Here is a 288,358-nt window from a genome sequence, read left to right on the forward strand (position 1 = left end):
CCGAGGCCTGTACTCTGGAGCAGGATCGATTTGGAGGTGGAGGGTCCGTCATGGTCTGGGGCGGTGTGTCACAACATCAGCGGACTGAGCTTGTTGTCATTGCAGGCAATCTCAACGCTGTGCGTTACAAGGAAGACATCCCCCTCCCTCATGTGGTACCCTTCCTGCAGGCTCATCCTGACATGACCCTCCAGCATGACAATGCCACCAGCCATACTACTTGTTCTGTGTGTGATTTCCTGCAAGACAGGAATGTCAGTGTTCTGCCATGGCCAGGGAAGAGCCCGGATCTCAATCCCATTGAGCACGTCTGGGACCTGTTGGATCGGAAGGTGAGGGCTTGGGTCATTCCCCCCAGAAATGTTCGGGAACTTGCAGGTGCCTTGGTGGAAGAGTGGGGTAACATCTCACAGCAAGAACTGACAAATTTGGTGCAGTCCATGAGGAGGAGATGCACTGCAGTACTTAATGCAGCTGATGGCCACACCAAATACTGACTGTTACTTTTGATTTTGACCTCCCCTTTGTTCAGGGACACATTATTCCATTTCTGTTAGTCACATGTCTGTGGAACTTGTTCATTTTATGTTTCAGTTGTTGTGTCTTATGTTCATACAAATATTTACACATGTTAAGTTTGCTGAAAATAAAAGCAGTTGACAGTGAGAGGACGTTTCATTTTTTGCTGAGTTTAGTAGAGGTAGTGCATTTAATCAAATAGCCTAGCTATGGGAGATTAATAACCTTATGACTCTTCAGAAATTCCCTTTCAGATGTATCACTTATACCTGCAATATCCAAATAATCAGACAATTCGACTGTTTATGATTTTGAACATATGCTTTAAATGCTCCACAACAAGTTAGCTTTAAGGAAGCATGCAAAAATAAAAGAATTGACAAGTTCAGTTGCATGATGTGTTTTCCCCCCCTCTGTGAAGAATTCTGTATTTATAGCGTCATTTTGTCACGCGTTCTTTGAAGGCGGCAGCGAGTGCACTTATGCCTTCCTTTGTTAGGGTGAGTTGGCAATTTCCTCAGAGATGGAGCAACTGCAGGCAGCCTTTTTTCTTGGATAATGTCCCTGACACCTGGACCAAACTGCTGTTTCCATTTGCTCACAGTCTGGAGTCAGTGGTAAGATACATGTCATAAATCTCCTGCCACCCAGAGTCACTCAAGGCTGTTCCTCAACAGCAGCACACTCTCTCGCCAGTCTACAGGACACAGAGGTCTGGGGGAAAGGAATATTATTATCTAGAAACTTCTGTCCAACCTGCACAAGAAATCACAGAAAAGAGAGTACTGAAGACGTCTTCGTCCCCCTGAATGGGCTCTCCTGGCGTTCTTTTTGTGCTTGTGTGATCCGGGCCTTACAGTAGCTCCTAACATGGAACGACATGACAATCCAGTTATGTCGTTCCATGGCAGTGAGCTGAAAAGGGTGTTTATTGCGGAGATCTGACAGGTGTATTCTACATTGTAATTCATCTGTTGATTTTGAACTACAGATCCCATTGTGATCATGAATTGTGTGTTCCATTTATTCAGCTGTTATTCCTCTGGCTTCACAACAATCACTAGACACCTGCAGGACACTCTAGGAAAGTAAAAGCAATTTTGCAACCCTGCAGCCATAATGAAAATATCAATCAATTAAACTGGAGAATAAAAAAACCTGCATGAAAAATGCTTCTATGTAATCTGAAAACCTGCATGATAATAGCTATGCAGTTCAACCAGCACAATATCACTATCATTATTCATGTAACATGATTGTCATCATTACTACTCTAATTCCTCCAGCCCTGGCAGAAGAGGGCATTGTGGGGGCTGAGGGCCCATCTGTGTGCGGTCTTCAGATAAAGTGATGTAGTGCTGGTGGCTGGACAGACAGGATCAAGGAAGGGCTGTGGCTCTGTGTTGCTCAATGTGGCATGGCACTCAGGGCACTTCAACCCCCATTCCCTCCTTACAGGTACCCGACAGCCCACCACCGTGCGCTACTCATTTACTGCTACACTGGTTTTCATAATTAGCGCCGCAAGGCCTCATTAAATCCGCTCTAATGAATAAATATTGTATTTCATAGCCTGATTACCAGATCAGCTCAATGCTTGCACGTCGTAAACAATTATTTCCCTAAATATTCATCACCTCAAAGTGGATGATCATTGGTATTTAATACCAGTATTTTCAAGTGCATGTTTATTATGCTAATAATAGATTTTTAAAGATTTGTTTCTGGGGGAGAAAAAGATGATCCAAAAAATATTGAAGTGTGATATAAATGATGTAGGGAACAGAGATGACAAACTCAACACAGCATCACTGTATGGATTTGTAGAGAACAGCTTTTTAAAGCAGTAGAACTTGCTTCTTTCTTTGCACATCTCCAGATGTCTACTTTTATAAACCGAGAATGCATTTCAGACCAAATCTGTGGCATGCCTTGATCAGCTTACTGGAAAAGGTCTCCAAGATTTTCCCCAATGTCAATGCAAGCCAGAGCCATTTTCTACTGCATATGACTAGTAATACGACAGAAGGCAATGGACTACTACAAACGTGTGACCAAATATGTATCCTTTTGTAAACCCAGCAGGACGAGCTCCCAACTGTTTTCCAAAAAGAGAACAAAGCAGCGCACTCTGAATTAGAGTAGCTACTCCTGTAATAAGAGAAAGTCTTCTGCCAAACACACTCAAGTGTTGACAAATTTAAAAGGTAAGTAAGTGTCAATGAGAGCATGCTCACTGGAAACAGTGCAGGTTAAATGTAGTACATTTTCAAAGGCTTAATAGCAATGAACCACCAAAGATTCCCTCACATTTCCTGTGTGGTACCACACTACTGAACAGAAAATAGAGGCAATAACTTCATTGCTACTTGAGTGACACCTGAGAACATTACTATTTGCACTGTAAAACATAGCTGGAAAATGAAAGGAGAGAAAGAGCAGAGCGAGAAAGTGCTTTAATAGAATTGATTTACAGGTATGAGATTCCCATTAGACACTGCTAATTGTTTCCACACCATTAGTGACAGTTATCTAATGAAGGATATAACCAGGCACTGTAGGATATCACACAGTCCCTCAGCCCGGGGGGGGGGGGGGTCAATGGCTCACTGTGCCCTCCACCTCAGGGGCATGGTGGGACAATGACGAACTACTAAATAGTCAAGAGTAACCGTGACAACATTTTTTACTTTCCAACAGCTGAGACTAAAACAGCAGATAAGCCTTATTGAAGTTAAAAGCAAATTTTCTTACAGAAAAATTTATGAATCTTGAGTACAATTACCGTAGAGACCAACTAACCTTTACACATTTAATATTTTTGGTTTTATCAGAACTTGCAGCTTAAAAGTGAGATCACAAGCAAACATAACTATAAACATTGAAGATATTCATCATAACAGTATAAACAGTGAGGAAGACTCATCAAATTATGTCACGTAATTGGATGTCATAAGGTGAATGCACCAATTTGTAAGTCGCTCTGGATAAGAGTGTCTGCTAAATGACTTAAATGTAAATGTAAATGTGATGGTAAAACTTTATACATTTAAAACAATGTAAGAAAAAAAAACAGAATCAGGAGCAATAGAATAATTAACTGTTTTGCATTTTGGAATAGAGATATTTAACATAACGCTGTCAATCAGGTCCAGAATCAGGTGACACCCTCCGTGGTTTACTGGCTCTCGTCCATTTCCTTTTTAAGGCTGCAGAGAGAGAAAGAGCCATGTTTGACTTCCCAACACTGTACCAATCACAGTACTTATACGATTGAAATGCTTCAGCGTAAAGAGCATTTACCCTTTTAAGTAGGCATGGGCGTTGTCATAGCCGTGGTATTTAGCCAGGTAGACCAGGACTCCAGTGGCACAGCGACCCTCTCTGGCTCTACAGAAACTACAGTTGCAGATCCCTCTGCACGTCGGACACTCCCACTCCTGCAACATACCAAGGCGAGTTCAACCAAGGCTGCAGTCTCTTAACACAACAGTCAAAGAATGAGTCAGCGTTTCTTGTTGGCTCGGGAGTAGAACAGTGCAGTACTTACAGGATCCAGCAGGGCATCTCGGACCTCCTCTCCGTAGCGGTTACGGAGACATGGGCCACAGAACTGACCCCTCACCCCCACACACTCTGGGTTACGGCAGTTGGTCTTGGTGTCGATCGTCTTCTGGCGGCACTGGTGGCAAGTGGATCCCTAGGTCAAGCAAAGCAGAGGGGTGAATTTGCTGAACATGGCAGTACGAATGTGAAACCTTGCGTTTGAGAACCACTGTAGGAGAATGGGAACTTACAGTGGCGCTGTTGTACACCTTCTCCCGCACGTTGTTGGCGATCAGATCCAGCTCCATCTGGGAGATGTCCTCCACAGGCCGCACCACATGAGGAATAGCTATCACCCTGTTGTAGTTGCGCTGATGGGGCGCCTTCTATAAACACATTCACAAATATATCAACCAAACTGACAACTCCTGGAGTTCAGATTCTCCTGGAGTTCAGATTCACTATTGTTGAACGGACAGATCAGGAGACATCAAAATATTTAACTTTACTTGACACTCATCGTCACCAACCAAACAGGTGACGATGAGTGTCAACAAGGGTATGGGTGTGCCACTCACCGCCTCATCCACCTCCTCATAGTAGCGACTCCTGCGCACCAGGTTGAACTTGTCCTCCTCTTCCTCTGGAGCAGGGCTGGGGGGGCCGTCCACCAGGGTGCGGGAGCGAGTGTGGGGCCGAGAGGTGCGTTCAGGGTTCCTCCTATGGGGTCCTGAGGCTCCCAGAGACTGGCGGGGGGCACGGCGAGGCTAGAGAGGAAATTAAAACATACCCAATCAAATACAGTCCAAAAAACACGGTAGCTAGACATCACATCAATAGTCAAATCTTCGGTTTCCTGATATGCGTTTTATAGTACAGCCTCATCCTCCATCTTGTCCCACTTACCGTATTCATCATAGGCAGGGATGTTCTTCTGGGGAAGCCAGGTATTTTGTTGAGTTCTGCCATCAGCTTTGCAAGCTAAACAAAATAATTGAAAAAGAAAAATGAGCACTCAGATGTCACTCAGCAGGCGACTGCCAGAATGACTCCTGTGAATGAGCCCGTCCTACCATTGCTTTGTTCTCCTTAATGTTAAGCGCTCTCTTGTCCATGAAGTTGCCTCCCTCCTTGGAGTCAGACTCTTTTATGGGCTGTTTAGATGGCTCTGCTGCAGTAGTCTTCTGGATGGCCCTCCTGGTGGGGAACTTCATGGCCACCTTCAGGGTCTGGGACCGACGGCCCTTCCTCCGAGGCCCCAATGACTCCTCCGAGTCCACTCTCTGAAATGCATATGAGCAACATTCTGAGAGGTTTTTGTTTATAGTAGCCACCATTGTGTAATAAAATTAAGCTGGTAATATCAAGACCAAAAAAATAAAAAATAATCACCATGGCACTCATTTCACTGCTGAAAGCATTCTCGAACCCAGTGAGAGACTCTTCCTCCGAGCTAGCCTCAAATACCTTGGCTCTCTCCGCCACCTTCTTAGCTCCTCTGAAGCTACTTTTCTGCACAAAGTGAAACCACAACATTCCGTTTCATTAATTAACAACGAACTCATTCAATGAGTGAATATGGTAAAACATGAATTGTAACTGGATGGTAATGTAACAATTTGGCTTACCGTGTTGGCAAAGCCACCGTCAGAGCCAAAACTATCACAGCTGTCATCTGAGGAGGAAGAGGATGTCTCCATGGGCACGTTACGGAAGCTCCGCAAACTCATCCTGATGGAAGGAGGCTGGGGGGCCTGCTGGAGCTGGAGAGACAGGCGGAAAAAGTTAGGAAAAATAGACAAACACAGTGAGTACTAGACAAACACAGTGAGTACTAGACAAACACAGTGAGTACTAGACAAACACAGTGAGTACTAGACAAACACAGTGAGTACTAGACAAACACAGTGAGTACTAGACAAACACAGTGAGTACTATTGGTTTTAGAAACTGTCTGCACACTGCTGCCCTCCTTGACAGGGAGAAGCAGCAATACCTATGGTGGTACGGGTGTGACTGCAAGATTAATTCCCGGACACCACAAGGTAAGTTAGCTAATGTAAAGCTATATCACGGCTAACACAAATGTATCTTACAAGGTCATTGAAGCTAGCTATAGAAAAAGGAGTAACGTTAGTTAGCTAGCTACAGTAGCCAAGTAAGATTCACTAACTTTGATTTAGGATACAACCAACATTTGAAATGACAAAACTTGTCAGGGTAAAATATGAATCTGAGTAGCCAAAACTGTGGTGTAACTAGTTAGTAGCCACGGAAATGGTTGATTAAAAACATAACTAGTTAACATTACTTAATTAAAAAAAAAAATTGTCTAGATGCACACATGGTAGCTAGTTAGCGAAGCAGGATACTTGATTTGAAGCAAAGGCAAAGTAACGGTTGCATTGCAACTCCAATGAGACTGCAGGCAGTCTGCAGTAGCTTTTACGGGAAGTATGCAACAGCTTGACTAAAATGTGAGCAAGAAACTAGAAGAGTTAACGTTAGCTAGCTACAAGTTTACCACAGCAGAATTGTAGGTAGCTATCATTCTCTGCAGGTATCTAGAAGTACCCTGTAACTTTTTGATATAGCTATTCAAATAAATATGTAATTATACATTCCTTACCTTAGAGCGAGATGGACGCATTTTGGTTTCTTGAAAGTTTTCTGCAAAGAAAGTCAATCAAAACTCGTGTAGACGTTTCTGCAGTCCTTTAATGAATGCAGAGAAACACCTCCAGACTTGCAGATGGAACCGAGAAATTTCCCGCGCCGGGAAAGTGTCCTAAAAGGTATATAAACTATTTTTTAAATACGAGCTAAAAGGAAAATAAAACACACAAATCTGCGACCCAACAAATTATAAAACATATATTTCTTAAATACTGCGGTGAAATACATTTTTAGTTTTACACATATTTGAAAATATTATGCATTATACAGATCCACCAACGTGTAACCTTTCAAGTACTACGCCCTGGCGCGAAATCATAGCGGAGAACTGTGCATAAAGGGGCGGGTTTATTGAAAAACTCCCGCGTCCTTGCCACCAGGTGTGGTGGTCGTGTTCTTGGATAATGAGAGAATCATATGAACTTCATGTATGTTTATCTTTTTTTTTTACTCTACATATAGTTAGAACCTATATAAAACATCTATTTTTAAGCATCAATACGTACATTAACTTTTCTATATTGTAATAAAAGGCACAATTATCTCTCATAAATAGAAATATTACAACAATGTAGTCAATACAATTTACAAGAGCCTTATATAAAACAGTTCACATATACAACTACAAATTATATGTAGGCTTACATGTTAAATATTAAAGATATTTGAGTGCATACAGTGCAATTCAGAATTCAGCCTAAAAGACTGAATTGTGTGCATTCCCTAAATCACAATTCTCACAAGCTCAAATGACTCCTAAAAAGATTCCTCAAGAGAGAACGTTTTAAAATGTATATTTATGAAGTAGTGTGAAGGATAATGTTCAAAGTAAACCTGCTGTCCAGTCTGTTCAGACATGTAAACAGTTTCAAACAGCAAATTATCCTCAGCTTCGACCACTACAGCCACCTCTACCCCCTCTCTTCGGTCTTCCTCTGACCTGTTTATTGTCCTGTCGCGGTAACCTTTTCTGGCGCTCCACTTTGATCCATCCCCCCTCACTGACTTTAGCCCCCTCTTGCTCTGTACTGGGGTTTTCCACCGCTGGTGATATGCCCGGTATCACCCTGGGCCGGTTCTGAGCTACTACACTGTAACTATGGGACCGAGGCCTCCCTGTTTGCTGTGAGGTTCTGCTAGACTTATTCTGTGTGTAGTTGCCCCTTGTATTGGACCATGCACCTCTGTTGTGGCCCCCTGTCACAGTCAATGAGTTTTTAAAGTAGCTGCTGTGCCTGCGGTAACCTTGCACTGCCCCAGCACTGAGCGGTCGTTCACGCTCCAATGCGCTCTCTGAGGTGGTGCTGGAGGGGCTGCTGCCCTTTGACCCCAGGTAGAGAGGGGAGAGCATGGCGGACAGGCCGGTGGTGGGGGATGAGCTGCGGGAGCACCAGGGAGAGAGCGAGCTGCGGTTGGGAGACCTCCGCACTGCTGCAGCGTAGGAAGAGGCCTGGTCTCCATACACAGACAGGAACTGAGACAGGGTGCAGGTCTCTGAGCCACCGGTGGGGGTCCGGGCACCATGCTGCTCTGCTGCTGACTGGTTCTTCAGCTGCCTCTGTCTCAGGTTGTACATCCATCTGGGATCCACATCTGGAACAAGAAAGAACATCCACTGTTAGGATTGGTTAAATAGAAGTGCTCATACATTTGTTCATTCTGTATTTAAGACAGCTTTAAATGCACCACGTGTCAATGAAATCTGTATCCAAAGCACAATAGAAAAGAAAGTTGACCTTTTGAATCTGATCTGCTTCTGGGGTTCCCTTCTATGTTCAACTGGGTTGTTTCTATCAGCAGCTCCACAGTCTTGATCTCATCTCGTCCACCGGTGGGGTTCCACATCACTGCATGGCTATATCTCGTAGACCTTGGTGATCTCACATCATTCTAGTGGCAAGTGTAGAGACACAACAATCACTGTAGGCGATTTTAAACATCAGATCCCATTTACACGTCAAATTAAATTCACAATGTATTTCATTTTTTTAAGACGTACCATACAGTACACTGTGAACCTACATTTTACTGTATAATTCTTATTATTGGTAATGACTAGCCTAAAGGTGGTGTAGTGTAGGCCTATGTAGTGCAATGGTTAGGTCATTGTAGGACTGTCTCCCTATAGGATATGTTTTGAATGACTCACCTCATAATTAACAATGCAGTCAACAACCTGATTGTCCCGTAGTCCAACTACCCATTTGTCCATCACAAATGGGGGCTGCAAGGAAATTGTTTGATAAATGGTAATTAATCATCATGCATAAGCTAGCTAGCACTGTGTATCTTCAACACTGCAATGACATCAATTCAAGGAATAATTACATTTATCTGGAGATACAAAGAGGGACTTTAAATGTCATAACATTTAGCAAAAGGGTACGCTCCTTCAATGGTCATAAAAACCGTCAACAAAGAAATGTAAAGGACAAGTGACTGTTGATTTTAAGTCCGGATGCCCTTTCAGCACATGGCATGGCGTAATGCTTATGATCACACCTTGGTCATCTTCAGGACATCCACATCCTGTCTGTTGGCATCAAAGGTTACATCCTTGATGTACGTTATTGCAACTTCATCTCCATCAAGTTCCATGTACATTTTCCATTTGCAGTCCTAAAAAAGAGAGATTGTAGGTCTTACAGTATATTTATTTATCCCTGGCTGGTTCCAAACTATGTTGCTTTCTGCAAAAAAATATAAAATAGGTTCTCAAATGACAGCAGTTCTAACTTCATTTTTTCCTAAACCAACAGCACAGCCTAGAGGTAATTCCTTAGAACTGAACATTTCTGTAATGTGAATGTATATGAAATTCTGATCAAATTTGACAGAAGCACAAGTTATGTTGTACTTTTAGATTTGAATTCTGCTTTCACCTAGTATCCAGTGTGAGTTGCGTTCACTTAAGACAAAATGTTTGAAGATTGAGTGCTTTCCCCACACTGATGTGCTCTCAGAATCAGAGGATAGCATGTCTATTGAATTATCATAGCATGAAGGATGACATAACAAGTGGTCAAACATTAATAATAATAATGAGAATATTAACAACCTATGCTTGCAAAGACATTTATTTTACTTCAGGGGTAAACATAAGTTGCTATGGTGGATATCTAGTATTATTTCCTGTAGTGGATATGGTTTGCAGAATCTTGACACATGGTGCTATTTTTTGTGAAAAAATACAGTGTAATGCTAATGTTATTCCAGTTAGCTGAAAATCAACTCAGTATTTCAATATTTTCTGCTCAATGGACACATGGATCAAATCCTCACTAGGAAATACAAATCTGAGCAAACCCCAACGCCATACTCCTTCTGAATATTGCATGCTGACAAAGCAGTAATGATTTTGCCATCCCCAAAAGCCAGCCATGAAGCCACAGGTCACTGCTTAACCACACAGGGTTCACGGTGTGGACCAATCTATTGTGTGGAGGATCACAGAAGAAGACATCAAAGAAGTGCCACTAACACACTCGTCTGAGGAGCCTCAGCCCACTCCTGCACCGTCCCCAGGGACTGGCCGGGGCTCAAAGGGGGAGCAAGTGTGAGGAAGGCTCTGGCTCCGAGACACACCAGGCAGTGGCCCTGTGTCGGCCCTGGCCAGTCGCACCAGGGCCCCCAGGTCCACGCTGGTCTAATCACTCCAGCAGAAACAATGTCTGATAATGATGCCCAAGACCGGAGTGCGTCTGCTCTAATGACAACTCATACATAATTCAGCACCTTTCTCTTGGCTGCACGGTGATATCCTCATTAGTAGGGGACCCTCAGTGGTTGTCAGATGGTGGCCGCACAATCGCAGGCCCTCATTTTGTCTTTGAGAAGTGCAGCTGCTACTATGACACCGCCAGCAAAGAGAGGCGGGAAAAAAACGCAGTGCGGGTTTGTTTTATTTAGTGCAAAAAAACCTTCCAGTTTGTAAAAACAAGGCTGACACAGAACCTGACACTAGGCAGGGGGAAAATAATTAGCTCTCATTTTCTCAGCCTCCTGTTTCCTTCTCCCTGCTGTGTTTTCTACCCACTAAAGCACCACATGTCAGAAGAAATGGGAGGCAATTAGCAGGCTCGTTTCAGCCCCGCCGAACTCACTGAAAGGGGACTATTTATGATGGGACAATGAACAGCTGAAAGATTAAATAACATTTGCCTTTTAAAAAGAAAATGACTTCTGGCTAAATGGGCTATTTTTTATGGAATTCAAAAAGCAAGTGGAGAAGCAGCCTCTCTCCAGCGTTTGAGACCCTAACAAAGGACGATGAGCAAGTGGGGGTGGATGGGATGCATGGCTTTATATGAAATATTTATTAATCTGTTTCTCTTGTAAGGATATGTCTTGAAGGCAAAGCAAGCTCAGTGAAACAGTGGTCAGTGTTTGCTTGAGTTTGATGGGGAACATATGGGCATCTTTACCTCGAGAAACAGCATCTCGAAGATGACCATTTCCATCTTGACATACCAGTTTCAATCTTATCTGACAACAAGTTTGCTTTGATTATATGCATTTGAACCAAACCAGAACTGAGACTAAATTATTTTACAGATACATTTGAAAATGCAGGGACAAAATATCTAAAAAAAGTACCAAGACATCTTGGTTATTTGTCATTGAATATGTCAGTGTCCATTGAAAACCTACTGAGTGACCTGTTCCTGCTTTCCAGTGGTACCCAAACACTAGCTCCAGATTAACGATCTTCCTCGTCTCCTCCTCCTCCTCCTCTGCCCACTCATCCTGTAGAACAGAGATTTCCAGACTGAACATATTGTAACAGTAAACAATGCCAACCATTTCTTAACATTAAAGAGAAAGGACATACAGTACCTTCATTAGTGGAGGGAAGTGGAAGAGCCCAATGTAGTCATTGGTCAGCTTCTCAATTTCACTCTGTTGGAGAAAGCATGTTATACATAGACTTCAAACGTCAAAATAATTTGTATGAGCATATTGCTCAATTTCAATAATTATACCATATGGACACATTGTGAAATGGCTGGCTAGTTCATGCTAGTTTGAAAGGTAATATGGTACCTTGAGGTGCATGATGTGACCTTTGGACCTGACCCCCAGGTCTCGCATGTCTGTTTCCGTGAGCAGCAGCAGCCTCTTGCCAGTGATGTGGTTTTCCTTAAACAGGTCACCATACAGCTGCATGTCATATGCCCCCTCTTCTGAGAACACGGAAAACAAATGCAAATTAAAACACATACACGCCAAAATGATGGGTTTATTCATATGGTGACTTTGAACATACCCGCCCCAAATATCTGCTCCATCCAAAAGTACTGTGGGGATGGAATTGGAAAAGCATTACTATTCATAATCAATGGAGGCAGAATGGTTATTAATGGTTAATTAAACAAAATAAGTAATCGATTGATATGTGTTGATACTGACCACATGTTCCTCTGTCCAGGAATGAATATGAAGGTTGGGAAGGAGCTGCGTGAAAAAAATACAAAACTGAATTAGTACTAGGGAATACTGCTCTAATGGTCACGTAACACAAATGTGTACAGCTCAAAGAAAGAAATGCTGCCTATTCTTTATGTTTGGACTCCAACACAGATCTTGCATTTAGCATTCATGTGTACAAGTAAATAATTCTGAACATCGGTGCATTACATACAGTATACATTATATATAGGCTTACTTCATTCCAAGACATGTTTATCATGTCTTATAGCAATGGTTTTTGCAGCTATTGTTCTGCAATCAAGATTACTGGGTCCTAAATGTCTAAATCAAACTAAAATATGTCCAATGCCCATCTGACTGGTCTTTCATGATGCATTTTAATGATAAATCATTTACTGTTCATTAAGTGTAAACAGGCAGAAAGTAGCCAGACAAAATACAAATTTCATCATTATGATCACGAGGCTGCTATGCACCGGGAGAATTGAGGGGAAGATGACTAAATTAATTACTAATCGGAGCATTCTCTATTTGCTTCCCACGGAATCGTATAACAGCCCAGAGCCTGAGATGAATGGCAATCTCAACAAATCGCATTCAAAGAGGGCCGTTTTAGAATTAGCGCGATACACTTCTTTGCAGCCTCCTTCTAAAGTCCCTCACCCCCAGCTGCATTTTGCGTCTACTCCAGTGGTATGGTTCGGAAGTAATCACATAAAAAAACACCACCCCTACCCTACTGCCACAGTTCCATTACAGATTTTGCCTAATTAAAGTGACATAATATCAAGATTACAGGAGCCATATTGTATTTCACAAATTACTTCAAATCGTTTAATAAAATCCTAAGCATGCTGTTGACAAACGGAAACAGATCTTAATTGATGACAGGAGGGGAAGGATGGGGGGGGGGGGCATCAGTAGAAATTGCTCAGCCTTTGGGATTCCTTTGGCAGGGAAGAGGAGTTCAGTAGTTCACACAACTCTGCCCCCATGTGGAATGGGAGTATACTGTAGCAAGTTGATTACACTATAGAGGCGGATAAGCATTGGAAACCTGTTGGCTAGTGGTTACACCACAAATTCAACACGACTTTGTCAATCCCCGCAGGTGCAATTAAGCAGGCGTTGTCAGTAAGTGTAACATATACAATACAAATTGATGTTCTGCGCCAAGTATGAGTGGTGCCCAGTTAGCTAATGATAGAAATCCCACCATTGACTATATCTTTTTTTGAAGCCTTGAGGACTAGTGTGAACATGGGTCTAATGCAAATCAATTAATGTAATATGACTGATTTCAGGTCTTACATGTTAAAACATAGTTATTCCAGAACTCATCTGAAGTTATATTTCTAACACCAGTCACATTTTGTTCATTTTCTCCCAGCACAAAATGTTTATCTTATTTTCTTGGCCACATTTGGAATTTTGTGGCTAACAAACCTTTGTTGTGACGTTATTGTAACGTTATTGAATTAGTTGTTAGATTCAAGGTAAAAAAAAATGGGAAAACCAAGAGGAAATGTGAGAAGACAAAGGTTGAGAATGATAGTGGGAAAATGGCGTCCCTTAAGAGGGCAAGAATGAGATGAATGTTAGAAGTACAATATTACCATAACGATACATATACGGAGGAGGAATGGAGGGAAAAAGAGAGGCAGAGGAGGTCGAAGAGAGCGACAGAGGAAGATGGTGAGCTTGAGTCAGGTAAACACTTTGGAAAAAAGGGAGATGGTTTGTCAAAGAATGGCAGAAAGTGTAAGCAGTGTGAGACCTATGCCAGATTGAAGACAGGAGGAGAAATGGAAGTGAGTGAGTGCGAATTATCGGAGGTGGCAGGTGTGGTGAAGTCCTCGGAGCCTGAGGCTTGCACTGATGGTCAGGATAAAGACAAGTCTGTGACTGTAGGAGTGACATTCTTGGAGGAAGGGGACCCCTGCCTTTTGGCTGATCCATTTGTGGTTTCAGTGTGTGAAAAAGGTGTTGGGTACTGTGGAATCGGTGAAGGTAACCCGAAGTGGTCTTGTGATAATTGTTTGTGTTTCTGCTGGTCAGAGGGAGCAGAGGCTTCGCGCCAAACTAATTGTGACAATAGATGTGACTTGAATTGCTCCCAAGAAAAGGGCCCCGTTGAAAGGAGCGATTACTGGGGTAGCAGTAAATGTGAAGGTTGACCAACTGAAGGGTAAGATCCCCGGTGTTTGTGATGCTCGTCGTTTGGTGCAATGCAGACAGGGTGGCGTGGGTGGTGAAACAGAAGAGTCATTGGCTGTTCTTTAGAGTTTTGATGTTGAGTCTCTGCCCAACAAAGTGATGTTAGGATATTTCAGTTCTCGTAAAAGCTTGTTACAGGTTGTTACGTTGTTACAGGTGTCAAGCTTATGGGCATGTGGCATCAGTGTGTAGGAGGGTCCTTGGTGTGAGAAGTGTGCAGAAGGGCATGAGACAAAGGAATGTGTAGCATTGGGGAAAGAAGCTGTATGTGTTGATTGTAGGGGTGCCCATGGGGCTAGGGATCAGAAATGTCCGGTGCAAGAGAGGCAGGTTGAGGTTACCAGGGTTAGAGTAGAGCAGAGGGTGTCGTATGCTGAGGCAGTGAAGAAAGTTGAGGAAGATGGGTCAAGGGGGAGGGATCCTGAGAGGATTTGTGTGAGTAGTAGATCTGTATCAGTACAGAGGGATAGGCCAAAATATGATATATGCTTCAGTAAGAGTAAGAGTTACAGGGTTAAAGGGTTTGTCGAGTTGTAGTGTACCGTCCTTTCAGGCTGTTGGCCTGAGGTAGGACTAGAAAAGTTTAAATAGTGGAGTAGGGAGGTTGGTTTTTAATGAGTGTAGGGTTAGATGGTAGGGTATTTTAAATATATTTTACTTTTTCAAGCAAAGTATAAAGGGAGTTATACTACAGTCTAGTTGGTGGCAGTAATGTAACATTGGATGCCAACCGGCGTTAAACCTCATCGAAGAAGAGGGAAATGCAAGAAAACAGGGAGAGTAAAGAACCAAAGCAGGAAGTTTAATGAGAAAATGTTTATTGAAAAACAAGGAACAGTAGAGGTTGCAGCAAAATATGTTCATATCAAAAAGCTAAAAACGGTCTTTTAGAGTTATGGTACACCATTAAAGAGACACTATCGGAATAATCCAAGGAATTGGACTAATCCAAGGTGCTGAAGTTTGCATAGATCATATTGCAACTCTGGGTATTCGATGTCCTGGTTGGTTATTGTCTATGTCAATGGATGTGTTTCGGAGTGACTAGGTTTAATAACTACACAACAGAATACAAAAACATACATCAACTAAGTAGAAATAGGTGAAACCTGCAGGGCCAGAGTCAGACAGAAATATCCTCCATATTGGATATGTTTAGAAGAGATGAGGTCCCATATGACCATAAATAGCAGACTTTACAGGGCATTTGGGGATGGCACTTGTTAGGTGAGCTTCAACAGGCTCACTTTGGGGGTTGTTAAAAGGTTGTTAAACACACTTTGGTCTGTGGTCAAAACTGTTGGTGCAGATGCAAACATGTTTAGCTGATAGATAATCATTAGCTTAGAGAAGCCATCTAAAGAGTATTTCATATCATCTCTCCAAAGAAATACTGTTATTACTTCCTAAATAATTGAATGAAAGGCCAACCTACCACTGAATAACAGAGTTAGTGGAATAAAGGTCCTTAATAGTTGCCTTTTGTCTAGGAGAACTTACCCCTGTCAAGGTGTTGTAGTCTAAGGTCTATGGTACTCCTCACAAACATCCTGATTATATGCATCTATAACATGCAGCTGTCAACCAGCACACAAAGCGAGACTACACAAACCCCTGTAGTGCACTTTACACCAATAAGCCATGGTATGCGGGCCTGAAATCCAAATATTCCAAACACTGTGTATATACAGAAAAAGGGCACAGGAAGTCTGTAGTTTAACATGGCTATCAGGAAACTTTTTCTCTCTCTCCTGCCTGACATGAGTCAGGGTCAGCTGAGGGACACAACATGTACTTTCTCGTCCTGGTGAGAGACTCAATCAGAGCAACTGCACTCCACCACATTCAGAACAAATTGGCCAATCTTAATGTCGGCAAAATGTCATAAAAGCTTTGCCTCCTCAATGCAAGTTGCTCACATGACTCTTTACAGCATGGCACTATACATCCAGTACATTAGGCATTAATGACATCCATGTGAGCCATGTAGGAGGAAGGTTTCTAATACATTGTGTTCATACGGCGAGAAGAACATCTCTGTGCTGCAACAAGTATTGTATCTTTGGATATGCTTTATTGTTTTTCAAAAAAACGTGTGCAAAAGAAAATGGATTGTTCTAACAACAAAAAAACAGTCAAGGAATAAAAAGCTATTAGTAATGAATGATCTAATGTACGAAGATGGCGTCCATAACACCAGTAATGTGAAAAGGAATATGCATGGGAGCTTGCTGCAAGACCACAGTTTAGACACAGGCCAAAGTGATTGATTGACAGATTTTACGGATGCTACCAATCAGGTTGCTCTAATCACTGTCGTCTGACATCCCCAAGGCCATGTTGATTTTGCGGCCCTCTCTGACACTGCGGGACTTGGAAGAGTTCTGCTTGGCCAGCATGTTGCCCTGCATGCCAGAGTGCAGGACGGGGCCCCCCATGTCCAAGGCAAACATGTCCCCAAAGCCCTTCATCATGGCCTGCAGACTCATCCCCTCCACCTCCCCGTTACTGGAGGATGTGATCTGACACGTCATCTCCGAACTGTTCGACTCCTCCGTCTTAGACTCATAGAACGACTCAGTGCTAATCTGAGCCTCCACGGGTAGGAACAGCAGAGAGGGAAAGATGGGGGAGAAAGGATAGGAAGGGAAGAAGAGGGAGGAAAAGAGGACGGGAAGGAAATCAGTCTTAGACCACACACTGTACACCAAGACAAATGATTAACTGATTTTTTTAATACCCATTATAAAAAGGTGACTGTCAAACACTAGAAGAGTAGAGTTGAGAGATATAGTAAATTGGATTATCAGAGAAGGCTGGACTGAAACGATTGGAGTCTACAGGACAGATTAAGGTAGGAGAAAGGGAGAAAACAAAGAATAAAGAGATAGCTAACATGGTAACATCTCTCAGGATGACGGTACTGATTCTTACCCAATACATCAGTGCATGTATCAATTTAAACTAAATGTCAAATTGATACCAAGGCAAAGCACTGTAAGACATTCCCAATGCATGGCTGTATAACGCAATCATACAATGGACAAAACAAAGTATTAGTGCTACAATGTGGAAGTGCGGAAAACAAATCCAACCAACTAGAAAGGTAATATTTAGGTTAAATGTGTTGCATGCCAAAGCAACAACAGAAACAGGAGGCCAAGGCCGAGTGGGGTGTCCCTTTGAAAGCTTCACATAGAAAAGGTAGTATAGGCAAATACACACAAGCAGCGAAGACTCCTATATCAGCGTGACAACATTGGCATTACCAACGTTACAATCACACTGATCTATAATTATCACTGATGGCCAATGGGAGCTCAGTGACATAGTCCCACACAGAGTAGCATGATGAGCTAATACCTCTACTCAACACAACAGCCCATCGGTGAGACTCATTGAGCCTAGCAAGAGCCTTATTTATATATTTTCCCTCCATTCCAGACAGACATCGGTCTGAAGTAAACTGAATTTTTTGCTTCCCCTTTGACAATGTGGCCAAGAACATAGGCCGTGACACATGGACCAACACAGTGAAGGTGGTGCTAAACTGGGGTGCTGTTCATGTTCAGGGACTAGACAGTGTGTGGGGGTTGTGCTGAGGGTGTGGGGTGCAGTGGGTATTGGCTCCTGAGGAACTTACCGGGGTGTTGGACTGCTCGATGAGCTTGCGCTCCCACATCTTCAGGCGACGTTCTCTCTCCTTCAGTTCCTGCTCTTTGCTGCTCAGATCCCTCTCCAACTTCTTCAGTCTCTCGAGTGTGGCCTCGATCTCACAGCTACAGCACAGACAACATAGGGATGCGTTTCAGTGGCGTCAGTTTAGTTAAACATAGGGTATGGCAAAGTGAGGTGGGGTGTACGAAGTTGAAGCTCATTTGCTGCATTTCTACAGAATTTAAAAACTCTCAAATGCTATTTGGAGAACAGCAAAAACAAAATGACCCCAGCAATGAATTATTATCCGCAATATTAGTTTTAAAGGTCTGTGGAACGGCGTGTACAATGTCAACCACTACTCAAGTCCAACTCATCATTAATTGACTAATTTATTTGTGGAACGGCGCATACAGTACAACATGAAATAGATGCATAATACACGCTATGAAGTCACAACCAGGCCGACTTCAAATGCAGACGTCAATGTGAAAGTAACTAGTGCATAAAACAGCTGACCGCGGATGCAAACTATGCCAGATAAATCATACACACGCATTGAAATGAAAGGCATAGGTCTACATCAAATTACTTACTTACAATCGACAAGGACGCATGAAGACAAACAAACTCGTTCAAAGAATTACAAAATGAAAATCTACAGCTAAGGCCCCTTTAACTGTCACTTTGGCAAACCTATGCGTTTCGTGTAGTCAAATTTCCTTATGATTGCCTAAGCTAGTTTTTGCATTTGCTTGTCTGCATTATTCACCAGGGAAGGGAAATATTATGTGACTATTGAAACGTTTTGTGTCAACAAGGCTGTTCAGAGAATATTGAAACGTTTTGTGTCAACAAGGCGGCTCCGAAATATTAATACAGCCAACGAGGGGGCGGCCCGCAAAAAAGTTTCCCCGGGCCATTTTTGTCTCCTTCTGATATTATTGTGTTGCCTACAAAACAGTTGCGATATCTGACTGCTCATTCTGTCAACAACAAAAAACAGCCCTACAGCTACACTATAGCCAGTACTTGACGTGGAATGAAATATGTGCCGGTACTGTTTAGGAGCTCCACAGTATTTTTTAGCTAATATTCTATAAGATGTGCAAGACCTCTAGCAGTAGAAACATAGACGTTGGTACTCAGCTCCAGTGAGCTCCTGCCCAAGTCAAGCACGGACTATGGCTAAATAACTTAGCAATACTTAATGACGTTTTGCAAGCAAGATTGATCTGTTAGAATATCCCATTTTAATTCAGGAAGATGGACAAACTAGACTGAGAGGTGGAAATGCATTATATCAGAGACAGGTAGGGATTATGGATGAAGGCTGAAGATGATGATGTAGGCCTAAGTAATCATTCATGATTTGCATTATCTGAATATTAGCATTCTGTCACTTCATGAAAATGCACATTTGTTGTTGCCTACAATTGTTATTGTTTTCGAAGGCAAAAACAGGACATGTATTTTGGGCAAATGCTCTAAATAGCAAGTTGTTCAATTGTGTCTATTTTCATACATGAAACCAAAATTGCACTAGCCTACTGGGCAAATGAATGAAAATATCAATTAGGCCTAGAGCTATCACAACCTATATTTTAATATCAATAATATACACTGAACAAAAATATAAAACGCAACATGTAAAGTGTTGGTCCCATGTTTCATGAGCTGACATCCTTTATTTCAGCTCATGAAACATGGGACCAACACTTTACATGTTGCCAGAAATGATCCCAGAAATGTTGCATACGCACAAAAAGCTTATTTCTATAGAATTTTATGCAGAAATTTGTTTACATCCATGTTAGTGAGCATTTCTCCTTTGCCAAGACAATCCATCCACCTGACAGGTGTGGCATTTCAAGAAGCTTATTAAACAGCATGATCATTACAGGTGCATCTTGTGCTGGGGACAATAAATGGCCACTCTAAAATGTGCAGTTTTGTCACACAACACAATGCCACAGATGTCTCCCCTACTTTTCTTTTTTAAGGTATCTGTGACCAACAGATGCACATCTGTATTTCCAGTTATGTGAAATCCATAGATTAGGGCCTAATGAATTTATTTACATTGACTGATTTCCTTACATGAACTGTAACTCAGTAAAATCTTTGAAATTGTTGCATGTTGCATTTATATTTTTGTTCAGTATAGGTTTTGGTTGCCGATGATCACCAAAAAGGAGGGCTCCCACAACTCCCAATTCAAATAATCCCTGGTTATCAGATTACAGCAAGGTTTAAATGCACGAGTTCAAATGCCGACATTAAATTCAAAACAATCAGCGTACTGCCTAAAACGGCTGACAGGCAAAGCAAACTCACACTCTCTGCTTTCTAAAAGTGAGAGAAAAGCCTGCAGGCTGGCAGCTGCTCTCCGAGTGATGTTCTGCATGGTTCTAAAGCCCTCCAGCCACCCAATACGCTGAACAGCCGTTGCGTTTTAAATCGGGATTTTAGTCAACTTTGTTGTTGTTGTTGCCTACTTTATATTTTTGGTCTTGAGCTAAGGTATGACACCCCTGATGTGTTTAGTAACCAACATCATCCACCTCATCACATACAACAATGGTGTTAAACTGTTGATTTGAGGTACTTGTGCTTAACTCAGAATCCAACTCATATCTCTCCCTGACATCCATGCAATATACACAAAAGTTCAAAGTTCTGCATGTTTCTCAAGTTTGGATTCTGCTCTTTTAGTGACAGCTCTAAGCCCACAGACAGTAAAGGAACACTTACCTTCCAGTGTGTTTGCTAATGCGGTTCACCCACTGAGTGGACGGTTCTGCTTTGCCCAGCAGGTGGGGCTGTGTGGTGCACCATGGGTAGCCATGCTGAGTCAGAGGCCAAGACAATCAGCTCCCAAAGTAACTATTTATAAACAGGCATGTGACACAGACAGGAACTCCTGCCCTGTTCCTGCATCCTCCCACTCCCCCTCCCATCCCCTTAAAGACTTTCCACTAATACTTGAAACTTCCCTCATAATTGATTCTCTTGCTTGTCGCTTTCCTGACAAACACTCTCGGTATTTCTAGTCCTACCCTGCTCATATACAGTTTTTCTAATACGTCTCACATTATCTCCCCCTTTCTTTCCCTCCCCAACTAACTCCCCCTCTCTGCTCCTCCTCCCGGATCTAGACAGGTGCCAGAGAAACAGCGAAAAGAGGAGTCCCTTCATGCTCTACTGGACCATGTGCAAACTGCCTTAATATAGACTGCAACAAGAGCCCTCTGAGCCATCATTACAGAGCAGTGAGCAGCTTCTAACTGACACTATTACACAAATGAGTGCATTGATAGCTAATGAGACAGAGAGCCACTGTTCACTGGACTAACAGTCTGATAAGAGAGAAGAAACATAGCATGAGGCCAGATTTAATATAGCTAACACCAGGAGCCATTTGTCAGTGGAGGCTACCAAGGGAAGAATGGCTCATAATAATGGCCAGAACAGAGCAAATGGAATGGCATCAAACACATGGAAACTATGTGTTTGATGTATTTGATACCATTCCACTGATTCCGCTCCAGTCATTACCACGAGCCCGTTCTCCACAATTAAGGTGCCACCAACCTCCTGTGATGCAAATACAGGAGACCTACTCCTAGTTGGACTTTTTTTCAAGCGCCAGAATTGACAATACCATTGAGCCTTCATCAGTGGGACACTTACTTATTATAATAATCATTTGTTGGGTGCTTATATATGTACAAGTTTGTATTGTACACATGTGTGAATTGGAAGAGTGGGGTCACGGCCAGGGTCAGCCAATACCAATGGCGACACTGGATCAATTAGGGTTAAGTGCCTTGCTCAAGGGCACGTCGACAGATTTTTTTATCTTCTCGGCTCTTTGATTCGAACAAGTGACCTTTCGGTTCTGGCCCAACGCTCTAACTGCTAGGCTACCTGCCACCCTGAGAAACTTTAACACACCACTCCTGCAACCTGTTTGCCTCTGATGCAAGAGGAGCTCAGGCAGCACCACTCCACTCTTCTCCCGCTTCTTACTAGCGAGATACTACGACTGTACTTGGTGTGCAACGTTTCCCTCACTCTAACGCACATGTTCTTGATCGACTCTCACTACTGAGCTGCTCACTTGCAGATGCCTGCTTGGACACGTCTCTATGAAGAGTTGTGAGCATAGAAAAGCCCAAAGAGAGAGAAATCAGTAGCAGCTGACACCAAGGCTGTGCTGAACATCACTAATCCTCCAGCTGCTCATACAGGCCAATTAAACACTTGGACTTGAAAAAGATGTTGATTATTTTTTAGACCTTATGGGTATAGAGAGGAAGGAGATCCAGATGGGGGATTCTTTAGATATTTGATGCCTTTATGTTATCAGTGCAATTATAAAAGATCTGTATGCACACTCCCAAAAATCCCTTCAGACATTTAGTGGCCCACAAAAGCAGCACTTCTGCATAGATGGGCCTATTGATTTGAAACAGTTCTGGCATATCCTTAGAATATAGCGGTGTTGGTCTAGAAGAGATGGAGAGGATTGCAGTCGTACAGTATGATCTCAGTACCTCCATTCTGCCTTGTTGTGTAGAAAGGAGTTGCACTGCTCGGGAAGCTTGCTGTCATTGGACATGGACTCCAAGGTTGTAAGGATAAGTTTGAACATTGGTCTTTCCTAGGTGGAAACGAAACAAAACAGTGTGATATTCATAAGCAGACATGTCGTATTTCTATCTACTCAAGACTATTGGACTGGCCTCGTAACTGTATGTAACATAACATTACTGTTTAGTATTATCCATTGTAGTACTGACTTGGGTGCTGAGTCTACTGTGCACAGTGGCTATGTTTGAGTATGCACAGTTGAAGTCGGAAGTTTACATACACTTAGGTTAGTCATTAAAACTCGTTTTTCAACCACTCCACAGATTACTTGTTAACAAACTATAGTTTTGGCAAGTCGGTTAGGACATCTACTTTGTGCATGACACAAGTAATTTTTCCAACAATTGTTTACAGACAGATTAATTCACTGTATCACAATTCCAGTGGGTCAGAAGTTTACATACACAGAAAATTATGTCATGGCTTTAGCAGCTTCTGATAGGCTAATTGACCTAATTTGAGTCAATTGGAGGTGTACCTGTGGATGTATTTCAAGGCCTACCTTCAAACTCAGTGCCTCTTTGCTTGACACCATGGGAAAATCAAAAGAAATCAGCCAAGACCTCAGAAAAAAATTGTAGACCCCCGCAAGTCTCATTCATCCTTGGGAGCAATTTCCAAACGCCTGAAGGTACGACATTCATCTGTACAAACAATAGCACTCAAGTATAAACACCATGAGACCACGCAGTTGTCATACCGCCCAGGAAGGAGACGTGTTCTGTCTCCTAGAGATGAACGTACTTTGTTGCGAAAAGTGCAAATCAATCCCAGAACAACATCAAAGGACCTTGTGAAGACGCTGGAGGAAACGGGTACAAAAGTATCTATATCCACAGTAAAACGAGTCCTATATCGACATAACCTGAAAGGCCGCTCAGCAAGGAAAAAGCCACTGCTCCAAAACCCCCATAAAAAAGCCAGACTAAGGTTTGCAACTGCACATGGGGACAAAGATTGTACTTTTTGAAGGAATGTCCTTGTGTCTGATGAAACAAAAATATTACTTTTTGGCCATAACGACCATCGTTATGTTTGAAGGAAAAAGGGGGATGCTTGCAAGCCGAAGAACACCATCCCAACCGTGTAGCACGGGGGTGGCAGCATCATGTTGTGGGGGTGCTTTGCTGCAGGAGGGACTGGTGAACTTCACAAAATAGATGGCATAAGGAGAAAGGAAAATTATGTGGATATATTGAAGCAACATCTCAAGACATCAGTCAGGAAGTTGAAGCTTGGTCGCAAATGGGTCTTCCAAATGGACAATGACCCCAAGCATACTTCCAAAGTTGTAGCAAAACGGCTTAAGGACAACAAAGTCAAGGTATTGGAGTGGCCTTCACAAAGACCGGACTGCAATCCTATAGAAAAGTTGTGGCCAGAACTGAAAAAGCGTGTGCGATCAAGGAGGTCTACAAACCTGACCTAGTATCACAAGCTCTGTCAGGAGGAATGAGACAAAATTCACCCAACTTATTGTGGGAAGCTTGGGGAAGGCTTCCTGAAACATTTGACCCAAGTTAAACAGTTTAAAGGCAATGCTACCAAATACTAATTGAGTGTATGTAAACTTCTGACCCACTGGGAATGTGATGAAAGAAATAAAAGCTGAAATAAATTATTATCTCTACTATTATTCTAACATTTCACATTCTTAAAATAAAGTGGTGATCCTAACTGACTTAAGACAGGACATTTTTACTAGGATTCAATGTCAGGAATTGTGAAAACTGAGTTTAAATGTATTTGGCTAAGGTATATGTAAACTTCCGACTTCAACTGTATGTGTGCGTTAGCATAGAATTACATATCATTTAATAGGATCTCTGTGTGCGTGACGATGCGCGTATGTTTGAGGACGTCGTACCTTGGGATCAGTGACCCAGCACTTCCTCATCAGCTCAGCGAAACTGTCTGGGCAGCGACTGGGAATGGTTAACCTCTGGAACAGACAGTCACACGCACAATCACTAAAATGATTGCAGTAGTCTCAGCTTTCAGTTCTGAGGTAAGAATATGAATTTAGAGCATGTCAGGAGGCAGGTTAAATATACGGATGACTTATGTGTCTGAAGACCTGGTGAGTGAGACATGCAAGAGATGTCCATATGTTTTATTTTATTTCACCTTCATTTAACCAGGTAAGCTAGTTGAGAACAAGTTCTCATTTGCAACTGCGACCTGGCCAAGATAAAGCATAGCAATTCGACACATACAACAACACAGAGTTACACATGGAATAAACAAAACATACAGTCAATAATACAGTAGAAAAATGAGTCTATATAAAATGTGAGCAAATGAGGTGAGATAAGGGAGGTAAAGGCAAAAAAAGTAAAGTATAACACTGGAAAGGTTGATTTGCAGTGGAAGAATGTGCAAAGTAGAAATAGAAATAATGGGGTGCAAAGGAGCAACAATAAATAAATAAATACAGTAGGGGAAGAGGTAGTTGTTTGGGCTAAATTATAGATGGGCTATGTACAGGTGCAGTAATCTGTGAGCTGCTCTGACAGCTGGTGCTCAAAGCTAGTGAGGGAGATGAGTGTTTCCAGCTTCAGAGATTCTTGCAGTTCGTTCCAGTCATTGGCAGCAGAGAACTGGAAGGAAAGACGACCGTGTCCAAAGAGGGGCCAGAAGTATACAGAATGGTGTCGTCTGCATAGAGGTGTATCAGAGAATCACCAGCAGCAAGAGCAACATCATTGATGTGTACAAAGAAGAGTCGACCCGATGATTGAACCTTGAGGCACCCCCATAGAGACTGCCAGAGGTCCGGACAACAGGCCCTCCGATTTGACACACTGAACTCTATCAGAGAAGTAGTTGGTAAACCAGGCGAGGCAATCATTTGAGAAACCAAGGCTGTCGAGTCTGCCAATAAGAATGTGGTGATTGACAGAGTCGAAAGCCTTGGCCAGGTCGATGAATACGGCTGCACAGTAATGTCTCTTATCGATGGCGGTTATGATGTCGTTTAGGACCTTGAGCGTGGCTGAGGTGCACCCATGAACAGCTCTGAAACCAGATTGCATAGCGGAGAACGTACGGTGGGATTCGAAATGGTCGGTAATCTGTTTGTTAACTTGGATTCTGAAGACCTTAGACAGGGTAGGATAGGTCTGTAGCAGTTTGGGTCTAGAGTGTCACCCCCTTTGAAGAGGGGGATGACCGCGGCAGCTTTCCAATCTTTGGGAATCTCAGACGATACGAAAGAGAGGTTGAACAGGCTAGTAATAGGGGTTGTGTCACGCCCTGGCCATAGAGGCTTTTGTTCTCTATTTTGGTTAGACCAGGGTGTGACTAGGGTGGGCATTCTACTTTATAATCAAAGGCAGCTGTCTATCATTGTCTCTGATTGGGAATCATACTTAGGCAGCCTTTTCCCACCTGTGTTTTGTGGGTAGTTGTTTTCTGTATAGTTTAGTTACCTTACAGAACTGTTTGTTTTTCTCTGTTATTTGTTTTGATTAAATAAAACATCATGAACACGTACCACGCTGCGCTTTGGTCCAGTCATTTCCAGGAAGAGGAAAGTGACAGGTTGCAACAATTTCGGCAGATAATTTTAGAAAGAGAGGGTCCAGATTGTCTAGCCCAGCTGATTTGTAGGGGTCCAGATTTTGCAGCTCTTTTAGAACATCAGCTATCTGGATTTGGGTGAAGGCGAAATGGTGGGGGCTTTGGCGGGTTGCTGTGGAGGGTGCCGGGCAGTTGACCGGGGTAGGCGTAGCCAGATGAAAAGCATGGCCAGCCTTAGAGAAATGCTTATTGAAATTCTCAATTATAGTGGATTTATCGGTGGTGACAGTGTTTCCTAGCCTCAGTGCAGTGGGCAGCTGGGAGGAGGTGCTCTTATTCTCTGTGGACTTTACAGTGTCCTAGAACTTTTTTGAGTTAGTACTACAGGATGCAAATTTCTGTTTGAAAAAGCTAGCCTTAGCTTTCCTAACTGCCTGTGTATATTTGTTCCTAACTTCCCTGAAAAGTTGCATATCACGGGGGCTATTCGATGCTAATGCAGAACGCCACAGGATGTTTTTGTGCTGGTCAATGGCAGACAGGTCTGGAGTGAACCAAGGACTATATCTATTCCTAGTTCTACATTTTTTGAACGGGGCATGCTTATTTAAGATGGTGAGGAATGCACTTTTAAAGAATAGCCAGGCATCATCTACTGACGGGATGAGGTCAATGTCATTCCAGGATACCCCGGCCAGGTCGATTAGAAAGGCCTGCTCGCAGAAGTGTTTTAGGGAGCGTTTGACAGTGATGATCGGTGGTCGTTTGGTCGCAGACCCATTACGAATGCAGGCAATGAGGCAGTGATCGCTGAGATCTTGATTGAAAACAGCAAAGGTGTATTTGGAGGGCGAGTTAGTTAGGATGACATCTATGAGGGTGCCCGTGTTTACGGATTTTGAGTTGTACCTGGTAGGTTCGTTGATCATTTTGGCTCACACCATACATGATACATTCATTATCATGCCCTCTCTGTGATCAGAGTCAGGACTTTTGCAGTACGTTTCATCTTGTGCACAGATGTAGTCAACAAGAAGTAGTCAACAAGATATAGTCAACAAGAAGTAGTCAACAAGATATAGTCAACAAGAAGTAGTCAACAAGATATAGTCAACAAGCGTATCACCTCCGCTCTGAGAATGCGGATATTGCATAAGCGGGATCAATTGGCTTTGGCCCATATGATGATCCCCCAACTAGCTATACTGGTGTGTGATGACTGAAATGATTCCTGTAAAGATACACTGGCTCATTAAGAAAAACTGTCAGGAATCTGTCTCTTCACAAAATCTATTAGCATAGATAGAGGAAGCTACAGTACATCTACAGTCAATCTGTTCCTAGAAGACTGCATAATGAGGAAAAAGGAAGTGCAGCTGTACCTCACTCTTCTCCACCACCAGCCAGGCGACTTGTAAACCCTCCAAGCCTTTAAAGGGAATCTCCCGGGTGAGCATCTCCCACAGAACCTGACACAGGGAAACGAGAGGGGTCATGGTCAGTCAACGAGCAAATGCATCTAGGTCTTTCTATAAACTAGGGTACCAGTGAGGATTTCCTAAACTGGATAACTTATTACAGCTGATGATAAGTCATTGATAATAATCTGCCAATTTTCTTCATGTCATTACATTAAGATCAGTGGCGGTCGGTGCCGTTTAAGATGAGGGAGGACGATTCTTTTTTTTATGAGCATGGCCTTATTTCTATTACAGCATATTGGATGACAGTCATTCATATTCCATTCACCCAGCTCAATGTAGCATCGATAGGTATAGGCTACTTCATGATACTCAAATGTCCCTATACCCATCATGAGGTTGCTACAACCTAGCTTATGAATTACATTTTTGTAGGTGCACAGTTCGAGATAAATTTGAGTAATCAAGGTCACAGACAGTAACACATTCAATACCACCTTGCACACTCTTGCCTGCATGTAGCTGATCTATAATTGCTTCTCGTATATACAGTATGCGCTCTCCTCTCAACCTTTACCTTCACTTGTGAACTTCAGTGCACAACACATCAGATGTCTGTGACCAGGCGAAAAAACTTTCCAAGCCAAACCTTCATATAATAACCGCTAACCTCTACACACAGCCTACACCATTGTCACCATGTTAGCTAACGTTATAGTCACTTATCATCCCCAGCTTACAATTGGCTCATTCATCCCCCTCCTCTCCCCTGTAACTATTCCCCAGGTCGTTGCTGCAAATGAGAACGTGTTCTCAGTCAACTTACCTGGTAAAATAACGGTAAAATAAATAAATAAATAAATAGTCAAAATAGCTAATAGAACTAACGCATTAGTAAACTTTCTATAATCATGCAGTACAGTGTACAGTCAGCAAGCAGTTTAGCTTACCTTGACTTGGAAGAATTCCAGTGTTGGATAGCCAAAGCCAGCTAGCTAACATAATGTAGCATCCCTCTCCGAGTGTTTCAGTAGGCTAAACTAGCTAGCTGCATTCACTAAGGGAAAGTGAAAAAAATACAAGGAAATCTCTCTCTTACTTCTCCATAATTTTTGAATAAATTAATTAGTTCAACATTTTTTAACTATTCTCTTTCTCTCTCTGAGTAAACTACTCACCACATTTTATGCACTGAAGTGCTAGCTAGCTGTAGCTTATGATTTCAGTACTATATTAATTCTCTGATCATTTGATTGGGTGGACAACATCTCAGTTCATGCTGCAAGAATTCTGATAGGTTGAAGACCGTCCTCTGGAATTTGACATAATGCTGTGTAAGTCTATGAAAGGGGGTGAGAACCATGAACCTCCTAGGTTTTTGTATTGAAGTCAATATACCCAGAGGAGGACGGAAACTATCTGTCCGAGGACGGAAACTATCTGTCCTCCGACTACACCATGGTGCTACCCTACAGAGTGCTGTTAAGGCTATTGTAGATCTTCATTGCAAAACAGTGAGTTTTAAATAATTATTTGGTGACATGTAAACATATTTTGTATTGTTCTATCTAAAAAGGATAACTTTATTAATGTTTCACTATTTTTATTTGTATGAAATGTACTGAGGAGGATGGTCCTCCTCTGAGGGATAATAGCTATTTTCAATAAAATTCAAGAATTCATTGAAATGTGTTATGCTTTATTATGGTTGGTGTCTTGACAAATGTGTTCATAATCCTGCGACATAAAACATTACTTTTCTGTCCTTGCATTTATGCCCGTGTAAATTGTCGTTATATCATATATTAATCAGTTAAAATAGACATTGAACTTGAACTCTGTAAGAATCCTGAACTCTGACAGTTTTTTTTATATAGAGATCTCAGAAATGCAGTGTAACTACATAACATTTCCTGTCTCCTTATGTTATGGGGTGAAAACAGATGTCATCGGCACACATATCCAAATGCATTGGAAAATCGAATGCTTCTAACCAAAAGAGTCACCTCACCTTAATACTTAAAACCTAAAATCGGTACTGTCATTAACGTGGTTCTTCAATAATTATGCATAATACTTGTTGGATGTCCAGCTGATTAGTTGTGCTTTAATATTTTCACATATCATCATCTGACCCAGAAAGGAATTTTCTGAATGACAGTCAAGTGGTGAACAGCTGTTGTGATAGAGCATGTGATGCGACAACAGTCCAAGTGCTGGGAAAAAAATGTGTTTGCACGGAATGTCCAGAATATTTTGGTGTCTCACTCCTTACGCCGGTGAAGACAGTTGTGCCGGGATCCATGTTGGATCTAAGATCCCTAGCGAATTGATGTTGAATCATCTATTGTTGTCTGGTTGATTTATAGCAGGATCTCATTAAATTTTTTAGCAGAGAAAAAAAAGGCATCAAGGTAACGAGTTCATGTTTTCCTATGTTTTTGTGCCTCGGATTGGACACAGAGTCTACTGTATGCAGTTGTGTAGTATTGACTATTGCGCAACACCCAGAGCTATTTTTATTCATTTTTCTGGATATAATGACAAATTACTGTACACAGCCTGTACAATATCATCTGGTAATGAAATAACATGACAAATACATTTTGTTTTCCATGTTAGACCTGCATTTTTAAACAATACAAGGGGCTTGAAGGAGCCTACTTGAATTTGGAGCTCAGAAATTCAAGTAGACTCCTGGAATAGGCCTACCTTGAAAATCAGACATTTTCTCAATTTGATGCTTGAAAAGTTATTCTAATTATTGTAGGCAATTTATATATTCTCCTGGTCCCTTATAATTATCTGTGATTAAAAAAAAAATCTGTTTTTGTGAGAGATGTTGCCACATTCTTTTTCCGCAGCTTCAAATGAAGGGTGTTGCGCCACGCTGTTGCGGTAAAACCACGTGTGGTTATTATGAGGACAACATCTAATGTTGGCTTCAACTTCGCTTTCCATACAAATCCTTCCATTAAAAAAGGAACCTGGTTTTTGGTCACTTTCTCATTATAAAAAGAGCGACGGTGAGATTCAAATGGTGAGATTAATGCTATCGCTACTCATGTGTGCCTGCGTCGACCACATAGGATACATCACCATGCATCCAATCGATTTAGTCAGGCAATGTCCACATTATTCTCGCATACTGTATTTTAGAATGTAGTAATAATTGAAATACCAATGTATTGGCAAGGCTTAAAAAAGCATTATTCTTAAAGTGGTAATTGCCTACTTTTTTTACACTTTTTGGGGGAGGCGGGGTCCTATATCAGGCCCTAAATGTACAATTATTAAAATTTTACAATTGTATAACATTGCGGTCATTGAAAATTACAATTAAGTGCTTGAAAAAGTCCCTAAAAGTCTTTGAATTTGACTTGCCAATGTCTGTATGAACCCTGGTTAAAGGATGTATAGTCCTAGGCCTATTTTGTTGAATACTATAGGTGGAGATATGGGCCAATTTGCATATATTCACTTGTATTCCTCTAAGTGCACACGTGGAATGCATGAAAGTACTTTTTATTTTAATCTTGAAGCTGGGGGCAGAATTTTTATGTTTGGAAAAATAACGTTCCCAGTGTAAGCTGCCTATTTCTCAGGTCCAGATACTAGAATATGCATATAATTGATAGAGTAGGATAGAAAACACTCTAAAGTTTCCAAAACGGTCAAAATATTGTCTGTGAGTATAATAAGTGACTCTTATTTTGAAAAATCACTGTTCCATTGCCTGCCTTTCGTCCACTTAAAGGGAAATCAACCAGATTCCTTTTCCAATGGCCTCCTCAGGGTGTGAACAGTCTTTAGACATAGTTTCAAGCTTTTATTCTGAAAAATTAGCGAGATTTATCAAAACGCGTCAGTGGATAGGCGGAGGTCCTTACATTAGTTCATGCGCTCGACACTGGTTGCTCGACATTTTCTTTCTCTCCAGTATTGAATAGTTTACAGTCCGGTTGAAATATTATCGATTATTGATGTTAAAAACAACCTGAGGACTAATTATTAAAAACGTTTTACATGTTTCTACGAACTTTACGGATACTTTTTGGAATTTTCGTCAAGCCTGGATGACATGCCTAAGGCTGTGGAATACTGAACATAACGCGCCAAACAAATGGAGTTTTTTTAATCTAAAAATAATCTTTATCAAACTAAAGGAACATTTATTGTGTAACTGGGAGTCTCGTGAGTGCAAACATCCTTAGATCAAAGGTAAGCGATTCATTTTATTGCTTTTCTGGCTTTCGTGAACAATATACATTGCTGCTAGGTGTTCTTAATGTTTTGTTTAGTGATCGATAAACTCACACAAAAACGCTTGGATTGCTTTCACTGTAAAGCATATTATCAAAATCTGACATGACAGGTGGATTAACAACAAGCTAAGCTGTGTTTTGCTATATTGCACTTGTGATTTCATGAATATAAATATTTGTAGCATTTCTTTTTGAATTTGGCGCTCTGCAATTCAGCGGCTGTTTACGAAAATGATCCCGCTAAAGGGATCCGTGCGTCAAGAAGTTAAAACCATTCTGAAATGTTTATCCAATGTCACACATCGGACCCATTATTTATAGAAAGACCAATCTACACCACAGAATGCATGGTCTGGTCAGACATTGTGGTCTGGTCATGACATTGTGTGTGGTAAATACACCCCAGTTTAAGTGAAAGCCAGGTGGATTGCAATAGAGAACAGTGTGCCGACCCAGACGCTGGCTGACCTGACCTCAGGCCCTATTCTTTGTTCACTGACTGTTTATGTCACTCCGGAGTCAGGCCCTTGACTGGCTGGGTGACTCAGAGCGTCCCCTATATACACTTCACACCTTCTCCATCGCCATGCAGGAATGTAGCGAGCAGTCACACACGCAGACAGCCACACACGCACACAGCCACACACAGCCACACACAGAAATATGCCCAGGCATCAAACTCTCTACTCAGGGATGAAAGATGATAGAAATGAGGCAGAAAACGTATGGAACTGCTGCTAGCACTTCTACAAAAGGTCAATAATGCCGCTCACGACTACTTTTCCAGTGGCAGTAATGAAGGCATGAAAATGTCATCTCTGAAAAGTCTGTTATTTCAAGTGCTAGGTACTTGTTGATTGACAGTCTATTCTCTCAGCCATGCAGTTGCAACAGTGACATTAGAGCTTTTTCTTAACCATACTTGTTATTTGGCTTCCTCTACAAACTAAGCAACTTCCTTACCAAGCTAAGTCAAACAAGTCTCTCTCTGATGGTTTCTGTACTTAGTAAATAAAAGTCTATGTATGAGCCGATACATATGAACATCACAAGCAGATTGTCTCGCAGAATCAGCTGGAGAAAAATAGCCCAGTCTCAGTAACTATTGGATTGAGTATCAACAGCTGATCTGTGGTCAGTGTGTGTCCTATGTGTTGGTCACTCACCACGCCGTAGGAATAGGTGTCACAGGTCTCAGACACGGGCAGGCTCTGGATGACCTCCGGGGCCATCCAGGGGAACGTGCCTACCAGGGACATGTGTGTGGTGTGGGAGTGGAACCGGGACGCCCCAAAATCACAGATCTACACAGGGAAACAGGTACTGGTGAAGGCCCGGGTTTTAGCAAGGGTTGGGAGAAAAAGGTTTTGTGTAAAACCAGTATGCAAACGTAAGATCCCATGTATTCAGGAATGTGCAAACAAATGTACCTTAAGAACTTTGTCTGCCGTCACAACCACTGCAATAGAAAACATGTCTTTCAAGTCAGGAAAAATATGTATATTCAGGTTTCTTCTAATTCAGCTTATGTAATATTTGCCTCTGGCTATATCCGTTAGACCAGAGGTGTCTTTTGTATAGACTCAGACACATAACAGAAGGCTAGATGATGAATCTGAAATCTTACCATTCCTGGACTTCAGGTCTCTGTGGATAACCTTGACCGGGGCCTCTGAGTGTAAATAGTGCATGCCTGATGGGGAAATAAAGCACATTTCCTTTGACCAATCAACGGGCAACCAGGCTGATATAAACAAGTCTGTGTTCATCTGTGCTCTCCTAAATGCCTCATCCATGCCTTCCTCACAATGCCCATTACTTATGTAAACTAAGGACACAGATTAATCACATGTAGGCCTTCATGTTTTGACTTCACTTGTTCTCAATGAGACCGTATTGTTCTCAATGAGTTGGAATAGACTCTGAGCAGACATATCTGAAATATATTCTACTGCTGAGTTGCTAATGAGCTAAAACAAATGTGGAATCTCAGTCAGTGTTTTAGTTTAGTCAAATGGCTTTGCAAAAATTCGACAAGAACATGTATCCTTGCATGTTTTAAAGGAGCTAAGACAATGAATCATGACTGTACCTTTGGCAATCTCCATGGCCCAAGTCATGACCTGTTCCTGGTCCATCTCCTCACTCTCTGCACTGGACAGGTAGTCATACAGGGACCCTCCACTGGCATAATCTGTGGTGAAAACACATTACAAGACTCCCAAAATAGCATTTACATTGCTCTGCACTATCAAATATGTCTTTATACTATAGTTAAAGGTCCAATGCAGCCATTTTTATCTCAATATCAAATCATTTCTGGGTAACAATTAAGTACCTTACTGTGATTGTTTTCAATTAAAATGGTCAAAATGACACAAAAATAGCTTCTCAGCAAAGAGCAATTACTCAAGCAAGAATTCTGCCAGAACTGTCAAGGAGTGATCTGAGTGGGGAGGGGAAAACTGAAAACTAGCCGAAATTTCAGGCGCTCTTTTAGAACAGCTCTTAAATGCTGACCAAACCGGCTGCATTGCGTCTGCGTAACCAGGCGCTAAAATATAACTTGGTTCTAGTTTAGATGCTTGACGTGCTGCAAGTCCCGCCCCTCCCATCTACTCATTGGGTGATTGAAAGATGAACAAGGTCCACGCTTCAGCCCAGTTTGTGGCGGTAATTCCCCTTAAAGTTGGTTGCCAACCACCATATAAACAGATATGCATCTGTTGGTCACAGATACCTTAAAAATAAGGTAGGGGTGTGGATCAGAAAACCAGTCAGTATCTGGTGTGACCTGATTTGCCTCATGCAGCGTGACACATTTTCTATGCATAGAGTTGATCAGGCTGTTGATTGTGACCTGTAGAATGTTATCCCACTCCTCTTCAAAGGCTATGCGAAGTTGCTGGATATTGGCAGGAACTGGAATACGCTGCCGTACAGGTCAATCTAGAGCATCCCAAACATGCACAATGGGTGACATGTCTGGGAGCATGCAGGCCATGGAAGAACTGGGACATTTTCAGCATCCAGGAATTGTGTACAGATCTTTGCGACATGGGGCCGTGCATTATCATGCTGAAACATGAGGTGATGGCGGTGGATGAATGGCACGACAATGGGCCTCAGGATTTTGTCACGGTATCTCTGTGCATTCAAATTGCCATCAATAAAATGCAATTGTGTTCGTTGTGTGTATCTTATGCCTGCCCATAACATAACCCCACTGCCACCATGGGGCACGCTGTTCACAATGTTGACATCAGCAAACCGCTCGCCCATACGACACCATACACGCTGTCTGCCACCTGCCAGTACAGTTGAAACCGCAATTCATCTGTGAATAGCACACTTCTCCAGTGTACCAGTGGCCATCGAAGGTGAGCATTTGCCTTCTGAAATCTGTTACGACGCCAAACTGCAGTCAGGTCAAGACCCTGGTGAGGATGACGAGCATGAAGATGAGCTTCCCTGAAACGGTTTCTGACAGTTTGTGCAGAAATCCTTTAGTTGTTCTATCCCACAGTTTCATCAGCTGTCCGGGTGGCTCATCTCAGATCATCGCGCAGGTGAAGAAACCGGATGTGGAGGTCCTGGGCTGGAGTGGTTACACGTGGTCTGCGGTTGTGAGGCCGGTTGGAAGTACTGCAAAATTCTCTAAAACAACGTTGGAGGCAGTTTATGGTAGAGAAATAAACATAAAATTATCTGGCAACAGCTCTGGTGGATATTCCTGCAGTCAGCATGCCAATTGCACGCTCCCTCAAAACTTGAGGCATCTGTGGCATTGTGTTGTGTTACAAAACTGCACATTTTAGAGTGTCGTTTTATTTTCCCCGGCACAAGGTGCACCTGTGTAATGATCATGCTGTTAAATCAGCTTCTTCATATGCCACACCTGCCAGGTGGATGGATTGTCTTGGCAAAGGAGAAATGCTTACTAACAGGGATGTAAACAAATTTGTGTACAGAATTTGAGCAAAATAAGCTTTTTGTGCATATGGAACATTTCTGGGATCTTTTATTTCAGCTCATGAAACATGGTACCAACACTTTACATGTTGCATTTAAAAAACTTGTTATGGGGTATTGTGTAAAAATCACAACAGAATGTGGAATAAGTCAAGTGGTAGGAATACTTTCTGAAGGCACTGTACATAGTCTTAGCAAGATTTTTGGCAGCAAGTTAAACCTATTATAATATTTAGCTACCTACGTTAGTTTAGCTAGCTAGCTACCGGTCTCAGCCTCCTAGTTTCCTAAGTGACAGTGGCCGAAGAATCTAGTGTAGGCAATAAAAAAAAGGTCCGTAAAACCAGCTCTAGCTTAGTTTACAAGAAAGACTGATGTTTATTTTCTACAGGAAAATGTATTTTTATGCACATGTAGTGTACAGCAGCAGCGAAAAAACGGAAACAGTAATTTCCAGAAAGTCCCCTGCAATTTGACCCCCCTTGTGCGAGAGAAATGCCTATACAGGGCAGGCACTTGCTAGCTAGCTAATCATAGGATGTAGCCAGCTTGCTTTCAATAATGTTCAACTTGAACTGGCTAGGTAACGTTAGCTAGCTAGCCAACTAATTTCAACTCAGACAAAAATATAATAACTAACTGGGATTTGCAAGTTAGGTAGCTAGCTAGCATTCGGGGGCTTCGTTTGCTAACCCAAAACAACATGCCTGTTCTTATAAAAGTTTGTGTATTTTCTAGGGCAAAAATAAATTAAGGATGGTACTTATCTACTAAATATATAGCTATGGCTCTGGCAGCATGGCAAAACGTATCAGCAAGCATTCAGGAACGTACACAGCTGGTTGCATAGTAACAGCATCAGCGTCACTGAATCTATTCTGTAGTTGTAGTGCCTGTTTTAGCATAAAAAGTACTTTTTAAAATTCATTTTTCTCGCTATATGTTTATTGCGTGATTATATTTGATTTCCTTCTATGTACAAAACCTGATGGAATTGCTGTTCAGCAGCATCATGGGAGCCTCCCTACCATATCAGGAATTGTTACAGAAGGCTGAGGCAGTGGCTAGATACCAGTCCCGCTTCAGAGTAATGGAGGACACTTGAATCAGGTTGGTCACATTTGATCTGGTCAATTGTCAAATTACTATGTCCTGGAATTCACTTAACCAACTGTGTCTTGTATGCTGTAAGGAGGTGCCCCCTTCCACTGTGCCAATGGACTACTCCTGAGCCAGAGTGAGTAATGCCAACCAGTCAGTGCCATGCTGGCATGTGTCCCTTGTGAATTAGCAGAGAATCAGGAACTCTGACTGGCTATGTTCAACCGTACAGTTACTGTTGGCTTCCATGACTGTGCGCGACAGTCTCTCTCTCTCTCCCCCTCCCTCCCTCCCTCCCTCTGTGAAACAGTAGCTGTGTTGGATATAGGAGCCGAAGCCAGGCTCCTTCATGACTAGTATCTGTGATGAGTGGTCTGGAGCAAACAGGTCAGGGAACACCATACACCCTACAGGAAGGTATAATATTTGCACATTGTTATATTAGCAGAACACTCCTAATATACTTAAGGAACAATGGTTTCTTAAGTATTATGTGAAGTATGCTTTTTTTCTACATGGAACTGTTACACTTGAAAGTTATCAAAACACTTTTTTCAAAATAGGGCTACTTCATGTTAGATTCCTCACTTCGAAGGCAGTTAGTCAATTAACTAATCACTGATTATAATCTTGATGTGATTGGCCTGACTGAAACATGGCTTAAGCCTGATGAATTTACTGTGTTAAATGAGACCTCTCCTCCTGCTTACACTAGTGACCATATCCGCGCATCCTGCAAAGCCGGAGGTATTGCTAACATTTACGATAGCAAATGTCAATTTACCACAACAAAAATGACTGTGTTTTTTTAGATATCACAATCTCTTTCAATAATGACAGGAATGGAGGTCTTTATTTCAGTGAGATTGCTAAGGCGAACACAGCCATGTTTAGTTTTGCCCAACCTAGATTGAGGCACAGACATGGTCTCAATGGGGATAGCTGAGCTGACTACATTGACTATGCTAGTGAAGAAAGTCCACTAAGCTGGCTGAAAGCCGTTTGCAACCAGCGATTGAATTGTGAGTGATGTAGAGCGGAGCTTCTAGTCAGGAAATCTATGCAGCGTACTCAATCACTTTTTATAGCTACTGTTTACAGGCCTCCTGGGCCGTATACAGAGTTCCTATCGGACTTGTAGTCATGGCAGATAACATTCACATTGTGGGGTACTTTAATATTTCATATGGAAAAGTCCACAGACCCTCTCCAAAAGGCTTTTGGAGCCATCAATGACTCAGTGGGTTTAGTCCAACATGTCTCTGGACCTACTCATTGCCACAATCATCCCCTGGATCTATTTTTTCCCCGTGGAATAAATATTTTGGATCTAAAAGGTTTTTCCTCATAATCCTGGACTCTCAGACCACCATCTTATTACGTTTGCAATAGCAACAAATAATCTGCTCAGATCCCAACAACCCAAAGATTCCTAGATGCTCTTCCAGACTCCCTCCACCTACCCAAGGACGTCGGAGTACAAAAATCAGTTAACCACCTAACTGAGGATCTAAATTTAACATTGTGTAATACCTTAGATGCAGTCGCACCCTTAAAAACAAAACAAAAATTGTCACAAGAAACTAGCTCCCACCCTGGTATACAGAAAATACTCGAGCCCTGAAGTAAGCTTCCAGAAAATTGGAATGGAAATTGCTCTCTACCAAACTGGAAGTATTCATACTAGCTTGGAAAGACAGTACCGTGCAATATCGAAGAGCCCTCACTGCTGCTTGATCATCCTATTTTTCCAACCCAATTGAGGAGAATAAGAACAATCCAAAATGTATTTTTGATACTGTCGCAAAGCTAACTAAAAAGCAGAAACATTCAATGTTGTCTTGGTAAGCAACTAACGTGTATATTTGGCCTTCTGTTTTAGGTTATTGTCCTGCTCAAAGGTGAATTTTGCCTGTGCTTAGCTCTAATCCGTTTCTTTTTATCCCCAAAACTCCCTAGTCCTTGCTAAAGACAAGCATACCCATAACATGATGCAGCCACCACCATGCTTGAAAATATGAAGAGTGGTGTGTTGTTGGATTTTCCCCAAACATAACACTTTGTCTTCAGGACATAAAGTTAATTTCTTTGCCAAATCTGTTTTCAGTTTTACTTCAGGGCTTTATTGCAAACAGGATGCATGTTTTGGAAAAGTTTTATTCTGTACAGGCTTCCTTCTTTTCACTTTGTCATTTAGGTTAGTATTGTGGAGTAACTACAATGTTGTTGATCCAGCCTCAGTTTTCTTCTATCACAGCCATTAAACTCTAACTATTTTAAAGTCACCATTGGCCTCATTGTGAAATCCCTGAGTGGTTTCTTTCCTCTCTGGCAACTGAGTTAGGAAGGACAGCTGTATCTTTGTAGTGATTAGGTGTATTGATATACTATCCAAAGTGTAATTAATAACTTAACCACCATTTGGGGCATAAAATAATCGAAGCTCTGCAGATTTAGTTGTGAGGATACAATCTCTGCAGATTTTGTTGTGAGGATACAGAATCAATAGACCATTTATTTTGGTATTGCCCTTAGGTAGCCTGTTTCTGGTCTCAGAAATGGCTGAAAATGCATAGCATTGATCAAAAATCTACCCTAGAAATAGTACTGTTAGGCGATCTGGAGAGACCGGGTCAGTCAATTACTAATACTCTTAGTAAAAGTATTTATCTTCAACACGCAATCTGTAGATTATATTCGATTAGATAGAAATTGTACGTTGAACATTATAGCATAGTTGAAAGATACAGTGGGGAGAACAAGTATTTGATACACTGCCGATTTTGCAGGTTTTCCTACTTACAAAGCATGTAGAGGTCTGTAATTTTTATCATAGGTACACTTCAACTGTGAGAGACGGAATCTAAAACAAAAATCCAGAAAATCACATTGTATGATTTTTAAGTAATTCATTTGCATTTTATTGCATGACATAAGTATTTGATCACCTACCAACCAGTAAGAATTCCAGCTCTCACAGACCTGTTAGTTTTTCTTTAAGAAGCCCTCCTGTTCTCTACTCATTACCTGTATTAACTGCACCTGTTTGAACTCATTACCTGTATAATAGACACCTGTCCACACACTCAATCAAACAGACTCCAACCTCTCCACAATGGCCAAGACCAGAGAGCTGTGTAAGGACATCAGGGATAAAATTATAGACCTGCACAAGGCTGGGATGGGCTACAGGACAATAGGCAAGCAGCTTGGTGAGAAGGCAACAACTGTTGGCGCAATTAATAGAAAATGGAAGAAGTTCAAGATGACGGTCAGTCACCCTCGGTCTGGGGATCCATGCAAGATCTCACCTCGTGGGGCATCAATGATCATGAGGAAGGTGAGGGATCAGCCCAGAACTACACGGCAGGACCTGGTCAATGACCTGAAGAGAGCTGGGACCACAGTCTCAAAGAAAACCATTAGTAACACACTACGCCGTCATGGATTAAAATCCTGCAGCGCATGCAAGGTCCCCCTGCTCAAGCCAGCGCATGTCCAGGCCCGTCTGAAGTTTGCCAATGACCATCTGGATGATCCAGAGGAGGAATGGGAGAAGGTCATGTGGTCTGAGACAAAAATAGAGCTTTTTGGTCTAAACTCCACTCGCCATGTTTGGAGGAAGAAGAATGAGTACAACCAAGAACACCATCCCAACCGTGAAGCATGGAGGTGGAAACATCATTCTTTGGGGATGCTTTTCTGCAAAGGGGACAGGACGACTGCACCGTATTGAGGGGAGGATGGATGGGGCCATGTATCGCAAGATCTTAGCCAACAACCTCCTTCCCTCAGTAAGAGCATTGAAGATGGGTCGTGGCTGGGTCTTCCAGCATGACAACGACCCAAAACACACAGCCAGGGCAACTAAGGAGTGGCTCCGTAAGAAGCATGTCAAGGTCCTGGAGTGGCCTAGCCAGTCTCCAGACCTGAACCCAATAGAAAATCTTTGGAGGGAGCTGAAAGTCCGTATTGCCCAGCGACAGCCCCGAAACCTGAAGGATCTGGAGAAGGTCTGTATGGAGGAGTGGGCCAAAATCCCTGCTGCAGTGTGTGCAAACCTGGTCAAGAACTACAGGAAACGTATGATCTCTGTAATTGCAAACAAAGGTTTCTGTACCAAATATTAAGTTCTGCTTTTCTGATGTATCAAATACTTATGTCATGCAATAAAATGCAAATGAATTACTTAAAAATCATACAATGTGATTTTCTGGATTTTTGTTTTAGATTCCGTCTCACAGTTGAAGTGTACCTATGATAAAAATGACAGACCTCTACATGCTTTGTAAGTAGGAAAACCTGCAAAATCGGCAGTGTATCAAATACTTGCTCTCCCCACTGTATATAAATAAAACAACCCATTACTGGGAGTTTGTGTATATATACATATATACAGTTGAAGTCGGAAGTTTACATACACCTTAGCCAAATACATTTAAACTCCATTTTCCACAATTCCTGACATTTAATCCCCGTAAAAATTCCCTGTTTTAGGTCAGTTCGGATCACCACTTTATTTTAAGAATGTGAAATGTCAGAATAATAGTAGAGCTATGCTAGCTAGCTGCTGTCAGCTTGGTTAAACATAACAGACAAGACTGCTTCGATCACGCGGATTGGAATATGTTCCGCATTGCGTCCAACAACAACATTGAAGAATATGCTGATTCGGTGAGCGAGTTCATTAGGAAGTGCATTGACGATGTCGTACCCACAGCAACGATTAAAACATTCCCAAACCAGAAACCGTGGATTGACGGCAGCATTCGCGTGAAACTGAAAGCGCGAACCACTGCTTTTAACCAGGGCAAGGTGACCGGAAACATGACCGAATACACACAGTGTAGCTATTCTCTCTGCAAGGCTATCAAACAGGCAAAGTCCCAGTACAGAGACAAAATAGAATCGCAATTCAACAGCTCAGACTGTAGACCCTGCCACATACCTCTTGTGTCTATCACGGATTACAAAAAGAAAACCAGCCCCGTCGCGGACCAGGATGTCTTGCTCCCAGACAGGCTAAATATCTTTTTTGCCCGCTTTGAGGACAATACAGTGCCACTGACACGGCCCGCTACCAAAACCTGCGGGCTCTCCTTCACTGCAGCCGAGGTGAGTAAAACATTTAAACGTGTTAACCCTCGCAAGGCTGCAGGCCCAGACGGCATTCCCAGCCGCGTCCTCAGAGCATGCGCAGACCAGCTGGCTGGTGTGTTTACGGACATATTCAATCAATCCTTATCCCAGTCTGCTGTTCCCACATGCTTCAAGAGGGCCACAATTGTTCCTGTTCCAAAGAAAGCTAAGGTAACTGAGCTAAACGACTACCGCCCCGTAGCACTCACTTCCGTCATCATGAAGTGCTTTGAGAGACTAGTCAAGGACCATATCACCTCCACCCTACCGGACACCCTAGACCCACTCCAATTTGCTTACCGACCCAATAGGTCCACAGACGACGCAATCGCAACCACACTGCACACTGCCCTAACCCATCTGGACAAGAGGAATACCTATGTGAGAATGCTGTTCATCGACTACAGCTCAGCATTTAACACCATAGTACCCTCCAAACTCGTCATCAAGCTCGAGACCCTGGGTCTCGACCCCGCCCTGTGCAACTGGGTCCTGGACTTCCTGACGGGCCGCCCCCCAGGTGGTGAGGGTAGGTAACAACATCTCCACCCCGCTGATCCTCAACACTGGGGCCCCACAAGGGTGCGTTCTGAGCCCTCTCCTGTACTCCCTGTTCACCCACGACTGCGTGGCCATGCACGCCTCCAACTCAATCATCAAGTTTGCAGACGACACTACAGTGGTAGGCTTGATTACCAACAACGACGAGACGGCCTACAGGGAGGAGGTGAGGGCCCTCGGAGTGTGGTGTCAGGAAAATAACCTCACACTCAACGTCAACAAAACAAAGGAGATGATTGTGGACTTCAGGAAACAGCAGAGGGAGCACCCCCCTATCCACATCGACGGGTCAATAGTGGAGAAGGTGGAAAGTTTTAAGTTCCTCGGTGTACACATCACGGACAAACTGAATTGGTCCACCCACACAGACAGCGTTGTGAAGAAGGCGCAGCAGCGCCTCTTCAACCTCAGGAGGCTGAAGAAATTCGGCTTGTCACCAAAAGCACTCACAAACTTCTACAGATGCACAATCGAGAGCATCCTGTCGGGCTGTATCACCGCCTGGTACGGCAACTGCTTCGCCCACAACCGCAAGGCTCTCCAGAGGGTAGTGAGGTCTGCAGAACGCATCACCCGGGGCAAACTACCTGCCCTCCAGGACACCTACACCACCCGATGTCACAGGAAGGCCATAAAGATCATCAAGGACAACAACCACCCAAGCCACTGCCTGTTCACCCCGCTATCATCCAGAAGGCGAGGTCAGTACAGGTGCATCAATGCAGGGACCGAGAGACTGTTAAACAGCCACCACTAACATTTAGCGGCCGCTGCCAACATACTGACTCAACTCCAGCCACTTTAAAAATGGGAATTGATGGAAATTATGTAAAAACGTACCACCAGCCACTTTAAACAATGCCACCTAATATAATGTTTACATACCCTACATTACACATCTCTTATGTATATACTGTACTCTATATCATCTACTGCATCTTGCCATCTTATGTAATACATGGACCACTAGCCACTTTATACTATGCCACTTTATGTTTACATACCCTACAGTACTCATCTCATAGGTATATACCGTACTCTATACCATGTACTGCATCTTGCCTATGCCGTTCTGTACCATCACTCATTCATATATCTTTATGTACATATTCTTTATCCCTTTACACTTGCGTGTATAAGGTAGTAGTTGTGGAATTGTTAGGTTAGATTACTTGTTGTTATTACTGCATTGTCGGAACTAGAAGCACAAGCATTTCGCTACACTCGCATTAACATCTGCTAACCATGTGTATGTGACTAATAAAATTTGATTTGATTTGAATGATTTGATTTTAGCCTACACATAGAACTGAATTAGCTGACCATCTTAAGATGGTCAGTCAGGAGAGGAGAAGTCCTGAACGTCGATCTCTTTGCCAAGCTAGCTTAGCTTATCTCACTGTACTCACTACTGGCCTTGTGATTGAATGGCAAAGACACACCCAAGAAACACCCACATCAGACCCACACACACTCATGACCGCTAGCATTTCTTAATGAACAATGATGGAAAACAAGGCCAAATCAGGAAGTGCAGTCACCCTTTAAACTATCAATGTCAAAACTATATCCCTGTAAAATTATTTTTCTATAATGTTCAAGAAGGATCAGACCCATCATATTACTCTAATGCATACTTTCCCCAGACCAGTAGTGAAGGGAAACACACTAACATAGCAATAACAGAAGCATCATGTGGAAGTAGGATGCTTTGATAGTCCATGCAACACCTCCTTATAAAAAGGCCACAAGCACTGCCAATAATCATTGTTAAATCACTGAGACACTTCAGTACCGGGGAGACACAGAGACAGACAGACACACAGCTCTCCTGTCGCGCCATGAACTATAGAGTGGCCTCACCTGACAAAGACAGATGGCTAAAATTGACATTATCTGATATCAACTAGACTAGTGGGAGTCTGATGTTTGCACAACATACATTCCTATCTCACCACAGATAATAGTGCAAACAAGAATCACGGTTGAGGGAAGGAACCAGGCCTGTACTTGTAATTAATAAAATGAATTGACCTGACCATATTATGCCCTAATATAAATCCAGGAAGGATGTAGGTTATAGATCTAATCTTTTACATTATGTGGTTTAGATACGAACACCAAGACCTACAGATTTCATTGTGGTCTTAAGGGTTACTCTCAACCCCAATTTCAGCCTTTGCCTAACCCCTTCAAATATTTTTTATACAGGTGTGAATTGCTCATAAATATTAATTTTGGGGGTGGGTTAACATAGTTGTACCTGATCCCAACACTTCCTCACTAAAGCATCCTTACCAGAAGTCCACTGGCACTCTGATAATAAAACTACAGTATGTGCATCGTTAGCAAATGTGGCTCTGGACAGTTAGCTCAGAGTGGTAATGTCACGTCGGTATGAAGAGATCGGGAGACAGGTGCAGGGATGTGTAATAGGGTTTTTAATTTCCCAAATTACAGCGTGCCGTGAAAAGGCCCCGGGATCGAAGACCAAACAAACACGTATATAAAACACAAGTGTGAGGAGTACCTCGAATAAATACACAATCGCACAATGATTATCACACGGGACGAGATCTGTAATCATCTGCACAATATACGTGGCACGAAAGCCAAAACAACATAGCACAGGTACTCACACGAACCAACGGACATTGGAACAATAATCGACAGGACAATGGTGAACAAAGGGCACACTTATACAATTACTAATCAAAGGGAATAGGGACCAGGTGTGCATAATGACAGTTCCGCAGGGATCCGTGACAGGTAAGGCACTAAGTTCCTAACATCTATTGCAACAGGTCTTCTGTTTGCCCACATTTATTGATTCATTCATTTCCCATCATGAAACTGTATCCCCATTCCCAAATCAAATACCTCCATCGATACCACAAAAAAAAAGACAAACACAGCTTTTTACTCCAATCTAGCAACCCTCATAAAATCCGACATACCACCAGTATCCCAAACTATTAAGCGAAAACAAGCATAGAAAACAGAATTGGCATTAATAGAAATTCAAAATGAAGGCTTATTATAAGTATTTCGGTGACAACCTGGCTTATTAACAATATTGGGTTGTTAAAATAGTTTTTTTTATATAAATACATTTAGGATACAAAAAAAGACAGCTCCAATAACTTTCAAAATATTGTTCCCGAAGTTTGCCCGCCAAAAATGTATTTTCCTATGAATGTAGTCGCACAAAGAGTTGTGTATTTTCCTATGATTTAAGTCACACAAAAATGTGTGTATTTTCAAAGGAATTAAAAACGCACAAAATCTGCTGAAATACTTTTGTATATATTTGCACGAATTGAGTGTGAGATTGTGTTGCACTTGCAGAGTAAGTTCGAATCCCCCATGGAGCACAAAATACATCTTTGAAATGTGGACTCACATTTAATAAGCTATTCACATTTATTGCGGTATTGTGTTGGGAAGAAAAGTGCAATCATCACCTTGAAAATGAAGATCAGGGGCTCAATTCAATCCAACCCACATTGCAGCATATAAGCAGTATCTTTTTATCCAATGGTCAAATTAACTCACAGATTTGTCTTGGGTACTGTATAAAAACTATACTACACTCTTAAAAAATGGCCTATCTAGAACCTAAAAGGGTTCTTCAGCTGTCTCCATAGGAGAATCCTTTGAAGAACCCTTTTTGGTTCCAGGCAGAACGCTTTTGGGTTCCATGTACAACCCTTTCCAAAGAGGGAAACCTCAAACCAACAACCTTTCCAGGTATAACCTCAAAAGGGTTCTAACTGGAACCAAAAAGAGTGATCTTATACGAACAGCCGAAGAACCATTTTGGAACCCTTTTTTCTAAGAGTGGCAAATTTAATAGATAATACAACTTCCTGAACTGCTTTTATCATACAAAGTTTTGCTGTCCACCACAGTATAGCCCCCTCAACGTGAGTATGAATCATAAACTCAAAGGAATAACGATATAAGGTGTTATGACATAAAAAAGTTTGCTTTCCTCCAGTAAATGTAGGTAGTTATTGACAAACACGATGTCACGTGGGTCAGCCGAGACAAATGTCATCTCCTGATAGACATTGTTTGTTAGATAGCGGAGACACCAGCCCCTGATATATGAGCAGACAGGAGAAATGTATAACTGAGCTGATGAATGTGGAAATGGCATGATCAGAATTGTCATAAAACACTTTCCTTTATCTGGTGCTAATTAGATTCTGCTTTGATAAATAGAGACAGCAGCTCCTTGACAACCAGCCGACCCAGTGTTTCCTTTGGATATTGCGGGGGGGTGGTTGTGTATAAGAACTGAAAAGTTCTGGTGACCTTTTAAAATAACATTCTAATCCAAAACTGACACCATGTAAAATGTAATTTCCACGTCTAGAAATGAGCCCAATAGCATATTGGTAAAATGATTTGTTAAAATAATTGTAACATATTGGACCATGCATATTATCAGGTATGCTATTTGCAATAAGCATTATCATCAGTAGCCCAACTGATGCAGCATAGTGGCTATAGATAAAAAGGCTGAAGCATGGGGTTGCCTATCTACATTTAGCCCATCAGGCTAATCATTAGCCAGATCTCAAATGTGATCTTTTAAATAGTTAGCATCCTATTGATTGATTTTATGTCCCAAAAAACTTGCATAAACAGTGAATATAATATAATGGGGTAATCCGCCACCTGGTATAAGGCTGTACTTTTTACAAAAACCACATCATGTCACCCTGGTTGCCACTACTCTTGCTCAACAAAAAATGTAATCTGTCTCATCACAATGTTTTAAGTCACTCCAATTGACCATTGTTACATATAGCCCCACTCTCCCCTGTGCACTCACAGTGAATTGCAGAGAAGTAACCTTAACAGTGCAGCTGCTAAAGTCTCTGGGTTTAAAATGGTGCAGTTGGCACATATTTAGGTTGAGAAATAAATAAATCAAGAATGGAAAGCTGGGAGCCCCCTCTTTTTGATAAAGGCCATTAAAACTGCTGTTTTCGCAAATTGCAAGAATTGTTGTGCATTGACTGCTTGTCAGAATGCATGTTTCCATCCCTATGGCACTCGTAATTTGAATGCACCTCGAGATGAATATTTATCTAGCATAGAACACACAACAAGGTAAATAGATAAACTATTCTACTACGGGGTTGTCAGATTTTTCTATTCATTACTCCTTTTGTTTACAGAGGAAAAGTAAATGCGGACTGTTCTATTATCTTCAAAGTGCGCCTCGGCAGAAATATTTGTTCATGTTGCTTATTTTTTGGGCGAGGCGGCAATGACTTTGCCATGGAGCAGAGCCACAGCAAAACGACTGCAACAGAAACACTGAGCCAACCCCATCTCTCGCACTCATGTAACACTGGCTGGAGGAGTGAAATGCAAAGTCGGAGAACACTGTGAAAGATTTGAACATTACTGCCTCGTAGCGACTAAAGGGCAAATGTGGCTGTATTATAAGACATAAACAGACAGAGGAAACATCAAAGGGGCATCTGTTTTCCTGTCTGAGCAATACCTGATTTTAACAAAGATATTTTCCAATTCATCAATCCATGAAGTCGCACAATGCTTATACAATGTGATTTCTTTTCTTTTTTTCAACTAGGGCTGCATGTTTCCACACAACAACGTTTCACGATCTATGGGAGAAGAGCAAGAGCAGGTGGAGTAAGCATGGGAGTGGTTGGCCTGACATTGAATGGGAAAGAGTACATGTAGTTAAATGTCATTTGTGGAAATCATCCTAAAAGTATTGGTTGGACACTTCCAAAATAACCTGATTGCTTACGTCACTTTAAGGCCAAACTGCAAAAACTTAAAGGAAAATACCACTTTTGTTTGTTTCATTAGTCCACTGTTGATACAGTCCCAACATGTTTTTCATGTCAGCAATCAAGTTTTCAAGATATATAGCTCTCAAAACACAGAGTGTGTTTGGACACATCATCACTTTCTGTATTTTGAAAGTTCTATATCTTGAAAAATGTGTTAATGAAACAAATACCAAAATATTGTTTTTGAGTGTTATTGTCCTTCAAGCTTGCCCCCAAAAATTATCTATAGAGAACAAAGATAGAATCATGTCTGAGGCAAGGCTGCAGACAAGAGTTCACCATAAGTGCAGTTGCATGCTTAAAAACCCCTAAGGAAGAGATAAGGGAAGAAATGGAGGCGTACACTAAGTAGTAAAACTCCTATTAGTAAATGAAAGGTGAAAATCCACAAAGTATAAATCAATACAGTAAATAGATATCTAGTGAGCACTATTTCTATCAACGGCAGTGTCATTCACCACTCAATGGCTGAACAGTTAATAGCTAACATCCTAACCATGGGAGTATTGAGTCTGCCAATGACTGCCATGTGATGGGATACTCAGAATATGCACAGGGAGGGGTTTCCCATACCACACGGTGAGGACTGTCACATGGTATGAACTCTAAAAACATCAGTCGCTAACATGAACAAAAAGCCAGCAACATGTAATCTTACTGAACCATAAAGCCATCTACTAACTAATGTGTTAATATAGACCACAGCACCATTCAGTTCTAAGCAAACAAAATAGCTGTGAAACAAGTATGAACAGATGGTGTTTGTTGGTTTTCCATTAACACGATAGATATAAACGTGGTCTGAATTTGCTGAGAAGATAATAGCTGTGGTTACTATTGCATGACAAACTAGCAAGATTAGGGTTGTAGAGACTTACCAGTGACAATTCCATAGTTGGGTGCTTCAAGGATCGCCCCATAGAACTGAATGATGTTCCGATGGCTCAGTACACTGAGGATTTCAGCCTGAACAGGGGACACACAGGCAAACATAGAATTCACAAACAAAATATACTGAAGATTTACAATGACTTCAGAAATTATTCACACCCCTTGACTTTTTCCAAATGTTGTTGTGTTACAGCCTGAATTTAAAATGTATTAAATTGAGCAGGGATGTTTTCCAATGCCTCAAAAAGAAGGGCATCTATTGGTAGATGGGTAAAAAAATAAAAAAGCAGACATTGAATATCCATTTGAGCACGGTGAAGTTATTAATTTCACTTTGATTGGTGTATCAATCCACCCAGTAACTACAAAGATACAGGTGTCCTTCCTAACTCAGTTGCCGGAGAGGAAGGAAACCGCTCAGAGATTTCACCATGAGGCCAATGATGACTTTAAAACAGTTACAGAGTTTAATGGCTGTGAGGCTGGATCAACAACATTGAAGTTACTCCACAATACTAACCTAATTGACAGAGTGATAAGGAAGCCTGTACAGAATTTAAAAAATCCAAAATATGTATCCTGTTTGCAACAAGGCATTAAAGTAATTCTGAAAAAAATGTAGCAAAGAAAATTAAGCAATTCACTTTTTGTCCTGAATACAAAGTGTTATGTTTGGGGCAAATCCAATACAACACATTACCGAGTACCAATCTCCATATTTAAGCATTGTGGTGGCTGCATCATGTTATGGGTATGCTTGTCATCGTAAAGGACTGGGGAGTCTTTCAGGATAAAAAAAGACACGGAATGGAGCTAAGCACAGGCAAAATCCGACAGGAAAACCTGCTTCAGTCTGCTTTCCACCAGACACTGGGAGAGGAATTCACCTTTTAGCAGGACAATAACCTAAAACACAAAGCCAAATCTACACTGAAGACAGTGAATGTTGCTGACTGGCCGAGTTACAGTTTTAACTCAAATCTGTTTGAAAATCTATGGCGACTTGAAAATAGTTGTCTAGCAATAATCTCCATTCAATTTGACAGAGCTTGAAGAATTTTGAAAAGAATAATGGGCAAATATAGGACAATCCACATGTGAAAAACTCTTAGAGACTTACCCAGAAAGACTGACAGCTGTAATCACTGCAAAAGGTTATTCTAACATGTATTGACTAAGGTGTGTGAATACTTATGTACATTTATTTGTATTTAATTTTCAATTTATTTGCAAACATTTCTGAAAACATGTATTCACTTTGTCATTATGGGGTAATGTGTGTAGATGGGTGAATTCTTAAAATATTTAATCCATTTTGAATTCAGGTTGTAATATTACAATATGTGGAATAAATCACTTGGGTATGAATACTTTCTGAAGGCACTGTAGCTGTCATCTAAATTGTGTAGAATTGTGTACGATATCAGTGAAAATATTTCTGCAGGCCCCAAAATAGACATATTAAATAGAATACGTATGAAAAGGTACACCATATATACAAAAGTATGTGGACACCCCTTCAAATTAGTGGATTTGGCTATTTCAGCCACACCCGTTGCTGACAGCTGTATAAAATCGAGCACAGAGCCATGCAATCTCCATAGACAAACATTGGCAGTAGAATGGCCTTACTGAAGAGCTCAGTGACTTTCAACGTGGCACAGTCATAGGATGCCACCTTACCAACAAGTCAGTTTGACAAATTTCTGCCCCGCTAGAGCTGCCCCGGTCAACTGTAAGTGCTGTTATTGTGAAGAGGAAATGTCTAGGAGCAACAACAGCTCAGCTGAAAAGTGGCAGGCCACACAAGCTCACAGAACGAGACCGATGAGGGCTGAAGCGCGTAGTGCGTAAAAATCATCTGTCCTCAGTTGCAACACTTACTACAGAATTCCAAACTGCTTCTGGAAGCAATGTCAGCACAGGAACTGTTCGTCGGAAGCTTCATGAAATGGGTTTCCATGGCCGAGCAGCACCACACAAGCCTAAGATCACCATGCGCAATGCCAAGCGTCGGCTGGAGTGGCGTGAAGCTCGCCGCCATGGACTCTGGAAAGCCTTTTCTGTAGTGATGATTCACACTTCACCATCTGGGTTTGGCGGATGCCAGGACAACACTATCTGGCCCAATACATAGTGAAACTGTAAAGTTTGGTGGAGGAGGAATAATGGTCTGGGGCTGTCTTTCGTGGTTCAGTCTAGGCCCCTTAATCTTAACGCTACAGCTTACAATGACATTCTAGACGATTCTGTGCTTTCAACTTTGTGGCAACAGTTTGAGGAAGGCCCTTTCCTGTTTCAGCATGACAATGCTCCCACGCACAAAGCAAGGTCCATACAGAAATGATTTGTCGAGATCGGTGTGGAAGAACTTAAGTGGCCTGCACAGAGCCCTGACTTCAACCCCATCGAACACCTTTGGGATGAATTGGAACGCCGACTGTGAGCCAGGCCTAATCGCCCAACATCAGTGCCCAACCTCACTAATGCTCTTGTGGCTGAATGGAAGCAAGTCCCCACAGCAATGTTCCAACATCTAGTGGAAAGCCTTCCCAGAAGAGTGGAGGATGTTATTGCAGCAAAGGGGGGACCAACTCCCTATTAATGCCCATGATTTGGAATGAGATGTTTGACGAGCAGGTGTCCACATACTTTTGGTCATGTAGTGTATATCAGATGTATTTTTGTCACTTACAAGACATCTCCAGAATCAGAATAACCCATGCTTTAATTGGGCCTAATATGATCCCTCATTTGGCAATAGTCGTTCTTTAAAGCATACAGCATGTGAAAGTCTGTGCACAAAACGAGGGGGAGTATAACGACTATGACTGATGGGTACCAAAAGTCACCACAACCCACTAAATGGGGTAGCAATTAAAATGATTACTATACCGACAATTAAAAAGTATATGAAAAGCCTCAGCAATTAGGACTCCTACCTCATTTTCGATCTTGAGCAGCTTTTTCACCGCCACCTCTTTGTCCTGAGGGATCCACCTGGCTCGGTACACACTCCCGAAGCTGCCGCCGCCGCAGTTCTCGTAGAAGTGGATGTCATCAAACTTGATTTGCACGAAGGAGGCACTAAGAGGCAACATCTCATAATAACACTCAGCCCCAACTCAACGTCTGTCTGGAGGACCACAGAGAAGGAGATAGCGGGGGAGGTAAAATAAGCAGAGTTCACTAAAAAGCATGCTCAAATCTGTCATAGGCTTGTCCCCCCCCCCCCCCCCAAACTCTGATTCCTCAAAGTAAAAGTCCTGCACCAGTGACACAACTGAGAGCAGCTGTACACTTGAGGACACCATTAGAGTGTGTGACTGGGAAGCTGGATGTGCTGCGAACAGTACCCCAGGGAGGCCTCTGTGTCATTGGCTATGTCTGCCCGGAGTGGCACCGTGATATCCCTGATCTCAGCCAGTGATTTACGGGACATTCAACGAGCCCGCCTGTCCCAGACCTACGCCACACAGTCACCAGTACGCACTAAGTGAGTGTCCCAGGATCCTCTGCTTGTATAAGGACTATGGATGGCATCCCTGGCATGCATTCTCCCTCTACTGTGATCACTTTGCACAAAATACACACGGCCAAAGTCACCGACTGTTCCAGCAGAGTCTAGAGTGGTCTGTACAGTACATGTAAGGCTACAAAGCTAGACACAGCAGAGGTCTTAAAGGGATTGCATCCTGTAGTCTCCCATGAATCACTGCAAACTTTTCATGACACACTATCACCACACACCTGTTTAAAAAAAAAAAAAAGGTGCTACACACCTCTAATTCTATATTCAAATAACAGGGACTATGTCTTCCTAATGTATATAAATTAAAGTGCAATAATAGGTAGATGGAACACCAAACCAACTTCTTGCCCACAGACAACAATTAACACACACTTCCCTTTGTTTTTAAATATCAACCTAAATGCATCTTGTAAAGAAAGAATCCCTTCATTACAGGAAATTGTAGCTCGGTTATTGTTCAGAAGTTTCCCATTTACTGCTCAGCAATTATGGCTTTTAAGAGGCTGTTACCTGGACCTAAATCAGGATTGCTATCTAGCCCAGCAGGAAATGCCTCCATTGTCACAGAGGGGAGCCAATTCTCTCTACTGATTTACGGCTATTGATGCTATACTTAGCTTCACACCAATCTTTTCAGTACATGAGCAGCTCCGACATTTTCTGTAGACACTTAAGAATGAAGGGTTACAGGGATATTGGAGCTCGTTTTTGCCTGTCCTCACTGGAAAGTAAACACTCTGCCCCAGACACTGAAATAATGGACCAATACCCATGTGAACACATGCAGGCAAGTGGATACCTGCCAGAGCTCTACAGATGAAAATGTACAAATGTAGCAGAAATAATCAAATGTATTGAGTTAAACCTCGTCTGCTTTACCCATTCATATCATCCCGGTGGCGGATATGATTACATACTGTGTCCCATCAGGAAGTACAAACTTCAGCTCCAGAGAAGCTGCAGTGTTTAAACTACCACCCGAAGCAAAACTAAATAGAAGTCTCACTGCGGTTACTTACATAATCAAAATGCCTCCAGGCATTTACAGTAAATAATTCAACAAGGGAATGGTCTATTGTTTATGCTGCATACATACACCACACACAAAATATGTATAGGCTAGTGTAAATTGTGTTAAATATAATTTAGCCAGATTAAGACACTTCAGCAGCTCAGGATCAACAGGAGTTTAAAGCAAGAATACCTATTTCCTCGATGACACGCATGAGACCAAAGCTTTTGCCAAACAGACAACTAAAACAATGGAATTTGTTATTCACAACTTTCAAAAAAGTATGTAATTTAAAACATGTAATGGCGCGTAGGCCTACTCACTGAAACATAATGCGATATTAGTACATAGCCTACCTTTGAATTGTGCAACAAATAATAGAAACGTTCAGTTTGACAGATCCAATGGGTAGCTTAACTTCTGCAGATAAACATAGAACTACTGTAAAGAACCCACTTTCCTGGAAACCGGGCGTGACGTGTATGATTTCCCCACACTGGGATTTCTAGTTACACAACTTCTTCCTTGACTCGGGCTGAGTGGTGAACGCTATAGAGAAATAGCCATAGACATTAACCAGGGAAGTATCCCAACATCTTTCAAAGAGCTTCACAAATTCTGATGACAACAGCGCCACTCAATGGGCAAAAACGGTACACCTCCAACGACACCATTAAATTGAAGTAGCAGTCTATGTTACAACAACCAACACCTGCAATAATAGGGAATTGAATTCGTTTTCCTATTATCAAAAGACATACTATGACAGCATAAGTGTATTTGAAATATTATTTCAGGCTACTGTAAATATTTTTTCAGCTCATAATTATTTATACTAACTAATTATTAAATGAATCAATGGACAGCATCATCAGCAGATACAAATTCATTTTTAATATTTACAGAATACACATGGCTAAAATGTTTGCAGAAAACCATAACCTTAGAGACTTTCAAAGAGGAATGTTCTCACATACTGTATATCCCAGCCCAACATCTCAAATCATTGCATGCTGAGGTCATAATACATATATGAACACATTGTACAACATGTGTAATAAAAAGCATCAAATCTGATTTAGAAAAAAGATTGGAAACCACATCTGAATATCAGGATTTGAAATTTAGGAGGTTAGAGAGTGAAGTAAGAGCCAATGTTTCCATCTGGAAAAGTGATCTGTTTAACAAACCTCACAGATTATTATACAATAATCAAATGAATGTTTATTTCCAAACAACAATTTGCTTTATAGATTGTGTCCTTTTCATGGGGCTGGTGACTTCAAAGAATCAAATAGAGCTTCAGGGACATGAGAATGAGATGAATTTGAAAGTGACTTGGTGAAATTTAAAGCAGAGTGACTGCTGCCCATTGATAACAAAAATGAAAACAATACACAAAAGAAAACAAGAAGCAGAAATGATACTGACATTTGAAATACAGTTAAAGGTGGAGCTGATGAACTCTGCAGCTTACATGACTATACTGTATAATAATGTAAAGTTCCATGTAGCAGAGTGGATATGTGTGTGTACTGGTACAGCATATAAAGCAAGCTTATTGTTGGCAGTGGAGCAACAGCATGTGACATGTCCAGTGTCCGTCCAAGCTTCAGGTCCTGCGTGGTTCCAGTCTGTGGGAGAACTGAGATAGTGTTCTCTGGTTGTCAATCACAGTCAGCTGGCGCACATAGCTCCTCACGTCCGGGTGGTTCTTACTGGTCTGAGATGGTTCTGCACCTGAGAGACGATGGGAAAGAGAAATACCATCTTTATTATAAACAGTGTCCTGTACGCCCAAGCACTTAGTATTCAATTGACTGGGAACGTTTCTTTTAAAAGACAGTTATGTTTACTTACTGAATGGCAGACTTCTGCAGTATCTCACTATTCTCACTGTATTAGCGATCATTCGCTGAAAAACAAAAAAACACAAATAGATGTTACCATTATGATTTTAGACTTCCAATATAATATCATGTCAAAATCAATATCCTCAGGGAGGGCCTTACCATTTTCTCAAAATTGACCAAACTGTCAATGAACGTCTTGTTTCCATCATGAGTGAAAGTCATGTCTGGAAAGATAATAGCAATATGATTGCACACATAGAACACAGACAAAAGAATATGGATTGGAATTGACAAGAGCAAACAATATAGAAGCTAGTCACACTGTCGCAGGCTGACACTCCAAAAAGAGATCAAAACTTGCTGATAATAACTTCTTCACACAAGAGGCAGTGAGGATAAACCGCTCAATAGTCAATCAATAGGTAAGATAATGGGTAAAACAACATGGAGGCTCATGTAGACGGTGGGAGAGAGCTGTGTTGGGTAAAACATGGAGTGTCATACAGGCGGTGGGAGAGAGCTGTGTTGGGCTGCACTGACCTTTGATCAGCAGCGGCATGAAGGGAATGATGGGCGGGTCCAGCTTGGCCACAGTGAGTCGGTACGCCCGGTGGTTCCTGGACGGGTCCTGTGGAAATACTCACACTGTTCTGAGATCTGCCACAACCACGTTACGTGGGCACATCACAGTCACAGCCTAGGGTGGTGCAGCTCCATACATACATTGTTAGATGACAAATGACCATGCAAGAATGGGACGTTTCAATTCAATATCTGAATAAATTAAGGCTTTAGAAAGCAAGGCTAGAGACTATGTGAGTGGATGAATGGTTGATGTGGGACTAAAAATTGTTTAGAGTACTCACCATTAAGCTTTCAAATTCGCTGTAAAACTTCTTAAATTTGCTGGGTAGTTTCTGTCAACACAAGTAACAGGGAAAGTTAACAGATAGTTGAAATCATTATATTCTTGGGCAGGTGCTAAACACATGTGAGTGTTGTTGGACAGACAGATGCACAATGTCAGACAGACATACCAGTGACAGACAGAAAGACAGTGTGACAGCCAGACAGACACCCACCTCCCAGGTCTGACTCAGTCTGCTCACGGCTGGGTTGCTCATGCCCATGATAATAGCAAAGAAGGAGTTGAGGTTCTTATACTCCTTACAGCTGTTAGAGAGAAAGTAGTTCAAAGATTTATCCGTATTAGGTAACATGTTACGTGTGACTAATTTAAGTCATCACAGGGGGTCATGAAGGAAACACTTGTCATTACCAAAATGATACATGTACAGGTCATTCGGAAAGTACTCAGACCCCTTCCCTTTTTCCACATTTTGTTACGTTACAAATTGATCAAAGAAAAAAATCTCAATCTACATACAATACCCCATAATTAGAAAGTGAAAACTTGTTTAGACGTTTTTGCAAATGTATAAAATAAAAGAAATACCTTACATAATATTCATACTGTCACGATCGTGTGGCGGATTGACGGACCAAAATGCAGCAGTTGGAAAATAAGCCATCTTTTTTTATTTAACAAACTCCGGGCGCACCATACACAGTCTAGGGGAGGGTCTGGGTGGGCTTCCATCCACGGTGGCGGCTCCGGCTCTGGTCGCGGTCCCCACGTCACCACAGTACCTAAACACCTCCTAGGCTTCCTCCAAACGACCCCCCTCCACCTTAACCCCATTGCATTCAGGGGCAGTTCCGGACTAAGGGGCAGTACCAGGGTAAGAGGCAGTACCAGGGTCAGGGGCAGTACTAGGGTCAGGGACAGTACCAGGGTCAGGGGCAGTACCAGGGTAAGGGGCAGCACCAGGGTAAGGGGCAGCACCAGGGTAAGGGGCAGTACCAGGATAAGGGGCAGCTCCGGACTGAAGAATGGCAGCTCCGGACTGAGGGACTGCAGCTCCGGACTGAGGGACTGCAGCTCCGGACTGAGGGATGGCCCATGGCTGGCTGACGGATCTGGCTGCTCATGGCTAGCTGACGGATCTGGCTGCTCATGGCTAGCTGACGGATCTGGCTGCTCATGGCTAGCTGACGGATCTGGCTGCTCATGGCTAGCTGACGGATCTGCCTGCTCATGGCTAGCTGACGGATCTGGCTGCTCATGGCTGGCTGACGGATCTGGCTGCTCATGGCTGGCTGACGGATCTGGCTGCTCATGGCTAGCTGACGGATCTGGCTGCTCATGGCTAGCTGACGGATCTGGCTGCTCATGGCTGGCTGACTGATCTGGCTGCTCCTGTCTGGTTGGCGGCTCTGGCAGATCCTGTCTGGTTGGCGGCTCTGGCAGATCCTGTCTGGTTGGCGGCTCTGGCAGATCCTGTCTGACGGACGGCTCTAGCGGCTCCTGTCTGGCTGGCGGCTCTAGCGGCTCCTGTCTGGCGGACGGCTCAGTGGGCTCATGGCAGACGGGCGGCTTTGCAGGCTCATTGCAGACGGATGGCTCAGATGGCGCTGGGGAGACGGATGGCTCAGATGGCGCTGGGGAGACGGATGGCTCAGATGGCGCTGGGGAGACGAGCAGTTCAGTCATCGCTGTGCAGACGGCAGACTCCTGCCGGCTGAGGCGCACTGTAGGCCTGGTGCGTGGTGCCGGGACTGGTGGCACCGGGCTGGGGACACGCATCTCAGGGCTAGTGCGGGGAGCAGGAACAGGGCATACTGGACCCTGGGGACGCACATTAGGCCTAGTGCGTGGGGCCGGAACTGGTGGTACCGGACTGGGGACACGCATCTCAGGGCTAATGCGGGGAGCAGCAACAGGATGCACAGGACTCTGGAGACGCACAAAAGGCTTAGTGCGTGGTGCCGGAATTGGTGATACCGGGCTGGAGACACGCACCATAGGACGAGTGCGTGGAGGAGGAACAGGGCTCTGGAGACACACTGGAAGCCTGTTACGTGGTGTAGGCACTGGTGGCACTGAACTGGGGCGGGGAGGTGGCGCCGGAAATACCGGACCGTGCAGGCGTATTGGCTCCCTTGAGCATTGAGCCTGACCAACCTTACCTGGTTGAATGCTCCCCGTTGCCCGACCAGTGCGGGGAGGTGGAATAACCCGCACCGGGCTATGTAGGCGAACCGGGGACACCATGCGTAAGGCTGGTGCCATGTAAACCGGCCCGAGGAGACGCACTGGTGGCCAGATATGTAGGGCCGGCTTCATGACATCCGGCTCAATACTCAATCTAGCCCTGCCAGTGCGGGGAGGTGGAATAACCCGCACCGGGCTATGCACACGTACAGGAGACACCGTGCGCTCTACTGCGTAACACGGTGTCTGCCCGTACTCTCGCTCTCCACGGTAATTACAGGGAGTAGGCGCAGGTTTCCTACCTGACTTCGCCACTCTCCCTTTAAGCCCCCCCCAAAGACATTTTTTGGGTTTTCCCACAGGCTTCCTACCGCTTCGTCGTGCTGCCTCCATTCGCCGGTATCCCTCCTCGCACTGCGCCAGAGAATCCCAGGCGGGCTCCGGCACTCTCCCTGGGTTGATCGCCCACCTGTCGATCTCCTCCCACGTAGTGTAACCCAGATCCTTTGTAGGTTCCTTTTCCTGCCTCCGAGCTAGCTCCTCATATCGCCGCCTCTCTGCTTTCGCTGCCTCCAGCTCAGCTTTGGGGCGGTTATATTCTCCTGGTACCTCCCGGTCTAAAATTTCCTCCCATGTCCATAAATCCTTGTATTGCTCCTGTTGCCGCTGGTCATGCCGCTTGGTCCTATGGTGGGTAATTCTGTCACGATCGTGTGGCGGATTGACGGACCAAAATGCAGCAGTTGGAAAATAAGCCATCTTTTTTTATTTAACAACACGAAGATGAACACGACACAAAACTCTATACAAACTAACAAAACAACAAAACGACGTGAAGCTACAAACGTTGTGCACATACATACAGGCTACAAACGTTCTACATAGACAATACTAGAAACCTGTACTCCACACAAACCCATATACTATACACAACCCCTTTACCATAAACAACACCCAAAACCAACAAAACAAAAACATTCCCCATGTCACACCCTGACCTAACTAAAATAATAAAGAAAACCAATAATACTAAGGCCAGGGCGTGACACATACCCTTTGCTATGATACTCTAAAATGAGCTCAGGTGCATCCTGTTTCCATTGATCATCCTTGAGATGTTTCTACAACTTGATTGGAGTCCACCTGTGGTAAATTCAATTGATTGGACATGATTTGGAAAGGCACACACCTGTCTATATAAGGTCCCGCAGTTCACAGTGCATGTCAGCGCAAACACCAAGCAATGAGGTTGACAGAATTGTCCGTAGAGTTCTGAGACAGGATTATGTCGAGGCACAGATCTGGGGAAAGGTTCTAAAACATTTCTGCAGCATTGAAGGTCCAAAAGAACACAGTGGCCTCCATCATTCTTAAATGGAAGAAGTTTGGAACCACCAAGACTCTTCCTAAAGCTTGCCACCTGGCCAAACTGAGCGATTGGGGGAGAAGGGCCTTGGTCAGGGAGGTGACCAAGAACCCGATGGTCACTGACAGAGCTCCAGAGTTCCTCTGTGGAGATGGGAGAACCTTCCATAAGGACAACCATCTCCGCAGCACTCCACCAATCAGGCCTTTATGGTGGAGTACCCAGACGGAAGACACTCCTCTGCACATGACAGCCCGCTTGGAATTTGCCAAAAGGTACGTAAAGCGCACTCCGACCATGAAACAAGTTTCTCTGGTCAGATGAAACCAAGATTTAACTCTTTGACCTGAATGCCAAGTGTCACATCTGGAGGAAACCTGATACCATCCCTATGGTGATGCATGGTTGTAGCAGCATCATGCTGTACAGATGTTTTTCAGCGGCAGGGACTGGGAAACTAGTCAGGATCGAGGGAAAGATGAACAGAGCAAAGCACAGAGATCCTTGATGAAAACCGTCTCGAGAGCACACAGGACCTCAGACTGGGGGGGGCGAAGACTCACAGGACAACGACCCTAAGCACACCGTCAAGACATTGCAAGAGTGGCTTCGGGACAAGTCTCTGAATGTCCTTGAGCATCCAGTCAGAGCCCGGACTTGAACCCAAAGCCACTCCTGCATTGAACCATCTCTGGAGAAACCTGAAAATAGCTGAGCAGCAACGCTCCCCATCCAACCTGACAGAGTTTGAGAGGTTCTGCAAAGAAGAAATGGGAGAAACTGCCCAAATACAGGTATGCCAAGGTTGTAGCGTCATAACCAAGAAGACTCGAGGCTGTAATCACTGCCAAAGGCACTTCAATAAAGTACTGAGTAAAGGGTCTTAATACTTATGAAAATGTGATATTTCAGTTTAAAATGTTTAATACATTTGCAAACATTTCTAAAAAACAATTTTTGCTTTGTCATTATGTGGTATTGTGTGTAGAATGATAAGGGAAAACAAAACTATTTAAATCAACTTTAGAATAAGGCTGTAACGTAACAAAATGTGGAAAAATTCAAGGGGTCTGAATACTTGACGAATGCACTGTACATTCAGCCATTCACACATTTGTTAATCTTGACATTTAAACCTTTCCTTTAGGGATTGATTGGGAGGGTGACAGTGACACAGGTATGCAATTCTACTACTACAGCTCTGCAGTCAGCGGAGACAGTGTGTGCGCAAACGTGCGTGCATGAGAGAAAGGGCGACAAGGCAAGGGCCACTCACTGGGCAGCGATCTTGATGAACTTCTTGAGCAGCTGAACACGCTTGCTGAGCTGAGCACACAGACAGATCTCTGTGATCACCCACAGCTGAATCTCATTGAACCTCCTGAGGAACAGGTCCATGTTGGCCGTGGTCTTCTTGAAGTTCTTCCTCCCAAATGTATAGTAGATCAGCTCATGCTGTAGAACAGGGCAAGAGAGAAAGTCAATGACCGTGTCCCTGATAGTTTCCATTATAATGTATCAATATATTGGTTTAATAGTTGATTGATACACTCTTAGAAAAAAAGGTGCCATCTAGAACCTTCTGAAGAAACCTTTTTGGTTCCAGGTAGATAGTTTTGGATTCCATGTAAAACCCTTTCTACAGAGTGTTCTACATGGAACCCAAAAGGGTTCTACCTGGAACCAAAAACAGTTCTACATCCTATGGGGACAGCCGAATAGTGTAGGAAGACATAGCCTGCACCCAGAATGGTACACTATTCCCCATTAGGCAGGGGTCGAAAGTAGTGCACGAAACATGTATAGGAAATAGGGTGCAATTTAGGACGCAGCCATAGAATCAAGTAATTCCTCATTGGTCTGAGGCACCTCATGTACACAGTGGAAGAGTTCCCAGTCGTAGAGAGTCATCTGGTAGGCCAGGTCTTTAGAGCTCATCAACTCAAAGCTGCCCATGGAGCCTGTGGAGGGTCCTTCCTGCTCTGGTAAGGGCATCTGAAATATTGCGCAAACGTAATATACTGTATAAGTTACAATTGTCTGTATATCCTTCTTCATCATACAACTAACACTGATATGAAATACAGGACTGTTCTGATAGCTACAATGACAGTTATACAACTATAACAAGTCGAATTGCAACAGTAGCCTCAGGCCAGTGAACATATGTCAGTCGATTAAAACAAATATATTCCATTAGAGAAACACAACATGAGATGCAACATGCTTCATAGTAACAGCTGCATGAGATGTAGCTTGTAGGAAAACCTCTGGGAATTAGTTGCATGGGTCTGAATGCTTGTTTTCCTGCATTGGTCATTTGTTGGGCAATATGTTTGAGGGGTATTTACGCACCAATGAATCCAGTTGATCCCTGGGACAGACAAATAGACGGCCGTTGATGCTGAGTGTGGAGAAGACGGAAATATCGTTGGGTTTTAGCACCACTTTATCTGAAGGAAAACAACAAACGAGCGATAATTAAAACATGATCATGTTAAATACAGTACATTAGCATGTTATTATGGTCTGTTCTGAAGTCGCATAACAAGGGTATTGACGCTGCAGTGGATATCAGCCGTTTTACGGGCTCCCGACCAATTTAAATCAAATCTTGTTAGCCACATGCGCCGAATACAACAGTGAAATGCTTACTTATGAGCCCCTAACCAACAATGCAGTTTCAAAAAACTACGGATAAGAAGAAGAGATAAAAGTTACAAGTAATTAAAGAGCAGCAGTAAAATAACAATAGCGAGACTACAAAGTCAATGGGCGGGGGCACCGGTTAGTCAAAAAGTTTTACAGCTGCACCACTGAGAGCATCTTGACTGGCTGCATCACCGCTTGGTATGGAAACTGCTTGGCAGCCGACTGCAAGGCGCTACAGAGGGTGGTGCGGATGGCCTAGTACATCACTGGGGCTGAGCTCCCTGCCATCCAGGAACTCTATACCAGGCGGTGTCAGAAGAAGACCCGGGAAATTGTCAAAGACCCCTACCCATAAACTGTTCACTCTCCTACCTCATGGCAAGCAATACAAGAGCGCCAAGTCAGACCAAAAGGCTCCCGAACAGCTTCTACCCCCAAGCCATAATACTGCTGAATAGTTAATCAAATGGCTACCCGGACTATTTGCATTGAACCTTTTTTGCACCGACTCTACGCACGCTCACAGGACTCTACCCACAAAACACACACATATGCATATTGATGCCACACACACAACCACACACTGCTGCAACTATGTTAATTTTCAACCCTGATTGCCTAGTCACTTTTACCCAGAGTCGTCCTCTAACTTTATTATCAAAGAAAAATGGTCAAAAACACTAGGAAGAGGATGAATTTATGATAGCATTAGAACTGTCAATATTGCATTGATCATGACAGACGGGGACATCCATCTTCCTCTGAGTCCTCAGCAGAGAATTGGGCCCAGATTCTTAGCAGCAAAACAAATGCTAGTAAATAACAGATGTATGGGCAATATGATTAGGATCTCAGAGACAAAGGAGCAGCGATTATGGCTTTATTTACTACTTGGTACGGGTGAAGCGCAGTTTAAACATAGGCCAGAGAAAGAGGTGGATTAGTACACCCTGGCGAGTCGCAAGTCCCAGGCGATGGCGGCAACATGCAGGTGTAGAATCTTATGAGTTGAAGCAAGCTTGCAGCAATATTGCCCCGACCTTTTCTCTATGCTGCTCTACTGCAGGCCATGGCCCTCCTGTCCCTATATTGAGCATATACCGGGTAACTGAAACAGACCAATCCAGCACCAACACCCAATCATTTCTAGTAAATCAGGCCTGATTAATGAGCTTCATAGCATCTGTAAATAGCAGGCCATGTGTGGAAAGACTGTGTCAACCACCATCGTTTGATTAGCGTATAGCTGTGGCCCTTTTCACCTCCGGCCGAACTGAGGTTGACCAGGAGAAGGTCCTCCGCTGACCCCAGCTTGTCGGCCACTGCACTGATGACCTCTCTGACCGAGGCGGCCATGGGGACCCGGATGGTGGTGTAGGTGTGGTCGCTGCAGTACACTTTGAACAGGACTGCATGGGGAAAGAGCACAGAGCACAATGCAGGTCCCTTAACATTTAGGATTGAGGGGTGGGTACTGGGAAGACAGATCAGAGGCCAAGTGCATCAGCCTTGTCATGGTAGAGGTTCAAAACAGATTAGAAAACACTGTCTGTCACTCCTGGCTGCAAGGCCAAAAGGCTCATGACTGCTAAACTGTGCTTTTCTATAACTTATAGCTAGCTCTTTTCTAACGCTTATCCTGCATGCTTTCACACACACACATATACACACTGTATATATATAAATATTTTGAATTTTCATTGTTGGACATAAGACTGTAAAAACACCAGGAAATCAGCTCCAAGTGATATTCATTTTGGAAATCTGTTCCCAAGTATTCCCACGCATAATAGAGAGACGTGATCATCTAAAAATATAAACAAAGGTTTGAAATGATTGTTTTAGTCAAATATTATATACCTTTGCCAAGTTGGAAAACCCTGCACTATGCCATACTTACTCTCATCATTACTCTTGATGGCCTGTCGTTTCTGCAGCTTCTCATCCCCCATGCTGAACTGCCTCAACAGGACTTTGTGCTAGAACAGAACAGGACAGTTGGTTCAACAACATGACAACAAAACCATGGCTGGTAGTAGGATGTAGCTTGGGGAAATGTAGCTCGGGCTGACAATGAAAACAAAAGCACAGAATATGACTGCAGTGCTTGTGTCATAGTTGGGTGACATACCTTTTGTTGAGAGGATCTGGCGTCATCAGAGCTGAGAAGACAAACAAAGTGAGATTACATCATGCTGAAGCCAGGGACACTAAAGATAAGTACAACGCAGTAACAATATATTCACACACTTACTTGTTTTTAACTATCTTCTCTAACTCTGGGAGTTGTTCTTTCAGAGCAGGAATCAGCCTGGCATCATCAGATACAGACACAAACAACTCCTGCAGCACACAACACACTCTCAATGAGGAGAGATTAATGAGCCCAAACTAATTTGGATTATCAAATGACAAATCACTAATACTATTACAGCAAACGGTATATTTTTAAGCAACAAGCTGAATAAGAGCGCCTATTAATTAAGGTTTGTGAGGATGACACTGGTTACATCTGCAATGGCAACCTATTCTCTTCATAGGGCACTCATTTTGACCAGGGCTCTGTGCCCTATATAGGGAATAGGGTGGTACTTGGTATGCATCCACTGACCTCTAGGAAGGTGAGGGAGGCATCCTCCTCCTGCAGGTGGTCTCCATGTACTGAGGCCCACTGCAGCACCAGCCTGATCACCCTCCTCTTGTTGTTCAGGGTATAGTCAAGACGCTCCTGTTCTGAGCCCTGGGACGCCTCAGCATGGTAGGTGCAGGGCAGTTAAGGACAGAAATACATCTTCACTGACTCACATCTAGTCCAGGGGCCTAGCAAGCGTCTCAGAGTAGAAGTTCTGATTCAGGATCCATTTTGCAATTTAAGTCACAATGAATATGATTATTTGGCAAGGCAGACCGGATCCTAGATCCTACTCTGCAATTTTAAATACATGGAAGGGATACTGATACTCACCAGTAGAAATACACACAAAAACAAACAGTAATTATTTGCTATTTTCAGTGACTGAAAGGATATTGGGCCATGAGCACCGGACACAGCTGACTGTTAGGGATGAAGACGCAGTGCATGAGCACAAAGTCGTCCAGAGCTGGATCTGGGCAGACAGAGAGAGAGCGACAGAGAAAAAGAGATAGAGAAAGCATGAGAGAGAAAGGGGGGCACCTGTGATGTCAGATGAAAGGATGCCAGACCAGGCCAGCAGGCTGACAGTACTACAGGCCTGATCACACATGGCTGCTGGCTCTGTCACCGCAGACGGCTGGGACATGAAAGCAGCCAGGAGTCCAAGCGTAATTAGATCAGCCCTGTGATGCGCTGCTAATTATAAACATGAACAAACAGGTCAGCAGCAGCATGGAGGCCGGATGCTCGCTCTCTCTCTGATGATACAGAGACAATCTAAACACGACAGCCATGACGAACACAACACATTCATCTACATTACAGTCAAATAAAATCTTATGTTACATGGGCCGAATACAACAGATGTAGACCTTACAGTGAAGTGCTTACTTACAAGCCCTTAACCAACAACAAACCGGTTAGTTAAGGTAGTATGTACATGTAGGTAGAGTTAAAGTGACTATGCATAGATGACAGAGAGTAGCAGTGGTGTAAAGAGGGGGGAGGGGGCAATGCAAATAGTCTGGGTAGCCATTTAATTAGCTGTTCAGGAGTCTTATGGCTTGGGGGTAGAAGATGTTTAGAAGCCTCTTGGACCTAGACTTGGCGCTCCGGTACCGCTTACTGTAGCACTTACGGTAGCAGAGAGAATAGTCTATGATTAGGGTGGCTGGAGTCTGACCATTTTTAGGGCCCTCTGACACCGCCTGGTATAGAGGTCCTGGATGGCAGGAAGCTTGGCACTGGTGATGTACTGGGCCATACACACTACCCTCTGTAGTGCCTTGCGGTCGGAGGCTGAGCAGTTGCCATACCAGGCAGTGATGCAACCAGTCAGGATGTTCTCGATGGTGCAGCTGTAGAAACTTTTGAGGGTCTGAGGACCCACGCCAAATCTTTTCAGTCTCCTGAGGGGGAATAGGTTTTGTCGTGCCCTCTTCCCGACTGTCTTGGTGTGCTTGGACCATGTTAAGTTGTTGGTGATGATGTGGAGGCCAAGCTCTCAACCTGCTCCACTGCAGTCACGTTGATGAGAATGTGGGTGCGCTCGGACCTCCTTTTCCTGTAGACCACAATCATCTCCTTTGTCTTCGTTACGTCGAGGGAGAAGTTGCTGTCCTTGCACCACACGGCCAGGTCTCTGACCTCCTCCCTATAGGCGGTCTCATCGTTGTCAGTGATTAGGCCGACCACAGTTGTGTCATCGGCAAACTTAATGATGGCGTTGGAGTCGTGCCTGGCTGTGCAGTCATGAGTGAACAGGGAGTACAGGAGGGACTGAGCACACACCCCAGAGGGGGCCCCCCGTGTTGAGGATCAGCGTGGCAGATGTGTTGTTACCTACCCTCACCACCTGGGGGCGGCCCGTCAGGAAGTCCAGGATTCAGTTGCAGAGGGAGGTGTTTAGTCCCAGGGTCCTTAGCTTATTGATGAGCTTTGAGGGCACTATTGTGTTGAACTCTGAGCTGTAGTCAATGAATAACATTCTCAGGTGTTCCTTTTGTCCAGGTAGGAAAGGGCAGTGTGGAGTGCGATACTGATTGCATCATCTGTGGATCTGTTGGGGCGGTATGCAAATTGGAGGGGTCTAGGGTTTCTGGGATGATGGTGTTGATGTGAGCCATGACCAACCTTTCAAAGCATTTCATGGCTACAGACATGAGTCTTACTCACATCGGCTGCGGAGAGCGTTATCAGTCATCCGGAACAGCTGATGCTCTCATGCATGTTTCAGTGTTGCTAGCCTCAAAGCGAGCATAAACGTTATTTAGTTCATCTGGTAGGCTCGTGTCACTGGCCAGCTCTCGGCTGTGCTTCTCTTTGTAGTCTGTAATAGTTTGCAAACCCTGCCACAGCGTCGGAGCCGGTGTAGTACGATTCAATCTTAGTCCTGTACTGACGCTTTGCCCATTTGATGGTTCATCAGAGGGCATAGCGGGATTTCTTGAAAGCGGCAGCTCTACCCTTTAGCTCAGTGCAAATGTTGCCTGTAATCCATGGCTTCTGGTTGAGGTATGTACGTACAGTCACTGTTGGGGCGACGTCCTCGATGCATTTATTGATAAAGCCAGTGACTGATGTGGTGTACTCCTCAATGCCATTGGAACCGGAACATATTCCAGTCTGTGCTAGCAAAACAGTCCTATAGTTTAACATCTGCTTCATCTGACCACTTTTTTTATAGACCGAATCCCTGGTGCTTCCTGCTTTAATCTTTGATTGTAAGCAGGAATCAGGAGGATAGAGTTATGGTCAGATTTGCCAAATGGAGGGCGAGGGAGAGCTTGGTACGTCTCTGTGTGTGGAGTGGTCTAGAATGTTTTCCCCCTCTTTTTGCACATTTAACATGCTGACAGAAATGAGGTAAAACTGATTTAAGTTTCCCTGCATTAAAGTCCCCGGCCACTAGGAACGCCGCCTCTGGATGAGCGATTTCCTGTTCGCTTATGGCGGAATACAGCTCATTGAGTGCGGTTTTAGTGCCGGCCTCGGTCTGTGGTGGTATGTAAGACAGCTACGAAAAATACAGATAAACTCTAGGTAGATGGTGTGGTCTACAGCTTATCATGAGATACTCTACCTCAGGTTAGCAAAACCCTGAGACTTCCTTAGATATTGTGCACCAGCTGTTGTATACAAATATGCATAGGCCCCCGCCCCGTGTCTTATCAGAGGCAGCTGTTCTGTTCTGTCCTGTTAATGTCCCGTTGTTAAGATCTACGTGCTTTCAGTTCGTCCCATTTTTCCCCCAGTGATTGAATGTTAGCTAGCAGAACGGAATGCAAGGGCAGATTAGCCACTCGTCACTTGATCCTCACAAGGCATCCTGATCTCTTTCCGCAAAACCTACGTTTTTTTCCAACGAATCACGGTGATCTGGGCCTGGTCGAGTGTCCGTAGTATATCCCTCTCGTCCGACTCATTGAAGAAGAACTCCGTCCAATTCGAGGTGAGTAATCTCTGTTTTGATTTCCAGAATCTCTTTTTGGTCATAAGAGACAGTAGCAGCAACATTATGTACAAAACAAGTTACGAACAACGCAAAAAAACAAACAAAATAGCATGGTTGGTTAAGAGCCAATAAGACGGCAGCTCTAAAAAAATATATATATAGATATTTTTTTATTAGTATCACATAAGGTTGAAATATTTGTCATTGAAAATAAGAATTTGTTCTTAACTGACTTGCCTAGTTAAATAAAAGGTACAACATTTTTTTGAAAGGCTCCTTACACAGAAATACAATGGTCCACAGTGGCGAGAGATGTTATGAGTGACAGAGTGCACTACTCTACCTGATTCGTTAAGGTGAGAGTCCAGTCGCATCATTTCCAGAAAGTGCTCCAGAATCTTCTCCGGTGTCCCGTACATCACAGTGTATCTGGAATGGCAGTGTCAATCAATCACCTACTTCATTAATCAAGTTTACTGCTAGTGCTCACTACTGTTCCTATGCCACACTTCAATGACCTGTGTCCTCTGAATACCTGGCTGTGATTACTACATTAGATAACAATCCACAAACAGTCAGAGGTCCTGACCACTGATGGAGGTTTTAGGGGGATGGCTGGGTGAGAAAGGGTGTGGAAGGCTCTCCATAGGTAAAAACAGAGGAAGAGACCACAACTCGACCATAAGAATCAACACGCTACAGCCAGGCTTGTTGTGATTGGCTAGTTAATGGGAGAGAGGACGAGCCGTGTCTGTCCCAAATGGGACCCTATTCCCTATAGGACCCTGGTAAAAAGAAAGTAGGGAAAAGGATGCCGTTTGGGACGCAGACGGTGTGTGCCAGGCACTCCACGGGGGAAGGAGAGGAGCTTGACACCCTCTTCATATGTGACTGGCGCTGTAGTTGATTAGAGGCCTACCCTGGCGGAGTGATTGTGACCCTCGGGGCCTGCCTTCTCCCCGGGAGCCCATCTCTCAGTCATTACCATTAATGTGTCTCTCTCCATTACTGCAGCCGCGGTCACTGACAGCAGCTGCCATTAAGACTAGCTAGTAGCTAACAGACGTCTGCAGCCTTGTAGCCTCAGTCTTGGCTTCACACTAGAACTTCTACCCCCGTCAACCAGATCTACACTACTATACACTCTTTAGCCGAGGGTAGCTCACAAACTCACCCACTTTTTACACTCACTCTGTGCAAATTTCAAGAGCCTCTCACACTAACCTCACTCCATGTTATGAATCTAAGGTCAAGAGACATTATCACACACACATGACCCTCCCAACAGGAGAGAGTATCTCACACACCCACAGTCCCCTTTAACTTCCTATAGAACTCTACCTCTATTGAACAGTGCTGCTACAGAAAGTAGTTCAATCATATTGTGAGGGGATGACTGGGCGAGACAGATAGAGAGTTAGCTCAGTACTTGTAGTGTGAGGAGGAGATGGTGGTGGTGGAGCCATGGGTGGCCTGACTGTTGCTGCTGGGGCTCTTCTCCAGGACCAGAACATCCTGATAATGCTCTTTCAAACGCACCGTGTTGGCCTCCACATCCTAGACACATACAATTGATCATTATGTCATCATAAATCATTGTACTGTAGTTATGTTTTATTATGAAATGACATGCCATTCCTAATGACTACAAGTGGTTGTTATCTGGATTACAAGATTTTGAAAATGAATAAATACATTTCCGACTGAATAGTACTGTAGCAAATCCTGCAGAGTAGTCCATCCCCCAAAATGTCTGGGATGACTTCTCTCTCCGACTCTAGTGGCATCTGGTAGTTAACATGGAGGCTGCACTACATTACATCGTCCCATCAGAACTATGGTACTGTAAGCATGGTGGATTAGTCTGCTAGTACAACTGACGGGGAGACTGGGCGGTCAGCATTTTGACTGAGGTGGCGTCACAAATGGCACTCCATTGTCTATGTAGTGCACTACTTTGACCAGGATGTGCACTTTATAGGGAATAGGGTGCCGTTTGGGAAGCTCATCAGTCCAAAGCCAACAGGAGATTTACAGGAGGAGGAAGACTCAATGAGCCGCATACAAAGGGTCTGCCTCTGTGGATCACACAGATGTTCATCATCCATCCGCTTTTCAGTAGACACAATCAAGACCATGATGTCCTATCAAAGTCCAATGCAAGCTGCATGTGGGAGGAGCTAAACAATAGGCTGTGGAGGGAGAATGTAGAGAGACCGATAGCCCAAACGCAGGCAGATGTCGATATTGATCTAGTATTGATGGTTCGTACCTAAAACATTCTCCACTCAGGCTGCAAAGGCGTCGATTTCCTCCTGAACTAAACTCAGCAAAAAAAGAAACGTCCCTTTTTTATTACCCTGTCTTTCAAAGATAATTCGTAAAAATCCAAATAACTTCACAGATCTTCATTGTAAAGGGTTTAAACACTGTCTCCCATGCTTGTTCAATGAACCATTAACAATTAATGAACATGCACCTGTGGAACGGTCGTTAAGACACTAACAGCTTACAGACGGTAGGCAATTAAGGTCAGTTATGAAAACTTAGGACACTAAAGAGGCCTTTCTACGGACTCTGAAAAAAAAAAAAGATGCCCAGGGTCCCTGCTCATCTGCGTGAATGTGCTTTAGGCATGCTGCAAAGAGGCATGAGGACTGCAGATGTGGCCAGGGCAATAAATGTCCGTTCTGTGAAATGCCTAAGATAGCGCTACAGGGAGACAGGACGGACAGCTGATCGTCCTCGCAGTTGCAGACCACGTGTAACACCTGCACAAGATCGGTACATCACACAGGTACAAGATGGCAACAACAACTGCCCGAGTTACACCAGGAACGCACAATCCCTCCATCAGTGCTCAGACTGTCCGCAATAGGCTGAGAGAGGCTGGCCTCAGGGATTGTAGGCCTGTTGTCTGGTGAAGACCTGCCTTACATCGCCGGCAACAACGTCGCCTATGGGCACAAAACCACCGTTGCTGGACTGGAAAAAGTGCTCTTCACTGACGAGTCGCGGTTTTGTCTCACCAGGGGTGATGGTCGGATTCGCATTTATCGTTATAGACTCGGCCAGGGCACATCTTTTAATACATTTATTTTTTCGCGTTACACCGAGGCCTGTACTCTGGAGCGGGATCGATTTGGAGGTGGAGGGTCCGTCATGGTCTGGAGAGGTGTGTCACAGCATCATCGGAATGAGCTTGTTGTCTTACCTGTAACGCACAGCGTTGAGATTGCCTGCAATGACATCCTCCCTCATGTGGTACCCTTCCTGCAGGCTCATCCTGACATGACCCTATATCATGACAATGCCACCAGCCATACTGCTCGTTCTGTGTGTGATTTCCTGCAAGACAGGAATGTCAATGTTCTGCCATGGCCAGCGAAGAGCCCGGATCTCAATCCCATTGAGCACGTCTGGGACCTGTTGGATCGGAGGGTGAGGGCTAGGGCCATTCCCCCCAGAAATGTCCGGGAACTAGCAGGTGCCTTGGTGGAAGGGTGGGGTAACATCTCACAGCAAGAACTGGCAAATCTAGTTTAGTCCATGAGGAGGAGATGCACTGCAGTACTTAATACAGCTGGTGGCCACACCAGATACTGACTTACTTTTGACCCCCCCCTTTTGTTCAGGGACACATTATATAATTTCTGTTAGTCACATGTCTGTGGAACTTGTTCAGTTTATGTCTGTTGTTGAATCTTGTTATGTTCATACAAATATTTACACGTTAAATTTGCTAAAAATAAACGCAGTTGCCAGCGAGAGAATGTTTCTTTTTTTGATGAGTTTAGATTTATTGACACGGAGGAAAAAAACAGGGGAAAATATGCGTGCTTTCTTTATGGCTAATGCTACTTCCTGATGTTGCGCCCTGCATGCAGAATGTTGCAGCCTGATTGGCTGAACGTGATACGCAACATCCAGAACTAGCGTTCCTTCCTAGGTATTAACCACTTTAGCATGGTGGTGGAAAATGGTGTTTCATAAAGTATGCATATTTTCCCAGTTTTTTCCCACCTTCTCACCATCAAATCTAGTTCAGGAGCAAATTGATGCATTTGCAGCCTGAATGGAGAATGTTTTAGGTACGAACCGGTCCACGGGGATATGAGTGTATTGCCAGCTGCATACAAGCATTTGAACGGTAAGATGGCAACGACTCAATATCGCCATCTGCCGGCCATTGGGCTAAGAGAATGACAGCTGACAGTTTGGCTTTAGTGTTTATACCGTACCTCGCCTACAGACAACTGTCTCCATTGAACCACAAAGTTGATAGTAGTCTATCATTAAAACAATTATATATGAAAACAGGGACTTGACTCTTAACTGGTACAACTGGTTAATGTATGCATCATTCTGTTGAACGTTTACACCTCTCTTTTTAGAAGCTGCAATGTTGAATCCGAATCTCAAACAATAGAGGCGACTATACCATTGAATACAGATAAAGTGGAATTTCACTTAGTGGACAGAGAGGTGGAGGGGGCCATGCCATCTCCTGTGAGGACAAACAGGACTTCCCCAGATAACTCACTTTGAGGATCCGATTGAAGTCCTCCTTGTCCACACGTAGGAAGTGGCAGTTATCCTCTCGTAGGACAATGGAGGCGGCGCGGGGTGCATCGTTGACCAGGGCAAGCTTCCCAAAGTCATCTCCCTCATGCAGCGTGCAAACCACCCCCTATGTGAAACAGGACAAGAATAAGCAAACAAAGAATGGCTGTGCCTTAAAGGGCATAAGATGACCATTTGATCATTTCAAAAGTTCCAAACAGTCAACACACCAAATCAGAAATAAAAGTGCTTCTAAAAAGAAATAGATGTCTTTTATCACATAAAAAAAAACAAGTTCAGCAGACAATACTTTTACATCTGCTACGTAATTTATCCACTCTCATATTTTCTATAATTGGCTATAGTGATTAGCTGAATACTGATCAAATGGGGATGAGTCATATGAGATGCCAGATTCAAATAACATTTGAACAATCTTTTTTTTTACCTTTCCATAAATGACAACGTTTACGGAGCCCTTTAGAATGATGTACCACGATGTGCCTTCCTCCCCTTGATTGAACACTATGTGAAAATGATAACAAAACTGATATTTTCCAACAAAACATTTCCAAGAATGCATCTCAATGCATTCATTTACAGAAACAACTACGAAGGATTTACTATTTAATCCGGGATTTTCTTTCTGCCTCCATATAGATGATGCATTTATAAATCAATGAATAGCGTGCAAAGTTGATCAAGAGGGGTTGAACTCTGGTCATGGAGGCAGTGTTAAACTACTTACACACGGTTCCTGCTTTGGCATGGGACTCAAAGATCAGGACTCCAGCTAACTCCTTCTTTACCTGTGGAAGCAGGGGGGGGACACACAGCTAGGTTAGAGGGTTGACATCACACATTGCCTTGCGAAAGTATTCACCCCCCTTGGCCTTTTTCCTATTTTGTGTCATTACAACCTGTAATTTAAAATGGATTTTCATTTGGATTTTATTTCATGGACATACACAAAATCGTCCAAATTGGTGAAGTGAAAAAAAAAAAGCAAACTGAAAAGTGGGCTATGATGCCCCTAAATAAGATCTGGTGCAACCAATTACCTTCAGAAGTCACATAATTAGTTAAATAAAGTCCACTTGTGTGCAATCTAAGTGTCACATGATCTGTCACATGATATATACACCTGTTCTGAAAGGCCCCAGTGTCTGCCACACCACTAAGCAAGCGGCACTATGAAGACCAAGGAGCTTTCCAAACAGGCCAGGGACAAAGTTGTGGAGAAGTACAGATCAAGGTTGGGTTATAAAAAAAATCTGAAACTTTGAACATCCCACAGAGCACCATTAAATCCATTATTAATAAATGGAAAGAATATGGCACCACAACAAACCTGCCAAAAGAGGGCTACACACCAAAACTCACAGACCAAGCAAGGAGGGCATTAATCAGAGAGGCACCAAGGAGACCAAAGATAACCCTGAAGCTCCACAGCAGAGATTGGAGTACCTGTCCATAGGACCACTTTAAGCCGTACACTCCACAGAGCTGGGCTTATGGAAGAGTGGCCAGAAAAAAAGCCATTGCTTAAAGAAAAAAATAAGCTAATACGTTTGTTGTTCGCCAAAATCAAATCAAATGTATTTATATAGCCCTTCGTACATCAGCTGATATCTCAAAGTGCTGTACAAAAGGCATATGGAAGAAGGTACTCTGGTCAGATGAGACTAAAATTGAGCTGTTTGGCCATAAAGGAAACCGCTATGTCTGGCGCAAACCCAACACCTCTCATCACCCTGAGAACACCATCCCCACAGTGAAGCATGGTGGTGGAAGCATCATGCTGTGGTGATGTTTTTCATCCGCAGGGACTGGGAAACTGGTCAGAATTGAAGGATGGCGCTAAATACAGGGAAATTCTTGAGGGAAACCTGTTTCAGTCTTCCAGAAATTTGAGACTGGGACAGAGGTTCACCTTCCAGCAGGACAATGACCCTAAGCATACTGCTAAAGCAACACTCGAGTGGTTTAAAGGGAAACATTTAAACGTCTTGGAATGGCCTAGACCCCAATCTAAACCCAGACCCCAATCTAATTGAGAATCTGTGGTATGACTTAAAGATTGCTGTACACCAGCAGAACCCATCCAACTTGAAGGAGCTGGAGCAGTTTGGCTTGAAGAATGGGCAAAAATCCCAGTGGCTAGGTGTGCCAAGCTTAGAGACATACCCCAAGAGACATGCAGCTGTAATAGCTGCAAAAGGTGGCTCTACAAAGTATTGACTTTGGGCAGGTGAATAGTTATGCATGCTCAAGTTCTGTTTTTTTGTCTTGTTTGTTTCACAATAAAAAATATTTTGCATCTTCAAAGTGATAGTCAGGCTGTGTAAATCAAAAGATACAAACCCCACAAAAATTCGTTTTAATTCCAGGTTGTAAGGCAACAAAATAGGAAAAATGACAGGGGGATGAATACTTTCGCAGGCCACTGTATACAGGCCGACAATGAATTATGAATGTAACCGAATCTGTACTCACAGTGGTGGATAGGTGCGATAAGGCTTTTATATGGAGCAGCTCCTCATAAATTATCTCCAAATCATCCGTTGTCCTCTGTCCTGGCCTGGGTAAGGGGAGACATGCACCAATAAAACAAATCATTTTAAAACGTATTAACTTTAAACAGGACCTTCGCATCAGCTTTGCACTTTGCTTACATATCTTATTTATCTTGCCTAACCCAAACTTTCCAGACCTGCATACATCATACCCGCAGGTGGTGATCTCTGATCTTACTGTTTCCTCAGGATCATGCGCATGTGTGCGTCAGGGCCTATTTGGGAGAGGAGGAGGAGGGTATCCTGCAGCTCCTCATCGCTCTCCCTGGCCTCCTTCTCAGTAGGCAGGGGAGTGTCCTCCTGCTCATCATCCAAGAAACGGTAGAACAGATACTTGTCCTGGAAGGTCAGCTCCTGGTCCACTGCAACCCCAACAAACAGAGAACACAGACGGGTTGAGAAATGGACCGGCTTTCACATGCACACAGACAGACAGCGAGGTTACTCTTAGTACGGTCTACTGGACTGTTCTGGCTCACCGTGGTTGAGAACTCCTTCCTCCAGCAGCACCTGCCACATGCCCACTGCTTGAATGCGAGAGTGAACACAGGAGCTCTGCTGCATCTGCCAGTCAACCAGCTCTGTTCCCACACAGCATTGCCTGCAGGAGATACACACATCACATCAGGAAATACATACAGCAAAAAACAAACATTACCAACACACAAACAGACAGACGTACACGTACTGTGATATGAGTGTGCCAGGTGTACATGGTACAGGGGATATTCCAACCCACCTGTATGTCTTCAGGTGGTACTTCCTGTCTCGGATGATGTGGGGAGCTCTGGAGAGGATGGCATCACGTAGAACCTTCCCTGCTCGCATGATCTTCTCAGATGGGACCTGTGGGGAGAAAATGGGCCTTATACTAGAGAGGCCATGCCTTATAATAGAGGAGAGAAAAGGAGATCAATGGACAGATACAGATGAGATGGCCTCTATTGGTGTGATGGCCTTTACTACCTGAGAAATGGATTTAGGATGAAGTTTGGCTGGGCTTTCTGTGAAGGATTTCTGAAAAGTAAAATGACATTGACTGGAAAACGCACACACACGTACACACGGAAACATAATGGATTTCAAAAACTCCCTAAAACACTTCTGCGAGCAGGCCTTTCTAATCAACCTGGCACGGGTATCCTGGAAGGATATTGACCTCATCCCGTAGGTAGAGGATGCCTGGTTGTTCTTTAAAAAGTGCTTTCCTCACCATCTTAAATAAGCATGCCCATTTCAAAAAAATGTAGAACTAAGAACAGATATACTCTTTGGTTCACCCCAGACTTGACTGCCCTTGACCAGCACAAAAACATCCTGTGGCATACTGCACTAGCGTCGAATACTCCCCGCGATATGCAACTTTTCAGGGAAGTCAGGAACCAATATACACAGTCAGTTAGGAAAGCAAAGGCTAGCTTTTTGAAATAGAAATTTGCATCCTGCAGCACTAATTACAAAAGGTTTTGGGACACTAAAGTCCATGGAGAATAAGAGCACCTCCTCACAGCTTCCCACTACACTGAGGCTAGGAAACACTGTCATCACCGATAAATCCACAATACTCGAGAATTTCAATAAGCATTTCTCTACGGCTGGCCATGCTTTCCATCTGGCTACCCATACCCCGGCCAACAGCTCTGCACCCCCCGCAACAACTGGCCCAAGCCTCCCGCACTTCTCCCAAATCCAGATAGCTGATGTTCTGAAAGAGCTGCAAAATCTGGATCCCTACAAATCAGCTGGGCTAGACAATCTGGACCCTCTCTTTCTAAAATTATCTGCTGCCATAGTTGCAACCCCTATTACTAGTCTGTTCAACCGCTCTTTCGTATCGTCAGATTCCTAAAGATTGGAAAGCGGCCGTGGTCTTCCCCCTCTTCAAAGGGGGAGAAACTCTAGACGCAAACTGTTACAGACCTATATCCATCCTGCCCTGCCTTTCTAAAGTCTTCGAAAGCCAAGTTAACAAACATTTCACCAACCATTTCGAATCCCACCACACCTTCTTCGCTATGCAATCCGGTTTCCGAGCTGGTCACGGGTGCATCTCAGCCACACTCAAGGTCCTAAACGATATCATAAACGCCATCAATAAAAGACAGTACTGTGTAGCAGTCGTCATCGACCTGGCCAAGGCTTTCGACTCTGTCAATCACCGTATTCTTATCGGCAGACTCAACAGCCTTGGTTTCGCTAATGACTGCCTTGCCTGGTTCACTCATGCTGCCAAACATACCCTCGTAAAACTGACTATCCTACCGATCCTTCGGCGATGTCATTTACAAAATAGCCTCCAACACTCGACTCAGCAAATTGGATGCAGTCTATCACAATGCCATCCATTTTGTCACTAAAGCCCCATATACTACCCACCACTTCGACCTGTATGCTCTCGTTGGCTGGTCCTCGCTACATATTCGTCGCCAAACCCACTGGCTCCAGGTCATCCATAAGTCTTTGCTAGGTAAAGCTCAGCTTCATCTCAGCTCACTGGTCATCATAGCAACACCCACCCGTAGCACGCGCTCCAGCAGGTATATTTCACTGATCATCCCCAAAGCCAACACCCCCTTTGGCCGCCTTTCCTTCCAGTTCTCTGCTGCCAATGATTGGAGCGAATTGCAAAAATCACTGAAGTTGGAGACTTGTATCTCCCTCACTAACTCCAGTGTTAATTGCTAAATTGTAATTACCTTCCCACTATGGCCTATTTATTGCCTTCCCTCCTTACTTAATTTGAACACACTGTACACAGATTTTTCTACTGTGTTATTGAGTTTGTTTATCCCATGTGTAACTCTGTGTTGATGCTTTTGTCACACTGATTTGCTTTATCTTGGCCAGATCGCACTTGTAAATGAGAACTTGTTCTCAACTGGCCTACCTGGTTAAATAACATTTTTTTTTATGGATTTTAAAATTAAAGCACAAAATGAAGGACAGGGATGATAAGAACATTTGAGATTGTATGACACACGATACAGACTTTAGTGAATGGTCACAGTCCCCTCCCTATCAATGATGACAGAGATTAGGCCCTTGTGAAGATGTAGCCTTTACCACTATCAACCAAGGGCGTACTTTCAGATAAACCTAGGATATGGCAAAATGACAACTGTATAGATGCAGTCTCCAAAAAGCCAGCCAGCCATACCAACAGCCTTCCTTCCCGCTCCCAGGCATTCCCATGGTCCTAAAGTCAGCCTGCTAATACTGCTAAACTGCATCTGCCTTTAAAAATCAGGATTGGAATGATTTCAGTAGCCCATTATCAATTGTTAGTGTTCGGCCATACCCAATTGACAACCATGCTAACAACCTCCACTGCCAACAAGGCCCTGTTAAATCGGAAGTTAAATCAACAGCTGGTGTCTGCTGTCTGTGCTTACATCCCAACCCTTGGACCCACAGCACAGAAACCACCTTGAACAAGTCATGTATGGATGTGGTATTCATGAGTTCTACAGCAGAGAAGAATCAAACTGAACTATACATACAGCAGCACTCTATACTATAAAGTGGACATAACGACTGTTCAAACTCTATAACACCTCCTTTCTAACTTAATTTCTCTCACAGCCAAGAACAATACTTACATAGATGCTTAAAGGGATACTGTACTTCAGAATTTTGGAAATGAGGTCTAGTATGAAGGAAGTTAAGAGATAGTGTCAAGCCAATCCTAACTGGCTTTAGCACAGTGACTGGAAGTCTATTTGTATCTGGGTATAACTGAGCTCAGGTGCATCCTGTTTCCATTGATCATCCTTGAGATGTTTCTACAACTTGATTGGAGTCCACCTGTGATAAATTACATTGATTGGACATGATTTGGAAAGGCACACACCTGTCTATATAAGGTCCTACAGTTCATGTCAGAGCCAAACCAAGCTGTGAGGTCGAAGGTATTGTCCGTAGAGCCCCGAGACAGGATTGTGTTGAGACACAGATCTGGGGAAGGGTAAAAAAAAAAGTGTCTGCAGCATTGAAGGTCCCCAAAAACACGGTGGCCTCCATCATTCTTAAATGGAACAGGTTTAGAACCAACAAGACTCTTCCTAGAGCTGGCCGCCCGGCCAAACTGAGCAGTCGGGGGTGAAGGGCCTTGTCGGGGAGGTGACCAAGAACCCGATGGTCACGCTGACAGACCTCTAGAGTTGCTTTGTGGAGATGGGAGAACCTTCCAGAAAGACAACCATCTCTGTAGCACTCCACCAATCAGGCCTTTATGGTAGAGTGGCCAGACGGATGCCACTCCTCAGTAAAAGGCAAATGACAGCCCGCTTGGAATTTGCCAAAAGGCACCTAAAGGACTCTCAGACCATGAGAAATAAGATTCTCTGGTCTGATGAAACCAAGATTGAACTCTTTGGCCTGAATGCCAAGCGTCACATCTGTTGGCAACCTGGCACCATCCCAATGGTGAAGCATGGTGGTGGCAGCATCATGCTGTGGGGATGTTTTTCAGCAGCAGGGACCGGGAGACTAGTCAGGATTGAGGCAAATATGAATGGAGCAAAGTACAGAGAGATCCTTGATGAAAAGGCGAAAGTTCACCTTCCAACAGGACAACTACCCTATGCACACAGCCCAGACAACGCAGAAGTGGCTTCGGGACAAGTCTCTGAATGTCCTTGAGTCTTGAGTGGCCCAGCCAGAGCCCAGACTTGAACCCGATCGAACATCTCTGGAGAGACCTGAAAATAGCTGTGCAGCGATGCTCCCCATCCAACCTGACAGAGCTTGAGAGGATCTGCAGAGAAGAATGGGAGAAACTCCCCAAATACAGGTGTGACAAGCTTGTGGTATCATACCCAAGAAGACTCGAGGCTGTAATCACTGCCAAAGGGGCTTCAACAAAGTACTGAGTAAAGGGTCTGAATACTTATGTAAATGTGAATTAGCAAACATTTAGCAAAAATTAGCAAACATTTCTAAAAAACTGTTTTTGCTTTGTCATTATGGGGTATTGTGTGTAGATTTATTTAAAAAAAAAAAAAAGTTTTCCCTTAATCAATTTTAGAATAAGGCTGTAACCTAACAAAATGTGGGAAAAGTCAAGCGGTCTGAATACTTTCCGAAGGCACTGCACATGAATTACATAAGTCACTGCATTTTTGTTGTTGTTGTTATGACTACAATATGTAGAGCCTTCGAGTTAGGCAAATATTTACCAACAATTCAACTGCAGGGGGGATTTGCTAAAAAACAACAACAAAATTACAATTATCATTGTAGTTATTTCTAGTGCACATGTTTTGGCTGGTCTGGAGAGAAAAAAAAAGGAACAAAGACCAAGCCGTAATAAATCAGGAAACCCCAGAGTAGCACCATGTTATCTGTATGGATGTAAGGAAGTCACAACCAGGTTAAAGGTGGAACGGGAACTATTAAGGACATGCTGCACACTAACGGAAGCTTGGTCTCAGCTGCCACCTTGTTTATATTTAGTCAAACTTTAAACAAGCTTGACATTCCAGACTTATTTTGAGCTTCTGGTAACTAAAGAGGATGTTGTTAGATCAGGGCCCACGCAAGCAGCATGTAAATAGGAGTAAATGACCGTCCCTTTACCACCCGCTGTCACTCTTCCATTCACAACAGTGTTCAATCTGGATGATATTCACTTCACATAAAGTGGTTACTGATCTCTTGTACACAGACGAGTAGCTGGTCATTTACGTTAGATTTTGTCTCTGGGTTGCCAAGATCACATGGTTACCGCCATAGTCACACAGTGCTTTTTGAATGTCCACTATCATCATCCAAAAAATCAATGTTTGATGGTGAAACTAAGTCATTCTGATATGTAATGATGAAGTCTCAGTTTTGCGTTCAGGACGTTCTACTGTACCTTACTCAGATGTTTAGAGATGGATCCAAAAGCGTTGTTGCTTATGTTCTCTTTGTCCGGCATTCCTGAATGAAAATGTTTAATGTGTAGTCAATCATCGGTAAAAAGTTGAAAGCCAATACGTCACTACTTATTTCTCTGCAACAATTGGTGCATTTTCACAAATATACTTTGATGTTAATACATCATCTCAATGCTATGTTGAATGTAGATATGTGTCAACTAAAATCTCCTTGAGGAGTGAGTTACATAACGTCATCAGTCGCCGAGGGAGATTTCTACAGTAAGAAGAGGGTGATGTTTTTCCCCCCTCAGGAAAAACACAATTAGTTATTACACTTCAAAACCTTTTCTGGAGGGGAAATTACCCCAATTCTTAGACATGACTTTCAGACTGCTGATATCACTTTTTCCATAGTAAAGGTGAGAGGTAGGCCAGCAAGGAGCATCGTAGATGGACATTGCTGACGGCGCTGTAGTCTTGTACTCACTGTCAGGGCTGGGTCCACCACTTTCCATAACTCCATAAGATGGGGCTAGCAGTCCAGCTATGCACTGACGATATTTCTACAGAGAGACAGAAGAGCAGTCTTATTATTAGACATGGTAGAACAAGCCACAAGCCAAATCCTCAACACTACAAGGTTTATTATACAGTGTGTCGATGCAATTCAATTCAAGATAACGATGTAATTCATTGTGAACTACGGTCACCTGTTTATGTCAGGTGATAACCCATGGAATCATTTGGATTGTAGTATTATGCGTCTCTCCCCTATACTCGCTTCTCTTAATCAACGTGTCTATTGAGGACTATGTAAATACACAGCTGAGACTCACAGCTGGCAGTTATGAGTATTCAGAAGCGTCACAACTGCTGCAGTCTCATTTAAATGATCCTTCATCTCACAAACCAATGCATTTCAAAGGGCAGGAACAAAATACACGTTTCATGTAGCTTCATTTGAAGTAAAAGCCTATTGCTGTAGGCCACAGTAGCTGACGTGTATACAGGACAACATGCTTCCGAAACTATAGTAAGGAATTGATGTGGGAAATGGGCAAATGTTCAACTACTGTATCTATGCTTTTCATGCCATATTTTACGAATGATGGCATCATCGGAGATGAGTAGATTCAGTCAGTGTGGCAAGAGTTGATCAAATTCCCTTAATATGTAGTCTATACAGATTAAAAAGATTTACAACAGATTATACCAAGAATCAACAAAGACACACCCTTACAAATATATATATATAAATCTGTCACGATCGTCGTCAGGGTGGAAATGACCGGACCAAGGTGCAGCGTGGTAAGCGTACATTTCTTTTTATTATGAATGTCACCAACAAAAAAAAGAAACAACCCAAAAAAACGCACGTGAAGCTGACTAGGGCTATACAGGCCACTAACACAGACAACTACCCACAACTAAGGTGGAAAAACAGGCTGCCTAAGTATGATTCCCAATCAGACAACTCAATCAGCTGTCCCTGATTGAGAACCATATCCGGCCGAAACAGAAAAAATAGAAATAAAGAAACTAGAATGCCCACCCTAGTCACACCCTGGCCTAACCAAAATAGAGAATAAAAGCCTCTCTATGGCCAGGGCGTGACAAAATCACAGGTGAAAAGAACACGGTTTTCTGACACTTGTGATATTTCACATACATTTTTCACGTGAACAAATATATGTGGAAAAATGTCACGTGGGAAAAACTGACATGTGGTTTTTAGACATGTGTGAAGATTCACATTTTCACATGACTCAGACACATGTGGTTTCCCAACATCGCACATGTGATATTATACGTTTTACATGTATGCTTTTGTAACTGGCGGGATTAGAACCCAGGACTCCTATGAGAGAAGCCAACGTCTTGATCATTCGACCAAGAGGGCAAACACAAATTTTGAAGTCGCAAGCAGGACTACCTCATCACGTGACCATGAGCAACCATGACCGATTCATGTCTGCTTCACTTTCACATGTGCATTTTCACATTTTAATGGGAAAAATGAAACATAAAAACTCATATATTGCAGGATTTGTTGTGATTAATCACAAATTCATAATTTGCTGTTTTGATTTTGTCCAAAGGGTAGCAAAATCAGGTAAATTGTTAAACATACTTTATTTAACCTCAAAGTCAACTTGTTTTGACATCACATTGTTATTTTTACCTGGATAGATTATGTATGTGAATGTTTTCAGTGCATTTTCAACGCTTTCAGACAATATGATTTTTTTTAAAGTCAGTGCTTTGAATGATGATAGTGGACAATGTTTGATGGTGAAACTAAGTCGTTATGATATGTACCATATTTTCACATGTATTCAATTTAGAGTTCACATGTTAACACCAGCAGTAACACTCTGAATGGATAGCTCAGAAATAATACATCTTTTAATATATCTTTGTTTTTAAGACACTTGAATCATTATACTCAGGTAGGCTAAGTTACCTTTTACAGAATGGCATTACAGAATTTATAATTCCATATGTGGAAACATTGCTACTGCAACATGTTAACACCACCTTCACACATGTGAGGAGAATAACACTATTTCACCACCACATGTGAACTTGCAATTCCATCTGTGAAAGTTCGATTTTCACATGTGAATGTTTTTAACATGTGAAACTGCAATTCAGATTGTCACATGTTTGATTTTTACATGTGAACGTGCATATCCAATTTTAACATGTGAATCCGCAAATTTCACGTGCAACCGCAAGTGAGGTGAGAAAAGTTTTTTTTCCCTCACATGTGAAAAGGTGGTGTTAACATGTGAACTCTAAATTGAATACATGTGAAAATCTGTTTTTTTTAAGCTCAAGGTGTGAAAACAGCTATTTCACATGTGGAAGTGCAAATTTGACATGTGTTTTTTTGTTGTAAGGGCACACACACGAGAGGGAAACATCCAAACCTCTGAAAATGTGTCTGGATCTCTTTACACTGCATAGTCCCTCCCATCAGAGCACAGGAACAGCTGGGTTCCTGTGGTTTTCTGGTGCACTGTAGATTAGGCCTATCTCTATATGCTCCCCAGACTCCTACTACTGGGCATCGCCTCAACCCATATCAGTCTGTGAGCGTTAGTGCACTCATCCTACATGTAGAGAGCGATCCTCTGAGGAATCAAAGCATGACAATAAGGCCATAAGTGGCTTACACTGCAGCTGTGCCTTGCAGCATGACTGTTACGTAACAAACATGATACCCATGTCAACGTAAATGCCGTTTCTTAGCTCATGACAATGCAATACGGGCCTATAGGGGTCAAAGGGCACATTAACAGGAATATCATTTCAATAATCCAAACATGCACGAAACCATTTGCATGTGTAATTCTATGTGAAGAGCTTCCATATCAAGGAGAGTGTAGTAGAGCTATGCTTGTCTGGTAGAATAAAACAACCAGAATGTCTGTCTTTCTGCTAACCTTTTATAGGCTTGTACTGTGCCTTACTAGACCTTAGCTGCACAACAACAGCAAAAATCAAGAAGAGGGTCATTTAGATCAACACTTTATGCAATTTCACTAATATTAACTGGATTGGCTAGTTACTTACTCAAGAATGCACTTCACAAAACCATTGTGATCAATCAAACACATCAAAATCCCTTAAATGGATTGCTGTTAAATCAATACCCTATACCAGCATGCGTTAAAGGGCTTCCAAAAACAGGTATATGGACACAAGCATAATACAATGGGCTAAGAGCCTAAATGAAGGATGGGACTCCGTAGAAGCTGGTTTTAGCATTTAGCAACATATCGATGCTGCCTGACATCATTTTTTAAATCTTCTGGTCACTACAGACCTAATGAAAGCCCAATCTACAGAGTCATTTGTTACCGGATGGCAGTTTGCGCCCAGAGGTCAAATTCTAAATTGAATTATACCCACAGCTAATCATTTTAAGATCCCATAAGAGGCAAACAGCTTTTTCGCTCAATTAAGAAGCCTTTTGAAAATGGCTCAATGACCTCTGATTTTAGAAGCATTTCCCCTTAATGTAGTCCAAAATGCTAATTGACTAATTGACAAAAATGGTATCATATTCAATCTTAGAACTGACCTTTATCATCACATTTGTCTGAAAAAGCATAAAGGTCATTCCAGCAATTAGGTGCCTTTATGACAGAATGTAAATAAAAAAAAAGGTTTTACACTAGTCAAAAGAGCACATGTTCAACTACATGATAAACATGTTTTCCCATCTCAAGAGGTTAAAAGAAAAGACTACAGTAAGTGCCTATTAGGTGCCAAATAAAAAGTAACAGGGCTGATCGTAACAGGGTTGACCATAACGGAGTTGACCATAACAGGGCTAACCATAACAGGGTTTAAGACTTCATCTTAAATCGTCCATAATCCCCTTGTGACAGGGGGAAGCTTGTTGTGTGCAACAGGGAGGGGTAATTGAATGCAAGCTTCACAACAATTATTTACATTTCTAGCCTATCTATTGGTAACAGGGTTGACGTGTTATGCTCGACTCGCTCTCTTTTCCAGCACAAAACACCAGAAAATTGTCAAAATGAGTAGAACCAGCTCACCTGTTTTTACACTATGATACTTATCAGATGTTCAATGTTTCTTTTGGAAAAAAAGTTAAATTCATGTAACAGGGTCGACCTTAAAATAAGGGACAGGTTGTTTTTTTTCTTTCTTAAAACTCGTCACTAATCACATTAAATAAATAATCATCTTCAGAAATGACTGTCAAAGCAACAAAATAACTAGGGCTTTACAATGGTGAAAACTTGGAGAAATGCTGGCGTTAGTAGATTAAAATCTTCCTAAGAAGTCACAAAGGATGCTTAGAGGAACATGTCAAAAGGCTGACTTTTGGCACTTTAGCAAGACTTTATTCATATTAAAAATCTGATTTATAGAATTTTCTATGTGGTTTATATTAAAGGGCACTTCATTTAATATAACAGGCTTTTAAAATTCTATATTTTTGCACAATTTCTACTTAAAATATTAAACGGACGCAAAAGGCACTCATTTCGTGGAACAATCTATATAACAGCATGCTTTTTCAGTTAATTATTCAATGGACATTAGTGCCACAGAAATAAGCCTTCAGGATCAGTTACTGTAAACATGCCCATCTTTCTTTGTTGACAATTAAAGGGCTTGGGCTTGAGAGTAGCACTTAAACTGAGCAACAAATGAGCATTCAGTGCACAGGAGACGCCTCCAACACTTAAATGATCCTACTGAACCAATAAGTCTCTCCCCTGAGGGACTGGCTGGCTGAAGGAGAGAGGGTGGGGTGTGGAGAGACAGTGGGTGGGGTGTTGTTTTAGAAGGGTGTTGTTTTAGATGGGGATTAGTGCTGATGGCAGGAGTATCAGAAAACACTCAATTTTCACAGAGCTACAGTCTCCCCCCCTGTGACCTACTGTACTCTGCACTTGCTTCTATAGGAAGCCTCTAGCTATACAGATGAGGAACATTCATACATTATCAATGATTCCTTTTGCCAGGGCAGCCGTATTATAGTCTACCCGAAATGTGCTCGAATGAAAAAATGTATATAGATATTACATCAAATATAATGTATATTTGATTGTTCTTCATCTGTGAAAATGAATTAATCAGCTGACTAAGACAGATAGATATATATATATATCTATCTCAGCCCATCTTACAATTGTCCCACAACTCTGAAAAATAGACTGTTCTCGACAATGCAATCGACTCTTGTCCATTTCCCTACTTTCTTGTCACGTGAACCCCTTCATTCTAAACTCAGCAAAAGTTTAAACTCAGAAAGGTCCTCTCGCTGTCAACTGTGTTTAATTTCAGCAAACTTAACATGTGTAAATATTTGTATGAACATAACAAGATTCAACAACTGAGACATAAACTGAACAAGTTCCACAGACATGTGACTAACAGAAATGGAATCATCATGTGGGGGTCAAAATCAAAAGTAACAGTCAGTATCTGGTGTGGCCACCAGTTGCATTAAGTACTGCAGTGCATCTCCTCCTCGTGGACTGCACTAGATTGGCGAGTTCTTGCTGCGAGATGTTACCCCACCCTTCCACCAAGTCAACTGCTAGTTCCCGGACATTTCTGGGGGGGAATGACACTAGCCCTCACTCTCCGATCCAACAAGTACCAGACGTGCTCAATGGGATGGAGATCCGGGCTCTTCGCTGGCCATGGCAGAACACTGACTTTCTTGTCTTGCAGGAAATCACACACAGAACGAGCAGTATGGCTGGTGGCATTGTCATGCTGGAGGGTCATGTCAGGATGAGCCTGCAGGAAGGGTACCACATGAGGGAGGAGGATGTCTTCCTTGTAACGCACAGCGTTGAGATTGAGCTTGTTGTCATTGCAGGCAGTCTGATGATGCTGTGACACACCGCCCCAGACCATGACGGACCCTCCACCTCCAAATCGATCCTGCTCCAGAGTACAGGCCTCGGTGTAACGTTCATTCCTTCGACGATAAACACGAATCCGACCATCACCCCTGGTGAGACAAAACCACGACTCGTCAGTGAAGAGCACTTATTGCCAGTCCTGTCTGGTCCAGCGACGGTGGTTTTGTGCCCATAGGCGACGTTGTTGCTGGTGATGTCTGGTGAGGACCTGCCTTACAGCAGACCTACAAGTCCTCAGTCCAGCCTCTCTCAGCCCATTTCGGACAGTCTGAGCACTGATGGAGGGATTGTGCATTCCTGGTGGAACTCGGGCAGTTGTAGTTGCCATCCTGTACCTGTCCCGCAGGTGTGATGTTCGGATGTACCGATCCTGTGCAGGTGTTGTTACACGTGGTCTGCCACTGCAAGGACGATCAGCTGTCCGTCCTGTCTCCCTGTAGCGCTATCTTAGGCGTCTCACAGTACGGACATTGCAATTGGCCACAACTGCAGTCCTCATGCCTCTTTGCAGCATGCCTAAGGCACGTTCAGGCAGATGAGCAGGGACCCTGGGCATCTTTCTTTTGGTGTTTTTCAGAGTCAGTAGAAAAACCTCTTTAGTGTCCTAAGTTTTCATAACTGTGACCTTAATTGCCTACTGTCTGTAAGCTGTTAGTGTCTTAACGACCGTTCCACAGGTACATGTTCATTAATTGTTAATGGTTCATTGAACAAGCATGGGAAACAGTGTTCAAAACCATTACAATGAAGATCTGTGAAGTTATTTGGATTTTTACGAATTATCTTTGAAAAACCGGGTCCTGAAAAAGGGACGTTTTTTTTTTTATGAGTTTATTAGTTAGCCCAAATCCCATTAGCGGAGATTCAGCACTGTAATTACAATGAGCACTTTCAACTCTCACACAATTATATGTATAGTATCGATTCATTTTTACACACACCAGTTACTATAGAGTGAAAAACAACAATGCTCAAAGCGCTGTAGCATCTGTTGCAGGTAAAGCGGTCACAAAGGGCCGCTCAAGAAAACAGCATTTCAATATTTCATAACAACTGAACGATTACGTGGGAAGTTATGCACCTTTCAAAATTATTTTATTCTGTTTTAACCGCAAGTCTCATTCAGTCACACCAGATAGATATCAATTTTACTCATATGAAAATGAGAGGCACTACACAACAAGATAACCATCAAACCGTGTGTGTGCAGAGATCTGACGCAATGTGATATGACAGGTCAACAGAGCTTCATTGATGGCCTTCCTGACACACCTACCACAGCATCAAAGGAAGTGTCCTAAGTCACCATGTCAGATTACCTAGCCGGCCCTACTGTATCACTTCACTGAGAGAGGCTGCCTGCCCGCTGTCCATTAGGAGTAGTAATGAGGCTAGATCAGATTGAGGAGATATAGGGCTACATGCTAAACCTATCCATCCCACAGTGTTAGACTGGTGCAAACGTCAGCAGGTCGTTCAGAAGATGTTAAGAACTTGTTTTCACATTAAAAGGGTAATTTGTTTGAGTTATCTATAGCCAAATGTAAATAAAAATAAAATGTTTCCTATTGGGTTAACATAGAAGGGTCACAGTCACTGATGCCCCAACAAAGCAGAGTCAACAGGATTGGTAGTCACCGTTCAAAGTAAAGGCAGTCTATGGAGATAATCCATGTCAATAAGTCCTTGAAGACAGTTTGACAACTAGGCAACAGCCAAAACAATGGCTTAAGTCAAACGCTTCACTCTTTATCTGATATGACTTTTACCAGATAATGAAACAGTCTGTGATCGCGTCATAGCAGTGAGCTTAGGAGGTTGTGATACGAAGCATTGTTAGAGTGGATTTCCTTGGAGTTAATGGAAGGATTTAAAAGCATACACAGGGATTTTTTGGTGTTCTGTTCTCTGAACTGGAGGACATGTTAGGACCAGATCAGGAAGTTACCTGGGATTTGAATCTGAAAGAAGAATCGTGAATTACTGTGGTGGAGAGAATCCAATGCACAAACCCGGATAACATAAATAAAAGCTACTACTTTATCATATAGTGCCAAAAACTATTCTATGCAATTAAATAAAGACCCAAGTATAAACACAGGCCCAAAACACCCCATATCTATATAATAATACACTCATAATAACAGGAGTGCAACTATTCCTCTGTGACTCATCCTAAACATCACTTATCCCATCATACAAACCCGAGGCTTTATCAACGCAATGACAGCGGTATCTATTCTCTTTCTCTCTGGGGGGGGGGGGGTCAGGGCAGCTACTATCTGATCTGCCTCAACCACTCTGTTTCATACACACACACACACACACACACACAGCTCCACCTCTCCAACCATTGTGGCTTCTCTATGCTACTAATTCTACAAACGCATGTTTCAAATATACTAAAACACTTCTAAAATAACATTATCCATTTGTCAAAAAAATACAGTAACACTTCTAAAATAATGCTGACATGCATTGGACATATCATATCAGTGATCATATGTATGGCATGGACCTACAGTAATACTGGATTTTAAAATCAAAGTCTAGAAATATGAAAATATAACAACTTGTCACATTACTAAATTCCCAGCTCATGTTCTCGCTCCTCCTCTGCACATTTTTCCACTCTGAGCATCATTATGCATGGATGTTGTATGTTGATAATTCATCCCAGATGACATAACATACATCATACAAACTGCTGCCTGCTCTCAAGATATTTCCTTAACTAGTCCATACCCTCCACTGTCTGGCAGACTTCAGGCTGCTTGGAAAACTATTTGGGGAAGCAGCTTAAGGCTCTCAGCAAACATTTCATGCAAACTTTTCCAAAACATTCTAGTTTAAAGTTATAACTATAGTTATAAGTTAAGCATGCTTATCCTTGTGATAGGTTTCTCTAGAAGTCAAGATACACATTATTCAAAATGTGTAATTTATTACAATGTATTAATTATCTAGAAGTGTATCCCATTTCTAAACTCCTTGCTATAGGTTTCTGTAGAAGCCAAGAGACACACTATTCAAAATGTGTAATTTATTGAAAATGTATTAATTGCCTAGAAGTTTATACCATTTCTAAACTCCACATTAGCATCACACAAAGGTTTGATAAAGCAAGACTCACCTACACGTGCTCTCAATCTAGTTATCTTCATGAGATGATTCTACAGTCCCAGTAGTAGAATCCACCTTTCAGAGTCCCCGTGTCAGTAACTGGTCTGAATTCCCTCACATCCCCCGGTTGTCAGTGTGGTCCAGTCCTGGTGCCCCAGCCTCCATCCCTCTCTCAGAGCAAAGTGAGTTGAACCCAGCCTGCCTCTGCCCAGTAGAGTCCCTGCCTCCCAGCCAGCTGATTTCCCCCATGCAGCAGTTGCTAGGCAATCACTCCACTCCTCCAATCACCATGCCCTCATGAGCGGACGCTCTCTCCGTTGCAGCGGCACACAGCTACACTACACGCAGTGCAGACACAGTTGGAACTTGCTCATGTGGTCCCAAAAGGCAGGGACATAGGGGGGCTTTGCTCTATTATTTAAACCATTAAGTCGTGTTTACACAGAACACAGATATGTATTTTAAGTGCTCCCCTGTCTTGAAAGTTAATACAAAGTTAATACATAACACTGGAACAACGGTTTGGGAGAACACTCAGCATAGTTTTACAAAAGGATACCAACAATTTGTGTCATCTTCCATGCAGTTACCGACCCTTCAATGTTACACCTTCAACAGCACCCATGTCGCCATCTCCCAAGCAGGACATTCATGAAATTAATTATTCAAAATTGCATGTTCATACCTACAGTTGGAAGGAAATGAATCTGACAGTCTTGTATTGTCCAGGCACACTGGGCCTACAGCAAGGTATTACGTGACATTACATCCAGAACAAAGCAGAAAGGCAACTGGAGCAATCGCTCTTGGCCTCCGATTCTTCAGGGAGCCATTACAACAAACATCCTTTTTGATGCCCGGAAAACTTTCTCCTTTATTTAGTGAGTTCTGACCCCAAAATGTTCCGTACTTTCAGTACTTCGGGTTCTATTACTTAGCCTCTCTTCATTACATCAAGGACAGTGGGCAGATGGAATCTTTGACCTTCCAACTGATTAGAGCCGCACAGGCCTACAGCTTTTTAACTCTGGCCTTGTAGCCAAACAGACAAATAAGTGTTTTTGACAACATTGTTACGTGGGTAAATCCATTTGAATTCAATCACTTTTTGACTGCATCCCTTTTCACTTAAACAAAACTTTCCATACATGTTTGCGCATGGAAGAAGTGGTCAGAAAGTGACTTTTTGGACCTGAATGGCAAAACATTCAAGAGATAAAGGTGCTCAAAAGGTGACCCATTTTGCATACCCCACCACACCATGAGACATCCATATCTTCATCACTGGAAAAGAGAATTGGTTCAGTTGGATTGTATTTAAAAGCTTACAAACAGGGTTGTCAAACTATTTTATAATAATTCAGATTTTGTTTTCCCTTTAAAAGGGGCAATCTGCAGTTGCTTCATCCATTTAAATGTACCCATTGATTCATGAAGAACTTCACTTCTAAATGCCTCATGAGCTTAGTTCAACTGTCGTACCCCATCAGAACACAAAAAATATGCTTGTTTCACCTTTGAGCACCTTGAATGTTTTGGCATTCAGGTGTATTCAGCACTTAATTTCAGCACTTCTACAATGGGAAAATATGTATGGAAGGTTAGATTTACCCAGGTTGTAAATATGTTAGTATCTGAGGGCTGACCACTGCAAAAAATGTATCAAAGAATAAAGTAATAATTGGACGACAATGGAGAAGGGCCAGCCACACTCCGTGCCATAGGGGGAACTCCCCCCACTACTGCAGTGAGGTAGTAATAACGAATGTCAATTTATTGGTGTGACAGGGAGAACAGACCAAAGCCCGAGGGTGTGAACAGTATTGCCAGTGTTGCATAACTGCTCAACTGCAGCCAAGTTAACCCTGAATCAGCTAAAAGAGAGACAGAGAAATTGGAGAGAGGTGTCTGTGTGAAAGGGCCCCTCTGTCAGTTGGTTTGGAGTGAAACAGGGGGAGAGGCAAGGAGATGAGCAGGTGCAGATGCATATGTGTTAGTGGAGAAGCTCTGGTGGACACCTCATATCCAGCCTCTGAGCCGCACAGGTCTGTCACGGCTGCTTTGGGGAAACAGAAGAATCATGAATTTATTGGACAAAGATGACATATATAATCATAATTGTAAATCACATAACTTGTTTTTGGTTTTCAATGGGCCAAAATTCACACTTCGATCGGTGACCCCCAAGCCTGGCCTGTCTAAATTGTTTTAGTACACTTTCAGTCAGCTTTAGACAAACACTCTGGGAGGTTACAATAATGTGTTTGTAAAAGATTGGGAACATGGCATGACAGGGAACACAAAGCTCGATTTTGAACAGTTCTGTACAGACTTTGTTTGTGACAAAGTAATTTATTAGATACGGTTGGGTTACATTCACATTTTCCGAGACTGAAATAGTGCATGATGAATTGTGAAGTCTACAATGCAGTAAATAATGGACCATTGTGAATAAACAAAATTAGTAAATCTATGTCCTGCATTTCTATTCTCCTCATGTAATAACAGTGCATGGATATTCAATTCACAAAGCCCCGACAACACCACTAAGTGCAAAAACAATGAAATGCAAACAAGAAAACTGAGAGAGTGACAGATTTAGCAATTCTCCTCTCTACACATCATCCACTGGAATGTTTGTGAGAGAGCGTGAGTGTGTGTGAGAGAGCGTGAGTGTGCGTGAGAGAGCGTGAGTGAGTGAGTGAGTAATGAATGTGCACATCTGATGGTGAATATACAGATGATGTAATCCCTTTGATCACTTATGGTTCCATCTGATTGAACAAAATCAGCCATGAAAAGCTGATTCTCTTCCAGGTTGAAAATCATTGTTCTAACGTTATTAACTATGCAACGACTGCGAGAACGGATAAGGAGATAAACAGAAGTGTCGTTGATACAATAATCTCAGTGCTCTTTACTTGTGTATATATTCACTGTTCTCTGGGAAGGACTTGGGTCTGCTGGCGTTTAGATGTAGTAAGAGTGCGTGCGTGCGCACACACACACACACACACACACACACACACACACACACACACACACACACACACACACACACACACACACGCCACTGGTCTTACACTGCCTATGTATGCGGATGACTCCACACTTTACAGGTCAACACCCAAAGCCAGTGAGCTTAAAGTGGTCGCCCACCACCCACCCACTGTCCTGCCTCCAACAGAGCCTCACCTCAACACTGCATGGGCTTGCCTGTCATGCACAAACGCTAACTAGGCATGCCTTTGAACACTGTCGCTCCACTACAGCACAAATGTACAGCGTATAATATAACAGAAAAGTGGGCTACAATAAAATCCTGTGTATGAATGTGAATCCTATGTGCACCACAAGCGCATGGAACAGAGACAGGGATCTGCTAGCTAGAGGCTACTGATCCAGATCGTGCTGTCATGCAAGAAAGCAAAGCACAAATCACAATTGTGTTGTTTCATTCTCGATGACCGACGGAAGCAGAGAACAAAGTATAGGGTAAATTGATGATCAGGTCATTGGAGCCTCAGCCAGTGTTCCTGTGTGTGCAGAGCACAGCCCATGTCTGATCTGTTAAATAAACAAGCACATGCCTGCCTCTCCCAATGACATAAGCCAGACTCGGATGTGCAGAGCGGGAGCCATGCCTGATAGCAGTGACAGTTGACGTTGTTGTTGAAGGCGGGAGTCAGGGGAGTAGAGAAAACCAACATTGCATGTTCCAGCAATATTTCTGTGACTGCCACCACCTTCAGTGTCAAGCTGTGCGGGACAGTATATCAAACCATAATCACAAATGGTTTGTGTCCCATCGGCCTCAGCATGAACGGATGCAACGCTTTTGAAGAAGATTGACGGAGCAAAAATGTTCAAATGGGGAGCAAAGGCCATCAGTAGAAATACTTGTATAAACGTATTTGAAGCGAATATCCACGTACTGTCTGGATTTTTTTTTTTTTGGTGATGTTTTGAATTCAGAGACTGGATGAAAAGTGTGTTCTGAATACTTAACATGGCAGCCATGAATAAATAATACCCAGCAGTATATTCAGGCTGTGCTGTTCTCAGTCTGTAGGGGTGTCGAGGCCAAGGCTTTCTGCAGGGAGAGAGATCTCAGATGTGTGGGTGGAGTTGTGTGTGTGTGTGTTCATGCGTGTCAAGGCCCTCCCTTACCCTAAGCATCTTGTTCCTCGGGGGATGGGCCTTGGGTTAGGACAACTCCGGTCAGCATCACCTCAACGTCACCTCTCTCTCTCTCTCTCTCACATATCTGTCTGTTCATCAACTCCTAATGGAACTACTACTATTTGTTTCTTCAGACAAATCATTAAATACAGCTAATACGCTGTTCAATGATTTTTAAGTCATGGCCTGAGGGAGACCATTTGCCTTTTAATGAGCTTTGTGTTGGACTCAATCACAACAAAAAAACACACAATGTCAAGTCAGGTTGTCTATGCCGCTGGTAGTTAGTCTGCATTTACAATCAATTGCAGCACAGTACAAGAGATATAGCGTAAACAGGCAGGGTATAAACAACTAAGAAAATGAAGAGTTTCTAAAGACCTGTGCTGCTAGTAAGAGGATATCAGGAGCAGTTGCGGCAAGGCTGACAGAAATAAATGGCCACCCCTGGACCGTCTCAAACCAAGGCTCCACAGGAAAGCACAAGTAGGGCTGAATATTCCTATAACAAGATGTGTCTAGCACCTTGACACATAGGAGAGAGGAGATTCTCAAAAGAACTGAAAGGGATGAACTCAATCTGGTTTCAATCTATGTTCTGTGCACGTGAGCAAAATGCTGAGTGACAGCATACAGCATAGGACCCAAAGTCGTATAGGCCCACACCACAGACACGCTGACAGCATAATTAATTTAAAGCTTGTCAACGGGAAAGCTCACAGGGTTCACTTTTGATCGCCGTTCAGTCATTCACAGCTTGTGTGACATCGCTAACTCAGCATGTCAAGCAACAAAGTCATGATGGAGTGATGTTTTGCTGAACCCAAGGTCTGTCATTGGCATTGGCTGGAGTGGCTGGAGCAAAGGAGATTGCTATCACTGAACACTATTTACAGCAATTAAAGACACGCTCCGGTACTTTGGTGACTAAGAAATTATTTTCAAACCTCCAGCTTTGGGCTGGATGTGTCAATGTGTAGTTCATACATGATTAATCTATTAGCAGAATTACTGTCTTACCTCAAGTAGCCACAAAATAGGTTTCTTGAAGCTGTGCCATGCCATTTTCCCTAAATTTCCCGGGAAATGTAGGGAAAATGGCGTGGCACAGCTTCAAGTCGAGTTCTAGCCAATGAGCTTAAGCCCCTCGCATTTTAGTGACAGCTAGCAAGAAGCCTCCCAGCGTTATCCAATGAGGTTGCAGGGCCGGGCCCAACAGCTCAGTGGATGAGAGAGAGAGAGAGAGAGAGGGATGAGAGAGAGAGAAACGAAAGAGAGAGAGAGAGAGAGAGATGAGATGAGAGAGATGAGAATGACATGGTGCACATATCTGCACGTGACATAGTACGCAATTTTGGGGGACCACTTTTGGCTCATGAGTACTACTTTCAGAATTAATGGCTCAAAGGTATACAAAAGTACCAGATAATCTCTTTAAGCATGGAGCTGTGAGCTGCTACCTCCAATGACTAGGCTGTTTTAGTAATAGGAAAAAGTCAATGAAACACAAAACATTTACATCATAGCGGGAGAGATGCAGACACATCTCTAGACACTAAAGAATGTTCATAAAGAATGCCCGACATTGCTCGTCCTAATATTTATATATCTTAATTCCTTTCTTTTACTTTTAGATTTGTGTGTATTGTTGTGAATTGTTAGATACTACTGCACTTTTGGAGCTAGGAACACAAACAATTGGCTATACCTGCAATAACGTCAGCTAAATATGTGTATGTGACCAATCAGATTTGATAACAGCCAAAATTGCTGTATGCCGAGACAAGCTGTTGTTTCACCATCACTAACATCACAAGCTTCCTTCCCATTTGAAAAGTTTGAACTCATCAAACAAGTAGATTCATCCGTAGATATCATTGTAAAGCGGAAATAGTTTGAAACGAAAATCCCGGAACATAACGACATAGTCATCCAAAGCCCTGAGCTGAAACCATCTTTAAATCAAACTGAAAGCTATATAGTCGGTCATTATATCACTCAGTACTCCTTTTATCCCTGCTCTAAAAAGCTAACTGCAACCGTGGGTATTAAATATTATCTGAAGACAGAACAAAAACATGCCCCATCAGTGAAGCATGAGCAAATGTACAATGATGATGTTCCTGCCTGGCAGTTAAAAGCCTTTTTCAGTAGGCTCACCTCAGACCAACCTTTCAGAAGAGCTTATTCTCTGGATAGAGATAGTAGTATTTCCATGTGGTTGTCCACAGCCTAAACACAGTAGGCTACATCCAGACAAGGCTTAGATTCCAGTTCAAGTGAGGAGGACCAGCGAGTGACATACAGTCCATAGCTTTAACACTAACAGCCCCCTGCCTGCCCTCTGCTCTCAGAGGAAACCAGCTCTCTCACTCAGGAAGCCAGTGTAGTGGCTCCACAAGGACAGACAGGGGCCTCTGGACAGTGTGGCACCTCCATCCCGGCCAACTCAGTCCTTAGTACCTTCCTGTACTGCTGGGGGGGTTGAAAGGTGGGGGGTGGGGGGGGGGGGGGGCTCAGTGCAGGAAGGGACACAGTGGCAAGGGATATAACTGTCTAACCTGCTGCGGAGACATTCAGATATCATTACTGCTCTTCAAAAAATAATTTCCCATGGAATTATCATGCCCTGAGTACAAGGAACAATGTTTCACAGATATGGCAAAGAATCTTCGCAGGAGCACTATTTTTCCTAGACTAATTGAAGAGGAGAATGGCTCCAAATGTTGACTTAAATGATGAAGCGAGAGATCTAACCACAATTGTAAATGTATCCACACAATATGAAGAAGTGCACTTCCCCCTAGTGGTCAAACGGTCTAATGAAACTTTAAACAGATGCTTCATGAGCTACCGCTCAAGAAATACTATCCCAATTAAAATATATTTTTTAAAAGAAAGGCTATTTCTTGTGGTCTACTTTAAGCATTCATGTCCTGCTCACGTGATCTATACACAGTGTATAAACACAAGTAAAAACCAATGCCTCAGAGGCACACCTCAAAGGGTAAACAACTTACCAACAATTCTGCACGCTCACTTTTGCAGAGATCAAAGAAAATCCCAGAATATAGAACCCCCACAAAGCCTCATTATTTCCAGCGTGGGTATTATCAGTCCACTGATACTTAACTACAGCTACTATCTAGGTAAGTCATACTGGATGGTGTATTGAAAGCATGAATCCACAATAGTGAGGAGTACTGCAGAGGTGCTTACCTCCCACAGAGACTTGAACTCCCTCTGGTCGATGCGGAGGAGTTCACTGAATTCCCGGGTGACAATGGTAGCGCGCCGAGGGGTGTTATCCAGGATCGACTCCCCAAATGCTGTCCCAATCCCCAGAGTGCAAATCGTACCCGCATCCTACAAGAGACACCAAAAAGCATCTCTTCTTGGATGGTTCCTCGTTGTTTTCAATAGGAGGACACAGGGAGGAAGTGGGAAGGACTATGCTAATCAAATGTGTTTATTCCCTTAAAAATGGGCCTCATTGAGAGGCACTCAAAGTGCTAGGTACGGGCAGTGATCAGATCACGCCCAACGGTGGGGCGCAATCTAGCAGCACTGAACACTTGCATTAGACAAAGGGCTTCTAAAATCACTCCAATCAACACAGGGTCAGGCAGACTTGGACATACGGGTCACTGGTAATGATAGGAAAAGACTCCTGGTGTTCCCAAGGTTAGCAATCTCAGATATAAATCATTGTGAAGTAGAGTGCCCTTTCTAGTTGGCTCTTCAGATGAGCTCCAGGGTTAATGTGCATCTTGATCTCCTCATGCACATGCTACAGAGCAGTTCATCCTTTTTGATGTGAGAGGAGACTAATAGAACTAAAGGTAGGATTATTGGAAAGATTTTCACCCATCTCAGGCAATACATAAGGAATACCAAATATTTTTTTTGCAGGAAAGTGGACACACCTCTGATACGCCTATCTTATTTGGTATTTAACGATTGGATGAAAAAATATGAACATTAGCTATAGTACAATTTATTTTTGGAACCAATGAATCGATTGGATACGGGGCGAGTGATTTAAATTGTACAGAAAAGTAATTCCCAGTAAGTCAGGGAAGTGGTTTTAATATGCCATTTCGTTTTGCAATCTTGTTCACTTGCAATCTTTTACGCCATTGACTGTTTATGGCATCTACTCAATAAACACTATTGCTTTTCATTAAAAGGGGTGTAATTACAGGAAAAGTCAACCGTTCTTACCTGATGATTTGCTGTCTCTGACACTTTGACATCAAGTGAGCCAGAGAGGACAACATACCAGCTGGTACCAATATCTCGTTGACGATATACTAGAGAAGAAAATACATGATGTGAGAACATATTTTTAGATATGCACAGAGTAAGAGTCTCGCTAACATACTGTTCTTTGAACATAATTGCAAGACTTACATGTGACGCCTCTCCCCAGACATTCGTAGTATCCACACAGGCATATCTGTTGTAGGAGGCTAGGGTGGAACCGCTCAAAGGCCTTCACTCGTTTCAGCCTGGCCAGTATGATGTCCACATCTTCCCCAGAGCGCTCAGCAGGTCTGAACGGAGAGGAAATATCCTATCAGTCAGTTATTCAGCACAACATTAGAGAATTAGGAAAATAACCCTGTATGACGCTGAGCACTGGCGAGAGCTCCTGTCACCTTAAACATTCCCCTCCGTTCATATCCTCTCGTTTAGTGCCAAAAAACAGATTGCAAATGTCTGCTACTGTTTGTTCATGTTGCTAACGTTTTCAAGCATTTTTCTATACCTGTATCGTTAAATGTGATTTTACGCCCTGATATGTTCAAATGTATTATGTATTGGCCATTGATATTGAAACCAGTGAAAAGGATGCATTATTAAGTGAGAAATTCAAGTTAATTGATGAAATAGGCCTACCTGTTTAGGTGCATTTTGGAATATCCCAGATGGGTTTGGGCATTTAACCTGTTCAGGGTGCTCATTTAAGAAGGGCTGGAGTGATATGTTGTCCCAGTGTTCTCTAAGCCTCGTCCAGGGTTTGGCCGGTGTAGGCCATCATTGTAAATAAGAACGTGTTCTTAACTGACTTGCCTAGTTAAATAAAGGTTAGATAAAAATGTCAGTGCTCATCAAAGTCTTGTAAATATTCATGGATCCAGCTCACCTTCTGCACCTGCAATTCACTACAACTATTTTCCACGTGACTCTGTCTGACTCCTGATGCTTCACACCCACTGACAAGACTGTGTAGGGTCCACTATCTTACCGTCACATTACTTTGTGGAGTCACTTTCAACAGTAAAAGCAGCCGAATATTTCATCGAGTTGTAGCCTGGGGGGGGAAGTGTGCAAAAGCTTTTCATCATGACATATTATGGCTGCTTATTCTGTACCCTACTTGCCAACCATGGTATCACATAATACATATTTGAGAGACTACCTGTCTTGGTATTTGGTATAGGCCTTTTTCTTCCTGTTACGTTAATGCAAGAGTAGAACAATGAAAATATGAAATGCTATATTTAGCCATTCACATTGTATTTGCGGTTACTTTTGGTGGGGAACGAATTAACAGACGAATTTACAATTATACAACCAACCAAAATCGAGTCAAAAAGTCTGTGCTGTAAATGTCAAATATCTACATTATAAGGTGAGCCATGTTTGCCTGCAGGTTGACGATAAGCCACACCAAAAGCAACTCCTTTAAGCTGGACTGCCTAAAGTGCCTAGTACGCTCTACAGTGACAAAGGGACATTTACTTTGTAAACACATCTGACAAGCGAGTCACACGGCCGTGTGGCTAATGCACTCTCTCTCCCACTCTCTCATGGTGGTGAACGTGCCGAATGGAGAGACCACAGAGGAGGTTTCCCTGGTGCGCTGGGGCCTCTCTCCTTCAGGTCTCCTGCAGCCTTATCCACAGCCCAGTAATCAGAGCAGCCGCCAGAGGGCCTGGAAATCCATGTCTGTCCCCACCTTATCTTTCTGTGTTAGAAATAATCTTTCAGACAGGTAGCTTTGCATCATGTTACTCTGGGCAAATCTAGAATGACAAGTTTAAAGCTCTAGAGCAAATCAACAGTAAAACACCACGCCCTCCTTGTGACATTTGATGTAAACTACTGGCCCATTATTTATTTCAGAATCATCAGCTAGTACTGTAATATGCTAATGAGAAATGAATGAACATCCACGCCGAGTCCGTTCATAGCTGTTTAAGAATAAATGGACTTGAAGTATAAAATAAAACGCAGCCTAGAGCAGTGTTTCAGACGACATATTTATGAAGACAATTTATAAAGGCAGAAACCAAGCGCTATTCACTGCTGCGCTGGCTAACTACGTATAGAATGTACTATTTCGGCAACATATGGCAATGTGGAGGATAACCTAGTTTTGTAAGGCAAGTAAACACAGGCTTCACTGGTCCCATTGGAAGGAAATGCCTACAAATAAATTGAGTATTGTGAAAAGCGAGAAGTTGGTTTCAAAAAAACATTTGAACGAAATTTGGAATTACCTTTTATCAAGGCAAATAATCCATTCTGCAGACGCAGAGGAATGGCCAGTGTGCGCTGCTACTATTTTCGGCGAGATCATAGACCTGGTGAAATAAAGACCTGCATTAAAGAACAGGAGCGAAAGGGGCATATCGACCAATAAAAAGAGGTGCTGATGCATCGCTGACTTGAACCGTCCCCTGTTCACTCGGTCAGTCTAACTTGCAAGGTGCCCTTTCGTGATCTTTATAGCGCAATAGTTTACTAGAGTGGAACATTTTGAAGCATATTTTTTTCATATATATAAAAAGCTGATATTTGGGAGGTGTTTTCTAAAAACAAAATATTTATAGTACACTGCTCAAAAAAATAAAGGGAACACTTAAACAACACAATGTAACTCCAAGTCAATCACACTTCTGTGAAATCAAACTGTCCACTTAGGAAGCAACACCGATTGACAATAAATTTCACATGCTGTTGTGCAAATGGAATAGACAACAGGTGGAAATTATAGGCAATTAGCAAGACACCCCCAATAAAGGAGTGGTTCTGCAGGTGGTGACCACAGACCACTTCTCAGTTCCTATGCTTCCTGGCTGATGTTTTGGTCACTTTTGAATGCTTGCGGTGCTTTCACTCTAGAGGGAGCATGAGACGGAGTCTACAACCCACACAAGTGGCTCAGGTAGTTCAGCTCATCCAGGAGGGCACATCAATGCGAGCTGTGGCAAGAAGGTTTGCTGTGTCTGTCAGCGTAGTGTCCAGAGCATGGAGGCGCTACCAGGAGACAGGCCAGTACATCAGAAGACATGGAGGAGGCCGTAGGAGGGCAACAACCCAGCAGCAGGACCGCTACCTCCGCCTTTGTGCAAGGAGGATCAGGAGGAGCACTGCCAGAGTCCTGCAAAATGACCTCCAGTAGGCCACAAATGTGCATGTGTCTGCTCAAACGGTCAGAAACAGACTCCATGAGGGTGGTATGAGGGCCCGACGTCCACAGGTGGGGGTTGTGCTTACAGCCCAACACCGTGCAGGACGTTTGGCATTTGCCAGAGAACACCAAGAGTGGCAAATTCGCCACTGGCGCCCTGTGCTCTTCACAGATGAAAGCAGGTTCACACTGAGCACGTGACAGACGTGACAGAGTCTGGAGACGCTGTGGAGAACGTTCTGCTGCCTGCAACATCCTCCAGCATGACCGGTTTGGCGGTGGGTCAGTCATGGTGTGGGGTGGCATTTCTTTGTGGGGCCGCACAGCCCTCCATGTGCTCGCCAGAGGTAGCCTGACTGCCATTAGGTACCGAGATGAGATCCTCAGACCCCTTGTGAGACCATATGCTCTCAGACCCCTTGTGAGACCATATGCTGGTGCGGTTGGCCCTGGGTTCCTCCTAATGCAAGACAATGCTAGACCTCATGTGGCAGGAGTGTGGCAGCAGTTCATGCAAGAGGTAGGCATTGATGCTATGGACTGGCCCGCCCGTTCCCCAGACCTGAATCCAATTGAGCACATCTGGGACATCATGTCTCGCTCCATCCACCAAAGCCACGTTGCACCACAGACTGTCCAGGAGTTGGCGGATGCTTTAGTCAAGGTCTCGGAGGAGATCCCTCAGGAGACCATCTGCCACCTCATCAGGAGCATGTCCAGGCGTTGTAGGGAGGTCATACAGGCACGTGGAGGCCACACAAACTACTGAGCCTCATTTTGACTTGTTTTAAAGACATTACATCAAAGTTGGATCAGCCTGTAGTGTGGTTTTCCACTTTAATTTTGAGTGTGACTCCAAATCCAGACCTCCATGTGTTGATAAATTTGATTTCCATTGATCATTTTTGTGTGATTTTGTTCTCAGCACATTCAACTATGTAAAGAAAAAAGTATTTAATAAGAATATTTCATTCATTCAGATCTAGGATGTGTTATTTTCGTGTTCCCTTAATTTTTTTGAGCAGTGTATATTTTTGGGGCTATGAATTACAACTGTACATTTGGCAGGTTTCCAAAAACAATACAGACCTGGGAGTTTTTGCTTGCAAACAAACACTGTATAGTCCATAGCATCAAAACATGGTTAAAACTAGAATTTTTATATGATGGATGGTCAGTCCTTGCATCTGAAGCTCTGTCTATGAATTTGAGAATGTTTATATATCTGCAGAACCATCCCTCAACTGTTAACCAAAAGTAATGGGGGACGACCACATTTTAAAGCCAGACATTTGTGGTGTATAACCTTGCCTGATGACCAAGGTTTGATGGAAATCGGTTACAGTGGTGCCTTGACTCCTATCACCAGAGAGCTGGTATCAGTCAGCTGTCTGGGTTGATAGGGAGAGGAGGTCAACCAAAGGTGAATATAAGGGTGAATGTAACAGAGGTAATGTTCTGGATTGTCTGTCACCTTAATGATGATGAATAACCTTACCTGAGACCTAAAGGCAGCTATTTCCTCTGGAAAGGAAGGTACTGTAGCTCGGATATGTGCAGACTTTGGAATAGGCTTCAAAGCCATTATGACTATTGAGGTTCGATTGCAGTAGATTATACAAACACACTAAATACAAAGCAATGCAGACAAGCAATAAACAGCACAGGAGCTGTGAAGGCCAGTCACTACAGTGACAGCACTGCAGCAAAACGAGTGGGAGGAAACAGTCAAATGCTTTTATATCCACTGTAAGAAAATACCTGCAGTCTGCCCATGGGAGTGGAATAGTCACTGTTGGAATTCCACACTGGTAGCTGTGGATCACAGGACAATTATGGTGTTATTCAATTGGCAACCCGAGAGAGATTGCGGTTTTGTAATTTTGCAAAAATCACTCATTAACATTGATTTGAGTGAACCAGAATCCTCTGGTTTCCAACCATCTCTCTGATTGATTTGGAGAACCTCTTGCACTCTGTGCTCAGACATTCAGATGAAAACGAGCCATAGGAGCCCTACGGTAGCTAGCTGCAGGCTCTGTCACTCTCATTCAATACACTGACTACAACACCGAAAAAGCAACTCAAGCATAATTGGGTCTATGGTTTGGCAGCAGGGGAACGTTCCACACTCCTGCAGATGTCTCCCATATACAATATCCGAAGTCCAGACGGTGTGTGTGTGTGCTATACCCAGGAAGTCAAGAGGCAGCTGCTGCTGAGGACAGATGTGCCAAACAGCATGATTTAAATGGCCAGTCAGCACATCAGGGGAATTCTGTGCTGCAGGATATTAGTATGTTATGCAGGCAGGAGTATAGTGTGACATTTGAAGTTACATACGTTGAAGTCATGTAGCAAGAAGTGAAGACAGATAGGGAATAACATTCACTTATGCCTGCTCTAGTGTACTTTGGCTGCTATATTGGCCATAGAATGTTTTTCAGTTCAAATACAGTTAAACTTTTATTACATAGATTGTTTCTTGTCTTTCCCTTTAGAGTTGCCTTGGTAACAAACGGAGACATGGGAATGTAAAAGTAATGGCTATCTTATCTTGCCTCACTAGCTGTGGCAGTATTTTCCTGAATCCACTATGTGTTTGTTAACAAGACTGTAATACATGTTTGAAAGTGTCATCCGATTACTGCTTTTAGTCCATAATGACCTCACTGAATTGGGAATAAAAACAATGTGTGGAACACAGTATACATTGTTTTAAAAGCTACTATTTTGACTTGCGATTATCATCACAGTGCTGATTTTATTTAGGAAAATGTCTGCTCTCAACTTTTGTTCACAGCCATTTACTTTTCTGTCAGAAGATGGCAGCATTCAGCGAGCATCCTGTCCAGTAACATCATGACATCCTTTCATTTCCAACTTTTGAATACTGTATACTTATCCAACTGCGCACAGGCCACAGCTCACATACCACTGTCAAGTTTGATCCACTGTTATAGAGATTGGGTCTATCTGCGGTGGTGACAAACCACAGTTTGTGTTTGTAAACTGTAATTGCCATCATCTGAAGAGAAGTCTGCTGCCATCACCATAGTTACACCCTCTCTTCTGGAGGTGGAATTTGGAATTGGTCAGGAGGATGGGGTCATATGGGCTTCTCCTGCTCAGGCATGCAGTGCGTGGACACAGCACACATTCCGCTAATACTGCATACCGCCAGCTGCAACATGCCACCATATGAAAGACACACCCTGCCAATTAACACTACGCCACACTCCCTATAGGCTAAGAATTAGTGGCCACTGTCGACGAGTTTTTACTTTCAATAAGACATTTATCCACATTGTTACATATTATATACTATGTTTAAAATACAGTATAGACAAAATCATGTAAAAAATGGCTTAATGAATAACCCATGGATACCACTGTGAACTGCTGAGGACATACTGCGTTCAGAATTAATAGAATATATGATTTGATTAATGTAATGTAACATTAAAGTCTCAGAATATGGTACATATTTCCAGTCATGGAGTCAAAAGTGGAAATCTGGATGAGGTCTGTGAAGTTTGACTGATGGAATATAAGATCATTTATGGCAGATATGAAACATTGAGGAAAATAATCAGTAAACACTTCAGAGATTTGATCTGTGAAGACCTCAGAGATTTGTATTACATGACTAAGAACTTTAACAGAAAACAGGCCGTTTCAAAAATCGGTGGTGCTGGCAAGGAAAGTAGTTCACTCGAGAGGGCCTCTGCTCAATGGGCTACGTTTACATAGGTAGTCCAATTGTGATTTTTTTAAACTAATTTGTCTTTTGACCAATCAGATCAGCTCTGAAAAATATCTGAAGTGATTGGTCAAAAGACCAATTAGTTGAAAAAATATCAGAATTGGGCTGCTTGTGTAAATGGCACCAAAGAAAAGGATTGAGGCATATCTGGTTTCTTTTTTTTGCCATAAGACTGTACATTATTGGCCTCCCGAGTGGCGTGGTGGTTTAAGGCAGTGCAAGCTGTGCCACTAGAGATCCTGGTTCGAGTCCAGGCTCTGTCGCAGCCGGCCGCGACCGGGCGACCCATGGGGCGGCGCACAATTGGCCCAGCGTCGTCTGGGTTAGGGGTGGGTTTGGCCGGCAGGTATATTCTTGTCCCATAGCGCACTAGCGACTCCTGTGGCGGGCCGGGTGCAATGCACGCCATCACGGTTGCCAGGTGAATGGTGTTTCCTCCAACACATTGGTGCGGCTGGCTTCCGGGTTAAGCGGGCATTGTGTCAAGAAGCAGTGCGGCTTGGCTGGGTTGTGTTTCGGGGGACGCACGGCTCTCGACCTTCGCCTCTCCCAAGTCCGTACAGGAGTTGCAGCGATGGGACAAGACTGTAACTACCAATTGTATACCACGAAATTGGGAAGTTAAAGTTGTCCATTTTTTTAAACAAAATAAACAACAAATACATTTTTTCAAAAAGGGTCTCTGGATTAACTATCTAATGTTAATTTAGTAATGAAATTTAGTAAAACTTGTGCAAGTTTTAAATTGTCACAAAGATGACGTGCAGGGATTTGTAGTCTAACATTATGTCTACTTTGAGGCTAATTAGCATTTTCAAATCTGAGCGTAAATAGACTAATATATTGATAAAAGTCACCTTGACCAAGAGAGATTTGCATGCCCTTATTTGAAAGTATTTCTAAAATTCCCTATGGGAAAAATAATTGGTGGAAAAACAATTGGAACCATTTCTCTGTTTGACCGCTAGGTTTTATGGGCATTATGACACCTCCTCTAATACAGTGTATTAAGACTAAGTGGGACACTTTTTACATTGACGATCATCTGTAACCTCTTTAGACATCTATCCAACATATTATCCCAACAAATTATACATTTCTGAAATCCTCAAGATGTTTCCTAATCACACAAAAAAACAAGTGTTGATATCATATTCACAGGAGGCATGACACACCAATTTGCGTGCACTGAGTAAAAAACACGTTTTCAGTTTGGAATTGGTAGACAGCAGGATAGATAAACTGGGACACCATTATAGTCCTAATTGTACCCCAATGACAAATCAATTTGTTTGATTAGGAAGCATTGAGGATTTCAGAAATGCATCATGAGTTGGGCTAATATGTTGGATCGATGTCTGAAGAGGTTACAGAAGATTTCAACGCAAGTCTCCCACGTTTTCTGAATTCACGTTCTTAACTGACTTGCCTAGTTAAATAAAGGTTAAATAAAACATTTTAAAAAATACTGTTCCACTTTAGCTACTCCATCATGCTGTTCTATTGAAACATAATATTGGCAACTTCATGTATTTTGATGCACCAACACATAGTATGCACATTTACATCACAATTTCGCACAGTGCATTATTTAACCTTAGCTTTTTTTCCTTCCTGTTTTGATGTTATGTCACTGATCTTACCATGTGCTTTGCGGGGTGAGCTCCCTGTTTGAAGCTTACTTGGACTGCAACCCTCTTTGATGTCACACAAATTAATGGATGTGATTTTTATCATGTGGTTTCTCTGCAAGGACTTCACAATAGTTGTGATTTCCTCGTCAGACCAAGCTGTCCCCGTTTGTATGATGTTTAAAAGCTCTGATGAAGCCCAAGATAACAATAAACACTTTTCAATGAGAAAACAAAAATCCACTTTGGGTAAGAAACATTTTAAAAACGTTTTTCAAAGATGTAGCCTGCGACGCAATAGGCCTACTCGTGATCAAAAACGACTTGGTCTACATTTGAACACCACGGCATAAGCTTTTCTATTCTGTATCTTCCCAATTAAGTAGCCTAGTTTTGTTGTTTGGCTACTTGAAGAAAACTAGGGCCTATTACTCGCAGCCCACCTCTTCCAGTGTATTGAATTCTAGATGAAGGGCTGAAATGAGTATAACATCTTGGCAATTAAATCATACTAGATTTTTTTTAAATGTCCAATCCTGAAAAACTTTATTTTCGAATACTGAGAATGAGTCATGCACCATTGCGTTGTTGGTTAATATCGGTAGCACATCGCCATATCTGATTATTAGCAGCTGTCAAAGCTAAAATGAGTATGACATCCGGGCATTTAAAGTATACTCTGTTTTTGAAATGTCACATACTATGAAACGTTATTTTTTCCCCCACATACTCAAACGGTATGTATGGGTATTCAGACACTGTAATTGACTTTGAAAGAGGGATCTCAAAGAAGCATAGGGGGATTTAATGGTGTGTGTCAGTCACCAGATCTGAACCCAATTGACCATTAAAGCCCTGTTCACATTGGCAGTTTGAAGTGACACAAATCTTATTTATTTTCATATCCGATAAGAGTCTCAAATTTTTCTTGCAGTCTGAACAGCCAAAAAGCACGGATGGGATAGGTCAAGCCACATTTCAAACCACCTTTGTAGGTGGTTTGAAATCCGATACAAATCTGATTTATTTAGCCCTCAAGTGGTTTATAGACTGTTATTTGCCATATCTTGCTGCCTACTAGCTACTCTGTTGACAGTGACAAAAATATGTGGTAGCTAACTAGCTTGTTAATTGTTTACAAACAAATTAGTGAATTTGTTATGAAGATAAACTGCTACCTAGCTAGCCAGTTGACTGCTGTGGCTAGCCAAAAAGGACTTGAAAGTTGGATCATCTTATTCTTAGAGGCTTTAAAAGTGTTCTTACACTATTGTTTTGAACATTCAAGGTTTTACTGCTAACCTACAAAGCATTACATGGGCTTGCTCCTACCTATCTTTCCGATTTGGTCCTTCCGTACATACCTACACGTACGCTACGGTCACAAGACAAAGGCCTCCTAATTGTCCCTAGAATTTCTAAGCAAACAGCTGGAGGCAAGGCTTTCTCCTATAGAGCTCCATTTTTTATGGGATAGTCTGCCTACCCATGTGAGAGACGCAGACTCGGTCTCGACCTTTAAGTCTTTATGGATGGCTGCAAACTTTCTACTTTTAAACTCAGACAAAACAGAGATGCTTGTTCTAGGTCCCAAGAAACAAAGAGATCTTCTGTTGAATCTGACAATTAATCTTGATGGTTGTACAGTCATCTCAAATAAAACTGTGAAGGACCTCGCCGTTACTCTGGACCGTGATCTATCTTTTGACGAACATATCAAGACTGTTTCAAGGACAGCTTTTTTCCATCTACGTAACATTGCAAAAATCTGAAACTTTCTGTCCAAAAATGATGCAGAAAAATTAATCCATGCTTTTGTTACTTCTAGGTTAGACTACTGCAATGCTCTACTTTCCGGCTACCCAGATAAAGCACTAAATAAACTTCAGTTAGTGCTAAATACGGCTGCTAGAATCCTGACTAGAACCCAAAAATTTGATCATATTACTCCAGTGCTAGCCTCCCTACACTGGCTTCCTGTTAAGGCAAGGGCTGATTTCAAGGTTTTACTGCTAACCTACAAAGCATTACATGGGCTTGCTCCTACCTATCTTTCCGATTTGGTCCTGCCGTACATACCTACACGTATGCTACGGTCACAAGACGCAGGCCTCCTAATTGTCCCTAGAATTTCTAAGCAAACAGCTGGAGGCAGGGCTTTCTCCTATAGACCTCCATTTTTATGGAATGGTCTGCCTACCCATGTGAGAGACGCAGACTCGGTCTCAACCTTTAAGTCTTTACTGAAGACTCATCTCTTCAGTGGGTCATATGATTGAGTGGAGTCTGGCCCAGGAGTGTGAAGGTGAACGGAAAGGCTCTGGAGCAACGAACCGCCCTTGCTGTCTCTGCCTGGCCGGTTCCCCTCTCTCCGCTGTGATTCTCTGCCTCTAACCCTATTACAGGGGCTGAGTCACTGGCTTACTGGTGCTCTTTCATGCCGTCCCTAGGAGGGGTGCGTCACTTGAGTGGGTTGAGTCACTGACTGATCTTCCTGTCTGGGTTGGCGCCCCCCTTGGGTTGTGCCGTGGCGGAGATCTTTGTGGGCTATACTTGGCCTTGTCTCAGGATGGTAAGTTGGTGGTTGACGATATCCCTCTAGTGGTGTGGAGGCTGTGCTTTGGCAAAGTGGGTGGGGTTATATCCTTCCTGTTTGGCCCTGTCCGGGGGTATCATCGGATGGGACCACAGTGTCTCCTGACCCCTCCTGTCTCAGCCTCCAGTATTTATGCTGCAGTAGTTTGTGTCGGGGAGCTAGGGTCAGTTTGTTATATCTGGAGTACTTCTCCTGTCTTATCCGGTGTCCGGTGTGAATTTAAGTATGCTCTCTCTAATTCTCTCTTTCTCTCTTTCTTTCTCTCTCTCGGAAGACCTGAGCCCTAGGACCATGCCTCAGGACTACCTGGCCGTGCTGCTGCTCCAGTTTCAACTGTTCTGCCTGCGGCTATGGAACCCTGACCTGTTCACCGGACGTGCTACCTGTCCCAGACCTGCTGTTTTCAACTCTCTAGAGACAGCAGGAGCGGTAGAGATACTCTTAATGATCGGCTATGAAAAGCCAACTGACATTTACTCCTGAGGTGCTGACTTGCTGCACCCTCGACAACTACTGTGATTATTATTATTTGACCATGCTGGTCATTTATGAACATTTGAACATCTTGGCCATGTTCTGTTATAATCTCCACCCGGCACAGCCAGAAGAGGACTGGCCACCCCTCATAGCCTGGTTCCTCTCTAGGTTTCTTCCTAGGTTTTGGCCTTTCTAGGGAGTTTTTCCTAGCCACCGTGCTTCTACACATGCATTGATTGCTGTTTGGGGTTTTAGGCTGGGTTTCTGTACAGCACTTTGAGATATCAGCTGATGTAAGAAGGGCTATATAAATACATTTGATTTGAGTTGATTTAGATTTATTGAAGACTCATCTCTTCAGTAGGTCCTATGATTGAGTGGAGTCTGGCCCAGGAGTGTGAAGGTGAACGGAAAGGCTCTGGAGCAATGAACCGCTCTTGTGGTCTCTGCCTGGCCAGTTCCCCTCTCTCCACTGGGATTCTCTGCCTCAAACCCTATTACAGGGGCTGGGTCACTGGCTTACTGGTGCTCTTCCATGCCGTCCCTAGGAGGGGTGCGTCACTTGAGTGGGTTGAGTTACTGACGTCATCTTCCTGTCCGGGTTGGTGCCGCCCCTTGAGTTCATGCTGTGGGGGAGATCTTCGTGGGCTATACTCGGACTTGTCTCAGGATGGTAAGTTGGTGGTTGAAGATATCCCTCATGTGGTGTGGGGGCTGTGCTTTGGCAAAGTGGGTGGGGTTATATCCTTCCTGTTGGCCCTGTCCGGGGGTATCGTCGGACGGGGCCACAGTGTCTCCCGACCCCTCCTGTCTCAGCCTCCAGTATTTATGCTGCAATAGTTTGTGTCGGGGGCTAGGGTCAGTCTGTTATATCTGGAGTATTTCTCCTGTCTTACTTTCTTTCTTTCTTTCTCTCAGAGGACCTGAGCCCTAGGACCATGCCTCAGGACTACCTGGCCTGATGACTCCTTACTGTCCCCAGTCCACCTGGTCGTGCTGCAGTTTCAACTGGTGCTGCGGCTATGGAACCCTTACCTGTTCACCGGAGGTGCTACCTTGTCCCAGACCTGCTGTTTTCAACTCTCTAGAGACAGCAGGAGTGGTAGAGATACTCTGAATGATCGGCTATGAAAAGCCAACTGACATTTACTCCTGAGGTGCTGACCTGTTGCACCCTCTACAACCACTGTGATTATTATTATTTGACCCTGCTGGTCATCTATGAACATTTGAACATCTTGGCCATGTTCTGGTATAATCTCCACCCGGCACAGCCACCCCTCATAGACTGCTTCCTCTCTAGGTTTCTCCCTAGGTTCTGGCCTTTCTATGGAGTTTTTCCTAGTCACGTGCTTCTACATCTGCATTGCTTGCTGTTTGGGGTTTTAGGCTGGGTTTCTGTACAGCACTTTGTGACATCAGCTGATGTAAGAAGAGTTTTATAAATTTGATTGATTGATTGAACTGGGAAACATCCATGGTGGGCATTGTTGTCATCTTACCTTGCTACATAACTCCTGAGTGATAGGAAGCTTGAGCACCACCACCAATCAGCATACACCACCACACGCATACAGTTGAAGTCGGAAGTTTACATACACTTAGGTTGGAGTCATTAAAACTCGTTTTTCAACCACTCCACAAATTTCTTGTTAACAAACTATAGTTTTGGCAAGTCGGTTAGGACATCTACTTTGTGCATGACACAAGGAATTTTTCCAACATTTGTTTACAGACAGATTATTTAATTTATAATTCACTGTATCATAGTTTCAGTGGGTCAGAAGTTTACATCCACTAAGTTGACTGTGCCTTTAAACAGCTTGGAAAATTCCAGAAACAATGTCATGGCTTTAGAAGCTTCTGATAGGCTAACTGACATAATTTGAGTCAATTGGAGGTGTACCTGTGGATGTATTTCAAGGCCTACATTCAAACGCAGTGCCTCTTTGCTTGACATCATAGGAAAATCAAAAGAAATCAGCCAAGACCTCAGAAAAAACTTGTAGACCTCCACAAGTCTGATTCATCCTTGGGAGCAATTTCCAAACGCCTGAAGGTACCACGTTCATCTGTACAAACAATAGTACGCAAATATAAACACCATGGGGCCGCCATACCGCCCAGGAAGGAGATGCGTTCTGTCTCCTAGAGATGAACATACTTTGGTGCGAAAAGTGCAAATCGATCCAAGAACAACAGCAAAGGACCTTGTGAAGATGCTAGAGGAAACAGGTACAAAAGTATCTATATCTATAGTTAAACGAGTCCTATATCGACAACCTGAAAGGCCACTCAGCAAGGAAGAAGCCACTGCTCCAAATTCGCCATAAAAAAGCCAGACTACGGTTTGTAACTGCACATGGGGACACAGATCGTACTTTTTGGAGAAATGTCCTCTTGTCTGATGAAACAAAAATAGAACTGTTTGGCCATAATGACCATTGTTATGTTTGGAGGACAAAGGAGAGGCTTGCAAGCCAAAGAACACCATCCCAACTGTGAAGCACGGGGGTAGCAGCATCCTGTTGTGGGGGTGCTTTGCTGCAGGAGGGACTGGTGCACTTCACAAAATAGATGGCATCATGAGGTAGGGAAATTATGTGGATATATTGGAGCAACATCTCAAGACATCAGTCAGGAAGTTAAAGGTAGGAAGCAAATGTGTCTTCCAAATGGACAATGACCCCAAGCATACTTCCAAAGTTGTGGCAAAATGGCTTAAGGACAACAAAGTCAAGGTATTGGAGTGGCCATCACAAAGACCTGACCTCAATCCTATTGAAAATCTGTGGGCAGAACTGAAAAAGCGTGTGCAAGCAAGGAGGCCTACAAACCTGACTCAGTTACACCAGCTCTGTCAGGAGGATTGGGCCAAAATTCCCCCAACTTATTGTGAGAAGCTTGTGGAAGGCTACCCAAAACATTTGATCCAAATTAAACAATAAAGGCAATAAAGGCAAATACTAATTGAGTGTATGTAAACTTCTGACCCACTGGGAATGTGATGAAAGAAATAAAATATTAAATAAATCATTCTCTCTACTATTATTCTAACATTTCACATTCTTAAAATAAAGTAGTAATCCTAACTGACCTAAGACAGGGAATTTTTACTCGGATTAAATGTCACGAATTGTGAAAAACTGAGTTTAAATGTATTTGGCTAAGGTGTATGTAAACTTCTGTCCTCAACTGTACCAGTTGTTACAATGACAACTAGCGTAGCCTTGTCAGAAAGTGACTGCTGTCTGAACACACTCTCACCGATTTGGTCACTTATAATTTGCTGTTTGGGCAGTCAGTAGTCCAAAACGGATTTGAGCATTAATGCCTGCAGTATGAACAAGCCTTTAACCTATAGGAGATTCTGGAGCGGTGCCAAAGACAGTTTTCCACCACCATCAACAAAACATCAAATTTTGGAATTTCTTGTGGAAGAACGATGTCGCATTCCTCCAATATAGTTCCAGACACTTGTAGAATCTATTCTAAGGCGCATTGAAGCTGTTATGGCGGCTTGTGATAGCCCAACTCCCTATTAAAAAACTTTACATTGGTGTTTATTTAGTTCCCTGTATATAGCCTAGTGAAAAATGTGTTGCAGCTGTGCTATGATTCAAACATATCTGTTGTGATTCCTGGCCCCTCAGAGGGCTGAACATATTCATGATATCATGTAAGCTGTCTACCTTTGTAGTATGATTTTAGAGTGTTTTGTTGCCTGTACAATGTCCTGTCTTCCCTTGATTTGAAGGTACTGGTGCGTTCAGACATTGTTTGAGGTGTTGTCATGGGGACTGTGGGCTATTGGCCTGCTGTGATTTTACCCCTGGGAGGTATGCTGTCCCACTGACTGCCTGTATGTCTTTCAGGGCCTAAAGGCCCACCGTTGCTCGGAGATAATCCAGTGAGCTTGTAATGGTAAACACACATGCAGACCTCATGTGCGCACACACAGCATCATTTCAGATGCTAACTAGCATTCAGGCAGCTGCTTTGTTGCAGCTGGTATGTAGATGACTTTCAAAGTTTCCCACTACTGAAAAAAGGCTACAACAAAGAGTATTTTACATTTTTTAAAGGCTCCACACACAGTGGATCTAGACATGAGTTTTCACTGAAAAATAAGCCGAGCGCTAAATGTCAAGGGAAATCAAGTCAGTCATCAATCTGTTTCATAATTCCGATCATTGAAACCTTTAACCCTTCACCTTGTTGAACCCACAACAAATCTCTTGACCACAATGTAATGTATTTATAGAAATCAAATTAACTATTAAACCAGAAGCACATGTGAGTTTCTGCGAGAAGATTTATAAACCCTCATACATCAGATAACTATGTACCAAATGGAATGTGAGAGGAGATTACTCCCCAGGAAATGCCTGAGGAGCAGAATTTCTCCTGTAAGACTGCAGATATTGCTTCCCTAAATGTAGCTACTGCTAAGCTGTTTGTGTTAATTTCTATTTATGAATATCCTCTGACATGTTGACTGTGAGGTAGCCTATTTGAATAGTTACACAAAGGCTGTATTGAAGTAATCTCAATTGAATCTGTCTACACTATCAGTTACATACCATTAGCCACACTCTTTTTATATATGAATAAAAAAGATATATGATTTGCGTAATTTAACTTCTACATTCAGTGCCTTCGGAAAGTATTCAGACCCCTTGACTTTTTCCACATTTTGTTACGTTACAGCCTTATTCAATTTGTTTTTCTTTTTCTTAATTCTCAGCAATCACAATACCCCATAATGAGTCAGAACAGTTTGTTAGTAATTTTTGCACATTTATTAATAATTTAAGATTTGACAACTTATTTACATAAGTATTCAGACCTTTTGCTAGGAGACACGAAATTAAGCTCAGGTGCACCCTGTTTCCATTGATCATCCTTGAGATGGTTTTACAACTTCATTGGAGTTCACCTGTGGCAAATTCAATTGATTGGACATGATTTGGAAAGGCACACACCTGTCTATATAAGGTCCCACAGTTCACAGCAGATACCGAACCATGAGGTCGAAGGAATTGTCCGTAGAGCACGAGACAGGATTGTGTCGAGGCACAAGTCTCGGGAAGGGTACCAAAACATTTCTGCAGCATTGAAGAACACTGTGGCCTCCATCATCCTTAAATGGAAAAAGTTTGGAACCACCAAGACTCTTCCTAGAGCTGGCCTAAAACAGGGGAGAAGGGTCTTGGTCAGGAGGTGACCAAGAACCCGATGGTCACTCTGACAGAGCTCTAGAGTTCCTCTTTGGAGATGGTAGAACCTTCCATAAGGACAACCATCTCTGCAGCACTCCACCAATCAGGCCTTTATTGTAGAGTGACCAGACGGAAGCCACTTCTCAGTAAAAGGCACATGACAGCCCGCTTGGAGTTTTTCCAAATGGCACCTAAAGACACTGCCAAAAGGTGCTTCAACAAAGTACTGAGTAAAGGGTCTGAATACATATGTAAATGTGATATTTCAGTTATTTTATTTAAATTAGCCTGTTTTTGCTTCGTCATTATGGGGTATTGTGTGTAGATTTGAGATGAAAAAACGATGTAATAAATTTTTGAATAAGGCTGTAACGTAACAAAATGTGGAAAAAGGGGTTTGAATACTTTCTGAAGGCACTGTAAGTCATAAAATGTTTGGAGTAGCTCTTCAATCCATTCAATTGGAGTTAAGACATGTTGTTAGACCTACACATTTTGGGGTGGCAATTTTTCTGCAATCTAATGTAGTCTTTGGGTCAGGTACATTTTTCATGTTTCAAACATTTTAAATATGTATGGGTTCACTCCTGGGGTGATTGAGAAAATAACAAAGCTCAACATATGACAAATAGATCGCCATCTGTTTATGCATTAGCTGCCAAGTTTATTTCATTAAATACTGATCAGTAACTTTTGTTTTACACAACGATTTTGGAATGATCACATAACTAAGTGCCTTCTAAATGCATTTTGTCCATTATTTTCTATGATTAGTGTGGTCTACTGGTACCAAGATGAGTTTAGGATAGGCAGAAGTTGATGCTCTACAAAGGAACTACTTTTGAATATATCTTGGCTCAGCACAGAAGCCTATTTGCTTTCATGAAAACATTTTCAAGAGGATTCAGATGTCATTAACTTCCACTTATCAACGTTAAGACATCTAGTTAGTCTAGTATACGTGTGAGGCTGCTGAAGGGAGGACGGCTCATAATAATGGCTGGAAGGGAGTCAATGAAATGGTATCATACACATCAAAGACGTGGTTTCCATGTGGTTGATCCACTCCACTCCCTCCATTCCAGCCATTATTATGAGCCGTCCTCCCCTCAGCAGCCTCCACTGTTGTACATGGACTTGCAAAGTGATCAGGGCCTGTGCAGGGTTAACACATTTTATCAAGTTTGTTCTTTATTGGATTGAACATCTACTTAATCTATCCTATACAATGTCTGAGGGTGGAGTGCAAAGCACCTTTTTCTTCAATTCTATTCACCCCTTCTGTCCCCCTTTCTATTTGATTGGTTGGTATTTTTGAAATCTAGGTCCTCATGCCACCTGGGAAATGTCACTAAACTCTCTTCCAGTGAGTCTGGCTGATCTCAAGAATATCAACAAATCCTGTTAAGGCTATCTTGTTATTTTTAGATTAGAATTAACACATCAAATATGTCTTTCTATAGAGTTGAATTTAACTTGAACTTTTGTGCTACTTCGTGCAGGGCTAGTGTCCCTAAAGGAGGGAACCAGTTTAAGTGCTGCATGGTAAGTAATTGCTCCATTTTCCATATTAAATAATTACTGTATTCACTCTTATTCCTATAAAAGAATCCAGTCATTGCATTACAATACATTGTAGTGTTAAATCATAAAATAATACGATTGCCATTGTTTGGATTGTGTGGAAACATTTGGCATAATTTACCATGTAAATTTTACTCAGATCTCAATGATTAGTCAACTCTGAAGTAATATTCTCGATTTACTAAGTGTTACGGTGTGTTCTTCACAGAGAAGATGAGCTCTCCTTACCTGTGCAAACACCACCAGTGTTGATGTTCTCCTGTAAAACTGCACTCATCATTTTCAGTGTACTTTTCCATCCTCCGTAGGCAAACACTGTTTTCTGAGACAGGCTGCATAGTCTGCTGCTACAGAAAGACAGAGAGAATGGGACAAAAATCCAAGCAAGCTGGTCCTGGGGCTCTGTTCACAAACACAAACAGAGCCCCAGGGCAGCAACACAATTAGACCCAACCAAATCATCAGAAAACAAAAAGATAATTACTTGACACATTTGGCCCTAAACAGAGTACACAGTGGCAGAATACGAGAGAGAGAATTTGCATTAGAGAAACTAGTTTGGCTTCTCTGCAAGGCAGCACAGTTCCTCAGTGAGGTAATATAGTACCATTTATGTACCTTTTTGAGTTTCTTTACAGGTCAGCTATTCTGGAACAATGTTACACAATGGACAGTCGAATTATGACATATATTACTGTTCTGCAGTGGTAGTATCGCTAAGATTGATTTATTTAACTAGGCAAATCAGTTAAGAACACATTTTTATTCACAATGACAGCCAAACCCTCCCCTAACCCGGACAGGACGATGCTGGGCCAATTGTGCGCCGCCCTATGGGACTCCCAATCACGGCTGGTTGTGATACAGCCCAGGATCGAACTCAGGTCTGTAGTGATGCCTTAGACCGCTGCGCCACTCGGGAGGCAAAATAGACCAAGTTAAGGTTGGTCGTAAGGTATCTGCGTTGCATCATGCCAAGCCTATTTCACACAAGCCTTTAGACTGTTCACCAAAATCACAGCCACTTGTTGGAACATCAAATAGCCATATTTCTGTTGAGACATTTACACCAAAACTATCACTATCAGATAGAGCAGCTGCTGAAAATACATACAGTAGCTACCTGGTGGGATAGGTGTTGCTTTGTTTGAGGACATTTTAAATGTTCTTCTTTCATATGCGGCAGAGCGGTGGGTGAGCTTCTCAAGGAATCTATTCCTCAAATATTTCATGTGTATGCGCAACCACGCACTCAAGAAGGGATGGGGGTTTGTAGTCCTGGAATGTTTTGGTGTGCGCGCCCCCGATTGTGTCTGATCGTATGGCGCGCCAGAGGGCGAGGGTACGTACGCGCGGAAACGCGATTTGTCTGTATCTGGAGTACAAGGAAGGAGGAAAACTGGAAAGGGGAGTGATGGCGGTAAAGAAATGACAAGTTCGGGAGAATAAATTACACAAGAGTTGCATTATGAGGAGCCTTCAGCACCTAGGATGAAGAAACAAGTATCGTAAGAGGTAAAATACAATGGAAGTTAATTTGCGTGCGGTAAAGCTCTGAAATGTTTTGCTCACGGTTTACTTGTAATTGTTACAATGAAACTGATCACAAAAGACGTTTGGTATCTAACGTTATTTGCACAGTTAACTTATTTCTGTGTTTCATCTTTAGCTGATTTATATTGTCAGTGTTTGACCGGCTACGAATTATCATAGGCTCTTAAAAGCCCATTCAGGTTCAATAATTAAAGAAGTTGGTCTACGACAATGTAGCGGTGAGGGGAAAGTAATTTGCTTTGAAGCAGCCGGAAGAATGCGATTGTAAGGTATATAGGACGTTGCTTTGGATAAGCTCGAATAGTACTAACAGCTAGGTTTTGAAAGTGTATTTTCCTCTTGTCTCTGTAGATGACCACCACATTACGCATGATTTAGACTCCCTGACCAAGACGCCGAATAATCTGAGGGATCCATGGCACTGGTCGACTGAGAACAACAATAGTGGAACAAGAAACACTCAGAAGTTTAACTTCTATCGCCTCTTCCCAAAATACTCCCAGTAAATCTTTGAAAATGATAAAAGCCGAGAGCAAAGGAGAAAGAGCGCTGAGGAGTGCGTCCCCGCATAGAAATGCTTACAAGTCGGACTTCCACGCTATTAAGTGTACTTTTGATGGGACGAAATCCGACGGCGCTGCAAAGTCATATGCAAATGGCTCTAACGACACACAGGAGGACACGAGGGGGAGGCATTTTGGCAATCGGATAAACAAGATAAAGAATATTTTCCTCCAGATGGATGGCCAGCAACAAGAGATTCAAGAGGTGAAAACAACGTTGAAAGCTGATTTGTCCCCTGTCTCCCCACCAAATGTGCCATTTGCAGTCACCACACAAAAAACAAGTTTGAGCAGTGCCACTAGCCCAGAATCTCCAAGTTTAGACAAAACCCCCAAGGGAGAAGATGTCGAGGGTGACAAAACAGCTTTGGCAGAGAAGTTTTCTTCGACCAGGAAACTCTTTGAGAGGACTATCAAAGAACAACCAGCAGCGGAGAAGTCTCCCAACAGAGTTGTAAGCCGGGTGCCCCTGGGCAGTGTGTCTGATGGGGGGAAAAGTACCAGGAGATTGTCAGGGTCCACTGAAACTAGCAACATCAAAACAGAGCCTTGTCCCACACCAGTGATGAGAAGCCAGCCAGATGAGAGGAGCGATACTGAGGAGACTAAACATGTGTCCAGGGTGTCACTGAAAGCTGGACCCATGTCCAGGCGGCTAGACAACGTCATTGTGGACAGTGACAATGAGGCAAAAGCCACAGAGATGTTGTCTAAAGTTTGCAGTCTCTCAGATCGCTCAATGCCCACATCTCCGACAAGGGACAGTTTTTACAAATCCACCATTCCAACTAATGATGCCACTAACAAACCCACCTCCATAGTTTCCGGTGTCATTCTCAAACCAACTTCCCCATTCAATAACACTACTCACAAAACATTCCCCCCAACAGTCAATGCCACTCCAAAGCCCATCTCCCCAGAGCCCGTATCCCCAGGTGGCCAAAGCGCTTACAAGGTCTCCCACTCAACCAGTGACGGTTTCAGTAGACCATCTGTGGGTAACGATGGAGTAAAACCCTCCAGTCCACCCCCCAGGGATCAAAAACAGCCTACTGTGTTTGCCAATAGCTTTTACAGTAGCAACAGGGCCAAAACCTCCAACAGTGCCAAGAGTGATGGGCATGTGACACAGAGTCCCAGCAGGGAAAAGCCACCTACCCAGGCCTCATCTCTGCCTGGCATGGTTCGGGCTGAGCTCGTAGTGGTACAGAATGAGTCATCAGAGAGCGAGGAGAACGAAGATGAGAATATTGAAGACGATGTTTTTGAGGAAGTGCATGTTCAACCCCCAAAAGAGATCAAAGTCGAGCTAAAAGAATCGCCACCAAAGGCGATCAGTCCGAAGGATGAACACCATCAGCAGCAGATCTCAGAGAAAGATGACGGCAAGGAGACCGAGATTACACTGGAGAAGGAAGAAGGAAGTCGATTTGAGGAGTCACTGCATGAGTTGAAAGAGGAGTGGAGAGAAGACACGAATCCTGTAAGTCAAACCGCGGATTACGAGGAGGAAAATGTGGAGGAGGAGGTTGCTGAGGAGGAGCAGGAGGAACAGGGCAGAAGGGGAAAGATTTCCCCAGTGGTATATGGTAGAGAAAACACAGCATTTGTGGATGATAGGGATACTGACCAGACCCTCGAGGAGGAGAAGGAAGAGCAGCCCTGTGAGGAGGAGTATGAGGAGGCCCCTGGGCTTTCAGATGATGAGGAGGAACCGGAACCACTGAGGAAGATCAAGTTTTCAACGTCACCGATACGGGTAAGCAGTGAGAAGAGGAAATGTTACATTGATAATCGGAAGTGAAGTTGATGATAATTGCTTTCATTTTGGGGTCTTAAAGAATGTGAACCTTACTATATGGGTTCTATTCATGGTAGCTAGCTAGCTTTTGTCTGGCCTAAAAGTTCTGAGAGAGGTCAATTGTATATGTGGTAATATACTGGACAATGTCACCCTTTTGGATCAAACTTATTAACCAAGGAAGTCTGCTTTCGCTCAGGTTGTTGACTTATTTGTGGAGGGCATTCTTTGGTGCCTTGATTGACAGATCACACATAGGAAATTAGTGTCTTTGTTACACATGATGATGTTATGGCTGCTGTAGCACTGTATGAGGTGAAACGTGTCATGGATGAGAACCCAAACTATAGGGTGTTTAAGCTTCTGTAATTACTGAGGCATTGCCTAAAGCTGGTGTGTCTGAGGGTCACATCTTTCTCTTGTTAACAATGTGGTTTATCTAGGCTAGTTGTAGTGGAGACATTTCTGGATGTTAGTCCAGAATGCTCCAAGCGGTATTTATGGAAACATTGTTGACATTAAGTAAGGGGTCTGTGTGAGCCCCAGCTGAATGAGGACAGTTGGGAGGGAACTGGAGTGACGTGGTGGAACCCTGATTTAACTGTACTGTACAGTATAAACAACCTCATCATGGCTCCTCCAGTGACTTGTTGATGGTTGGTTGGAGGCCTACTTTTGGGGAATGATTATATCCATTCACTGTGAATCAGCCTTTGAACATTAGGGTTAGGCAGTATTCAGACTTTCATACCGTTTCTGTACCATACTATATACATATATATATATAGATATATAGATATAGATATATATATATATATAGATATAGAGATATAGAGATATATAGAGATATATAGAGATATATATATATATAGATATATAGATATATATATATAGATATATATATAGATATATAGATATATATAGATATACATAGATATATATAGATATATATAGATATATATAGATATATATATATATATATATATATATCTATATATAGATATATATATATCTATATATAGATATATAGATATCTATATATAGATATATATATCTATATCTATATATATCTATATCTATATCTATAGTACCAGTCAAAAGTTTGGACACCTACTCATTCAAGGGTTTTTCTTTATTTTTATACATTGTAGAATAATAGTGAAGACATCAAAACTATGAAATAACACATATGGAATCATGTAGTAACCAAAAAAGTGTTAAACAAATCAAAATATATATTTTATATTCTTCAAAGTAGCCACCCGTTGCCTTGATTACAGCTTTGCACACTTGGCATTCTCTCAACCAGCTTCACCTGGAATGCTTTTCCAACATTCTTGAAGGAGTTCCCACATATGCTGAGCACTTGTTGGCTTCTTTTCCTGAACTCTGTGGTCCAACTCATCCCAAACCATCTCAATTGGGTTGAGGTCATGTGATTGGAGCCCAGGTCATCTGATGGAGCAATCCATCACTCTCCTTCTTGGTCAAATAGCCCTTACACAGCCTGGAGGTGTGTTGGGTCATTGTTCAGTTGAAAAACAAATGATAGTCCTACTAAGCTCAAATCAGATGGGATGGCGTTTCGCTGCAGAATGCTGTGGTAGCCATGCTGGTTAAGTGTGCCTTGAATTTTAAATACATCACAGACAGTGTCACCAGCAAAGCAACCTATTTCATTGTTTTGATGTTTTCACTATTATTCTACATGATAGAAAATAGTATGAATAAAGAAAAACCCTGGAGTCGGTGTGTTAAACTTTTGACTGGTACTGTATGTATTTGTTTATTTTTTAATTTACGCACAAGAATTTAGGCAATCCAGGAGGGGATTGAATGTCTCTGCTGTAACCAAGAAGCTTCATCTTGACATGTAGCCACTTAGCTAGCAAGTTAGCAAATCAAATGCATAGCTGGAGCCCTGAGCTGGATATAATTTTTTGACACGTCTTGGATTTAATAAAAATGGTTATACTTAACTTATATACCGTAAAAGCAGTGGCGTAACCCTCGCCACCGCAAGGCGAGGGTGCCCTCAACCCAAATGGTATTTAAAATCATACCGTCGGTATTTCGAAATACCCCGGTATACGCTATAAACGGTATATCACCCAAGCCTAGTGAACATGTAAGGACTCTTGACCAACAAGACGTGTAGATACTAATTCAACTCGTATGATCTCATTTTACTGACCGGTGACGAGTCATTTCATGATAATGGTGGGGATAGTAAAACCAAGAATTCCCTATTTACTCTACCTTTTACGAGCGGAACTTAAATCCTTTTGGGACCAAACACATTCCTGCACTCAGAACTCCCTCCTATCTATTGTGTTAATGATCCGCCTGGTCAATATGCTCAGTTCGCTGCTGGTGAGTGATTTAAAGATGGTAAGCTAGAAGGTATTCTTATCTGTGGCTGTGCATGGCATTCTCCTTTACCACTGGCACTCATGTGAATGTAGGGCTGGGCGATATATCAAATTAATTTGAATTTATGTTCATTCCTAATGCCTGTATCGCAGAATAGTATTTTGTTTTTATGAGCGTTTATGTCCGCTTGTTCTCACGTTGTCTTTTCGGTCTCGTTCGCTCCTTCTGTGTTGTGCACCTTCCCATTTCCACCAGAGATCTGTATATAATGACGAGATGCTCATGTCTCCGCCCTAACAATGGGAGTCGTTGTCCCAAAGGCGGGAAGGCAGGTGACAAGCTTAGGTTCAAAATAAGAGCATAGAAATGCATTGGGCTTATTTTGGACAGAATTTGGCGAGAGGGAAACCTCTTGCTTCGCCTTTTTCTCCCAAGCCTCTCCTCCTACCACTCACAACAACAGATAAGAGATCACTTCTTCTTCTCTGGCAAATGGTTTCAACTCGCTATTTGCATTTGAGATTTTGTCCAACAGAATGGGTCATATGGACACCAAAACACATGGAGACATTATTTTACTGTAATAGATGAGAAGTTTCGAACCATACCCTTTTTTTAAATGTTTCAACTCCTCATATTTCGAACAGAGCAGACACTACTGAAACAGATGTACCAATGAACATTCTGGAAAATGAATGCTCAGTTAGTCGCGCGCGCATTATGGTACCACGTATCGCTAGCAGATTTTTTGTCAAATAAAGATTGTTATACTAGCTGTGTAGTGTGTGTTTTATAAATGTGCAATAAGTGTAAAACAATTTATGTAAGGAATTGGCAACTTGTTCTCATTCTTTAGAAATAAGGTAGGCGACTTGATTTCAACATGTGAACAAAGTGGACAGGCTAGCACGCTGTTCAAACAGTTGGAGACAGACAGAAGGTTGTGTGCATAACAATTCAACTGTTAGCTGAATTCAGATCCAAGTTGGCCAAACTTGAAATATAAATATTAGCTGGCTACTCACTAGCACGCGGGCTTGTGTATGAGACTGGTGTTCATTTTCTATAATGCCTGCTACATTATTAGTGAACGGTAAAATTTCTAACAAAAAGGGCATTTTATTTATAGACCAACCTGATAGCTAATTCAGTGATTGTTTGGAGAGAAAAAAAAAGAAACAAAAGTAGATACAACTATTTTGATAAATAATTACATTATTAGTGGGTCTTATGGTTGTGGAATGCATACACTACCGTTCAAAAAATTTGGGGTCACTTAAAAATGTCCTTGTTTTTGAAAGAAAAGCACTTTTTCCCCCTCCATTTTAAAATAACATCAAATTGATCTGAAATACAGTATAGACGTTGTTAATTTTGTAAATGACTATTGTAGCTGGAAACGGCTGATTTCTAATGGAATATCTACATGGGCGTATAGAGGCCCATTATCAGCAACCATCACTCCTGTGTTCCAATGGCACGTTGTGTTAGCTAATCCAGGTACTATTTAATGAAGCTGCCAATTGAGGACTTGTGAGGTGTCTGTTTCTCAAACTAGACACTAATGTACTTGTCTTCTTGCTCAGTTGTGCACCAGGGCCTCCCACTATTTCTATTCTGAGGCAGTTAGCACTGTTTTGTGAAGGAAGTAGTACACAGCGTTGTATGAGATCTTCCATTTCTTGGCAATTTCTCGCATGGAATAGCCGTCATTTCTCAGAACAAGAATAGACTGACGAGTTTCAGAAGAAAGTTATTTGTTTCTGGCTATTTTGAGCCTGTAATCGAACCCCCAAACTTTTGAACGTAGTGTACATTCGGCCTAATTTCACAAGCTCCGAATTCATTAGATTATTGCTAACTGTTTTTAAATGCAGTGTATTTGACCTTTAATTGTACAGAAAAGATTATTTAGAGAAAAAATTTTTTTTTATATATATATATATATATATATATATATATATATATATATATATATATATATATATATATATATATATATATATATATATATATATATATATATATATATATATATATATAAATTGTGAATTGCCCATAGGTTTGAAAAATATTGAGATAGGGCTGGGCCATATGGCCTAAAACTAATTTGTGAACGGTGTCAAAATGAAGTGGGCTGGGCGTGGGGGTGTTGGGTGATGTCTCCCATCAACACAGCTTATCAACAATTTTGGCAGATCAGGGGGGAAAAATCACTTCAGGGCATTCCACAGCCTATATACTGGTCAATGTTTATCCAGGGCCTCAAATGTGTGTTATCTCAGGGTGTGGATGGCCCCAATTGGCCTGACATGGGGTCCTAGGGAGGGGGTGCTGGGAGAGGCGGCCAGTAGCTGACCTGGAGGACGACACAGTGTGCTGCATCTGTCCTAGGGACGACATAGCAGAGATTAGCCTAGCTTTACACTTCACGTCATTGTGTTACAGGAGCAGTTCACATATTGATAGAGCTCAGTAACAGTGTGAGTGAAGAGAGATACACAAATGCGTTCAGAAATTCAAGCCATTGCAAACTCCATTATCAAACACTGTTTCAGTGAAGAATGCATTACTCCTAAACTCCTGTACTAACGATGAATCAATTTATGATCACCAGTCTTTTTGTCCCGGTAACGCTAAGGTTAAAGGGCTTCTCCTTGTTAGGACTAGGTCGAAAGTGTGACGTAACATCTGTTGGTTGACAGTGTTCTTCCTGTGGTTGTGAAATGGTGGATTCTTTGTTTCAGTCTTGTCCTGGCATGTGCTGCTCATCATTCCTCCCTCCTTGTTTCTCAATTCTAACAGGCTGAAGGTAGATAGCATGCCATGTGTCTGGCACAAAGTGTTTACTAGTTATTAATGAAAGATTGTTTTCCGCAATCTTTTTCGCACCCTTAATTTTTCCCCTTCTATACTCCTTAGGGTGCCATCTGTAAAATGGTGGGTGTCCTATTTTAGATGAGTCATGATTGAACTGCTTCCAGACAGTTTGAAGTGGGCATGGCACTGTAGGTTTTCCTGAAGCATGCACTTCCTGAAAACACTCCACCCTGGAGTATCTGTTAACAACACAAGGATGAGATGCGTCTCCTGCTATGTGTTGACTCGAAAGTGGAACGCTTCCTCTGGTCTTTCCTTTAAACGTCAACGATGATATTGCAAGCAGGAATGGCTGCTGTTACACTACTTATCCATTTGTTTCCACAATTGTAGACTTACTAGCCTAGAGAGTAAAGTTATGTAAGCGGTGTTCTTTCCCTCTCAAACAGGCCTCTCAGGAGAAACGACACGCTCCTTTTACAATAGGGGTAATTTCAGTGACAGGTTGGCTCTTGCTGTTGGTGTTTGAATATCAGTTGAAAAAGGGGATTGACTGTCTACTCACAATTGTTGTCTTTTTCCAGTTATCTGGAAAGCAGAAAGATTTGCATTTGACAGTTTGGTCTTCAACCGATGCGTCTTTCCATTTCATTTTCAACACCAGTCTGTCCTCACCTCTAGTGGCACAATACAGAATGATTTTAGTTTACCTCACTAGTAGTGCTTGACTAGGGTATTCAGTCGACAATGCCTCAGACAGTGTGCTGGTTTGAGCTGGTTGGCGTGGCATGGTGGGCCACTCTGGAGCCCTTGCCTGCTATCAGAGGAGAGTTGAAGTGCTTTGTGCTACAGCCTGCAGCAGAATTTAGGTCTTTGTGTGCAACCTGAGCCTGTACAAGGGGACCTGTCGTCTGAGGAAGAAAGGTCTTCTTTGTCAAGCTGCTGCAGGAGACTTCCATTCTGAACATGTCCCTTGACCGAGGCTCAAAAGACAGTTTGCAGTTGCACATATGGAGAGTTACTGTTTGTTTCGCAAATGAATGGATTGTAAATTCGTTGAGACTGATTTTCAGACACCTGTACTCCTATCCCATTAGCTCTGTACTTAATCTGCTTGTTCTGCTTGATGCATCTTTAAAAATAGAGGTTGTGCTTTACTTAAGGAATCTCAACTTAAGTTGATGCTTTGTACCCATCATTAGCTGAGTATTCCGGACCTCCCGAGTGGCGCAGCGGTCTAAGGCACTGCATCGCAGTGTTGCGGCATCACTACAGCCTGGGTTCATGACCGGCCGTGACTGGGAATCCCAGAGAACGGCGCACAAATGGCACTGCATCGTCCGGGTTAGGGGAGGGTTTGCCCAGGGGGGCTTTACTTGGCTCATCTCGCTCTAGCGACTCCTTGTGTCGGGCCGGGCGCCTGCAGGCTGACCTCGGTCATCAGTTGAACTGTGTTTCCTCTGACCAGTGGTGGAGGACACATGACTCCACCTTCGCCTCTCCACAGCCAGTTATGGAGTTGCAGCGATGAGACCAGATTGTAATCACAAAATTGTGGAGAGTAAAGTTGTAAAAAAATTACTAACAATAAAAAAACAAAGACGCTTAGTATTCCAACCTGAAGTGCCATAATGGATATTTGAAGGTTAGTCTTAATTACTAGGTGACAATTACGTCAAAGTTACGTTGGACCTTTTTGTTTACTGCCTGCTATACTACCCGGAAACTACCCACTGGCTTGTTGACACGTGCACACTGTCATATTTTTGTATGCCAGATAATATAGGGCAGACCACTTCTGCGCCTTGATTTACTGTAGTCTAAATGTCTGTATTGCCGCAGGTTCCTCAGTCAGTCAATGCATTAATGCAATGGTGGGGGAAATATCTTCATGTTAATATTTGGATAACAGAGCACCTAGATGGGGCGTTGGATACGATATACTGCATTCCCATAGCAGCTGAGTCAGTAGTAGTCTTGTTGCTGCAGCAGTCTCAAAACCTTCTGTACAGGCCTCATGATAAATGGTCAACATAAACACTTAAGTCTTTTCCACACATTTTGTCTTCAAGATATCTCTTGCGTTTTATGTCATATTGCGTAGCTTTTATTCTTACTTCAAAGAATGGCTGGATGATATATCGAATTAATTTGAATGCATGTTTTGGCGCTCTTCCAAATGCCTGTATCGCAAGAATCATAAACATTCTCATCTGTTGCATCAGACTAATTGCTTTTTAAGGTAACTGGTTGTATGAATTTGGACTCTATCATCTCACAACTGTCCCAGAGTCTGTTTGGAATAGGCTATTTCTTTCTCGCCAAGCTGACCAATAGAATAGGTCATCTTTTCTACTATGGGTGATAGTAGTTTGAAGAAAAAAGTCAATACACTGAATTTCAAACAGTCAGGTATAATCAAATCATAGACTAGTGATTTGAAAGCCAGATTGGTGATTATTGCAAAAAAAGCAGGTTAAACTAATTTGATCAAATAAAATGATTAGTGGGTCTTATGGTTTTGGAAGGCTTATTTAGCCTAGATATAATTTTACAAGCCCTGAATTGATTTGATTATACCTGACTGTTTGAAATGCAGTGTATTGACTTTTTTTTTAAAATTGTGCAACAAAGCTTATTTAGATATCTTGAATCACCCATAAATTAGAAAAAAATAGATATGATTTTTAGGACATGTCGCCCAGCCCTACTTCAAGGGGCTTTTGAAACGTTTGATTGTGTCGTAGGCAGAGGAAAGGAAAGGGTTAACTCCTCTGTTCTCCGTACAGTTGGAATTGTGTTTCCTAGGTGTGGCCTAATCTGAAGAAAATGATGGAGTGGTGTGACACACAGAGCTATGTTCAAACTGTGAACCACAGGTCTAACAAACAGCACACCCGGCAATCTGTATCTGCTGAAATTCACATTCTCCTTGACACCAATGCTATGACCACATGTTGTAGAATTATAGTAGAGAGCGGTAACACTCCCCAGTTCCAGATGTGTTATTATCCTGTTGTAGATACTGTGTGCAGTACAAAGGTAAGTACACTGTAGTTTGTCCAGTTAATTCACTGTCCGGAGAGGCCGACTAAAGAATTGTACTGTGCTGCTCATTGCTGTTAGAGTCTGGGTAGACATTTTGGAGTTGGGAATGAGTTAATCTTAAGAGAAAAGGAAAATGGCAGCAGGAACCAGCATGTGCACCTGCACCCACCTCCACGCTGTCACAGGAAGCGCCACTCACTGACTCGGTCAAGTAAACAGACATTGTATACACACACAGTTTAATGGCTGTGATGGAAGAAAACTGAGTATGGATCAACAATATTGTAGTTACTCAACAATACTAACCTAATTGACATTGTGGGAAGAAGGAAAAAATATGGATCCTGTTTGCAACTAGGAACTAAAGTCCAGGTGAGTCTAATGAGCGCTGATGCGAGTAATGATGGTGACAGGTGTGCGTAATGAAGGGCAGCCTGGCACCGGAGAGCGGGAGCAGGCATGACGGTACACCCCCCCCCCCCCCCCACCCGGCGTCTCACCTGGGCGAGCCTGACGGGCCTGGCTGAAGCGTAGAAGCCCGACGAGCCAGTTGAGTCGTGGAGCCCGATGAACTGGCTGAGGCATGACGTGGGATGGGCGCCTGCCGAGCCAACCGAGGCAAGTAAACCGCTCGAGCCAGCTAAGGCGTGGAAGCCCGACGACCCAACTGAGGCACCCCCAGTTCCATCGGCGACAGCACCCGGACCTGACGTCACCGACAAAAACAAAAACTCCCTGATGCTTCACATATTGGTGTCAGCATTCTGTAAGGACAGACGCTCGAGATGAGAAGCAGGTACAGGGAGTGAACATTTAATAACCAACAAACAGAACAGAATACGGACAGGGGAAACGACAATGCTGACATGGGGAACAAACTGAGGAGCAGACAGATAGAGGGGAAATCAATAAAGTAAGGGAGTCCAGGTGAGTCCAATGAGTGCTCATGCGCGTATTGATGGTGACGTGTGCGTAATGAAGGGCAGCCTGGCGCCCTCGAGCGCTAGAGAGGGAGAGCGGGAATAGGTGTGACAAATACAACACATTACTGAATATGACTATCCATATTTTCAAGCTTAGTGGTGGCTGCATCATGTTATGGGTATGCTTGTAATCATTAAGGACTGGGGAGTTTTTCGGAATTAAATAAAAAAATTAATGGATTGGAGCTCAGCACAGGCAAAATCGTAGAGGAAAACCTGGTTGTCTGCTTTCCACCAGACACTGGGAGATTAATTCACCTTTCAGCAGGACAATAATCTAAAACAAAAGGCCAAATCTACATTTACGTTTACATTTAAGTCATTTAGCAGACGCTCTTATCCAGAGCGACTTACAAATTGGAAAGTTCATACATATTCAGTCTGGTCCCCCCGTGGGAATTGAACCCACAACCCTGGCGTTGCAAGCGCCATGCTCTACCAACTGAGCCACACGGGACCAAATCTACACTGGAGTTGCTCACCAAGAAGACAGTGAATGTTTCTGAGGGGCTGAGTTAAATCTTGAATTGACTTAAATCTACTTGAAAATTTATAGCAATATCTGAAAATGGTTGTTATCAACAACCGATTTGATAGAGCGTGAACATTTTTGAAAAGAATAATTGGCAAATGTTGCACAATCCAGCTGTGGAGAGCTCTTACAGATGTACCCAGAAAGACTCACAGCTGTAATTGCTGCCAATGGTGCTTCTACAAAGTATTGACTCAGGGGTGTGACTCCTTATGTAAATGAGATATATCTGTACTTCATTTGCAAAAATAAATTAAAACATATTTTCACTTTGTCGTTATGGGGTGTTGTGTGTGTGTAGATGGTGAGAAACATAACTTTCATCCATTTTGAATTCAGGCTGTAACAATGTGGAATAAGTAAAGGGTTATGAATGCTTTCTGAAGGCACTGTACAGTGTCAATGTTTTAGGATCACTATGTTTGATGTACAGTTACAAGATGACATGGGTTATTATGAACAGAATGAATCTATGACCCAGATTGGCAATTATAATGGGCTGTTTTTGGATAGCGTAAACAACAACCGGAATTGTGTGATAGCAGGGGTGCAAGTGCTGTGTTCCAAACAAAACTACGTGTGCTTGCTGTAGTTCCTCAACGGCACAGCTAGGAGAGCTCAAAAAAGCACCTTATAGTTGAAGACGACTCTTTGAGTCATAAAAGTGCATTGAGATTACTGTGCACACTTTGAAAAGGTGTGTGGCCACTTGGAGACACCAGTTAGAACTCACTCAAGCCTTGACATTTTTTGTCTTATGTTGCACCGACACCACATTTTCAGGAATGTTCTTATGATTTTACTCAATGTATCCAGTATATTTTCTGACTTTGTTATCAACAAATGCGGCGAAAAGTAGAGTAAATGTAAAATTCTCAAATCAACAGTGTAATGTTTGGATTCAGTCTTCTGTCAGGTGAACTCTCCCCAAACAATTAGATTTTCTGGTTCTAAGCATTAAACTTTCAAGTAGTTCTTTGTTGACTGTTGCTGGGTGCTATCGTCCTCCATCCTCACCGGCCTGTACCCCACCTGCCCTAAGATCTCACCTGGCCCCTTACACTGTCTTACTGTCTTCTAGCCCCTTACACTGAAATTGTCCTGCTAGGTGACCTAAACTGGGACATGCTTAAACCACCTGACCAAGTCCTAAAGCAATGGGACTCCCTAAATCTTTCTCAGATTATTACCAATCCCACAAGGTATGACTCCAAATACCCAGAAAAGGCTACTCTCCTCGACGTTATCCTCTCAAATAATTCTGATTGGTATCAGTCCAGTGGTTTCTCTAATGACCTTAGTGATCACTATTTTACAGCCAGTGTTTGTAATGGCTGCTCAGTGAAATGACCTGTCCTGATTTGTCATAGACACTTGCTAAAAAACTTAATGAACTGGTAAAATGGTATAGAATCAGCTTAGAGACTGTCGTCTGTCTAGGACACTAGGACCTTCTTTTTTAATATTTTCAGTGGTATTGTTAACAAATACGCCTCCATAAAGAAAATTAGAATTAAAAACATGTTCAGCCCCTGGTTCGACCGTGATCTGGCAGAGTTACTCCACCTCAACAATTGCATTTGACGAAAATGCTCGGCACATGCAAACTCAGGCTGACTGGCTCACGTTCAGACAAATGAGAAATAAGTGCACTCAGGTTATCCGGAAGGCCAAAGTTAGTTACTTTAAGGAGCAGTGCTCTCTCTGTGGGTCCTAACCCCAAGAAGTTCTGGAAAAGGGTTAAAGACCTGGAGAATAAACCCTCCTCCTCACAGCTGCCCATGTCCCTTAATGTTGATGACGTGGTTGTTACTGACAAGAAGCACATGGCTGAGCTCTTTAATCACCACTTCATTAAGTCAGGATTCATATTTGACTCAGCTATGCCCCTTGCCCGTCCAACATTTAATCTCCCACCCCTTCTAATGCAACTATCCCCGACACTTCTCCCTCTTTTTCCCCTGCCCCGCTACAAACTTTCTCCCTGCAGGCGGTCACTGAGTCCGAGGTGCTAAAGGAGCTCCTTAAACTTGACCCCAAAAAATCATCTAGGTCAGATTTTTTTTTTTACCTTTATTTAACTAGGTTAAGAACAAATTCTTATTTACAATGACATCCTACCCCGGCCAAACCCAGACGACACTGGGCCAATTGTGCGCCGCCCTGTGGAGCGGCCTGGATTCGAACCAGGTACTGCAGTGACACATCTTGCACTGAGATGCAGTGTCTTAGACCACTGCGCCACTCGGGAGCACACTCGTTTACACCCTTTCTTCTTTAAGGTTGCTGCCCCTATCATCGCCAAAGCCTATCTCTGACCTTTTTTAACCGGTCTCTCCTTTCTGGGGAGATTCCCATTGCTTGGAAGGCAGCCACGGTTCGTCCTTTATTTAAAGGACCGAACCTATCCACTTACGCAATGTGGTCGTTCACGCTCATCCTTCAAAATAAAAGCCTGAAACTATGTCTAAAGGCTGTTGACACCTTAGGGAAGACATAGAAAAAGAAGTCTGGTTGATATCCCTTTATATGGGCAATAGGGATGCATGGTAACAGAGAGGTCTCAAAAACAGGGCCACTTCCTGGTTGGATTTTCCTCAGGTTTTAGCCTGCAATATCAGTTCTGTTTAACTCACAGACAAAAAATGTACAGTTTTGGAAACTTCAGAGTGTTTTCTATCCTAATCTGACTATTATATGCATATTCTAGTTTCGGGGGCTGAGAAATAGGCAGTTTCAAATGGGTATGCCTTTTTAGCCAAAAGCAAAAACTGCGCCCCCTAGTCTTAAATGATGTCACCATTGCCATTGATTCAAACAATGTTCTGCTGCTATTTTTATTGACTCGGCCAAAACTTTTGATACAGTAGACCATTCCATTCTTGTGGGCCGGCTAAGGAATATTGGTGTCTCTAAGGGTTTTTTGGCCTGGTTTGCTGACTACCTCTGTATAAAGTCATAACATCTGCTGTCTCAGCCACTGCCTGTCACCAAGGGAGTACCCCGAGGCTCGATCTTAGGCCCTACGCTCTTCTCAATTTACATCAACAACATAGCTCAGGTAGTAGGAAGCTCTGTCATCCATTTACATGCAGATGATACAGTCTTATACTCAGCTGTCCCGGACCTTTTGTTAAATGCTTTACAACAAAGCTTTGTTAGTGTCCAACAAGCTTTCTCTGCCCTTCAGAACACCTCCAAAACAAAGGTGGTTTGGTAAGAAGAATTCCCCTCTCCCCACAGGTGTGATTACTACCTCCTGAGGGTTTAGAGCTTGAGGTAGTCACCTCATACAAGTACTTGGGAGTATGGATAGACGGTACACTGTCCTTCTCTCAGCACATATCAAAGCTCCAGGCTAAAGTTAAATCTAGACTTGGTTTCCTCTATCGTAATCGCTCCTCTTTCACCCCAGCTGCCAAACTAACCCTGATTCAGATGACCATCCTACCCTTGCAAGATTACGCAGACGTAATTTATAGATCGGCAAGTAAGGGTGATCTCGAGTGGTTAGATGTTCTTTACCATTCGGCCATCAGATTGCCACCAATGTTCCTTATAGGACACATCACTGCACTCTATACTCCTCTGTAAACTGGTCTTTTCTGTATACTCGTCGCAAGACCCACTAGTTGATGCTTATTTCTAAAACCCTCTTAGGCCTCAATCCCCCCTATCTGAGATATCTACTGCAGCCCTCATCCTCCACATACATCACCCGTTCTACCAGTCACATTCTGTTAAAGGTCCCCAAAGCGCACACATCCCTGGGTCGCTCGTCTTTTAAGTTGGCTGCAGCTAGCGACTGGAACGAGCTGCAACAAACACTCAAACTGGAGAGTTTTATTTCAATCTCTTCATTGAAAGACTCAATCATGGACACTCACTGACAGTTGTGGCTGCTTTGCATGATGTATTGTTGTCTCTACCTTCTTGCCCTCTGTGCTGTTGTCTGTGCCCAATAATGTTTTGTGCTGCTACCATGTTGTGTTGCTCACATGCTGTGTTGTCATGTGTTGCTGCCTTGCTATGTTGTTGTCTTAGGTCTGTTATATAGTGTTGTCTTTCTTATCGTGATGTGTTTTTTTTTTCTTCCCTTTTCTCCCCAATTTTCGTGGTATCCAATCGCTAGTAATTACTATCTTGTCTCATCGCTACAACTCCCGTACGGGCTCGGGAGAGACGAAGGTCGAAAGCCACGCGTCCTCCGAAGCACAATCCAACCAAGCCGCACCAATGTGTCGGAGCGCGCCTCTAACCCGGAAGCCAGCCGCACCAATGTGTCGGAGGAAACACCGTGCACCTGGCCCCCTTGGCTAGCGCGCACTGCGCCCGGCCCGCCACAGGAGTCGCTGGAGCGCGATGAGACAAGGATATCCCTACCGGCCAAACCCTCCCTAACCCGGACGACGCTAGCCCAATTGTGCGTCGCCCCACGGACCTCCCGGTCGCGGCCGGCTACGACAGAGCCTGGGCGCGAACCCAGAGACTCTGGTGGCGCAGCTAGCACTGCGATGCAGTGCCCTAGACCACTGCACCACCCGGGAGGCCCGTGATGTGTGTTTTTGTCCGATATTTATATTTTATTTTGTAATTTTTAATCCCAGCCCCCGTTCCGCAGGAGGCTGTTTGTCTATTGGTAGGCCGTCATTGTAAAAAAATAATTTGTTCTTAACTGACTTGCCTAGTTAAATAAAAACTGTTTTGTCCTCAACTTTGGTCTAATAATTTTCGCATAATCTCCAAACTGTTGCCTTTCAATTACTACCATTAATTTCAGGTTTCTTCCGTAAGAAACATTTACATTTAGCCCTATCCATATAGGCCAATTCCCACGTGTAAAGGGTTAAAATAAATAATTGTTAAACATATACTTTTTTTGCCCAGATGCACTTTTAAATTTAGATTTGAGAAAATAAGCTGTTTTTCTACTTACCCTGAATCAGATGAACTCATAGGTATCATTTTTATGTCTCTGCGCGCAGTTTGTAGGAAGTTGCTAACTAGCGTTAGCTCAATGACTGGAAGTCTATGCGAGCAGCTAGCAAGTCTGTGGGAGCAGCTATTATAGATGTCCAGTCATTGCACTAACGCTAGTTAGCAAAGTTTCACAAAACGAGTTTTAACTTCCTTAACCTCTCTAGGGTACGTGAGACGTTAGCGTCCCACCTCTTCAACAGCCAGTGAAAGTGAAGGGCGCCAAATTCAAAACAGAAATCCCATAATTAAAATTCCTCAAACATACATGTATTTTACACCATTTTAAAGATACACTTGTTGTAAATCCAGCCACAGTGTCCGATTTCAAAAAAGCTTTAGAACGAAAGCAAACCAAACGATTATGTTAGGTGAGTGCCTATTCACAGAATAACACAGCCATTTTTCCAGCCAAAGAGAGGATTCACAAAAAGCAGAAATATAGATAAAATGAATCACTAACCTTTGATGATCTTCATCAGATGGCACTCATAGGACTTCATGTTACACAACACATGTATGTTTTGTTCGGTAAAGTTCATATTTATATCCAAAAATCTGAGTTTACATTGGCACCTTACGTTCAGAAGTCACAAAACATCCTTTGATTTTGCAGAGAGCCACATCAATTTACAGGAATACTCATAATAAACATTGCTAAAAGATACAACTGTTATGCATGGAATTTTAGATGCACTTCTCCTTAATGCAACCGCTGTGTCGGATTTCAAAAAAGCTTTACGGAAAAAGCAAACCATGCAATAATCTGAGTCCGCGCTCAGAGCCCAATCAAGACACAAATATAGCCGCCATATTATGCAGTCAACAGAATTCAGAACTAACAATATAAACATTCACTTACCTTTTGATGATCTTCATCAGAATGGAATCCCAGTTCCACAATAAATGTTTGTTTTGTTCGATAATGTCCATCATTTATGTCCAAATTCCTCCTTGTTGTTCTAGCGTTCAGTACACTTTCCAAACTCACGACGCCCGGGCAGGTCCAGCGGAAAGTATGGACGAAAAGTTCAAAAGTAAAAAACATGACAAACGAAGTATTGAATCAATCTTTATGTTTTTAACATAATTCTTCAATAATGTTCCAACCGGAGTATTCCTGTGTCTTCAGAATTGCGATGGAACAGAGCTCGCTCTCACGTGAACGCGCATGGTCAAAGCATGTTCAGGTCATGGCAGACCTGACTCATTCCTCTCTCCTTCGGCCCCACTAAACAGTAGAGGCATCAGACAAGGTTCTAATGACTGTTGACATCTAGTGGAAGCCGTAGGAAGTGCAACATTACCAATATCCCACTGTATCTTCAATAGGAGCTGAGTTGAAAATCGACCAACCTCAGATTTCTCACTTCCTGGTTGGATTTCTTCTCAGGTTTTTGCCTGCCTGATGAGTTCTGTTATACTCACATACATCATTCCAACAGTTTTAGAAACTTCAGATTGTTTTCTATCAAATATACGGCTTTTATGGCTTTGTAGCAGGCCGTTTACTCTGGGCATGCTTTTTATCCGGACGTGAAAATACTGCCCCCTACCCCAAAGAAGTTAATTCAAACTGCACGCGGAGACAAATTGTATCAATGAGTTCATCTGACTCTGGGTAAGTATACGAAGGGCTTGATTGACAAAATATTGCACTGTCCCTTTAAATCAGTGACAAGTTACGATGTATATTTGTTACAAACAGAATGAGCAGTGGCGCTAATGAGAGACGTGAATCAGTTATATCTCAGATGGTGTCAACATAATTAAGTAGAATTTTTTTTTTAAGTCACCAGAAGTGACTTTCTCAGTCATTCTACAAAAATAAAAATGTATGTTGTAGCATGCCCTTTGTCCTGCTCGATTTTCTGTGTGTGAATCCTGGAAAGTGGAGAGAAGTGAACGTAGATACCATTCGGCCCCACTACTCTAGTCATGGACACTCAAGGAGGGGCGACTCTTGTACATCCCCTCCACAAAATGTTATACTTTAATTTCCTGTTTCTGTTTTGTTCTCTTTGGTTGCCAGAGGAATGTGTCTGACACACTCTACCAATGTTCCCTTGAAGATGTGCGCGCAGTAGCCCCGAGACTGCCGCGCAAAGCTTAGAAGAAATATCAGCCCACGGAGAGAGGAACGAGATTGAACTTCACTCAACTTTCTCGAGTTTTCCCTGTTAACACTATCAACGTTTCCCTTTACCGTGGCAATTGTGAGCGAATCGATGCAATATTAGCCACTTTCAATACGACATACCGAAACAAAACAAATTATGCAAGAGAGTTTGTTGTAGGCAGAACGAATCGGAGTAGGATTTTATTGGGCAAGACTCAGACCCTACTTTACACAGACCCGTGCGGCATAACCAATCAGAGCTGCAGTAGGCCTAAATGCAAATCAACCATTGCCATATATGGATCTGTGCCATTTACTTTGAACTGGACTGTGTTTACAGCTGTGGTCGTGATAGAGATGAGCTTGTTTTGAGATCAAAGCAAGAGCTGCATGTAGCCACGTGTGGACATTTTGTTCATATATTTTGCTAGTTAGTGAGTTATTAGCCCAGTTATAGATACTTTGTAGTCAGCAATAGGGGAGTGATTGCTTCCTACAAGAGCACAAAATGTGTACATCTCTAGACATCTTTGAAAAGCGAGTCAGGTAAAGAGTTTTTTTGTCTTAAAGGGGCAGTGTTGTATTTTTAGACTGGCTTAAAGTAGCCAGTAGGCAGAGGGTAGCATAATTTGTCTGATTCTCTGTAATAATGGTATGGGAATAATAATTTATTTTATTTTGTAAAGTGGTTTCTTGCATCTAGCAACACAAACATTTTCAGGCATCTCCCTGTCTGAAGGACAAGTGGATAAACAGGTTAATGTCAAGCCCTGCGTGTTTTTCTTTTCTTCTCAAAAGTCTCATGGAATGTAGGCCTACGTTGAACTCAACACATTCTCTGCTACTTTAAGCTGAATGATAGAACAGCTATTTCCATGTTTAAAATGTTGTGGGATGCATCATTTTCTCCATTGTTTTTGATGGTCGGCCACTCTGGTAGGCCTACATTATGATCAAATAGCCACAGTAGCCTAGTTGGCCACTGCTTAAACTGTAACTTAAAGCGGGTACAGCCTCAGTGTTCACAGTAAACACGCTGGAAGTTGCACAGAATTTTCATAATGTTCAAGTTTGCGCTCAGCAGACCTGAAATTTGCTCAGTGACGGAAATATTTTGAGGGAACATTGCACTCCACCCCTTACCCAGCCAGCAGAGAAGCCGGTGAGGAGAGGGAGGCCCGGCCTGCCAGGATCTGTGCTCCCTCCAGACACCTGGGCTGGAGACTGGGGGATGGACCTGAATACTAATACAGCTGCCTTTTCGCTCTTTGGCACAGGGAGACTCCGACTAGTCTGGGGCTGATTGTGATTGCCTCATAATGCATTTCATTGTGTGATTTAAAAGTAAGTACATCAATAACTGTTTTCACTTCGCTGGTTGACAGAAGAGGAAGTGGTATCGGAGGGTTTTTAACAGCTGTCCATAGCAGGGCACGAGAGGTGCCTGTTAATCGGAGTCTGTGGGCCGTTTAGAAGCAAACCCGTTCAACCTGTCTTTACTCCACGCTCCTTTGAATATGATTCCAAAATGGAACCCAGTCGCATTCTATCCATCTGACTCCACATCACCAAACACAAGGTTAGGGTATGGCCTCTTTCTCGCAATGAAACAGTCAGTCACTTTGCTTTTCCCGAGTGATTCATTGTTTCATTTCTTCAAAGGTAGAGTTGAAAAGGAGGCCTATTTGACAAATGTTTTTGTTGTTGAACCAATGTATATATATTTTTTCTCTGGTCCTATCTTTTTGTAGAGCATGCTAGCAGGAAGTATTGAACCGATTCCGTGCTCTGTTTATTCAGGACTGAATAACTTGGCGGCGTGCTTTTTTTCCTAATTACTGTATGATCTGCACCAGGCCCCTGCCCTGCTCCCACAGCATGTTTTCATTTGTTGTCTTTGTAGAGCTGCTTACATTATGTGCTCGTCCCGATCCAGCGCTCGGCGCTCGCTTTGGTGCCCTTGCGTAGCGCGGCCTTCTCTGGTTAGCTTCCCTCCCAGCTGCTGACTCATTTCCCACAGTGGTATGTTTTTGGGGGAAGGGATAACGGGAGAGGGGGAAAGTGTGTGTGTGTGTGTGTGTGTGTGTGTGTGTGTGTGTGTGTGTGTGTGTGTGTGTGTGTGTGTGTACAGCAGGCAGGCCTCTGTGGTGGTTGAAGGTGGATGAAGCGTAATTGTCACGCCAGGCGTGCTGGGAGACAGGCTTTCACAAGCCATGGAGAAACAGAAAATATGAAGCAGATGGCCCTACGGTTTACCAAGCCACATCACAGCGTCTGCCACTCCATTAAAGATTTAGTGGCACAAAATTACCAAAAATAAAATGCTACGTTAATTGCCAAGCTTTCAGCTCAGTAGTCAAAGAGAATACTATGCGCTTGACTGATCTGAATCTGCTTGTCCTTGCCCTCCAGAATTGAACAAATTGCAACTCTTACCTGGCCAACCACCAGGCCTGCACACAGAGATAAAGGTAAATGGGTGTTTCACATGGTAACTGGAGATTGGTGATAACAGCAAGCTGTGTTTTTTGGGAGGTTAATAAAGCCATTGCTTCCAGAGTCTCTATCTTGTGTGGAAGACAGTGCTTGAGTGATTAGGTTTCAGCAACAGAGAAAGGAACATTGTTCTGAATAGCTGGACTATTCCATGGCAACAGGAAAATGGAACAAAAGAAGTGAGAGGGGAGAAGCCAAGCAAAACCACTGCAGCGCTACTGCAGAGTCCAACTGAGGCCTGGGATGCATCAGTGTGTTCCCGCCGTTCTACAATTTACATTTTCTATTAACATTTCTCCACTTAATTAGTGTACACCCCCAAAACCAGGCCTTTTTTTCCTTGATGACTTTTGTCTGCTTCGGTTTTATTGATTCTTTTTTGGATTTTAACAGGCTATTAAATCTCAAACCAATCTGGTTCGGTTGTTCACATACAGACTTTTTCTAGAGCACACTGTTCTCAGCCTTAGTAAATGTGTGCGTGTCAGATAATCCAAGGACTGATGTGCTTGGACTAAACTATTTTCATTTGAAATGGCGGAGAGCACTTGTACTGTACATCCTGTATTAATTGGCAAATTCACTCATCTCAATACCAAGTGAGATGGCATTGCTTGGGTCCAAGTTTAAGCAATGTCTGTCCAGCTAGGAGAATGAAGCCAAAGCAGGGGATATAGTGTTCAACTATGAGATTCTACCCACGGACATGGTCAAAATCTAGATCTACCTCTAGTAAAATGAGTGCCATTCTTCCCTTCACCACAAAATTGCAATAGTGTGTACAAACCCTTTGGATTGTAATCTGTTTACATGGGAATGTGCTTGTGAGAACCCATAGCGGTCTACACGGAGACGGACGGTCGGTCGTCTCCTACTCCCGCTGAGCGCCTGCCAGGTTCCTCAAGTCCTGCCATGCTCCAGCACCCAGACCTCAGACCGGGCTTCTCGGAGTGGAAATGTTTACTGGGTTACATCATGCAGCCTTCACACTACTCTTTCATCCAAGCTTCCAGAGGAATCTACTTCTAATCATGTAGCTTTCCTCAGTCACTCTCGGGCTTCCTCGGCAGACAGCAAACCTCTGCCTCTTTCTGAGGGTGGCTTGTGTTGTCTCCTGGACCGTACTTCCTTACCACTCGCAACATTTGGGGAGGACTTGGAGATCACAACGGCCATGATCCGCCATGAAGGGAGAGGATTAGTCTCTCAGTTAGACATATTTTTTCTACATTGTAGAATAATAGCGAAGACATCAAAACCATGAAATAACACACATGGCATCATGTAATAACCAAAAAAGTGTTAATAAACAAAAATATATTTTATGTTTGAGATTCTTCAAAGTAGCCACCCTTTGCTTTGATGACAGCTTTGCACACTCTTGGCATTCTCTCAACCAGCTTCATGAGGTAGTCACCTGTAACGCATTTCAGTTAACAGGTGTGCCTTGTTAAAGTTAATTTGTGGAATTTCTTTTCTTAATGCGTTAGAGCCAATAATTTGTGTTGTGAAAAGGTATGTGTGGTATACAGAAGCCCTATTTGGTAAAAGACTAAGTCCATATTATGGCAAGAACAGCTCAAATAAGCAAAGAGGAACGACAGTCCATTCCTTTAAGACATGAAGGTCAGTCTATCCGGAAATTGTCAAGAACTTTGAAAGTTTCTTCAAGTGCAGTCGCCAAAACCATCAAGTGCTATGATGAAACTGGCTCTCTTGAGGACTGCCACAGGAAAGGAAGACCTAGAGTTACCCAGAGACACCAGTAAGAATAAGAGACTTACTTGGGCCAAAAAACACGAGTAATGGACATTAGACCGGTGAAAATCTGTCCTTTGGTCTGATGAGTCCAAATTGAGATTTTTGGTTCCAACCTCCATGTTTTTGTGAGACGCAGAGTAGGTGAACGGATGATCTCTGCTAGAGGTCGACCGATTATGATTTTTCAACGCAGATACCTTATATTGGAGGACACAAAAAAAGCCGATACCGATTAATCGGACGATTTTTATATATATGTTTGTAATAATGACAATTATAACAATACAGAATGAACAATGAACACTTATTTTTACTTAATACATAAATAAAATCTATTTAGTCTCATAAATAATGAAACATGTTCAATTTGGTTTAAATAATGCAAAAACACAGTGTTGGAGAAGAAAGAAAAGTGCATTATGTGCCATGTAAAAAAGCTAACTTTTAAGTTCCTTGCTCAGAACATGAGAACATATGAAAGCTGGTGGTTCCTTTTAACATGAGTTTTCAATATTCCCAGTTAAGAAGTTTTAGGTTGTAGTTATTATAGAAATTATGATGCGTCAACTATTTCTCTCTATACCATTTGTATTTCATATACCTTTGACTATTGCATGTTCTTATAGGCACTTTAGTATTGCCAGGCTAATCTCGGGAGTTGATAGGCTTGAAGTCATAAACAGCGCTGTGCTTCAAGCATTGCTAAGAGTTGCTGGCAAACGCAGTAAAGTGCTGTTTGAATGAATGCTTACGAGCCTGCTGCTGCCTACCACCGCCCAGTCAGACTGGTCTATCAAATCATAGACTTAATTATAATAAACACTCAGAAATAAGCCTTTGGTCATCAATATGGTCAAATTAGGAAACTATCATTTCTAAAACAAAATGTTTCTTCTTTCAGTGAAATATGGAACCGTTTTATCGAACGGGTGGTAACCCTAAGTCTAAATATTGTTGTTACATTGCACAACCTTCAATGTTATGTCATAATTATGTACAATTCTGGCAAATTAATTACGGTCTTTGTTAGGAAGAAATGGTCTTCACACAGTTCGCAACGAGCCAGGCAGCCCAAACTGCTGCATATACCCTGACTTTGCTTGCACAGAACGCAAGAGAAGTGACACAATTTCTCTAGTTAATATTGCCTGCTAACATGCATTTATTTGAACTAAATATGCAGGTTTAAAAATATATACTTCTGTGTATTAATTTTAAGAAAGGCATTGATGTTTATGGTTAGGTACATTTGTGCAACAGTTGTGTTTTTTTTGCGAATGTGTTTTTGTTAAATCATCACCCATTTGGCGAAGTTGAAGTAGGCTGTGATTTGTTTATAAATTAACAGGCACCGCTTTGATTATACGCAATGCAGGACAAGCTAGTTAAACTAGTAATATCTTCAAGCATGTGTAGTTATGTGAATATGAATTGTTTTTTATATGATATGTTTAATGCTAGCTAGCAATTTACCTTGGCTCCTTGCATCCACAAGGTCCTTTTGATGCTGCACTCGCGTAACAGGTGGTCAGCCTGCCACATAGTCTCCTCGTGGATTGCAATGTAATCGGCCATAATCGGCATCCAAATAATCTCTGCATGTCTGGTTCCCACCGTGAAGCATGGAGGAGGAGGTGTGGGGGTGTTTTGCTGGTGACACTGATGACACTGTCTGTGATTTATTTAAAATTGAAGGCACACTTAACCAGCATGGCTACCACAGCATTCTGCAGTGATACGCCATCCCATCTGGTTTGCGCTTAGCGGGACTATCATTTGTTTTTCAACAGGACAATGACCCAACACACCTCCAGGCTGTGTAAGTGCTATTTGACCAAGAAGGAGAGTGATGGAGTACTGCATCAGATGACCTGGCCTCCACAATCACCCGACCTCAACCCAATTGAGATGGTTTGGGATGAGTTGGACCGCAGAGTGAAGGAAAAGCAGCCAACAAGTGCTCAGCATATGTGGGAACTCCTTCGAACTATTGCTCAGAACTGTGTGAGAAAATTCCCGTTAGTAGATAGCAGGCTAGGATACATCTATCCTCTGGAGAATGAGTAAGCCAGTTTTGTGTCTGTCTTTGGTGTTCGCTACTATACTGAACAATTGGCTCATTCATCCCCCTCCTCTCCCCTGTAACTATTCCCCAGGTCGTTGCTGCAAATGAGAACGTGTTCTCAGTCAACTTACCTGGTAAAATAACGGTAAAAAAATAAAAAAAAAATAAAAAAAACTATAAACGCAACATGTAAGGTGTTGGTCCCATGTTTCATGAGCTGAAATAAAAGATCCCCAAAAGCTTATTTCTCTCAAATTGTGTTCACAAATTTGTTTACATCCCTGTTAGTAAGCATTTCTCCTTTACCAAGACAATCCATCCACCTGACAGGTCAGGCATATCAAGAAGTTAATTAAACAGCATGATCATTACACAGGTGCACCTTGTGCTGGGAGACAATAAAAGGCTACTCTAATATGTGCATTTTTGTCACACAACACAATCCCACAGATGTCTCAAGTTTTGAGCGAGCGTGCAATTGGCCTGCTGACTGCAGGAAAGTCCAAAAGAGCTGTTGCCAGAGAATTGAATGTTCTATTCTCTACCATAAGCTGCCTCCAACATCGTTTTAGAGAATGGCCTCACAATCGGGGGGGGTGCTAAGGAGTATTTCTGTCTGTAATAATGCCATTTTGTGGGGAAAAACGTATTCTGATTGGCTAGGTCTGGCTCCCAAGTAGGTGGGCATGGCTCTCAAGTGGGTGGACCTATGCCCTATGGCTGCGCCCCTGCCCAGTTATGTGAAATCTATAGATTAGGACCGAATGAATTTATTTCATTTGACTTATTTCCTTCTATGAACTGTAACTCAGCAAAATCTTTGAAATTGTTGCATGTTGTGTTTTATTTTGTTCAATATAGTGCGTGCTCTGACTAACATTGGGCCCCACTTTTCTGAGCTCGTCATTGGGTTGTAATAACACAGTGGGTCATGTCTACGACTCTAGTGACATGAGGTAACAACTGCTCTGTCCATGTATGGAGAGTGCTGTTGTTACAGTGAGGTCACACTTGAAGCTGACCCCATGCCTTAAAAATGAGGGAGAACAGAACAACTCTAGACTAGAGTTCATTCCCTTGGCTTTGCAGTTGTAGACTCCGCATTCCCACTCTTTTAAACCTTGACATATCTTCCCTTTCCTCCGTTTCCTGTAGCCAGCAACACATTTCATTTTGAGTGAGTTTCCTGCAGTTCTTGACATAGGATGTCCGAAGAATATCAAAGCTGAAGACTAATGTGTGGTCCGCTCTATTCCATCCCCACCATCAGTAGAGCTCCCTTCTCTCAGAGCAGATCTGAGATCATCTGACAAAAAGAAGCGTTGAAATCCCAGCTGGCTGTGCTGCTTGCTCTGGCTCTCTGTCTCTTTGGCTGGATATCACATTGTGACTGAGGAGAGGGCACCATACAGATCTGGGAGCCCACAGCCCAAGCCGCTTTAGATAGACTGGATTCATACCTTTCTTACTACATCCTGGTAACGTAGTCACTGCCAGCAGATGGTTGTAAGAGTGTTTCACAAATTAGATTATGGAAGGCGGCCATGCCAGCTGACTAATACACGCGGTATGCTGGCTAAATGAACTGTGTGATGTTTGATTTAATCACGATATGGCGGGATAACGCCCACCTGCAATGAAAGCTGGCAGAGGGCAGGAGATTGCTGACTGAATACAGGCTTTCTGTGAGCTATTCATTTTAGCACTGAGGATTGCCACCTGTCGCCACAGAGCAATGATCTTTGCCACATCCACTCTTTTCCTTCCAGCTGTGGCCTGCTTTTTCTCGAGGCAAGGCGTGCATTGCCTGCCACACGGTGTGCGACTAGGATCCTGACACGGAAACCGCTACATTGCCTCTGAACTGAACGGAGACTGAACTAGTGCTCTGATGTTATTTCTGCTGAAATCGTAGGTTCTGTCAACCTTAATGAAATCCCTGGAACAGTGTGTCTTGGTGCTTACTGGCATTTGCATGCCTCAGTGCTTTAGTTTGCTGTAAACTAGGGAGACTACAAGTTACCTCACTGTCTGAAAACTAAGACACAGAAGCCTCTTTCACTGGCAAAGGGTGAACAAGAGTTGATGGCACAGGGAGTGTTTTCTTTATTGATAATTAATGGAGGGTTAGAGTTCGCAACATCAAGGCCTAGTCTGCTTAATATTTATTTAAACTCATAACCACAGTAGAGACCAAAAAAATAGAATAGTTCTGAGCAGAACAGACTTATTTTAGAGAATATCGCTAATTCTATGAGTACAGAGACAGAAAATGTGTCTGTCCCATATTAGGTCTGTTGCTTGTTGTTGGAGTGTGGGGAGTGGTTTACCTAGTTGTGAGCCCCCTGTGCTTGTGTTCCCACACTGCAGGTGTTCAGCACCTACTCTAACGAGGATTACGACCGGCGCAACGATGAGGTGGACCCCGTGGCGGCGTCGGCTGAGTACGAGCTGGAGAAGAGGGTGGAGAAGATGGACGTGTTCCCTGTGGAAATTGAAAAGGGTCCGTCGTCTTGTCTGTCTTTCATCTTTCCTTTATGAATCCCTTTGAGTACCATTGAGATTTTTTCTTTACAAGGCAGCCCTGGCCAAGATACATCATCGTCAACATCATCACAAGGGTCCAGAGAATGCAGTCCCACCCATCCATTCTAACTCCCCCTCTTTCTTTGCCCCACAGGAGACAACGGCCTTGGCATCAGTATCATAGGGATGGGAGTGGGAGCTGACCAGGGCCTGGAGAAACTAGGAATCTTTGTGAAGACCATATCTGAGCGTGGAGCAGCTGAACGGGATGGCAGGTGATGCCTTTGGGGAAACGTGCTCCGCTCCACTGTGCTTAACCGAACAATTACAGTTTTAACCTTGGCATTTAAAATGTGTTGTAAGTTATAGGCGTATCACGATGATCCACAACACTGTCGGGATGTCAAAGTGTACAAATGCTTCATTTCCGACGGGTGTTCGTACACCATTTCTAGACAACTGGCTGTATTTATAACCCTATGCTATGAGGCACCGAAAGAAAATGGCTCCTTCTGTTTCCCAGGGAATATGGCCTTATGTTGCGCTGCCAGCTGGAAGAATGTGTGCATTTGAAAAAAATGAAGGAAAAGCGTCACTATAACATAGTTACAGTACATTTCTCAAATATCCTCCCCTGTTGATTACACTCCCTCTTTCTAACGTACAATATGTCTCAAATGTCTTGCCTTATGATTGCATGTTCACCTTTCCAACTAGAATCCAGGTGAATGACCAGATAGTGGAGGTGGATGGGATCAGTCTGGTAGGAGTGACCCAGCTGTTTGCTGCTACAGTTCTGAAGAACACTAAAGGAACAGTCAGGTGAGCTCAGAGTCCAGCTCTAATAGACCCTTTGATAGAATGGCGCCGGAGGAGATGGCTGCCGTTTTACGGGCTCCAAACCAGTTCTGCTATTGTGTGTTTTTTTTTAGTTATTTGTAACTTATTTTGTACATAACGTATTTTTCCACCGTCTATTATGACCGAAAAGAGCTTCTGGATATCAGAACAACGATTACTCACCTCGTACTGGACGAAGATTTTTTCTTTAACGAGTCGGACGCAAAGGATTTACTTCAGACACCGGACAAGGCCCAAATCCCCGTCATTCGCATGAAGAAGAGACAGAGATATAGGGGTAGGTCGGGGTGCCTAGTAAGAATCCAACGGCGATTGGGTAACCCGCCTCTACCATCCGTCCTATTAGCCAATGTGCAATCATTGGATATTAAACTGGAAGAGCTCCGATCAAGACTATCCTACCAACGGGACATTCAAATCTGTAAGATATTATGTTTCACGGAGACGTGGCTGAATGACGACAGGGATAACATACAGCTTCGTAGCTGTAAGCTAACAAGAAAATGCTCATCCAGAGGCGCCGCTCCTATTGGCAGGGGACTTAAATGCAGGGAAACTTAAATCCGTTTTACCTCATTTCTACCAACATGTTACATGTGCAACCAGCGGAAGAACAACTCTACGCCTTTACTCCACACAGAGAGGCGTACAAAGCTCTCCCTCGCCCTCCATTTGGCAAATCTGACCATAACTCTATCCTCCTGATTCCTGCTTACAATCAAAAACGAAAACAGGAAATACCAGTGACTCGCTCAATACGGAAGTGGTCAGATGATGCAAATATTAAGCTATAGGACTCTTTTGCTAGCACAGACTGGAATATGTTCCAGGATTCGTCCGATGACATTGAGGAGTACACCACATCAGTCACTGGCTTCATCAATAAGTGCATCGATGACGTGGTCCCCACAGTGACCGTACGTACATCCCCCAACCAGAAGCCATGGATTACAGGCAACATCCGTCCTGAGCTAAAGGGTAGAGCTTCCGCTTTCAAGGAGCAGGACTCTAACCCGGACGCTTATAACCATCAAACAGGCAAAGCATCAATACAGGACTAAGATTGAATCCTACTACATCGATGCTCGTCGGATTGGGCAGGGCTTGCAAACTATTACGGACTACAAAGGGAAGCCCAGTGACACGGGCCTACCAGACGAGCTAAATGACGTATATGCGCGCTTTGAGTCAAGCAACATGAAGCATGCATGAGAGCACCAGCTGTTCCAGACGACTGTGAGATCATGCTCTCTGTAGCCGATGTGAGTCAGACCTTTAAACAGGTCAATATTCACAAGGGTGCAGGGTCAAACGGATTACCAGGACGTGTAGTCCGAGCATGTGCTGACCAACTGGCAAGTGATTTCACTGACATTTTCAACCTGTCCCTGACCAAGTCGGTAATGCCAACATGTTTCAAGCAGACCACCATAGTCCCTGTGCCCAAGAACAACAAGGTAACCTGCCTAATTGACTAACGACCTGTAGCACTCACGTCTGTAGCCATGAAGTGCTTTGAAAGGCTGGTCATGGCTCACATCAACACCATTATCCCAGGGAGGTGTGGAGTGTAATCTCTATTGCCTCCTGGACAAGAGGAACACCTATGTGAGAATGCTATTCATTGACTACAGTTCAGCGTTCAACACCATAGTGCTCTCAAAGCGCATCACTTAGCTGACACTGGGACTAAACACCTCCCTAGATTCTGGACTTCCAGGCCGCCCCCAGGTGGTAAGGGTAGGTAACACCACAGCTGCCACGCTGATCCTCAACACAGGGGCCCCTCAGGGGTGCATGCTCAGCCCCCTCCTGTACTCCCTGTTCACCCATGACTGCATGGCCAAGCATGACTCCAACACCATTAAGTTTGCTGATGCCACAACAGTGGTAGGCCTTATCACCGACAACGATGAGACAGACTATAGGGAGGAGGTCAGAGACCTGGTGGTGTGGTGCCAGGATAACAACCTCTCCCTCAAAGTGACCAAAGGAGATGATCATGGACTACAGGAAAAGGAGGGCCGTGCACGCCCCCATTCTCATCGATGGGGCTGTAGTGAAGCAGGTTGAGAGCTTCGAGTTCCTTGGTGTCGTGAAGAGGGCACGACAAAGCCTATTCCCCGTCAGGAGACTGAAACGATTTGGTATGGGTCCTCAGTTCCTCAAAAAGTTCTACAACTGCACCATCGAGAGCATCCTGACTGGTTGCATCACCGCTTGGTATGGCAACTGCTTGGCCTCTGACCGCAAGGCACTACAGAGAATAGTGTGTACGGCCCAGTACATCACTGGGGCCAAGCTTCCTGCCATCCAGGACCTCTATACCAGGTGATATCAGAGGAAGACCCTACAAATTGCCAAAGACTCTATCCACCCTATCCATAGACTGTTCTCTCTGCTACCGCACGGCAAGCGGTACCGGAGCGCCAAGTATAGTTCCAAGAGGCTCCTTAACAGCTTCTACCCCCAAGTCATAATACTCCTGACCAGCTAATAATTTTCATGCTGCTGTTACTCTCTGTTTAATATCTATGCATGGTTACTTTACCTCTGTACATATTACCTCAATTAGCTCGACTAACCTGTGCCCCCGCACATTGACTTTGTACCGGTAACCCCAGTATATAGCCTCTTTACTCTTATTTTATTGTTGCTCTTTATTTATTTGTAATTTTCTTCTTTTTTTATTTTATTTTTTAAAAACGTATTTATTTTTTACTTCAGTTTTATTTAGTAAATACTTTCTTAACACTTATTTTTCTTTAAACTGCATTGTTGATTAAGGGCTTGTAAGTAAGCATTTCACTGTAAGGTCTACACCTGTTGTATTCTACGCACGTGACAAATAAAATGTGAGCTGATTTGATTTTGAAATAAGTCGTAATCATCCTAGGTGTGGCTCGCCTCGCCCCCAGAGTTCTAGGTTGTCTGGCAACACGAGATTAAGGTGTGACAGTAATGGAACGTCCCACAAAATACCTCATAGCTTTCTTCAAGTGATTAGGTATGACTGGAATAAAATAAATATCCTTGAGAAATGTAGAACTATTGAATAAATCGGTTGGTTTTTATTATTGTCTACTGCATGTGCCTCAGGCCTCCACACAGAGAGTAGCCCACATGGGACACAGGTGAATATGTTAATGATTCACTGTAGGCAATTGAAACGCGCGCACACACTCTAAGAAGAGTTCAATAAACAGGCTTCACCCGTTTGCCCTACATTGCAACGACTCATATCAGTATGAGCCCGCTATTATGATTGAAACTATGCTTGTATGCCTTTCGAGCAAAGGAAATAAAATTGACTAGGCAAGGCGTCTGCCAGGTACTAAGGTGTCTGCTGGTACTACCACTCTCCACGCTGACCCGCTGCACTCTCACACAAACAGTTTTCTGATTGGCCGGGAGAAGCCGGGGACGCAGAGCGAGGTGGCACGTCTGATCAGTGAGACCCTGGAGCAGGAGAAGAGCGAGCAGGAGCAGCAGGACCTGGACGACCCCTATGAACAGTCCACCGAGGAGGTGAGTCAATCCAGTTGGTTAGCCCAATCCAGTTACACTCCATCCGGGAAGGGAGCAGTGAGTAACCCTGATGCTGTGTGGGTGGGGTGGCTGCTGGAGCCTGCTGGAATTGTGCAATGTTTGCTTTTCAAAAGCACAGGCAACCACAGGCCTTTATTTGTAGAGGGAACTGGGCATGAAAAGGTAGGGCTCCTAGAAAAGAGACAAAGCTTAAACCTATTGGATCTGCTAAAAGGTGATATAGACTGATTATACAAAACATTATGATCACCTGCTCTTTCCATGACATAGACTGACCAGGTGAAAGCTATGATCCCTTATTGATGTCATCTGTTAAATCCACTTCAATCAGTGTAGATAAAGGGGAGGAGACAGGTTAAAGAAGAATTTGTACGCCTTGAGACAATTGAGACATGGATAGTGTGTGTGCCATTCAGAGGCTGAATGTGCAAGACAAAAGATTTAAGTGCCTTTGAACGGGGTATGGTAGTAGGTGCCAGATGCACCGGTTTGTTTTAAGAACTGCAACGCTGCTGGGTTTTTCACGCTCAACAGTTTCCCGTGTGTATCAAGAATGTTCCACCACCCAAAGGACATCCAGCCAGCTTGACACAACTGTGGGAAGCATTGGAGTCAACATCCCAGTGGAATGCTTTCGACACCTTGTAGAGGCCATGCCCAGACGAATTGAGGTTGTTCTGAGGGCAAAAGGGGGGGGGGGAACTCAATATTAGGAAGGTGTTCTTAATATTTTGTACACACAGTGTACATGTCTCATTGTGGAGCATATCATATAGATACAGTGCATTTGGAAAGTATTCAGACCCCTTGACTTTTTCCACATTTTGTTACGTTACAGCCTTATTAAGAAATGGATTTAATTGTTTTTCCCCCCTCATCAATCTGCACACAATACACCATAATGACAAAGCAAAAACAGGTTTTTAGAAATGTTTGCAAATGTAAGTATTCAGACCCTTTACTCAGTACTTTGAAGCACCTTTGGCAGTGATTACAGCCTCAAGCTACAAGCTTGGCACACCTGTATTTGGGGAGTTTCTCCCATTCTTCTCTGCAGATCCTCTCAAGCTCTGTCAGGTTGGATGGGGAGCATCACTGGACAGCTATTTTCAGGTCTATCCAGAGATGTTAGATCGGGTTCAAGTCCGGGCTCTGGCTGGGCCACTCAAGGACATTCAGAGACTTGTCCCGAAGCCACTTCTGCGTTGTCTGGGCTGTGTGCATAGGGTAGTTGTCCTGTTGGAAGGTGAACTTTCGCCCTTTCATCAAGGATCTCTCTGTACTTTGCTCCATTCATATTTGCCTCAATCCTGACTAGTCTCCCGGTCCCTGCTGCTGAAAAACATCCCCGCAGCATGATGCTGCATCCACCATGCTTCACCGTAGGGATGGTGCCAGGTATTCTCCAGACGTGACTCTTGGCAAAGAGTTCAATCTTGGTTTCATCAGACCAGAGAATCTTGTTTCTCATGGTCTGAGTCCTTTAGGTGCCGTTTGGAAAACTCCAAGTGGGCTGTCATGTGTGTTTTACTGAGGAGTGGCATCTGTCTGGCCACTCTACCATAAAGGCCTGAATAATGGAGTGCTGCAGAGACGGTTGTCCTTCTGGAAGATTCTCCCATCTCCACAGAGTAACTCTGGAGCTCTGTCAGAGTAACCATCGGGTTCTTGGTCACCTCTCTGACCAAGGCCCTTCTCCCCTGATTGCTCAGTTTGGCCGGGCGGCCAGCTCTAGGAAGTGGTTCCAAACTTGTTCCATTTAAGAATGATGGAGGCCACTGTGTTCTTGGGAACCTTCAATGCTGCAGAAATGTTTTGGTACCCTTCCCCAGATTTGTGCCTCGACACAATCCTGTCACGGAATTGTCCTTCGACGTCATGGCTTGGTTTTTGTATGACATGCACTGTGAACTGTGGGACTTTATATATAGACAGGTGTGTTCCTTTCCAAATCATGTCCAATCAATTGAATTTACCACAGGTGGACTCCTATCAAGTTGTAGAGAAATCTCAAGGATGATCAATGGAAACAGGATGCGCCTGAGCTAAATTTCATCTCTCAAAGCAAAGGGTCTGAATACTTATGTAAATATGGTATTTCTGTTTGTTTTTTTGAGTAAATGTGCAAACATTTCTAAAAACCTGTTTTTGTTTTGTCATTATGGGGTATTGTGTGTAGATTGAGGAAACAAAAATATTTTAATCAATTTTAGAATATGGCTGTAACGTAACAAAATCTGGAAAAAGTAAAGTGGTCTGAATACATTCCGAATGCCGGACTACTCCTGTCCAAGGAGCTGTTGGTAGTGGTGAACAAATTTGGCCATTTCAATGTGGGTATGCAATTAATCTGTGCAGTAGTGTGATGGGGCTTTTTGTGTTGTTTTTTTCTAAGTGTGTGGTGGCTCATGTTTGGGGTTGTGTGTGTGTGATGGAACATGTTGATGAGCAGAAGATATGAATTTCCTGCTGATACAGGCCTCCTGCTGAGCTCTCTGCAGGCTACCACGGTAACACTGAGATATGATGTAGTGATTACCCATACCTCTCCCCTGGGCTCCGAGCCGAGCTGCTGGGCGCCACGTGGGCAGGTGATTGGCTGCATGATTGTGTGGTTGTTTTGTGTTTCAGGAGGAGCACTACGAGGAAGAGGAGGAAGAGGAGGGAGGTGTCCTAGGGTCTAGTTTCTCCGGCGGAAGGACAGTGGAGGTGTTTGACCTGCCGAAGACCGAGGCCGTGTTCATGCCCTCCAACGTGGACTCCACACAGATGGGCTTCAAATTCAAGGAGGTATTTCAAATGATAGAATTATCACAAGTTTACAGTTTGGTGGCTGTGTAATTATGTGTGTGATATGTGCTTGTTTTTGTTACATAAAATTGTTTCTTTCTTTACCTTAGCTCCAGCTGAAACACAACATAGCAACAGCTGAAATAAGCCAACTGAAGGAAAAGGTAGGTCAATCTGAAGAACAAACGATTGTTTTATAAACAAGAGAACTTATGCATAAATGCTTGGAGCGTAAGCTGACGCCAGCCCGGTGACTAACCATAAATGTCATCAGTCACACTGTCTGTCTCTGCCTGTCAGTCACCTGACTGACCGTAATGATTTGAATATGTTGATTGTACTCGTAGACGAGAAGCCCTTACGTTTAGGTAGTATAAATACCTTTCACTCTTCCTTTACAGCTAAGGGCGTCCGAGGAGGACAACGCATCCAGGGAGTCCATGGAGGTTGAGTTGGAGCAGAAGATTGAGGAGAATAACGAGAAGATGTTGAAGCTGGAGAAATACTGGCTGGAGGCCCAGGCTCTGTGTAAAACTGTCAACAAGCAACTGTCGGAGACCCAGAGCCAGTACGAAACGCTGGACAAGAAATACAACAAGGCCAAGAAACTGCTCAAAGACTACCAGCAGAAGTGAGTTTTTTTAAATTGTTTTTATTTAACCAGGTAGGCTAGTTGAGAACAAGTTCTCATTTACAACTGCGACCTGGCCAAGATAAAGCACAGCAGTCCGACACATACAACAACACAGAGTTACACATGGAATAAACAAACATAGAGTCAATAATACAGTAGAAGAAAGAAAAGTCTATATACAGTGAGTGCAAATGAGGTAAGATAAAGGGGGGTAAGGCAATAAAAAGGCCATGGTGGCGAAGTAATCACAATATAGCAACTGGAATGGTAGATGTGCAGAAGATGAATGTGCAAGTGGAGATACTGGGGTGCAAAGGAGCAAGATGAAAAAAGAAATACAGTATGGGGATGAGGTAGTTGGATGGGCTGTTTACAGATGGGCTATGTCAGGTGCAGTGTTCTGTGAGCTGCTCTGACAGCTGGTGCTTAAAGCTAGTGAGGGAGATATGAATCATCAGCTTCAGTGATTTTTGCAGTTCGTTTTGCAGTTCGAGTTGAGTTCACTAAGTTAGACGTGCATTTTTTCATTATTTAGAAGTCGTAACTTCAGCTGAGTGAGTTTCTGTGTTGACCAGGCCGAGGGCTTCCTTCCACTATGATATGTGTCATGTTGTGTAGAAAGTACAATATGTATATGCGTCAATGGAATGATTTCTGAAGTTTAATGCTCTGATTCCTTTCCAGGGAGATTGACTTTGTGAAGAAGGAGGAGGAGATGAGGAAAGTTCTAGACGAGAAGGATCGATGGTACAAGGAGCAGCTTGAAAGCCTGCAGGACAGGGTAAGAGGGACATATTGGAAGAAAGAGACTTCAACATTAGAACAGACCTAGTGGAGAAGAAGTTGACTGGCCATTCTATGGTTCTCTCCTCAGATAGCGGTCCTGGAGGGCAGCGGTCCACCTGCTGACCGTGAAGAGACCCAGGCGTGTCAGGACTCTGCTGTGGAGAGGAGACGGAGCACCCAGGGGAGTGAAGGCCCTGTCATCAACACACAGTCAGTGGACTCTCTAGCGCTAGGTAGGGCTCCAACGTACACTTGACGAACAGGATAGAAGCCACCCATTATTTACTACCATTGGAAAGCGTGACTGTCTCTGTGACTGTCTCTGAACACCAGTATGTCTGAGAATAGTGTACAGTTTGCTGTTATGTTGTGTTTACTGAGCTGTTTTGTCTCTCCTCCACAAATACAGACTGGAGCGAGCTGGTTCCGGAGACTGAGCGCTTGGACACCAGTGCACACAAAGCCAAGTGCCTACTGGCCCCAACGAGGAATCGTCCGTCTCGCAACAAACTGAAGGAGAACCTCGTCATGTCCCCTTGCCACTCACAGGTCAGCCCAGAAAGTTCTCTCATTCGTTTTGAAAACAATTTCAGGGTTCAATAGTACTAGCTATTTCAAAGATTTCTTCTCCCGCATCTCTTTCTATGGATGCATGTTCAATACCAATATTCACATGTTTCAGTTCTATCTCCGAGCCACTGTTTGTCTGCTCAATTCACTGCTGACTGTTTTTCCCCTCCAGGAGAACGAGGAGGAGAAGGAGGAGGAAGATGCGGAGGAGGACTCTACCAGCAGGAGGAGGTGCATCCAAGAGAGCCTGTCCCTGCCCGGGCCCATCTGCTTTCCTAGGAACGGCCAGAGGGACGACACCCCCGAGGCTGAGGAGAGATCCAGGAGCAAGTTGAAGCTCTCCAGCAGCCCCTTCCTGCCCCCGTCCCAGAGAGATAGTGTCGAAAGCGGGGGCAGTCCTTCCCTGTCCATGCCGAAAGACACCTCTTTGCCCTCGCCACACTCCCCCTCAGGGTTCCATCACAACGTCAAGAAGAGGGAGTCCAAGGGGAAGGGCAAGGAGCTCAAAGGTACTGCCTTTAACCTGCTACCCACAATATGATGTTTACACAGTACATTTACAAAACTGCTACCTCCACTGACTATCACCATATTGATATGCCTCTTACTGGCTCTCTGCTTGTGGCAGTTCATTACTTCACTGCTGACAGTGAAGTAAAAAAAATAAATAAAAAGGACTCTGTTACAGATGAGACAAATGAGAGTTCTTCAGTCGGAAAACCCAAAAAGACGATTTTTGGGTAAGTGCCTGCGATAAAGATTAGTTCCCATTTTGACAGTCCTGTTAGTCCCTGCGTAATCTAAAGATTTTGAAAACCAACAGTGGCCTTCGGAAGTCTGGTGGCAAAGGGAGGAAACATGACAAGGAGGTGATGCGTGCATCTCTGGACAGCAGGTATGTCACATGTCATGTTACCAGGCTGACTGTTTCACCACATCCTAGATACGTCATCACCGTACACTCACAGCTCTGCTAGCAGAGGACCTTTCTGCTAATAAAGGGACAATACGTAACTTGGAGACTTTTATTTTTCTTCATTTTCCTAATGCCCAGGGGTTCTGCCGAGCTCCTGGAGGAATCTGGGGGAAAAATGTCCCCTTCTGAGTCCATGACCTCTATTCCCACATGTATGCCCTTCTCCTGGTTTGGGGACCGAGACAGGGACAAGGAGCCTTTGTCCACCAGCAGCAGCCTACCATACGCAGCCACTGAGACCAGCAGTGAGCAGAGCCAGGACCGCAAGAACAAGGTGAGTGCACACACACACAGTGCCAACTCCATCAAAAGACAGAACGAAAAAGCCCTCATCATCTGGAGATCTTTATCCAAGAGGTAGAGATTTCCAGTCACTTCAGAATCACCAGTAACAAACGGAAGCAGAACACATAAAGGAATGATTGCATTAGGCCATTTTACTGGAATGAAAAATATAGCTGGGATTCGAATTAGATTTCATTTGCTACTACTAAGTGGAATCCTGTGTCACTGAACTGACCTCTCTGTCATTTCCGAACCGTTTCATGGTGAGTTGGCCAGTATTCCACTGGAAATACCACATCCAGTCAAGAGATGTGTAGCAGCCGGCCGGTAACATTTTTCCCAGAGCGTGACGATGACATTGCTGTGGAGTGGCTGGTCTGTCTCCTATAGCTCCTCCCATTCAGGAAGACAGCAGAACAGGGTTGCACTGCTGCTGCCTGTGGAACCATATGGGGGCCGTGGTTGCGTCCCAAATGGCACCCTATTCCTCTATGGGCCCTGGTCAAAAGTAGTGCACTATATAGGGAACAGGGTGCCATTTGAGAAGCTGCCCCGTCATTAATCTGAGACCAAGAGGAGGAGGATTCACTGGCATTTCAATGGCTTAGCAACCAGATAATTATCCCCATTAAATGCATCTGCACAAATAGGCCTGAGTAATTCCCAACCAGACTGCCTGGGGAGTAGACGGAGGGCTGTGGGGAGTGGGCGATGTGTGCCACAAACAGGGCCTCCCTGGTTCCTCTGGCTGGAATTCTACTCTGTGTGGTCCTGTGGCAGCTAGAGGTGGGTGTCAACCCCAGTGTACAGTACGGAGAACGACTTGACAATCTCTCCAACCGTCCTTCTTTTAAACAGACAAATCTCTCCTGGTCCTCTTTATTCAGTCGCTCGTTAGATTTGGTACAGTATGATTTCCTTTTTACAACCCCAATCTTAGAGGAGCTGGTAGATTAGAACTAACCAGTCATCTAGTTTCGTGTTGTGATAGTTCATTTCACATCTAGATTGTACTAATACCCCAACATTGATTTGTGTTGTTGTTGTAGTGGAATTGGGTTTTGTGGTAGTGTGTCAAGCACTTGCAGTGCCTTCAGAAAGTATTCACCCCCCTTGACTTTTCCCACGTTTTGTTGTGTTACAGCCTGAATTTAAAATGGATTACATTTAGATGTTTGTGTCACTGATCTACACACAATACACCATAATGTCAAAGTGGAATTATGTTTTTCAAAGTGTTGACAAAAGATTTAAAAATGAGAAGCTGGAATGTCTTGAGTCAATAAGTATTCAACCCCTTTGTTATGACAAGCCTAAATAGGTTCAGGAGTACACATGTGCTTAACAAGTCACAGAGTAAGTTGCATGGACTTAGTCTGTGTGCAATAATAGTGTTTAACATGCTTTTTGAATGTCTACCTCATCTCTATAACCCCACACATACAATTATCTCTAAGGTACTTGAGTCAAACAGTGACTTTGGTGACTTTAAAACAGTTACATAGTTGAATGGCTGGTATAGGAGAGAACTGAGGATGGCTCAACAATATTGTAGTTACTCCACAATACTAACATAATTGACAGAGTGAAAAGAAGGAAGCCTGTACAGAATAAAAAATATTCAAAAACATGCATCCTGTTTGCAACAGGCACTAAAGTAATACTGTAAAAAATGTGGCGAAGCAATTAACTTTTTGTCCTGAATACAAAGTGTTATGTCTGGGACAAATACAATACAACACATTACTGAGTACCACTCTCCATATTTTCAAGCATAATGGTGGCATCATCATGTTATGGGTATGCTTGTAATCGTTAAGGACTGGGGAGTTTTTCAGGATAAAAATAAATGGAATGGAGCTAAGCAGAGGTAAAATCGTAGAGGAAAATCTGGTTCAGTCTGCATTCCATCAGACACTGGGAGATGAATTCACCTTTCAGCAGGACAATAACCTAAAACAAAAGGCCAAATCTCCGCTGGAGTTGCTTACCAAGAAGACTGTGAATGTACCTGAGTGTCCTAGTTAAGTAGATTTTCTTCTACTTAAATCTACGGCAAGACCTGAAAATGGTTGTCTAGCATTGATCAACAACCAATTTGACAGAGCTTGACGAAATGGGCAAATGTTGCACAATCCAGGTGTGAAAAGCTCTTAGAGACTTACCCAGAACGACTCACAGCTGTAATCGCTGCCAAAGGTGCTTCTACAAAGCATTGACTCAGAGGTGTGAATACTTATGTAAATGAGATATTTCTGATTTAATTTTCAATAAATGTGCAAATATGTCTAAAAACATGTTTTATGGGATATTGTCTAAGATGAGTGAGAAAATGATGAATTTGAATTCAGGCTGTGACACAACACAATGAATGCTTTCTGAAGGCTCTGTGAATCGAACTTCACATTTATGCTTCCTCGCCATACCTTTCATATCACACGTGATATGATGAATATTATCGGTCGGAATTCATCACAAATGATTGAAAAACATACTCCTGACACAGTACCACAAAGGTTTTTGAGTGCTGCTATTAGTGCTGTACCAATAGAAATTGTGTGTCATAAATGTCATAGTAGAAGTCGTTTTGTCATGATAGCAATTCGGTCGAGTTATGTTTGTCTTGTACTTTGGTAAATCCAGTTGGATTTATGAATGTGAAATCATTGACCTGATATCTTCTTCTTCCCGTCTGTCATGATGATAATGTATTTGACACAGTATTCCCAGTGTTGATATCACCATAGACCAAATCATGTCAATGATAATCCCTATTTAATTCTCAACCTCAATTTCCACGTTTACAGTACAACTGCTGATCGCCTTCCTCCCTAGAGCTTCAGGCCACAGAACTGCCGTGTACCCACCCATGTGTTTGTCTAGTTAATGCCTTCTTCCTTGTTTCCTCCTTGTTCCACTGCTCCAGAATGTGTCAGTCATAGATGATTCAAACCTTGGCAGCCCCAGTTCAGACATCTCAGGCTTAGTTGCAGAGCCCAATCTGCCTGGGCGCTCACATACTTTAGTCTTCTCGTCCAGTGAGGTGAGTGATCTCTCTCTTTGTTCCACAAACCCCTGTGCGGGATGGTGCTGCTCAGATGTCTCTGAAAAGGGGACAGTCTCAAGCATGTTTTTTGAGTTTACCCCCCTCGTGGCTGTGATGATGGAATGGTGAATGACCACCGGAGAAGGAAGTTGCATGTGTGTGCTGAAGTTGTCTGTGTGGTGTTAAAACAAGTGTCTGTCTTTAGCTTTGGGTCCTTGTTGTGCTACTACCAGCTGAACTAGCAGTAGAGGCTACTTAGTTCCTCCAGTGGTCTTCTGTTTTTTTCATAGACCTTAGAACAGGGATCATTAACTAGATACAGCCACAAGCCAATTTTTTTTTTTTTGCTTGAGCAGATGGTCGGTGGGGCGGAACATAATTACAAATAATTTGTAGAAGCCCAAACAGAAATAATATTTGACTAAAACTTAATCATTTCAAACCTTGCTTACATTTGTACATGGTCGCGTGTATTTCTAATATGCGTGGAAATACTTGGGAACAGATTTCCCAAATTGAAATCACTTGGAGCTGATTTCCTGGTGTTTTTACAGTTTTTATGTCCATCGATGATCATTCAACATCCACAACAATAAAAAATAGATGTTTTTTGGGGCCAAATAGAACCACACCGCAGGCCGTCCGCCAGTTGGGGAACCCAGCCATAAAATGATCTGTGCCGCTCCTTGTGTCTGTTTAGTGGAGCTTGTCTTACATTCCTTTTCATATGGTTTTGGATTGTGTGTGTAATTGTGTTTTATGACTGTTTGGCTTATCTTGTTGGTGTTTCAGTTGATAAGTGATTCATTTTACTCTGATAAACACTACACCTAAGCCCTGCCTACTATACTCAAACAAGCAGACGTATGCCAGGTAGAACAAAACAGACATGCTCCCGCTGCATGTTCTGGCCTGTTCCACTTAACGGAGTTGTGACAAACTCTGAATGGACCGTTGGACACAGCTTTTTTTAAATGTGATTTCAGTCACTGGATGTGCAATGCATGTACCAAATGCTTTGCACTGTGCCATAAAGTTTTGATATTGTGCTTAAAACATGAATTTGCTATTTCATCCGTTATACTGTGCTGTAGGTGAGTGTTTTTTGTTTGTTAGTTTTCTTGGGATGTCATGTGTTTCTTGGCGTTCCGTAGAACCTGGATGATGAGCCAGTACCTACAGGGAAGGAATATCAATGGCAGAACCGCCCTGTCCTCGAGTGGAACAATCAGCAAGTCTGTCACTGGTTGATGGGCATGAACATGGACCAATACACACCTGAGTTCACCGCCAAGGGTGTGGATGGTCATCAGCTCATGCACCTGGACAGTGACAAGTTGAAGGTACGAGGGCATCACAAGCAACAAGACCACAGTTCAGAACTCGTATGTAGGCCACATACAGTTTGTCAGAAAGTACAATTGAAGGGATTTTCATCTCATCCGAATGCAAGCTCTTCCATTTACAGCAGCAGTCAGGTTTATATGCGCATAGACTGCCACCTTATAGCCCCAAATAAACCGGCTGAATTCCACAATGATTTACACTAAAATGGTACATATGGAAAACGACACAATAAATTAGAGGATATTGTCCGAAGTGTATATACATCTCATAGAGGTGTGTTCTAGAATGTGACCAGTGATGTTTGTCCCCTCAGGCCCTAGGTGTGTCCAGCCAAAGTGACCGGGCCACCATCAAGAAGAAGCTGAAGGACATGAGGAAGGCCCAGGAGAAGCTGGAGAAACAGAGGGGAAAAAGGGAGAAGGAATCACGCCGCAGCGGGAGACTGCCTCCCAACACTGACTATGTCTGCTGAACTGCCCCAGAGGTGACCCACTCTCTCAACGTAACCCAACACGTTCTCCCTCGAGTGAGGCAGGGCATTCAAGGACCCTTGTATTTGTTCTGTTTCACATATAGGCCTACGTAAGTGCCATCCACCTCAGTTCACAGCAGTTACTAAGAGAGCACTAAAGCAGTCACTCATCATGTGAGTTTATAATGACCAGTAACAACAATGTTAACGCACCAGGGTTGATTTACCATTCCAATTGGAAGAATCATCTGAAAATAGCCCGATTTGTCGTTGGCTATTGATACTTTTCCTAGTTTCCTAGTTTTGGGTTATTCACAAGAACACACAAGAGCTGGCTCTGCTTTTTAATCAAATCAAACACGCTGACAGTCCTGTCGCCAGCAGTATCTGTATCACATCATCATTGTGGTAGATTGGGGTGACGGGGGCGAAGTGATACTGTAATGACAAGTGTTAGGGACATGACCAAAAACAAAACCCAACATGTTTTTTTTTAACCTTTATACAGCTATAGAAGCAGTACTTTTATCCCTTTTGAGGTTCCAGATATGTAGTTGGAGGATTTGTGTACATTTACCCATACAACAATTGGAATGAGTTCAGTACTACTTTTTATATGTTTTATAGTGTATTTTTGCTAGCTTAACTTTCCTGTAGCCATGTACAGATATTTTGTTGCAGGAACTTTGTACAGTTGAGATAAAAGTACTATATAATCTTTTAAGCTTAAATGGGTGACAAGGTTTGAAGTGTATAAATGAACTTTTCTACATATCAATTAACTGCATAATTTTTTAAAATCAAATTATTAAAGGTTCATCATTTTACAAATACTTTTTCTACTAAGTAGAATAGCCACTAGGATGACAACATCTTTGCTAAATGAAAGGCAAAAAGAAGCCAGTAACGACAAGGTAAATGCTGTTTATATAACCCCTTCCCAACTGTGCCTGTTTTGAGAATGGAGGAGGTACTACTCAGTGGTCCTATTGAGCCGGAGAATTTGACGTGTTGCTGAAATGGTACCGAGACATGCAATATTATTCTACAGTGCATGCACTCCTTGCTGACAGCGTGTGGGATCCATGATAACACGAGGTGTGTGTGCCTATGAACAGTAAATCAGTTGAATAGTTGGCTGTCTTGTCAAGATGAATGATGGGTGCATAAAATAAACTAATTCTCACATCAGATTCTTTTGTGGGTGTATTTTGTGCTTTATTGGGAGGTCTAATGGTTTCCGCAATCATGAGATGGAAGGCCCACTATTGTACACTTTAATAAGGTCAATAACACTTGACAGAAATAACACATCACCTAAAAAATATCTCAATGGTTAGAACAAGTACTATATTTTTATTTCTCTAACGTCGTGTATCACTGGAGGACATGTACTTCGTCGAGATAAAAGAACATTCCTTCAACGATAGCGGAGGACATGGAAAAAGACCTCATAGCTGCACAACTTTGTAACAAACATCTTCAGCCCGTGGAGAACACTCAGTATAAATAACAAGCAACATTCACTCTTTTTCCCTTTCAGCAAAATGCTAGAAACCAAGGAATCCTTTCACATAATACACATGGTATAAACATGTCAGTTTTGAAAAAGCAACACTCCCAGAAACACCAAAACCTATTGCTCACATGAAATGTATGGCACGAGAACTTTGCTCTGTAATTTTGTTAGTTATGTATACATACAACCAGTAAAGGTGCAAAGGTTTTTGACCTATTGCTTCCCACAGTGGAACAGCTATAGCATCACTCACACAAAGCAATTCTTTCAGCAACCACAATTCATGTACAGCAAATGACGCTCGTCTAACCAGGAGGCATCTAGGCCTAAAAACTACGGAACGTTGTCATGTCCTTGGGCTCCTTGCTTGGAACACACCAGTCGTCTGCCTCGTGCATGGTCTTGTAGTGCTTCCAGACTGACTTGTTGTAAACAGGAAGCCGCTCGATGGACTCCGTAGACAAAGCCTGCACACAATTGTAGAGGGAATAATGGGAGAAATGAGTTTCAAGTTACTCTGAAAAATATCAGCACTTGTATGCTTTATGCTTTTAACGTCTCATTTTTGTGACTCACCCGGATATATATCACAGCATCGGTGCCATAACCCTCCAGAGAGTACAGCTTCAAATCACCTTGGAAGTATCTGGCATATAATCGAGAGATGGGCAGGCCATACCCATATCCAGCCTACAACAGAACAGATAAGAGAATGCTTACAATATTGTAATGAATATTAATAGTATGTGCTCCTTGTTATAAAGTGGAAAGTCTCACCAGAGGGCTGCGTTGGCCATCCATGCTGGGTGGGGGGGCAGTGGAGTAGGTGTAGGTGAACAGCCTCTCAATCTTCCTTAGAGGGACCCCTCCTCCACGATCACTCACCTGGAAGAGTAAATAGCATCGACTAGAGATGCACTGATAAGCCTGATATGTCTTTCTAGCCATATAAGAGAGGACAAATGAGAAGCAGCACTGCAGAGTAGTTGTACCTTGACTGTCAGGTCTTCACTCCCCAGGGCAACCTGGGCATGTACAGGAGGATAGTCCATAGAGTCGCCATACAACTCCATGGTGGCTCTCATGGCGTTCTGGAGATCAAATCCAGATTTAAGGTCCAAGAAATGTCTCAGAACTTAAAAAACGTAAGCTCATAAGTCATTAAGTAAAAAAATAAGGCATACCTTGAAAAGTTCAAATACCATGTGGTAGAGATGGGATGGCACATACACTACAGTCACTGGCTTTCCATCATCTTTCACTGTAGGAACAATTGGAAAATGTAGGAACTGTATGTGTCATGCAATCATTTCGGAAAATACATGTAAATGCAGTCTAATATCATAAAAAGTCCACTATTATGCATAAGTCAGGAATGAAATCCAAACATTTACCATTGAATTCTTCCAGTACCAACTCAGGAGAGTTCATATAATACCGATCACAAAGGTTTCTTGCATTTTCATACGCATCTGGGGTAAAGGCAAAGCAGTTAGGAAAGTAATACTAAATTGTTGCTATCAATTTAGGCCTATTTCAGTTGTTTAAAATTGTGCAGCACTTACCCCTGACTACTTCAGTAACACTGCAGTGCGGATCAATACTGCCAATCTGTTTAGGATGCGCTGGGTTTACCCTCACCTTCCCACCAAAGAGCAGGGCTAAAATAGAAGACGCACAAATACATGAAAAAATGTCACCGCTAACATTTCACAGATGTTTATATAACAAGTTTCACAGCTCTGGGCCCGTTATTTGTCAATTTCTTTCACATATTCTGGCCGTAGGATGTAAGATATTTTTTGCCTTAAAACAGAATGTCTTTAAACTGCCAGAAACAGTATCCATTTCAAATGTTCCTCTTCTGAGCAATGCTGCAGCTTTTGATGTCAGTGTGGGTGCTATAACAGGTGACATGCTCACTGTGCTGGTTAAGCAGCATCCTGATGGATATTCTGCTCATGTAGAAGCGATCCAGGAAATACTGAACGTTCTGGCTGACGATGGGGTCTGTGCCATAGGTCTCCTTGTACTCCACAACCCCCTGGGCCATTGTCGGGATGACGTCATTGTGACGGTTTCGGATCTTTATAACAGCGTCAGTGAAACTGTGAAGACAGACACCAAAAGGAATTATGATCCACAATAGACCCTGTTTATGTTAGTGATATGTCACCATGAATAACGAAACGTGATTATAATCTTACTCATATGTTACTTTCTCATCATCAGCATCTTTCTCCTTGAACTCAATAATGTCTTTAAGACTTTGCATGTACCTAAAAAGAGAAAATGACCCAATACATGGTTAAGCTATTCATAGGCCTGATGAAAATGCATAACAGGAGAAAATGGGAATTAGCCTGGTGGAACCAGCCTGATTTCTGCATTCACCATCCTGTTTTACTGAAGTGAAATGCAATGGTAAAAGCAGCATTCAGGCTGGTTCCACCAGGCTAGATGGGGGTCCGTTGGGTCTAAAATGACAGTACTCACCAACTTTCTACCAACCGGACTGATGGAGTCTTTAGCAGATTATCAGGTAACAAGTTGATCTCCTTCATTATGTTTGCCAACCTCACAGGTAGCTCCTGTCTGAGGAATGCAAACGATGTTCTCTCGCATGCATTTTCACCAGACCCTGAATGTGGAACAGAACAAACATAACTGTTGGTTAGTTAGATGAAAGATATGAAGCAGCCATATAAAGCCTATGTGCCACATGTCTCAATAAAGCTAGTCAACAGTTGGCTAAAGACATTGGAAATCAAGTACACTTACCGAAGTCCAAGAACTGTTTCATTGAGAGGGGAGAAGGGGAGAACCTGGAGTAGTAATCAATATGCTTTCCCATGGAGGCGGCGTTACTCATCAAGGCCCTTAGAATCCTCATTTTGATCGACTTAGCTTACAGTTGATAAACGGGCATGGATAGAAATGATTCAGTTGACGGTGTTGAACAGCTGATTGCCCATGGCATTGTTGACATCTGATGAACGCAGCGAGATATGTAGCTAAGCTAGCTACGTTACTAGCTGGCTTTTAACAGCTAGCTAGTTAGCTTAGGTAGCTTTTATGAAGTTCGTTTGCAGCCATCACGGTCCACAAGTAAACGAATAGGCTAGGTAACGGTTACAGTTTACAATAAATGACAATATCTTGGTGGAGTTTGCCAGATTATTTAGCTAGCTAACGTTAGTACTCCAGCATGTCATTCATTCAAGTCGACTGGAACTGTTCGCAAGCGTTCCTAGAAAGTGAGCTACTTACATTATCTCAAAACTTGTATTTATACGTATTAGTTCAGCGCATTATAACGTTACTTTCTACATTAAATAACCATATCGCTTCAAGAATCGTGCATTGGTTTTGTTGTGCTAGCTAACTTCCAGCCGCATGCTAGCAGTCAAAACAAACACGAACGAGCTTCATCTTCTTCTTCGGTGGGGTTTATCGATGGTTGGCATCCAACGTTATGGTGTATTACCGCCACCTACTGAACTAGAGTGTGGTCCATGAGACAGGGAAAAACGAAATCCTACCTGTCAGCCCTTTTTCTCTTAAAAAAATATAACAAAATGACTTCCTCCACCCACTGCATTTTTTTTTTAATTATAAAAATGTAAAACTGAAATACTTTATTTACATAAGTATTCAGACCCTTTGCTATCAGACTCGAAATTGAGCTCAGATGCCTCCTGTTTCCATTGATTGTCCTTGAGATGTTTCTACGACTTGATTGGAGTCCACCTGTGGTAAATTCAATTGATTGGACATGATTTTGAAAGGCCTGTCTATATAAGTTCCACAGTTGACAGTGCATGTCAGAGCCAAAACCAAGCCATGAGGTTGAAGGAATTGTCTGTAGAAAGCTGAGACAGAATTGTGGCGAGACACAGATCTGGGGAACGGTACCAAAACATTTTTGCAGCATTGTAGGTCCCGAAGAATCCAGTGGCCTCCATCATTCTTAAATGGATGAAGTTTGGAACCACCAAGACTCTTCTTAGAGCTGACCGCCTGGCAAAACTGTGCAGTGGGGGAGAAGGGCCTTGATCAGGGAGGTGACCAAGAACCTAAATATCACTTTGACAGAGCTCCAGAGTTCCTTTGTGGAGATTGGAGAACCTTCCAGAAGGTTAACCATCTCCGCAGCACCCCAGCAATCAGGCCTTTATGGTACAGTCGCCAGACGGAAGCCCCTCCTCAGTAAAAGGCATATGACAGCCCGCTTGGAGTTTACCAAAAGGCACCTAAAGACTCTCAGACCAACAAGATTCTCTGGTCAGATGAAACCAAGATTGAACTCTTTGGCCTGAATGCTAAGCGTCACATCTGGAGGAAACATGGCACCATACCTACGGTGAAACAGGGTGGTGGCAGCATCCTGCTGTGGGGGATGTTTTTCAGTAGCAGTGACTGACACCAGTCAGGATCGAGGGAAAGATGAACGGAGCAAAGTACAGAGCGATCCTTGATGAAAACCTGCTCCAGAGCGCTCAGGACCTCAGACTGGGGTGAAGGTTCACCTTCCAACAGGAAAACAACCCTAAGCACACAGCTAAGACAACACAGGAGTGGCTTTGGGACAAGTCTCTGAATGTCCTTGAGTGGTCCAGCCAGAGCCCAGACCTGAACCCGATCAAACATCTCTGGACAGAACTGAAAGTAGCTGTGCAGCGACACTCCCAATCCAACCTGACAGAGCTTGAGAGGATCTGCAGAGAAGAATGGGAGAAACTCCCCAAATACAGGTGTGCCAAGCTTTTAGCGTGATACCCAAGAAGTCTCTAGGCTGTAATTGCTGCCAAAGGTGCTTCAACAAAGTACCGAGTAAAGGATCTGAATACTAACGTAGATGTGATATTTAATTTATTTGTATTTTTTATAAATTAGCAAAAATGTCTAAACCTGTTTTTTCTTTGTCATTATAGGGTATTGTGTAGATCTGGGGGGGTGTAATCAATTTTGCAAAAAGGCTGTAACATAACAAAATGTGGAAAAAGTCAAGGGGTCTGAATACTTTCCAAAGGCACGGTACATGGTCCTCATTGAGGAACGCCCAGCCCCCCACTCTTTCCCCATCAGACAGCGCATGACATTTAGCTCATTACTTTCCCACCACTCTCTCAATGTGTTCTGCCCAGGTCAGCCTAGTGTCAAAGTACACCCCAAGCGTGAGCTTCCTCTTTGGTTCAGGGTCCTTGACATCACACATGCCACTTTAGTAGACTCATAAGTGCCTGTTTCCTTAGTCTATATAGTTTTTAAGCATTTATTTAATCAAAACAAGCACATAAAGAGTGTTGGGCCAGTAGCCGAAATGTCGCTAGTTCGAATCCCAAGCCGACAAGGTAAAAAATCAGTCGACGTGCCCTTGAGCAAAGCAGTTAAACCTTATGCTCCAGAGTCACTGTTGATAATGGCAGACACTGACTGTCCCCTCATTCTCAGAGGTTGTCTCAGGGAGAGTAAAATATGCAAAAAACACATTTCCCAAAAACAATATTATTTCATAGAATAAAATGTATCAGATCTCCTAAGCCTGTGTTAACCTCAGACATTCTTTTCAGCATTTATCCCCAAAACCCCATTCTTTCCCCCATAGGAATGGCTGAATGAACCAGAGGTATAAAGCCCCACAGTGGAGGTGTCATAATACCCATAAAACCTAGCAGTTAAACAGGGAAATGGTTCCAATTGTTTTTCCACCATTCATTTTCCCCATAGGGGATTTTATAAACACTTAAAATATGGGCTGTGTTTCAGTTAGGCTTACTCTGGCTTGACGTTTTGCTAACTATGAAAATCTCTCTCGGACAAGGTGACTTTTATCACTAATTTAAGTGGCCATGTGGCATTTCGGGCAAACTTTGAAAAAAATGACTTTATATCTGAATTTTGCCTGTTGTCATATCGAAAAATTGGACTCATCGTGGATATAACCCGTTTTAGCATGGACATTGCCATTTGAGGGCTTCATTTTAAAGTAGTCAACTGGGTGGGGATTCCTATGAGTTGAGAGAATCAGCCAATGAATGATAAAATTCACTACTTTAAAATGGAGATAGCCTCAACAGCGCTGCCGATGCTGTCACAGACACTAATGGCACTATACAAAGATGAGTCCTCTATCTATCTCTATGGCCTGTTCAAGCATGTATCTGCCCTCTCATTGCCTAAAATCACCTGATCTCCTCATCCAGCCAGCCTTCCATCTTTGAGGACATGTATTTCCATTGTTAGAGCAGTCACTCAAATATCTTGTCAATATAATAGACAATCTTTGTCTATCCCTCATATTTTTTGCTTGTAGTTGGTCAATTACAAGTTTCAGTGACCCCATAACAACTGTTATGGAAAAAGAAGAAAAAGAAGATGAAATTGTAGAACTTTGAGCCATTTATTCTCTTTTTATTGCAATCTGTCACAAAACACAGTATTCAAAACATCTGAATAGAGGAATGAATGAAGAGCCAGTGATGAGACTTACATTTTTTTTTTTTTTAAACATGTTTTAGGTAGTCCTAGTACTAAATAGGCCTTTTCACACTGCATTGTTTTTAGCCCCAGGCTAGACTGGCCCTGGGCTAGCTTAGTCGGTTTTCACACAAGCATTTGTTAACCCTGAGCTAAGGTGCAGTGTGAAAGCGCCTAATGCTTCTCATTGATCACCATTCCACAGCAATTACCCTTTGAATAGCTTCCATATAAAATGAAGTCTGATAGGCCTACAGACAGCATTCATCAACAAGATCACTTTCCGAAGTCGGCATTTTGGGGGTTTGTATTATGATTCTTATGTCAGGTGGCATCTTAACCTTCAAGACACACATTACAAATACCATTACTGAGTGCCTTCCTTCTTACTCAGGAATGCTAAAATAAAATTAGCAAAACATTAAACTGCATTTTACTGCTTCTTTCGACTCCAGTTGTCCCAGCTGCATGCTACTGAAGTATCACCCAGTACAGTATTTGCGCAAATGAAATGGCTTTGACAGGGGCACTGTCAAAGCCATGGATAAACAGAGGTTTGGTGTGAATCCGTTATATATCTCCAACTCATAACTGACATATAACTGTCTTAGAAATATTCATAAAGGTGCTATTCTTTTTCTAATTTGGGAATTGAGAAGCATTGCATAAACTTTGTACCTTATGACAATATTATTCACATAATACCTGTAGCTACTTTTTAGTCTGTGCAGCACTAGAAAATCAGCAGTACCATTTACCCTTACTTATTCTACTGAAAAGTAACTTTAGATAAAACATTTAAAAAGACTTTGGCCAATGCATATCTGTTTTCTTTGTACAGATAATGACAAAAATAAATATACAGTGTGCTAAAGTATTTAAATATATACAAAACATACAGAATGTTCCAGTCTATACATTGCAGGGATAATACAACATAGAGATTGGATAAAACTGACTGCAAAAAAACACAGCAGAAAGATTATCTACAGCTAAACATTGGAGATTGAAACTCAATTCATCATGTCATTAAAAACTGTATCAGTGGCAGATAATGGATTTCAAATTCCCAATTTCCTTTCTCTACCCAAATGTAAGACGTGATGCTTCTCATTTCCTCAGATACGACACGGGATAGATTTTCATCTGAGAGTCCTTGGGGAGAATAGAAAACGTTTATTTTGTAGTTTGCTTCCCAAATGCAGTCATTGGATGTTTAGGAAAATAGGAGACTAATGTATCTGACCATATCCCAACAGTCAAGTGTCTCATGAGTAGCTCTCATTCTCATTCCAGCTTGTCATCCACTGCTTTTTCTCAAAGGAATCCAGCTTGGCTTTTCCGTCTTTAAACTGACAAGCCTCCTTCTTTATCCGTACGGCATGGTATCTTGGAACGCTGTCATCATGTTTTGAGCGTTTGAAAAATCCACACTGGCAAGAGAAAATATACATTATTATAAATGAGACTTGTATCAACCTGCACATATAAACACAACACTTACAAAATATAATGCTCAAGCAAATCAGAGGCGATGCAAAGAGAGTGATTTGTGTGAGAGCATGCTTCCCTTGGAAAGAGTCATATTCAAAATAGCATTTCCAAACAGCCAGGCGGGCAAAGCAGAAACCTAGAAAAATAAAGAAGCTTCATAGCACACAAGATATAGTTCCAGAATTACTTCTGGAATAAAAAGTTTAATAGGTTTGAAAATAAGGGAAATCGAATAACTGCCCATTCGGGGGAATTTTTTTAAAATGCTGACCAATTTCAAACACACAAATACTGTATCTGAATAGTGCATACTCTTTGCACATATTCAAATTAGATCAATTCCAATGACCAGATATAGTACAATCACACACGTATTTATTTGGACAGTGAAGCTAAAACTTTTAATTTGGTGTCACACTCCATCATTATGGTTTTGAGATCAAATGTTTTATGATGTGACAGTATAGATTTTCCCCTTTTTTTACGGTGTTTTCATACATATCTGTTTAACAGTTTAGAAATAAAATCACTTTATGTATCTAGTCCCCCCATTTGAAGGTATCATAAGTATTTTGACAAATTCACTTATAGTGTATTCAATTTAGTCAAAAGTTTTAGTGAGGAGGTTACAGAGGCATAAATATCATGCTTTTTTGGGGGGGTTGTATGATCTTTGTGCATCTGTAACTTTCTCACTCATCATTATTCACGATTCATTCATGATTATCCGTAATCATGGTGGCGTTTAAATTAATGTAGAAATGTTCAGAAACATATTCTATTCTTATTGACAATAAATGTGACTCCAAAATGATATAATGCATTATTTACCATTCATTTCTATTGGGCACAACATAATCCGAAACACAACCAAAACAAACTGCAAATGCATCCAACAAGTTTGTAGAGTAACAAGCTTTATGTAGTAATTGCGTGCTAGGAATATGGGACCACATACTAATGTTTTGACTACTTAATATATTATAAGTGAATTTATCCAATACTTATGACACCTTCAAATGGGGGGACAAGATACATAAAGTGCATTCATTTCTAAATAATAAAACAGATATGTATGAAAATACCCTCAAATAAAAGGTGACATTCTTTACTGTTGCTTCATATAAACATTTAATCTCAAATCCAACATGACGGAGTACAGAGCCAAATTCAAAGTTTTAGCTTCACTGTCCAAATCAATACGTATGGGAGTGTGTGTCCATTCAAAAATGTTCACACGAGACGTTCGGAAGTAGCTTCGGAAGTAAGCATTTCCTTTAAAGCCAAAGTGAGTTAGTCTTTGTTAAGCCCACACTCCATGCTGACTGCAATGTCCATTTTACCCCAGGTCTGAGTGCAGAGATCAGGCACTATGCCTCAGTAGTGAGTTCCTCTTTGTCAGAGGGCTGAACATGGATCTGTGCCTTGTGATACGCTGCATCATACTGTGGGGCTCTCTTGAAGAAACCACACTTAAGGAGAGCAAGGGTGATGAGAATCAATATGAGACTGGAAATATACTGTAACACCGCAAGTGTGAATAAAATCTGTTTTATCAGAAAGATACGTTATAATCACTGTATGTTATGATTACCACCTGAATGAATAATGATTCACTGTTACATGCGTCTACTAATAGCTCAGAGTACAACACAGTGAATATATTAGTAAATGTGTTGCAGCTAGACTGTCCTTACCTTCCAGAGTAGAAACACTAGCAACGCCAACATCAGAATACCAGCCAGGACAGCCACAAGGATGATCCACCATGGGACTCCACCAAACTGGGCTACTGCCTTCTCTGGAAACACTGTGACTCTCACCTGCATGGGCACAAGAAGAAACAGTATGTTTATTTTGATTTGTTACATAGAAACTCTTAGTTGTATTGATCAGTGAAGGAGTCATTGTGTGAGTGGACTGTGCCACTCACCTGAGTCTCAGCATTCCTGAGAACCATATTCTTTGCAGGAGCATCAAGGCTGATGGAAGCTTTCACAATTATATCAAGATAGTTCAAAGACGCGTAATTCTGTTTCAAAATAAAGGTTTTCAATGTTAGAGAATGTCCGAATCAATCGTGTCGGCTATTTAGGACTATTTTGAAAAGCAAATAGCAAACAGGCATGTTGTTTCTCACCTCAATGAAGGTAGCGTTCCACAGACGGGTCCTTAGAGAAATCACTGCATTACTGTCCAAGCCCAGTAGAGGGCACTTGATCACCACACATCTAGAGTCATAGCCATTGCCACACATCTGAGAGGAAAATACTTTTTTGTCAGACAACCTGGCTGTCTTTATTGATCAATAAAAATAAAAAATGCAAATGAAAGCGTGTTTACCAAAATTTTGTGCTTTCTTTGGTCTGATAACAAAGAGATTTTGCCTCCAGATTTTTTGCCTCCAGCTTCACGCTTTTTCCTGGATGTGCTAGACTCCTAAAAATTATCACAAGTTAGTGTTTCAAACTATAATCTCATTAAGTGTTTTAAAATGCGTTCTCTGGACGTTTTTTTCTTCTGAACAAATGCATAGAATACAGTGAAACTGCATTAGGAAAGTATTACCTGAATGTGTTTGAGAGAGTTGATCTCAGTTTCTGGGGAGCAGGGGATCTTTTCCAGGCCAGTGGTGCTGATCTTAACCAGATATAACAGCCACTTCCCATCCACATTCTCTTTGGGCCACTGGATGTTCAACGAGGCTGTGCCAAAGGACTTCAACGGCTTACCCAAATTGATTATCTGGTATAATATTAACATTTTCAACATCACGGTCAAACCTCAGATCAAGTTATATTGAGAAACTCAGTGAGATAAGCAGACAACGATAATTACCCTAAATTCATAATCGATCAAACTGCCGATCTCCTCTTCTGTCTTGATGGCACTCTCTCCTTTCACATCGCCCCCAAAATACACCTGGGAGGGTCTCGCAACTCTGTTGATAAACCACATATTAGAGGACCACATTGCACACAATAGCTTTCAGAACTAATTGATGCAGTAGTCAAAAAGTGTAAATGTTTGAATACTTACCCTGCAACAGAAAGTAACATCTCAATCACTACTTTTGCCCTTGCTTTCACACTGCCCGTGTTTTCCTGTGTACTGGTCCTGAAAGAAGAGAAATGACACATAAAAGTGTTTTACAAGGCCACCAAGTCAGTCATCAGTCACGTTTGTGCGAAAACTATAGTGCTACTTACGTTTGAAGCTCAAGGTCAATGTCGATTTCTGTGGTATTGAGAGAGATACCAGCAGTGCTCAAGATTATGTAGAAAGTAACCTGGAAACCCATTGCATCCAAATATTAAATAACATTCACCATGAGTGAGCCACACAATGACAGAATAAGAAAACTACTTCATAGCCTACCCTTGAATCTGTTTTGAATGGATTCCCCAGTTCACACTCTGTCTGGGAGCCATTCTGATTGGCTAAACAAAGCACTGGTTTGTCCCTCTGGAGAACAAGAACCCATTACAATGTTGTTACTTGACTGATAGCAAATCTGAGTATGCTGAAATAAACCAGAGTCCCTCCACTTACCGTAGTTTTCTGAGAGCGAAAGCCGGAGAATGAGAGAGCGTTAGGGAACATCCCCACCAGCTTAGCCTCATGGGCATCATCCCCATTTCTGTTCTTCACTGTCACCTCCAGAGCTATGTCCTTCTGATCACTGAGGGAGATCACTGGTAGCCCATTCTGCCTGGATAAAAACAAAAACAAAACATTGCCTTAAACCTCTTCCTCAGGTTCATGGTTTCCTTTTCCAAATCTTAGCATGAACGTCCCAGAACGTATATGCACTGAGAATGTTTGTTCATACTCACATCTGTAATGGAGGGAATACCTCTTGGTTGGGCTCTTTGGAACAGAATCTGTACTCCAGTTGTAAATTACTCTGGCAAATATTATCATTTCCACATCCTTCCTTTAAGAAGTTAACCTGTAATGAAGCACAATACATAAAAAAGCTTATTTTTAATGCATCTGACAGTAAGTCCATTCTAAACTTTACTGAATTCCATTCGCCCTGAGACATTCATTCAATGGCATCGTGAAGTATATGCAACAATGGGGACACGGAGATCCTCTCTCAGCTCTGACTGAAGCAGTATGATTACCTCAGTGACGACCTTGCTTGGCTGGGAGTTGTCAAGAATAGGCACAAGCTGTGGGAGAGCATTCTGCCTCTTCTGACGCTTGGTGCCCAGGATCCCCACTGACACCTCAATGGGAATAGCACTCAGCTTGTCCCTAATGTTATCCTACAGACAGAGAACACAACCATGATGAGTACACTGTCTCCCTTGCCACATTCTAGGTGTTATTCTAAAATCTCAAGAGGACTAGACGAAGACCAAATACTGTACCTGCAGTCTGATTTTTGTCTTGGTACACGCTCTTTTGTTTTGTCCCCGGAGGTCCAGAATTCCGGTGGACTGGAAGTCCTGGTCGGTGCGAGACTTGTTCAGAAACAGGACCCTAGAGATCAGCCCTTGCTTTCTGCGATCTGCTTCAGCCTCAAATGCATAGCGGATAGCTGTAAGGAAACATTGCAGAACAACAGTATGTATTATGTAAGGACAAATAGATTCAGGAATTTCGGGACTACGACAAATTATCCCAATTGGGGTGGGGTTACAGGAGAGAGAGAAGCTTCGCTTACTTAGTTTTGGGCTGTAGGATGCAGGGTTTGCTTTATAGGTGAAGCATGCTTCCACGGTCAAACTGTAGACAACAAATGGATGTCATTCAATTAAATTAGCAAACAAATCCACAGAAGTATAAAGATGTCAGACATATTTTCAAACATGAGTAGTTATCAAATCCCATCAAAACCTTACCAGATACTGTTGCCACAGGTTTTCTTTGTGAAGTCAATTTCCTTCGGAGTAATTTTGACATCCTTCTTGATACTAATAATTGGCCTTGCCCTAAAAAAAAAAAAAATGTTATGTGAGTTATGTGTTATCTTGAAATTAATTTGTGAGGTCGAAACTAGATTGCTATAGATAGCCTAACAAGATCATCACCTGTAAACGAGTACTGTATCTGAGAGCGACCCAATGGCTATATCAGGATAGGAATTCTTATCTAAGTCCATGTTCCCAGCCAAAGAATATCCAAATAATCTGATGTTGTTGGGCTTTCCCTCAAGGATCTGAAATTACAAATAAAAATAGGATGCAGCAGTGATGTCATTTCACTATGTCAACAAGCATATTCTTAACCAATAAAACACTGCAAAACAAACCTGTGCAGGCTTGGTGTTGATTCCATTAGTAGAACCATGGTAAATGTACACTTTTCCTGCACCAGTGTCAGCGTAGGGAGCTCCAACGGCAATGTCTGTAAAAGAGAAGCCATTTAGCTATGGAATTTGATGGGAAAAGCACAGAAAAGGCCAGAAACAAGAACAGATACCAGGTTCCCACCTTGATAGGAGTCCTGATTGATGTCACCGATGTTCTCCACTGCCAGCCCAAACATTGAGTCTTTGGTTCCATTGAGGCGGATTGGGGTGATCTTGGCCCACTTTCCTGCCTGGTTGATGTAGACATAAACAGCTCCTCCAATGTCTCCCTCTTTCATGAAGAACTGAGGGGCTCCCACTACAATATCCTGCCACCTGGGATGCAAAAAACAAAAACAAAAAAATTTAAGCATATCTTACAATATCCATGTAGGTTTGATTACATAATGTATGGATAAGCCACAACTGGAGAAGTAGAAGTGAACTTGTGTGACATACCCATCTCCATTCAGGTCGACCACAGCTACATCATATCCAAAAGACGATGCCAGTCCAGGCCCTTCTAGAATGTACTCTGGGGAGAGTCTTGCTGACGCTTCATTCTCTTTTCGCAACAGGACCACAGCCCCACAGTGATTGGCTCGTGGTGCTCCAGACACAATAGTTAGGCCACGCCCCTTGGTGATGCTAAAGCCAGAATCAAGGGAAAATCCTGGAACATGAAATAACAGGAATCAAGGTATAAATCTTACAGTGTCTATAATACAGATCATGCATAATTCATGGATAAATGAGTGAATTTGGGATGTAAAGAAAAACATGAATAAATATACTAGTCATGTCATCTTGACGCAACCTAGAAAACACATGTTGATGCACACATAAGTATACCAGTAATAATAACTGCAGTGCATTCAAGCATTATGTTAAAATAATGACATGTTAAATATTCACACTATAAACCATTCACTAGTTGGCCATCATGGAGATGGAATGGTTAATGTTTTAGGCACCTCGAAGGTCACAAACCTAAGTAAGTATTGGTCGTCACATCTAGAGTTCTCTCAAAGCTGACCTGCAGAGAAGGTGACTTATACACAAACTGATCAGGGTTGGCAGCAGACAAACTGGTCATGAACAGGATACCTAAGCACACAAAACACATGATTCCCACAATCAAGGTTCAGACCTACTGTACCCACCTAGGTAGCTGTTAGCAGGCACAGGCACCAGGTCAGGATCCAAGCGGTTCTCATCTCCAACTTCATAAGGCCCATCATCATAAAATCCCTTTTCTAACAAAGTGTTGTTCTTTTGCTCTACACGTACAATGCCTAGAGTGGTTGAGAGTGAGGGGTGAAGATGTCAATGGAATGCTGATGGCTTAAATATGACCCTCAACAAAACAATAATGACACAAGCTAAATGTAATTGGGTGAATTTATTCTTCAAGTGAAAATACAATTCTATTAAAGCACAGTATGGAAATGTCAAATGAAGAATGTTGCAATTCCTTTCTTTACCTTTAGAGGGCAATGTAAGTCACAATTACTACATGGTTCATTCAACTGACATTCAAATCTATGCATTGAACACCCATTGATTTTCAAAGTAAATAGGTTTGGCAACTACAACTTAAGTTCTTGCCTTATGAACAGACTCCTACCTTTCCAGTTGTAGGCGCCAGGCGCTCCAAACACCACGTAATGGTAGTCCTTGGTGAACGTGGCAGCCAGACCCTGCTGGCATGAGCCAAACCTCTCATGGCCTCTGGCACGTCCCTCACAGAACTTCCAGTTCCCTCCGTCTTCATCAGAGGACGTATCAATAGTTAGGTCCTGACTCAGGACGTAGCAGCGGCCTGTGATGTCACGGGACTCCTGAGCAGTGTCCACAAACAAACGTCTCTGGTAGCGATGAGCACAGGTCTGCAATGACAAGACAGTGGAATCAGGTTAATCTGTAGGCGAAAGAAACGCACACCTGTCTAGGCGAGATGCTGGCTAGCGGAGTAGAACACTTGAAAAAGAAAAGGCGAGCCGTACACTCTAGGAGCTCCGATGCAATAATTGAACAACCTAAATAACCAACGTTTCGACAGACAAGCTGTCTTCATCAGGGTATAATGAAATCAGGTTAACATCCACCAAGTAAGACAGATCCTCAGCTAATGAATACTGTAGATCTAATGCAAAGTTCCACGTGTGAGATTTACAAAGCAAAATGAGCCTGGTCAGGAAACCAACCAGTATACTCTCGGACATTGACTTACCACAATCTTCCCCCCGGGGCCCTGGCTGTTAACTGTCACCCCCATCCACTGGTTCTCCTTGTTCTCAACTCTCACATCCTCTGTGGAAATTCATCAGAGGGAATCAGGATGTTATTTTTATTCTTGCTTTAGAATGATTTAGTATATTGTGAATAATAAAGCATCGTGTTAATTAATATGTTGTGTAGGAGAGAGAAACAGATTGAGAAACCGATATGAGTAACACCTCACCTTCATTGTCAAAATCGATGCGATCACAGTCATCAGATTCTGTGGTGATGTCACAACTGTACAGGCCTCCGGTTATGTTGGCTCTCTGGTTGGCCAGAGCTTTGGCTCTTGGTGCTCCAATCAACAGTCTGTAAGAAAAATCCAATGACTGTGTCTTTAAGATATGTATGGTCTATAGATGAATGTACTGTGACAATAGCAGATGTCAGAGATGTTTGGTAATCCTATACTGCAGCTGTTCTATTCAATAATTCATACTGACCATTTTTAGACATGGGATTACATGCAGTCAGTTTAGTACCCAGGACTGCACTGAATAACAGAAACCATGTCAAACTGGCAAACACATGTCCATTACTGTGTGTCTATACAAATTGCCAGACAAACTGCCAGCATTCATAATACGGTCTCAAGAGTTTTCAAATAATTGGGAACATGCCCTTTGAGACACAAATATAAACAATTTGTATATCAACTGGCTGTCAGTCCTCAAAATAATTATTTTGGTGGCTAGGGACAACAAAAAAAGAGATCTTCTCATGATCTATTTAGTCGGAGGTTTACATACACCTTGGCCAAATACATTTAAACTCAGTTTTTCACAATTCCTGACATTTATTCATTGTAAAAATTCCCTGTCTTAGGTCAGTTAAGATCACCACTTTATTTTAAGAATGTGAAATGTCAGAATAATAGTAGAGAGAATGATTTATTTCAGCTTTTATTTCTTTCATCATATTCCCAGTTGGTCAGAAGTTTACATACACTCAATTAGTATTTGGTAGCATTGCCTTTAAATTGTTTAACTTGGGTCAAATGTTTCGGGTAGCCTTCCACAAGTGTCCCACAATAAGTTTGGTGAATTATGGCCCATTCCTTCTGACAGAGATGGTGTAACTGAGTCAGGTTTGTAAGCCTCCTTGCTAGCACATGCTTTTTCAGTTATGCCCACATTTTCTATAGGATTGAGGTCAGGGCTTTGTGATGGCAACTCAAATACCTTGACTTTGTTGTCCTTAAGCCATTTTGCCACAGATTTGGAAGTATGCTTGGGGTCATTGTCCATTTGGAAGACCCATTTGCGACCAAGCTTTAACTTCCTGACTGATGTCTTGATATGTTGCTTCAATATATCCACATAATTTCCCTTCCTCATGATGCCATCTATTTTGTGAAGTTCACTAGTCCCTCCTGCAGCGAAGCACTCCCACAACATGATGCTGCCACCCCATGCTACACGGTTGGGATGGTGTTCTTCGGCTTGCAAGCGTTCCCCTTTTTCCTCCAAACATAAGGATGGTCATTATGGCCAAACAGTTCTATTTTTGTTTCATCAGACCAGAGGACATTTCTCCAAAAAGTACGATCTTTGTCCCCATGTGCAGTTACAAACCGTAGTCTGGCTTTTTTATGGGGGTTTTGGAGCAGTGGATTCTTCCTTGCTGAGCGGCCTTTCAGGTTATGTCGATATAGGACTCGTTTCACTGTGGATATAGATACTTTTGTACCTGTTTCCACCAGTATCTTCACAAGGTTCTTTGCTATTGTTCTGGGATTGATTTGCACTTTTCACACCAAAGTACGTTCCCCTCTAGGAGACAGAACGCGTCTCCTTCCTGAGCGGTATGACGGCTGTGTGGTCCCATGGTGTTTATACTTAGGTAATGTTGTTTGTACACATGAACGTGGTAACTTCAGGCATTTGGAAATTGCTCCCAAGGATGAACCAGACTTGTGGAGGTCTACAATTTTTTTATGAAGACTTGACTGATTTCTTTTGATTTCCCCATGATGTCAAGCAAAGAGGCACTGAGTTTGAAGGTAGGCCTTGAAATACATCCACAGGTACACCTCCAATTGACTCAAATGATGTCAATTAGCCTATCAGAAGCTTCTAAAGCCATGACATCATTTTCTGGAATTTTCCAAGCTGTTTAAAGGCACAGTCAACTTAGTGTATGTAAACTTCTGACCCACTGGAATTGTGATACAGTGAATTATAAGTGAAATAATCTGTCTGTAAACAATTGTTGGTAAAATTACTTGTGTCATGCACAAAGTAGATGTCCTAACCGACTTGCCAAAACTATGGTTTGTTAACAAGAAATTTGTGGAGTGGTTGAAAAACAAGTTTCAATGACTCCAACCTAAGTGGATGTAAACTTCCGACTTCAACTGTATGTAGTAGAGTAGACTATTGTGCAATACAATGAGCAATAGGCAGAGCAACAGTAGAGCCGACAATCTAATTTGGAACCTATTCAATAATGTGATTGTCCTGTACAACATTAGCTCACTGACAACAACTTATCCAAATCACCCCCAGTCCCTCAGAGAATCCTAACAACTGCAGGGGGACAATAGGCCTGTGTGAATACGTTTAAGGCTTGAATAATTTGTAGAGCCATTTACATTTGTATTTACTTATTTAACTAGACAAGTCAGTTAAGAACAAATTCTTATTTACAATGACGGCCGACACCGGCCAAACCCTAACCACGCTGGGCCAATTGTGTGCCGCCCTATGGGCCTCCCAATCACGGCCGGTTGTGATACAGCCTGGAATCAAACCAGGGTGTGTGTAGTTATGCCTCAAGCACTGAGATTCAATGCCTTAGACCGCTGCCCACTCAGGAGACCATATATTTATGCACAATGCTTTATAAGACCTGTGACTGAATGAGATATTGGAATGAAATACGTCAAGTAATATCTTAGCAGGGCTTTTAGGAATTGGCTGTACTCGCACTTCACTAAATAAAAAAGTGTTCCTGTTGGGCTAACACTAAAGAGGGAAACACACAGGCAGCTTGCTCATTGTTGAACAACCACAGTGAGAGAAACACTTCAGCAGGACCACTCTGGGTCACATTTTCCAGCCTGGACAGTGAGTGAGAGCCACAGCCCATACCAGGGAGCACTGAGAAAAACGTGAGCAGAAGCATCAATATGATAATGGCTCACTCTGGGCGAAAATATTGCATAGGCCTATTGCATATTACCTAGAGGAAGTCGTTTTGTAATGCAATTAGGGAAATGTATTACAGTCCACACAGTACAAGTCCTATGTTCAACTGCTTAGGGACCTCCGTTCTAGTGGAGAACACATTTGGGTGATCGTGGACCACAGTGTGAATCCAATGGAAACGTTGTGAGAACTTCCTCAAAGGGGTCACGGAATCCTCTCCACCCTCTTCCTCCACTCTGCATGATTCCGTAAACCCCCTATTGATTCATTGGATAGTGTCATAGACCTCCAATTAACAAACAAGGACTCCCAAGGAAGCCTGTTGGGAAAGAGGAAGATCGAGGCCCAAATTCTGTCCCCTCCCTTCTATCAACAGCCAGTGAAATGCAAATAAGAGCTTAGTCAATACAAAGATCGTAACTACAATTTCACAGTGCAGCTGAGCTTCAGTGCTAGGCACAGTTAGAATGTATATAGTTGAGGGCTTTCAGAATCACAATTTATTTATTGTAATGTTACTCTTGCACATCACACTCTCACTTAACCCTGGAGAAAACAACCCCATAAACTTGTAGAAAAAAAGGTTCCAAAAGGTTCCTGCGGCTGTCCCCATAGGATAAGTCTTTTTGGTTCCGGGTAGAACCAAAAGGGTTCTATATGGAACCAAAAAGGGTTCTTCGAAGGGTTCTCCTATGGGGACAGGCGAAGAACCATTTTTGGTTCTAGATAGAACCTTTTTTCCCAGAGTGTAGAGCTATATTAAGTGGGAAACAACACATCAATGCAGAGATAGTAACACAGAGATAGTAACACAGAGATAAAGATTTGTATCTGCAAGAAAAGGTTTTCAGTATGGCTCCTCAGTGATAGTTGTAGAATTCGGCAAATCACTGAAGAGTAATATTGACATTAACACGCAACACTTCAGCCTTTGCATCCAAAGTCTGGTGCACACATGTAAACAAGCTGCTAATTTCTGATGACTTATGGACAAGCACCTTATCCAGTCTGTCATATTGACTACTAAACAGCTTCTGATGTAGATAAACTCATTCGGAATGACTAAGCAATTAGAACCAAAAAGTCAAAACTGCTACTTGGAGCTTCTGATACTTTCTTCCCTCTGGTCTTCATAGATCTGAATGCCCTAGAGAAGTAATGGGAACACTGTGATGTGATATAAGCTACCGCTAAGCTACCTTCTTTGTAGGAAACTGCCAACAAGTTACATTTGCGGGAAATGAGACATTTTCGAACACATTCAAAAAATAACATTGCAAATCTACTGCCCCTGTTTCCCTAAAACAGAAAACATCCAGGTTATAGTATCAAGTCAGCATAACTACCACAGGTAAATAAAAGCATACATGGGAAGCCATATCCCTATCCCTGTCAAGAAGTCTAAAAGACAATAGGAAGAGCAAAGAAAGCCAAAACAGAGACCATGTCAAAGCATGGCAGATCAACCAACAGCTTGGTTGGTTACAGACTAACAGGAAATGAATAGTGGTGGTCTTTGTTCACATGTGTGACGCTGCCCCCACCGCTGCGCACTCACAGTCCCCAGGACCCCTGCAGCTGTTCTAACTGTGTCCGTTTACCCACACCAACACTTGGCACTGGCCTGGAGTTGGCTTGTTATATCAGCCAGGCCATTACAAGAATTAGGCGTGCTGGATTTAAGCAGAGATCCTGCTCAGTGAAAGCTCAGATAGGAACAAAAGCCCTGTTAGATGTGGTGCAAAGAGTTCATAGACATACTACTGTACAGTGTGATCCTAGAAAAGCCACGATTTCAAGTTGGTTTTGAGTGTCTTGTCTGAGAGAAAACTGCTGCAAGCGGTCTATTGGGTTACATGTGCACAGATGGCCTGGCATGTACAATTCAATGGCCTTCTCTCTGGTTTCACTGTGGAGATATCCTAACCAAATCATCGACGTACATAGCTATTCAGGGAGGTATCCAACTCATTGTTTTGAAAAGGATGCATTAACATGTTCAATATATACACTACCTTTCAAAAGTTTGGGGTCTCTTAGAAATGTCATTGTTTTTTAAAGAAAAGCACATTTTTTGTCCATTAAAATAACATCAAATCGATCAGAAATACAGTGTAGACATTGTTAATGTTTTAAATGACTATTGTAGCTGTAAAACGGCTGATTTTTATGGAATATCTATACAAGCGTACAGAGGCCCATTATCAGCAACCATCACTCCTGTGTTCCAATGGCACGTTGTGTTAGCTAATCTAACACAACTAAGCAATTATGTTAGCACAGCTGAAAACTGTTCTGCTGATTAAAGAAGCAATAAATCTGTCCTTCTTAAGACTAGTTGAGTATCTGGAGCATCAGCATTTGTGGGTTCGATTACAGGCTCAAAATGTCTAGAAACAAAGCACTTTCTTCTGAAACTCGTCAGTCTATTCTTGTTCTGAGAAATGAAGGCTGTTCCATGCGAGAAATTGCCAAGAAACTGAAGATCTCATACAACGCTGTGTACTACTCCCTTCACAGATCAGCGCAAACTGGCTCTAACCAGAATAGAAAGAGGAGTGGGAGGCCCCGGTGCACAACTGAGAAAGACGGCAAGTACATTAGAGTGTCTAGTTTGAGAAACAGACGCCTCTCAAGTCCTCAATTGGCAGCTTCATTAAATAGTACCTGCAAAACACCAGTCTCAACTAGAAGTCGACCGATTAATCGGCATTGGCCATTTTTGGACACCGATTATGGCTGATAACATTGCAATCAACAAGGAAACTGCGTGGCAGGCTGACCACCTGTTGCACGAGTGCAGCGTCAAAAGGACCTTGTGGCTGCAAGGAGCCAAGGTAAGTTGCTAGCTAGCATTAAACTTATCTTGTAAAAAACAATCAATCTTCACATAATCACTAGTTAACTACACATGGTTGATGATATTACTAGGTTAACTAGCTTGTCCTATGTTGCATATAATCAATGTGGTGCCTGTTAATTTATCATCGAATCACAGCCTACTTCAACTACGGTGATGATTTAACAAAAGTGCATTGCCGAAAAAAAGCACAATCTTTGCACAAATGTACATTACCATAAACATCAATGCCTTTCTTAAAATCAATACACAGAAGTATATATTTTTAAACCTGCATATTTGGTTAAAATAAATGAATATTAGCAGGCAATATTAACTAGGGAAATTGCGTCACTTCTCTTGCTTTCACTGCAAGCAGAGTCAGGGTATATGCAACAGTTTGGGCTGCCTGGCTCGTTGCGAACTAATTTGCCAGAAATTTACATAATTATGACATGACATTGAAGGTTGTGCAATGTAACAGCAATATTTAGACTTAGGGTTGCCACCCGTTCGGTAAAATATGGAACGGTTCCGTATTAAACTGAAAGAATAAACGTTTTGTTTTAGAAATTATAGTTTCTGGATTTGACTATATTAATGACCTAAGGCTCGTATTTCTGTGTTTATTATATTATAATTAATTCTATGATTTGATATTTGATAAAGCAGTCTGACTGAGAAGCGGTAGGTAGTAGCAGGCTCGTAAGCATTCATTCAAACAGCACTTTACTGTGTTTGCCAGCAGCTCTTAGCAATGCTTGAAGCACAGCGCTGTTTATGACTTCATGCCAATCAACTCCCGAGATTAGGCTGGCAATACTAAAGTGCCTATAAGAACATCCAATAGTCAAAGATATATGAAATACAAATGGTATAGAGAAATAGTCGACTCGTCATAATTCCTATAATAACTTCAACCTAAAACTTCTTAACTGGGAATATTGATATAGATCCAAGATGGCGTAGCATTGTAGGCGTGTTTTTGTTTCGTCCTCTCATGTATTTTTGTATTTTCGTATTTTTTGTATATATTTTAATTTTTTTTCTATCTCTTTTCGATTTTTAATTCGATTATACCTTCCGGTAACCTACCTCACCCAATGTGATACGGAATTCGCTATTATTTTTTAACTTTGGAACACATTCAAGAACCCCCCAGTAGCTAACCAGCTAATCAGCTACAAGCTATTTAGTCATTTTTAGCTACTACTAGCAGCTTTTACCTTCTGCACAGACACCAGCACTGTTATTAGCCTGGATATTACTCACCAATTTACCAGCATCGGACTGTCTCTCCACAACAACGACGGATTCCTGCCGTAATCCCTGAGCCACTACTTCTGATCCTCACAGCTAGCTTGCAGCTAGCACCACTGCCACGAAGCTAGCACCAGTTAGCAAACAAAATTCTACAATACCTCTTTCGCCATCTGGCTTGGATTCTCTGTCGACACGGCGCCCCGCCGTACCACCACGTCTGGTCTGCCGACGAATACCCCATCCGCTGTGCATTCAACCGGCCTCCGTCTGAGCAGACCACCCCCGGGCTACTAACTTTAAACGCCGCGTGCTAGCGTAGTGGCGGCTTCCCTGCTCCATCTACGGCTGCCCGCTGGACACTATGATCACTTGGCTACACAGCTGATGCCTGCTGGACTGTCCATTCATTCACGGTACTCCATTCTGTTTATTTGTGTTTTATCTGTCGGCTCTGTGTTTTAACTCAGGCTCTATGTGTGTGTAATAATCCGACCCTCTCTGCCTAGTCATCGCCGTTTTACCTGCTGTTGCTGTGTTAGCTGACTAGCTGCTGTTATCTCACCTGTTGTTTTAGCTAGCTCTCCCAATCAAGACCTGCAATTACTGTATGCCTCTCTCAAATATCAATATACCTTGTATACTGTTGTTCAGGCTAGTTATCATTGTTTTGGTTTGCAATGGAGCCCGTAGTTCCACTCCCCGTACCTCTGATACCTGCTTTGTCCCACCTCCCACACATGCGGTGACCTCACCCATTGTGACCAGCATGTCCAGAGATACAACCTCTCTTATCATCACCCAGTGCCTGGGCTTGCCTCCGCTGTACCCGTGCCCCACCATACCCCTGTCTGCACATTATGCCCAGAATCTATTCTACCACGCCCATAAATCTGCTCCTTTTATTCCTTGTCCCCAACGCTCTAGGCGACCAGTTTTGGTAGCCTTTAGCCGCACCCTCATCCTACAACTCCTCTGTTCCTCGGGTGATGTGGAGGTAAACCCAGGCCCTGCATGTCCCCAGGCACCCTCATTTGTTGACTTCTGTGATCGAAAAAGCCTTGGTCTCATGCATGTCAACATCAGAAGCCGCCTCCCTAAGTTTGTCTTACTCACCGCTTTAGCACACTCTGCCAACCCTGATGTCCTTGCCGTGTCTTAATCCTGGCTTAGGAAGGCCACCAAAAATTTGGAGATTTCCATACCCAACTATAACACTTTCCGTCAAGATAGAACTGCCAAAGAGGGAGGAGTTGCAATCTACTGCAGAGATAGCCTGCAAAGTTCTGTCATACTTTCCAGGTCTATGCCCAAACAGTTCAAACTTCTAATTTTAAAAATGAATCTCTCCAGAAATAAGTCTCTCACTGTTGCCGCCTGCTACCGACCCCCCTCAGCTCCCAGCTGTTCCCTGGACACCATTTGTGAATTGGTCGCCCCCATCTAGCTTCAGAGTTTGTTCTGTTAGGTGACCTAAACTGGGATATGCTTAACACCCCGGCAGTCCTACAATCTAAGCTAGATGCCCTCAATCTCACACAAATCATCAAGGAACCCACCAGGTACAACCCTAAATCCGTAAACATGGGCACCCTAATAGACATTATCCTGACCAACTTGCCCTCCAAATACACCTCTGCTGTCTTCAATCAAGATCTCAGCGATCACTGCCTCATTGCCTGTATCCGCTACGGGTCCGCGGTCAAACGACCACCCCTCATCACTGTCAAACGCTCCCTAAAACACTTCTGTGAGCAGGCCTTTCTAATCGACCTGGCCCGGGTACCCTGGAAGGATATTGACCTCATCCCGTCAGTTGAGGATGCCTGGTCATTCTTTAAAAGTTACTTCCTCACCATATTAGATAAGCATGCTCCGTTCAAAAAATGCAGAACTAAGAACAGATATAGCCCTTGGTTCACTCCAGACCTGACTGCCCTCGACCAGCACAAAAACATCCTGTGGCGAACTGCAATAGCATCGAAGAGTCCCCGCGATATGCAACTGTTCAGGGAAGTCAGGAACCAATACACACAGTCAGTCAGGAAAGCAAAGGCCAGCTTTTTCAAGCAGAAATTTGCATCCTGTAGCTCTAACTCCAAAAAGTTCTGGGATACTGTAAAGTCCATGGAGAACAAGAGCACCTCCTCCCAGCTGCCCACTGCACTGAGGCTAGGTAACACGGTCACCACCGATAAATCCGTGATAATCGAAAACTTCAACAAGCATTTCTCAACGGCTGGCCATACGTTCCTCCTGGAGACTACAAATCAGCTGGGCTTGACAATCTGGACCCCCTATTTCTGAAACTGTCCGCCGCCATTGTCGCACCCCCTATTACCAGCCTGTTCAACCTCTCCTTCGTATCATCTGAGATTCCCAAGGATTGGAAAGCTGCCGCGGTCATCCCCCTCTTCAAAGGGGGAGACACCCTGGACCCAAACTGTTACAGACCTATATCCATCCTGCCCTGCCTATCTAAGGTCTTCGAAAGCCAAGTCAACAAACAGATCACTGACCATCTCGAATCCCACCGTACCTTCTCCACTGTGCAATCCGGTTTCCGAGCCGGTCACGGGTGCACCTCAGCCACGCTCAAGGTACTAAACGATATCATAACCGCCATCGATAAAAGACAGTACTGTGCAGCCGTCTTCATCGACCTGGCCAAGGCTTTCGACTCTGTCAATCACCATATTCTTATCGGCAGACTCAGTAGCCTCGGTTTTTCTAATGACTGCCTTGCCTGGTTCACCAACTACTTTGCAGACAGAGTTCAGTGTGTCAAATCGGAGGGCATGTTGTCCGGTCCTCTGGCAGTCTCTATGGGGGTACCACAGGGTTCAATTCTCGGGCCGACTCTTTTCTCTGTATATATCAATGATGTTGCTCTTGCTGCGGGCGATTCCCTGATCCACCTCTACGCAGACGACACCATTCTGTATACTTCTGGCCCTTCCTTGGACACTGTGCTATCTAACCTCCAAACGAGCTTCAATGCCATACAACACTCCTTCCGTGGCCTCCAACTGCTCTTAAACGCTAGTAAAACCAAATGCATACTTTTCAACCGTTCGCTGCCTGCACCCGCACGCCCGACTAGCATCACCACCCTGGACGGTTCCGACCTAGAATATGTGGACATCTATAAGTACCTAGGTGCCTGGCTAGACTGCAAACTCTCCTTCCAGACTCATATCAAACATCTCCAATCCAAAATCAAATCTAGAGTCGGCTTTCTATTTCGAAACAAATCCTCCTTCACTCACGCCGCCAAACTTACCCTAGTAAAACTGACTATCCTACCGATCCTCGACTTTGGCGATGTCATCTACAAAATAGCTTCCAATACTCTACTCAGCAAACTGGATGCAGTTTATCACAGTGCCATCCGTTTTGTTACTAAAGCACGTTATACGACCCACCACTGCGACCTGTATGCCCTAGTCGGCTGGCCCTCGCTACATGTTCGTCATCAGACCCACTGACTCCAGGTCATCTACAAGGCTATGCTAGGTAAAGTGACGCCTTATCTCAGTTCACTGGTCACGATGGCTACACCCACCCGTAGCACGCGCTTCAGCAGGTGTATCTCACTGATCATCCCTAAAGCCAAAACCTCATTTGGCCACCTTTCCTTCCAGTTCTCTGCTGCCTGCGACTGGAACGAATTGCAAAAATCTCTGAAGTTGGAGACTTTTATCTCCCTCAACAACTTTAAACATCTGCTATCTGAGCAGCTAACCGATCGCTGCAGCTGTACATAGTCCATCGGTATATAGCCCACCCAATTTACCTACCTCACCCTCATACTGCTTTTCTTTTTTTTTTTTACTTTTCTGCTCTTTTGCACACCAGTATCTCTACTTGCACATGATCATCTGATGATTTATCACTCCAGTGTTAATCTGCTAAATTGTAATTATTCGATTTATTGCCTACCTCCTCATGCCTTTTGCACACATTGTATATAGATTCTCTTTTTTTCTACCATGTTATTGACCTGTTTATTGTTGTAACGCTTTTCCTCCTCCTCCTCTTCATCCGAAGAGGAGGAGTAGTGATCAGACCAAAATGCAGCAGGTTTTGAAAACATAATGAATTTAATAACTTCCGAAAATGAACACGAAAACAAACACTGGAATGACTACAAAATAACAAAACGAACATAGACTGACCTAAAACATGAGAACTTACATATAACACGAAGAACGCAGGAACAGGTACAGACTATAACAAACGACAGAACAAACGCTACAGTCCCGTGTGGTACGAACGAACATACAGACACAGGAGACAACCACCCACAAACAAACAGTGTGAACACCCTACCTTTATATGGTTCCCAATCAGAGGAAACGACAAACACCTGTCTCTGATTGAGAACCATATAAGGCTAATTACCAATGGCCTAAACATAGAAACACAAAACATAGAATGCCCACCCCAACTCACGCCCTGACCAACTAAACACATACAAAAATAACAGACAACAGGTCAGGAACGTGACAATTGTTTACTCCATGTGTAACTCTGTGTTGTTGTCTGTTCACACTGCTATGCTTTATCTTGGCCAGGTCGCAGTTGCAAATGAGAACTTGTTCTCAACTAGCCTACCTGGTTAAATAAAGGTGAAATAAAAAATAAAATAAATAAAAATTGAAGAACTGGGAATATTGAACCACCAGCTTTCATTTGTTCTCATGTTCTGTCACGCCCTGACCTGAGATATCTATGTTTTCTTTATATTTTGGTTACGTCAGGGTGTGACTAGGGTGGGTACGTTAGTTTTTGTATTGTCTAGGGTTTTTGTATATATAGAGTGTTTGTAGGTTTAGGTGATTTGTATGTCTATGGTGGCCTGATATGGTTCCCAATCAGAGGCAGCTGTTTATCGTTGTCTCTGATTGGGGATCATATTTAGGTAGCCATTTTCCCTTTGGTGTTCGTGGGTTCTTGTTGTATGTTTAGTTGCCTGTCTGTACTATCCATATAGCTTCACGGTTCGTTTTGTTATTTTGTTAGTTTGTTCAGTGTTCATTCGTTAAAATAAATAAGTATGTACGCATAACACGCTGCGCCTTGGTCTCCTCCTTACAATGGCCGTGAAATGTTCTGAGCAAGGAACTTAAACGTTAGCTTTTTTACATGGCACATATTGCACTTTTACTTTCTTCTCCAACACTGTGTTTTTGCATTATTTAAACTAAATTGAACATGTTTCATTATTTATTTAAGACTAAATAGATTTTATTTATGTATTATATTAAGTTAAAATAAAAGTGTTCATTGTTCATTCATTATTGTTGTAATTGTCATTATTACAAATATATATATATATATAAAAACCGATTAATCGATATCAGCTTTTTTTGGTCCTCCAATAATCGGTATCGGTATTGGCATTGAAAAATCATAATCGTTCGACCTCTAGTCTCAACATCAACAGTGAAGACGTGACTCCGGGATGCTGGCCTTCTAGGCAGAGTTGCAAAGAAAAAGCCATATATCAGACTGGCCAATAAAAATTTAATATTAAGATGGGCAAAAGAACACAGATACTGGACAGAGGAACTTTGCCTAGAAGGCCAGCATCCCGGATTTGCTTCTTCACTGTTGTCACGTTCCTGACCTGTTTTCTGTTAGTTTTTAGTTGTTAGTTTAGTTGGTCAGGACGTGAGTTTGGGTGGGCAGTCTATGTTTTCTGTTTCTATGTTGGTTTTGGGTGACCTGATATGGCTCTCAATTAGAGGCAGCTGAGTCATATTAAGGTAGGTGTGTTCACACTGTTTGTTTGTGGGTGATCGTCTTCCGTGTCTGTGTCTGCGCACCACACGGGACTGTTTTCGGTTTGTTTTGTACATCGTTCTTTTGTGTAGTCTATTTTCCCTGTTCGTGCGTTCTTCGTGTTATTTGTAAGTTCGTATTGTTCAGGTCTGTCTACACATTCGTTTTTGTTATTTTGTAGTTTATTCAAGTATAGTTCGTGTCATTGTTTCGTCGTGTCTAATAAATCATTATGTATTCAACACCCGCTGCGCCTTGGTTCAATCCATGCTCCTCCTCATCCGAGGAGGAGGAATCTGATAACGATCATTACAGAATCACCCACCCAAACCCGGATCAAGCAGCGGGTTCACGGACAGCGCACAAAACAGGATTTCTGGTCTTGGGAGGAGATCATGGAAGGAAAGGGACCATGGGCTAAAGTTGGAGGTAATCGCCGCCCATGGGAACAGCTGGAGGCAGCTCGGAGAGCGGAGGAAACCGGAGAGAGGAACCGGTGTTATGAGGGGTCGCGTCTAGCACGGAAGCCCGAAAAGCCCGTGAGTACTACAGAACATTTCTTGGGGTGGGGGCTAAGAGGTAGGTAGGAGACCTGCGCCCACTTCCCAGGCTAACCGTGGAGAGCGGGAGTACGGGCAGACACCGTGTTACGCAGTAGAGCGCACGGTGTCTCCTGTACGTGTGCATAGCCCGGTGCGGGTTATTCCACCTCCCCGCACTGGTAGAGCTAGATTGAGCATTGAGCCAAGTGCCATGAAGCCGGCTCTACATATCTGGCCACCAGTACGTCTCCTTGGGCCGGCTTACATGGCACCAGCTTTACGCATGGTGTCCCCGGTTCGCCTACATAGCCCGGTGCGGGTTATTCCACATCCCCGCACTGGGCGGGCGACGGGGAGCATTCAACCAGGTAAGGTTGGGCAGGCTCAGTGCTCAAGGGAGCCAGTACGCTTGCACGGTCCGGTATTTCCCACGCTACCTCCCCGCCCCAGCCCAGTACCACCAGTGCCTACACCACGCACCAGGCTTCCAGTGCGTTTCCAGAGCCCTGTTCCTCCTCCACGCACTCTCTCTATGGTGCGTGTCTCCAGTCCGGTGCCTCCAGTTCCGGCACCACGCACTAAGCCACCTGTGCGTCTCCGGAGCCCTGTACACACTGTTCCTTCTCCCCGTACTCGTCCTGATGTGCGTGCACTCAGCCCGGTGCCACCAGTGCCGGTACCACGCACCAGGCAAATAGTACGCTTTGAGTCCAGTGTGCCCTGTCCCTGCTCCCCGCACTAGGCTTGAAGTGCGTGTCTCCAGTCCGGTGCCTCCAGTTCCGGCACCACGCACCAGGCCTACAGTGCGTCTCAGCCGGCCAGAGTCTGCCGTCTGCCCAACGGCGCCTGAACTGTCCGCCTGCCAAGCGCCGCATGAACTGCTCGTCTGCCATGAGCCTTCAAAGCCGCCCGTCTGCCATGAGCCTGCAAAGCCGCGCGTCTGCCATGAGCCTACAGAGCCTTCCGCGAGACAGGAGCCGATAGAGCCTTCCGCCAGACAGGAGCCGCTAGAGCCTTCCACCAGACAGGAGCAGCCAAAGCCTTCCGCTAGACAGGATCAGTCTGAGCCATCCGTCTCCCCAGCGCCATCTGAGCCATCCGTCTCCCCAGCGCCATCTGAGCCATCCGTCTCCCCAGCGCCATCTGAGCCATTCGTCTCCCCAGCGCCATCTGAGCCATCCGTCTCCCCAGCGCCATCTGAGCCATCCGTCTCCCCAGCGCCATCTGAGCCATCCGTCTCCCCAGCGCCATCTGAGCCATCCGTCTGCCCAGTGCCGTCTGAGCCATCCGTCTGTCCCGAGCCATTAGAGCCGCCCGTCTGTCCCGAGCCGTCAGAGCCGATAGTCAGTCAGGAGCCGCTAGAGCCAGTCGTCAGTCAGGATCTGCCAGAGCCGCCAACCAGACAGGATCTGCCAGAGCCGCCAACCAGACAGGATCTGCCAGAGCCGCCAACCAGACAGGATCTGCCAGAGCCGCCAACCAGACAGGATCTGCCAGAGCCGCCAACCAGACAGGATCTGCCAGAGCCGCCAACCAGACAGGATCTGCCAGAGCCGCCAACCAGACAGGATCTGCCAAAGCCGCCAACCAGACAGGATCTGCCAGAGCCGTCAGACAGTCATGAGCTGCCCTCCAGTCATGAGCTGCCCTCCAGTCATGAGCTGCCCTCCAGTCATGAGCTGCCCTCCAGTCATGAGCTGCCCTCCAGTCATGAGCTGCCCTCTAGTCATGAGCTGCCTTCCAGTCATGAGCTGCCCTCCAGTCATAAGCTGCCCTACAGCCATGAGCGTCCAGTGCCGTCAGCCAGCCATGAGCGTCCAGAGCCGTCAGCCAGCCATGAGCGTCCAGAGCCGTCAGCCAGCCATGAGCGTCCAGAGCCGTCAGCCAGCCCGGAGCTGCCAGTAATCCAGAACTGCCCCTCAGTCCAGAGCTGTCTCTCTGTCCGGAGCTGCCCTTCAGTTCGGAGTTGCCCCTCTATCCTGAGCTATCTCTTTATCCTAAGCTACCTCTCTATTCTGAGCTACCTCTCTATCTCGACCTACCTCGCTGTCCTGAGCTACCTTGTTTTGGTGTTGCTCCTTATATTAGGTGGGTGGAGAAAGAGGGTGGTCATTCTTAGGGGGAGATGTAAGCTGGGATTGACTATGGTGGGGTGGGGACCTCGCCCAGAGCCTGAGCCACCACCGTGGTCAGATGCCCACCCAGACCCTCCCCTAAACTTTGTGCTGGTGCGCCCGGAGTTCGCACCTTAAGGGGGCGGTTATGTCACGTTCCTGACCTGTTTTCTGTTAGTTTTTGTATGTTTAGTTGGTCAGGACGTGAGTTTGGGTGGGCAGTCTATGTTTTCTGTTTCTATGTTGGTTTTGGGTGACCTGATATGGCTCTCAATTAGAGGCAGGTGTTTTTCATTTCCTCTGATTGAGAGTCATATTAAGGTAGGTGTGTTCACACTGTTTGTTTGTGGGTGATTGTCTTCCGTGTCTGTGTCTGCGCACCACACGGGACTGTTTTCGGTTTGTTTTGTACATCGTTCTTTTGTGTAGTCTATTTTCCCTGTTCGTGCGTTCTTCGTGTTATTTGTAGGTTCGTATTGTTCAGGTCTGTCTACACATTCGTTTTTGTTATTTTGTAGTTTATTCAAGTATAGTTTGTGTCATTGTTTCGTCGTGTCTAATAAATCATTATGTATTCAACACCCGCTGCGCCTTGGTTCAATCCATGCTCCTCCTCATCCGAGGAGGAGGAATCTGATAACGATCGTTACAACTGTTGATGTTAAGACTGGTGTTTTGCGGGGACTATTTAATGAAGTTGACAGTTGAGGACTTGTGAGGCGTCTGTTTCTCAAACTAGACACTCTAATGTACTTGTCCTCTTGCTCAGTTGTGCACCGGGGCCTCCCACTCCTCTTTCTATTCTGGTTAGAGCCAGTTTGCGCTGTTCTGTGAAGGGAGTAATACACAGCGTTGAACGAGATCTTCAGTTTCTTGGCAATTTCTCGCATGGAATAGCCTTCATTTCTCAGAACAAGAATAGACTGACGAGTTTCAGAAGAAAGTTCTTTGTTTCTGGTCATTTTGAGTCTGTAATAGAACCCACAAATGCTGATTGTCACGTGTGCTCCCTCTCCCACCTCTAGGTCACCAGGCGGCTCATTAGGGCGCACACCTGTCACCATCGTTACGCACACCTGCGTGTCATCAGATTCACCTGGACTCCATCACTTCCCTGATTACCTTCCCTATATATGTCACTCCCTTTCCTTCCCCAGGCGTCATTGTTTCCGTTTCTGTTTCATGTCTGTGCGTTGTTCGTGTTCTGTATTATTTTGCATTTATTTATAAAAACACTCACTCCCTGAACTTGCTTCCTGACTTTCAGTGCACATCGTTACACTGATGCTCCAGATACTCAACTAGTCTAAAGAAGGCCAGTTTTTTGTTTCTTTAATCAGCACAACAGTTTTCAGCTGTGCTAACATAATTGCAAAAGGGTTTTCTAATGATCAATTAGCCTTTTAAAATTATAAACTTGGATTAGCTAACACACCGTGCCATTGGCACACAGAAGTGATGGTTGCTGATAATGGGCTTCTGTACGCCTATGTAGATATTCCATAAAGAAACTGCCGGTTCCAGCTACAATAGTCATTTACATCATTAACAATGTCTACACTGTATTTCTGATCAATTTGATGTTATTGAAATGGACAACAAACATGTGTTTTTCGTTCAAAAACAAGGACATTTCTAAGTGACCCCAAAAACTTGAAAGGTAGTGTATATTATTATGCAAGTCAATTAAGAACAAATCCTTATTTACAATGACAGCCTACACCAGCCAAACCTGGGCCAATTGTGCACCACCCATTACATTTACATTACATTTAAGTCATTTAGCAGACGCTCTTATCCAGAGCGACTTACAAATTGGTGCATTATGATATCCAGTGGAACAACCACTTTACAATAGTGCATCTAACTCTTTTAAGGGGGGGGGGGGGTTAGAAAGGATTACTTTATCCTATCCTAGGTATTCCTTAAAGAGGTGGGGTTTCAGGTGTCTCCGAAAGGTGGTGATTGACTCCGCTGACCTGGCGTCGTAAGGGACTCCCAATCTTGGCCGGTTGTAATAAAGACTGGATTTGAACCAGGGTGTCTGTAGTGATGCCTTTTGCACTGAGATGCAGTGCCTTAGACCGCTGCGCCACTTGGGAGCCCTAATATACAGTGTCAGATGGAAAAAGGTAGATCTCTACTCATCACTTCCACTCCCTCGGAACCTATATAATTAGAAGGAAGGAAAATACTTTAGTGTATCACACTTAAAACGAGGTTGTGCTTTCAATGCAACCATTGGGGAGTTGCAAAGATACACAATGACTGTTCACTTCTTTCACTTTAGATGGGCGGCTTTCAACACAACATGTTTTTTTAAGTGCACAGAGACATTGGCAATAAACCCTGAAGGGCTTGAGGTTGTTTTGAGTTCAAATCAGTTTTACACAATCATTGCTAGACACCGAAGGTTATCTAACTAGAGAGGAAGGGTAAGTGAGTTAATCCCTTTGGTTGAGTTGAGTTGAGTTCAGATAGTGAGGATATTAGTCTGTTATATAGCCACACCCGCTGCTCCAATAAGTATGGCCAACTCATCATAATACGCTCCTTTAAAAAAATAGTTCCAAGCCCCAATGTACTAAAAAGGAAGTGGTCACTCAGTACAAGCAATAGCCAATAAATGATTTGCTAACATTATTAATTAATTCATATTCCCAATTAAATGTTGCTGATAATTTGGCCAGATGTGCATTTTCCATTAACGCCACTGACTGTGAATATCAGGTGCTCTAGGTGGGGGAAAACATAAATAGAGTCAATTGTCGATTGGTTTCACAAATATTTGCGTTGACATTTGGTTTTCTAAGCTGTGTAATGACATAGCGGGTTAATGAGCATCACAGCTGTTAGCCAGGGCTACACATTAACTATCTTTGTGCTAAACTCTGCTTTCACTTGGTTTGTTCATTATCTAAGATCACATGAGGATCTAAATTTGAGATCCCAGCCAGTTCTTGACTTTGGCAGGAGCTCACCAGAGCTGAGTACCGGTACCTCAAATGTTCTACTGCTTGAGCTCCTGTTCCTAGAATATTACATCAAAAGTATTGTGGAGCTCCTGCACCTAAAGATAAACTGTACCGGCACCTATTTCAGTTCAAGTAAAGCACGGATGCATTGCTTGCTGTTTGGGGTATTTTAGGCTGGGTTTCTGTACAGCACTTTGATATATCAGCTGATGTAAGAAGGGTTATATAAATACATTTGATTTGATTTGATTACAGACAAAATGTTTAGAAGACACTGTGTTTCCCTTCTGATCTCAATGACCTAAAACAGATAGGCCTACACATTTTTTTTATGATACTATCTTCTTTGTAACAACCAACCAAGGACAAGAACCCAGCAGGGAAGGGAAACTGTCATAAAGGCAAATGGTTCATTTTCAACAGGTCTTCTTAGCCTTCATTAGAGTTCTGTGGAAGACAGGGACAGATTTACTAGAATGTTTGTCTTTCTCCTAAAGACTTGAATTTTGTTTGAATTGTTATTCTTCCGAAATGACATTGCTTAGTAAATCTGATCCCAATGTGTGTGGCTTTTCAAAACACCAAGACTTGAGCTCTTCTATATTTGCTAATAAATCAGTGTCTCTCTACCCAACCAAGGAATTCTAGCCACCCTTTGAAATTGACTGGGACACAGCCAACTGCCAGTCTCCTGAGAAATACCAAGGTTCTGTTTGTCCAACAAATACCATGAAATTCACTATATATTTTAGAGACTGCTGCTTTGGGCCATCAGCAGGCTTCTCTTGAACTTATTTCTTGGACAGGCAGAGAGATACACACACTTGTAAAACATTAACATACAAGTAGGACATTCCACTTTTTTTAACTAGTAATTTACAGCAGCCATTAAGGTGAAAATGTGCTTTGAAAATAGCATTAAAAAAAAACTTTCAAAAGTTGTGTTGTTCATCTGTTTCCACTCCCTATCCATTTATGGGCACAAAGGCATGATTTTGTCACCAATAAGCATTTTAACTGTCTTATTCTAACCTTTATTCAAAGCACTTAACCTCAAGCATGTTCCCTTTCAAATGACACTATGGTTATGCTTAACTGCATCCTCCTACTGTACATGCTACTTATAAGAATTTAACTTATAATATTGCTTGACCTAAAGATCTCTGGCGTTGAAGGTGATAAACATGTAGTAAATTTGTTAACAATCATACCAAGAACTGCCGTACCTGAAGAGGTTCTCATTGCATTCTTCAAAGCAGGATCTAAGTGAGGATCTAAGCAAAAGAAGGGCAATCTGAGTGATCTAAGGAATCTTGGCCTAAATGTTGTTATCAGTGCATGGCAGACTGGGCCTTTGCATCTCTAATGTACTGCATCAAGTGCCCTCTGGCTGCCACCAAATGTGTGCTTGCTTGTTGGAGCTCAGCTAAGCTCACCCTGGCTACAGTATGTGTGTGGATGTGACATGCAGCAGAGCCCATCCCCCTGCTCTGTTCTTCTGGTGGTATAGCTGGAACACACACCTGTGAGGCATGGTTTTGTCCCACGCTGGATCATTGCACTCACCCCTAACTTTCCTGGCACCTCAGGGTTGGCTAAATTAAATGAATCACAGGTTACACACGGATGGTGCCCATCCTATCTATCATTACCATTACTAATCATTATTGAATGTCAGGTATGTCAATATATTTTGCTCTTTCGGTAATACAGCAATGCTGACCATAGTTAAAATACATCTTTATTTGATGAAGTTAGACTTCATGGATTGTTCTTTATCTAAATATATTCAATGTTTATGGCTGCAATGTTTTTAAATAGTGCACAGTGCACTGCACTGTGCACTGTGTTCTGTCTGGGCCACTGCCCTTAGCACCCTGTTCTAAACCAATAATTCACCCCGACCCATGCCACACTCATCCACTCTCAGTTGGGACAATTACATCAGGTCACCAATCATTCCACTTTTCACAGGAATTCATCTAAACTATCAGAGAATGGATTACAGCTGAATAGATAAAACCATGGTTGCACCACAGCAGATGCCTGAGTTGCTATTAAGTAGAACGACAACCATTTGTTATAAACTCGGGGTTATAACCATGTTATGAACTCATTAAATAAGTGCACAAGAATGGAGTTGCAGGCAGATCTATTTTTAAGAATGAAAAACAGCAGAAGTATTTGGTGGTTACTTGACACCAAAATTCTTCTGAAATGATAACAGTGATAATATACTTTTCAATAAACATCTGGGTGTGCAATACAGTGTCCCATACTATGAAAAAAAACCGTATGATATCCCGTGTGTATTCACTTTTTAATGTCCTTACATATTTCCTATTCATATTCAGAGGCCCCCATCTCAACCTCTCATTTGGGGGATAGAGTCACTTTCTTTTGAATAAATGTCATTAACATGCATGATTTCTCCAATGACAAAGCTCGTTACCTCTGGTTTTCCATTGTTAATTTGTAGCAAGGCCGCTGTCAAAGGGCATTCTGAAACACACAATGACTGGACCCACGCACTACTGAATATAAATACTCATTGTGCTTCTAGCCTATTAACACGCATTCAACACGTAGGTCTCCAAAACAAAGAGAGTAAAAAAAATGTTTAAGACCTTAAAATATTTAAAAACCATGTACGAATAGCAATAGTTAATTTATCTCCATAACGAAACAATTGTGGAACGTTGCGTTAATAGGAAACGTTTTTAAATGCACAGTATCGTTTTAAATGCACAATATTCTCCTCCCTTGACAAGAAAACGGTCCCACAGGAATTTGATCAATGGACCTGCTACCATGCATCAAGTGATGAACGCTCCAACTAGCGTTACTGTAAAATGGAGACTGGAGACGCACAATAAGTAGCCTAACCTACCCACACGAAGTGTAAGCCTAATAAATGTCACATAACTAATTCAACAACAATATCAACAACAAAACAGACGAAACTTACATTCTCTTATCTGAAGGAATAAGTTGCCGGTGCATGGCTAGAGAGAATCCAAATAAACTGCCGGGTTCCCCGTCTTTCCTCAGGACATTCAAGGTATCCAGGTTGAAGGCTGATATATGAGTCCATTCTAGCAAACAAAAAAGTGCCACATGAATTGGAAAATATCTTCTTGGGAGAACCATTGCGCTAGGACCTAATGGTACCACTATAGTCCAATGTTGTGCCGCTGTCTCCACGTTCCACTACACCTCGCTCAGGATTCTCTGCTGAATGGTACTGTTGTTTTCCCGGGGTTATGGATTAAGTTCGTGCAGTACAGCGCCCCTCCCTCCTCTGCTTGGTTTTCACTACTTAACACATCGACAAAAGTCAAAATTGGCTATGGTAAACATTCTTGAAAACAAAAATCTGCTTTTTGTTTTTCATTTAAGGTTGGAGTTAGGTTTACGATTAGCAGTGTGGTTACGATTAGAGTTCAGGTTAGGGTTATGTTTAAATCACATTTTAAGAAGAGAAATTGTAGAAATAAACGGGGTTTAGCCATTTGTGGCTGTGTTGACTAGTGACACTCCTTTGCTGTCCTCCACCCTTTACTTACGTCACCTTGCAAATCCCCACAACAGTTTTCTGGGGTTTGATTTTAATTACATTTTACCTGCAATGGCCATTCAGTAGTCGTCATTCATTCCAGTTTCCATTTGAGGTTTATTAGTGTGAAATTTACCATTACTTTTAGATATTTTTTCCCCTTGACATGGCCAAATAACTATGGAAGCCCATTCCCACCACCAAAAACAATATAAAATGTAGATACTATCTCAAAATGTCGAGGTACTTAAGTCAAAAATTCGACCTACTAAATCGAAATTTCGAGATACTAACAACAAATGTTTTTAGATGCCCCAACACTTTTATTCGGTTAAAAAAATATGGACACAAAAGCAGGTATTGTTATTTAGACTGATTTGCCTCATTGTCAACTCACGCGCAATTAATCTGTGCTTCAAGTCTGATCAACTGTAGTTTACTGATAACCACTACAGCTGCATGTAGCCTAGAGAAGCCTATTCGCTCTGATACCTCTGGCCAGGGGAAATTAAGCGGTAATGTCATGTATTTATAGACCAAGCTATGCATTTATAGCCTAAAAAAGGCCTATTTATTTGTGTTAAGAAAAATGGGAATGTGATAAAATGTTTATATTCAAACTTCAGCTGGCTAAACTACCTAGACCTTTTCAATCCAAAATTATTGACTGGAATTAATCAATCAACACAATAGTGATGACATACTATGTGAGTAACTTTTTAATTGCAGATGCCCTGATAATTCTATTGTCCAATCGCATTTGTTGTTTAAAATACATATGACTTGTATGACTAGCCCATATAAAACCATTTTACAGCTAATTTATTACTATGTCATACTAGGGTCCGGAGTTTTACCTGGTTAGGTTAGCCCATGGTTCTCAAACTTCTCCTCGGGGACACCCAGATGTTTCTCAATTTTGTTTTAGCCTTGAACTAGTTCACTTGATTGACCTAATCAAGGGCTTGATGATTAGTTGACCATTTGAATCAGGTGTGCTAGTTCTGGAATAGATAAAATACATGAACCGGCAGGGGGTCCCCGAGGAGAGGTTTGAGAACCACTGGATCAGCCTACCAGACCACTGGGTCAGCCTAACCAAAAAGAATGGCACTGATTGGCCTATAGGTGGCACTGTTATAAGCAGTCCCACTTAAATCCTCATATCCGCCACCCTGTTTGACCAAGAGACTGCAAACTTTGTAGGTAGAGGTCGTTCTTCATGCTGATCACATTTGTCTCTGAACAAACTGCTGACTTATCAGGAATAATAAATCAGGAAATCGGGCCTCCCAAGTGGCACAGTGGTCTAAGGCATTGCATCGCAGTGCTAGAGGCATCACTACAGACCTGAGTTCCATCCCAGGCTGTAACACAACCGGCCGTGATCAGGAATCCCATAGGGCGGCTCACAATTGGCCCAGCATCGTCTGGGTTAGGGGAGGGTTTGGCCGGGGGATCTTTAGTTGGCTCATTGCGCTCTAGCGACTCCTTGTGGTGGGCCGGGCAACTTCAGGCTGACCTTGGTTGTCAGTTGAATGGTGTTTCCTCCGACACATTGGTGCGACTGGCTACCCGGGTTAAGCTGGCGGGTGTTAAAAAGCGTGGTTTGGCGGGTCTTGTTTTGGAGGAAGCCTCTCAAGCCTGTTGGGGAGTTGGAGCGATGAGGCAAGATCGAAATTGGGGAGAAATCTGATTTTACGTGTCGATTTAAATCCTTTGTAAATACACTCCACAATGGCCTATCAACGTCAAGCAATATAGGGTCATCAAAAACATTACCATGATGAAACGTTTAGTTTGGCATTGATATCTTAAAAAATAAGGAAACTATTAACAATTCACTTTTTTGACTATGTAACGCTAATGCTTAAAATAATAATGAAAAATCTTCTCATTGACTAAAACTCAGATTCACTCCAAATTTTGTAATTGGACTCACCACAATAGTCCCTAAAGATTTTGAGAAAAATAACGTTGATGTACTCAAAGACGGCCACCAGTAGATATATTATTAGCACATACTCTAATATGCTAAAAATGAAATACTTCTCATGAACCATAGGACTAAATGGTGTAGGCCCATGGTACATGTCTTAACTTAGTTTAAGAAAGCTAAGGGATTGGTTAAAAGATGGCTGAGTTAAACAAATTAAAATGACGTTTTTACTTGTCCATTTAATCCACTGTAAATCCACTCCACAGTGGCCTATCAACTTGAAACAACACTCTTATGGACATCCCTAAGATGAACCACACTGAATTTGGTATTGATATCACACTGAATTTGGTATTGATATGCATATTGTCGAAACCTCGTAACTAAATGTTTACCAATTTAAATGTTTTAATATTTATTGAAAGCAGTAACTACCCTCATGAATAGCTTCATTAAATTAAATCAAAGTTCACTGTAGCCAATATTGATCAGAAATGGCTATTTGGTAAAGAGACTGGACTGAGAGATACATGTAGTCTATTCATCAATGTATATGTACCAATAATCACACTCTTATGCCGACAAATTATAATCAAAAGAGGTCCATATGTTTTAGGGCATCTAGCTAATAATGTCAAAGTGCCAGGGCTTTTTAGTATTACTAATGTTTGGACATGGATGGACAGCAGGTCAACTGTGAAGCTAACCAGTTGGATAATGAACCTCCCAAATCAGGGCAGAAAAAGAGACACAGTTGAAGTCGGAAGTTTACATACACCTTAGCCAAATACATTCAAACTCAGTTTTTCACAATTCCTGACATTTAATCTTGGTAAAAATTCCCTGTCTTATGTCAGTTAGGATCACCACGTTATTTTCAGAATGTGAAATATCAGAATAATAGTAGAGAGAAGGATTTATTTCAGCTTTCATCACATTCCCAGTGGGTCAGAAGTTTACATACACTCAATTAGTATTTGGTAGTGTTGCCTTTAAATTGTTTAACTTGGGTCAAACGTTTTAGGTAGCCTTCCACAAGCTCCTCATAATAAGTTGGGTGAATTTTGTCCCATTCCTCCTGACAGTGCTGGTGTAACTGAGTCAGGTTTGTAGGCCTCCTTGCTCACACACGCTTTTTCAGTTCTGCCCACAAATTTCCTATAGGATTGAGGTCAGGGCTTTGTGATGGCGACTCCAATACCTGGACTTTGTTGTCCTTAAGCCATTTTGCCACAACATTGGAAGTATGCTTTGGGTCATTGTTCATTTGGAAGACGCATTTGCTACCAAGCTTTAACTTCCTGACTAATGTCTTGACATGTTGCTTCAATATATCCACATAATTTCCCTTCCTCATGATGCCATCTATTTTGTGAAGTGCACCAGTCCCTCCTGCAGCAAAGCACCCCCACAACATGATGCTGCCACCCCCGTGCTTCACAGTTGGGATGGTCTTCTTCGGCTTGCAAGAATCCCCCTTTTTCCTCCAAACATAACGATGGTCATTATGGCCAAACAGTTCTATTTTTGTTTCATCAGACCAGAGGACATTTCTCCATAAAGTACGATCTTTGTCCCCATGTGCAGTTGCAAACCGTAGTCTGGCTTTTTTATGGCGGTTTTGGAGCAGTGGCTTCTTCCTTGCTGAGCGGCCTTTCAATGTCAATATAGGGCTGTTTTACTGTGGATATAGATACTTTTGTACCTGTTTCCTCCAGCATCTTCACAAGGTCCTTTGCTGTTGTTCTGGGATTGATTTGCACTTTTCGCACCAAAGTACGTTCATCTCTAGGAGACAGAATGCGTCTCCTTCCTGAGCGGTATGACAGCTGCGTGGTCCCATGGTCTTTATACTTGCGTACTATTGTTTGTACAGATGAACGTGGTACCCTAAGGCGTTTGGAAATTGCGCTCAAAGATGAACCAGACTTGTGAAGGTCTACAATTTTGTTTCTGAGGTCTTTTGATTTTCACATGATGTCAAGCAAAGAGGCACTGAGTTTGAAGGTAGGCCTCGAAATGCATCCACAGGTACACCTCCAATTGACTCAAATGATGTCAATTAGCCTATCACAAGGTTCTAAAGCCATGACATAATTTTCTGGAATTTTCCAAGCTGTTTAAAGTTACAGTCAACTTTAGTGTAGTGTATGTGTATGCAAACTTCTGACCCACTGGAATTGTGATACAGTGAATTATAAGTAAAATAATCTGTCTGTAAACAATTATTGGAAAAATTACTTGTGTCATGCACAAAGTAGATGTCCTAACCGACTTGCCAAAACTATAGTTTGTTAACAATAAATTTGTGGAGTGTTTGAAAAACGAGTTTTAATGACTCCAACCTAAGTGTATGTAAACTTCCGACTTCAACATTTACATTTAAGTCATTTAGCAGACGCTCTTATCCAGAGCGACTTACAAATTGGTTCAACTGTAGGTAGAATTGGCACGCTGACTTGTCCAGTCTTTGCCTCAAGCCTTTTTTGTTCACTAAGTTGCAAGGATTGGAGCTTCTCAAATTCACGCTCCATAAGAAAACTTAAAGATTTTCATTTTAAAAGCTTCTTAAAACAAGGAATACTTTTGATAGACAATGGTCAATTTGATAGGATCCTAATCCTTCATCAATAAGAGAATGGCTTCTAAAATATGTATGACCATTCTGACTCATAACACCTGGCGGACACAATGTTCATGAATAAGTAGTTATTCCTAAATGTTGCGGTGTCTACACTTACAGTATGTCTCAAATGAAATGGCATCCTTCTCTCCCAGGGAACCATGCCAGCTCCTTGGCACATCCCCTTACAGGAAGAACACAGCTAATGTGCCAGCCATGCCCTGCTATCTTCTCAATACATTTTGGGAACATAAAACAATTGAATGATGCATGTAGTTCTGTCCTTGAGCTGTTCTGTCCTTGAGCTGTTCTTGTCTAATGATGTTCTGTATTATGTCATTCTGTATTATGTTTCATGTTTTGTGTGGGCCCCAGGAAGAGTAGCTGCTGCTTTTGCATCAGCTAATGGGCATCCTAATAAAATACCAAATACCAAAAATACCAAAATGAGTCAGAGCAACTGTGGGTCAGAGCTGAGGACATCCTAAAATGCTGACCACACCGCCGTGTCGCGTGCGCGAGCGGTGAAAAATAAATGTATATATACATGTTATTCAGTCATTGCCCCCACACTGCTTGAGCGCATCAACGAGCGTCTGCGTAGTCAGGCACTAAAATAGAACTTGGTTCTCCCATTGGGTGATTGTGGGTGATTGAAAGATGAACTGAGGTCCACACGCCAGTCCATTTGGTGGTGGTAATGCATCTTAAAGTTGGTTGCCAACCTCCATATAAAGTCCAAAGAAGAAGAAGATGCCTGAAGGAAGAGAGATTACTAGAAACGAACTCGGTTTACCCTTTTATCTGTAAAGATTAATTTTTGGAGTAGAGGACCATTTCAGGTAAAATAACAGCCCAATGTTTATATCCCAGGACAGATTAACTAGCAACCGCAAGTTAGTTTTGATATTTCAACCTGCGTGTCCTGATTGTGTCTGGTGTGGGTGGACAAAATCAACATGCGCGCGAGCGGTGTGGTCAGCATGTAAGGGGCACTCTGCCCTCAGTCTGATGAACTAGAGGACAACACTGTGCATAACACTCTTGTTGGGAGACTTCTGACTCAAGGTGTGAGCATTAGTCTTCTCTCTGTTGGACAAAGGTGTGAATACAGTTTGTTGGCATGTCCTGCAAGAAAATATTATTGATGAGTAGAGTGTACTTTAGCCTCAAGGAATACTTTTAAAAAAAGTTATTGATAACTCAACCCTGTGTACATTTGTTCACACATATCAAACACACATGGTCTTAACATGTTTCAATGGAATGTTTGCCGCCTATTTCTCATTCACAAAATATTGTGTTTGATCATGCCTTTAAGAGGGTTTACAGATTGAACTGACCTGAGCCTTATTCTCACTGCAGAGAACAAAACAATGTGGGCATTGTAGAGACCTCAAAGCTAAATCTGTCCCCATTTCAGCTAGTATGGTCAAAGATTATAGGGAGAGAGAGTGAGAAAGAGAGAGAGAGAAAAATTCCATCTAGACACAATTGCTCTAGAGCACACAAAAAACGATACATACCCAGGCCTACATATCAGCGCCACAGGTAACTTCCAAAAGCTGTGAACGATCTGAGAGACGCCATCAAACGGAACATAAAATTTGACATACCAATTATGATCTGACTAAAAATACTTGAACCAGTTATAGAATCCATTGCCCTTTATTGTTGTGAGGTCTGGGATCCGCTCACCAACCAGGAATTCACAAAATGGGACAAACACCAAATTGAGACTGCATGCAGAAATATGCAAAAATGTCCTACAACGTAAAACACAAAATAATCCATGCAGAGCAGAATTAGGCCAATACCCGCTAATTATCAAACTCAAGCTGGTCCTTGGGCAGGCTGGTCCTTGGCCTCTGTTCACAAACACAAACAGAGCCCCAGGACAGCAACACAACTAAATCATGTGAAAACAAAAAGATAATTACTTGACACATTGGAAAGAATTAACAAAAAAAACAAAGCGAACTAGAAAACTATTTGGCCATAAACAGAGAGTACACAGTGGCAGAATGCCTGGCCACTGTGACAGCCCCAAAATTAAGGAAAGCTTTGGCTATGTACAGACTCAGTGAGCATAGCCTTGCTATTGAGAGAGGCTGCCATAGGCAGACCTGGCTCCAAAGAGAAGACAGGCTATGTGCACACTGCCCACACAATCAGGTGAAAACTGAGCTGCACTTCCTAACCTCCTGCCAAATGTATAACTATATTAGAGACACATATTTCACTCAGATTAAACAGACCCACAAAGAATTTGAAAACAAATCCAATTTTGATAAACTCCCATATATTTTGGGTGAAATACCACAGTATGCCATCACAGCAGAAAGATTTGTGACCTGTTGCCACAAGAAAAGAGCAACCAGTGAAAAACAAACACCATTGTAAATACAACCTATGTTTATTTATTTTCCCTTTTGTACGTTAACTATTTGCACATCCTTACAACACTGTACAGTAGCCATACTATGACATTTGAAATGTCTCTATTCCTTTGGAACTTTTGTGAGTGTAATGTTTGCTGTTCATTTTTTGTTTATTTCACTTTTGTTTATTATCCATATCAGTTGCTTTGGCACTTTAAACATATGTTTCCCAATCCAATAAAGCCTTTTGAATTCAATTGAAAGGGGCGAGGTGCCTATGACTGGGAGGCGCCTATGCCAGCCAGGTCATTATAATGGAAGCATTACTGGTTACAGCAAAGATGTGTCAGAACACAAGGATTACAATAATGGAGATCACAAGAGCAAAGCAAGATACCATTAGGCAAGTCTCTTTACTAATGTAATCCAGTTATCTCATGAGGTAGAACAAATAGTACAGTGCATGTATGTTTCCATCCCGGAGTAAGCGCCAATTAGCCTGAAGCTAGCCCGACTAGGGCTCCTGTGCTACCACCGAAGCCCACTCCTGGGCTACAATATCCGGACCCCTTCTACTGCCGTACGGGGCACGGAACCCCGCCGATCCTCTACGACTAGAATACCGACATAATCTGCCCGAGGACTCCAACAGGCCACTCAGGCGCGACGCCCACTGAAGGCCCATTCTGCTAACCTGCTAGGCCTGCTAGCTACCTAGAGCTACCTGGAACCCTACTAATTCCACGACTGGTCTATCAACGTCACCACACGAAGAGGCAAAAACAGACTTACCCCCATCGCGACATCCCCGAAAGGCTAACTTGCTATCCCCGGTCTGCTAACTGCTAGCTTGCCTGCCCCGGTCTGCTAGCTTGCCTGCCCCGGTTTGCTAACTGCTAGCTTGCCTGCCCCGGTCTGCTAACTGCTAACCCCTGCTAACTGCTTGCTTGCTAACCCGGTCTGCTAACTGCTAGCTTGCCAGCCCCGGTCTGCTAACTGCTAGCTTGTTTAGCCCCTGCCTACTAACTGTTAGCATCGGCCTGCTAACTGTCTAAATCGCCGTGTCCCCAGTCAGCCAAACCACTCACTGGACCCATATGTTCACTTGGCTACGCATGCCTCTCTCTAATATCAATATGCCTCGTCCATTACTTGTCCTGGTTAGTGATTACTGTCTTATTTCACTGTAGAGCCTCTTGCCCTGCTCAATATGCCTTAACCAACCATGCTGTTCCATCTCCTACATATGCGATGACATCACCTGGTTTAAAAGTCTCTAGAGACTATATCATTACTCAATGCCTAGGTTTACCTCCAATGTACTCACATCCTACCTTACCTTTGTCTGTACACTATGCCTTGAATCTATGCTATCGAGCCCAGAAACCTGCTCCCTTTACTCTCTGTCCCGAACGTGCTAGACGGCCAGTTCGTATAGCATTTAGCCGTACCCTTATCCTACTTCTCCTCTGTTCCTCTGGTGATGTAGAGGTTAATCCAGGTCCTGCAGTGCCTAGCCCCACTCCCACTCTCCAGGTGCTCTCATTTGTTGACTTCTGTAACCGTAAAAGCCTTGGTTTCATGCATGTTAACATTAGAAGCCTACTCCCTAAGTTTGTTTTACTCACTGCTTTAGCACACTCTGCCAACCTGGATGTCTTAACCGTGTCTGATTCCTGGCTTAGGAAAACCACCAAAAACCCTGAAATCTCCATCGCTAACTATAACATTTTCTGCCAAGATAGAACTGCAAAAGGGGGCGGTGTTGCAATCTACTGCAAAGATAGCCTGCAGAGTTCTGTATTACTATCCAAGTCTGTACCCAAACAATTCGAGCTTCTACTTCTAAAAATTCACCTTTCCAGAAACAAGTCTCTCACTGTTGCCGCTTGCCATAGACCTCCCTCTGCCCCCAGCTGTGCCCTCGATACCATATGTGAATTGATTGCCCCCATCTATCTTCTGATCTCGTGCTACTAGGTGACCTAAACTGGGACATGCTTAACACCCCGGTCATCCTACAATCTAAGTTTGATGCCCTCAATCTCACAAAAATTATCAATGAACCTACCAGGTACAACTCCAAATCCGTAAACACGGGCACCCTCATAGATGTCATCCTAACTAACTCACCCTCCAAATACACCTCTGCTGTCTTCAATCAAGATCTCAGCGATCACTGCCTCATTGCCTGCATCCGTAATGGATCTGCGACCAAACGACCACCCCTCATCACTGTCAAACGCTCCCTAAAATACTTCTGCGAGCAGGCCTTTCTAATCGACCTGGCCGGGGTATCCTGGAATGACATTGACCTCATCCCGTCAGCAGATGATGCCTGGCTAATCTTTTAAAGTGCCTTCCTCACCATCTTAAATAAGCATGCCTCATTCAAAAAATGTAGAACTAGGAATAGATATAGTCCTTGGTTCACTCCAGACCTGTCTGCCCTTGACCAGCACAAAAACATCCTGTGGCGTTCTGCATTAGCATCGAACAGCCCCTGTGATATGCAACTTTTCAGGGAAGTTAGGAACAAATATACACAGGCAGTTAGGAAAGCTAAGGCTAGCTTTTTCAAACAGAAATTTGCATCCTGTAGTACTAACTCAAAAAAGTTCTGGGACACTGTAAAGTCCATGGAGAATAAGAGCACCTCCTCCCAGCTGCCCACTGCTCTGAGGCTAGGAAACACTGTCACCACCGATAAATCCACTATAATTGAGAACTTCAATAAGCATTTCTCTAAGGCTGGCCATGCTTTCCACCTGGCTACCCATACCCCAGTCAACTGCCCGGCACCCTCCACAGCAACCCGCCAAAGCCCCCACCATTTCTCCTTCACCCAAATCCAGATAGCTGATGTTCTGAAAGAGCTGCAAAATCTGGACCCTTACAAATCAGCCGGGCTAGACAATCTGGACCCTCTCTTTCTAAATAATCTACCGAAATTGTTGCAACCCTTATTACTAGCCTGTTCAACCTCTCTTTCGTATCGTCTGAGATTCCCAAAGATTGGAAACCTGCCACAGTCATCCCCCTCTTCAAAGGGGGTGACACTCTAGACCCAAACTGCTACAGACCTATATCTATCCTACCCTGTCTTTCTAAGGTATTCGAAAGCCAAGTTAACAAACAGATTACCGACCATTTCGAATCCCACCGTACCTTCTCCGCTATGCAATCTGGTTTCAGAGCTGGTCATGGGTGCACCTCAGCCACGCTCAAGGTCCTAAACGACATCATAACCGCCATCGATAAGAGACATTACTGCACAGCCGTATTCATCGACCTGGCCAAGGCTTTCGACTCTGTCAATCACCACATTCTTATTGGCAGACTCGACAGCCTTGGTTTCTCAAATGATTGCCTCGCCTGGTTTACCAACTACTTCTCTGATAGTGTGTCAAAACGGAGGGCCTGTTGTCCGGACCTCTGGCAGTCTCTATGGGGGTGCCACAGGGTTCAATCCTCGGGCCGACTCTCTTCTCTGTATACATCAATGATGTTGCTCTTGCTGCTGGTGATTCTCTTATACACCTCTACGCAGATGTCTCCATTCTGTACACTTCTGGCTCCTCTTTGGACACTGTATTAACTAACCTCCAGATGAGCTTCAATGCCATACAACTCTCCTTCCGTGGCCTCCAACTGCTCTTAAACGCAAGTAAAACTAAATGCATGCTATTCAACCGATCACTGCCCGCACCTGCTCGCCCGTCCAGCATCACTACTCTGGACGGCTCTGACTTAGAATACGTGAACAACTACAAATACCTAGGTGTCTGGTTAGACTGTAAACTCTCCTTCCAGACTCACATTAAGCATCTCCAATCCAAAATTAAATCTAGAATTGGCTTCCTATATCGCAACAAGCATCCTTTACTCATGCTGCCAAACATACCCTCGTAAAACTGACCATCCTACCGATCCTCGACTTCGGTGATGTCATCTATAAAATAGCCTCCAACACTCTACTCAACAAACTGGATGCAGTCTATCACAGTGCTATCCGTTTTGTCACCAAAGCCCCATACACTACCCACCATTGCGACCTACACGCTCTCGTTGGTTGGACCTCGCTTCATACTCGTCGCCAAACCCACTGGCTACAGGTTATCTACAAGTCTCTGCTAGCTAAAGCCCCTCCTTATCTCAGCTCACTGGTCACCATAGCAGCACCCACTCGTAGCACGCGCTCCAGCAGGTATATCTCACTGGTCACCCCCAAAGCCAATTCCTCCTTTGGTCGTCTTTCCTTGCAGTTCTCTGCTGCCAACGACTGGAACGAACTGCAAAAATCTCTGAAGCTGGAAACACTTTTCTCCCTCACTAGCTTTAAGCACCAGCTGTCAGAGCAGCTCACAGATTACTGCACCTGTACATAGCCCATCTATAATTTAGCCCAAACAACTACCAACTACCTTCCTCTACTGTATTTATTTTGCTCCTTTGCACCCCATTATTTATATTTCTACTTTGCACATTCTTCCACTGCAAATCTACCATTCCAGAGTTTTATGCTATATTGTATTTACCTCGCCACCATGGCCTTTTTTGCCTTTACCTCCCTTATCTCACCTCATTTGCTCACATTGTATATAGACTTATTTTTCTACTGTATTATTGACTGTATTATTGACTGTATGTATTATTGACTGTGTGTTTGTTTTACTCCAACTCTGTGTTGTTGAATGTGTCGAATTGCTATGCTTTATCTTGGCCAGGTCGCAGATGCAAATGAGAACTTGTTCTAAACAAGCCTACCTAGTTAAATAAAGGTGAATAAAAAAATTAAAAAAATGTATGTATGTAAATGTAAATGCTCAGCATTTACTCGACAAAAATATTAAAATAGTTTCCATCAAGTCAATGTATGCTTTATATTTGTAATAAAGCAGGATATTGACTTCCAATACTAATGAACTTGATTCTTTATCCTCTCAAACTACAATCTTGTGAAACACAAAGTCAATTACATGACCATTCTAAGTCAGGAACAAGAATTCCAGATTACTTGTTGTATAGCTTCTGAGTCAAATTGTCCCCATTATGAACAACAATTATGAACTCTTACAAGTCCAAGCGTCTTGGTGCCCGCCTATCTCTTAGGGTAACCGCGGTCAATCTGACTCTCAATAACAATGTCTTTAGACTGTGGCGTTGTCACAGGTGTAGGCATGCAAGTAGCCTGTGTCACAGTCTCGTCACACACTTGCGTGGATGCAGCTGAGTCAATGTCCTGAGAATTTGACTGTGAGCCCCCAGGTGATGACTGCTGGGTCAAAGGGTCACCCAGCAACAGTTCTGGACCACTCACGACTGGTGGTTCTGTCGGTGTGACAGTAACTGATTTGTGTGCCTTCTCCAGATGACGTCCTCTGCAGGTTGAACAGTGTAGGACACAGGACCAGTCTGAGCAATGACTGTAGCAGGAACGCACGTTGGTCCATTGAGGTAGTTCCTAGCTAGACCGTTTCTCCAGGATTGAAAGCTCTGTCCTTTGCTCTCAGTTCACAATGTATGACATGACTCTTCTGTTGACTTCACACTTCGTCTCTTTTGCGTTCTGAGGTTTGAGTAGGTTTAAGCTTGTGCGTAGCTCTCTTATCACGAGTAGCGATGCAGGCGAAGCCTTGTGTTTGCATGCAGCGTGTTCCTGTAGGATAGCATAAAGCTGTTCAAGCGTCCCTTGACCCTAAGACACTTTCAAGGCATGTTTCACGGTCTGTAGGAACCTCTCCATCAGCCCATTGGTAGATGGATGATACATTTCAGACCTGATGTGCTGTCTGCCATTCACATGTAGGAACATGGACATTTCTTGGGACACTAGCTGCGGTCCGTTGTCGCTAACAAGTTGGAGTGGCGACCCTAACCGACTAAACACTTCTCCAATCTTCTCAATGGTCTTCTCAGTAGTCGTAGACCTCATGATTGCAACATCTGGCCACTTGCTATAAGCATCAGTGACCATGAAAAACATTCTGTCTTTGATTGGACCTGCAAAGTCAATGCTTTCTCCTCAATGCTTCCATCCAATCTAGACCACCAGAAGTAGCTTTGTGCGATTTCCTTCATGTGAACCATTCCACAAGGACCTGAGTGTAGCTGTTGCAGCACTGGTTTCTTTAGCGAAAACGGAATGATAACTCTCCTCCCCACAGCAGACAACCCGACAGCTCAGGTTTCAGGTCCGGAGCATCTCCTGCAGCTTTACCTTTGATGATAATGTCCATCACATCAGAAAACACGGGTCGTTTCTGGCGTTTCTCCACACTTATGTGGAAGTGAATGGTGCGTTTTCCACTTGTCTGAAGTAGAAGATGTCCACTTGGCGTGACTCTGGTTTGACCACAGGTAGTGGTAATCTGGAAAGTCCATCTGCGTTTCAGTGCAGTTCTGACTTGCGGTACTTGATGTCGTAGGTGTGTGCTGATAGCAACAAAGCCCACCTTTGCATATTCCTTGCAGCAAGTGACAGAATCCCAGTATACGGTCCAAAGATACCCCTTAGTGGACGATGATCTGTAAGAAGGGTGAACATCCTCCCATACTGATACTGGTGAAACCTGCGCACTCCAAAAATTATCCCTTGGGCTTCTCGTTCTATCGGTGCATAACTAGTTACTTTTCTGTTTCGTTCAATGTCCTCAATGCAAAAGCGATCGGCTTCTCTTCACCGGAAGGCATGATATGGGACAAGATTGCTACCACACCATATGGACTACTATCACAAGCTAGTTGGATGGGCAATGACAAGTCAACGTGTGTCAGTGCCTGAGGTTTCAGGAGTGCGTCCTTGGTTTTCATGAATGCTTCCTCACATTGTTTAGTCCATTACCATGTTTTGTCCTGACAAAGCGACTGATGCAGTGGCTTCAGCTTTGTTGCTAAGCTCGGGATAAAGCGTCCATAGTAAGCCCAGGAAAGAAAGTAGTTGGCTCCCGTTCTGAGAAGCTTGGGCGTCCAAGATAGCCTTGACCTTGGATAGGGTGATGACATGTCCGGAGTATTCAACCCATGATTGGAAGAATGCACGTATGTCCTTACAAACTCACTGTCCATAGTCTGTCAATCTCTGTAAGGTCGCATCCAAGTTCTGGAGATGGTCTTCTTTGTCCTTCCCACTAACGAGGATGTCATCCAGGTCGCACTGTACTCCTGGCAATCCACTCAAGATCTGGTTCACCACCCTCTGGAACAGTGCTGGAGCACTTGTGATTCCAAATGGTAGACGACAGTACCTGAAGAGCCCCTTGTGTATCACATCGGTCAGCAGCTCCTTTGACTTTTCATCCACGTGCATCTGCAAATAGGCTTGGTAGAACGTTTGACCCCCAGCTAAGTCCTCAAAAGGATTGTTGAAATGTAGCAGTGGATACTGCTCAGCGGACAACTCGTGTTAATTGTAACTTTAAAGTCTCCACATATCCTGACTCCACCATCCTTCTTGAGGACTGGTATGATAAGTGTCGCCCATTTACTCACGCTAACCAGCTCCAGTACTTTGTTCTTGACTAAAGCGTCCATTCAGCCTCAACTTTTGGTCTGATAGCATAAGGAAACTTTGGTTTGCTGTCTGGCTTAATGCTAATCTTCACTTTAATATATTTTATACTACCCAGTTCTCCATTAAAGACTCCTCAATGTTTCTTTAACATGGAGGATAGGTCTGTGTCTCCATGTGTCGTTGTAGTGATGTCCAGTATGATTTTCTCCAACCACGAACGTCCCAATAGTGATGGATAGTCTCCTTTTACGACGTAGAGTGGCAGCTTTTCCGTTTGTGCGTTTAACTGAACTATGACCTCAGTGAGGACTCTCACGGTGATAGTTCACCACAGGCTCTGCAATCCATGTCCTTACACCAGCACGTAGACGCCTGATGTCCCACTTTGCCACAGCGGAAGCATGTGCCTTGATTTCCCTGTCTCTGATTTTCAGTTGCAAGTCTATGCACTTTTCCTGATGAACTTAACTGCTGAGCCTCTTTAGCTGCTAGTTCCATGGACACACTGACTTCAATGGTCTTTGTCAAGATCATATTACTTCTGCATATCTTCACTCCGTACCCCACATACTAGTTTGTCTCAAATGGTGTCGTTTAGAACATCATTAACTTCACAGTGCACTGATAGTTTCTTTAACGCAGCAGCAAATGTTGTCACTGATTCTCCTTCTTCCTGATTTTTTTTCTGTGGAACCTAAACCTTTCAGCAATAACTAGTGGTTTCGGGGGAAAAGTGCCATTTCAGTATTTTCACAATATTCCCATACATCTTATTACCGGGCCTCTCTGGCTGTAGCAGGCTGCGAGGTAAATTGTTAACACAATTTTGTCCTCATTAATGTCATTTGCCAGAACAAAATACTCAAACTGTTTTGTATATGAGCTCCACTGCTCAATACTTTCATCAAACTGTCAAATGTTTCCAACAATTCCAGCCATTTTTTTTCTCAATAGGCTCCTCTTTGTCACTCACTTCAATATTGTCCTCAACCACAGCAAGAGTTTCCTCAGTCACGGGATCTTCATTCACTTCACTCACTAGCGTTTCATCCTCAAATTCGCTCATTTAGCAGTTTTTTTTTCTTCCCATGTTCGTCTTCACAGTTGAATACATTTTCCTTTCCTTTACTCACTGTATATTCCTCCCTTTTTAACCACATTGATTTCCCACTCCTCATTTTCTGCCATCCATGACAATGCTAACTCTCTCTTAGCTAGCTTGACGATGCACTTGCCACTGCTATCAATACACTGTGCTAACATTAGCCTAGACAGTACCATGGAAAATAACTGTTTTAAACTTGTAAAAACGGACTTCTTCCAGACAGAATTGTCACTGTAGGTTCAGATTTACTCGTCCCCAATCTTTTGTTATGTCTCGTGGATTTCATAACCATGTCTTTATAACAATTCAACAATGATGAAACGGAAGACAGGAATTCAGTCCAACCATTTTTCTAGAACGTGATCATATCAACACACACAACTCTGTTGATGCTCTGCTGCACAACCCCAATACACCACAACTGCGGCTACGCTACATTACCTGGGAGAATGTGATTTGGCTCAGTGGCAGTGAAGCATGAGTCAAATAAGTTTTCAGTGTAGGTATTTCTAAGATTCCATTGATCCGGCATGGTCTGTGCATCTTCACCTCAGGCATACACTGAGTGTACAAAACATTCAGGACACCTGCTCTTTACATGACGTAGACTGACCAGGTGAATCCAGGTGAAAGCTAGGATCCCTTATTGATGCCACTTGTTAAATCCACTTCACTCAGTGCAGAGGAAGGGGAGGAGACAGGTTGAATAATCTTTTTTAAGCTTAGAAACAAGTAAGACATGGATAGTGTATCTGTGCCATTCAGAGGGTGAATGGGCAAGACTAAATATTTAAGTGCCTTTGAACAGGGTATGGTAGTAGGTGCCAGGCGCACTGGTTTGTGTTAAGAACTGCGACGCTGCTGGGTTTCCCACGTGTATCAAGAATGTCCCACCACCCAAAGGACATCCATCCAACTTGACACAACTGTGGGAAGCATTGGAGTCAACATGAGCCAGCATCTCTGTGGAACGCTTTCAACACCTTGTAGAGCCCATGCCCGGACAAATTGAGGCTGTTCCGAGGGGAATACAGGGGGGTGCAACTTAATATTAGGAAGGTGTTCTTAATGTTTTGTACACTCTGTGTACAGTACTACCCTTTACAGTGATATTTTCTGAGCAATGATTAATAACTGTACAGTATAAATATGTAATGTCACAGAATTGACAGGCCAGTTGAATATAATTACTGTATATTCTTAGAATTGAATGGCTCACATTTTATGATAATTGGTTTAAGAACAATACAGGTAACTGCTGTGGGCCTATGAATTGTTAAGTCAAATATAGATGTGACACCAGCATCTCTATTAATAGTCTTAGGCATGTGCAGATTCTCCAACAGTGTTGTTTGAATCTGCTATAGAGCTCTAAGGCTGTGTTGATACCAGACTGGAGGCTGAGGTAAAGTGAGAGAGGAAGTGCCAAAAAAAGCTAATGATAGCGGTCATGCAGCTGGTATCAGCCCATGAGAAAATCATCAAGCCACGCATTCAGAATACAAGATTTTAAGTCTACGGTTTCATATGCTATATGCAACTGAATTTATTGCTATTGTAAATGAAGATGTGCTTAGAAATGATTTATCTTTATCTATGTTGGCAATTTACCAAATTAGGTGGCAAATTAATTCATGGCTTTGTGACATAAAAAAAAGGCGACAGATAGTGCCCTATGTGCTGTACTGTATGTTATGCATCCTCATCAAGAATTATAGCCTATTTTTCTGTGTTACTGTCCAGAATTTTGATTTGATAAATGAATGTGTAGGGTCATGAATGGTCATGAAGTCACCAGGGCCTTTGACCTATGAGGTATGCCTCCCATTACCAAACTAGTTTAGAAACCCAAAAAATAAACCACATAAACAGCAGGCAGGGCTTTCATGTCCAGTATAGCCCTGGGTGGGTATGTAATAGGAGATGTCAGAAGAGGTCAGTTTGCTATGCCAGATTGTCTCAGGTCAACGGTATGGGGTAACCTGGGAGACAGGTGGATCTCCGCAGGTGAGAAAGCCTTTCTTCACAGATTTGCTTTGACATTTGAGTCATTTGTATAAGTAAAAGAAAAACGCCTCCTGTTTTAAGGTACCATTGAAGAAAAGTCCCATGGTGCACAAGAGGAAACTGTTACCTTTACATGTGGTTTGTTTTCTCATAACATTTGCAACTTTGTATGCTCAAAATAAAACTGTCAGACCTGAACGCAAAGGTTGACCGCAAGTAAACTGCTATAACATTCTTATCAATGTGTGCTACATTTTGAGGCTCATATGGGCCCCTCTGTCGTCAAGCTGTGGAGTAAAATGTCAGACATGTTTGAAAATGAGTGTGTGCTATATGAGGGACTTCATTCATCATATATTTTTGTAAATGTTCATTATATACAGTACCAGTCAAAAGTTTGGACACACCTACTCATTCAAGGGGTTTTCTTTATTTTTACTGTTTTTTACATTGTAGAATAATAGTGAAGACATCTAAACTATGAATTAACACATATGGAATCATGTAGTAACTGTAACGGCAGCCTTCCCTCTCTTCACTAGAAGAGGGTGTCACGATCGTCTTGCGGTGAGAGAGAGGACCAAAACGCAGCGTGTGAAAAATACATTCTCTTTTATTAGAGACGAGTGAAACACGAAACTAACACTTATAACAAAACTAAATAAAACAACAAACGACCGTGAAGCTACAAACGTAAGTGCAATACAAAAACTACAAATGTTCTACATAGACAATTACCCACAAAACCCAATGCCTATGGCTGCCTTAAATATGTCTCTCAATCAGAGACAATGAACCACAACTGCCTCTAATTGAGAACCAATCTAGGCAGCCATATACATACAAACACCTAGACAAGACACTGACCCATTTAACAAACAAAACCCCTAGACAATCCAAAAACACATACATTCCCCATGTCACACCCTGACCTAACTAAAATAACAAAGAAAACAAAGATAACTAAGGCCAGGGCGTGACAGTACCCCCCCCCCCCCCAAAGGTGCGGACTCCGGCCGCAAAACCTGACACAGAAGGGGAGGGTCCGGGATGGGCCTTCTTATGGCAGCGGCTCGGGTGCGGGACGTGGCCCCCACTCCACCATTGTCAATACCCGCTTTGGTGGCTCTGGCTCCTGGCTGACTGGCGGCTCTGGAAGATCCTGGCTGGTTGGCGGCTCTGGCACATCCTGGCTGGTTGGCGGCTCTGGCAGATCCTGGCTGATTGGCGGCTCTGGCAGATCCTGGCTGATTGGCGGCTCTGGCAGATCCTGGCTGATTGGCGGCTCTGGCAGATCCTGGCTGATTGGCGGCTCTGGCAGATCCTGGCTGATTGGCGGCTCTGGCAGATCCTGGCTGACTGGCGGCTCTGGCAGATCCTGGCTGACTGGCGACTCTGGCTGCTCATGGCTGGCTGGCGACTCTGGCTGCTCATGACTGGCTGACGGCTCTGGCTGCTCCTGTCTGACGGAAGGCTCTGGCTGCTCCTGTCTGGCGGAAGGCTCTGGCTGCTCCTGTCTGGCGGAAGGCTCTGGCTGCTCCTGTCTGGCGGAAGGCTCTAGCGGCTCCTGTCTGGCGGAAGGCTCTAGCGGCTCCTGTCTGGCGGACGGCTCTGAAGGCTCAGGACAGACGGGCGGCTTTGACGGCTCAGTACAGATGGGCGGCTTTGAAGGCTCAGGACAGACGGGCGGCTTTGAAGGCTCAGGACAGACGGGCAGTTCAGGCGGCGCTTGGCAGACGGACAGCTCAGACGGCGTTGGGCAGACGGGCAGCTCAAGCGCCGCTGGGCAGACGGCAGACTCTGGCCGGCTGAGGCGCACTGTAGGCCTGGTACGTGGTGCCGGAACTGGTGGTACCGGGCTGGGGACACGCACCTGAAGGCTAGTGAGGGGAGAAGGAACAGGGCATACTGGACCCTGGAGACGCACATTAGGCCTAGTGCGTGGTGCCGGAACTGGTGGTACCGGGCTGGGGACACGCACCTGAAGGCTAGTGCGGGGAGAAGGAACAGGGCATACTGGACCCTGGAGACGCACATTAGGCCTAGTGCGTGGTGCCGGAACTGGTGGTACCGGGCTGGGGACACGCACCTGAAGGCTAGTGCGGGGAGAAGGAACAGGGCATACTGGACCCTGGAAACGCACATTAGGCCTAGTGCGTGGTGCTGGAACTGGTGGTACCGGGCTGGGGACACGCATCTCAGGGCTAGTGCGGGGAGAAGGAACAGGGTATACTGGACCCTGGAGATGCACATTAGGCCTAGTGCGTGGTGCCAGAACTGGTGGTACCGGGCTGGGGACACGCATCTCAGGGCTAGTGCGGGGAGCAGCAACAGGACGCACAGGACTCTGGAGATGCACAGGAGGCTTGGTGCGTGGTGTAGGCACTGGTGGTAATGGGCTGGAGACACGCACCACAGGGCTAGTGCGTGGAGGAGGAACAGGGCTCTGGAGACGCACAGGAAGCCTGGTGCGTGGTGTAGGCACTGGTGGTACTGGGCTGGGGCGGGAAGGTGGCGCCGGATATACCGGACCGTGAAGGAGTACACGAGCTCGTGAACACCGAGCCTGCCCAACCTTACCAGGTTGAGTGTTCCCCGTAGCCCTGCCAGTGCGGCGAGGTGGAATAGCCCGCACTGGGCTATGCTGGCGAACCGGGGACACCCTACGTAAGGCTGGTGCCATGTACACCGGCCCGAGGAGACGTACTGGAGACCAGATATGTTGAGCCGGCTTCATGGCACTTGGCTCAATGCTCACTCTAGCCCGGCTAGTGCGGGAAGGTGGAATAACCCGCACCGGGCTAAGCACACGTACAGGAGACTCCGTGCGCTTTTCCGCACAACACGGTGTCTGCCCGTACTCTCGCTCTCCACGGTAAGCCCGGGAAGTTGGCGCAGGTCTCCTACCTGACTTCGCCACACTTCCCTTTATCCCCCCCCCCCCCCCCCCCTTGCTAGCGCCTCATAATGCCGCCTCTCCGCTTTCGCTGCCTCCAGCTCCGCTTTGGGGCGGCGACACTCCTCTGGCTCTGCCCAGGGTCCTTTACCGTCTAGGATTTCCTCCCATGTCCATTCCTCCTGGTACCGCTGCTGCTGTCGCTGCTGCCCATTTCCACGCTGCTTGGTCCGAGTTTGGTGGGTGATTCTGTAACGGCAGCCTTCCCTCTCTTCACTAGAAGAGGGGGTGAAACAGGGATCGGACCAACACGCAGCGTAGCCAGTGCTCAACATATTTAATATAACGAACTGTGAACACTTACAACACTACAAAACAACAAAATGTGGCAAACCGAAACAGCCCTATCTGGTGCAGACAAAACACAGAGACAGGAAACACTATACAAATTGACAAACCCAACTAACCGTCACAGTCCCGTGTGGCACAAACACTGACACAGAAAACAATCACCCACAAAATCCCAACACAAAACAAGCCTCCTATATATGATTCTCAATCAGGGACAACGATTGACAGCTGCCTCTGATTGAGAACCATATCAGGCTGGACACAGAAACAGACAAACTAGACACACAACATAGAATTCCCACCCAGCTCACGTCCTGACCAACACTAAACAAGCAAAACACATAAGAACTATGGTCAGGACGTGACAGTAACCAAAAAGTGTTAAACAAATTGTAAGAATATGTCAAAGATAAGTACGCAATGCAGAGGACAAGAGGACTAGAATTAACGATCAATGGAAATAGTTTTTTTTCTGTGATATCAATGGGTCAGAGACACGGGAGGAATTTCAGTCCGGGACTCATAGCTACATGGCAAGTTCTCATTGTTTATACATTGAATCTGAAATAGGGTACTTGTTGTTTGGCCATTGGCCCAGTTTTATTTATTGTTTTACTGCTAACAAAATCTAAGTATATTTTATTTTTGAGATTCTCCAAAGTAGCAACCCTTTGCCTTGATGACAGCCTTGAAAACACTCTTGGCATTCTCTCAACCAGCTTCATGAGGTAGTCACCTGGAATGCATTTCAATTAACAAGTGTGCGTTGTTAAAAGTTCATTTGTGGAATTTCTTTCCTTCTTAATGTGTTTGAGCCAATCATTTGGTTTGTGACAATGTAGGCGTGGTATACGGAAGATAGCCCTATTTGGTAAAAGACCAAGTCCATATTATGGCAAGAACAGCTCAAATACGCAAAGAGAAATGACAGTTGATCGTTACTTTAACATATGAAAGTCAGTCAATACGGAAAAGTTCCAAGAACTTTGAAAGTTTCTTTAAGTGCAGTCGCAAAAACCATCAACCACTATGATGAAACTGGCTCTCATGAGGACCACCACAGGAAAGGAAGACCCAGTTACCTCTGCTGCAGAGGATACGTTCATTAGAGTTACCAGCCTCAGAAATTGCAGCCCAAATAAATGCTTCACAGAGTTCACATAACAGACACATCTCAACATCAACTGTTCAGAGGAGACTGAGTGAATCAGGCCTTCATGGTCGAATTGCTGCAAAGAAACCACCACTAAAGGACACCAATAATAAGAAGAGAGTTGCTTAGGTAAAGAAACACAAGTAATGGACATTAGACCAGTGGAAATCTGTCCTTTGGTCTGATGAGTCCAAATTTGAGATTTTTGGTACCAACCGCCATGGCTTTGTGAGACGGAGTAGGTGAATGGATGATCTCTGCATGTGCGGTTCCCACCATGAAGCACAGAGGTGTTAGGGTGTGGGGGTGCTTTGTTGATGACACTGTCTGTGATTTACTTAGAATTCAAGGCACACTTAACCAGCATGGCTACCACAGCATTCTGCAGCGACACACCATTCCATCTGGTTTTCATTTGTTTTTCAACAGAACAATGACCCAACACACCTCCAGGCTGTGTAAGGGCTATTTGACCAAGAAGGAGACTGATGGATTGCTGCATCAGATGACCTGGCCTCCAAAATCACCCGACCTCAACCCAATTGAGATGGTTTGAGATGAGTTGGACTGCAGAGTGAAGGAAAAGCAGCCAACAAGTGCTCAGCATATCTGGGAACTCCTTCAAGACTTTTGGAAAAACATTCCAGGTAAAGCTGTTTGAGAAAATTCCAAGAGTGTGCAAACCTGTCATCAAGGCAAAGGATGGCTACTTTGAAGAATCTCAAATATAAAATATGTTTTGATTTGTTTAACACTTTTTTGGTTACTACAGTACATGATTCCATATGTGTTATTTCATGGTTTTGATGTCTTCCCAATTTTTCTACTATGTATAAAATAGTAAAAATAAGGAAAAACCCTTGAATGAGTAGGTGTGTCCAAACTTTTGACTGGTACTATACATTTTATATACTTTATATTCCATAAAACATTTTTTATTATGTATATTTTTTTTTTACCACTTTAAATATGTTTTGCCACCAGACTTTATTGCTTTGTTAAGGCGTCTTAATACCAGTGCTGTTTGGAACCCAAGCTGCTTTTGAGATTGGAGGGCTGGCTTCTGAAGTTACAGTGGTGAAATCAAAACTGACTGGCTGAAGAAACCAAACCCAGAAGTTATCGGACAGAGCCCAAAGAGCACAGCAGGCATGGCACTCATAAAGGCATTTAGACAACTGCCGTTACACCCCATCTAACAATCCTGGACTAGTCACTGCAATGCAATGCAATGACAGATGCACCATTAGACCACTAAGGAGTACAGCACTCCTCATTCATTACCACGCCATCTGTTCACCTCATTTATTACACACTTAGCCTCTTGTCATTCTGTGTCTTCAAGTCTCAATATGAGGAAGTGGGAGTGTAGTGTGGTTCAAAGGGATTTAAATGCATTCTAATTGATGACATCCATTTTTTAAGTTTGAATCTTTGGTGTAGCTCTAATAAATGGTCACATGATCGCATCATAATGATTTCTCACAGGATTTTGTTACATCTGTGTTTCTGGAGATATTGGGGCTACTTGCATATCAGGTGGTTCTTTTGGCTCATAAAAACATCACTTGGACAGATTTATCATCCATATGTTTGCATATGCATCTTAATTCAGTCTGACATCTCCAACAGGCGAGATAAAGTGTCACCTGAGACAAATTCACCATGAAACTCCAGAGAGCACAGACTCACATGCCATTGTGACCCCACTGCACAGTTCTCCCTGCATCACTTCAGATCAATCGATTTCTGAGATAATCCAAAATATGTAAACAAAAATATTAAACTCTGAAGCTTGTTATCAAGGTTATACATTTTAGGAAATGCAGTTGGAAAAACACAAACATCAGTCACAGCTATTAAGAATTGAGCCGCAGAGCGCTTACTGCTTTTCATTGAAAGTGTGTGAACGTCTGGTGAGTGAGTGTGTGTGACACTAAAAGCCCCAGTGAAAAGTCTATGGCCAGAGAGGCACCAGTAGCTGTGTGAATCGTGGTGTTAAATCACACTGTGTGAAAGGGAGAGCTCCTGATCTACTCCTGTTGTGACAGTGGCACAGCCCTTTGTGGAGAAACCAATGGCAGTAAATCTGCTCTGGTCCCCCTCACAAAGGACTGCCTCCCTTTTATGACTCCTGGGAGGGTGGTGTGCCTCTGAATAAACAATGAGGGGAGTGGGACCTTGCTGCATTCTTTCTCAGGCAGGTCCAGCAGATGACGCAGGGAATTCTGGGGGACTCCCCTTTGTTCTCTCTTCAAACTGCAGGATTGTGTTTCCCTCGATACAAAGCCATGCATTTCTCCATGTGTCTCTCAGGTTGTTCTGGCATAGCATCGTAAGGCTCATCGCAGGTAATAAGGTCAATTTGTAATATCCCCAAGAAGTGCTAATTCTAAATGATAATACATATATAATACATTTAGAACATAATTATATCCTGTGCACTGCCATGACATATTTACCATTTAAATACACAAAATGAATGCACTGTGTGAATAAATAATACATTTTCAAAGTGTCAATTGGCTAAACACAAAAATCCAATCAATATTGACACTATCTGCTGTATAATATGCACTCAAACACATCCCCTAATCTTCAGAAGGTAACCTAAATTATAGGGTTGTTTCAAAGTGAAGACTTCCTTCCAGTTGTTATTGCAGCTGCATCTTGCCCATTTGAAGCTATTGTGGTTAAAAAAAAAAATCTGAAAAAAGGCAACATGACTTATTCAAAGGAAACAGGTGCTCAAACATGAGAGCCCGGGTATGGGTGGTTCTAACATTAACTTCAGTCTCTTCCTGCACCTAGCAGAGGAACTCAGAAGTCTCAGAGAGCTACCCTGGCCAGAGTCTGACCAGGAATGGTCTTACAAAGCTAAAAACCAGTTGAGGAAATTGTATCCACGTTCAAAGGATGCATGAACATGTGAGGTACATTGAGGAAAATCCATATACTAATGGTATTCATGCATTTTTCTTGACCAATGGTTATATCAATCATATGAATAGCATTTTCAAATGGCAGTTGGTGCTTGACTAATCAACAAGACAATATAAACATTTTCAGAATTTTGTGTGCTAAGACAAAGGGAAACATAAGTCACCAGTTGCGTATGGATATCATAACCATAAAATCAACCATGTATAAACATCGGGATAGGGGCCTCCCGGGTGGCGCAGTGGTCTAGGGCACTGCCTCGCAGTGCCAACTGCGCCACCAGAGTCTCTGGGTTCGCGCCCAGGCTCTGACGCAGCCGGCCGCGACCGGGAGGTCCGTGGGGCGACGCACAATTGGCATAGCGTCGTCCGGGGTAGGGAGGGTTTGGCCGGTAGGGATATCCTTGTCTCATCGCGCTCCAGCGACTCCTGTGGCGGGCCGGGCGCAGTGCGCGCCACCCAAGGGGGCCAGGTACACCGTGTTTCCTCTGACACATTGGTGCGGCTGGCTTCCGGGTTGGAGGCGCGCTGTGTTAAAGAAGCAGTACGGCTGGTTGGGTTGTGCTTCGGAGGACGCATGGCTTTCGACCTTCGTCTCTCCCGAGCCCGTACGGGAGTTGTAGCGATGAGACAAGGTAGTAATTACTAGCGATTGGATACCACGAAAATTGGGGAGAAAATGGGATAAAAAAAAAACAATAAAAAAAAAAAAAAGACATCGGGATGACCAAGGGCGAGTTGCCATGGTGATGAATGCTGCAACCATAGAATTAGGATTTAGAATACTTAGCAATTTAACAGGATCTCTATAGCTGCAACACTCCCAGCAAGACATAGGCTCAGCGAATCACACGGCAGCCAAAGCCCTTTTACTGAACTCGAGAGCTACCTGCATTCATTGAGTGATCTCACTTATAGATTACTCAACCTTAATAAATGTTTGACATTGTCTTATAGTCATTGTCTTATAGTCATTGTCTCATACAGTATGATTCAGGCTATGGTAGATTTGAACTCCACAGTAGGAGAGAGAAGCCTTTTAGCACCAGGCAGGCTCAGTTGATTTATGGGGATCCTGTGCACCACTTCTCCCTCAGCACTGAGTGAGTGAGTATTCAGAGCAGCAGGAGAACCCAGCTAACACAGTGGGGTTGCCCACAGTTGATTTGCCTCACAATGCACCACAATGAAAGTCATATCCTCCACTTTCTTCTATAATCTTGTTAGGTGCACGAACAGTCCTTGGCCACTGAAGTGTTGCAAACTCAACCAAGTATAGTGTGTGTGTGTGTATGTGTTTTCTCTGTTGAAAGTTTAAACAGAAACAGATTTCTCTTCACTGAAATGGGCCTGACCCCCAGGAAAAATCATTTGAATCTCCCTCCTTTGTCTGTATTGTCCAACTTCAGAATAATTTAAAGGATAAATAAACAACATGAAAACATACTAATAAAAGTAACCTTACCCATTTAGGCATTGGGGTCTTTCCCTCCCCTCTCCCACTGTGAATCTCTGCCTGATGAGAGGAATGGCTGCTTTTGTAAAGAACATTGGAAGTGTAAACAGGCACTATTGGTCACCCTGGATACCTGGAATTCCAAAAAGGGACAACCAAATTTGGATCAAGGGTCATGTTTGCCAGGGCCCGAGTCACATGGGTTATCAACAATAGAAATACATTACTACAATTAAATATTGCACAACATATATTAGGAAGTCTGGAAGTCAGACATTTTCCCAGTTTAAGGGACATGCTCATGGACCATAATGTATTTTGTTGATGTTCAGCGATCCTGTGATCTGTCCACGTCCAACCTCTGATCAGCTTTATTAGATCACTGATGAAGAATGTTGATCTGTTGACTGCGTCTATTCATTGGCGACCTAATTAATTGTGTGTCACAATTCTGAGTTGATGACTGATTTTCCTTTTTAAAACCTCTCAGTATTTAATTGCCTCAGTGCGCGGATGGACAGATATGGTTCCCATCCCCCTCGCTTCTGCTGAGCCTGTTGGTTGTATGAGATGAATACCATAATTTGAAACCACTCAACTGTGCAAAATGAACATCAGTGAGACCTACATGGTAGTCCCATAAGGGCTGTATCTACTACATATTTCTAGATTAAATCTACACACTAGCTTCAATCCAGTTCTTTAGTCGTCAAACTTCCTCATAAAAACACATTATGTTTTTTGACATAACTATAGACTTTTCATTGGAATGCTTGTGTGTTGCCAGAGCAACCACTAATGAATTATCTTTATCTACTCCTGAAACATTAGTGGGGGTTTTTTTGTGTTTTTTTAAGGGGTGGATCAGCTTAATATTGCGGAAAGAATGTTGCTTCCAATGTAATTGTCTGCATCATTTCCAATCCCCAATATTTTTTGGTAAATATATATATCCATACACGTATGCATACATATACACATATATACATACACATACCTATATAGACATACATACTTTTTTAAAGAATATACCTTTATTATTATTCCCCGCAAACCCTACCACCGATCCCCCAATTGGAGTAAACTAATAAACATTTCTGCTTTTACCTTCAATTTATACATCTTATACACATTTTACAGACACAGTCTACTTTACAATAGTTCTCTTTTGTTTGTTCTTAGTCCTGCCTCTATTTCTGATGTCCATCCAGTTTGATTTCTATTTGTAACTGTGCTATTTCACAAAAGTTCCTGAACCTATATACATTTTACAGATCCCCTATGCTTTACATTGTTTATCTTGTTATTAGTCCCACCCTTCAGCTCCATTCAACCCCTCCCATCTATCTCTCAACATCATCCATTTCGGATTTCTATTTGCCACATATTTTTTAACTGTGCTGTGATGCTTCACAAAATAATTGAACCGTCCTTTTCTCATAGCTTCTACAGATTGTAAATTAAAAATACATTTTTTTGCTAAAATAATTATTATATTATTGATTGATTGACTATGGCTTTTCAAATCACCCAGTATTACTATCTGTAGCGTTAATTCTCGGCAAATGTTGCAATTCTTCAGCCATTCCTGGACCTGTGACCAAAAACGAGCTACATATGGACAATACCAAAATAAATGATCTAATGTGTCATGTTTTGTCTTTGATCTTCATGTCTTGTCCCTGTGCTTCCCTCTGCTGGTTATTAGGTTCTTTCCCTCTTTCTATTCCTCTCTCTCCTCCTCCCTCTCTCCCTCCCCCGCTCTCTCTCTATCGTTCCGTTCCTGCTCCCAGCTGTTTCTCTTTCTCCTAACGACCTCATTTACTCTTTCACACCTGTCCCCTATTTTGCCCTCTGATTTGAGTCCCTATTTCTCCCTCTGTTTTCTGCTTCTGTCTTTGTCGGATTCTTGTTTGATGTTTGCTGTTCTGTGTCCTTGTTCCGCTCTATCGTGTTTTTGCCTTCATCAGATGCTGCGTGTGAGCAGGTGTCTAGTGGTCGCGTCTCCAGTCGTTCATCTCTACTGACGAGAGGATTTCAGTTTTCCTGTTTTGTTTTTACCTTAGATATATCAGGAGTATCGTTTTTGTCTAAGACTGGAATAAAGACTCTGTTTCTATTTCGTCGCTTTTGGGTCCTCCTTCATCAGCATAACAGAAGAATCCGACCAAGAATGGACCCAGCGACTACGGATTCTCTCTACACTACCGTCAAGTTCCAGGGAGCAATGCTCGGCAGACACGAGCAGGAATTGTCTGCTGCTCGTCAGGCCGTTGAGACCCTGGCCGCTCAGGTTTCCGATCTCTCAGGACAGTTTCAGAGTCTTCGTCTCGTACCACAAGCTACTTCCTGGTCTTCCGAGTCTCCGGAACCCAGGGTTAATAATCCACCATGTTACTCTGGACAGCCCACTGAGTGTCGCTCCTTTCTCACCCAGTGTGATATTGTGTTCTCTCTCCAGCCCAACACATACTCTGGAGAGAGAGCTCGGATCGCTTACGTCATATCACTCCTTACTGGGCGGGCTCGGGAGTGGGGCACAGCTATCTGGGAGGCAAGGGCTGAGTGTTCTGACGTTTATCAGAACTTTAAGGAGGAGATGATACGGGTCTTTGATCGTTCAGTTTTTGGGAAGGAGGCTTCCAGGGGTCTGGCTTCCCTATGTCAAGGTGATCGATCCATAACGGATTACTCTATAGAGTTTCGTACTCTTGCTGCATCCAGTGACTGGAACGAGCCGGCGTTGCTCGCTCGTTTTCTGGAGGGACTCCACGCTGAGGTTAAGGATGAGATTCTCTCCCGGGAGGTTCCTTCCAGCGTGGACTCGTTGATTGCACTCGCCATCCGCATAGAACGACGGGTAGATCTTCGTCACCGTGCTCGGGGAAGAGAGCTCGCGTCAGCGGGGCTTCCCTTCTCCGCATCTCGACCATCTCCTTCCATCGGCTCAGAGACTGAGCCCATGCAGCTGGGAGGTGTTCACATCTCGACTAAGGAGAGGGAACGGAGAATCACCAACCGCCTTTGCTTCTATTGCGGTGCTGCTGGACATTTTGTCATGTCATGTCCAGTTAAAGGTCAGAGATCATCAGTAAGCGGAGGGCTACTGGTGAGCGCTACTACTCAGGTCTCTCCATCAAGTTCCTGTACTATCTTGTCGGTCCATCTACGCTGGACCGGGTCGGCTGCTTCCTGCAGTGCCTTGATAGACTCTGGGGCTGAGGGTTGTTTTATGGACGAAGCATGGGCTCGGAAACATGACATTCCTCTCAGAGAGTTAGGGAGGATCACACCCATGTTCGCCTTAGATGGTAGTTCTCTCCCCAGTATCAGATATGAGACACTACCTTTAACCCTCACAGTATCTGGTAACCACAGTGAGACCATTTCTTTTTTGATTTTTTGTTCACCTGTTACACCTGTTGTTTTGGGTCATCCCTGGCTAGTATGTCATAATCCTTCTATTAATTGGTCTAGTAATTCTATCCTTTCCTGGAACGTTTCTTGTCATGTGAAGTGTTTAATGTCTGCTATTCCTCCTGTTTCTTCTGTCCCCTCTACTCAGGAGGAGCCTGGTGATGTGACAGGAGTGCCGGAGGAACATCATGATCTGCGCACGGTCTTCAGTCGGTCCAGAGCCAACTCTCTTCCTCCTCACCGGTCGTATGATTGTTGTATTGATCTCCATCCGGGGACCACTTCTCCTCGGGGTAGATTATTCTCTCTGTCGGCTTCCGAACGTAAGGCTCTCGATGATTATCTGTCTGCTGAAGGCATTCAGATGGATCCCGCTAAGGTCCAGGATGTCAGCGATTGGCCTGTTCCTAAGTCACGTGTCGAGTTACAGCGCTTTCTCGGTTTCGCTAATTTCTATCGGCGTTTCATTCGTAATTTCGGTCAAGTGGCTGCTCCTCTCACAGCTCTGACTTCTGTCAAGTCTTGCTTTAAGTGGTCTGGTTCCGCCCAGGGAGCTTTTGATCTCCTCAAGAAGCGTGTTACATCCGCCCCTATCCTTGTTACTCCTGACGTCACTAAACAATTCATTGTCGAGGTTGACGCTTCAGAGGTGGGCGTGGGAGCCATTCTGTCCCAGCGCTTCCAGTCTGACGATAAGGTCCATCCCTGCGCTTACTTTTCTCATCGATTGTCGCCATCGGAACCCGAGGGGATTCTCCCTGAAGGGCGTGTTGTCGGGTTGACTGTCTGGGGAATTGAGAGACAGGTAAAGCAAGCACTCACTCACACTGCGTCGCCGCGCGCTTGTCCTAGTAACCTTCTGTTCGTTCCTGTCTCTATTCGTCTGGCTGTTCTTCAGTGGGCTCATTCTGCCAAGTTAGCTGGTCACCCCGGCGTTCGGGGTACGCTTGCTTCTATTCGCCAGCGGTTTTGGTGGCCTACTCAGGAGCGGGACACGCGCCGTTTCGTGGCTGCTTGTCCGGACTGCGCGCAGACTAAGTCAGGTAACTCTCCTCATGCCGGTCGTCTTAGACCGCTTCCCATTCCTTCTCGACCATGGTCTCAGATCGCCTTAGACTTTAGTACCGGTCTGCCTTCGTCTGCGGGGAGGACTGTGAGAGCCGCCAATAAACGTAGGATTAAGAGTCCTAGGTATTGTCGCGGTCAGAGAGTGTGGCTTTCCACTCGTAACCTTTCCCTTACGACAGCTTCTCGCAAGTTGACTCCGCGGTTCATTGGTCCGTTTCGTGTCTCTCAGGTCGTTAATCCAGTCGCTGTGCGACTGCTTCTTCCGCGACATCTTCGTCGCGTCCACCCTGTCTTCCATGTCTCTTGTGTCAAGCCTTTTCTTCGCGCCCCCGTTCGTCTTCCCCCCCCCCCTCCCGTCCTTGTCGAGGGCGCACCTATTTACAAGGAACGGAGGATCATGGACATGCGTTCTCAGGGACGTGGTCAACAGTACTTAGTGGATGGGGAGGGTTTCGGTCCTGAGGAGAGGAGTTGGGTTCCATCTCGGGACGTGCTGGACCGTTCGTTGATTGATGATTTCCTTCGTCGCCGCCAGGGTTCCTCCTCGAGTGCGCCAGGAGGCGCTTGGTGAGTGGGGGGGTACTGTCATGTTTTGTCTTTGATCTTCATGTCTTGTCCCTGTGCTTCCCTCTGCTGGTTATTAGGTTCTTTCCCTCTTTCTATTCCTCTCTCTCCTCCTCCCTCTCTCCCTCCCCCGCTCTCTCTCTATCGTTCCGTTCCTGCTCCCAGCTGTTTCTCTTTCTCCTAACGACCTCATTTACTCTTTCACACCTGTCCCCTATTTTGCCCTCTGATTTGAGTCCCTATTTCTCCCTCTGTTTTCTGCTTCTGTCTTTGTCGGATTCTTGTTTGATGTTTGCTGTTCTGTGTCCTTGTTCCGCTCTATCGTGTTTTTGCCTTCATCAGATGCTGCGTGTGAGCAGGTGTCTAGTGGTCGCGTCTCCAGTCGTTCATCTCTACTGACGAGAGGATTTCAGTTTTCCTGTTTTGTTTTTACCTTAGATATATCAGGAGTATCGTTTTTGTCTAAGACTGGAATAAAGACTCTGTTTCTATTTCGTCGCTTTTGGGTCCTCCTTCATCAGCATAACATAATGACTCTGCCTCCTCACAGCAGAATCTGCAGAGCTGGGAAGATTGTATCCCCCATATATATGACATTCTATTAGTTGCAAGAATTTTGTATTATAATTTAAATTGAAAAATTCGAAGTTTTGAATCCGGCGTTGTTTTGCGTATCAATTCATTAACCATGTGCCATGGAATGGGTACATCGAAAATCTCTTCCCAGCTATTTTGCAATTTATATGGCACAGCTGTCAGTTTTTTGGTCCTTAAATGAAATTGGTATATGTTTTTATTTATCACACTTTCTTTAACCATTTATGTTCTTTAATATAGGGCCGACATACAAGTTCCTTACTTTTTTCCCCTTCTACTTGCCTCTTCCATTTTTGTGGTAGTGCTGCAATTAATTGGTTGTAATTTTGGGTAGAGCAGACATTTCCATATGTCTGTGTTAGATGCATGTGTGACATAACTCCACCAGGCCTATTTATGATATCATTCACTAAAATTATACCTTTTTTAAAAATGTCTTTGATAAATACAGTTTTTTTACTATATTTGAATTTAACCACACTATTTGTTGTACTATTTGTTCCGTCCTTTCAGGTGGATTAAACTGAAATTGCAACCAACTTTCTAAGGCTTGTTTAAAAAATAAGATATTTTGGAGATTATTTCCTTTTCAAACAACCGAAAGTGAGCAGGTGTAATCTGAATAAAGGGAAAAAGGCCTTTCTTGAACATAGGATGAGACATTCGTACCAATTTACTAGAGAACCAGTTTGGATTTAAGTATAACTTTTGTATGACTGATGCCTTTAGTGAGAGGTCTAATGCTTTAATATTCAATCATTTCTGCCCTCCGAATTCATATTCGTTATATAAATAGGCCCTTTTAATTTCATCTGGCTTGCCGTTCCAAATAAAATGTAATATTTTTTATTCATATAATTTAAAAAGTAGGTCACTAGGTGTAGGCAAAACCATAAGCAAATAGGTAAACTGTGATATGACTAAAGAGTTAATCTGTCACGTTCCTGACCTGTTTTCTGTTGTTTTGTGTGTGTTTAGTTCACAGGTGTCAAACTCATTCCACGGGGGGCCGAGTGTCTGCGGGTTTTCGCTCCTCCCTTGTACTTGATTGATGAATTAACATCACTAATTAGTTAGGAACTCCCCACACCTGGTTGTCTAGGGCTTTATTGAAAGGAAAAACCAAAAACCTGCAGACACTAGGCCCTCCGTGGAATGAGTTTGACACCCCTGGTTTAGTTGGTCAGGACGTGAGCTGGGTGGGAATTCTATGTTGTGTGTCTAGTTTGTCTGTTTCTATGTCAGCCTAGTGTGGGTTCTCAATCAGAGGCAGATGGTAATCGTTGTCTCTGATTGAGAATCATATATAGGAGGCTTGTTTTGTGTTGGGATTTTGTGGGTGTTTGTTACCTGTCTCTGTGTTTGTGTTCTGCACCAGATAGGTCTGTATCGGTTTTGCACATTTGTTATTTTGTATGTTGTTTGTAGTGTTTCACTTGTTCTGGTATTAAACATGTTTAACACTAGCCGCGCTGCACTTTGGTCCTCTCCTTCACCCCTGGAAGAAAACCTTTACATAATCAGGGTGATTTTCCCACAAATAGACAGGTATTTTCCTTTCCATGGTAGCAAGATCTTATCTATTTTTGCTAACTTTCTATAAAAATGTATTGCAGTGAGAATTTCTTTCTTTTGGGATTTGTATACCGAGTATGTCCACATCTCCGTCAGACCATTTAATTGGTGAACTACATGGTAATGTAAAATGTGCATTTTTTTAGTGATCCAATACGTAATATGGTACATTTATCATAATTTGGTTTTAATCCAGAGAGGATAGCAAAACTATCTAGATCCTCTAAGAGGCCGTGAAGAGACTCTAATTGTGGTTTTAAAAGAAAACATGAATCATCAGCGTAAAATGACACCTTAGTTTTTAAGCCACAGATTTCTAATCCCTTAATATTATTGTTTGATCTAATCTTAACAGCTAACATTTTGATGGCAATAATAAATAGATATGCCGATAGTGGACAACCTTGTTTTACTCCTCTAGATAGTTTAAAACGTTCTGAGATGTAGCCATTATTTACTATTTTACACCTAGGGTTACTATACATAACTTTAACCCATTTTATAAGAGATTCCCCAAAATGTATATATTCTAGGCATTTATATAAACTCCAGTCGTACTTTATCAAAAGCCTTTTCAAAATCAGCTATGAAAACCAGGCCTGGTGTCCCCAATATTTCATAGTGTTCCATTGTTTCCAGTACTTGTCTTATATTATCTCCAACGTATCGTCCATGTAAAAAACCTGTCTGATTAGGATGAATAATATCTGACAATACTTTTTTCATTCTATGCACCAAGCATTTTGCTAGGATTTTTGCATCACAACACTGAAGTGTAAGAGGTCTCCAATTTTTTTAAATGGACTGGATCTTTATATATAACACTTGGGTCCTGTTTCAGTAATAATGATATCAGACCTTCTTGTTGCGTGTCTGATAATCTACCATTTATATAGGAGTGGTTAAAACAAGCTAATAATGGTCCTTCGAGTATATCAAAAAAAGTTTTGTATACTTCCACTGGTATGCCATCCAGCCCTGGAATTTTCCCATCCTTAAAGGCCCCAATTGCATCAAGCAGTTCCTCCTCTGTAATTTGGCCTTCACATGAGTCTTTCTGTACAGATGTTAATTTTACATTATTATTAGGGAAAAAATCCATACAATTAGTTTCAGTTAGTGGAGATGGTATTATACTTTACTTCCTCTTTCAAAATATAATTTGGTGAATCATGCGTGACTCCATCATTTGTAACAAGTTTTAATTTGTTAATGAACCATTCGTGTTGTTCCCACTGCAGTGTTGGGAAATCAACTATGAAGATGTAGTTTACCAAGCTACCAATTACTTCACACTGGAAGAAGTTAAGCTACACCAAAGCTGCTCTTAAGACATTTTTGACCCGTGCGTTAACTTAATTAACATAATATAACAATTCCCATCAAAATCTGTCAGTTTAGCCTCCCGGGTGGGGCAGTGGTCTAGGGCACTGCATCGCAGCGCTAGCTGCGCCACCAGAGTCTCTGGGTTTGCGCCCAGGCTCTGTCGCAGCCGGCCGCGACCGGGAGATCCGTGGGGCGACGCACAATTGGCCTTGCGTTGTCCGGGTTAGGGAGGGTTTGGCCGGTAGGGATATCCTTGTCTCATCGCGCTCCAGCGACTCCTGTGCCGGGCGCAGTGCGCGCTAACCGAGGGGGCCAGGTGCACGGTGTTTCCTCCGACACATTGGTATGGCTGGCTTCCGGGTTGGAGGCGCGCTGTATTAAGAAGTAGTGCGGCTTGGTTGGGTTGTGCTTCGGAGGACGCATGGCTTTCGACCTTCATCTCTCCCGAGCCCGTACGGGAGTTGTAGCGATGAGACAAGATAGTAATTACTAGCGATTGGATACCACGAAAATTGGGGGAAAAAGGGGGTAAAAAAAAAATTAAATAAAAAGAAATCTGTCAGTTTAACCTAGAGATACAGGACATGACCAAAAGTATGTGGACACCTGCTCGTCAAACATCTCATTCCAAAATCATGGGCATTAATATGGAGTTGGTCCCCCCCTTTGATGCTACAACAACATCCACTCTTCTGGGAAGGTTTTCCACTAGCTGTTGGACCATTGCTGTGGGGATTTGCTTCCATTCAGCCACAAGAGCATTAGTGAGGTCGAGCACTGATGTTGGACGATGAGGCCTGGATCGCAGTTGGCGGTCCAATTAATCCCAAAGGTGTTCGATGGGGTTGAGGTCAGGGCTCTGTGCAGGCCAGTCAAGATCTTCCACAATTGTCTCAACAAACCATTTCTGTATGGACCTTGCTTTGTGCATGTGGGCATTGTCATGCTGAAACAGGAAAGAGCCTTCCCAAACTTTTGCCACAAAGTTGGAAGCACAGAATCATCTAGAATGTCATTGTACGCTGTAGCATTAAGATTTCCCTTCACTGGAACTAAGGGGCCTACTCCGAAACCATGAAAGACAGCCCCAGACCATTATTCCTCCTCCACCAAACTTTACAGTTGGCACTATGCATTGGGGAAGGTAGCATTCTCCTTGCATCCAGTCCAATGGCTTCAAGCTTTACATCACTCCAGCTGACGCTTGGCATTGCGCATGGTGATCTAAGGCTTGTGTGCTCCTGCTCGGCCACGGAAACTCATTTCATGAAGCTTCCGATAAACAGTTATTGTGCTGACTTTGCTTACAGAGGCAGTTTGGAACTCGGTAGTAAGTGTTGCAAACGAGGACAGATGATTTTTACGCGCTATGCGCTTCAGCACTCAGCAGTCCCGTTCTGTGAGCTTGTGCGGCCTACCACTTTGCGGCTGACCTGTTGTTGCTCCTAGACGTTTCCACTTCACAATAACAGCACTTACATTTGACAGGGGCAGCTCTAGTGAGGCATAAATTTGACGAACTGACTTGTTGGAAAGGTGGCAGCCTATGACGTGCCATTCTACTGGCAGTATTTGTCTCTGGAGATTGCATGGCTGTGTGCTCAATTTTATACACCTGTCAGCAACGGGTGTGGTTGAAATAGCCGAATCCACAAATTTGAAGGGTTGTCCACAAACTTTAGTTTTTTTGCATGGGCATCTGCCTATGTCGGCCTTCTGCATCTGCAGTGCAAAGTGGCAGAGCTAACAGCGCTGTTTGTCAGACCAGGAGAACATGAGACATCCCAAAAATCGGTCTTCTCATGAGAACATCTTTAGTGTCTGAACGGTTTGGCCTACTAACTAATAAAAGACTAATCTATGAAATATGATACTCTCACGAATACGTTTTCTCTAAGACCTCCAAAAGTGTCAACGGACTCATCTGAAGGTAACCCATACAAATGAATGCGAAGTATGGTGGTAGTTTTGTGCCAGAAAAAAAAACGTTAAATATGTGTCCAAAATGCTTTTTACGATTTATTTTTGGACTGTCTTTTTTGCCATTTATGAATGTGTTATTCAATTAGTTTCTATGGGTCAAATTAAATATTTTTATCAAATAATGTTTATTGTTTTTATATACATACAGGGGTCCTAAAATTCCAAATCAAATAGCTTAATGATACATGCATGGTATGACCATCTTAAAACAATTCCATATTTTAGCTTAGTAGAACTTCCCCCAGGCTTTGACTTTTAGAGGTTAAGAATAATATAGTTTACTGAACTAAAGCTACCTTGAAAAAGTAGTTCACTACATCCAAACTACTCCATGAAAAATTATCAAATCTAAATCTGAAATGTCTTAGAATACAAATTGCAAGAACAAGTCACTCTGTAGTCCGATATTAACATAATGTGTCATTTATTCTATTAAACACAAAAACTATGTTTCAAGTGTAAACTAGGCAGAATTTAGCAACTTTTTGCCTACTTCATCCATATTTTATTTTATTTTTGCAAAAAAGCTATTGTGTTGTTCCAGTAGTTAGCTAAACCGCTAATTAACTACTGAAAACACTACCAAGATTAGAATTTTGTTCAACTACTACCAAGCTACTGTAAAATGTAGTTTAATTACTAGTTGAACTACGTGTAGTTCACTAATCCCCAACACTGTCCCACTGGCAGCCAATAGTTTTTAGAAGAAGTTCTGAGCTTTCTCTGCCAGGAATAGCTCATTAACGGCCATTCTTATAGATGAAGCCTAAAGTCTATCTTTGTTCCAGCATGGGGATTTGGCTTCAGGTCAAATGAAGCATTACAGCGAAGACCCAAAGAAAGAGCACATCAATCTGAGAAATTGCCAGTAGCTGTGATTTCAGTCCAGTATACATAGACACATCATATTCTCAGGCCTTCTGTTGGCATTAGCATGATGTGGTCATAGGCAAAGCCATGGCAGCCATGGCAGCGAAGCCATGGCATGGCAGAGACCCTGCCAGATTGAACACTGGCCCATCCATAATTTGATTTGTTTGTATTGTCTCCTGACTAATCAGAAATGTTGAAAAATGCAGTAGGAAGTTCCTGGGATCTAATTGGTTATACCGCAATCATATGGTACCACTACCATCACTGCGTTGGAAAGCGGGGGAAGGTCAGGAATTCTCATCCCTTATTGAAGTTTAGCACAGCTGCAGCCCTGACATTTTCCCTAACATCAATAGACTACTAAGGGTCTCACCCTTCCTACGGTATGACTTAATGTACTGTTGAGAGACTCTTCTCCACTACAGGCCGTATCAAAACATCCATCCGATCTCGCATGCTGTCTGCACATCTCAACAATCTATCCCTATTGTCCTTCGAAATAGGACTGCTGCATTCATACCCGCCGTGGTATTATGTATAATGATTTCATGTTTTCATTTCTGAATGCATATACAGTAGTTTTCTTTTTCAAAGTGAGCTATTTATTTCATACTTGCCATAGAATTCAAGAAATGGGCCTAAAGTATTTGTATTGTATTGTGTGTGGGTGTTTTCATATGGGAAACGGTGTGCACTTGGGGGCTTAATGAAAATACTTTCAGGGCTTTCATTTCTTTCTTGCACCTTTGTGCAATAAGCTGTTTGCACATATTCCAATCCAGTGCCGAGCTGGTGCCGGCCGATGCACTGACCATGGTCCTGAATCCACCTGTTGTGCCTGTACTGTAGATCACTCCTTTTAGTGGGAGTGGTCAATCTGATCTGATAATATGTTGATTATTTCATGAGGTTGGACTCTCGGACTGAACACCAGCCATTATCCGTATTTTATGACAGTATAATTTTTCCCGTTTTGTCACTGTACTTGTTTGCTGCTGTAGAATCTCTTTCTTTAGTTCTTTCTTTCTCTCTCTGAATATGTAGGTGATAGACATGTATCAAATCAAATCAAATGTTATTAGTCACATGCGTTGAGTATAACAGGTGTAGACCTTACAGTGAAATGCTTACTTATGAGCCCCTAACCAACAATGCAGTTAAAAAAATACGGATAAGAATAAAAAATAAAAGTAACAAGTAATTTTAGAGCAGCAGTAAAATAACAATAGCGGGACTATATACAGGGGGGTACCGATACAGAGTCAATGTGCGGGGTCACCGGTTAGCTTGTCACGTCTGCACCTGGACTCACTTATCACCTGTTAATTTCCTCCCCTATATATATATATATATATATTTTTTTTTATCCCCTTTTCTCCCCAATTTTCGTGGTATCCAATCGCTAGTAATTACTATCTTGTCTCATCGCTACAACTCCCGTACGGGCTCGGGAGAGACGAAGGTCGAAAGTCATGCGTCCTCCGAAGCACAACCCAACCAAGCCGCACTGCTTCTTTAACACAGCGCGCCTCCAACCCGGAAGCCAGCCGCACCAATGTGTCGGAGGAAACACCGTGCACCTGGCCCCCTTGGTTAGCACGCACTGCGCCCAGCCCGCCACAGGAGTCGCTGGAGCGCGATGAGACAAGGAAATCCCTACCGGCCAAACCCTCCCTTACCCGGACGACGCTAGCCCAATTGTGCGTCGCCCCACGGACCTCCCGGTCGCGGCCGGCTGCGACAGAGCCTGGGGGCGAACCCAGAGACTCTGGTGGTGCAGTTAGCACTGCGATTCAGTGCTCTAGACCACTGCGCCACCCGGGAGGCCTTCCTCCCCTATATTTGTCAGTTCCCTAGCTCTGTTCCACGCTGCTGCATTGTATGTTTTTGTCTTTAGTATTAGTTTGCTGACGCTGTTCCTGTCTCGTTCTATGTCCATCTTTATTAAATGTTTTACTCCCCGTACCTGCTTCATTTCTCCAGCTTCATCTCATGTGACATAGTTGAGGTAATATGTACATGAAGTACATAAATTACTATGCATAGATGATAACAACAGAGAGTAGCAGCGGTGAAAAAGAGGGAGGGGGGCGCAATGCAAATAGTCTGGGTAGCCATTTGATTAGGTGTTTAGGAGTCTTATGGCTTGGGTGTAGAAGCTGTTTAGAAGCCTCTTAGACCTAGACTTGGCGCTCCGGTACCACTTGCCATGTGGTAGCAGAGAGAACAGTCTATGACTTGGATAGCTGGAGTCTTTGACCATTTTTAGGGACTTCCTCTGACACTGCCTGGTATAGAGGTTCTGGGTGGCAGGAAGCTTGGCCCCTGTGATGTACTAGGCCGTTCGCACTACCCTCTGCCGAGCAGTTGCCATACCAGGCAGTTATGCAACCAGTCAGGATGCTCTCGATGGTGCAGCTGTAGAACCTTTTGAGGATCTGAGGACCCATGCCAAATCTATTCAGTGTCCTGAGGGGGAATAGGTTTTGTCGTGCCCTCTTCATGACCATCTTGGTGTGCTTGGACCATGTTAGTTTGTTGATGTGGACACCAAGGAACTTGAAGGTCTCAACCTGCTCCACTGCAGCCCCGTCGATGAGAATGGGGGCGTGCTCGGTCCTCTTTTCCTTTAGTCCACATTCATCTCATTTGTCTTGATCAAGTTGAGGGAGAGGTTGTTGTCCCGGCACCACACGGCCAGGTCTCTGACCTCCTCCCTATAGGCTGTCTCATCGTTGTCGGTGATCAGGCCTACCACTGTTGTGTCTTAGGCAAACTTAATGATGGTGTTGGAGTTGTGCCTGGCCGTGCAGTCATGAGTGAACAGGGAGTACAGGAGGGCACTGAGCACGCACCCCTGAGGGGCCCCTGTGTTGACGATCAGTGTGGCGGATGGGTTGTTACCTACCCTTACCTCCTCAGGAAGTCCAGGATCCAGTTGCAGAGGGAGGTGTTTAGTCCCAGGGTCTTTATCTTATTGATGAGCTTTGAGAGCACTATGGTGTTGAATGCTGAGCTGTAGTCAATGAATAGCATTCTCCCATAGGTGTTCCTTTTGTCCAGGTATGAAAGGGCAGTGTGGAGTGCAATAGAGATGCATCATCTGTGGATATGTTGGGGCGGTATGCAAATTGGAGTGGATCTAGGGTTTCTGGGATAATTGTGTTGATGTGAGCCATGACCAGCCTTTCAAAGCACTTCATGGCTACAGACATGACTGCAACTGGTCGGTAGTCATTTAGGCAGGTTACCTTAGTGTTCTTGGGCACAGGCACTATGGTGGTATGGTTAAAACATGTTGGTATTACAGACTCGGACAGGGAGAGGTTGAAAATGTCAGTGAAGACACTTGCCAGTTGGTCAGCTTATGCTCGGAGTACACGTCCTGGTAATCCGTTTGGCCCTGCAGCCTTGTGAATGTTGACCTGTTTTAAGGTCTTACATCAGCTGCGGAGAGCGTGATCACACAGTCTTCTGGAACAGCTGGTGCTCTCATGCATGTTTGTGTTATATTTCATTATGTTTGTTTACTGTTGTACTGTTGAGCAGTTGTGTAGTTGTGCACTTGCGCTGCCTACTTGGCAATCATAACGGGCTCGTTTGTGGTGTATTTGGTCACATTTATGATGTGTTATGTGTTAAATTATGCAATGTGATTGCATTAATTTTCACTTAAATATGTCAGGGCTGGAAAATGTTGACCCAGCCACTTTTACTTATGTCCAGCCACACAGCAATTTCTGACTGCGCCGCTGGGAGTGGTGGATGACATCTAGAAGAGATTGTTAGCATGATTGCGTTATCATGCAGCTCCATTACCCACTAGGAGGGCTAATTCCCCACTGGTGTCTGAGGTGTGATCACAACAGCAACTCTCCCACTTGGAGTGCTCAAATCAATCCAGGGCAAATTGGGATGCCATGGAATCAGGCAAAGCCATTTATTTTCTCCAGAAACTACGTGTCCAGCTAAAGTTTCTCAGGTGTTGCCTGCTTCAAACAGCTTTTACACCTCCAGTTGAGGCACAGTGACATGGAACTTGTTGGGATATGTGGGACACTCAAGTAGAATGTATAGATCATCTCTAGAGGTCAAAATCGTTATCTGTCACATTGACATCCTGTTGTCTGAACTTTGATTGCTAACAGCAAGTATCAATACCAGCTGATGTTGAACTACTGAAACCTGTTTGTAACCATTTTGCATCATACAGAACTACAACCTACCTGCGGTAGGCTCTTGTATGAGGCTCTAAAGTAGCAGAGGTAGGTGAAGATAGGGCAGGAATGTGTTGTTGTGCCAGTGAGGGCAGTGAGAGCTACATGGAGTCAGAGAGTGAGGTTGTGGGTGGGAATGCAGGGGGGTGAGAGGAAGATATAGACTCCATTGCTTTGCCTTGATTGTACAGATTGTGTGCTGTGTGTATTAGTAAAAAGGACAGAGAGAGAGAGAGAGATAGAGACAGACAGAGACAGACAGACAGAGGCAGAGGCAGAGAGAGAGAGGAATATGACCCTGTTATCAGCATAACCAAGACGTTAGAGGATAACAGCACAGCAACCTTGTCTGGTCTTGTTGTGTCTTCAGGAGTATTTAGAAGAGAATAATAAAGTCAAAATAAAACACACACTAACACAGTTATTTATAAATGCCCATTCACACCAAGACATATAAAACACATCAACTCAATGTGGCATTGACATTTGCTTAAAAAACTATATTTTAAATATTGTCAGCCATCTTTGCTAACATTCCCTATTGACTTACACAGTAATACATAATATATGAGCATTTTAAGCATTCAATTATTGATAATGCAGCAAAAAAGAGAAGTGCTTCTATTATACATGATTTCAGGCTTTTATCCTATAACAGATCCAATAGGAAGTCAGTACAGCATGTGAATTGGCCAAAGAAAAACACCCAATCAAGAAAGGTCAATTTTTCTCAGCCATTGAAACAATACATCTGGAAAAAGCCTGTTAATTGAAATCTCCCTGCAGCTATCTGTTCTACTTACCAGCAGCAGATTTATTTTCACACTGTTTCTTATTACGTCAACACATTGTAACACCATTCTCAAAATCAGAATGAAACACATGTTGGGAGATGGATACTGTCAGGTTAGTGCTGCAATCCAACTAAAACGATCGTCATTGTGGCAAAGATCATCACAGACATTCAAACCAGACTGGTTAGTGAGCTTCTCCTTGGGTCAAGGAGGGTTACGAGCACAGGGTTGAAACATGATTGTTCTAGACGGCCTTGGCACCTGCTTCTTGTCTCTTGTCATTATCCTCATTTCAGTTAACACTGAGAAGATCCACTGCGCCATGCTGAGGCACAGCAGTGAAGGGAAAAACTCTGAAAAACAGCTAAATCAATAAGTTCAATACAACCAGGACCGTACAATACAGAACTATTAACTCTGAGCATGAGAATCAGGATGGTAAATGTTGAGTAGTGGGTGCCACCCAAAACCTCTATTGTCCTTAAGGTAGTAGTGAGAAGAGTAGTCGTGTAGTATCTCCAGTCCTGTAAATAATCCCCATGTAGGGTAAGACAACACTGAGATAGTCATGGCAGTGTGAAATCCCACCATTCCGCAATCTGAAAGTGATGACTCACGCATTCCCAGTGCCTATCTGCTCCTTTTAACAGCTTCTGACAGTATTTATGTTTTCCATGCCAAGTCTTTTTATCCCTGTGCCTTGTTAGCTAGCTTCCCGAGACAAAACAGATGTTGAGACAATGGGCGAATCTATTCCAGGGACACTCTCGTGGCACACAACCAAGACTCAGCTGTCACCTCTTCACACAGTGCCAAGCAGAGGAGAGTAGTAGGAGTGATAACTGCTAATCTTTTCACTCCAGACTACTTTATGATCACTGTCCTGGCTGAAAACACCATGTCAGTCTATTTCCGCTTGTTGAATCTCAACCCCCAACACATCAATAAATAAATGAATTTGTATGGAGCACATATTAAACTAATTAGCCACTTAAATGTAGGAAACGTAGCGAGACTTCTCATAACCATATAATAGGTCGCAATAGTTTTTTCTAGATGTATGCTTATTTCAAAGAACAAACCCAAATGTATATCCTTAGTAAAACATCAAGTCATACTGAAACAGATCAACTTCAAGGCTCCTACTCTAACTGCACGGGAGCAGCTCATTCTGGCCATGGACTATTAGGTTGTTGCTGGCTGAGTGCAGTGAGACTGTGGAAATCCTTAATTGGCTGTGACAGGCAGTCCCCATCGGTCCAGCCTGGGAATGGAGTGCTGTGTCCCTGGAAACAATGGACAGACTGTATCTCCCCTCAATATGTGTGGAAGAGAGATCCCAGCAGCCTGGCTCTGAGACCAGGAAAACTCAAACTGACCATGTCCACCACAGCAGACTGCCAGGTCAGAGGTAACCTGGCAACAGAAGAGCATGTGCATGGCTTATTGAATCTCATTTTCCTGTTAACTTATTTCTTTATTTTTATTTCTATTTACAATGTAACCATATTATGCCTTTCAACGTTTTCAATGCAAAGTGCAAATTGGACATTTTCTGAGTAGGTAAATATGAAGTGAAAGGCAGTAGCGGTGCGTTGATAAAATCACTGGGGAAGCCAAGCTAATAAAAAAAGCCATATTACAACCTATGTTGTGATATTGTGTTATTTGCTCTATAACCCATTTATTCATACGCCACCTTGATATACAAAAAGGGCGTGACAACAAAAAGACAACAGTCACACAGTGGCGGAATAAATTCAACTACAAATAGGTTTGTTTAAATCACAAAACTGGAGAGCAACATCTGTCCTGTGAAGTCCACAAAGCAAATATTACAAGTAACAGTTATATGACCTGCAGCATGGTCAAGCAAGTTAATGTTTTCGACAGTTTACTCAACAACTCCTAATTTAGAACCACAGAGCTACCGCAAGCCAGCACAAAAACAACAGGAGCACTGCCTCCGCTATTCCAGCACCATTTCAACTTCAACATTGAAACATAATCAAATCAACACGGTTATACATTGAATTAGAGGGTGATGTCTCTGGAATTTATACAATGATTGAGTAAATTAAGTTATGGAGATTGTACTCTTGTTAGAGAGACGGTGAGAGTGACAGTACCTCCGTTTAGGGTTATTTAATGTTGATTGGACATTAACAATGTTTGCAATTTTGTGCCATGTCACCGAGCTGTGATTATCCAATTAACTGTCCATTTATCCATACAAGATGTGGTCTGGAAATAATAAACATGAATACAATGGCATCAATACTAAGATATGGCACATTCATTTAGCAATAACAAAACAAGATATACAGGTCTCATCTGTTATAATAATCCAATGACTGAAACGAAAATACAAGTAGCTAGCAACATCAGACTAACAAGCTAACAATGACAGGCGAAAATGTAGCTAACAATGTTAGATACAGTTGAAGTCGGAAGCTTACATACACTTAGGTTGGAGTCATTAAAACTCGTTTTTCAAACACTCCACAAATGTGTTAACAAACTATAGTTTTGGCAAGTCGGTTAGGACATCTACTTTGTGCATGAAACAAGTCATTTTTCCAACAATTGTTTACAGACAGATTCTTTTATAATTCACTGTATCACAATTCCAGTGGGTCAGAATTTTACATACACTAAGTTGACTGTGCCTTTAAACTGCTTGAAAAATTCCAGAAAATGATGTCATGGCTTTAGAAGCTTCTGATAGGCTAATTGACATCATTTGAGTCAATTGGAGGTGTACCTGTGGATGTATTTCAAGGCCTACCTTCAAACTCAGTGCCTCTTTGCTTGACATCATGGGAAAATCAAAAGAAATCAGCCAAGACCTCAGAAAAAGAATTGTAGGCCTCCACAATTCTGTTTCATCCTTGAGAGCAATTTCCAAACGCCTGAAGGTACCACGTTCATCTGTACAAACAATAGTATGCAAGTATAAACACCATGGGACCACGCAGCAAGGAAGAAGCCACTGCTCCAAAACCGCCATAAAAAAGCCAGACTACGGTTTGCAACTGCACATGGAGACAAAGATCGTACCTTTTGGAGAAATGTCCTCTGGTCTGATGAAACAAAAATTGAACTGTTTGGCCATAATGACCATTGTTATATTTGGAGGATAAAGGGGGATGCTTGCAAGCCGAAGAACACCATCCCAACTGTGAAGCTGGTGGGACTGGTGCACTTCACAAAATAGATGGTATCATGAGGCAGGAAATGATGTGGATATATTGAATCAACATGTCAAGACATCAGTCAGGAAGTTAAAGCTTGGTCGCAAATGGGTCTTCTAAATGGACAATGACCCCAAGCATACTTCCAAAGTTGTGGCAAAATGGCTGGCCATAACAAAGCCCTGACCTCAATCCCATAGGAAATTTGTGGGCAGAACTGAAAAAGCGTGTGCGAGTAGGGACGCCTACAAACCTGACTCAGTTACACCAGCTCTGTCAGGAGGAATGGGCCAAAATTCACCCAACTTATTGTGGGAAGCTTGTGGAAGGCTACCCGAAACGTTTGACCCAAGTTAAACAATTTAAAGGCAATGCTACCAAATACTAATTGAGTGCATGTAAACTTTTACTCTGAATAAATGTCAGGAATTGTGAAACTCTGAGTTTAAATGAATTTGGCTAAGGTATATTTAAACTTCCGACTTCAACTGTAGCTAGCATAAAACGAGATACATAATGCTGTAATAATGACAAAAATATTCTTAAACTATTGAACGCTTTGTCAGTTAAACAGGGGGAAAACATCAACTTTACATGCAGTTCTGGTATTCACGCACAGTGATGAATAAATTGGTCAGAAAGGAAATAATGTCCAAAAATTTAGATTTATGTTCTCAGCAGTAGGCGGCGAGCTGCACTTGGTAATGAACTGAACACTCTGCCAGCTTGTGATAGCTGTGAGATCATCACTGAGTTTTTTAAAGGGACACACTTTACACAGCCACACCAAATGTCTGCTATGACATTCTAACAAGATGGAAAGTCTGTTCTTGGTGAAAGGTTCTTCTGCATCATCATCAAGGATGGCTGGGAGCTGCACCAGCCGGGCCACTGGTCGTAGGTAAGTCCGACCCTTGACCTGGATGGCAGCAGTCCGAATTTGTCCATCAGCTCAAGGGTAAGTATGAGTCACCTTCCTAACAGGCCAGAGAGCTTGAGGGAGCTGAGGGTCCGTGATGAGAACCTCTTGATCCACGGTAAGTTCCCTTCCATCCTTCCTCTACTTCTGTCTTTCCTGTAGACTGGGAAAGTAATAGCGAACGAACTGGGACCAAAAGTGATTGGCAAGCACTTGGCTATGCCTCCAGCAGTGTTTCCCTATGATGTCATTGCAGTCATACAAAACCTGAGGAAGAGATGCGTCGTAGCGTCCCATGAGTATGAGGCTCGGTGTGATGGTATGTGGGTCCGCGACATCGGAGGAGATATACCCGAGAGGTTTAGCATTCAAGATTCCCTCCAATTCGGTAAGCACAGTACAGAGCACGGTTCCAGTGACTGTCTGCTCCTTGAGTATGACATTGAGAGCACGTTCCCACATTCCACTAAAGTGAGGAGCGCTTGGTGGGTTGATCCGTTATCCTCTGTTTGGCCAACTGTTCCTTCAGGTGGGGTGCCATCGCTTTGAAGGCCTCTAGCAGTTCTCGGTCTCCTCCAACGAAGTTAATACCATTGTCCGAAAGAAGCTAAAAAGGTTTGCCTCGATGTGCAATGAAGCGTCTTAAAGACATCAGGAAGGTATCAGCGTCCAGACTCTCCAGGAGGTCCAGGTGGGTGCACCGGCTGGTCATGCATTTGTAGACGATGCCCCATCTCTTTTCATTGTGACAACCGATTTTATGTTGAATGGTCCGAAACAATCCACTCCGGTAGAGTAGAAGGGTGGCTTGTACAGTCGCATGAGGTAGGTCCGCCATCTTAGGAAATTCAGGTTTGGCGCACCATCTTTGGTATTGCAAACAGGTGTACTGAAACTTCTGGATGGCCTCCCTTCCCTGCAGAATCCAGTATCTACAGCGCAGTTCCGCCAGAACCCTCTCTGGGCCGGGATGGAGGAGATTCTCGTCGAAATCTTGAATGAGTAGCTTGGTCAACTGATGATTTGGATCCAAGATGATGGGGTGCATAGCATCCATCTCCAGATGCTCTGCGAGGTGTACCACCAACTATAAGTAGTCCTGAATCCTTATCGTAATCAGGAGACAAGGGACCCAGACTGTTAGAATGTATAGACCGGTTTGACAGGAAACAAACTCATCTGAGCTTGCTTCAGGAGGGGGTTTTCTGCAGCTATGTAATCTGCTGCTTTGCTGGGTGAACTGGAGAGTGGACCCAGCTGCCCCATTCATCTTGGAGGACACTGGCCAGCTGAGCCCCAGTGAGTGCAGCACTCGGCTCCAAGCATGGCATCGACAGTTGATCCTTTGGCGCAATGCTAAACCTGGCCAGAATGAAGGAAATGTGTACCTGCTTCTGGTCATCCACAGTCCGCATGCAGGCAACAGAGCCATATGGCTCTCTCTGATGCATCACTGAATATGTGGAGGTCTCTGGTCAGCTTGGGTTGTCAGCATATCGTGGTGTGTAAGTTCTGGGGAGTTCCATCTGGACAAGACCAGGAATCTCTTGTTTCCAGACAAGCCATCTGTCCAGCAGTCTCTAATGTTGAATGGAGTCATCCCAGCCTTCTTTCCACGGGTCCTGGACGAGTATCTTGGCTCGGATTGTGAAAGGCGCGATGTAGCCTAGTGGGTCGTAGTGACAGGAAAGCATGATGTAGATAATACTCATTGTAGGTTTGGAGCTCTCCTTGTATCCCAAGGAGTCTCTGAGGCAGTTCCAATGTAGCCCCAGGGTTGGTTCCTGGAGAGCCATGCTACTTTCGGAAAGCCACAGTTTGCTGCTTTCTGATCTGGCCTCAGGCGGTATGTGCTTAATGACAGCTGGTACATTGCTAGCCCACTGGCGTATCTCAAAGCCTCCAGTATGGAGCAACTGCCGCAGTTCATTAACAAGGTTTCTTTCTTCATCAGCAGAGGGGATGCTTCGAAGGCAGTTGTCCACGCAGAATGACTCTCCGTCTGACTTCACAAGCTCTTGGTTGGCTCCTATGTTGTTCTGAACATGATGCTGCAGAAAATAGATGGTAGAACTTGGACTACAAGTCGTGCCGAATGGCAAGAACTGCCACTCATAGTTGTTCGGATCTTCAGTTCTTGGCATGTTCCAGCAGATGAAGCGTAGCACCAGTTTGTCAGCTGGTAAGAGACGGATCTGATGAAACATGCCTTTGAACTCACCACTTACAACTACAGCATGTTCACGGAATCTGAGGAGGACACCGAGCATGGATGGTCCCAAGGTTGGTCCAGTGAGGAGAAGATCATTGAGCGACTGTCCTTTATGCTGGAACAAACAGTTAAACACAATGCTATCCTTTCCACTGTGATGTACACTATGGTGGGGTATAAACCAGACCTCAGTAGATTGTTCAGCTACCTCAGGTGGCACAAGTGACCCGTAGCCTGCCATCTGCAGCTTCTTGATCTCCTGGCAGTACAACTCGGCGCATTTTGGGTCTTTGGTGAGTCTTCGCTCCATGCTATGGAGGCTTGGCAGTACAGCTTCCTTTGGAGCATGGAGAGTTGCATATTTTACTCGTCAAAGCAGGGATGTAGCGTAGCACTGAACGCCATCAACTTCTATCCTAGAAGTGGACGTCTGGAAAGTGTTATGACTTGCTGGTCTTGTTTCGAGCGAGTCGCCAGCTTCTCACTCACATAGGGAAGGGTATCGATCAGCCAAAGTCGCTCCATGTCCCTGAAGAGCTCGGCCGAAGGCGAAACAGTAGTGGTAAGCAGGTACTGTTGTTCAGCTGGTGCTGTGTGGACATAGCTAGTAGGGAATGACCAGCCAAGTTCGATGTGGACGGCAATGGGTCCACAAGGCGGGCCTGTACACACTGGTTGTATGGGGATCAGCATGTGAGGCATGTCTGAACCAATCAGCAGCAGAGGTTGAGCTTAGTCCACCGGTGGCAAAGGCAGCTTACAGAGGTAGTCGTATCGCCTTTGGAGTGCTGCTACTTGGTAGTAATGTTCGGAAAGGCCTAGGTTGTCTTTGGTGAGTGCCTGAAGTATCTGATACTTCTTGAAACGTTTCAGCAGGGGGGGAGGGACATTAAAGGTAACTGAGGCACCTTGTTTTTTATTTATTTATTTTTATTTAACCTTTATTTAACAAGGCAAGTCAGTTAAGAACAAATTCTTATTTACAATGACGGCCTAGCAAAAGGCCTTCTGCGGGGACAGGGGCTGGGATTTAAAAAAGATATATAAACAAAATATAAATTTAGGACAAAAAACATATCACAACAAGAGAGACAACACCACATAAAGAGACACCTAATACAACAACATAGCAAGGCAGCAACACATGACAACAACATGGTAGCAACACAACATGGTAGCAGCACAAAATATGGTACAGACATTATTGGGCACAGACAACAGCACAGAGGTTAAGAAGGTAGAGACAACAATACATCACGCAAAGCAACCACAACTGTCAGCAAGAGTGTCCAAGATTGAGTCTTTGAATTAAGAGATTGAGATAAAACTGTCCAGTTTGAGTGTTTGTTGCAGCTCGTTCCAGTCGCTAGCTGCAGCAAACTGAAAAGACAAGCAACCCAGGGATGTGTGCGCTTTGGGGACCTTTAACAGAATGTGACTGGCAGAATGGGTGATGTATGTGGAGGATGAGGGCTGCAGTAGATATCTCAGATCAGGGGGAGTGAGGCCTAAGAGGGTTTATAAATAAGCATCAACCAGTGGGTCTTGCGACGGGTATACAGAGGAGTACAGAGTGCAGTGATGTGTCCTATAAGGAGCATTGGTGACAAATCTGATGGCTGAATGGTAAAGAACATCTAGCCGCTCGAGAGCACCCTTACTTGCCGATCTATAAACAATGTCTCTCTAATATAGCATGGGTAGGATGGTCATCTGAATCAGGGTTAGTTTGGCAGCTGGGGTGAAAGAGGAGCGATTATGATAGAGGAAAACAAATCTAGATTTAACTTTAGCCTGCAGCTTTGATATGTGCTGAGAGAAGGATAGTGTACTGTCTAGCCATACTCCCAAGTATTGGTATGAGGTGACTACCTCAAGCTCTAAACCCTCAGACGTAGTAATCACACCTGTGGGGAGAGGGGCATTTTTCTTACCAAACCACACGACCTTTGTTTTGGATGTGTTCTGAAGGGCAGAGAAAGCTTGTTGGACACTAACATTTAACACAAAATCCAGGCCAGCTGAGTATAAGACTATATCATCTGCATATAAATGGATGAGAGAGCTTCCTACTGCCTGAGCTATGTTGTTGATGTAAATTGAGAAGAGTGTGGGGCCTAGGATTGAGCCTTGGGGTACTCCCTTGGTGACAGGCAGTGGCTGAGACAGCAGATTTTCTGACTTAATACACTGCACAATTTGAAAGAGAGAGATAGCAAACCAGGCCAAAGACCCCTCATAGACACCAATACTCGTTAGCCGGCCCACAAGAATGGAATGGTCTACCGTATCAAAAGCTTTGGCCAAGTCAATAAAAATAGCAGCACAACATTGCTTTGAATCAAGGGCCATGGTGACATCATTGAGGACCTTTAAGTTTGCAGTGACACATCCATAACCTGAGCGGAAACCAGATTGCATACTAGAGAGAATACTATAGACATCAAGAAAGCCAGTCAGTTGATTACAGACAAGTTTTTCCAACACTTTTGATAAACGGGGCAAAATAGAAATAGGCCTATTACAGTTAGAATCAGCTTGATCTCCCCTTTAAATAAAGTATGAACCATGGCTGCCTTCCAAGCCATGGGAACCTCCCCAGAAAGGAGAGACAGGTTAAAAAAGTTCGGAGATAGGCTTGGTGAAGATAGGGGCAGCAACCTTAAAGAAGAAAGGGTCTAAACCACATATGTCAGAGTCAAGGCCCGCGGGCCACATCCGGCCCGCGAGAAGGTTTTTTACGGCCCCTGGGATGATCTTGATTTATTATTAGAACCGGCCCGCAGACCGCAGCAAGCCGGCAGCCCGCAGATCTTTTACACGCACCAATACTACATTTCCCACAATGCAACGGTGACGCACCGAGCAGTAGGCTGCTTCATTTCAATATTTATTGGCACAGCAGTCGTCAGCATCACAGTAAAATTTACTTTCAGATACCCATCAAAAATGGCAAAACGGAAGGTGGACACTGAGAACCGGGGGTTTCAAACAAGGTGGGAGTCGGAGTATATGTTCACGGAGGTAGCTGGAAAACCTGTGTGTCTTCTGTGTGGAGAAAGTGTGGCGGTACTGAAAGAGTATAATCTGAGACGACATTATGAAACGAAACACGCGGACAAAAACAAGAATATGGACATGGAACAAAGGCTACAAAAGGCAGAGGAATTAAAACGAGGCCTCAAATCTCGACAGGCTCTGTTCAAAAAAGCCAAATCACAAGGCCAGGCTGCTGTCAAGGCCAGTTTTATTTTGGCAGAAGAGATCGCTAAATCAGCCCGGCCATTTACGGAGGGGGATTTCATCAAAAACTGCATGATTAAAGTTTGTGACGAAGTTTGCCCAGAAAAAAGGCAACTCTTTTTAAATGTGAGTCTGAGCAGAAACACCATTGCCGAGAGAGTAGACCAGTTGTCCATCAATCTAAAAGAGCAGCTTGTGAAAAAGGGAAAAGATTTCATTGCATATTCCTTGGCTGTGGATGAGAGCACCGACATTTCTGACATTGCCCAGTTGTCAATTTTCATCCGCGGAGTGGACTCCAGCCTAAGCGTGACAGAGGAGTTTTTGGCTTTACGTCCTATGCATGGCACAACTACGGGGCATGATTTGTATGAAGAGGTGTCAAGATGTGTAAATGAGATGGAGCTGCCTTGGGAAAAACTCGTGGGTTTGACAACCGACGGAGCACCTGCGATGTGTGGACACAGGAGCGGACTGGTGGCGAAGATACGGGAAAAGATGCAAGAGGAAAACGCGACAGGTGAGCTGACAGCTTATCATTGTATCATACACCAGGAAGCGTTGTGCGGTAAAGCCTTGAAAATGGAGCATGTAATGAGCATCATCACGCGCACAGTTAACTTTATCAGAGCCAAAGGTTTGAATCACCGCCAGTTCAAGGCATTTCTGACGGAGTTAGAAACGGAGCATGGTGATTTGCCTTATCACACAGAGGTGCGATGGCTAAGCCAGGGAAAGGTGCTTCAAAGATGTTTCGAGCTTCGTGAGGAGATTTGTCTGTTCTTGGACAGCAAAGGGAAAGACACAACACAACTCCGAGACGAAATGTTTCTGTGTGAAATGGCTTTTCTGTGTGACATTACGAGTCATCTGAATGCAATGAACTTGCAGCTGCAGGGTCGGGATCATGTCATCTCTGATATGTACAGTACAGTGAAGGCATTTAAAACCAAACTGACTCTGTGGGAGACGCAGATGCGGAAAGAAAATTTGAGCCACTTTCCCAGCTGCCAGACCATGAAAGAGAAGCTCTCTACCAGTGCGTTCCCGAGCGCACAGTTGGCTGATAAAATAGGTATGCTTGCCGCTGACTTTCGACGCCGATTTGCTGACTTTGAAGCACAAAAAAGCAGGTTGGAACTGCTCGGTAACCCATTTGCTGTTGACGTGGAAAGCTCACCACCAAACCTCCAAATGGAGTTGATTGACCTCCAATGCAATGATGCACTGAGGGCAAAATATGCGGCAGTGGGTGCTGCGGAGTTCGCCCGTTTCCTCCCCGACACAATGCCCCAGCTGCGCATCCAGGCTGCTCAAACGTTGTCTATGTTTGGCAGCACATACCTGTGTGAACAACTGTTTTCTTTGATGAACCTGAACAAAACATCACACAGAAGTCGACTTACTGCTGAACACCTCCACTCAATTCTGAGGATTTCCTCAGCTCAGAGCCTTACCCCGAACATTGATGAACTTGTGGAAAAGATGGGACACCCCCAAGTATCACCCTCAACCTCAAACAAGTGAACATTACTGTGCAATCACATATTTAGAGTTTTTACTCAGTTCAAGTTTAAAAGTTAAAGTTTAATATTTGTTTTCACTGCATGTTACTTCTCCTTAAACAAAGTGTTGTTTTTGATTAATAGATTTTTGCACTTTATTTTATTGTATTTCAATCCAATTATATTTTAAAAATATTTCAGTTGAGTGGATGATAGAAAATTGCTATTATTGTTTTTTTCTTTGAAGTAAATTTAGCCCACTTTTGCTAAAATAGAAAATATAGGCTACTGATGGTGCCTTGAATACCGGTTTATTTCATTTAATGTTCATGTTATGGGGATTTTTATATAAAGGAAATTTGTCTTTTGTGTCTGTTGAAAATTAAAGATTACTGACAGAGCCATAAGAAAATATTGCTTTATTTATCTGATCATATTGGAATATATTTGTTAGGTTTTCAGTAGGTTCAATTAGGTTCACTAGACTATATGCGTCATTTAAAATTTTTTCAATGAACATTCGAACAGTCCGGCCCTCGGCTTGTAGCTAAATTTTTTATTTGGCCCTCCGTCCATTTGACTTTGACACCCCTGGTCTAAACCATCTGATCCAGATGTTCTTTTGGGGTCAAGTTTAAGGAGCTCCTTTAGCACCTCAGACTCAGTGACTGCCTGCAGGGAGAAACTTTGTAGCGGGGCAGAGGAAAAAGAGGGAGAAGCATCAGGGATAGTTGCATTAGAAGGGGTCGGAGATTAGGAAATGTTGGACGGGCAAGGAGGCATAGCTGAGTCAAATATGAATCCTGACTTAATGAGTGGTGATTATAGAGCTCAGCCATGTGCCTCTTGTCAGTAACAACCACATCATCAACTTTAAGGGACATGGGCAGCTCTGAGGAGGATGGTTTATTCTCCAGGTCTTTAACCATTTTCCAGAACTTCTTGGGGTTAGACCCTCAGAGAGAGAACTGCTCCTTAAAGTAACTAACTTTGGCCTTCCGGATAGCCTGAGTGCACTTATTTCTCATTTGCCCGAACGAGAGCCAGTCAGCCTGAGTATGCGTGTACTGAGCCTTTCACCAAATGCAATTCTTGAGGTGGAGTGGACCTGCAAGATCATGGTCGAACCAGGTGCTGAACCTGTTTTAATTCTCATTTTCCTTATGCGGGCGTGTTTGTTAACAATACCACTGAAAATTAAAAAAAACAAGATCCAAGCATCTTCGACAGAGGGGATCATGCTTATTCTATACCATTTAGCAGAGGCCAGTTCATGAAGGAAGGCTTGCTCATTAAAGTTTTTTATCAAGCGTCTATGATAAATCAGGACAGGTAGTTTCACTGAGCAGCCTTTGCAAACACAGGCTGTAAAACAGTGATCACTAAGGTCATTACAGAAAACACCAGACTGATACCTATCAGGATTATTTGTGAGGATAACATCAAGAACAGTAGCCTTTTCTGGGTGTTTGGAGTCATACCTTGTGGGATTGGTAATAATCTGAGAAAGATTTAGGGAGTCCCATTGCTTTAGGACTTGGTCAGGTGGTTTAAGTTTAGGTCACCTAGCAGGACAAATTCAGACTTAGTGTAAGTGGCCAGGAGAGAGTTTAGGGCAGGTAGGGTACAGGCCGGTGCTGATGGAGGACGATAGCACCCAGCAACAGTCAACAAAGAGCTATTTGAAAGTGTAATACTTAATACCAACAGATCAAATTGTTTGGGGACAGACTTGGTGGAGACAACCGAGCACTGCAGGTGATCCTTGGTAAAGATTGCCATTCCCCCATGTCTTGCCGAAAAAGGCTATACCCAAAAAGGTTAACATCAGTATTCAAAACACTCTTCCTTAACCACGTCTCAGTAATGACAAACACATCTGGATTGGAGCTGTGAACCCACACTTTCAATTGATTCATTTTAGGTAATAAGCTTCTAGTGTTAACGTGCAGAAAACCCAGGCTTTTACAAAACCAGAAATCAGTGAAGCAGATATCAGAGCACAAGTCAGAATTGGGGCTAGCAACAGTAGATGGGCCATGGTGTACATGCACATTTCCAGATATCTTCAACAGTAATACAATCAAGGCACGGCATAGGACAGGGAGAGCTTTGCAGTGCTGATTTATGACATCTGAATGTGCATCAGGTGGCAACAAGATCATATTGTACAGCAATTTCATCAGGTAGCATGATTACAAAGCCGGCGAGAGGTGGTTACAATGGGATGGGAGGCCAAAAGTCAGTTTAACCAATAGAGAGTCAGAGTCCCAAGTGTGGGAACAAACATAGTCTGTCCCACGGGTGGGTAAAGAAAGTTCATAGTCAACAAAGCATGCATGAGTCATGAGGCAAATAGCAAAATAGCAAAATGCACAAGAAAAAATATATATATAACGACTTGAGGCATGCCATTGTACTTGGGTGAGGGTGAGGGTCTCAAGCTCAGAAGTGAGGTTTACTTGTTGAACAGACTGTGGCAGGACGATGTTACACTCCAAGCATCTTCAGGGCTCTGTCTCCATTATGAAGTAAAACCTTCACGACATTCCACATTACTTTTACCGATTGGTTTTGTTCTGTCCAGGTAAACATTGGTCGTAGGGACACTCACCATGAGCACGCTTTTCTGGTTTTCCTGTATGGCGTCATGAAAGATCATTAGGTGCTGCTCTTTACATGTCTTGTAAGGTTGTCTGAGGGTGCAAGAAATCAGCTTTGGATCGTCCGCACTTCCAACACCTTTTTCCATTCTTTATCCACTTGACGATCTGTCCTGTGTTCAGCTTCTTGAACTCTTCACATTAGTTGAGAAAGTGTTCTTTATTGTCACAGTGGGGACAGTATGGCTTGGGATTGGATTTCTCCTTGGATTGAGCAGGCTCCTTGGGGTTTGGATCTTCACTTGCGTTGAAAAGGTTTGAAGCAGATTTCTCCTTCTGTCTCGTGAAGACACGGTGGTCTTTCTTGAATGGCTCTGCTTGATATGCGCTTAGCCTGGGACTTCTTCTGAAACCAGGCTGCCAAGTCGTGTTGGGTGTACATCTGGTCTGTGCCAGTCCTGAGGATGACGCGATCAAAGCAATACTCAACGAATTCATCCCGGTAGCTCTGTGGGATCTTGCTCAAAAGCCGGTCGACATAGGATCCACATCTGAGCTCATAGCCATTCTGCCCCTCAAGGGTCCTGAGCATGCCTACCAGTGAGTGGATAGACAGGGCAAAGGTGTCGAAGGCTTCTGCATCTCCAAACTTTACGGCGGGGGAGTTTAAGATGGTGGCTAGCTCACACTGGACAAGTTGGCGGGGCTGACCGTACTTTCCCTGCAGCGATTGTAAGGTAGCAGTGTAAGGTCTCGGGCCATGAATGTAGGCCTTAGCAAGCTGGACTGCACTCTGTAGTTTCAGAACTTGATACTTATAGCGCTCGTTTAGGTGTCTGTGACTGCTCATCAGGTAATCTAGAGCCATCTTGAGGAGGGCAAAGTCACTCTCTCTACCGCTCTCAAAGTAGGGCAACGACAACTTCGGCATGCCGTATGATGAGGCAATCAGCTGAACCGTGCCAGGTGGTGGAGCAGGCTCCGAGAAGGGTGCTATCTGTCCTGGGGCAGGATATGGTGCTGCTGGATTGGGATAGCGTATGCCTAAGTCTGGATGGAAGCCTGGTGCTGCTGGAACTGGATAAGGCATGCTTTGTCCCCCAGATAAGTAGGGTTCACCTGGAACAGGGTATGGTGTAAATTCTGGTGCAGGATGTGGCACTGTGGATGCTGGTCCGGGGTATGGAGCCGCAGGTGCTGGTCCGAGGTATGGAGCCCAGGTGCTAGTCCTGTGTATGGAGCCACAAGTGCTGGTCCGGGGTATGGAACCAAGGAATCTGGAGCTGGGTGCGGAACCACAGGAGCTGGAGCAGGGTACAGAACTACAGGAGCTGAAGCTGGGTGCAGAACCACAGGAGCTGGAGCTGGGTGCGGAACTGCTGGAGCTGAAGCTGGGTGCAGAACCACAGGAGCTGGAGCTGGGTGCGGAACTGCTGGAGCTGGGTGCGGAACCACAGGAGCTGAAGCTGGGTGCAGAACCACAGGAGCTGAAGCTGGGTGCAGAACCACAGGAGCTGGAGCTGGGTACGGAACTGCTGGAGCTGGGTGCGGAACCACAGGAGCTGGAGCAGGGTGCAGAACCAAGGGAGTTGGAGCTGGGTGCGGAACCACGGGAGCTGGAGCTGGGTAAGTAACCACAGTGCCACGGGTAGGCAGGAAGAAGATGATGTGAGTCTTCAAAGGCTCTGCCTCTTTCTCCTAGGTTGGCGTGTTGTGGTTGTGCAAAGCTGTCACATGATTCATCAGACGATGCTTTAAGAAAGGATGTGACAAGCTTGGCTAGCACTAGCTCATTAGCTTCCTTCTGTGGATGCTGCTGCCTGTTCAGTTGTGTAGGTATTGCTTCTCGGCCCGATGAGCTTCCTCCTGACGGCGCTGAGCTTCTTCCTGTTGTCAATGAGCTTCTCTGGCTTCGGCTGCTATGCGTTGAAACTCTACGTCGACGTTGTGATCTTGCTCTAGCTGACGTTGTAGGTCATTAAACTCCATGAGCTGCATTCTTTACTCCTACAAAGCTGTTGGAGGTAGGATAATTTTGGGAAGCGGCTCACCGATGAGTGGGCACTGTATTTGGAGCTGGTGCACTCCTCTCTGATCGGATGTCCACTCGACTACTCCTTCTTCTTAATCAGGGGGTGCCTGAGTTGTGGATAGGCGTTGTTCCTTGTGAGGGAGATGTTCAACAGCATAATCAGTCAGGTGAGCTGGAGGATGTCTTTCTCTCTGTGCGTCCATATGTGTTGGATCCATATCTTCGGGTGGTTTACTAAATCCGACTCTAAAGGACCAGTAATTAAAGGGTGATGTCTCTCGAATTGATACACTGATTGAGTAGGTGAAGATATGGAGATTCTACTCCTATTAGGGAGATGGTGAGAGAGGCAGTTCCTCCGTTTATGGTTATTTAATGTTGATTGGACATTAACAATGTTTGCAATTCTGTACCATGTCACTCAGCTGTGATTATCCAATTAACTGTCCATTTATCCATACAAGATGTGATCTAGAAATAATAAACATTAATTCAATGGCATCAATACTAAGATAAGGCACATTAATTTAGCAATAACAAAACAAGATATACAGCTCTCATCTGTTATAATAATCCAATGACTGAAAGTAGCTAGCAACATCAGACTTCCCAGCTAACAATGATAGATAAGTAGCATTAAAAGGAGATACATAATGCTGTAATAATGATGAAAATATTCTTAAACTATTGACAACTTCGTCAGTAAAACAGGTAGAAAACATATTCCTTACTTACAGTTCTGGTATTCACACACAGTGAAGAATGAATTGGTCAGAAAGGAAATAATGTCAAAAAACTGAGATTTGTGTTCACAGCAGTAGGTGGTGAGTTTTACTTGGTAATGAACTAAACACTTTTAGCATGTAAATGTTAGTGCGGCAAACTACCAATTTTTTTTTTACATGCATGCCAGCAGAGCCACAACACAACACTAAACAATACATTAATTGCACTATAACGGTGACAAATGGTGCCCACAAACTGTTAGGGTCTACATAAAGCTGTCCCGACACCTTACCACTGCTACACCTGCCTATCAGCGGAGCCTTGTAATGGCAGCGAAACAGTTCATTCAGCCTCATTTACTACCTTTAGAAAAAGCATAGCTGATATGGCTGACTTGCTTAAACAAATGTGGATTCTACTGACAATTGAGATGTACAAACTATGGCATGAAGGGATGACGAGTGGATAAGAGGAAATCCGTCATTTAGATTTAAGATATTAATGAGTGAGCTAGGACCGGTGTAGCCAATATAACTATTTGTTCAGCACTTTTGAAATGTACAGCAACAGAACATGGGCCGTTCTTACAGTATTCTCCCTGTACACCAAGTCAGAACCGTAAGATAAATAAAGGGGGTATATAAGCAGACAATGAAAGCTCTTACAATATTCAATGATTACATTTCTCTAAAACAGGCTATAGGCTACATGTGCACCACCAAGTCAGAACAGTAAGAACAAATTAAGAGGGGAAAAGGGACCAAATTATTAGGGTGAAGCACATGGGCTACTAAACAGCTTACTACACAACATACACTTAGTATCACTTTCTTAGTTACAGTAAAAGAAAATGGACTCATCTTGTTGTGCTGTGCTCACTTTCTTTTCATATGACAAGGATTAAAAAGAATTGTCGAATTGATTCATGATGTTGACTGATAGCTTGCTAGCTAAGATTTTGAAAGCATGATGTTAACATGATCAGCCCAAACAAAGCTACTTTAGATATAACATGATTTAAAGTCATTTTATCTGTTGCCAATGACCTTGAGCCTTCTTGGATGGACACTTCTAATGTAACTCTATGGCAGCACCCACGGAGCTTGAATTTTTGAGCTCTACCCTTATATTTGGAAGTGACGTAGTGTTCCCATGAGTGACAGAACACGGAGCCAATCACGCCGCTCCATATTTTCCACTGAATGCACCACCACCACCACCACAGAAAGCACTGATTTAAAGGTTTTTCTTATTTAAAAAAAAAAAAAAACTATTTACTATTTTCTACATTGTACAATATGAAATAACACATATGGAATCGTGTAGTAACCAAAAAAGTGGTAAACAAATCAAAATATATCTGAGATTTTAGATTCTTTAAAGTAGTCATCCCTTTGTCTTGATGACAGCTTTGCACACTCTTGGCATTCTCACAACCTGCTTCACCTGGAATGCTTTTCTAACAGTCTTGAAGGAGTTCCCACATATGCTGAGCCCTTGTTGGCTGCTTTTCCTTCACTCTGCGGTCCAACTCATCCCTAACCATCTCAATTGGGTTGAGGTCAGGTGATTGTGGAGGCCAGGTCATCTGATGTAGCATATCGCTGCAGAATGCTGTGATAGCCATGCTGGTTATTGTGTTTTGAATTCTAAATAAATCACTGACAGTATCATCAGCAAAACACCCCCACACAATCACACATCCTCCATGCTTCATGGTGGGAACCACACATGCGGAGATCATCTGTTCACCTACTCTGCGTCTCACAAAGACACGGCGGTTGGTACCAAAAATCTAAAAAATCTCAAAATTACTTACAATCATCCAATGTTGAACAAGCTGATGATGGGCCTAAGTAATGCAATAAACTCTTATTTTGTTTGATGATGTGAAAGGTGATATGTAGGACAGATTTCCACTGGTCTAATGTCCATTGCTTGTGTATCTTGGCCCAAGCGAGTCTCTTCTTATTATTGGTGTCCTTTAGTACTGGTTTCTTTGCAGCAATTTGACCATGAAGGCCTGATTCACACAGTCTCCTCTGAACAGTTAATGGTCAGATGTGTCTGTTACTTGCACTCTGTGAAGCATTTATTTGGGCTGCAATTTCTGAGTCTGGTAACTTTAATGAACTTATCCTCTGCAGCAGAGGTAACTCTGAGTCTTCATTTCCTGTGGCAGTCCTCATGAGAGCCAGTTTCATCATAGTACTTGATGGTTTTTGCGACTGCACTTGAAGAAACTTTCAAGTTCTTGACATTTTCCGGATTGACAGACCTTCATGTCTTTAAAGTAATTATGAACTGTCATTTGTCTTTCCTTTTTTGAGCTGTTATTGCCATAATATGGACTTGATATTTTACCAAATAGGGCCATCTTCTGTATTCCTTATCACAACACAACTGATCGGCTCAAACACATTAAGAAGAAAATTATTTATCTTGATTTGCTTAACACTTTTTTGGTTACTAAATGATTCTATATGTGTTATTTCATAGTTTTGATGTCTTCACTATTATTCTACAATGTAGAAAATATTAAAAATAAAGAAAAACCCTGGAATGAATAAGTGTGTCCAAACTTTTTACTAGTACTTTATATATTTATTTTTAGCTAAAAAGATGGGGCTCAAAACAGCTGGGGCTCTGCCCCACCTGCCCTGAATGACCGGTCGCCACTGAACTTGTGATAGCTGTGAAATCATCACTGAGTTCATAAAGGGACAGGCTTTCTTATATGTATGCTTAGTTTAATACACTGGAAATAAACATAATGATACCAAAAACTATTTAGTCCAATCAATGTTGATAAACATCATGTGGTTGCTCATGGGACTAATTTCTGTCAGTGTGTGCATGCTTGCTTGTGCACACAAAAATAAAGGTTTACTCACCCTACTTGTAGACTAGTTGAACGCCAATGTCATCCTCCTCTCTTTTATGTTGGCAAATGGTCTATGGCGCTGTCATACAGTATGCTTTTAGTTTTTTTTATAGGCTAACTAGCTAAAATGCTTGCTAGCCTAACTTCCTCACATGGGCAAAAATGAACCAGACAAGTTAGCTAGGTAGTTAGCGTGAGCCTACTAGGCTACATCTAGGCTACATATTGAACTTCAATCGTCTCAGGCCTGTGGCACAATATATGAATTTATGATTAGATCAGAATCGCCATCATAATCATTGGCCTGTACAGAAAATTACGTTCAAATCCATATCTCCATCCATGGCATAGGAAAGGGCCGATTTAGCAAGCTAGCTACTGCAGGACATCAACACAAGCAGACCAAAAACAGACACGTTTGTCTGACAATGATGACATTTTGCTTAGGATGTGATTTGATTGGTGTGAAACCAAATCCAAACTGGCCTCCTTTGGGAGGTGTTTTGCTGCACCAGGACAATCCACAGTTGAGCGCAGCTCAACACTGATTAGATAAATATTTTATTTAAAACATTTATCAAGGGAGGCCAAATGCTTGCTGGCATCAATCAATCAAACGCTACAGGTGAAAGGGTAAAGTTGACAAATTGATTGATCGGGTCATTCAGTGGATTGTTGTCCTTTTCTATGTCAGTTTCCTCTTTTAATTTTGTAATTCAACATTTTTCCTACACACTGATAAAAGGTGTTGGAATCGACCATTCCAAAAAAAGATTGAGAGAGAGAGAAAGTGAAACCTACGTGAGAATGAATTAAGACGGATGTCCATTGTGTAGGTGACCTGTTGGTACAGGTGTAGAGTGAGCATTGTACTTATCCCTGCCCACACCCCCAAAACGAACGTGTACTGACTTTTACTGTATGCACCAGGGCTTAATCTTCATTACCATATCTCCCTGTTTCTATACAGCAGTAAGGGCAAACAGAGTAGGAGTGTTACTGGACCTCATAAAATGTACTGTACATAGCCATAAGCTTATTTTTATGATCATATGCACATAGTCTCATATGAATATTAAATGATGTGATTAATGCATGGGGTGTTTTTTGTATCAAAAACCATTGGAATGTGTATCACATTATTTCAAGAATATTTTGGCTAAATGAGATGATACTGACCCCTAGAGGGCATATGTGGGCCACTCTGAACAACCAAAATAATGCACTCAAATCATTGACAATATAATGTGTTGTCTTATTGCTGTCTTCATGTCCTCTTGCATGAGTTCTCAGGTAGGAAGTACATGGTATAGCAATATGAGTTGACTGCCACAACAACCATGCCAGGTGTTTTAAAAGGACAATCATCCAAGATGATTTCGTAATAGAGGTGTGGAGTGCCCTCTTCAAAAGAACATTTATTTTTGTACTGTACCACCCACCTACAACATCGCTGTGGTATATTTTTTATACCACGATCAAGGTGAATGCAGGTGTGGCAACAGATCACAATCTTCCCAAGGCTGTGCTTGCCTGGTATGTAAAATGTCACTCATGATCATGTCACAAGGCTGGGTGAAAAGTCTTTATAATAGTCTAAATAGTCTATCTGGAAGGGGTAGAAGATACGTTCTTGTAAGTTTTCCAGGACCGAATATGTATCACTTCAAATAGAGGAAGTGGCAAATACTTCAGTTATGTTCTCTGGGGAAACAAGACATATTTTTCCATTACTGGGATCACATCTTGACAAATCTGTCAAACACAGAGATAATCTCTCCCTCTAAGTAAAAATAACCTACATATAATGTTACATTCGATAAAACATGACTGAAAAAGCCTAAAAGACTTCTTAAATGCAGTAAATGTCCGTGAACCATCAGGTTGAACATGCTGTCATCTTGCGGTAGAAAAGGGAACTGCAAGTGAGGCAAGAAATGTTGACCAAAATGGAGATACTTGCGTTTGTCACCGAGTAAAATACTACTTGAGTAAAAGTCTAAAAGTATCTGGTATAAAATGTACTTTAGTACAGTGGTGGGAAAAGTACTCAATTGTCATACTTGAGTAAAAATAAAAAGTAAAAGTAAATGCCATCAAATTCCTTATATTAAGCAAACCAGATGGCACAAGTTTCTTGTTTTTCTAATTTATGGACAGCCAGGGGCACTCCCAACACTCAGACTTCCTTTACAAACGCAGTAGCTGTGTTAAGTGGGTCTGACAGATCAGAGGCAGTAGGAACGACAACGCGTTTTATTGATACGCGTGATTTGAACCATATTGCTGTCCTGTCTGAGCATTCGAAATGTAACGAATAGTTTTGGGTGTCAAGGAAAATGTATGGAAGTAAAAAATAACATATTTTCTCTAGCAATATAGCGGAGTAAAAGTTAAAGTTGTCAAAAATATCAATAGTAAAGTACAGACCCCCCCCTCCACAAAATACTTAATTAAGTAGTACTTCAAAGTATTTTTACTTAGTTACTTTAAACCACTAAGCTCTGTCAGTAAATTCGAGGCACTCAAATTAGCATGATAATAAGAAAGTAGTGTGGGTGGAAGGGTGGGTGTGTAACACAAATCCAGCTACCCAAAGGTTACAAGTTCAAATCACATCAATGATAACTGTAGCGAATTAGCAACTTTTCAACTACTTACTACTTTGCAACCACTTATCAACTACTAACCCTAAACATAACCCTTTTAGCTAACCCTTTCGCTAACCCTAACTTTACCCCTTTAACCTAGCTCCTAAACTTAACCTTAACCCAAACCCCTAACCCTAATACGTGTCACATATCAGTTTGCAAACAATGTCAAATCTTGTTTCTTTATTGCTTCTTGAGTAAGGCAGCTCCAAAATGCAGGTGTTTCAGCCTAGCTCAGTGCTTTCTGTGGTGGTGGGGCAGCCAGCGGAAAATACGGAGCGTAGGGGTTGCTAATGTTCTCTAGTTGCACAGTGATTTGCTCAGTGTTCTGTCACTCAAAATCTACTGGGAGAGCTCGAAAATTCAAGCCCCCTGTGTGCTGCCATAGATTTGACTTAATTTTATCTGTGGCCAATGACCTTGCGTCTTCTTGGATGGGCACTTCAAATGTAAATCACGTTATATCTGCCGTAGCTAGTAAACTAGACAAGCAGTCATCATCATGAATTAAATTGACAATCTACTGGCAAATCCTTTTCATCCTTGTCATATGAATATAAATCATATCGGTGCTCATCGACCATAAAACTTACACAACATATTGGAAATCACAAATTCAACAATGAGTGGTTTGGAAGGATTCAGTGGCTAACTGCAAACATTTTTATTTTCCTAGGCAAGTCAGTTAAGAACAAATTCTTATTTACAATGACAGCCTACACCAGCAAAACCCGGACAAAGCTGGGCCAATTGTGCGCCGCCCTATGGGACTCTCAATCACGGCTGGTTGTGATACAGCCTGGATTTGAACCAGAGTGTCTGTAGTGACACCAGAGTGTCTGTAGTGACACTGAAATGCAGTGCCTTAGACCACTGCGCCACTCAGGAGCCCTCAAAGCTATTACTAGCCTGCTTTTCAGTGGAGTGGGTGTGTGATCCGAGTCTGGGTTTAAGGGTCTCTTTTCCAAGCTTAAAAGGATAAACATTCACATACAACACCATGGGCCAGAAAAGGTTGAATAAATTGACACCATGGGCCAGGAAAAAGTTGAACACATTGGCCATGATATTAAACCAGCATAACTGGAAACTCGGAACTGGGAAATCTCAGACTTCAGTGAGTTCAAGACAACTGGGAACTCGGAAAAAACGAGCCCCGACTGGGAAAATACGTTTTGAACAGTCATCCAACTCGGAATTCCAAGTCAGGAACTCTGGCCTCTTTCTAGAGCTCCGACCTGAAGATCATTGACATCATGATTCAACATTGTTTTTTTCAGAGTTACCAGTTGTCTTGAAAGCACTATTAATCCAGAGAATGACAGACTTTGATGACAAAGTGTCATGACAAAATTTGCCCACAAGAAGGATCGCTACGCCACCTTCCTGTTCAAGTGAGCACAGAACAACCAAAAATGTCTTGTATGCTGTTGCATAATTATGTAATATGCCAGGGAAATATGTATACTGTAGCTAAGAAAGTAATACTAAGTGTATGTTGTGTAGTAAGCTGTTAGTAGCCCATGTGCCTCACCCTAATAATTTGGTCCCTTTCCCCGTCTTAACTTAGCCTACTGTTCTGATTTGGTGGTGCACATGCAGCCTATATCCTATTTTAGAGAAACGTAATCATTGGATATTGTAAGAGCTTTCATTGTCTGCTTATATACCCCCTTTATTATCCTACGGTTCTGACTTGGTGTACAGGGAGAATACTGTAAGATTGGCCCATGTTTTGAATTATGTTGCTGTACATTTCAAAAGTGCTGAACAAATAGTTATACTGACTACATCCATCCTAGCGCGCTCATTAATGTCTTAATCGAAATTACGGATTGCCTCTTGCTCATCGTTCCCTTATGCCATAGTTTGTACGTCTCAATTGTCAGTAGAACCCACATTTGTTTAAGCAAGTCAGCCATTTCAGCTATGTTTTTTAAAAAGGCAGTAAATGAGGCTGAATTTACTGTTTCGCTGCCAGACAAGGCTCCGCTGATAGCCAGGTGAAGCGTCGGTAAGGATTCACTGCTGAAAATAAAGCTCTGCTGTTAGGACAGTTTTATGTAGGCCTTAATAGTTTGTGGGCACCGTTTGTCACTGTTACAGTGCAATTCATGTATTGTTTAGTGTTGTGTTGTGTAGTGGCTTTGCAAGCTAAAATCGTCACTGGGTGATGGACATCCACAAATTAATACATACCAAACTAAATGTAACATATCATCCTAAACGGAGTATCTCGGATTTACGTACAGAATAAAACGAAATTCTCTGAAGCCAGGTTGCACCACCGACCAGCTGCTTCTAATGTTTTACCCCCAACGTCCTTAATTGTCTCCCCTATAGTTTTTCTCCGTGTAGGGCACTCGCATCCCTGTCCTCTGGGATCGAAGTGCGTGCTGTTTTTTGAGGGCGCTCGGCTGGTAGTTCAGTAGGCCTACAGTAGCCCACATAATCTCTCAGGCATCCCCCTTTCAACGAGAAAAACATCACAATTTATATTCTGCCACCACATGAGGACGCCAGCCTACCATGGCCGTCTTCAGAGGGCTACAGATAGTATATCGATGATGAGAGCCCAGGGCTCCTAAATGTCAGGCTCCCTGTCGATCATAAACTCCACGCCAAAAGCAAAAGGTGAAGGGAACATTCTCGCTATCTCCCATCATCATATTTTCATTGCTGTGCCGTTTAGGTCTACACCTTAATCTGGCGAGTAGCCTAAAGTGTTTACAAAGCAGTGTGTGTGTGTGTGTGTGTGTGCGTATGTATGTGTGTGTGTATGTGTGCGCGCGTGCGATGGGCTTTTTTTGCTTGTTTCTATTTGGCACAGACAGGTGGCGCACAGATGCCATGATTCCCTATGGCTATCGTTGAAATATGATCCTGTGTCAAGTAAAACTATAGTTGTCTTTGACATCTCTTAAAACAAATACAATCTTGATCCATATAAATAAAAATGGAATTCACTTAGGGTCGAATTCTAACGTAGATGCGCGCATAAAGTCATGTTAGTGGAACATTTGTGCAAAAGTTACATTTACGCACGGGTATCTGAAGTTCGGAATTGATTTTAGAGGTAAGGTGGAGGCAGAACGTTTTTCAGAAAGCACATTTCTCTCTAACAGATACATAAAAGCTCAAGATTATATTTTTTGAATATTTATATAACCCTGCCTTTTAATAGCCTAGGCTTTACAAGTGTATCGTTAAATAATGTTTTACTTTTCAATCGGTGCAAGGCAATCAAGCGGGATAAGTCAATAGTGGACTCTGAAAATCTGTGGAGTTGTCAGACATGCATCCTGTACTCATTGGCTGCCTCAAATATACCAGCTCTGCCTCCCACGTGATACTGGATAAATGCCCGCCCGCTAGCATCCTAGGTAACAGACAATCACAGACCACTGTGATAGGGACACACCTTCGTCGTTTTTTGGTAAAGTTCATGGGGATGCCATTTTAAACTCAAAACGAATTTAATCCACGAGATATAAGCATTCGTTGCAAATTGACTTTTTCAATTGCATTGCTTCAAGCACATTTAGTTGTGCAACTTTACCTACAAGATGACTGGAGTTTTTGACAGTCTCAGTACAGATATGCATTCGAACCAGATTACCTCGAACAGTTACCACAGCTTGCATAAATCGCAGGAGTCCCCAACTCTACCAGTATCGACTGCAACGGACAGCAGCTTTTACAATAGCCAACAGCCTGGATACTGCGCAGGGTCTCCATATGGCCAACTCGGAACTTACCAGTACCACAACAGTGGTATGAGCAGCGTTCAATACAATACTAAATCATACGACCTTGGTTTCAACTCTTATGGCACCTACGCCTCCTATGGTTCGAGTTCTTCACCGACTCCAACGGATGCAGGTAAATAACATGTCAATGTTTTCCTATTCACATTCATATTCTATTATATGTAAGTTATATTAAGATCAGCCGTGATATGTTTTAGTTATTGTTCTTACATGTATTTATCAGAGAAAGAAGAAAGTGAACCTGAAATCCGAATGGTTAACGGGAAACCAAAGAAGGTCAGGAAACCTCGAACTATTTATTCAAGTTTCCAACTGGCCGCCCTTCAACGGAGATTCCAAAAGACACAGTACTTGGCTTTACCGGAGCGAGCCGAGCTGGCAGCCTCAATGGGCCTTACACAAACCCAGGTTAGTGCAACTCTTAATGCGTCCCGTAGCTGTCAAATCCCGCATCAATCTGTGAATAATATAATCAGGCTCAGGCTGGCTACTTATTTTATATAGGTTTGACATTTCGCTTTAGACTGCTATTTAACTTGATCCAGCATTTGTTGTGTATATATAGTTAGTCTCTCGCTATTAATCTTCATTAGGATACGTTTTAAATAAACTTCAGAGCAATAGTAACTATGTGTTCCTTTTCAGGTGAAAATTTGGTTCCAGAACCGTCGCTCCAAGTTCAAGAAGTTGTGGAAAAATGGAGAAATCCCCCCTGAGCAACATGTGACCTCCAGCGAGTCTCCCCCCTGTAACTCTCCACCCGCCACTGCCTGGGACTTTCCACAGAATCAAAGAATGAACAATGTAAACTCCAGTTTATCTCAGAGCAGTAGCCCTCCAAATACGACTGCGCCTTCTTTCTTGGCAAACTATTCTTGGTACTCATCAACGAACTCTGCAACGCATCTTCAGGCTGGCCCGCTTGTCCAGCACCACCACAACTCCGCCTTGAGCGCTGGGACAATATTTTAATTCAACTGACTCTTACTCGGAGAATACTGGTGAAACAGACAAAATGTCATTATACATTTTGACAGACCTCACCAAGCGAACTTTACGCGCAACTTTGGCCAACTTCATTAAGCCTATAGCTGCTAGGGTAATTCAGAATGACACCGTGCTCGCACCGGCAAAATGGCAGACTACATATTTTTACAGTTATTTTTGTATTTATTTATTGTGTTTATTTTAATGGATGAGATTTATGAACCACTAATAGCCAAAACAACCACGTAGTAAGATGCTTTTACGAACGTGTGTTACTTTTGAATCAGCGCGAGACCAAAGTTGATTGCAGGACGTGAACAACTGACACATATGTAGCACAATTTTCGACTGCGTCGTGCATTTACTAATTTTGTTGTACGAGATCCATGTATTAGCCTACATGTACACAGATTTCTATATGGCCTATTCTTTACGGTTGGTTTCCTTTTGTAGGTCAGAATTTGGCTTTGTGCATATTTCACAACATTATTTTGATATGCCACCCTGGCATCATTTTTTTTTTTGATATTGGGGACCAATACTGTACCTATTCTTTACGGTTGTTTTATCCTTCATAAGCTACTGATTGTCCCCTATTCTACTTAACTTGTATAACATTTCTATGGTGTATTGTCTTTAATTTATTGTATGGTTAGCAGTGTTTTCTTTATATGATCAGACGTTATTTAAATAAAATTATGTTTTCTGTTCACAATGGGTTTTTCTCCATTTTAAGAACTTTAAGAAATTGGCATACTGAGTAAGAAGTGGATTTAGTTTTTGATTAACGCTTAGCCCGATTCTTTATGGCCTGTCAATAAACTATATTGCGCGTTCTTATTTAGCCTATAGAGAGAAGAAACCTATACTCCACTTCCATTCAGTACTACGGCGCCAGAAGAGTTCTGGGTCCGTCAAAAGACAGGTTTCTAACCCTTGTAAATCTTTCAACGTAGCTCACAAAATTTGATTAACGCCACAGGTAGGCTATGGTCTCGACAAGCTTTTGGAAGATGCACATTAAAATACCATTATTTGGGAATGCATTTGTATTCATTATTGGTTGCAAATTGTTTCCTCTTCTTAACTCATGTTTTATAGACACGTTAAATCTAGCTGGGTATATGGTTCGGGGAACCTGATACAGACAAGATGATTAACAGAGCCGAGACATAGTGCCCAGGGCGCCGAGAGCGCTGGAGTATTCGAAGGCACGCAACACGCCTTGGCATGCGAAAGGGAAGATGAGGGCGTATGACTGAGCTCAACCCCTCAGACTCTTTGGAGTCAGAGTGCCGCTCTCCAGACATTTTATGAACTCAGCCCAACCAAAAAACTAGACCCAAGACCGCCTGAAGCTGAGCAACATGGAAACATTTCTCACATCTTGTTCACTCACTCACAAAGCCCTTCTCGTCGGTTCTCATGAGCGAATCGACCTACAGTCGATTTGTCCATCGTAGACAAGGCTACATTATGAATAGTCAACACCATTCTTAAAAAAAAAAAATATTAGCCATACGCTTATGAGATCTTATTGTTTGCAAAATGTATCTACTTTATCTCCTAGCCAAGTTTGTAAATCCATTCCAGATAGTAAGTCAGGTCTAGCCTCTGTTTTGAAATGTAAGGATAAAATCAAGATTTTGTTAGATGCTAAATAAATATTTTATCATGTTTATTTCTATTTTATTCCCTAAAACATGAGCATATATTCGCCGTGTTCTCTTAAGTGATATACAAGACATAGCCTTGAAGGCCTATCTAGCCCAATAGACGAGCGTTTGCTAGGTTTGATAATCATGTCAACCCGTTGCTTTTTATGGTTGAGTGATCATAAGCCACATAAAGTGGAATCGTTTTGCATAATAAGGATGTACCTTGTCAGTGATTGTCACATTACAAGATGGAACATTCTCCCTGGGGCTGTCGTTGCTTTATCTTGATATGAGGAGTCCCTCGGGATAGCAGGCCTACCACATGTTGAGTGAGCCCGTGGAGCAAAAAAGCAATATAACACACATTTGGTTGTGGACTACGGTGAATATATGATTGCTTGGATATATATATATATATATATGTTTAATAAGTGGTGCTTTACATTTAGTAAGATTCACACATTAGGCTTGCGATGAGCAAGTGCATGCGTAATATGCGTAAAAGTACTCATTCGCTTTGACGCTTTTCCCATGGAGACATTTTGATGGAACAAGAATTTCCTCAAAAATACATGCACTAATTCACCTGCTTCGGATAGGTCTTGTGTCCATATGCCCTCAGCTGAATTGCAGCACTTCGAGTCTTTCCTGTGTCTACACAACAATAATAACGTTAATTTATGGAAACATATTTGTAGCCATTACGCACGGGATCAAATAAATTAAATATGACTGATTTAATAACATTTTATCTTTGTTGAATATAGACCTAGTGTATGTCTGTCAAATGAAAAAGTATCGAACACACAGTGGTTAATGAAAATCCCTACCACACTCTTAGGAATAAAGTTTCTGGATAGAACCAAAAAGGGTTATATTGCTTGCTTCATATATGGCACCCCTAAAGGTTCTATATATAACTAGTTTGTAGTGTTCTTTGATCGGAACCCCAAGGGTTCTTCTTCACTGAACCAACATTGTTTCCATATATACATGGAACCAATTTCGGTTCTATATAGAACATTAAGGCGTGCCATATATGAAGCAAGCATAGAACCCTTTTTGGTTCTTTCCAGAAATGTTTTTTCAAAGAGTGCATGATACGTCTTTCGCTCATTGGCCCTGCACCCATGTCTCTCTCATACGGATTAGCAATGCTGTGGCTTTATACTTCCGGAATCCTGTAGACAATTTGAAAATGACATATTCCTATCCTAGTTTATACCCTGATCTGTAATTTCTTCCACATTTGCTCTAGTTTGAGAATTCTTGGCTTTCCGATCTGAAAGCCTGCAATTAGTATTTAATCCTTCGCAATTTTAGATGTCCTAATACGGTCTGTAATTTTTGCGCAAGATCATTTCCAGCTATTTTAAGCATCAACATTGTCAAAGTTGTATCTACAAAATAAATGAAAATATCAATGCATAGTTTCTAGCATACCATCTTGACTCGACGATAATTATATCTGTGTGGAGCATACGCAGATTAGCCTGAATTGCATGGTAACTGCTGCTTTAAATTTTAAAAAATTACTCATCATTTTCCCAAAGATTACCAAGATCTCGAGTGCACAATGTCATCAGCGTAATGAGGAGTAAACATTTATGCTAATAATCTACAATTTTTTCCATCCGCTATAAAAAGGGGAAATAAAGCAGAAATGTTCAGTCATTTTCCGTGCTGTTATAGCTGCGCTGTATAGCTGTTAGCACTTAACACTGCATGGTCAACAGTTTATGGGATTCAAGCGCTCAACCTTTGGCCATGCTTCAGGATGCTTCAGGATGCTAGTCTAATTTATGTGCCTCTATCTAAATAAGGGAATCTTTGAATCCTGACAAAGAAAGAGTCCGCGTGGTTCCTTTTTAGAGAATTAGGTAAGTATGTATGGAGCGTTATTTCATATATTTTTACAGTTTATTTTTAAAGTTGTAAAAGTTTTGGGGGGTCGACGGGCTATTTATTATGCACCAATATTTAATTAATTGATAGTTTAATAAAGATATCACAATTTTTAGACTATAACAATCAAACGGATATACCGGTAGTAGGTTAGTTAATGAATTATGCCTATTCATTAAAATATTACAAATCTATTTTCAATTTAATTGGACAGCATATTTCTCATGGATTTCATTTCTGGAAATGCCAAAATTATGCACGCATCTCAAACTGTAATTTGTTACAAGTAGCCTATTCTAGGTAACTGGAAAACATAGAAATTTGAGTAATTTTAAACAAGGTAATTATGTGGCCTTAATGTAACACGTTTTGTCATAAACGTCTCAAGCCTGTAGTGGGGTTTCTGATTATTACAAATGTGTTGAAAAACCAAGGATTCTCGATTATTATTCCAGAGACAAGACAACACTTACCATGTTATGTTACGACTGATTCTACATCAGGAAATAGGTGCTCAATAGCCTATGGATTGGAAATGGACGGGGCATAGAATAGGCTAAGCCTCCTCTCGTTCTGTAATTTACCCGCAGCCTTCATTACTCTTACATTGTGCTTTGCTAATTTTGAACCTTCTTCGCATAGACAATCCCTCACTATACACCTGCAAGCAATTTACCAGCCATACATGTCAGGGAACAGCAGCGAGATGACAGCTCACCTATTTAACTTTTTTCATTGCGCAGCAAATTTCTTTCAGTGCACTCTTTTGTTAACGCTGAAAGATTCCCTATGCGAAAAAATTGCTCATAATTACCCCAGAGATGGGAAACTGCATTAGAATAAATAACGGCGAAATTACTGTAATTATGTTGGGTTTGATGGGCTCGGCTCGTAATCAAGAGGAGAATACAGTGAAATAGCACTGACCCTCTTGGATGTGCAGCTGCGCCTAGTCTTTTGGAGGGAGAGGAAGAGTAGATAAGTGCAGACACCTTACACTTCTTAAGGTTTATTATTTCACGGCTATATAGCTACTCCTCATGAAAAGTAGGCCGACTAATACCAGGTGAATGGAAAACGCAACGATACATTTTTAAACAGAGAAAAAAAAGGCACACGCTAGCCTATAATATTGTTGATTGACAAAAAATAAAATGATTTGTTATGCGTATTAGGCCCAATAGTTGATTTAACTGTTGACAAATGAAACAAAGACACACTTATTTCTGCTCCCTTTCCTGAACAATAATAATAAAATCATACAGTAAATGGCAACGTTACAATAACAGCAATGTGATCAGGTTGTTACACTAAATCAAACAATAAATAAAGGCATGCACATGGACGATCTGGGCATGTGTGAACTGGAAGGGCAATTTGTGGCGGTGAGTTTGCGTCATGATTGCTGTGGTTTTCTCAAGGGATGGCTGGAGCCTTTTCTGCGCAGGCCAAGACGGCCAACAAGAGAACATCCCTGCAGGTCACACAAATTGTGTCAAATTTATTAGCTTAATTACTAAACACTAACATTTTAATATTCATTGGAAACTACACACGCACTTTTGTGCATACACACATAGTCTAGCACAGAAATCTATTGGATTTTTGTATTATGGTAAATAAGCAGAAACGTTTAGCTGCAGTATATTTTTCCCAGGCACCACATATAGGCCACATTTATATTTCTATATGTTTGAACTGGACGTGTAGGCCTAACGTTTATGAAATGGACAACTGGGTGTAAACTGCATGGCGCATGCACGGGGTGATATTTGCAGTCTATTGTCTACCTTAGAACTGTAGCGTTTTCACTCAATTGGTCCTTTCCTCAGCTCATCGGGTGCTTCAGAATTTTCTGTAAAAGCGCAGTTAAACCATCAACCCCAAACAAGAGGCCCTTTGAACTTTTCACTTTTACTTATCTACATTTAAACCCCACCCCCACCTCCTCGACCAACCAGTCTGTTTGCAGCACCTGCCTCTCGCCCAATTATTCACTTAACACACACCATTGCGCTCTCCTCTATTCATCGATGAAAACGGGGTTTGTTGGAACCACAGAAGCGAGAAAGGAGCTTATAGCGGCTAAATGAAACTGAAAAGAAACAAGCACTATATTGTTGAAGGAATTACAATGTTGTAAAAACCGACACATGATTAATCGTGTCCAGTCTGAATTGACATGTCTCCAGCATGGCGATATCCAGCACACAGTAAGAGATTATGAAAAACTGATATGCCTATATATATCCAATAGGCCCCTTGGGCATCGGCTATGAACAATATTCCTGGCTAAAAGCCTATTCCTAATCACATGTAGGCTATACGGCCAATGCTGCACATTGTAGACTAATGAAAATGAAATGAGTAACCATAGAGGCTTTATTTTATTACATTGTATCTTACCACCGATTTCGTTTTAAATATAACGTCCTGAAGAAATAGCTTCACATCGCAAGCCTACATGGACTTGTTTTAGGGTTTCACTTTACTTTCTAATCGTTACCACCACCCCACTGGCTAGGCCAGCACCATGCCTATAAACACAATATTACTGACACCGTTATACTGTCCTTTTAAATCATAATTTTACTGTTTTCAACAATATGTACATAACTTCAATAAAACAAAGCAATAAATTAAAGTGATCAATACAAAACTAAATATTTCTATAGACTGCTTAACACATTCATCTTAATGAACACACAAAAACCCTATTTCACAATTTATCATTAGGCTACAGCACAAACCAAAGCTGAAAAAATCCTATTATATCTTGTCCTTATGTACATCCACCCGCGCAACACATAACAAACAATGACAAACCATATTTTCATCTTCGGGGTCAACTTAGTGCTCTTCTCAAGCAGCCACTCGCCATTTAAACTTTTTCACATAATGTTTGGGGCTCCGTCGAAGAAGAGGAGTTTTGCTTGCATTAGAGCAGCATTTACAACACTTTGTTGTCGTTTCATAAGTCAAACACACCTGCATATTAAATAAACACACAGACTTTGAAAAAACTAAATAATTTAACTTAAATTAACACACAAAACAGCATGGTAGCAACATGTGGCTAGCGCAATGGCGCAGGAACGAACTAAGGGACGGACTCGATATTCGATTCCATGCCCATCAAAATGATAAGACTATTAATTGGATTGGCCTACATTCGTTGGTCAAAGTTACATTATAAACCAATGGTAGTTTTGTCTGTTTGAAAGCTAGGTTTTAAGGTCATGGTCAAATCACTATGTTGACCTTCGTTGGAGATGCATGACCTACTTCTGATACTTGGAAACGTGTGGCTTCATACGCCATTTTTTAAATCATACTTGGGATAAGAAATTAAGCAAATCTTAAAATCAAACATAGGATACATAAATATAGCCTACTCTCACTGACTTGTTACAGCTCAATATATTTACTTTAACACATAGCCTATTAAAATGTCACAAAAGATAATAAGAGCAGCTTGAGGACCCATTTTTCATAACAATTTCCGGTGTCTGTCGGTGACATGAAAGGACTTGTTGCCCTTGGGCGCGAACGGTGCCTTTTCAGTCTCTCGGCTCACAGGGCTCTTGTTCTCTGTCCCGTCGGTCGGTATGAGGAGGCCGACATGTCAGCTGGCAACTTAGGGAGCAAACTCCGGAATACATCTGTGCATGGCTGCAGCGGGCCAGTGCAAGGCCACGCTGGGTGGTTGACCCAACATCTCCTGATATGGGCCATGGTGGTATAGAGGGTGGGGCACGTCTTTTAGCTCACTGTTATGTTCACATGAGTTGCGGTTGCTGCATAGACTCTTGGTGTGCAGTTGGATACCATGAGGTGTAACTTGGAATGTAAGACCCTGGTGTACCCACGGATGTTTTCACCGTGGTCGGTGAGCTCCAAACCGGTGCTACCGGAGAGCCAGTCGAAGATATGCGACCATTAAACTGGGCTAAAGTGTTGTTGTCAATTGTTCCACCACCTTGCTTCATCAGTTTCTTGAACTTCGATCGCTTATTTTGAAACCAAATCTTTACCTGAGAAGAGAGAGACAATGAAGGTCATTAAGATTGTCTAGTTGGGCAATTTCAAGAAACTCTATACCAGGGGATAGTAAGGCAACATTTTGATTTGGAATGTCGAAATAATGTTTTGGTAAAAGCCTCGATTTCTTCCCAGCCTCGAAATATTTGTACACTTTTCATAGAACATCAGCATGATGATAATCAATATGAAACATTTGATAAAACCCAACTTTATTCAAAACACGAAGACAGCGGTCTATAACACAACCAAAAAGACAATAAATAGCCAATGTAACCAATTGGCCTACAATTGTTTAATTTGTTCAAAAGTACATTAAAATGCAAGCATTAAATAAAAGTAAAGGTAGCAAACGTTGACTTGCCTGTGTTTGCGTGAGTCCCATTGAAGCTGCCAGCTCGGCTCTCTCTGGCAGTGCCAAATATTGAGTTTGTTGAAATCTTCTGTTTAGAGTCTGTAGCTGCAAACTGGAATAGATAGTCCTTGGTTTGCGAATCTTTTTCCCTTTCCCATTGAACCGCACCTCTCCGCCTTCTACAACTGTATTCTTCTCTGTCTCTGGTGCTGAGAAGGGGAGAAAATAGCAAAATTACTCAGGAGACAGCTCGCCAAAGTCGCTGCACAGCAATGCGCATCACAGTGCAAGTTTTACAGGCTGTAGTTTAGGTATAATTACCCTTAATTGCGTACATTGTTTATAGCATTACGCAATAAATAATTACCGCGCTTAATACCCCAACATCTGGGTTGCTTTACCAATCCAACGTTTGCTTGCTGGACCGAAAACAGAAACCAAATGGTTCCAAGAACTTGATAGAGACAAAAAGGATGAAGTTGAAAGCTTACCTGTATCTTCTAACTGTGTCTGTGTTAGTGCCGAGCTGTTTTGGTACGACTGCACTGTACTGAGATATGGACTTGAGGAATGGCTGCCGACGGAGTTAACGTATGGATAACCTAAAGATCTAGGAAAAGATGAGGCTGGACTGTACGAGCTCTCGTGTTGAGTATGACCAGCAGAATGTAAACAGTGCATGGAATAGTGTCCGTGAGACATTGAGGAAGGCGACATTTGTTGACTCGGTGGCCCAAATTCCATGAAAACGGGTTTTCCTGTGACAGGGCTATTAAGACTTTCTGGTATTGTAGTCATTGTCATCTCTTCTGGCGGATCTCTCCTCTTCCTTTTTTGTTTTCTTCTATGATCTCAGTGAAGGATGGATCCCAATTTAAGCTGTACTGATTTTTTCTCTTTCCATTCATAAGAAAATGTAGTTTGTCTCTGTGAAAAGTCTAGGTATGATGCACTGGGTCTAGACAAACTCGCTCAAAGGTTTGAATCAGGGATCATGAATATTCATCAAAGACGGTCGCTGATTGGTCCACTCTATCCAAGAATGATGCCGATTGGCGATCCTGAGGTTGGGTCCTTTGGACCTGATAAACTCAAGAAAAACAACAAAACCTGAGACTCAGCCCTGAGATGTCAATAAAAAAAATATTGCTTAGGTAGCAGAGAAAGGTATTAGCAAAATAGACACTGAAATCCTAAATATCTGCTTTAAAAGAAACAACACACAATTAAATCCAGCCTATTTTATAATAATAACAATAACAATAATAATAATAATTCAATTGTTTATTATAAAGAAATAACCTATTTTATTATCAATCACAAGTAGGCTATGGTTAGATCCTGTTGTATCGATAGGCCTGTTGTTCATTTAAACATTAAGAAACAGCCTGTATTATTATTATTCATGTAAGAACTGTTTCATACAAATTAATCACACTACAACAAAACATAATAATGTTCAGAGATAGCCGTATGAATACATTGAAGTGTAGCTTTGAGGCGTCATAGGCCTATTTAACAGAAAACTTATGTTTTATTTCTCATTAGATATTGTTTCGGTATCTCAAAACAAACTGTAATAGATTTACTAATTATTGACAGAGTCTGTTGGTGTTCACATGCACAGATATATTACTTACAGGTCTATTTGATCAAATGCCAGTCTCAAGTGCTCTGAGCCACAGCTGAAGCAAGATGAATTAGCATAACACTACTGTTTAATTTTCATACGCATAATTAGCCATATATTTAACACTCGCAATGACTCATGGTCTCAAATATCTGAGTCCTGGTTGAATTGATAAATTCAAGCAATGACTAACCTATGTTTCATGCGTAAAATATTGTTGTGAAAAGAAACACTTTCTTAAACTTGATATTTGTAAAACCATTGGGCTGTTTCTCTGCAACATTTATCCATATAGGCTATAGCCAGCTAAGTAGAAAATACTTGAACGTATTACTTAAGTAGTTTTGAGGGGAATCTGTACTTTACTATTTATATGTTTGACTACTTTTACTTTAACTTCACTGCATTCCTAATAAAAATATTGTACTTTTTACTCCATACGTTTTTCCCTAACATGCAAAAGTACCCGTTACATATTGAATGTTTAGCAGGACAGGAAAATGGTCCAATTCACATCCCTGGTCATCCCTACTGTCTCTGATCTGGCGGACTCACTAAACACATGATTCGTTTGTAAATGATGTGTGTTGGCGCGTACCCCTAGCTATTCCTAAATTTGAAAAAAACAAGAACATCGTACGGTCTGTTTTGCCTAATATAAGGAATTTGAAATGATGTATACTCCTACTTTTACTTTTGATACGTAAGTATATTTCAGTAATTACATTTACTTTTGATACTTAAGTATATTTAAAACCAAAGACTTTTAGACTTTTTTTTAGACTCAAGTATTATTTTACTGGGTTACTTTCACTTTTACTTTATCATTTTCTATTAAGGTATCTTAACTTTTGCTTAAGTATGACAATTGGGTACTTTTCCCATCACTGGCTATAGCCTTTTATTACTCTATTCTCCACATGTGCAATCATTTCATGACCAGAAACAAAATGCCTGTAGTAGCCTATATAACGTGCGTTATCAACCTACAAAACAATAATAGTATCTAGTAGGCGTAAATTGTCAACCGATGTAAAAAAAATACACCACTGGCAAATCTCCAAATGTTTCATTTGTGGGTTAAACATATAATTCATTTGAGGCTGCTATTTAAGCTTGGTAAAGAAATGTAAAAAAAAAATAATAAAAAAAAACATTTGACCAGGTTGTGTTGAGAGTGGACAATGATGTGATTATATTTATTATTTATACCTTCATTTCAAATGAAATATCACCCATTTCCAAATTCTTGTCCAGTATATGTTAAATAGGAGTGCATTATGCTATAGCTTTGCTATAATACATATTGGGTGTTCTTTGGCTGCCATAAATGTATTGCCCAGCTCTCACAATATACTAAATGATGCACCATCGGTTGCCATTAATGGGAAGTAAATCGTTTTCTAATACCGTATTAAATATGGCGCGAGCATGCAGACCCATGCTGTTAGTCATGCAGCCCGCACCTCCTCTGTATCTATTAGGGCCTATTAATTGGCCCAGCAGTTGGTACATCCAAATGGCCTGGAAGATCATGATTTTGTCATGAAATTCAAACAAATAATTTTACAATTAACATTTTCGATTTACTCTGTAACATAATAATATAGGCTAGTTTAATCGTAAAACAGCCGAATATTAAACATAGTCTCATTCAATTAACATAATTCCCAGCGAGGTTGGTGGGGGTGCGGCCAGTTTCCCATTACGACTGTAGCCTATGTAGACATGAACAATGCTTTTCAGAGGACGTTTGATTTACCCGAACTAACGACTGACTAAAGATTAGGCCGTTTCCCTTTGTTATTGGCTCAGTTTTCGAAGGACATTTTGTTCAAAAAACCACGCTGATCCTTAGGCTATAACAGGCACGTTGAACATGTATGGTTACAGTAAGAATACAGGAGATCCACATTTCATTCAGCATTGAGATGAAGTGTTAACGACGATTAGTCATCATTTTCACTTACTTAATATCGAGAATCATGTGATGAAAAAGAAGAAAATACATCCCCAACATCGGAGATCAGAAATACTCCATTGCGCACCACTCACTGAGGGTGACGAAGAAGCAGCAACAATCCAGGTCTTCATTTTATTTTTTAATGTGGCCTATGTTGAGTCCTTCTGCTGTGGATGAGCCGAAAGCAAAAACACCACTAGCCTGTTCCCCCGGCAGCTCAAACTCCTCACCTGAATAACACATTAAAGGCAGTTAAATTCCGTCACTGTGATTATCAACCTAATTACATAATTGAACTCAAAGCAGAACAAGCAACTTACGAATGTGTTTTGAAAATGCGAGCGCTGACATCATGGTGAGCAACGTCTAGTCTGCGATGTGCATCTAACAGTGGATCTCTGGATTTGAAGAATTCTATAAAATATTAACGCTTATAAGGATAACTGGGCTTCTCTCCTTTAAATTGCCCAATTTAAAGCAATTTATTTCTGGAATAACGTTCGAAAAATACTTAAAGGGTTCCTCTATCAACAGCGAAAATGATAATAGTAGTACAACCAATAATTATCATCTTCCAGAACAGAGGACAGATTTTTATGGGCACTTGGTGGGTGCGACTGATAACTGTCATTATTTCCCCCCGATTATAGTATCTGCAAACTGGAATTCTGAAGATGAACATGCGTGTTCTTAGCAATAGGCCTACATTTCAGACCATTAACAGATGGAACATAGATTTAATTCTAAGGAAAAAAGCATGAAAAAGAGAAATAATCACAAATGCATTACACTGACGAAAATGCCAAGTAGGCCTAATCTAAAACATATTGATATTTACATATAATAACATGCATAATTCTTTACCATTAGTATTGCCTCTCTCAAATGGCATTGTAATTCCCTTTGTTTACAATAATATTTCATTTGACAAAATCCACAATAGCCCACTCAAAAAGGGCAAATATTTCTTTGCATTTCATGTGACTCTTTCATTATTTTCAACCTATATTTTGATTACGAATAACAAAGAACAATACAGGATTTTTTTTTACTAAATACTATTGTAACAATCAAACTAACTGCAACTCCAAATTAAAATATGACAGCATTCAGGAACACTGCTGAGTTGGAGAAGCATTTAATAACATGCCTTTACATTCTTGGCTCCTGCAGATGGAAGTACCTTGTAATGGCCAGTCTTACAGGATTTCTTCATCTTCGGATGGAATCATGTCATTGCTCTAACTGGCCTACACTAAAAACAAAGCCCTATGTGCATGGAAGCATCAGTGAGAGAGAGAGTTTAAGGAGACAGGACTCATTAGCAGTGAGTAGCTCTATGGCAGAGTGTGTTTTAACACCTGCTGCACTCCACCTGAGGGTTAGCAGCCAGTGCTGAGGGTGAGGGGTGGAGGGAGCAGGGCCTGAAGTGTCCCCTACTTCATTTCAGCCCTCTGACGGAAAACCCTTTCTAACAACCCCTTCCAACCTACATTTGAACAGTTGCCAAATATGCATGTTGTGGCTCTGGAAGAAATTCGTTTTTCAAATGAATCTTCTCAGTACCTATGGAGCTTGCTAAACTAATTCACTTATTTTGCTTCAGACTTTACAAGGTCCAGGGTAAATGGGAGTAAATGTCAATGATTAATTACTGTTGTTGGTGGCACAGGATACTCCGTTTTATTTCATTTCCTCTGTTGAAGGGAGGGAGACACGCTATCCATGGCAAATCTGACCCATGATTTAAACAGCTGATATGCTGAATAACTTAACTCTCTAAGATAACTATCTATTGTAGATGCTAATGTTGTTTTCACGAGGTGACCGTTTATTATGGAGAATATCTGAACAATGTTGTCAAATGCAGACAATATAATGCTTACTTGTTTTTGTTCAGTTTGAATAAATAATGTATTTGCAACATTACCATATCATGCTGGACAGAGTGATACTTTATGGATATCTGCAGAATACTTACTTATGTTAAATAGGAAGAGGAGATAATTATGTCCCATTTCGAAACACTCGCGAAATTGGTTCCATGTTTTCTTAAAGATTGCACGATCAATCTAACAGTAGTTGAGGGATCTATATCCCTTCCAAGTTCATTCTTCTTCTTTCCTGTGTACTGAATTTCCTGCTTCTTGTTCCAATGCATGTGAGTCTCTTGATGTGTAGTACACAGTTCTCTGTGTTCTGGACATAATCTTTCCGTTTATATGAAGATGTCGTTTCTGCAAACATATCCACACTGTACATTTCTAACAAGCCAGTACTAGAGACTGCTCTTAAAAACCACTTTGTTAATAAAATGTATTATGAGAAAATTGGAAATGTCATAATTTGTTGTGCATGTATTTGATATACTTTGTCATCAACGAATACTCTATTCATTATTTGTACTGATGCTGTCTTCATGCAGCATTTAAAAAAGATTAACTGAACAGTGACCTACATTTACTGAACATTACTGAACTGCAACATCATGATCCATTTGCCAATAATGGCAAGAAAAAATGACTGTATGTTTCTCTAAAATCTGCAATAACGCATTGCTTTATCAGAGTTCCAATACTATTGACCCGTGATTAATATCTGTCTGATGTCTAAAGCATGCTGCTGATAAAACAAAATGGTAACTTAACAAAATATGATCAATCCAATGTGAACAGATCCTCGGGATGGTATTTCCCCACAGCTCCTCCTCTGCCCTTGGAGATCCCTGCCTTCCTGTAATTTGCTGCTTCGCTGGGCACCAACTAGACGAATTAAGCCAACTTTAGAGATGTATTTTCCCGTTCAATTTACCATCAAACAGTGAATTGCTTTGGATTTACTGAATGTTACGTTGTAAACAGATACTGAATTAGGATGTAAAGGACATTCAAATGCAATACAATTCAGAAAGTGCTTGAACTATTATGATGAGAAGTCACGATTTCTTTATTAAAAATGCTTATTTGTTATGAAATGGTATCATTTCTATAACAAGATATTCTGTGTTTGAAATATTTCTTTATAATAAACTGAACAAATGTGCCAACTATCGATTGTCCTTTATTCCAGTAATTGCAAACAGAAGGCATGACACATTATTTACATTTGGTCAAGGATCAAACTGTACATATATGTACATCACAATTGTATTACAAAATAAAGAGTGAGGATTCAGAGCAGTGTACCTTCTCTGATCTGCAATGTCAGTGAGTCACACCTGAACTACAGAGCACATCCAGATAGTCTTGTAACCTTAACAATCGATTCTGGGGTTTTGATTCAGTCCAAGTGGTTAATGAAACTGTGGTAATGAATGATATTTATCATATTATGCATGTTTCCTTTATATTTCTATTTCCCAATTCTGATCATTTTTTCACTAAATGGTCTTTTGACCAATCAGATCAGCTCTGACAAATATCTGATGTGAAAAGATCTGATGTGATTGGTTCAAAATACCAATTAGTGGGAAAAATATCTGAATTGGGCTGCCTGTCTAAACGCAGCTAAATAAACTCAAACTCCTACTCTTTGATAGCCATTTGTTGGACTGGATGAGTTGTTGGCTGTATTGAGCCAGTTCTCCAGAGGGACATAGAGACAAGATGGACTTGTTTTTCCTGGGTGAATCAAGAAAGACCTAGCAATCACGCTGTGGGTCAGTCTGTGTTTCTGCTCTTACATCTGTCTGAGACACTTCCTGATGTAGTTAGATAGACTCCAATCAAGAATAAATGTACACCAAACAAGCACTGCATGGCTCTTAAAATCTCAAAGCGGTAATACTGTCTCTATAAATCTGTATTTGAAATCGTCAGTATCTCAACATCTGATCAACTGCAGTTGGGTAATTTTTTTGTGTGCTTTTTTGGGGGGTGAAAATTATACACAAAATAGCATCTGTCAGAGGTTGAATAAATATGCAGGTTTTTCATCCAGGGTTTTCGAAGATTTGATTTGAAGCTTTCCCAAGCATATAATATGACGTTTAAACAATATTTTCATTGTTATGTCAAGGTTGAGTATTTGCCAGGCTTGGCTGGTGGAATTTTAGCAGAGTACCACATCAGTCTTGGAAGATCAGCCAGACATAATTGTCTCCAGACACTGCAAGTAACTGACACCTGCACACTGAGAAATATTACATAGACAGACTGACTTCCCATTTGCCGTCTTTTTCAAGGGGTTTTCTTAGAGAGAAGAAGAGAAGGCTCATTTAGGCATCATATTGGAGTTATCTGAAGCCCTATCCCACACTAAACCACTGAAGTCCTTGGACATATTATGTTGAAGTAAAATAAGTTCAATGAATACAGCTAGCTACATATTTTCTTAGAATATTATGATATTCTCTGACATGAAAAATTATAAATTGGAAGTCCCTCTGTCCCCTCGCCTCTGATGATCAGTCCAGCTCCCTCACCTGAGAATCTGAAAAGCCAAGGGTCACACTGTGGCAACCCACAATGGACTCTGGGTAAAACGCTGCTCCCCATTACTGCAGCAGCAGGGGTCAGTGGGTGGTGGCAAGCCTCCAACCCGCCTGAAATTGGCCACAAAATGACCAATTACCTAAAAGTATAGCTGAAAAAAAGTGGATTTCGAAAAATATGTCTGTTACTTAATTCAGTAAAAAAAAAAGAGAAAAGAAACCAGTCTTGACACTTT

At 42.8% G+C, this 288,358-nt stretch overlaps 8 protein-coding genes across 22 annotated transcripts; 2 read left to right on the forward strand and 6 right to left on the reverse strand.

The window, feature by feature from the left end:
* Positions 1 to 2,958: 2,958 nt before the first annotated feature.
* LOC129821266 (cell division cycle-associated protein 7-like) lies at positions 2,959 to 6,810 on the reverse strand. The gene is made up of 10 exons (XM_055878739.1): positions 6,695 to 6,810; positions 5,694 to 5,828; positions 5,458 to 5,577; positions 5,139 to 5,348; positions 4,972 to 5,046; positions 4,644 to 4,832; positions 4,317 to 4,451; positions 4,070 to 4,219; positions 3,823 to 3,959; positions 2,959 to 3,728 (listed from the first exon to the last, which is right to left on the reverse strand). Exons 1-10 carry the CDS (start codon positions 6,713 to 6,715, stop codon positions 3,698 to 3,700), a joined length of 1,203 nt encoding a protein of 400 aa, XP_055734714.1. The 5' UTR covers positions 6,716 to 6,810; the 3' UTR covers positions 2,959 to 3,697.
* Positions 6,811 to 6,924: 114 nt separating this feature from the next.
* On the reverse strand, positions 6,925 to 54,725 carry LOC129821265 (mitogen-activated protein kinase kinase kinase 20-like). Of its 4 annotated transcripts, none has more exons than XM_055878735.1 (20): positions 54,317 to 54,725; positions 52,359 to 52,552; positions 49,404 to 49,491; positions 34,002 to 34,103; positions 33,537 to 33,602; positions 33,340 to 33,368; positions 33,076 to 33,213; positions 27,606 to 27,692; positions 24,569 to 24,643; positions 22,605 to 22,711; positions 18,032 to 18,167; positions 12,151 to 12,195; positions 12,008 to 12,038; positions 11,785 to 11,921; positions 11,578 to 11,640; positions 11,392 to 11,487; positions 9,244 to 9,360; positions 8,891 to 8,965; positions 8,478 to 8,631; positions 6,925 to 8,334 (listed from the first exon to the last, which is right to left on the reverse strand). In XM_055878735.1, exons 2-20 carry the CDS (start codon positions 52,515 to 52,517, stop codon positions 7,628 to 7,630), a joined length of 2,412 nt encoding a protein of 803 aa, XP_055734710.1. In that variant the 5' UTR covers positions 52,518 to 52,552; positions 54,317 to 54,725; the 3' UTR covers positions 6,925 to 7,627. The 4 variants fall into 4 exon arrangements, with proteins under 4 accessions (XP_055734710.1, XP_055734709.1, XP_055734713.1 ...); XM_055878734.1 differs by having other exon boundaries at positions 11,785 to 11,924; XM_055878738.1 differs by lacking the exons at positions 6,925 to 8,334; positions 8,478 to 8,631; positions 8,891 to 8,965; ... (4 more) ...; positions 12,008 to 12,038; positions 12,151 to 12,195 and adding an exon at positions 15,190 to 16,976.
* A 106-nt stretch (positions 54,726 to 54,831) lies between these two features.
* Positions 54,832 to 102,414, reverse strand: LOC129821264 (rap guanine nucleotide exchange factor 4-like). Of its 7 annotated transcripts, none has more exons than XM_055878733.1 (31): positions 102,212 to 102,414; positions 100,116 to 100,258; positions 99,927 to 100,015; positions 98,922 to 99,068; positions 82,463 to 82,538; positions 81,972 to 82,036; positions 77,081 to 77,131; positions 76,854 to 76,960; positions 76,594 to 76,715; positions 76,293 to 76,476; positions 76,035 to 76,119; positions 74,287 to 74,347; positions 73,987 to 74,063; positions 73,519 to 73,665; positions 70,405 to 70,532; positions 69,319 to 69,404; positions 65,915 to 65,993; positions 65,498 to 65,648; positions 65,141 to 65,229; positions 65,018 to 65,048; positions 64,787 to 64,865; positions 64,149 to 64,295; positions 62,590 to 62,687; positions 62,104 to 62,229; positions 61,511 to 61,689; positions 56,896 to 56,986; positions 56,680 to 56,730; positions 56,354 to 56,441; positions 55,973 to 56,037; positions 55,821 to 55,875; positions 54,832 to 55,700 (listed from the first exon to the last, which is right to left on the reverse strand). In XM_055878733.1, the coding sequence occupies exons 1-31, from the start codon at positions 102,370 to 102,372 to the stop codon at positions 55,573 to 55,575; spliced, it is 3,186 nt and encodes a 1,061-aa protein (XP_055734708.1). In that variant the 5' UTR covers positions 102,373 to 102,414; the 3' UTR covers positions 54,832 to 55,572. The 7 variants fall into 7 exon arrangements, with proteins under 7 accessions (XP_055734708.1, XP_055734704.1, XP_055734701.1 ...); XM_055878729.1 differs by lacking the exon at positions 77,081 to 77,131 and adding an exon at positions 100,605 to 100,778 and having other exon boundaries at positions 102,212 to 102,412; XM_055878726.1 differs by lacking the exon at positions 77,081 to 77,131 and having other exon boundaries at positions 102,212 to 102,413.
* Positions 102,415 to 119,728: 17,314 nt separating this feature from the next.
* Positions 119,729 to 164,528, forward strand: LOC129821267 (neurabin-1-like). Its single transcript, XM_055878740.1, has 20 exons — positions 119,729 to 119,916; positions 120,307 to 122,277; positions 147,864 to 147,996; positions 148,174 to 148,294; positions 148,737 to 148,841; positions 152,276 to 152,408; positions 155,061 to 155,219; positions 155,330 to 155,383; positions 155,621 to 155,850; positions 156,538 to 156,634; positions 156,728 to 156,872; positions 157,049 to 157,188; positions 157,382 to 157,718; positions 157,898 to 157,949; positions 158,033 to 158,104; positions 158,264 to 158,459; positions 159,329 to 159,373; positions 161,397 to 161,513; positions 162,671 to 162,859; positions 163,177 to 164,528. The coding sequence occupies exons 2-20, from the start codon at positions 120,472 to 120,474 to the stop codon at positions 163,333 to 163,335; spliced, it is 4,290 nt and encodes a 1,429-aa protein (XP_055734715.1). The 5' UTR covers positions 119,729 to 119,916; positions 120,307 to 120,471; the 3' UTR covers positions 163,336 to 164,528.
* A 621-nt stretch (positions 164,529 to 165,149) lies between these two features.
* On the reverse strand, positions 165,150 to 168,321 carry pdk1 (pyruvate dehydrogenase kinase, isozyme 1). The gene is made up of 11 exons (XM_055878741.1): positions 167,636 to 168,321; positions 167,351 to 167,495; positions 167,062 to 167,133; positions 166,778 to 166,962; positions 166,420 to 166,515; positions 166,249 to 166,326; positions 166,039 to 166,115; positions 165,847 to 165,945; positions 165,632 to 165,739; positions 165,431 to 165,544; positions 165,150 to 165,321 (listed from the first exon to the last, which is right to left on the reverse strand). Exons 1-11 carry the CDS (start codon positions 167,745 to 167,747, stop codon positions 165,181 to 165,183), a joined length of 1,227 nt encoding a protein of 408 aa, XP_055734716.1. The 5' UTR covers positions 167,748 to 168,321; the 3' UTR covers positions 165,150 to 165,180.
* A 2,917-nt stretch (positions 168,322 to 171,238) lies between these two features.
* Positions 171,239 to 229,079, reverse strand: itga6a (integrin, alpha 6a). Of its 5 annotated transcripts, none has more exons than XM_055878746.1 (26): positions 202,048 to 202,579; positions 180,595 to 180,722; positions 180,364 to 180,443; positions 179,758 to 180,019; positions 179,294 to 179,425; positions 179,121 to 179,237; positions 178,590 to 178,803; positions 178,273 to 178,466; positions 178,092 to 178,186; positions 177,871 to 177,998; positions 177,682 to 177,771; positions 177,504 to 177,565; positions 177,208 to 177,377; positions 176,959 to 177,102; positions 176,665 to 176,780; positions 176,381 to 176,540; positions 176,207 to 176,293; positions 176,038 to 176,117; positions 175,868 to 175,945; positions 175,667 to 175,769; positions 175,397 to 175,573; positions 175,172 to 175,267; positions 174,969 to 175,085; positions 174,762 to 174,860; positions 174,526 to 174,651; positions 171,239 to 172,767 (listed from the first exon to the last, which is right to left on the reverse strand). In XM_055878746.1, the coding sequence occupies exons 1-26, from the start codon at positions 202,227 to 202,229 to the stop codon at positions 172,603 to 172,605; spliced, it is 3,402 nt and encodes a 1,133-aa protein (XP_055734721.1). In that variant the 5' UTR covers positions 202,230 to 202,579; the 3' UTR covers positions 171,239 to 172,602. The 5 variants fall into 5 exon arrangements, with proteins under 5 accessions (XP_055734721.1, XP_055734720.1, XP_055734717.1 ...); XM_055878743.1 differs by lacking the exon at positions 179,121 to 179,237 and adding an exon at positions 174,172 to 174,300 and having other exon boundaries at positions 172,679 to 172,767; XM_055878745.1 differs by lacking the exons at positions 179,121 to 179,237; positions 202,048 to 202,579 and adding an exon at positions 229,008 to 229,079.
* Positions 229,080 to 270,772: 41,693 nt separating this feature from the next.
* dlx2a (distal-less homeobox 2a) lies at positions 270,773 to 273,180 on the forward strand. The gene is made up of 3 exons (XM_055878747.1): positions 270,773 to 271,263; positions 271,375 to 271,559; positions 271,797 to 273,180. The coding sequence occupies exons 1-3, from the start codon at positions 270,948 to 270,950 to the stop codon at positions 272,121 to 272,123; spliced, it is 828 nt and encodes a 275-aa protein (XP_055734722.1). The 5' UTR covers positions 270,773 to 270,947; the 3' UTR covers positions 272,124 to 273,180.
* A 5,084-nt stretch (positions 273,181 to 278,264) lies between these two features.
* Positions 278,265 to 284,215, reverse strand: dlx1a (distal-less homeobox 1a). 2 transcript variants are annotated; one of them, XM_055878749.1, is made up of 5 exons: positions 284,011 to 284,215; positions 283,698 to 283,920; positions 280,589 to 281,179; positions 280,107 to 280,306; positions 278,265 to 279,735 (listed from the first exon to the last, which is right to left on the reverse strand). In XM_055878749.1, exons 3-5 carry the CDS (start codon positions 280,899 to 280,901, stop codon positions 279,481 to 279,483), a joined length of 768 nt encoding a protein of 255 aa, XP_055734724.1. In that variant the 5' UTR covers positions 280,902 to 281,179; positions 283,698 to 283,920; positions 284,011 to 284,215; the 3' UTR covers positions 278,265 to 279,480. The 2 variants fall into 2 exon arrangements, with proteins under 2 accessions (XP_055734724.1, XP_055734723.1); XM_055878748.1 differs by having other exon boundaries at positions 280,589 to 281,187.
* Between the last annotated feature and the right edge of the window lie 4,143 nt (positions 284,216 to 288,358).

This window comes from Salvelinus fontinalis, chromosome 23, assembly GCF_029448725.1.
Source record: "Salvelinus fontinalis isolate EN_2023a chromosome 23, ASM2944872v1, whole genome shotgun sequence".
Taxonomy (NCBI): domain Eukaryota; kingdom Metazoa; phylum Chordata; class Actinopteri; order Salmoniformes; family Salmonidae; genus Salvelinus; species Salvelinus fontinalis.

Bases quoted from the DNA above. Each gene is read 5' to 3' on its own strand.
- LOC129821266 (XM_055878739.1), bottom strand. From the start codon at position 6,715: ATGCGTCCATCTCGCTCTAAG. The intron at 5,047-5,138 runs GTAGGACGGGCT...TATTTTGTTTAG, and splicing joins TTAAGGAGAACAAAGCAATG to CTTGCAAAGCTGATGGCAGA. The intron at 4,833-4,971 runs GTAAGTGGGACA...TTTCCTCTCTAG, and splicing joins CCCTGCCTATGATGAATACG to CCTCGCCGTGCCCCCCGCCA.
- LOC129821265 (XM_055878734.1), bottom strand. From the start codon at position 52,517: ATGTTGCCTCTTAGTGCCTCCTTCGTGCAAATCAAGTTTGATGACATC. The intron at 24,644-27,605 runs GTACAGCTGCAC...TGTCTGTTCCAG, and splicing joins TGGTGGTGGAGAAGAGTGAG to AGGTTAACCATTCCCAGTCG. The intron at 8,966-9,243 runs GTGTGATCATAA...ATTTCCTTGCAG, and splicing joins ATGTCCTGAAGATGACCAAG to CCCCCATTTGTGATGGACAA.
- LOC129821264 (XM_055878733.1), bottom strand. From the start codon at position 102,372: ATGCATCAGCACCTCTTTTTATTGGTCGATATGCCCCTTTCGCTCCTG. The intron at 99,069-99,926 runs GTAAGAACGGTT...TGTCTCTTGTAG, and splicing joins CAGAGACAGCAAATCATCAG to GATGCGGGTACGATTTGCAC. The intron at 65,230-65,497 runs GTCAGTGGATGC...TGTGTGCTGCAG, and splicing joins CCTCCCTCACCTTCCTAGAG to GAGTTGTTTGTGTCTGTATC.
- LOC129821267 (XM_055878740.1), top strand. From the start codon at position 120,472: ATGATAAAAGCCGAGAGCAAAGGAGAAAGAGCGCTGAGGAGTGCGTCC. The intron at 158,460-159,328 runs GTGAGTGCACAC...TCTTTTAAACAG, and splicing joins GCCAGGACCGCAAGAACAAG to ACAAATCTCTCCTGGTCCTC. The intron at 159,374-161,396 runs GTACAGTATGAT...CCACTGCTCCAG, and splicing joins TCAGTCGCTCGTTAGATTTG to AATGTGTCAGTCATAGATGA.
- pdk1 (XM_055878741.1), bottom strand. From the start codon at position 167,747: ATGAGGATTCTAAGGGCCTTGATGAGTAACGCCGCCTCCATGGGAAAG. The intron at 166,963-167,061 runs GTAAGATTATAA...CTGTCTTCACAG, and splicing joins GATGAGAAAGTAACATATGA to TTTCACTGACGCTGTTATAA. The intron at 166,516-166,777 runs GTGAGCATGTCA...CTTCTATTTTAG, and splicing joins GATGCTGCTTAACCAGCACA to CCCTGCTCTTTGGTGGGAAG.
- itga6a (XM_055878746.1), bottom strand. From the start codon at position 202,229: ATGGTTCTCCCAAGAAGATATTTTCCAATTCATGTGGCACTTTTTTGT. The intron at 178,187-178,272 runs GTGGGAACCTGG...TCTCTTTTACAG, and splicing joins CAATCAGGACTCCTATCAAG to ACATTGCCGTTGGAGCTCCC. The intron at 177,103-177,207 runs GTACAGTATTTG...CTCTGTCTGTAG, and splicing joins AGACAAAAATCAGACTGCAG to GATAACATTAGGGACAAGCT.
- dlx2a (XM_055878747.1), top strand. From the start codon at position 270,948: ATGACTGGAGTTTTTGACAGTCTCAGTACAGATATGCATTCGAACCAG. The intron at 271,264-271,374 runs GTAAATAACATG...TGTATTTATCAG, and splicing joins ACCGACTCCAACGGATGCAG to AGAAAGAAGAAAGTGAACCT. The intron at 271,560-271,796 runs GTTAGTGCAACT...GTTCCTTTTCAG, and splicing joins TGGGCCTTACACAAACCCAG to GTGAAAATTTGGTTCCAGAA.
- dlx1a (XM_055878749.1), bottom strand. From the start codon at position 280,901: ATGACAATGACTACAATACCAGAAAGTCTTAATAGCCCTGTCACAGGA. The intron at 280,307-280,588 runs GTAAGCTTTCAA...TCCCCTTCTCAG, and splicing joins GACACAGTTAGAAGATACAG to CACCAGAGACAGAGAAGAAT. The intron at 279,736-280,106 runs GCAAGTCAACGT...CTCTCTTCTCAG, and splicing joins TGGGACTCACGCAAACACAG to GTAAAGATTTGGTTTCAAAA.